Source organism: Eurosta solidaginis, chromosome 5, assembly GCF_040869045.1.
Source record: "Eurosta solidaginis isolate ZX-2024a chromosome 5, ASM4086904v1, whole genome shotgun sequence".
Classification (NCBI taxonomy): domain Eukaryota; kingdom Metazoa; phylum Arthropoda; class Insecta; order Diptera; family Tephritidae; genus Eurosta; species Eurosta solidaginis.
The window spans coordinates 162,048,358-162,336,715 of record NC_090323.1 but is presented as its reverse complement, the minus strand read 5'-3'; the positions used below and the strand labels follow the sequence as shown (position 1 = coordinate 162,336,715).

General features: G+C 37.9%; 1 protein-coding gene across 21 annotated transcripts; it reads left to right on the top strand.

Annotated features, from left to right (window-relative positions):
* Nucleotides 1–80,904: 80,904 nt before the first annotated feature.
* enc (encore) lies at nucleotides 80,905–269,228 on the top strand. Of its 21 annotated transcripts, XM_067756611.1 has the most exons (18): nucleotides 80,905–81,504; nucleotides 105,618–105,963; nucleotides 123,698–123,880; nucleotides 187,116–187,267; nucleotides 234,906–235,974; nucleotides 236,025–236,181; nucleotides 239,253–239,403; nucleotides 239,462–239,797; nucleotides 241,434–241,657; nucleotides 241,938–242,303; nucleotides 255,973–256,394; nucleotides 256,454–256,632; nucleotides 257,075–257,425; nucleotides 257,496–257,558; nucleotides 257,619–257,970; nucleotides 264,797–266,973; nucleotides 267,325–267,430; nucleotides 267,501–269,228. In XM_067756611.1, the coding sequence occupies exons 4-18, from the start codon at nucleotides 187,139–187,141 to the stop codon at nucleotides 267,563–267,565; spliced, it is 6,147 nt and encodes a 2,048-aa protein (XP_067612712.1). In that variant the 5' UTR covers nucleotides 80,905–81,504; nucleotides 105,618–105,963; nucleotides 123,698–123,880; nucleotides 187,116–187,138; the 3' UTR covers nucleotides 267,566–269,228. The 21 variants fall into 21 exon arrangements, with proteins under 21 accessions (XP_067612712.1, XP_067612700.1, XP_067612699.1 ...); XM_067756599.1 differs by having other exon boundaries at nucleotides 80,905–81,198; nucleotides 257,496–257,970; XM_067756598.1 differs by having other exon boundaries at nucleotides 80,905–81,253; nucleotides 257,496–257,970.
* The last annotated feature ends 19,130 nt before the right edge of the window (nucleotides 269,229–288,358 follow it).

Genomic DNA, 288,358 nt, shown 5'->3' with positions numbered 1-288,358 from the left:
TGATGGCACTGGCTGATCCTCATCCTTTGTGTTAATATGCAAGCAAAATAAAATATTGCAATGGCCTTGAAGTTGGCTGTCAAGACGATTAACAATGCAACTGCAACTACCTATAAATAAATAAGTATTAAAAAATGTTGAGTTTGGGTGGAACTGAAATAATTTTCATACCCAATGATCGTATTTGTAAGTAGTTTAGCCCATCGCAATTTCAGTGATAGATATCCAAAATATTCCAGCGTATTATTGCTGTGCCTGTACTCAGGGCCGTAGAGAGAAAATCCGGGCCCGGGACTAAACAATTTACGGGCCCCCTATAAAAATCCACTAACACATTAGATTAACTTGAATTAATGACGTCTCATTGATTAATAATTATTAATGGATTACATCAAAAAAAATTTTTGCCACATCAACTAAATGATTTTTTGGACTAAGAGCTGACAATAAAATTAACACAGAATATTTACTATTTATACTATTTTATTGTAACGTAGAAATAAAATTCTCTTTTAACAGCCACACATTGTTTCAAATAATCTTTTCTAATTATTTGGTAACATTTTAATACATTTCTGATAAATTTAATGATGATTATATATTTTAATTATTCAATATAGAAAGTTCGGATATCAAAGAGTGGCTTTACTTGCTTTTTTCGCTACAAACTATTATAATAATATCAAAATTTAACTGTCTTGCCAAGACAGACTCAACACAAAGCGTGGCAACTCCTGAAACTCGCTCTTGAGATGAACACGATCTATGAAAGTTTTTGATTCTTGAAAGGATGCAGAAGGAACGTTCTGCACTAGCTACAGTGACAGGTATAGTGCAAAAGATACGTAAAGCAACACAAATGTTGGAGAAAATCGTATACAGATTTTGAACGTATGTAGATGGCATTTAGCAATTCCAATGGTGACAGACCTTTATCAAAATTTGCTTCGTAAATGTTTTTCAAGTGAATTATTTCGCATTCAAAGCTTTGAGAAATGTCCGATTTGTATTTTTCGATACATTTTGCTGCGCTCCCCCAAACCGTAGTTTCATCGATGTCTTCGAATTGCCACAAAGAGGAAAACGTCTCGTTTAAATTTCTCATAGCTACAAATCATTCAGTAATGCCAGTGGTTACCGAATCGACAATCAGCAAGAATGTATTGTTTTTAAAATCATCCGTAATCATCTCATTTCCATTATCTTCAAAACGACTTTTGGGTTTTCTCTTTCGAATGTCCGGAAACTTTGGCGAGATGTTCAATTGAATAGCAACTGTTTTGCATTCGTTTAAAATTGTTTCCCATTGGTTCCTGATCAACTCCAAGTCAGCTAATAAGGCATCTAGATGTCGGGCCTCAACATTTATGGTGGCGTCTCTAGCTTGTAGGACCACGTTTCTTTCATTAATGGTATTCAGTATTTTGAACCAAATTGAGGACAGCAAGATACATTCGAACTTGTTGATGTACTTGAGAATGCCGGTAACATCGCCGTATGCTTGCGCAGTCAAATTTGGCTTTTGGCTGAAGGATTATAAAGAGAGCTCGGTAAATTTTTTTTGAGTATGTCCCATCGTTGTGGAGTGCTGCTGGAAGTAGTAAAACATTTTTGTACAACTCCTAAGAAAGTAATTACCGCCGTACAACATTCTCCAGCATCAACACCACATAAATTGAGACTGTGGGTTGCACAAGGCGAGTAATCAGCTTTCGAGTTTTTGTCGAGAATGTGCCATAGTGCTCCGTTGTAAGCTCCTTTCATATTGGCGCCGTTATCGTACCCTTGTGCACGACAATCTTTTAATGGGATTTCATGTTTAACTAGAGTATGGCAAATTAGATCAACGATTTTCTGACCAGTTTTCTGGTTAAAATTTACGAAAGCCAAAAACCGTTTTTGAATTGTAAAATTTGTTGCTTTCGAACTGAAATGGAGTTAGAAAAAATGAACGTAGTCAACGTGACTAGCATCAGGCATAGCATCAACGAATATAGTAAAATTATTGACTTTCTTGCCTTGATCTAATATAGTTTCCGTCACGTGCTTTGCACAAATTTCTATAAACTCGTTCTGATAGTTACCTTGTAAACGTTTGTGCTTCTGTTGTGAAATCCTAACTTTCTCGAAATGATCTCTAAGAATCGGATCATAATGGCTTATGAGATTTTAGATTCCCAAAAAATGTCCATCGTTTCGTTTACCAAGATATATAAAATAGTGTTCAAAATTCTATATAAAATTTCTTTCCACTGTTGAGTTTCAGTGATTAGCTGTTCATTGATAATTGTATCAATTGTAGCCTCGTTTTGAATTAGATTTTGTAAAGATCGCCATTGAATATAACATTTAATGTGATCTTGAGTATTTTCGTGTGATGGCAGTTTGTCGTGTAGCTTCTTCCATTCTTGGAATATCGAATATCCGCACAAAAAATTGTAGGTCGATTTAAAGTATTGGTGCTTAACAGACGACATGGTAGGCAATAAAATGCATTGCTACTGGCACTCCACACTAACCAGTCACGTTCCACTTTCTCTCCATTTGGCAAGAGTCCGTTTAACAACGAGGTAGGAAATGCCTCGTCATGACAATCACGTGGAAAAATAACAGGGCATTTTTGATGACCTCGTCGAATTATTTCGTTGACTTCTTCAGATCGTAAAAACTCATTATTCACGGTACCGATATCGAAGTCGTTTAAATAATCTGGACTTTGATACAGAGTTGGTGGTATTGTTGGAAGACTTTTTGAAGATGAACCTTCATCAGTGTCACCATGAAAACTTTACTATTTCGGATTCATGTAAACATACATTTTTGTTTGATATTTTTGTTGTATCCCCCGACCCAGGCAAAAAATTATTATCATTATTCGTTGCTTTTGAAATTCGGCTTAAAATTTACACACGAAACAACTAAAGACTCTCCTGAATTAAAAAAAAAATGTCTTAGTACCTCTAAATCGCGGGCCCCTTGAGAAACCCCGAGGGAATCCCCCCCCCATCCCCCCCACTCCCTCTCGTCGCGCCTGCCTGTACTCCATACACATATTTTGCGACAGATCAATTCCTATTTATGCACTTGAGAAGAAGATACGCCATCTTTCATGAAACATAAATCAAGATCTATAATATAAGTCACTTATGGCACCCATTACGTTAACAACATTATACAGAAAATACTCCATTCCAGAATGTATTCTTTTCTGTACCGGACTATAGAAACAGATGAAGAGGGATTTAGTTACCTACTCCATTGGACCAATGCGAAAACGATCTGAGTTCATTTGTGCTGCTAATTAGTACCCAATCGCGCAACGAAAAAGAAACTGGGATGCTCCAATAAGCCAAAACAGTTTAAACAGTTAAGCACTGTACCAAAAATATTTCTTCTACTTCGAAACATTTTTGGATGTATTTCAGTTCAGAAGACCAAACCCTATTCTTTTGAACCCTTTCCAAACTGCGTCTTATACGTCAATCTAAGCCATGTTTTGAAATTTTCGTAATCATTTCGGGTTAACTGAGAAGCATGTTTGGTACTGCGTGCGAAAGTTTCGAATCGATATCGATCGCAGACCCAATAGGATATGCCTACGTCCACTCCTTGCAAAAGGTGATCTGCCGCTCAAAAAGTTACTTATGATTCTACATCATCATTCTCGTTGCAGCTATACACTTGGAGTTTGACATGGTATTAAGTCACACCGCATGGACTCTTACTGGTTAGTGCCCTATAAACACTTTAATTAGCATGGATAAACGACGCATAAAACCAACAACAGGCCAGAAGTATCTCAACCCTTGGCTAGGTGTGGTGTCACCCCCGCATCTGAGAGAAAACAGAAAGCTTCCACCGAAATCCAAAGTCCCTACTGGCAGCTACGTTAAGTATGCAAATTCCTACCCAGGACAAAATATATCTCGAAAATTTCCAATTATATTATTATGAGAGAATGCTATCGACACATGGCCGCAGGTGGTTTTATCCCAGCGTCTACTTATCTGAGTAGAGGCCCGACTATCTGGAAGCAAACACGAAGTGTCCATCGGAGTCCAAAAGCTCTTACTGGCAGCTACGTGCTACGATCAGTACGTATGTGTCTACTCTAGCTAAAAGACCAGTTCGAAAGTGCCATGCATTACGCTTCGATACCCTTCTCTTCCCTTGATGGAATAGGGAAAGACGGTAAGGATGACGTCGAATCTGGCAAAACCCCAGAATGTCCGTTATTGACAAGCTTATATCCCGTGTCTCGAAGCCTAATTTTCGCCAGAGCTGCGTTAATTCGGCGCACATTTTTTTATTCCAACCAGCTCCGATCGTTACATCGCTTGACCATAGAAGCAGTTTTTTATGCATTACACTATACCAGAAAAAGGGAATCGGTTAACCACCATATACTGTCCTTTCCATCCTTGACGAGAGCCCCCCGAGTTTACAAAGTGTGCCTAGACAGCGGTGGATCAACCAATACAAGGCAACCGACAACGCCAGCACTACTCACCCAATTTGGGCTGATTTGAATTCAGGGATATTATACCAGATAAATTTTACTAAGGTTAACTGCAAATCTGTCATAGCATATACATATGTAGATATTTCTTTAAAACTTCGCTCTGTTTATTATTCTTTTCGTGTCAAGGCAAATGGCCAGAACAAATACCCAGCTCTCTAGTGACCTCATTTTAGTTTGAAAACTGAAAGAAAGGTCATGTAAAGATCAATCAACACTCCTGCATTTAAAAAAAATTAGGAGGGGCTTAATGATCTTAAGTCTTTGCAGAAAATATTAGAGGGAAGGGAACTTCCTGTATTCTCAAGGCAATATTGAAAAAGTTGGAAACTTAAAGCAACATCAAACGAGAAGTCCTCAACTCCATATCGGTACGAGAAATTTGTGAACCTACTCAATATTATTTTGGGGATCACTATTAGCACATTTCGTGGTTCTGAAAAAGTTCCGGACTAGTAGCGATGACAATATCGAAATGCCTCCGAAGTGATCTCAAAGTGGGACTAAAGTTATTCGGTAAACAACAGCATGCTTAACCGACGAACCCATATCATTTCGTTATGATAATTAACGTTAATAATTGAAACAAAGTCATTTCGTTTCGTTTATTAACGTTCAGAACGTCAAATAAACGAAATCATTTCGTTTCGTTTTCTCCCATATCAAAACGAAATCAAATCGTTTATGTTGATTATTAATTTCAAACTATGCTGGCAAAGCTGATTGATGGCGGAGTCATTAAAGGGGAAAGCATTAGCCAAGCTGATTGGAACTTTTCTCATGAATTTTGACAGTACGAACATTTCTCAGAGTATTTTTGACATTACCACCAACGAATTACACAAACAAATTACATGTAGTTTGTGTGTATGTCCGCTCGCTGTTACCACCTTACGGCTTCATAATGGCTATAGCATTGCCAGCACAATTCAAACATAAAGTAACACGTTTTTGTTAACGTTTTTAACGTTAACGAAAGCTTTTCGTTTCGGTTAAAAACGAGATACAATTTATCTTGACAATTTCTTTATCGATAATATTTCGAAGTATTTCAACGGAAACGATGGAAATTTTTTGATAAACGATTAGCTTAACGTTAAGGTGCATCCCTGGTAAACAACCATTAATTTGTTCGAAAGGGATATCAAAATCATTTCAAATGATCCTGAAATGGTCCCCAACTGATCCCGAAATTATGTCGAAGTTAACCCGCTAATAATCCGAGATGCTTGGGCTAGTACCTCAATGGTGCTTGTTAACGAAACATAACGGATATTCAACAAAATACCAATATCAAAAGAAAAAAAACCTGACATTTATTTGATATAAGGGCTTAATAAGCATTGGGTATGAAAATTGCTAAAAATAAGCTAAACGCAATACGTATCGCAGATTGAAAACCCATGCACCATATTGTGCACATCTGGAAATTTTTTGGTTTTTATTTTTATAATTTTATATTTTCATTTTATTTTTAACTTTTTAATTTTCATTGCAATGGCGTCTGCAGGGTGTCAGCTTTGTCTGCACAACTCCGGGTTCTTGTACCAACAATAGACACTGTTGCTGCTGATTTTATAGCAATTGTTGTTGCTGGTGTTGCATTTTAACGCGCAGCGCATTTAGCTATGGAATATGAAGCTGACTGGGGTTGTATATTTCAACAACGAGACAGGCGACAAGCCAACAAGTCAAACAATGTTTTGCAAATCTCCCAGAACGATTAAGAACTAAATAATCACAGAAAACAGTGACAAATACTTGTACTATTTTTGTAGGAAGAAAAAAGAACTTAAATAAAAAGAAAAAGCGTTTTTGTTGCTTTTCGATGTATCTTCTACCCTAGGCTGAAAACAAAGAACTTGTACTTTATAGCAATGCTTTTTTACTTATTTTAAATATAATGATATACTTAAATACGATATTCTTTTCGGAAGTTCGATAGTACGTGTTATAAATACTTCCTCTCAGAACAGTTGAAGCCCAACGAAGAAAATAGCAAATAAAATGTCACCTACATTAAAATACGAATGTTTGGAGTTCGATCTATGTACATATATATCCCGCTTACCAAATATTATTGGATAAACTCAAAAAATGAAAATCTAAAAATAATTCGGTAACACTCCCGGTTAAAATTTAAAAATTTTGCTCCCAAAACAGTTTAGAAATACCCGCTAAATAGTCGAAAAATTATAACTAAAACAAGCCCGAAATTCTCTGGCAATAGTCATAAAGTTATCAAGAGATATGTATATCTGAAAGGATCACGAAACAGATCCGAAGTGATTCGTTAAATAATCCTGAAGCAAGCTTAAACAAAATCACAAATAGTCCAGAAATGGCCTCGACACAATCCTGAAACCGTCCCGAAATAATACTTAAACTATCCCGAAAACTACACCGAATGTATTTTGCAGTTGTCGGAACATGGTTCCAGAAAAGATCCCGAAATAATCCCTGAAACAAATACGAAAATATAAATTGAATATATCTGTGTGGTCTTACTTTAGACATCAAAACCATCCCCAATGGTTCTGAAACTGTCCCAAAATTATCTTTAAATTGTGCAGTTCCCAAATTTATCCCGAAAACAGTCAGGAAAACAACCAGATAATAATCCAAAGGTAATCCCAACATGGTCGCAGAAAAGTATATGTATGATCTCGATAACAATTCCAAAATTGATTAAGGTGATTTTGAAGTACTATTCAGATCATATAGCTCTACCATCACTGTCCAGGCTTATGCTAATATAGAGTCTGCCTAAAAATGATCTTATACGAAATAAAGCCAAAAACGGTACCTCTCCCATTACTACCTCTCTCCCACTTTGGTCCATCTTTCCTCTCCCTCTGACTCTCCTTCACTTCTTTCTTCTCCCTCTTCATGCCGTTAATCTCTCCTTCTCCCGCGGCTACGTAAATGCTTTTTCGTAACAAGCTTCCATAATACCAGACGAATTGTGCTACTCTGTTTCTTCATTACTTTAAAATTTACTTCATGGCTCCATCTTTGCCGTGGATCTTTGAATCCAGAGGCGGGTAAAGGCCCAACTTCCTCTACTGAATAACTTTATTGGTGTCATTTAAGTCATACACAGTGGCGGGTAGTTGTTACTAGTCGGGATGATTTGAAGGTAGTCGGTAGGTGACTTAATCGTCGATCCTAGGTAATATGAGAAAGAGTCGGGTAAAGGTGGCGCCGGTACATGTTACCAAAGCTGCCAGTTGAATCGGTGAACCGTGAATCGATGAACGGGCTGGCTGATGTGAAATCCAACCACGTAAATTGGTTAGTGGTAAATAGATAGATCAGTGGACTGTGAACGGCTGACTGATACCAAAAACTGTAATTGTGTTGGATTAACGCTAAATCAATTGACGCATATTCGAAAAATCGTATATCCAAAATAACCGGATGTTTAGTGGATGGTGAAGTGGCGAGTGTTTGATAAGTGCCAACATTACCCGGCAGATCGGTAACTGATTAGCTGATATCCAAATAACCGGTGGATCGGTGTATGGTTTTCCCTTTTCCAAAATCACTTGTAGAATGGTAAATTGTGAGCCAATCATAAAAATCGGTAGATGGGTAAATGATGAGCCGATGTGCAATGTAACCGTTGTTTTGGTAGTCTGGCTCGTAAGAAATTTACGGCAACACACCATTGACTTGGAGTTGGGCGAGCTATTAAGCGTAGGTGGCACATACACCCGGTCCCTTGACAGATCAAAAATTTCCTATATGTACCGTAGCAGAGGACATCCTAGTTTCTTAAGGTTGGTTTGAACAGTAGGTTGGCAACCCAAAAAATATATAACCGAATTCAGGATTGGTTATAGGGAGTGTAAGGTGTGTTCGAACAAAATTTTGTGGTATCTATTTGTCTAGTACAAATATCTGTATTTAAATATAAGTCTTCGTACTATTTGAGAAGCTTGCATACTCGCTAACTAGAGGAAATATTGTTTTCGATGCTATTGGAGCAGTCTAACGGTTAGTGTTGTACTTAGTTATTGAAAGCGGCACTGCACCACTTAGGTTCTCAAAAAGGCTTACCCTGGACTCCACATATTCTGAGTGGCCAAGTGTGATTTCGGTATAGAGTTCTAGTTTTAAAATTCTTGGTTTTCCACTTTATTTCAACACCCAATTGAAGCGGATCATCGCAGAGTGTAGGCTTTGTTGGGTGCGACGACGATGAGTCCCGGATAAACCCTTTGACTAACTAAATATATAGGGATGGCTTCGCCACAAATAACCTACCCCTAGTTTTCTGTTTGTCGCTTTCAGTGCTACAACAGCATTTAGTAGCCTCGAAACTCATTTCACGGTCGCGTTAATAGAACTCGTTGACTCATACGCAGACGCGCAAAGTTATGCGTCAAGTTTCCGCGCCCTCGTTACTATTTCTTTTTTTTTTCATATATGTTCACATTAATTTATGATACGCAAATATTTCTTTCCACTCTTCTCAACCTTTAGTAAATGCACTGACATACTGAATGTTTCTAAACTGTTTGCCATTTCTGCGTAATTTTTCTCCATTTTTATAGTTTTTAAATGACAGAAACATTTCAAATTTCCCAGATAAAGACAAACGCAAGACAAATGAAGCCAAGTGAGATGCTTTTGGAAGCATAAAGTGATGTTAATGATTTTCTAGCCTTCATTGCGTATTTTTAACAGCCATTTGTGGCTGCTGATCGCCCGCCAACAGGAAGACGTCCAAATTCCACATTTATGTGTCACGGATGCACTTTCTGTCACTCCACCAAGACACCAAATATACAACACTTGCATTTCTGAAAGAAAAAAAGAAAAAATAGAAATTTTAAGCAAAATGATGCCATGTGTTTAACACTGTTGTAGTGTTCAAAGAATGAAGAAGAATTAGACCGTTTAAAAAAGTTTTTATTTTACTTACAAACGACTCACAAGTTTCGTTTACTCATAAACAAGGGAGTGAAGACTTTGTGGTTTGAACATCCCTGTAACGAGATTTTGGTATCAATAAACGCTCGTTGTTCCCCCTTTAATATTGTCACTATGCTGTTGGTAAATAATCACAACAACAAAAGCAGCAAGCAAACACAGTTATGTACATGTACACGTCAAAGCAAGCAGCCACACTTATGTACAAGGCAACGAAGAATATTCCATACACCAGAAACGATATAATATAGAGACATTGCATAGACGAAAAATCGTGTTCTAGTATGTCACTTTCACCACAGCAAAAAATTATCCACCATAGATTTTTCTGTTAATATTTTAACATAAATTGGGCGAGAGCTTATAAGTTTTTTTTGTATGTTAAGCCTTATATACTTTGTCAGGTGTTTTTTGTTTTGATAAAGGGTTATATAGTTATAAATACATTAGGTAATTTAAATTTTGCGCCAAAAATGAAAGAATTCAAAGAAATCAGCGATCTGATTTTCGATTTCGGTGCGATAAAGTTTCACGACGTTTATTTTAAAATTATTATAATTAAAAAGATGCCTAAATTGCGAAAGTGCTGTGTTAAGGGTTGTGCCAAAGATAGTGAAATTGTAGGAATGTTTTCCTTTCCACAGGACGACGCTGAAGCCGCCAAGTGGAAGGAAAACTTGAAAATTTAACTATCGGAGGAGCTTCCCTACACTCGGTCCTACGTGTGCATCCAGCACTTTGAAAAAAGTGCTCTGGGTGTCAAATTTTTAAAAAATTGGGCTATCCCAACCCTCAATTTGGGTAAGTTAGTGTGTGAAGTCCTAATTAACTTTTAAACAGGTCTCTGTTAAAAAAAAAGGTAGTAGTGCAGTTTACGGTACCCACCCTAAAGTTGGGCCAAGATTTTCGAGTGAGGTATCAAAAGACGCGTATTAATCTCAAGAACAATAATCCGGACCACGGTTATACCACACACCCGGACTTGGCATGGCGTAGCCCAGGGTTATTTTTTATAAGCGCGGCCGAAGGCCGCCAACGCAGAAAAGTGTTCTGCGCATGGTAATAGTGCAGTTTACGGTATCCACCGAAATTTGGGCCAAAATTTTCGAGTGAGGTATCAGAAGACGCGTATTCACGTCTAGATCAAGAATCCGAAAGCGGAAGTTAAGTTTTTTTACCCGTTCAAAAGATATCAACGAAAAACCGAAAAAGACCCGCGGGTCCCTCCGAAACCGGGGGTGGGATCCATAGTATTTTTGCGCAGAACACCTTTCTGCGTTGGCGGCCTTCGGCCGCGCTTATAAAAAATAACCCTGGGCTACGCCATGCCAAGTCCGGGTGTGTGGTATAACCGTGGCTACCGCTTTCGGATTCTTGATCTAGACGTGAATACGCGTCTTTTGATAACTCACTCGAAAATTTTGGCCCAAATTTCGGTGGGTACCGTAACCTGCACTATTACCAAAAAAAATATGGTAACGTTTCACAAGACGGTACACCCCCTAATTTTTATCGAAAATTATCAAAGGTGGTAACAAAAGACGCGTCTCGACCTCCGTTTTTAGAATCTGAAAACGAAAATTTAAATTTTTATTTCGGTCAAAAGATATAAGCAAAAAACGGTTGAAATTTTCTTGTGGTTGTTGTTTTTTGGCAGATTTGTTATATACACACACACTAATGCAAAAAGGTGTCCTGCGCGCATTTAATTTTGATCCCCAAACCGGTGTCGGACCCACCAAGGGTAATTTTTTATAAGCGCGGCCGAAGGCCGCTAACGCAGGAAGGTGTTCTATACAAAAAAAAACTATGGATCGGACCCTCTCGGGGGTAATTTTATGGTTTTTTGTGAATAACTTTCGATAGAAATAAAATTTTTGATTTTCGCTATCGGGTTCTTAAAACGGAGGTCGAGACGCGTCTTTTGGTACCACCTTTGATAATTTTCGTTAAAAATTAGGTGGTGCACCGTCTTATAAAACGTTACCAAAAATATTTGTATTTACGTCATATTCAATCAAGGATTTTACTCAGTGCAGCGCTACTGAAGACTTTTGAGGAATTTTTTGTTTCATTCCTACAACAAAAACACCAAAATTGTCGTGTTATATCCTTCCCTGCAGTCGAACCAAATAGTTGTACCTATACTAGAAGAATACCAGTTTCCCAAAAATTTCATCTAGTTAAGAGTTCTGTCTCTCTTCCATATTAGCAACACGGCAATGTTCTACTAAATATCAATTGCCGGTCTGTATCTCATCCTAGTGCTTGCGGAGATGTTTCCTAATTCCTCTTGAAGTAGTACGCGGTGGTTGACTGTGTCAAAAGCTTTTGACAACATGATGGAGTTTTGGCTAGTTTAGTCCGCAATATATCTGGGGTCATACTGATGGCTGGAATATTTATCTTTAAATGAATGACATCGGTAGATACCACTCACCAACGTTAACTGAGTTTCCGGGCGTTGGCATTGTGATTATTCTTGCCATTCTTTATTATTCTGCATGTGTTAGGTAGCTGATGCCCTTTTACTCAAGCTGTTTAAGCATCGGCATAGCTATTAATGGCTTCTTTAATCTGCAGACGCAACGATGAAGTGGCGTGTATGCGTGTTTGTGTTTATGTGGCCGTTGATTTGTATGAAATCTACCCTTGTTTACTGAAGTAGGTATTGTAAATTGACGGTAGAAAGCATTATTGTATTTAATAGAGTTCGGCAAGTGAAATACTTACTAGTATGAATAACGCCACAATAGTCTAACCCCCCAGCAGGTTAGGGGATCAGAATATACCCGCGGTAGGTATGCCTGTCGTAAGAGGCGACTAAAATATCAGATTCAGGGGGCTGTGTAGCGCAACCCTTCAGGTTGCCAGCGCAATATATAGCTTCTCCAAACCCAATTGTCAACTTCAACTATCCGCGGCGAATCCTGTTTCACTAACAGACGAGGCTCTGGTGACCCCAAGCTCCTCATGGAACTTGGGTGTGGGAGAAAGGAAATGGCCTGAAGGTTTAATGTGGCCACATAAATCGTTCCCGAGATGATCGGGCTAGCACCTTAATGGTGCTGTGGTACCGCAGCGTACCGGATCTGTATCCGGCGAAGGATCATCACATCGATAACACTCCCCAAAGCATTCGGGGAGTAACCTTATCGCTACAACAACAACAACATTCTAGTCAATGAACTACAATGTTTGCTGACTACTTTGGCTTTTGACTGCAGGGTTATTTATGTAAAAACTTCCCTAAACCAATGGTATACTAAATATACAAAAAAATATAAGTCACTGTTGTTGTTATGCCCTAAAAATCAGACTATTAAGATGGGTGGAATGTTACAGTTGTGGATTGTAATTAAGAATATATGAATCCGGTTTGCTTCGGATCAGCATTTTCTGGTTCTAGGCCAACTGTCGCGGGGATAGTCTATGCCCTGACATATTTTTGTAAATAATAAGTTTATAACATTGTATTACATTATAAATTCAACTGTAAAGATTTTTTGGGGGATCTTCTGATGAAGTTTGTATAATATACCAGAAGGGCATATGTTTTACTTCCGACTCTCAACCACAAATCATAACAACATAGCTGCAGAGATACAATTAATGCAATTATAGTCCTTGTGTATTCCTTTATTTACCATTCCTCAACACATTTTCATGCAGCATAAACCATTTAATTTTGATGTTGATTATAAGAAAATATTATGTCACTTCAAATATGTGGTATGTTTTGAAACCTTCGAACAGCAACTTTAAGTCGTCAGAAAGTGGCTGCGTGCCACGTATGGAAAGTAATTTGTGATTGGATAGATGACTATGAATGCAAATTAAAACTAACTAGACGATCAGGGGATGTATTCAGTAAGTGTAACTTTAGAAATGTACATTTTCCTTTCATATAAATTATATGAACAAAAGTGTATATTTTAAAACACACAGTTACTGAATCTATCCCTTGTACAATATACTTGTTCAAAAAAATTTGTAGGAATAGTTTGAAAACATTTGTTTTTAATTAGGCCACGATGACTTTGTACACACATGGAGTGAGCAAGACCACGAGCGGCGGTGTTGTATTCCTGCGTGTAAAAATAAGGAGCAAAAGCAACAACCACTTTATGCGTTCCCAAGGGACCAGAAGCTCCGCAATTGTTGGCTTTCGGCTTGCAATTTGCAAACTGCCCAGCAAACTGTCAAGCCCAAAGAAAATAATACTTCCCAAAACACTGATCAAGATATTTTCATTTTAATAGAATTTCAAGAATATTTCGAAATGGCAAATCCAGACCAAAATAAGAGCGATAATGAGTCTACTGACATGCGCGAAAAATTTGCAAAAGCTGCTCGTTACTTTATGAAGACTAACACCAGCCAAGCAAATGAAATATCCCAACTTAAATCCCAATTAAAGGACAGCGCCAGACAGGCAAATGAAATTGCGCGATTAGAGTCCGAATTAGACGATTTACTACGACGTGCAATAATTCCTAGCGAACGAGCTAGTGCAGATGCTGTCACGTTCGTGAAACTTATCGTGAGATGGGAAACACCATTTTACGAAGAAGAAAAGAAATGAATACTTAATTTAAATTATTTGTCCCCAAAAACATATACATTCATGCGAGACCACCTGAAATTCTATCTCCCTCAAAAATCCACAATTTGGCTGTGGCGCCCTATTAAAATTGTTTTACCTGGGGTTGATCAAAATGTTGGGACGAACTTGAAAAAAGTGGTCCAAGAAATGTCCGATACAGAAAAAATTTGTGTCCTCTTATTCGACGAAATCTGTATCCGGGCAGGCTTAGCGTATAACAAACCCCGAGATATAATTGATGGCTTTGTGGACAGTGGTGGCGGCGAGAGAACGCCGGACATTGGAGACAAATGTTGTTTTTTTATGATTAAGGGAATGTGTTCGAAATGGAAGTACGTCCTTTCTTACTACATTTCCAAAGGCGGCGTAAGCGGTTCTAACCTCAAACAATTTTTCCTAGAAACCGTATCCACCCTAACAGATATTGGGCTTAATATTAAAGGTGTTGTATGCGACGGGGGCTCTAGGAATATCGCTTTATATAAAATGTTAGGAGTTTCGTCGAGTAGGCCTTATTATGAGCACAATGGCTCCAAAATTTTTTGTATGTACGACTATTGCCACCTCATTAAGAATATACGCAATTGTTCATAAAGTATAATGTTGATACAGTAGATGGAACTAGTAGCTTCAAAGTAATCACGGACATATATGAAATGGACCAGAACAGAACTACACGTTTATCCCAAATCCTTCGATAAGATGAGTGTTTCACGCGCAACTCAGCTTCTGAGTCATTCGGTTGCTGCTGCCATTGATATGGCCAGGAATCAAAAAATATTCAAAAATGTGGACGCTTACAAGTATGCCACAGCCACCCAGTTATTCGTTCAACGAATGAACGATTTATTCGATTAGCTTAACGCTAAACGTTTTAATGATTCTAACCCACTAAAATGCCCTTTTAGGCGCGATAGCACAGCCAAAGTAGACCGTTTAAAGACGTATCTTGATTTTTTATGCTCAATAAGTCCACCACATCAGAACATTAAATGCATTGAAGGTTTCATTTTAACAATCACCTCAATGATTGAACTAAGTCAGGAACTTTTTGAGCGTCATGAAGAAATTTCTTTCCTTTTTCCTGGCAAACTAAATCAGGATGCATTGGAAAACTACTTTTACCGAGTCCGTGCTAGTCAAGCCCTTAATGTGCATCCCACAGCGCACGAAATTCAATATATTGTGGCACGCTTATTGACTTTAAATATAATGCGGCGCAGATTTGTAAAAAAAGGCAACAACTGCGAAGACGATGATGCCCAAATCCTAGACTGGGCTTTATCTGCCGACGATAATATTTTAAATATCTCTGATAGTAACAATGCTGAATTTGACAACAGTCTCAGCACCACCGAAGAAAGTACAAAGGAATCCGGTGAAACAATTTTACATATTTCTATGGATGATATCGATGTTCCAGATGGAAATTTTGCCACAGGAAATTCCGCTCCCCTACAAGTGCAACGATATCTGACAGGCTATGGTGTTTACAAAAATATGGCTAATAAATTATGTTGTCAAAAATGTAAGGATGTCTTTACTAAGACTCAAGGCGAGCTAGATTTGTATTCCGAAGCCCTAATTAAGTCCCGAAGCTACAAAGATGCCAGCGACTTACGGCTTATAAACCCGAGTGATATGGTCTTTGCCGTGTGTCAAAGGCAGATGGACTGGTATGCCCAGCTTTTTTCGAAGTGTGCACATATCCCAAATGTTAAAAGTTATATACTATCATTAATTGTTAAATATACTGAAGAAGATTTCCCAAAATGGTTTTCTGAAGTCCCTGAATGTAAAGATCACCGTATTAAGCTATTGGACTTTTTAATAACGGTGCTTCTGTGGATAGCACAAGAAGAAATGTTGAAAGCGCAAGATGTCAAGCGTTCTAAGAAATTACAAATATGCGAACGCGCGAAGCAAATTGCAAAGCCGAAGCAATAAATGGAGTACCTATTTTTTCAGCATATCGCACGTTTTATTGTAATTATTGTGTAGATGCAAATGAAAATTTTCATAATTCCAGATTTTCTGATATCTTAAAGTACTTAGTATTTGGATTTATTCTGTTTACAATAAAACGTGCGATATGTTTGTAATTAACTTTTGAATTGTGTTCTTTATTGGTTTTATTCAGTTTAAATATATCCTTTCTTCCCAGGTAACCTAGGGTTTACATCAGAGCCTAGTTTTAAAAATATTTCCATTAACAAAATAATAATAGGAGATACTTTTAAAACAGGTGAAAATAATCTGTTTGCATTTTGGAAAACAACCTACGTACATATATAATAAAAAATTAAATAACAGTAAGACTCCATTTCGGTTGTTTTTCAAATTAAACAGGTTTGATTTAATCATTTGATTAAATCGTGAGAGGAAGTACCATTGCACTAAAAGGTATTTTCGAAAATATTGTTTATAATTGTTTGCCTCGAATAAATTCGCAAATTTGATTACTTGATCATTTGTAACATTTATCATTAAAGGTACTAATGTGGAATAAATATAAATGATTAAAAACAGAACCTGTAAGCTTCCTCATTTGAAATATATATAGGAAAAACACAATCTAATTCCAAAAAAGAGTCCCAAACACGGTTGGCACACCATGTTTTCATTCGGAAACAAAATTCATCGAATAAAGGACCAAATCTCAAATATATGGACAAAATTTTGGTATTCTTTAATTGGCTTACAAATAATTCAACAATTCACAAATGTGTCGAATTCGTTGTAAAGTCTTTAATTTCAGGTTGTGGTAAAGTACAATGCCACACACACTTTCATTTTAACAATTTATCATAAATTCAGTCCTAAGGGTTAAAAAAAAATGTTTCCAATAGCTGGGTTCCATTTTTTTTATTTAATCTTTTACTCTGCCGTTTACCAGTGCACCAGAGTCTTCCCACATCCAATCCCTCATCAAGGAAGTCGGTTTGAATGAGGTGCTGTGAAGGAGATGAGGGTACAATAGACCAATGGTCGCAGTGCAATCCTCACTAAAGTGTCTTAATCTTAGCGGACCGTTCCGGGCAAAGGATCATAAAAAAACTATGGCACTCCTGAAAAACTTCCGGGTGTCTTTATTTCTGTAGCAAGAACCACACGACACCTTCGGCTGCTAAATAAACCGGATTATCCACTGTTAGGTGAGGCTGATAATTGGGTTGGAGGAGCTATAAGTTAGGTTGAGCTGGTTGGTCCGTGAACACCTCACATAGACTGAATGACTGTAGTTTTTGCTAAGTATATGACAGAAAGATCGGCCCAACAAATTATAGGGAGATATTTAAATTAGTTTTGTGCAAAATTGGTGCATAAGCTCGGTCTACATATCGCATTTATCTTATTGTTATTAAAAAGCAAACGTTTTTGAAGTTCAGCAATACGAATTATATTGCAAGTCTTTGCAATTAAGTTGTTTCCAAAAACGTGAAAATTCTAGTCAGTAAGCAATTATTCAGTTGAGACAGCAAATAAACACCTATTAAGTAGAATGATTTTAAATGTAAAGAGTTCTAGGTCGAACTTGACCAACTGAACTATAGAGCATTTTTAAAGTAAGGACTGGTACAGAGTTCTGCAAATTAATAAAATGTTCATAAAATAGTAACACTTATTTTTCTTTTACTTTTATTTTTATTAGCATGTAAAAGAAATTTTATCAATTTATTCCATTAAGATACTTAGTATTCTAAATTATATACACTGAACTTTTTTAAATACCATTATTTGGATATAATAATAATACCCAAAATTACTCAGAATGTGCTTTCATATTGATGGTATAATAGCGACAAACAAACTTTTTCCGATTGAACTCTCTATTCAGGCTACAGGACCTGGCCCTTCAGTTGATGAATTAGTTTCTAAAATAAATAGCTACCTCTCCGATCTTCCGATTCCTTTACCTCGCGCAAGTTGACATTATCACCGACAAAATCCACGGCCACCCTGTTTACGACGTGGAAGGAAGCGATGTCGCAAATTTTGAACGTTCACGTCGATGGTGTCACACTGCCGACTGTCAGTCACCCAAAATATCTTAGGGATAACGTTCGATAATACTCTGATATTCAAGGCGCATGCCACCGAAATTGTATCTAAAATACTGGAAGAGGCTGCAGGCCTGTCAAAATGCTGCAATCAGAGCTGCTACCGGATGTCTCCTCATGACTCCCGAACACCATCTACATAGTGAGGCCAAAGAGCACAACGAAAGAAGTGCTGAACAAGCAGTTTTAGCTTAATTGTCACAAACCAGGACATCCTAGCAAACAACTGCTCCATCTAGCACCGGCTCCACGGGGATTAAGGGAACATCTCCATAAGCACTTTAAACATTGCAAGCCGGAAAAACGTATATATAAATTTTTAATGCCGTAACTGATATTGAATTTTAAAGTTGCATAGAAGAAACGCCATTAACTTCTAGATACAAATATTTTAAATATAGCCATATCGTATGAGGCGCATGCAAGAAGATACTTTCCAGGGTGAGCCAACGAGTAAAATAAATGCCTAGTATCTTGAGTGGCTTAACACCACAATAGTCTTGGGATTCCTTAAACTCATTAATTTTCTTGGTAATAATATACGACAGCATGACACTGCTAATACGCGTCCAAGATATCGATAGAGGTGTCAAACGACGCATCTTGGCATCAGTATTAATAATCCGAAACCGGAAAATAAATATTTTAACTCGTTCAAAAGATATTAACGAAAAACCGAAAAATTACCCGCGGGTCCCTCCAAAACCGGGGTGGTATCCATAGTATTTTTAAGCAGAACGTTTCGGCATTGGGCGCCTTCGGCCGTGCTTATAAAAAATTACCCTGGGTGGGTCCAACACCGGTTTGGAGACCAAAACTATATCCGCGCAAAACACTTATGTTCACAATTTTTTTGTGAGTACACCAACATTACCACAACCACATGAAAATCGAATATCTCCGGACAGAGATATAATTTTTATTTTTCGGTTTCGGATTATTGTTGTCGAGATTAATACGCGTATTTTGACACGTCTTTCGATATTTTTGGACCCGTATTAGCAGTGTCATGCTGTCGTATATAATTACCATTTTCTTTGGGTCTTTGGCCTGTGTGCGAAAAATTTACATATCGGCTTTGGGATGCAACAATTTCAAAATTATTACATTTTTTACTTCTTCGTAAAATTCTTTTAAGGGTAATTTTTTGTTTGGCGTGTCGATATATTGTTTCATAATCTCTGAATACCGGCCGGTATGCTTGCACGCATAACTTCAACTTAAATTAAGGGAGTGGCACTTAATAGAAAATATATTATTGATTGATTTGATTTAGATTTCAATTCAATGTTGAAGAATCTGTGGTCCCAAAACAAGTCTTTTCAAAAAAAAAATTTATAGTTGCTTATGCATATAGATATTTTGAGCTCTTTCAAGGCAGTAAATAAGGCTGTATGGAAAAGGAGAATATGAGAATGAGTATACACAAAAATGTTAAAAATTCTGTTAAATTTTGCGGTAGGGTGAAAGTGACCTACTAGAATTTTGTTACGCTCCGCTGCTTTCCACCGAAGTTTGTGCCTGCAACATCTTTATTTTCGAGAATCTTTGCATACACATAATTAGCAGCATGAAGCAAAGAGATTATTTCACATACATATATGTAGCCGGCAGCTATGAGCAGGAGTTGTTACTCACACATACACACGCATGTGGCTAGAAGAAAAACATAAACTACAGATATACATGTATATAGCTAAATAACCAAGCATTAGATACAACTGTTCTAGAAGGCATGTTCGCGAAACGTCTAGACCTTAGGAGAAATGGGCGAACGAGGTAACCGAGAGTATAAGAGCAGTGCAAGCTGACGAATCAGTAATCAGTTTGATTTTAACACGCTATTAGTGAAGTATAATTGTAATTGTGAAGTACTACTCCCATAGTAGTCTAATAAATCCCATTTTGCAATACTGAATATTGGAGTTATTTATTCGGCAGTTCAGCGATTCGAGCGTTAGCAGAAGGTGTATAATTATCAGGAATTTCCCAGAATTCGTTACAATATCAACAAATTTAGAAAATTTCTTCATGCGCAGTGGCTTTTTGGCGTTGACCGGAAAAAACTCAAACGGTGTTCTTTAAGGGACTTACGTTGAATAAAGCTCTGCCTGGAAATTATTTCATGAGCGCCTTATATCACGCCAGAAAGTTTTAAGTTTATGCTAAGATGGTTATGCCGTTTTAAAAAAAAATCTGAGATAGGACGTTATTCAAACAAAAAAGAGCTTTTTTTAACTTGAGTTAAGGCGTTTTTTTGGATACAAGGCTTTTTTCAAAACTTTTCTGAAATAGGACATTTTCGGCAGCCGAGATAAAGTAATATTATACTCAGCAGTCGAGATTCTAAAGTTCGCCCAATACTGAAAACTCAAGCACCCACTGATATAATATATTATGTTCCGCGGTTTGGTCACCGTTTTGCTTATGATTTTGATTCTGCTATCAGTAATGGCTTCCGATGGTTGACGTTTTTATTTCGGCTGCATTTCTGCGGATCTGTTTCCGGTTCCGGTAGGCATTTTGCTCCATTTTGGTCCGATTACGTTTTTGGTTTCGGTTCGGAACGAGTTATTATTTTGGGTTGGTTTCTACGCCTTCCGTTTTCTTTTCTTAGTTTCTTTTTTTAAATCGATTTCAATTTGAGTTTCTATTTCAGTTCTAGTTCAACTCTGTTTCAGTTTTATTAACGGTTTAGAGTTTTTTGCCACTTACAGTTCAGCTTTAGTTCCTCTTACCGTTTCAGTTTCGCTACAGGTTTCGTTCCATTTCGAGGTAAGTTTAGGTACATGTCCATAACTTCCTTCTTTATCTTTTGATTCCATTCCTTCTTTAAGGCGGTGCCACAATGACATTTTTCATATAGATGCGTTTAAGACAAGCTTATGCATTCCAATAACATCGCCACAATCAACCAAGATGTTGCGTTTGTAAATATGAAGGAACTTCACTTGAAGTTTATTACGCCTTGCCCATTTACATACAAAATTTCGCGAAGCACTGTTATAAACATTCTGCCCATACAACAAAAATACTTGCTAACATATTTTGTGTCGTATTCGATTGTTAAATTGCAGCTTTTAATTGTGAAAAATGTTAAAAAATTTACCAACCAGTGGGAAAAATAAATTCACTTGCAAAGTGTGCCAACACCCTTAGCCAAAGCAAATGTCAAATTCTTCTTCTTATGATTTGCTTGGAACAAAATTGGGGAGTTGGTTACTTTTCAATATCAGATGGCACTAGTGTCGCTCATTCTACTATTCTCCATTGAAATACCTGCAATCTACTCATAATACATAGGCATGTGTTAAACTCATCTATATAGGGGGACTCATGAAAGCATATAAACTTATAAGGTGTAAAATTATATCCATTTACACACGCTGTTATATGAACGCACCTAGAAATGCTCTTGATAAACTTGATTGTTTATCAGCTGTATTATTGCCAAACAAACATTTTTTGATTGTTATACAAATTAAAAAATACCAAGATTAACTTAAAAATCAAAACTAAAACGCTTTTACTTGCTGATGTTGGAGATTTTTGATGAAAATGCCGTCTGTAATGTCTGTAAGGTTGCATTCCTTTGAGTTTACCGCGTTTACACAATGAAATGTGCGCGTAAATTTATACAAATTGTGTAAATGATTTTTCATACAAAATTTGACAGCTCGTGCGTAAACTAGATAAATTTATACGTTTACACACTTTATAAGGCATTTATACGGTTACATGAGTCCCCCTTATGAAAATATGCTTATGTGTCGGGGCTTTTACTTTTCTGTTCATTTAGGTTTGAGCTTTTGATAAAGTTCTCATTCCGTTTCCCGTTTTTGTGCTTTTTCCGGCTTCGATGCAGGATTCGGTTTTATATAGGCTGTAGTCTCTTAATCTTACGTTTTTACCTTTCGATTTTTTTTTCACTTCCCTTTTATACTTTTCTTTCAACTTTAGCTGCGACTAAGGTTTCGTTTTAGGCTCAGTTCCGATTCTGATTCCGGCTTCAATGCCGGTTTCGGTTCTGGTTTGGGTTCGGTTCTTTAATCTTACCCTTCCTTATTTTTGTCTCCATTGCTTTGTTCCTTCCTTTTTTGATTTGTTTCAGATTTCTTTAGTTTTCTTTCAGGCTTCAGTTCACTTCCTCGGTTCCACTTTCGGTTTTGGATTCTTTCCAGCTTCTGTTTTTGTTTTCAGTTTCATTTCCATGAATTCCTCCCTTTCTTTGCTTTGAATTTTTTTCTCGTTTTGTGTGCTTCAGTTCCGGTTAGGTTACCGTTTCAGCTTCGCTGTTGTTTTGGTTCCCTTTTCGGGTTCAGTTTATTTCCATACCTTTCTTTATATTTACTTTTCAGATGATTTTGATTCCGGTTTGCCAATAACGGTTCTCATGTGGGTATAGTTTCTCTGAGCCTTTCTTTTCTATAAATTTGCTTTCCATTGTTTTATTCCATTCCCGTTTTTCATTTTTTTTTTTTTTTATTTCCGTTGTCGATTTTTTTCGGTTTCTGTTTGGATTCCAGTTTTAGTTCAGTCTCGATTTCTGGGTTGGTTTCATTGTGTCTTTCCTACATTGTCTTAACTTTTTGGCTTAATTTTAATTTCCCTCTTCCTTTTTATTTCGTTTCCCTGCATTCTCTTACATTCCTCTTATTCACTTTGTTGTGTTTTCTTAACTATTTCCTCTTTGAACGGTTTAATTTGTAAAAAAATATACGAAAAACGTAACTTATAAGTTAATTATTAGCTTCTTTCGAACAAAACAAAATTTCCATTTTTTTAACGGTCTAATTCAGCCCATACTAAGGTTGCAGCTACAATTGCACTAGCACCCCAAAGCGATTCCTGTTGCTGGCTGCTTCAACATTTACTGTCGTTTAAGTTTCTCGTTATTATCCAATCTCCTTTGTTCGTTTTCGTTGGTTTTAATGGATTACAGCCTTTTTGTATTTTGTGGTATCGGCGCAGCCCAATTGTGGTTTCTGTCACATTATGAACAAACTGGATGCACCACATTTAAGTAAGTATACTTGCCATTTACACAGATGCTTCCCAAATGGTGAATTTTAGCTTTTATTTTATTGTTGCTAAAATTTTTTTTTTTACTTTTTTTCTTCATCGATCTACTCATTCATGCATTCGGCTTATTCACTTGCACGGAATATTATTATCCTTGGAACGAATTTTTATTGAAAGAACGTGACAAAGGCGAAATAACTATGATATGTTACATACATACATTACGATCAGGGAATACAGTAAACGAACATTGGATTATGGAGTGTAATTAGGTAGCAGGTTATTAAATATTTATGTGTGAATATAGGGCTCTCCAAAAGGGCTCAAAGCATTGAGCAGCTCAATTTGGGGAAGTGAGTAAGTCTATGAGAAAACTGTTTTCAGTTGGAAACGAAGCTACGCCTTGGCTAATTTAAGTTATTGCTGCTGATCTCCTGTATATCTTAGAGACACGATTGAGCCATCTGTCCTATTGTGAAAGCACTAGTAAGAGCTGGAGACCTATCTCCTTTAGAAGTACAGAAAGCTGAAATTTTGGCGCAGAATATTCTAGCATTACATAGACATAAGAAATGTGTTCTAGTCTGTCCTCGTTTTTTCCGTCGTCTTTGGAACTGCTGCAGGGATCATTCCTTCGCTTTCTGATTAAGGTTAGACATAATCCAGTACTAGCACGAAGTACGAAGAAAGTGTACTATTCTTCGATTGGCTTACCTCAATTTAGTGGTCCCCCTTGCTAGGTCATCGGCAGAGCACTTCCCAGGTCTAACCAAGTGACCTTAGACCCCTACCACTCCTATAGCGCACAGTACCCCTGACCTAATCAACTACATTGCCTGCATATAGTCTGCGGATACTGAATACGTGTCTTATTCTTCGCCGATGTTTTCTTTCCCTCGAAAGGGTCTCATTCTTCAGGGGTATATTTTGATAAAATTTCACCTTTCTGACTCGTTGACGCCTGGAGTATTGAGGAAAGTCCAATTGAAAGTAGATAGCGTTCAAATACAAGCGTTTCTATGAACATCAGGCTTTGTCTCAGACTGACCAGCATGGGGAAATAAGCCATAAAATATCTCAACATCTCACTTTAACAAGTACCTGGCATTGCAATATCGAAGTATTCGAAGTTGAAGATGAAATAGAAAATTTTCCGAAATGGACATAAACGGAGCGGATAAATCTGTCCGACCACCATTGGGTGGTTTCATGAGGAAATCGAAGACTACAGTGTTAGAGCAACTAAGTTCCCATGGACGAACCAGGAAGATTCCGAGTGAAAGTGTGGACAACTTTTGCTACCTTTTCCTTTTTTCTAATTTCAGCGATAAGTTTTATCGAAATTCAATTTGTTATGACAACGTTGAATCTTCTAGGTCATCCAACCGCCTCCAAGGGCAGGTGAGGTTGACTATCAGATGGCAACCTCTTGAAGGGGTTGGACTATGGTAGATGCCATATCATAATGAATGCCCCCAAAGGTGCACAGGTTTTCATGAGGTTCCCTTAGAATACTTTTAAATGCCCTAAATGCAAACCAACCAACAAGCAAGAGAGCACAAAGAGAAAGTCACGATTTGTAAGCTTGGTGTGATAGGGGCTCCCTGGTAGAAGAATTAGGCTTTATGTCATTCACATTCTGGTCGAAGCTCAACACCAAAAACTAGCTTAAGACAGTTAAAAAATTCAAAAAATAACTATGAGTGGGCGTTTTATGTAAGCTAAAGCTCTTATCTGCACTCTTTTACCCTCTCGTACTTAACAGAAAAAATTGCCATAAATCATTTTAGATATTTAAAAATGTGCAAAAAGTAATCCAATTTCGTAAGAACAATAAACTCAATGCACACATACACATACACACTTGAGTATAAAACAAAACCGGCGCGAACTCAAAAACCATCCAGCAGCCCGAACGATGCATATGGCAACCGTTGAAAAAGCGCGCGCCAACCAAGAAAATTGGAAGTTAGCTGTCACAATCAACTCGAGCTTATACAACCACACACACACATTGATATGCATGTGCGTTTATGCTCACAGCTTATGCATATAAATTGCACGCACGCGCACTGACCTCGAACCTTTTTGAAATGTGATTGAACTGTCCTGACTGAGTCCGCGTCGTCTATGATGATGTTGGTGGTGGTGGTGATGATGACGATGACGACGAATCTGAATCCGATTTCGATTCCCATTTCTACTCAGAATGCTGATGACTCTGTCAATGCTAAAGGCGAAATTGGTAGATATCAACGAACCAATGGCCCTGCCTAGCCATTATTGCATTTATATATATTTGCATTCAACACATATTCGTTTTGGCGGCAGCAAAAAACGAAAGCTACAGTATGACGATTTGAAGGTGGTAAGGGGAAAAGAAAAAAGAAGGAGGGGATTGCGAATATATGGACATATATGAAGAATGCGATACGGATATGAATAAGAATGCGCAAACGTGTGTGATTGTGTGCAGTGTTTGGGTTGCTATTTATCACATAAACCCGATCCCTCGGAGTTTCAATGCTTCCCATTCTATAACTGGATGATTGTTTTGCGCAGGGATTGCAAATAAATTTTGCAGCTTAAATTTTGAGTTTAAAAAGTGTAGGAAACAAAAAAACCAAAAACCGAATCGTGCTTTACCATCACATATCGAAAAACAATTTCACTTCAATATGGATCCATCACACTATTTTAGAAAACGATATAAAATTATGGAGCTAATGAGTATACGTAAGCTCTAGTTTCCATATATATTTAATCCTATTCACCATTTCAGAGCTATTGTATTAAAATATTGCTTTCGATCACGTATCGTATAACACGATATGGGCCCCTGAATTCACAACGAAAACAACAAAATTTTTCAAATAATGTCACAACTACAAAAACAGCAAGCAGCCACACTTATGTACATGTACACATTAAAGCAAGCAGCCACGCTTATTTACAAGGCACCGAAGAATATTCCACACACATAACCGGCAGCTCGAAGTGAAGAAGAGATATCTCACATACATACATGTAGCCATCAGCTAAGAGAAGAAGTTGTTACTCACACATACACACGCATATAGCTAAATAAGCAAGTATGCGATACAACTGTTCCATGTTCTTGAAAAGTCTAAACTTTAGGAGAAATATGCGAACGAGGCAACAGAGAGTATAAAAGCAGTCCAAGCTGAGAAATAAATATTAATTATTAATGTGGACGAGTATGTCTTTCATCCTCATGGGGACGAGATATTAACAAAATTGGAAGAGAAGAATGCAAGTCCGAATCCAGTCATAAGAGGCGAGAATAATGCGATATTGCCTTTGTTATCACAGATATCGACAAAAATGGAAACCCAGGAAACGCGTATAACAGAAAGTATAATATCTTAACTCGAATCACATGAGAACCGTATAACAACCAAGATGGAAGCTCAACTGGAAAAACAGAAGGCACGTATGGTATCTCAATTGAATGAGCAGTTGAAAGCACAAGAGACCCGCATATCCTAATAGCTGGAGGCACAGTAGATAAGGGTATCATCGAAGCTGGAGGCACAGTTTTGAGTTTTTTATTACGCTTCGAATATAATATTTTTTGTATACTTTTGGTAAGCTTTTCCGATTTATTCAGGAGTAGTGCAAATAAAACAATTTATATCACCTTACAGTTCGACGTTTCGCCAAATTTTCTTGGCTTCTTCTGGAGCAATTCTGTATTTGTCAACAATAAAAACACAAAAACAACAACAACATTAATTTGAAATTATCACAATTACACATATTAACATATAACATTGATTTATAAATTTTTAAATTTTCACTTACATTTGAATTACGGCAATAAATTAAAGAAATAAAACATAATTTACAAGAATAAAAGATAAAAAATATAGAAGATTAAAAAATATAAAATAAAACGATACCATCTACTGTGGTACACTTGTCATACTAAAAGTAAAATGTTATAAACATGATATGTAAGTGGCAGCGATACCATCTGTGTCCTCTTTCTTATTCATAGTCTTTTCGCTATTTTGTAAAATTCGTAGGCTTTCCAAGGTGTATCGTGTTTTCTCTCTCGCTTCTTTGTCTATTATTTTCGTGTTTTCGAAGTCAGCGATGTGGTTGTGTGTTATCAAAGATTATCGAAAATAAAGATGTTGCAGGGACGAAAAATCGTGTGAAGCAAGCTTCACAAAATTCTAGTAGATCACATTCACCACTTACCACAGCAAATTTTGTTATTTAACAATTATTTGTATACTTTTTATTCGGCTAATGTGTTCAGCATTTAAACTCTTACTCTCTAAAACTCCAATCAGTGTATTCCTGTGCTTGAATTATGTTAAAAATTGTGTTAAAGTTTTTGGTTTGGTGAAAGTGACCTACTAGAATTTTGTTACGCTCCGCTGCTTTCCACCGAAGTTTGCATGCAACATCTTGCGTTTTGTGAGAGAGCTGTATTTTGTTTTTGTTTCCTAATATCAGCTTCATGTTCGGCTAATCGTGTACCCAAGCCACGCTTAGTTGTTCCTATATAAACTTTGTTGCATTTTTCTTCGTTATTCCCTTTGCATTCTATTTTGTAAAGGGAATAACGAAGAAAAATGCAACAAAGTTTATATAGGAACAGCTAAGCGCGGCTTGGGTAAACTATTAGCCGAACATGAAGCTGATATTAGTAAACAACAACAAAATACAGCTCTCTCACAACACGCAATAACAAACAACCACGTCGCTGACTTCGAAAACGCGAAAATAATAGACAAAAAAGCTAGAGAGAAAACACGATACACCTTGGAAAGCCTACGAATTTTACAAAATAGCGAAAAGACTATGAATAAGAAAGAGGACACAGATGGTATCGCTGCCACTTACATATTATGTTTATAACATTTTACTTTTAGTAGATGGTATCGTTTTATTTTATATTTTTTAATTTTCTATATTTTTTATCTTTTATTCTTGTAAATTATGTTTCATTTCTTTAATTTAATGCCGTAATTCAAATGTAAGTGAAAATTTAAAAATTTATAAATCAATGTTAAATGTTAATATGTATAATTGTGATAATTTTAAATTAATGTTCTTGTTGTTTTTTTGTTTTTAATGTTGACAAATACAGAATTGCTCCAGAAGAAGCCAAGGAAATTTGGCGAAACGTCGAGCTGTAAGGTGAAATAAATTGTTTTATTTGCACTACTCCCGAATAGATCGGAAAAGCTTCCCAAAAATATATGAAAAACAAGCAAACCGATCGGAAACCAATATAAAAATTTAATGTTTTTTGTTTTAGTTTTTTAATTCCCCTGAAAATAATAGTTGGAATATTTTAAGTTTTTTTATTTCGGCCCGAATTATTAGTTTCAATTTTTTTTCATGGACCGTATCGTGTTATTCGATCACATATTCAAAAGTAGTTTCACTCGAATGATAAATATGAAACTGTTGAAAGATTCGTAAAAATGATAATAATTTATGGATCTAATGAGAAGCCACATTTCACATATTGCCCTACTACAATCAACCCTTTCAATGCTATTGCGATTTAAAAAGTTAATTCCGATCACGATCCGTTTTTAATACTCCGCGAAAGTAAGTAAAGTATAAAGTTTTTTTTTCAGTTTTTTATTTCATTCCGAAGATAATAGTTTGGGGTTTGATTGAGTTTTTTATTTCGATCTGAAAATAATAGTTTTGAGCTGTTTTGAGTTCGAAAATAGTTTTTACTTCTCGAGTTTCTTATTGCGCCCCGAAAGTTAAGGTTTTGAGTTTTTATTTCTATCCGAAAAAAATTTTATTTTTTCAGTTATTTATTTCGCTTGGATATTAACAATATTTTTTTTTTGTTCATTATTTCACTACGAAAATTCTGTTTTCACATGATTAGTTTCTGATCTAAAAGAAAGAGCATACAAAATAATTAATTTAATGTAACTTCCGAAGCTTCTCTTCCAATTTGAGTCGCGCTCCTCTTGATTTTCCCTACAAATTGGCCGGACGGGACCTACATGTTTTATGCCGACTCCGAACGCTATCTACTAGGCAGATGAGTTTTCACTAAGAGCTTTTCAGAGCACAAACACTCAGAATGCTTTCCACACACTGCCGAGGGGCGATCCCGCTTAGAAAAGTGTTCTTCTAATTGAAAAAGCATGCTTCTAAAATTATGATGTTGCTTTGCCCGGGCCGTGAACCCAGGATCTTCGGTGTGGTGGGCGGAGCACACTACCATCACCACACGGCGGCCAATTTTTATTGTAAAACTTATAACTTTTACGATCCCTAGGTTTACGCAAATTTGTGCGAAATAAAGCGCGGCGTGACGATTGCGTAAATATTTGTATATATATTAAAAAAAAATAAAAATTTCCACATTTTAATAAGTGCATAGATTTTGTTCATAAGTATGTGGCAAATGGGAAGAGAATTAAAAAAAAGCGTCCATATATGTTGTATGGCCACTCGAGAAGCAAATTCATGTACATACGCGCTTAAAGAAATTGGTGTTAATCGCGCAGATAAACAGAAAATTGTGCACATTTACAATGGTGGTGAGAAGCGTTAACTTCGACGGAAAGAGCAGAATGCAAAACACACATACATAAAAGCTGCTGCGCTGCTAGAATACCAACACGAATTAAAGTCCCATGTCCAAATGGCTCTAAATAACCCCCGTCAAGGGTTATCGTGCCTGTGGCGACACTGTCAGTTCCGAATGTGTGCAAAAATTCTCATTTTCATTATAATTCAAAGCGAATAACTGCTGTTTGCTAGTACCACTTTTGCTATTGATCGCAACAAAAATGCAAAGTCCAGCATGCAGAAATGGAAAATAAATCCATTTAACTACTTACTGTTTGTGCAAATGCATACAAAATGTAGATAAGTGTGTAGAATATATATGGGGTATTCCATCCCATTTCGACCAGTTTTGAACCCGACCCCTTTAGAATGGGCTGAAAGTGTTTCTTCTTTTTCTAGCTTACGAAAGAATTTTTTCAAATTTTTTCATCCAACTCAAAAAAAAGTTATGAATTTTTAAAAAAAACACCGTTTTTGTTTTCAAAATGCTATAACTTTTTCAAAAATTGACCGTTTGGGATCTTTTTTTTTTTAATTTGTTTTAAATGTACTGCATATATGCAAATATGTATATACCTACATACATTTTAATGGCTACTTATATATGTACTAAGTTGTAGTGAGCATGCTGATTGATTTACAATATAGCACCACCCTTTTAATTTTAATTACAAATAAGCAACTGGAGTTCTGCATTAGATAATGTTAATTCCCTTCCATTAATTTGTTTGAACTTCATACAAATTAATTTAAAAAGCTTCAATTTTACTCTGGGTTGCACCTAAATCATCTCCTCTCCTTTCGTATACCTTTCCATTTCGTTGTAGATTTGCAGACGCAGTGGGACCTAACTGTTCCGATACGCACTGTTTTCCCTTCATCCCTTCTATTTCTTTCTCTATACCTTCCATTTTTCCCTGCCTTGCTTTGCTCTTCCGCCACCGTAGGAGCCCTTTTTCCTCTCGCTCTTCCTTTTTTCTTTCCCATTCCATCTTATTTTCCTTTCACTTTAACATTTCAGATCGGCTTCCCTTTCCAATTCCCTTTCCTATGGTTTATTTCTCCTCACTTTTCATTTCCTCTTCTCTTATATTTTCCCTATCCTTTTCTTTTTTTCTTTTCCTTTCACTTTCCTATTACCAATCGTTTTCCATTTTCATTTCATTTTCTCTTTTCTTTACTTTCTGTTAGCATTTCCACTTTACTTTTCATTCTCCTTCCCTTTTTTCCTTTTCCCTATGCCTTTTTTCTTTCCTATACCATTTTTCCCAGCCACACCACTTTATTTTCACCTTCCGTTCTCTTTTCCCTCTTCTGATTCTTTAATTCTTTAATATTTCTCTAGTATTTCCCAAATTTCGCCTTCATATCCTTACCCCATTACTGTGTGTCTCTTAAAGTCATTTTATGTATATGAAATAGAACCAAATGCCTCTAACCTTTCTCCTTATCTTCCCCTTTACCCTTGTCCATAGTCTTTATCATTATCTATATATAACATTCTTTTTTCACTCACGCTTCTCCGAAATTTTGCATCAATATAATCTTTCGATATTCCTTACCCTTCCCCTGTCCGTCTCCGTCACTCCAGCTCCCTCACCTTCCTCTTCTTCATCTCCCTTTTTTCATATCTGTCCTTTTCTAGCACCCACTCTCCGACATAACCACTTCCCCGCTCCTTAAATCTTTATATAGGCAAATTAATACCTGTATCAAATATTAATACTGTTTTCACACAGAAACTTAATGATCTCATTTCACCTGCCAATGAAATCGTAAATTTTTTGCTTTCACACAGAAGTAACTGCTCGATTAGTATGAAGGATGAGACAGACAATCATGGCGGAACGATACAAGGTGGGAGCATGGTGACATACCTACAAACAAAAAAAATTCCATGTACTTGTAAATTCGATGGACAAATGTCAAAATCGTACTGCGCCGGTAGTTGATGTATCAAATCAAATAAAAAAGGTTATAATCAGCTGTTCGATGCGGCCACCTTGTATCGTTCCGCCATGCAGACAATGACATTTGCTTTGACAAATGACATTTTTAAGCACTGAACACAGCAAAAACTAAGAAGCGGAAACGGAAGTGGAACGCTGCCAACAGAGTTGCATTGTGCTTTTGACTTCATTAGGCATTCGATTAGCTACTAATGAAATAATAAAAGATTCGAATTTTGTAGGGAAGATTGAGCTCATTAAGCGTCTTAATGTAGAAAATTGCCTTTATTATTCAATAAGCCGTCTGTGTGAAAATAGTATAACGGCATCGGCGTCATAATGCATATTCTAAAAGAGTATGTGAAAACTCAGACCGAAAAGGGCTCACTTTTCAAAAGCCCAACGACAGCGGACGAGTTACGTACCGGGTTTGTGAAGCTTATTCTAGAAAATATAGCTATTTCTGTAAGACCAGCTGAGGCTATCATCAGAAGCTACGTAATTAGAAAACCTACTGCATAAAGTTACCGTTCCCTCTGCTGTTGTAACGCACGATAAATACTTTACACCTGAATTGGCAATATATTGGTTGCAAATCGATTTAGTATACCAATACCGATACAGCTTTTACAACAGCCTAACTCTAAGCAGACTTCAGCAAAATGTCCTAACACGAGGAGCTCTGGGTCAAAAAAGCGGGTTCACAGTTAATCATAATGGACACACAAAACTGTGTGCCTTATTTAGTCCGATAGGCCACTAAATTATTAAAAGATCCTGCAGGAAAAAGGATGGGACAGAGGGTGACTAACGTTTCCTTTGTACTGTCCTCACTTATTCCGAGAATGACATTGATTCTTTAACTATTTTTTCTTCGATTTTCTGGCAGTCTTTTGTTCTGCAAAATCGAGGACCAGTCTAGTCACTGTAGGCCAACCTATCCAAACCTATATATTTAATTCCTTAGAGCTGAGATACGAAAATGAAACATTTCAGCTTTACAGCTTTACATTACCGTTTTAAACAATTAATGCTGTCCCACACTTTCCGTAAAATTGTTTTCTTCTTGGTTCTGAAAACTTGGCTGCATGAACCTTCCAAGAGTTTTGGGTTCAGATATTTCAGAGCTGGAAACTAGTTAGTCAGGCGTTATGTCAAGCATTATTCTATCTAGCCTGTCTGCTCTTATGCCCTGTTATTGACCGTTGATTATATATTTGAGGTTGTTTATCACATTTGCACGTATTTTGATAATTATTTCTATTATGATGAAAGACAACAACACATCTAAGATTATTATTAAGCTAAGAGCGTAATGAAACATATGAATTATTTTCTTATTCTTTGTTTAACATCAAATTCGATTTCAAGGACAAATTATGTTAGTCGTTAGCATCGCACCATTTGTGAAATTCAAACACCTTTGAAGAATATTCACAGGTATATACATACATATGTATGTATGTGTATGAATACGTACAATTTTTATACTCAGCTGAGGAGAGTTCCCAGAGTGTATTAAATTTCTTCGCATAACGGTACCCCGTAACGGCATAAACTAATCGAGATAGATATAGACTTCTCTATATCAAAATGATCTGGGCGAAAAAAAGAAATTAATTTTGCCATGTCCGTCTTTCCGTCCGTCCGTCCGTGCGAAAACACGATAACTTGAGTAAACTTTGAGGTATCTTAATGAAATTTGGTATGTAAGTTCCTAATCCCAAATCCCTACTTAAAATGAACGAAATCGGACTACACCCACACCCGCTTTTTCGATATCGAAATTTCGAAAAACCGAAAAAGTGACGTAATTCATTACCAAAGACGGATAAATCGATGAAACTTGGTAGGTGGGTTGACCTTATGACGCAGAATAGAAAACTAGTAAAATTTTGGAAATGGACGTGGCACCGCCCACTTTTAAAAGACGGTAATTTAAAAGTTTTGCAAGATATAATTGGCAGCTGAGTTTGTAATATGTTCGGTTACACCCGAACTTAGTCTTCCTTACTTGTTTTATTGTTTTTTTTTGCAAACATTTGTTTGTTGATTTTTTTCTTCTTTGTCGCTTGTCTCATATTTCTTATTTTTTCGTCTCAATTTCTAAAACAAATTTGCAGTATATTTGTTATTGTAGCTGCCATATTCGTGTTGTTGTCATACAATTTTTCCTTCTGTTGGCAATTTCTAGAAATAGAATAATTTTCTAAACATTTTATTTATGCATGTTTTTGTTTATACATTGTATGCAAGACACCCTACGTTGCATTGTAGGAACTGGCGGATTTTATAAAACTTAATTTCTAACAAGTAAGGAAGGTTAAGTTCGGGTGTAACCGAACATTACATACTCAGTTGAGAGCTATGGTGACAACATAAGGGAAAATAACCATGTAGGAAAATAAACCGAGGGAAACCCTGGAATGTGTTTGTATGACATGTGTATCAAATGAAAGGCATTAAAGAGTATTTTATGAGGGAGTGGGCCATAGTTCTATAGGTGGACGCCATTTAGGGATATAGCCATAAAGGTGGATCAGGGTTGACTCTAGAATGCGTTTGTACGATATGGGTATCAAATGAAAGGTGTTAATGAGCATTTTAAAACGGAGTAATCCTTAGTTCCATAGGTGGACGCCGTTTCGAAATATCGCCATAAAGGTGGACCAGGGGTGACCCTAGAATTTGTTTGCACAATATGGGCATCAAACGAAAGGTGTTAATGAGTATTTTAAAAGGGAGTGGGCCTTAGTTCTATAGGTGGACGCCGTTTCGAGATATCGCCATAAAGGTGGGCCAGGGGTGACTCTAGAATTCGTTTGTGCAATATGGGTATCAAACGAAAGGAGTTAATGAGTATTTTAAGAGGGAGTGGGCCTTAGTTCTATAGGTGGACGCATTTTCGAGGTATCGCAATAAAGGTGGACCAGGGGTGACTCTAGACTTTGTTTGTACGATATGGGTATCAAATGAAAGGTGTTAACGAGTATTTTTAAAAGGGAGTGGGCCTTCGTTTTATAGGTGTTCGCCTTTTCGAGATATCGCCTTAAAGGTGGACCAGGGGTGACTTTAGAATTTGTTTGTATGATATGGGTATCAAATGAAAGGTGTTAATGATTATTTTAAAAGGGCGTGGGGCTTAGTTCTATAGGTGGACCCCTTTTCGAGATATCGCCATAAAGGTGGGCCAGGGGTGACTCTAGAATTCGTTTGTGCAATATGGGTATCAAACGAAAGGAGTTGATGAGTATTTTAAGAGGGAGTGGGCCTTAGTTCTATAGGTGGACACCTTTTCGAGATATCGCCATAAAGATGGACAAGGTGTGACTCTATAATGCGTTTGTACTATATGGGTATCAAATGAAAGGTGTTAATGATTATTTTATAAGGGAGTAATCCTTAGTTCCATAGGTGGACGCCGTTTCGAGATATCGCCATAAAGGTGGGCCAGGGGTGACTCTAGAATTCGTTTGTGCAATATGGGTATCAAACGAAAGGAGTTAATGAGTATTTTAAGAGGGAGTGGGCCTTTCTGGACCAGGGGTGATTCTAGACTTTGTTTGTACGATATGGGTATCAAATGAAAGGTGTTAATGAGTATTTTTAAAAGGGAGTGGGCCTTCGTTCTATAGGTGTTCGCCTTTTCGAAATATCGCCATAAAGGTGGACCAGGGGTGACTCTAGAATGAGTTTGTACGATATGGGTATCAAATTAAAGGTATTAATGAGAGTTTTAAAAGGGAGTGGTGGTAGTTGTATATGTGAAGGCGTTTTCCAGATATCGACCAAAATGTGGACCAGGGTGACCCAGAACATCATCTGTTGGATACCGCTAATTTATTTATATATGTAATACCTGCCAAGATTTTAAGGGTTTTTTATTTCGCCCTGCAGAACTTTTTCATTTTCTTCTACTTAATATGGTAGGTGTCACAACCATTTTATAAAGTTTTTTCTAAAGTTATATTTCGCGTCAATAAAACAATCCAATTACCTTACCATATTTCTTCCCTTTTTTCGTATTTGGTATAGAATTATGGCATTTTTTTCATTTTTCGTAATTTTCGATATCTTAAAAGTGGGCGTGGTCATAGTCGGATTTCTTTCATTTTTCATACCAAGATAAAGTGAGTTCAGATAAGTACGTGAACTGAGTTTAGTAAAGATATACCGCTTTTTGCTCAAGTTATCGTGTTAACGGCCATGCGGAAGGACAGACGGAAGACTGTGTATAAAAACTGGGCGTGGCATCAACCGATTTCGCCCATTTTCACAGAAAACAGTTAACGCCATAAAAACTATGCCCCTACCAAATTTCAAAATTGGTTAATTTTTGTTCGACTTATGGCGTTAAAAGTATCCTAGACCAATTAAATGAAAAAGGGCGGAGCCACGCCCATTTTTAAAATTTCTTTTATTTTTGTATTTTGTTGCACCATATCATTACTGGAGTTGAATCTTGACATAATTTACTTATATACTGTAAAGATATTAAATTTTTTGTTAAAATTTTACTTTAAAAAAATTTTTTTTAAAGTGGGCGTGGTCCTTCTCCGATCTTGCTAATTTTTATTAAGCGTACATATAGTAATAAGAGTAACGTTCCTGCCAAATTTCATCATGATATCTTCAACGACTGCCAAATTACAGCTTGCAAAAGTTTTAAATTACCTTCTTTTAAAAGTAGGCGGTGCCACGCCCATTGTCCAAAATTTTACTAATTTTCTATTTTGCGTCATAAGTTCAACTCATCTACCAAGTTTCGTCGCTTTATCGGTCTTTTGTAATGAATTATCGCACTTTTTCGGTTTTTCGAAATTTTCGATATCAAAAAAGTGGGCGTGGTTATAGTCCGATATCGTTCATTTTAAATAGCGATCTGAGATGAGTGCTCAGGAACCTACATACCAAATTTCATCAAGATACCTCAAAATTTACTCAAGTTATCGTGTTAACGGACGGACGGACGGACGGACATGGCTCAATCAAATTTTTTTTCGATCCTGATTATTTTGATATATGGAAGTCTATATCTATCTCGATTCCTTTATATATGTACAACCAACCGTTATCCAATCAAACTTAATATACTCTGTGAGCTCTGCTCAAATGAGTATAATAATAAATAAGTAAAGAAGGCTAAGTTCCGTTGTAACCGAACATTACATACTCAGCTGCCAAATTATAGCTTGCAAAACTTTTATATTACCTTCTTCTAAAAGTGGGCGGTACCACGTCCATTGTCAAAAATTTTACTAATTTTCTATTCTGCGTCATAGGGTCAACCCACCTACCAACTTTCATCGTTTTATCCGTCTTTGCCAATGAATTATCGCACTTTTTCGGTTTTTCGAAATTTTCGATATTGAAAAAGTGGGCGTGGTTATAGTCCGATTTCGTTCATTTTAAATAGCGATCTGAGATGAGTGCCAAGGAACTTACATACCAAATTTCATTAAATACCTCAAAATTTACTCATTTTATCGTGTTCACGGGCAGACGGACGGACGGACGGACATGGCTAAATGGATTTCTTTTTTCGTCCAGATCATTTTGATATATAGAAAGTCTGTATCTATCTCGATTAGTTTATGCCGTTACGGGGTAACGTTATGCGAACAAAATTAATATACTCTGTGAGCTCTGCCCAGCTGAGTATAAAGACATAACAGGAAGAGCGTGACATAACATAACATAGTATACATAACACAAAATAGAGTGAAATAACATTAAACGAAATAACATAAATTTACATATCACAACAAAATATGATATTCGTTAAAGATATAACATGTACATAAAAAAGGCATGAGGCAACATTACATTACAGAGCATAACGTAGCATTATTCAAACAAATTCTGAGGGAGGTTTAAAAAAAAGGCGTGACTACCAATTTCTAGTGAAATTCGACGTAAAAGCATATAAATTAACATACAGGTGAACTAGAAATAAAAAGTAGCTTTACCAGGAACTAATTTCTGGGTTCTTGAGAAGAGTTTGGTCGCCTTTTTATCGGTAACAACCGATACCAACACGTTATTGTTTTATTATAGTTTTATCATCGAAAGCGAATTAGTATCGTGAAATTATCGGTTTGTTATCGGCTTTTTATTTCAGAGTCGTCGGCTTCTAATTGGTTACTTCTCGGCTTATTATCGACGAGGCACAGACGTGACATCGATTTTACATTAAAGTTCTATGGGTATTTGTTTCATAATAAACCGATGCATCTTCGGTAACAAACTGATAACAAATTGGCAACAAAATTCTAAGATATAGATACTTTTTGAATAGGTGTTTCATAACTTTTCGAAAATAAATAGATAGCTTCTCGATAAAAAATCGATAGACATTGTGGTCGATAGCAAATTTATAAAACTTATATCACAAGTCGGTAACTCATACATAGTATATACAAGATCGGCAACACACATATAACAACCAGATAGCTCGTTAAAAAGAAAGGTTAACATGCATATAACTCGTCCATATCAAACAGATAACTCAGTGATAGCAAATTGACAATATGCGGCCCAGTTTCGGCTTCGCTTTGACTTCTCGCTTTCCTTCTCTGGCCGCTCCATTTCTTAACTTTACTTTGCGTGCTGTGCCGTGATTTGCTGTCTGATTTCGTACATTGTTCCCACACTACGCTACAGTGTAGTACCTCAACATAAACTTACATTCTGTATTCCCCTATACGGCATACCACTTCCAAAAACAACGCTTATACTTACACCCAACCTTACGGTTACATTTTGAACTCCTCCTTTAATCGGCGCTTAACTGCCTTAGCGATTTTGGCCCTTTCGAAATAAGTCACGCCAGCTTTCCCTGTTTCACGATAACTGATTCCAATTGGGAGCACAAAGGAGGTTAAAACATCCACCACCTTCTACTCTCAACTCAGTGGAGGTATGTCCCTTCCTATGCTTCCAATCTGCGGTAGTGATGGAAATACTTTCTTGGCCGAAGTATCTTCGTATGTTCGCATAACATGACCTACCAGCGAAGCCTTTCGGTTTTTATTCGCTGCACTATCGTCATATCTGCGCAAAGCTCATACAGCTCACCATTATATCTCATTCGATACTCGCCGTTAGCATCACGGACAGGATTATAAATCTTCGGTAGAGCTTTTCTCTCGAACACTCCGAGAGCCATCTCATCTTCTCTCGACGCCGTGCATGATTCCGAGCCAAACATCAGGACAGGTATGAGAGCGACTTGTAGAGCGTAATTTTTGTTCGCCGAGAGAGGACTTTACTTTTCAATTGCCTACTCAGTCCAAAGTAGCCTTTGTTGGCATAAGTTACTCTCATTTGATTTTTAAGCTAACATTGCCTTTATTGTTACTCTTGGTTCCCAAATAGCTGAAATCTTTCATAATCTCGTATTTATATCCATCTGCAGTGACGTGATTACCAAGGCGCGAATGCGTTGATTTTTTTCTTGCATGACAGCAAGTACCACGACAGTTTCAAACAACAGGTTTAATGACCTCTGAACTGGTGCTTATCGGATGCAAATCTGGATAGTTATAAACCAAATTTTTACAACAGCGCTGAAATTTGAGCTACCGGAATTTAAGTTATTTATTAATCATGGGCTGCAACTGTGTCACAACCACCTTCGGCTGAACCAGCTAATAACGCGTTCCAAAGGTATGCAAGGAAAGTAAATCGCGATTTCGAAGGACATCACATTTCATCGCTTTTGTCAAGAGCTAAATTTAAGCCGCAAGTTTAAGTTGGCTGATCACTGCAGTGTATGCCAAGCGGAAGTTGCTGCGATTAAGGATGCGGTGGAAGGAATGCTATCCAGTGCTACTACGGTTAGGGAATTTAACATCTACTCTGATAGCCAAGCGGCTATCAAAGCCTTGAGCTCAACTACAGTGCGATCGAGGGTGGTCTGGGAGTGCCTGACCTCGCTTGCGATTGCATCGAATCATTTTACAATTAAGATTATCTGGGTCCCGGGCCATAGTGATATCCCGGGTAACTGTCAAGCGGATCTCTTAGCCCGCATCGGTACAACTGAACCGGATGAAAATGGCTGTAGGGATTTCGGGATCCCGCTGGCCACCTGTTATTGCTCCTCCATAGCTGGGTCTCGAGTCAGCTCAGCAAACGTTGGGCGGACACCACGTCTTGCAGGGTAGCAAGATCTTTCTGGCCGAAAGTGGATGGCAGGAAGTCTGCTGAAATAATTGGGTTCACTAAGGCTCACCTATCAATGGTCATTAGGGTTTTGACAGGGCACTGTCCCTTGGGTATCCATGCGGAACGTCTCAATGTACTGGAAACTCCATCATGCTGTAGATGGATGTATGGAGGATGATGAGGTGGAATCACCAAATCACTTTATGCTTCATTGCCCAGCGACTCACTTGGATCTCCCGAGGATTTATCCAAAGTTGAGATCGGTATCATTCGGAGCTTTATCGTTGCTACCCAACGATTCTCTAAGTAGCTAGATCTAAGTCACCGTTATTTTTGGTGTATGTGGTATCACAGCGGACCTTCAGGTTGTCCAAGTGAGCTATCCTTATCAGGGCAGCTACCACCTAACCTATACTATCCTACCTAAGGTAGTAGCCCGACCATCTCAGGAACAATTTAATATGACCACATGCAAATTACTAGGCCCTCCCACCCCTTGATCCATGAGAAACTTGGGGTCGCTAGAGCATCCTGCTAAAGAAAACAGGATTCTCCACCTGTAGGTGAGGTTGACAATTTTAGTCGCCTCTTACGGCAGCCATACCTACCTTGGGTATACTCTAAGCACCTTAACCCGCTGGGGTATAGTTCTGGGCTCGTTCGGTTCGCTGCAAGATTCTTAAAAAATAGAAGTTTGGACGCTTTTCCTAAAACTTCTGATATCAGGCATTTTTCAAAACCAAGTTGAGGTTACCTCCTATTTTTTTAGGATACATGTCTCTTTCACTCATCCGTCGACATATTTCATTTGTATAACATTCAACACCGTCGCTCTCATTTTTTGGTTGATCCGGATGATCCGCTTATATTCGCCGCATCTCTAATATGCATGCTTTTTTGTTCGCTACGACTATAATTTATTGTTGTTATGTTTGGTGTTATTGGTAATTTATTAAAAAAAATATAAAATGGAATTAAAAAAATATGTGAAACGTCAATGGACACATTTCGCTGCCTGTCGGCGGCCATTGCTGGCCAATGTCGTCGGCAATGAAAATTTACTTAAAGTGGAAGTAACAAAGAGCATTCGGAGCATTCTTAGCTGAGCTAAGAACGATTAAATGATTAAGCTTAGAATATTTATAAATTCATTGTTAATTGAGTTTTTTTATTTTCTTTACATTCCTTCCATATATCAATTTGTTAACTAACTCAACACCTAATGTATTCATACTCCGTTGAATGATCAGAGGAGGACAATAGATAAGAAGAAGATATCGTAATTAAAAAAAAACACATTACACGATCCTCATTCGAGGAGATTAAGGCCAAATTTATCTATCTCATATTTACCCCTGCAGAAATCTTTTGCGCGGAAACACATACATTCTTCATTCCAATGAGACAGTGGCTCAATTTAAGTCGAAATAGTAGCATGATTTGTGCATATGAGTTTGTATTAACTATTTCTGGATCAGATCTCCTTATGCACACTGCAAGTTGGTTTCTCTACCCACTTGACATTTTCTTGTTTAGGGAAAATCAACCCGTATGCCTGCTTACAGGTCGAAAGGAGAGTTGACCTTTCTTTGGCAGATCCGTGGAGCTTCTTCGGTACAATCCAGAGACATTCCTCTGTGTACGGCGACTCCTTCCGGACCGAGTCGACTTCAGTGGCACTCGAAAAATTAAAAGTATTCTGTGCATTGGATGAAAGTATTCAGCAGAGCTGATGCCAAAATATAAATTGTATTTAACCTGATCTTTCAAGTTGCACAGAATAAACTCTATTCGTGTCGGATACTTTTGCGGCTGTTAAAAATTTATAGTTCACATGAGTTTGCTACTTTGCAGAGCCAAAAATCGACGGCGGTATAGGTAAAAGTTTCTGCTAAATGGGGTGGAAAAATATTTCACCAACAGAAGCTTCAGTGATTCGTCGCTACTCGTTGGCTCCACGGGTAGGATATAAGCCCTTGGAACTTTTTCCGGTTCAGCTCAATTTTGATAGGTCATAGTGGCTGCGGTTTATATCCAAATGCGGAAGAGTTGGTTGCAACCGGGAGCCAAGATCCACAGACTGAAAGTGGTGTTAGATTGGTCTTCAACCCCACCAAGGTGATGGTGTGCACTCACATGATCAATTGATACCATGGATGGTAAACAAGTCTTGGGCGCTGGTCAAACGTTGCTTTAACCCGTGTGCATTGTTGCGTCGTGAGGTTAGGACGATGACTGCAGCTTTTACGGTAAATCTTTGATTGTCCAGCCAGCCGTCACTATTACCTCACTCGAAAAGGCGAGTGACAACTTGCGATAAGTTTCCTGAGGCTAGGGGATTCGTTACAGATTTCATTGGCCACTATTTCATCAATCAATATCTCTTCCACCTACCAAGGCCAAGGAAGTAATAACGGCAACACCTCTGAAACTCCTAAAATCAGATCACCATAAGTATATTCTCGGGATTTTTAAGCGTTGTAGAATTCGAGTATACGGAAAAGGTTGAAAGAACGCTCTACAACGCCATTGTTACAGGAAGTTCAAACCAGCGAACTTTCTTATATCTCGTAAAAAAAAGAGTTGCGCGTTCACAAAAACAAAAACATAAATCTGTCCCAAACGCAAAAAAGAAAATGATGTATGAAGAGAAAGCTTTGAGTAAGACTCAACCAGCTTACTTGCAACCTCCATTTGCAGTTCAACAACATTTCTGTGCTAAACGGCTTTAAAAAGCTAAAAATAAAGGCATACAAAATGCAACAAAAACTTCTTAATAAGTTTCAAAAATTCAGCAAACGAAACTGGTTATACTTCTTGATTACTCTCAAATGAAGGCAAGCTAGCAGCCAGCCACTACGACAGCTAAGCAAGACGTCACGTTCTCTATTTGCCCGACTGACTGGATTTACTTGGCTGACCGGCATATATTGGCAAGGTTGAGGTTGCGATGAATTGGCATTTTTATACTCAGCTGAGCAGAGCTCACAGAGTATATTAATTTGGTTCGCATAACGGCATAAACTAATCGAGGTAGATATAGACTTCTATATGTCAAAATGATCTGGGCGAAAAAAGAAATTCTTTTAGCCATGTCCGTCAGTCCGTCGGTCCGTCCGTCTGTCCATAAACACGATGACTTGAGTAAATTTTGAGGTATCTTAATGAAATTTGGTATGCAAGTTCCTGGGCACTCATCTCAGATCGCTATTTAAAATGAACGAAATCGGACTATAATAACCACGTCAATTTTTCGATATCGAAAATTTCGAAAAACCGAAAAAGTGCGATATAATTCATTACCAAAGACGATAAGGTTAAAGCGATGAAACTTGCTAGGTGGGTTGACCTTATGACGCAGAACAGAAAATTAGTAAAATTTTGGACAATGGGCGTGACACCGCCCACTTTTAAAAGAAGGTAATTTAAAAGTTTTACAAACTGTAATTTGGCATTCGTTGAAGATATCATGATGAAATTTGGCAGGAACGTTACTCACATTACTATATGTGTGATAAATAAAAATTAGACAAATCGGATGACGAACCGCCCACTTTTTAAAAAAAAAAATTTTAAGTCAAATTTTAACAAAAAATTGTATATCTTTACAGTATATAAGTAAGTTATGTCAACATTCAACTCCAGTAATGATATGGTGCAACAAAATACAAAAATAAAAGAAAGTTTCAAAATGGGCGTGGCTCCGCCCTTTTTATTTAATTTGTCTTTGTGAAATGTGGCAAGGGCATAGCCTCTATAATGATAAAAGTTGTCTGTGAAAATGGGCGAAATCTGTTGAAGCCACGTCGAGTTTTTATACACAGTCAACCGTCTGTCCTTCCGCTCGGCCGTTAGCACGATAACTTGAGTAAAAATCGATATATCTTTACTAAACTAAGTTCACGTACTTATATGAACTCACTTTATCTTGGTAATAAAATGGGCGAAGTCCGACTATGACCACGCCCACGTTTTTCGATATCGAAAATTTCGAAAAATGAAAAAAATGCCATAATTCTATACCAAGTACGAAAAAAAGGATGAAACATGGTTTGTTTATTGACGCAAAATATAACTTTAGAAAAAACTTTGTAAAATGTGTGTGACACCTACCATATTAAGTAGAAGAAAATGAAAAAGTTCTGCAGGGCGAAATCAAAAGCCCTTGGAATCATGGCAGGAATACTGTTCGTGGTATTGCATATATAAATAAATTAGCGGTACCCGGCATATGATGTTCTGGGTCACCCTGGTCCACATTTTGGTCGATGTTTCGAAAACGCCTTCACATATACAACCAAGGCCCACTCCCTTTTAAAATACTCTTTAACACTTTCCATTTGAAATTCATGTCATACAAACACATTCCAGGGTTACCCTAGGGTCTTTTTCCCACCTGGTGATTTTCCCTTATTTTGTCTCCAAAGCTCTCAGCTGTGTATGTAATGTTCGGTTACGCCCGAACTTAGCTTTCCTTACTTGTTTGCGTTGGTATTGTTTGACAATGAGTTGGGAATCGATTCACCTGGCTTCACTGTCGTTCCGTGCTGTGCAAAATATATCTATTTCAGTTATAATATGCATACATACAAACACACATCTTCGAAATAGGTTGATATTGATATATGCATTAAGCGTGTCCTGCTGATGTTTTTAGACAGAGCATCTTTTAACTTGGTCATATATCCGACGTCCAACGAGCTTATCTCAGGGGCCGCTTTGCAGAGGCTGCGCTACTGGAAGTAGTCCACAAGGTGGATTTGTACTTTGGGCATTCCTGGACGAAAGGAATATTTCAAGAATGTCCGACTAGAAGCAATGGAAGACGTTCTCTATGTCCCATCCTTTTCTTAAAGAACATGAGCAAATTCCTTCTGATAGTGCTAAGTACCTAGAACTGCTTTTAACACTTAATCTGAACTGGAGGCTAAACACAGTGCAGAGAGTCAACGAGCTCACGGTGTAACGTGTGCTGCAAGATAATGTTAGACAAAAAGTGCGGTGAGGCTGAAACATACATATATGAAGAAAATTATTAGTCGACCTATCATAACTGTTGGAAGGCGGTCAGGGTTAACTACCTTAATACATTGCTAGGGAAAGTTCAAAGATCTGCCTGTGGGGTTTCACGGAGATCTTTAGACTACGCACTTCGGAGATTTTGAACCCGAAGCGCATCATTCCATCGATCTGTATCTTTATCAAGTAAACTAAAGTCCCTTATAATTCGGGAGGGGGTTTAGAACTATTATGCTCAGTGACTTCAGTATTACACAAAAATCGGCTACATACATATGTCCTATATCAATCTTCAAAACTATCTTTACTATCCGCTTTCCTCCCACAAAAAGGTATGTCAAATATGTGGAGCTCACTCAGACATTGGAATCTAATTTTTCTCTAATGGATCTAGAATTATGAGCAGAATATGAGTGAAAGTTCTATAGCCATGTGCCGACAATAAGGCGTTATGCGTCACGAATTGGATTGGAACACAATACCTTATCTTGCATGTGAAATTTTGGCGGAGGAAACGATGGAGTGCCTATTGTGCCCCTGACCAGCCTACTATCAATGCTGAGTGAAGTTTCTGCTAAATCCTTTTTCGGAAGCTTCTCAGAATTCAAGAATATCCGGCCTGGGGAGCTTCTGAAATAAATAAACTCGAAAGAGTGAATATAGTGGAATAGGGCCCCCAACGGCGCTTTAGAACATTCCTATTTTTTGAAATATTTTCCATTACTTAATTCTACAAGTCAAACTGAACTCACCACACCAGCTAAACAACCGTCTTAACAGAATAAGGTTATTCAGTCATGTTGTTCTTAAATATATCTAAAGATTGTATTTCGTTATGTGAAGTTCTCAGAGTTGACGCAGGACTGCCGCCGTTCCCACTTATAACTAGCTTAGTTAAGCCAGTGCTAAGTTTTATGGTCCTTTATAATACCACTGGGCACAAGTCCACATACAATCCATGTAGAGGTATCCGAAAAGGATACAATATATTTTAAGAAGCCTTGTAATTGCTAAATCTTCTTCTGGCATCCTTTCGACAAGTGTGAGTGCAGCTCACTTTGTTGACCTGGACACTAGTTAGGGATTTCACGCTTTTTTCTCATTCCGGGGTGGCCTTCATGGTGTTACAGCTAATTATAAGGCAAAAATTGAGTTTGGTTTTTCCGTTATACGCATTTCGGCGCTTGTCCATCTCATTTAGGGAAGCGCGAGCATCGAAATGCTCTTTTATGCTCCCGCGTATTTCGACGTTTCCGTGTCATCTTCCAGGATGCATAAGAGGGTAAAGGAACATTTAAATTTTGCAATATATTTTTCCTACCACGAAGTTCCAACCAAGCAACCAAACTGTGATCCAATAATTAAGTGTCTCTTTAGATCAAAGAACTAGTTAAAGAAATACCAAAGATGGTCATGCTTTCATTAATCTCAAACCAAATAAAAATTGAAATTAAATAGTGCCATTAAAATCTGTACCACCCTAACCCCAACCTAAGTATCTACACAATTCGTAATCAACTTAAAAAATTTGTGTTCAAAATTCTAAAGTATTTTTGCAGTCTCTACATTGAGCATACATACATACGCGCATATGTACATGCAATAAATAAAGTTTTCTAATGTTCCTTTTTTTTTTGTATACATATTTGTTTATGTATGTATGTATATTTGTTGATATGAGCATGCCAAATTTAGCAGTTGACCTTGACCGTGAAAAAAAATTGCTTAATGGTTAGAAATTTTTGTGGGCAAACTCTTATCAAGCGTTTGTATGTATTGACTATGTGTGTGAAAGAAATTTAGATTAATATACAGGAATACACACATATGTAGTATATATGTATTAACATATAACAAGTAAGGAAATTTAAATGCGGTTGAGAGTGAACGCTAAATACACAACTGTAAGATTTGCTACATTTATTACACGAGCTTATATGGCGTCAGAATAAATGATATTCAAAATGCGCGAAATCGAATGGCAGCCATGCCCACTCATTCGATATCGAAAATTTGAAGAAAGCCAAAAAGTAAGATAATTCATTAACAAATGCGGGTTCGGTGGTGGAAAAAGCCTTGTTTATTGATATTACAGCGAAAGATTCGTATTTGAAAAATTTTGGCAAATAGGGGTGCCTCCGGCTCCATTTTACAGAAGAAACTTTAGAAACATTTTCGCACCACAAAACAAAAGTCGTTGGTAAGTATATATCCATATAGCTTGGAAAGTTCTTATAATATTTTAAACACATTTATTGATAAAGATACTGTTCTTCATAGTCTACTTGCATTGAAACCGATATCTTCACCGGGTCCAGATGGTGTTCCCAGTTGTGCACTTAAGTATTGTGATGTCAGCCTATCTAAACCTATCTTAAAATTTTTTAAACTATCTCTGGAATCTCATCTAATTTTGAGAACTACAGAGGCATAGCTAAGCTCTCAGCTATCCCTAAACTTTTGACCAGATAATTACATACCAGCTTCAATATCTGTGTAACTCTTTCATATCACCTTGCCAACATGGCTTTGTGCGTCGGAGATCAACAACTGCCAACTTGCTTGAATTTACGTCTTTTATTATAAATGGGTTTTTAGATTGCAAGCAAACAGAAGTCATTTACACCGACTTAAGTAAGGTCTGTTAATCACGAGCTCTTACTTCACAAACTTGATCTACTGGGCTTTCTTAAATTCGATTTCAAGTTATCTTGAAAATAGGACGCAACGAATTTTCTTCAAAACAATCTATCAAAGTCGATTGATGTAACTTCTGGCGTGCCTCAGTGTAGCCATTTGGGTCCATTACTTTTTACCCTGTTCAAACTTGTCCTGTTTTGAGCAGCTTTAGGTCGATCTCGACTCTTTTCTAAGCGAAATCGGATGATAACCACTCACACTTTTTATATATATAACATTTTGGAAAACACAAAAACCTGATTATTATACTCAGTTGAGCAGAGCTCCCAGAGTATATTAACTTTGATTGGATAACGGTTGGTTGTACAGGTATAAAGGAATCGAGATAGATATAGACTTCCATATATCAAAATCAACAGTATCGAAAAAAAATTTGATTGAGCCATGTCCTTCCGTCCGTCCGCCCGTTAACACGACAACTTGAGTAAATTTTGAGGTACCTTGATGAAATTCTGTACGTAGGTTCCTGGGCACTCATCTCAGATCGCTATTTAAAATGACTATAACTACGCCCACTTTTTCGATATCGAAAATTTCGAAAAATCGAAAAAGTGCGACAATTCATTACCAAAAGACCGATAAAGCGATGAAACTTGGTAGGTAAATTGAACTTATGGCGCAGAATAGAAAATTAGTAAAATTTTGGACAATGGGCGTGGCACCGCCCACTTTTAAAAGAAGGTAATTTAGAAGTTTTGCAAGATGTAATTTGGCAGTCGTTGAAGATATCATGATAAAATTTGGCAAGAACGTTACTCCTGTTACTATATGTATGCCTATTAAAAATTAGCGAAATCGGAGAACGACCACGCCCACTTAATAAAAGAAAATTTTTTTAATCAAATTTTAAAAGAAAAATCAATATCTTTACAGTAAATAAGTAAATTATGTCAACATTCAACTCCAGTAATGACATGGTGCACCAAAATACAAAAATAAAAGAAAATTTCAAAATGCGCGTGGCTCCGCCCTTTTTCATTTAATTTGTCTAGGATACTTTTAATGCCATAAGTCGAACAAAAATTTACCAATCCTTGTGAAATTTGGTAGAGGCTTAGCTTCTAGGACGATGACTGTATGTATGACCACGCCCACTTTTTCGATATCGAAAATTACGAAAAATGAAAAAAATGCCATAATCATATACCAAATACGAAAAAAGGGATGAAACATGGTAATTGGATTAGTTTATTGACTCAAAATATAACTTTAGAAAAAAACTTTGTAAAATGGGTGTGACACCTACCATATTAAGTAGAAGAAAATGAAAAAGTTATGCAGGGCGAAATTAAAAGCACTTGGGATCTTGGCAGGAATACTATTCGCGGTATTACATATATAAATAAATTAGCGATACCCAACAGGTGATGTTCTGGGTCGCCCTGGTCCACATTTTGGTCGATATCTCGAAAACGCCTTCACATATACAACTACCACCACTCCCTTTTAAACCCCTCATTAATACCTTTAATTTGATACCCATATCGTACAAACAAATTCTAGAGTCACCCCTGGTCCATCTTTATGGCGATATCTCGAAAAGGTGTCCACCTATTGAAGTAAGACCCAAGCCCTTTTAAAATACTTATTAACCCCTTTCATTTGATACACGTATTGTACAAACGCATTCTAGAGTCACCCCTGGTCCATGTTTATGGCGATATCCTGAAAAGGCGTCCACCCATAGAACTAAGGCCCACTCCATTTTAAAATACTCATTAACACCTTTTGTTTTATACCCATATTGTACAGACGCATACTAGAGTCACCCTGGTCCATCTTTATGGCGATATCTCGAAAAGGCGTCCACCTATAGAACTAAGGCCCGCTCCTTTTCAAAACACTCATTAACACTTTTCATTTGATACCTGTATCGTACAAGCGCATTCTAGAGTCACCCCTGGTCCACCTTTATGGCGATATGTCGAAAAGGCGTCCACCTATAGAACTAAGGCCCAATCCCTTTTAAAATACTCATTAACACCTTTCATTTGATACCCATATCGTACAAACAAATTCTAGAGTCAGCCCTGGTCCACCTTTATGGCGGTTACCCTAAATGGCGTCCACCTTTTGAACTATCTTTCAAATACCTTCCATTTGATACACATGTCATACAAACACATTCCAGGGTTACCCTAGGTTCATTTTCCGATATTGTGGTTTTCCCATATTTTGTCTCCATAGCTCTCAACTGAGTATGTAATGTTCGGTTACACGCGAACTTAGCCTTCCTTACTTGTTTAGTAAATAATACACCTAGAATGTTGAAATTTGACGATATTGAGACCCTAGATAAATATTTGCAAAAAAAAAATTTAAAATGGGCGTGGTACCGCCCACTTGTGATAAAATCAATTTTACAAATATTATTAATTATAAATCAAAAACCGTTAAACATATCGTAACAAACTTTGGCAGAGAGGTTGCCTTTACTATAGGGAATGCTTTGAAGAAAAATTAATGAAATCGGTTAAGGACCACGCCCACTTTTATATAAAAGATTTCTAAAAGGGTCGTGGACGAATAAAATAAGCTATATCTTTGCAAAAAAGAGCTTTATATCAATGGTATTTCATTTCCCAAGTGGATTTCTAACAATAAATAGGAAAAAATTCAAATTTTAAAAAATGGACGTGGCACCGCCCCTTTTATGATTGAGCAATTTACTATGTTTCGGGAGCCATAAGTCGAAGAAAGATTTACATATCGTAACAAAATTGGGTACATATATTTTCCTTATAGCAGGAAATATTTCTAGTAAAAATGGACAAGATTGGTTAAGAACCACGCCACTTTAAAAATGGGCGTATGCAAAAATATTAAGTTAAATCTTAGCGAAAAATAATTTTGTACCAAACGTATTTTGTGCCATTATAACAAGAAATGGGAAAAAATGGGCGTGACACTGTCCCTTTCTTACAATGCATTTCCCAACGTTTCTGGAGCCATAACTCGACGAAAAATTTGTGTTTAACAGGAAATATGTTCAGTAAAATTGGACTAAATCGGTTACATCGCCTTCTTGTATGTAAAAGATTTTGTAAAAGTGCGTAGATGCAGGTAATAAGCTATTTCTAGTAAAAGGTGGAAAATATCGTTAATAAACCTGCACTTTTTTTTGTAATAACGCTTTTTTGTACAATGGCACTTCTGTGTTTATATTTATTGTTCTGTTATATCTTTATTTTAAAATAAACAGTAGGGAATTCCCCATATCTGAAGGAAAACTGCATTATTGCCCGCTCAAGGTCATTGATGTTAGCCTCTGTATCCTTTTTGCTTCTTTTAAACGAAAACTAATTCAGAGTAGAACCATATGTATATGGGGTATTCCATCCCATTTCGACCAATTTTGAACCCAACCCCTTTAGAATCGGCTGAAAGTTTTTCTTCTTTTTCTAGCTTACGAAAGGCGTTTTTCAAATTTTTTCATCCAACTCAAAAAAAGTTATGAATTTAAAAAAAAAACACCGTTTTAATTGGGACGTCTACGGAGCAAGCTTCAAGGCATGCGCCCTTTTTAGCTAATTCATCCGCTTTTTCATTCCCATCTATTCCCATATGCCCTGGGACCCAATATAGATGTATGCTTCTCCCTGTCCCGATTCTCTCCAGGGACTGCTTACACTCTAACACGCATTTAGATGCTGTGCTATGCGAGATTATTGCCTTAATTGCTGCTTGACTGTCAATATAAAAGTTAGCACGATTGCAGCTTGGGCTATTTTCTTCCAGGGTCTCTACTGCTTTGGTTACGGCTAATATTTCCGCTTAGAAAACGCTACAGTAATACGGCAGCCTGTAGGATCTGCTTATTTCCGGATCAGCACAGTATGCCGCAGACTCTACTCCTTGCACTACTTTGGAACCATCTGTGTAAACATGTATCGCCTCGTCCGCCATTTGAGCACCCTTGCGCCAACCGTCCACCTCTATTGGGGTCTTAAGATCGCCCTCGAAGCGCAGATAGTGAATCAGGTAGTCTGTTCGTCTTGTGATTGATAACGTTATAGTACTATGGCCGTATGGTCGGCGCTCAAGCTGCCCCGAGGCACCGAGCCTGGTTGCAGTTGTTAACGCTATGTTCTTTTCTACCAGGTCTACAGGTGGAATGTGCATAATGGCATACAGTAGCTGTCGGGGTTGTTTTCAGGGCTTTGATAGTCTGCATACCCCCTCTAATTTTTTGTGGTAGGTTGCTTTTTGTGTGGCTTTCCACCAAACAAGAACTCCATAGTATAGGATAGAGCTGACAATCGCTGTTAAAATCCCGATGAGAAAGAGAGGGCGATATGCCCCATGTAAACCCCAGCATTCTTTTACGTGCATAAAGTGCCGTTGAAGCCTTCTTCACCCTCTCCTCCACGTTGAGCTTCCATGACAGCTTACTATCTAGGATGATTACTAGATACTTTGTGCAAGGTTTCTCCTGTAGGGTCACCCCTCCTAACATAGGCCTGATCCAATTTGGGACCTTGTACCTATTTGTAAACAAGACCATATCCGTCTTATCCGCATTGACTTTCAACCCGACATTTGATGCCCAGGTATAAATATCCCGAAGCGCCCCATCCAGCAAATCGTTGGAATGCACTTTCCAATTATGATAATTGCAACGTCATCCGCGTAAGCCGTAATTGCTCTAAATGCAAGCAAATGACATTTCACCCGGTGAGGTCGGTCCTGATATTTTATATTCTTAACGGCAACCCCTTGGAGCGGATATCAGTTGTAACTGATCTAGGTGTTATTTTCGATCCGAAATTAGGTTTTAACATACATATCTCAACCACTATACAAAAAAGCAACTTTTGTACTAGGATTTATCAAACGTTGGGCTTATTTCACCAAGATCGTTTATATCTCGCTGGCACGTCCTATTCTCGAGTATTGTTCATGTGGTTGGTCTACAACCTATCAAAACCATATTAATCGGACCGAGTCGGTCCAGAGACAGTTTTTAATTTTTGCATTTCATGGTCTCAACTGAATCATGTTACAATGATTTGAATAACTGCATTAGCCTTGAATGTTCGTTTGCCGCTTTACATACAAACATACTCTTAGGTTTAGCCTGATATTTTAATTTTATTTTTCTTACGCAAAGCGATGCCAAATTTCTATAACATATTAGTTTCTATGAATCTCTTTTAAATTCTTTAATCTCAAGGATGGCTTTGTAACTATTACAATAATTAGTCGACCGCTTTGTGCTTGCGTCGACTTAAAATAAATAATTAACAAGTAAAGGTGTCTAAGTGCGGGTGTAAACAAACATTATATACTCAGCGTGAGCTTCAATTACACATTTCATTTCAGATAAATTACTTTTCTACATAACACGTTGGACCGCCCGTTTAAAGGAAAAATGTCTCCCCATTTCCTCTTACATTAAAGCTTGATAAGTGAAATATCATTGATTCAAAACTATTTTTGCTAAGTTATAGCTTATTATTCTAATATACGAGCCTTTCAAACTTGTTTTATATCTAAGTTGCCGTGGTCTTTAACCGCTTCCGTCCATTTTTATTAGAAATATTTCTTGCTATAGGGAAAATTTTTGTACCCAATTTTATTAAGATCCGTTAATTTTTCTTCGATTTATGGCTCCCGAAACATAGAAAATTGCTTATCATAAAAAAGGGACGGTGCCACGCCCATTTTTTTAAATTTGAAGATTTTCCTATTTATCGTTATAAATCCACTTGGAAAATGAAATACCATTGATATAAAGCTCTTTTTTGCAAAGATATAGCTTATCTTATTCGTCCATGACCCTTTTAAAAATCGTGTATATAAAAGTGGGCGTGGTCCTTAACCGATTTCGTTAATTTTTCTTCAAAGCGTTCTTTATAGTAAAGGCAACGCTATGCCGAACTTTGTTACGATAGGTTTAACGATTTTTGATTTATAATTAATAATATTTGTAAAATTGATTTTATCACAAGTGGGCGGTGCCACACCCATTTTAAAAATTTTTATCAAGAGTCTCAATATCCGTTCACACTTCAAATTTCAACATTCTAGGTGTATTATTTACTAAATTATCAGGTTTTTTTGTGTTTTCCAAAATGTTATATATATAAAAAGTGGGCGTGGTTATCATCCGATTTCGCTCATTTTCAACACCAATCTATTCTGGGACCAGATAAGCTCGTGTTTCAAATTTGGTGAAGATATCTCAATATTTACTCAAGTACTGATAACACGATAACTTGAGATATCTTCACCAAATTTGATACACGAGCTTATCTGGAAGCGGTATGGATTGGCATTGAAAATCAGCGAAATCGTATGATAACCACGCCCACTTTTTATATATATAACATTTTGGAAAACACAAAAAATCTGATAATTTAGTAAATAATACACCTAGAATGTTGAAATTTGACGTGTGAACTGATATTGAGACTCTTGATAAAAATTTGAAAAAAAATTTTAAATGGGTGTGGCACCGCCCACTCGTGATAAAATAAATTTTACAAATATTATTAATTATAAATCAAAAATCGTTAAGCCTCTCGTAACAAAGTTCGGCATAGCGTTGCCTTTACTATAAAGAACGCTTTGAAGAAAAATTAACGAAATCGGTTAAGGACCACGCCCACTTTTATATAAAGATTTTTAAAAGGGTCGTGGACGAATAAAATAAGCTATATCTTTGCAACAAAGAGCTTTATATCAATGGTATTTCATTTCCCAAGTGGATTTATAACGATAAATAAAAAATCTTCAAATTTAAAAAAATGGGCACGGCACCGCCAATTTTATGACTAAGCAATTTTCTATGTTTCGGGAGCCATAACTCGAAGAAAAATTAACGCATCGTAATAAATTGGATATACACATTTTCCCTATAGTAGAAAATATTTCTAGTAAAAATCGACGGGATCGGTTAAAGACCACGGCAACTTAGATATAAAACAAGTTTAAAAGGGTCGTAGACTAGAATAATAAGCTATTACTTAGCAAAAAATTGTTTTGAATCTATGATATTTCACTTATCAAGTTTTATTGTAAGAAGAAATGGGAAAACATTTTTTTTAAACGGGCGGTGCCACGTGTTATGTAGAAAAGTAATTTATCTGAAATGAAATGTGAAATTGAAGCTCACGCTGAGTATATAATGTTCGGTTACACGCGAACTTAGACACCTTTACTTGTTATAAAAAAAGTTTGTAGGCATAAACTTTACAAAATTTTTAACATCTTTATGGTACGTGACCGCATTATACCAATATGCCATTTCTATAATGATATAGGACACCTAACTATGGAAACTTTATTACAAATTTTAAATGGGCGGGGTACAGCTCCTTTTTTGCTTAATCCCTCCAGTCAGAGCTGAACCAAAATGTTCACATAAAAACGAAATTTGTTTAGAGCATTGTTTCTATGACAGTTACTGTTTACTTTGTAAATTAGGAGAAATCGCCTAAGCTGGCACGCCCACAGTTTACGCCCAACCGTCTACCCGTTAACACGGCGCAAATTCAGATATCTTCGCTTCTTTAATTAACAAGATTTGCTGGGCACATAAGACATTCGCGCATGCATTTGTGGTAAGTATGTTTACTTCAGCTTTTATATTGTTTACGGTTCTTAGGGATTATTTGACATGGAATGCTCCATATAGATGCACGTATGTAAAATCGTAATTAATGCGCACTAATTAATTTTCGTTATACGACAAGTTCATTGACATAAACTTTTCAAGCAAAACCGAGTAATAAATAAAGTATAACCGAACCGATAGTAGCATCTCAGGAAGTATTCGAAGTTAAGTTATTGCCATCGACCGTCAGAAATATAAAATATTAATTTGCAAAAAAAAAAAGAAGTGTAAATTAAATAAAGAATTTGCGAAATCTTACAAACAAACAGCTGCATGACTATTACATTTGTATGTACATGGGTTGGTGTGAGTATTGTGCAAGAAAATTATGAAATGCATTTCATGTTTGGGTACATTTTTTTCTTCTTTTTTTTTGTAATTCAAGGAACTTGGAGCTGCTGCTTTGCTGAGAACAAAGAACGTCCTGCCGAGGCATAAATCTAATGCAGTTGAATTCGCACTGTGTTTAAGCGAGTATGTAAGTATATTTGAGTGTATTAAAAGGGTGTGGTAAGAAAGTGTTAAACAACTTCCCTCTGCTGCTATGATGCTTAAAAGTATATATATTATATATATATATATATATATATATGGGGTATTCCATCCCATTTCGAACAATTTTGAACCCGACCCCTTTAGAATTGGCTGAAAGTTTTTCTTCTTTTTCTAGCTTATGAAAGACGTTTTTCAGAATTTTTTCAAATTTTTTCATCCAAGTCAAAAAAAGTTATGAATTTTTAAAAAAACACCGTTTTTGTTTTCAAAATGCTATAACTTTTTCAAAATTTTACCGTTTGGGATCTTTTTTTTTTTTAAATTTGTTTTTAAATGTACTTTTCGGAAAACTTACTAACTACTTAAAAATCATTTTCTTACATTTCATTCATTTCAGATTTTTCAAATTTCGCCATTTTTTTTTCTCATAAAAAACTTTAATCAATTCTGCAATCATCCCCACTAATCCCGGAGTGGGCCGATTTTTTTTTATATTTTTATGTTATAAAAATATGTTATGTTATATAAATAAAATTGATTAAATAAAAAAAATATAAAAAAAAATCGGCCCACTCCGGGATTAGTGGGGATGATTGCAGAATTGATTAAAGTTTTTTATGAGATAAAAAAAATGGCAAAATTTGAAAAATCTCGAAAAACTGAAAAATTTAAAAAAAAAACTTTAAAAATTGTTTTGTATTTTTTCCGAAAAGTACATTTAAAATCAAATTTAATAAAAAAAAAGATCCCAAACGGTCAATTTTTGAAAAAGTTAGCGGCCACCGTGGTGTGATGGTAGCGTGCTCCGCCTACCACACCGTATTCCCTGGGTTCAAACCCCGGGCAAAGCAAGATCAAAATTTTAGAAATAAGATTTTTCAATTAGAAGAAAATTTTTCTAAGCGGGCTCGCCCCCGGCAGTGTTTGGCAAGCGCTCCGGGTGTATTTCTGCCATGAAAAGCTCTCAGTGAAAACTCGTCTGCCTTGCAGATGCCGTTCGGAGTCGGCATAAAACATGTGGGACCTATCCGGCCGATTTGTAGGGAAAATCAAGAGGAGCACGACGCAAATTGGAAGAGAAGCTCGGCCTTAGATCTCTTCGGAGGTTATCGCGCCTTACATTTATTTTTTTTTATTATAGCATTTTGAAAACAAAAACGGTGTTTTTTTTTTAAATTCATAACTTTTTTGAGTTGGATGAAAAAATTTGAAAAAATTCTGAAAAACGTCTTTCGTAAGCTAGAAAAGAAGAAAAACTTTCAGCCAATTCTAAAGGGGTCGGGTTCAAAATTGGTCGAAATGGGATGGAATACCCCATATATAAATTTATATATAAAAAGGGTTTTAAAAATAACATTGAATATTATGTATTTTATAAGCAATTCTGCAGATCATAAACTGGATTTAATCCGCATATTAGCCAGTTTTTTTATATTTTTAACAAAAAGCAATATGTATTTACAGAACGTTTGTAAGCACATACATACATATGGTGACGAATATTAGCAACACTAAGGGATACTATCATCTCTAAGCCAATACTGAGCAGTGACTTGTATGCACACCAACAAATCAATCATTATGTCTATACTAGGGCTCTACATTCCATAGCACAATTGTGCCGACTCAATTCACACGCATATGATTCGCTCTGTCGTCGTTAATTGATTTAGTCGCCGCTTGGCACTTGGCGTAGCAACATCGGTGATGGGTATCGGCTGATCGGTATCAAAATATGTATGTATAATTATGCGCGATACATATCGCTCATTTGCTGCAACGTCGTCATAACTCAAAAAACATGACTTTTGAATTAATAATATATAAATGTACCCAATATCATGATCTAGGTTGTATAAAAAAATCTTCTTGATCAGTTAAAAATTTAGCACGTGTTATAAAAATGAAAATATGCCTTTATATGCGCAATATATGGCAGTAAAAATCTTTGAATGGCTCTCCTGGAAAATTGTGTTTTTTGAGTTATGACCACGTTGCAGCAAATAAGCGATATGATTGTTGTTGCTCGTTGCTTGCTAGTAAGCGAATAAATGAAAATCAATTCACCCCCACGATCATCGCGACGATTGCGCTCTCACTAATACAGGCGCACTTTCAATTTTGAAGAGCCCTGGTCTATACATATGTCCATACAAGCAGCGGAGAGCAACGCACAAACACATGCATATATCTGATATACTCCCAAAAGTAGGCAATTATCTGTGGAAGTATCACTCACATATACACGCGCATACGAGAAGCTATAACGTGCATCTGTTGTTATAGCTGGTAACTAAGTTAAATTCTAGAAACGCCTAGAAGTATAACGAGGAAATCACAGAGTATAAAAGGAGGTAAAGCTGAGAATCAGTAATCAGTTTGATTTAAGCACGCTATCTGTCGAGAAGTAGAAGTGTTATTGTGAAGTACTTTAATAAAGGCCGTTTTGCATTATTGAATAGTGGAGTAATTTATTCAACAGTTTAGTGATTCGAACGTTAGTAGAAGGTTTCAAATAAGAGGAATTGCACTAAATTCGTAACAATATGTATTCAATTACTCAGAAGAAAGGTGGTCTAACGCTTCTATTGCTGGAGCATACCAAAAAATATTCTCAGCAGGAACAATGCACATTTGAGTAGAGTTCCACTGAGAATGTTTCCTCTGTTCCTTCTCCGAAACCGATTTGGTAAACACGGTTGCCACCAAATATATGGACCAGCCCTGTGTAGTCCGCTGGTCCCTGTTTGTCAATTTTGGTCCTTTATACTCCCGTGATAGAAGGAAACAACCTAACTATTTTTTTATTTAGTGTTTATAAGCGGAAAAATTACAAAACTTTAGAAAAAAATCGGTGCTTTTAAGCGGGTACTTATATCGTGATTTTTTGTGTACATTGAAATGGGGGAACTTTTTTTACAATTTTTGTAGTGCTTATAACCGGGGTGCATTAAAGAGGCAAATACTGTACTTAGGACATCATGCTTGCACCACCCTATAACGTTTTATAGACTGAACAAGGAAGCAGCGCTACGAAAGTAATTTTCACAAGAAGGACTTACCTTTTTCCGCTTAGCAATCAAGTATGCTACACCAAAATGGTTACTATGAATAAATATCTACTGGAATTAAGCCCAAAGGCCGGTCTTTTAACAAAGCATTTGATGATTTTTAATTTACTTTATTATCTATGAATATTTCGATCTCAGACTGAAGTCATTTTCAGAACCCGTCAGCTATGCTTAGAAAACTGTCATTGACTTGTCGTCGTTTGGATCCCTTAGTCAAAATTCAGGTTAGCTATACCCTTCAACACAGTTGAAAAGTGATGAGCATGATAACTACTTTGGTTACAGTGAGCTGTCATATACTACGTTGGTGCGATGAATGCGATTTGGCAATATTGTGACGATCAAAGGTTCAAGAGTTTATTGTGCTGGTGGAAATTTCAAAATTCGTTCAACGACAAACTTATCACAGAGCATTAAAAAAATTCGAACATAATAAAGTTCAAATTTTCCTATTCAATTTTGGGCCAGACAAAGCTCAAGATTCTAAAATTTTGCAAAATTATGGTCACCTTATATACATACAGCAAGTGAAAATACCAATAAAATACTACAGGATTGCCTAAGGAAATTTTGTCTTTGGTCACGAAGGTTCATTAACTTGTTTGACAAACACATTTAATGAAGTAAGAATTTTGTTGCTTGTACGAGTATATAAACCACATATGTATGTATGTTGGTAAGGATGTGCATTTAGGTACCCAGTCTTATCCAGTTTTGTCTGTCAACCGTCTGACATTCTTAAAACGTCTGTGGTATATCCTTTTTCAATTCCAAATTTGGCGTACCATTAGTTAATGTTTTGTAATTTTTTGTGGCTGTTCTAAATTTGTTTAAGCTGTTTTTATACTCAGCGTGCTTTGCTCAGGATGAAAAAATAAAACAGATTTAGCCATGTCCGTCCGTACTTTTCTCTTTGCACACGATAACTTGGGTAAATATGGACTTATATTTTTGAAACTGATATTAAGATTCTTGATACAAATTTGAAAAAAAAACTTTAAAAATGGGCGTCGCACCGCGCACTTGTGATAAACTCAATTTTAGAAATATTATAAATCATAAATCGAAAACCGTTAAACCTATCATAACAAAATTCGTCAGACATATAAAAAATTCTTCGATGAAAAATTAACGAAATTGATTCAGGACGACGCCCACTTTTCTATAAAAGATTTTTAAAAGGGACGCGTTTGAATAAAATAAGCTATATCTTTGCAAAACAAAGCTTTATATCAATTGTGTTTCAGTTCCCAAGTGGAATTGTAACAAGAAAAAGGAAAAAAATTAAAATTTTTGAAAATAGCCGCCCATTTTATATGAAGGAATTTTTTATGTTTCGGGAGCCATAACTCAAAGAAAAAATAGTGGATCGCAATAAGATTGGGTACATATAGCAAAAAATATTTCTAGACAAATTGGACGAAATCTGTTAAGGACCACGCCCAAATTAATATAAAAGACTTTTAAATGAGTTGTAGACGAATATAATAAGCTATACTTTTCCGAAAAAGAGCTGAACAACAATGGTGTCTTACTTTCTAAATGGATTTTTAACAAAAGGTTAGAAAATATTAAAATTTTTGAAAATGGGCGGGTCACTGACCCTTTTTTGTTAAGCGGGAGACATAAATCGAAGAAAAATTAACATATCGTAATAAAATTGAGAATATATACTTTCCTTATAGCAGAAAATATTTTTAGTAAAAATGGACGGGATCGGTTAAAGACCGCGCCCACTTTTATATAAAAGGTGTTTAAAAGGGAAAAATAGTTTTGTATCAATGATATTTCACTTTTTGTAAGAGAAAATTGAGAAACATTTTTTTTTAATGGCCGGTACCACGCCCCTATTCCGATCAAGTATTATACATCGTTTCTAGAGCCTCAAAGAGAAATCCCTCTTTAGAAAACTCGAAAAAGTAATTTATCTGAAATTAACTGTACAAGTGAAGCTCACGCTGCGTAAATAATGTTCGGCAACACCGAACTTCGACACCCTTACTTGTATTAACTAATTTTTTTTTTTTTTTGTTGAACTATGCCTCTATATCGTTTTCACCTAAACACATATGCAACTTATCTTGGGTATTGTGCAATAACCGCTTAAGTCAATATGCAAAACACTCGCGATCCAAGTTTGTTTGGTGATTTCACCAAAGAATACGAATTTCTAATAGGGGGTTTCTTGAGACAGGTAAGAATATGTTTCTGTATTGATGTAAGTGCAAGTTGCACCATGACTACCTCTGTGATGTCTAACGATGCTCGGGTCTTTGCCAGTTCATCCGCTTTTTCATTGCCGTCAATATTCCTGTGACAATATATCCAAGTGAGTGTGATGACCGCCAAGTTGCTGCATAGCAGCCTCTTACAGTTGTCGACGGCGTTAGGAGGGGAATAAGGGTTATAACATGCTGCTGTGTTTGGAAGACGGATGGATATTACCACATTTAGCTGTTCGAAACAAAATAGCAGCTCCCCCCGCCCAGTCCAATACGTCGGCTGATCAATCCATTCAAGAGGGAAACTCTACTTTAAAATTCCTGTCAAAGTTCAGTGTGGGCGAAAGACTGTCGAATCCAATTAAGGGAGAATTATCAGTATACCACTGTGACCAACCAGCTTTTTTGCCAATAGCTGTGCTTTAAACAGTTATTTCGGGTGCTGGCTCGCCTAGAGCTTGTATTCGTAAGGCTAGGTAAAAATACGTGTTGCAATTATTACGGATTCCTGAGTTTATGGGTAAAAGTTTAAAAATATTAAGATTTGCCAGCTGAAGCCTTTCCCTTTTTAAATATGTAGAAAATTGAACCAATTTTTCCAGAGGTTAAAGATTAATTCGCAAGTTAGTTAGCTTTTCATTTACGCGGAGCCAAAGTTGTCTGAATACGTCACATCGTAACAAGTTACGCCAGTTTTCCCTGTTTCGCGATAATTGACGCCAACTAGGAGCATCAGTATCCTTCCTGAAACCCATATACGTGGCTTTATCGCTGACTAACTGTCACAGTAAATTATAACGGATAGCATACAGGTATCTGAGAGGAGGTTGAGCTAAAGTTGCAGAGCTTTTGTTGGTGTTGGTCGAAGTGCCACTGACATAAGTGTTGCGGCTGACAGCTGCATTCCATAATCATTTGCGGTCTCTTTCGAATTCCATTTACCAAACCATGATAACGTAAGTCTGACGACAGCGGTGCCAGGGAATTTTGATCGGCTTTAAACGCGAAGAAGGCAGCTGTAGCTTTCCTGGATACGTTCTCGAGATGTTTGTTCCAGAACAGTTTAATATCCAGAACAGCGTCGAGGTGATTCTCACTCCATTTAAGTGCGGCGGATGCTCGCATGCATCTCTCTGATAAGCGCCACCAAATATGTAGTTTAGAGGCTCTGCGGGGATATGTTTGCGGCCTAACGAATTTTTCTCCGGCGCCGGAGCCACGTCAAGCAGTATTGTGCGAAAATTAATAATTTAGCTGGAACTATTTGCTCAATATTCACTGTATAACTAGGGTTCGGCATATCCTAATTAAGTAAGCAAATAGTTCCAGCTGTATCATTAATTCCCGCACAAAACTTCAACAGGTTCACCAACTGACTACCACCGCCTTCAAAGCTGTATGCTAAGTGGGCGCTGCCAGAATGGAAAAGTGATAGGGTGATTTGTGTGCTAAGGGAAGTACAAGGTAGCTACTTAGGTTCACCCATTGGTCTTCGTTGTTGTTGTTGTTGTAGCGATAAGGACACTCCCAGAAGGATTTGGGGAGTCTTATCGATGTTGATAGTCCTTTGCTGGATGCAGATCCGGTACGTTCCCGTACCAAGCCCGACCATCTCGGGAACGATTTGTTATAACCACATAAGACCTTCTAGGTTATACCGCCCTCCCACCCCCTAAATGCATGAGGAGTTCGGGTCGCCAGAGCCTCGGCTGTTAATGAAACATGATTCGCCACGGATAGGTGAGGTTGACAATTGGGTTTGGAGAAGCTATATATTGCGCTGGCAACCTGAAAGGGTTGCGTTACACAACCCCTTGAATCTGTTTGGTATTTTAGTCGCCTCTTACGACAAGCATACCCACCGCGGGTATACTCTAACCCCCTAACCCGCTGCAGTATTGGTCGTCGTCGCAGCCATGGCTGAGAGGTAGGGGTCGTGTAATCATATCCCGCCTCACTCAATGAAACTCTTTATCTCCACTTATGCTGTTATTGCTTTTAAAAACTAAAATATATTAGTGGGCTTGGAGTCGCACATTGTCTTTTCTCATTGTCTTGCATCATCGATCAATGACCGTCCGAAAAAGTGTTGTGTAGGTACAACAATCACAATACGTAAATATGTACATAGGTACATATATACATGCATACACGGCTTTTTTGTTGAACCTGGCTGGTCAACCCATTATTATAACTTTTTCTCTTTTTTTTTTTTGCGAAGCTGTTGTTCTTATTATTGCTTGTGTTCTACTTCGAAGACAGTGCACGTCGGACGTCTGCTAAGCGAATGGTCACCAGCATTTGGGATGGGATGCTAAACAAAATTGAGGCCAACCAAACTGCGCATGGGGAATGTGGAGGAATCGTGAAGACGACCGTGAGGGCAAGGGCATCACAGCAGGCTGCGGCCTCAATAGCAGGCTGTCACAGCATTCATATTCACACCCGTCGACCGTCTAGTAATCATCCGATGTATAAACTGCTATATAGCACTATCGATGAGTTTCATTGGAATTTTTATTTGTATGTGTTTGGCAAAATTTTTTTGGTTTTTAACATAGTTACGTACGTGTAGCGAGTGTATGTGTATGTTTGTGATTTAATTGCCGCACCCAATTCTTCGTTCCTTAATTCCACATACAATTAAAGAACGCCAAGGATGTTGCTACACAACCATATGACTGTTACTTTTACAAGGCAGTGAAATGTCGCATTAGCCTGCTGAAAATACCGCTTTATAACTGGAATCTTGCGAAGAAGTAGATCGACATGTATCGACTAGAAAACAGGACACAGAGTCCAATTGCGAGTCATTGTGCGTATTTCTCTCTGTGCGCCTCCTAAGGCCAAGGCGATCCTTATTAATCTCACAGATGGAAATTACTCCAATGTTCTGAAGAGAATTAGAATAGAGCTTATAACGCGCGAATTCTGTGAGGCGCTTAAGGCTCTAACAAATTGGCGGTAATATCTGACTAAAACCAAAAGTAAGTTTCACCATCTGCGACTTGATTCCCTCACTGCCAACGGCAGCGTGTTTTGCAGAATGCGGCCACACGAACATATTAAGTTAAAGGGTAGACCCTACGGAAGCTCTCCTTTTCACCACCGCAGTTTTACAACGAGCAGAAAAAATCTTAAAATACAACGATGTCCCATGGGCAGACTGAATCTCGGCAGGATTAATCAAAGAAATTGTAAAAAAGTGAACAGAGGTCATAAGAAGCAGCATATCGGATAAAGGGAGGCCATTATGCCTGCCCACATAGCCGGATAAATTTTTGAAATTAGGAAGACTTTAAGCCACTTAGCATGGCTTCAGACCTATAAAAGATCTTTATGCGCAAGCAACGCTGTTGTTAGCACGGTATGTTACCTTGGCAATCTAAAGATGTTATTCCCAGAGTAGCGAGTCCAAAACCGTCGCTGCCTATAACGCGTCATCTGAAACTGTCTCGGAGATCGCATCGTTTTGTGTCAAGCCTTAGAATGTCCGCAGACTTAAAGGTCACCTTTAGAGCAGCACAGGAATTAATTCTCGCTCCCAATCAGTGGAATGTCAGCTACGATATAATTTTTCAAACATAAGGTTCCAACCTGTGAGCAAACAGACCTTCCATCGAAAGTCGCCAGTTTAGGAAACAGAAAAGCATATGGACAACAATGCTAATAACAATTGTTAAAGCATGGAGTATTTGAAGTTTTTGGAGAGAAAACAACTACGCTTTTCAACTGCGGAATTAAAAATATCAAATATCCGAACTGTGCGGCACAGATTAGGGCTATGCTGAACATACCTTCTTCAAATACTCGATAAATGTGCGAGCAAAGAGCCGGTAAAATAACTTTCTGAGAAACCATTGATGGTTAGGTTAGATTATAGTTTCTGCCCTAGCTAGGCCGTGGGACACTTTTAGGCCAGCTGGCACACTTTTATACCACTGAAAGGGCGAATGCCTTTCCTACTTTTTATATGTAAAGAATTGAACTATTTTTTCCATCAAATGTAGCGCATACACTTTCAATCTCCTCTTCATCTCTACAGCTTCTACCAAAGTCTTTCCATGGGACTCCATGGTCCAGTTGATATCCTGATCAATGGACGTATGGAGAGAAGGTTGAGGTTATTCCAGAGCCCATCTGTCATTGGCTTTTTCAGTTAATACAGACATGAGGCAGTTTTTGCACATGCTAAGAGGAGGAGCGTTGTACCTCAACTGAATTAACTCATTCTGTTCACTGGTTTTTTCTGTCCAAACGCCTTACAACTCGCTTGATGCTTGCCATACATATCTGTACGAAAAATGTTAAGCATAACCTCTAGAGCTTTTGTGGGTGTGGAGCGTAGTGTCCCCGATATAAGCAATACAGAAGTGGTTCCAAAGGATCCACAGCCTAAATGACCAATATTTGCTGACTCAAGTGGCGAGCCAATAATCATAAAACATTTGGAAATACTTAAACGGGGTCGCAAATAGGAAGCGGTTGGTAAGCAATTCGACAAAACTCATTTGCCTAGCAGATGCCATTCAGAGTCGATATAAAATAGGTTCGCCAATTTCTTTGAAAGATTCAAAAGCAGAACACATCACAAACTGTAAGAGAGCCTCTTCTCCAATCTCCTCAAAGATATATCGCGCCAAAATATTTCTATTGTTATTAATATGAACTAATAAGCTTCCGATTTGCCTGTAGGCATCTACATACATATGTAAGTATGTCTGAACTTCAGTTCCCTGTAAAGCTTACACAGCTTAGCCAAAAGAGGTTGAACAACACAATCAGTCCTGAAAATATTGATTCTTAGCGTCAGACACGCGTCTCCCTACTACAAAAACTATTTCCGGAGACTTCCGGGGAGCCTAGGACCGTCGGTGTGATAGGCGAACATATTACCTTTATACGATGGCGAACCCTCCAACATATCCGTTTTCATTGGGCTCGGAGTCAACGACTTTTTTAAAAGTATATTTGACCTTTAACTTTCGGAGTGTTTGACATAAAAGTTCTCTGCAACATTTATGATCCCTCCTGATAGATAGTTGGAGAAGCTGCAAGTGTAGGCATCGCTTGTAACTTTACAATTCCTGCGTTGGCTATGGAATAATCCGACTAGACTGCAGGTAATAAGGCCAATGGATTTAAAATAAAATAACATTATTTCCCCTTTTAAAATCTTACTACTTATTCATTTGATTTTATACTGGTCGTTTGTTTAAGTGTTATGGGATGGTTAGTGCACTATGCCCGACTATGCTCTTGAAAAAGACTTTGTTGTTTATGGCTTCTTTCTTGGTGGTCAACAGATACTTTAGGGTTTTATGTGTACATTAATCCACAAGTTGATTCAAGGTTCTATCACTAACGGCTCAATTTCTACGTCATAGTGGTGAGTTTACTGATCAAAATGGATAAGAGTCCATATCTCTTGAACCAAGCAAGATAGAATCGATTTTGTTTTTGCAGATTGTAGGTTTTTATGTGTGCATTAATCCGCAAGTTGATTCGAGGTTATATCGTTAACGGTTCAATTTCTACGTCATAGTGGTGAGTTTACCGATCAAAATGGATAAGAGTCCATATCTCTTGAACCAAGTAAGACAGAATCGATTTTGTTTTTGCAGATAGTAGGTTTTTATGTGTAAATTAATCCGCAGGTCGACTCAAGGTTCTATCGTTAACGGTTCAATTTCTACGTCATAGTGGTGTGTTAACCTAACAAAAGGGATAAGTGTTCATATCTCTTGAACCAAGTAAGATAGAATCGATTTTGTTTTTGCAGATTGTAGGTTTTTATGTGCGCATTAATCCGCATGTGTATTCAAGGTTCTTTCATTAACGGTTCAAAATCTACGTCATAGTGGTTAGCTAACCGATCAAAAGGGATAAGCGTCCATATCTCTTGCACCAAGCAAGATAGAACCGATTCTGTGTTTGCAGATTATAGGGTTTTCTGTGCAAATTAATTCACAGGTTGACTCAAGGTTCTGTCATTAACGGTTCAATTTCTACGTCATAGTGTTGAGCTAAATGATCAAAAGGGGTAAGTGTTCATATATCTTGAACCAAGTAAGATAGAATCGATTTTGTTTTTGCAGATTGTAAGTTTTCTAAGGTTCTATCGTTAACGGTTCAATATCTACGGTGAGTTAACCGACCAAAAGAGGTAAGTGTCCATATCTCTTGAACCAAGCAAGATATATTCGATTTTGTTTTTGCAGATTGTAGGTTTTTATGTGTGCATTAATCCACAAGTTGACTCAAGGTTCTATCATTAACGGTTCAATTTCTATGTCATAGTGGTTAGTTAACCGATGAAAAGAGGTAAGTGTCCATATCTCTTGAACCAGGCAAAATATAATAGATTTTGTTTTTGCAGATTGTAGGTTTTTATGTGCGTATTAATGCACAAGTTGTTTCGAGGTTCTATCATTAACGGTTCAATTTCTATGTCATAGTGGTTAATTAACCGATGAAAAGAGGTAAGTGTCCATATCTCTTGAACCAAGCAAGATATAATAGATTTTGTTTTTGCAGATTGTAGGTTTTTATGTGCGCATTAATCCACAAGTTGTTTCGAGGTTCTATCATTAACGGTTCAATTTCTATGTCATGGTGGTGAGTTAACCGATCAAAAGGGGAGAGTGTCCATTTCTCTTGAAACAAGTAAGATAGAATAGATTTTGTTTTTGCAGATTGTAGGTTTTTATGTGTGCATTTATCCTCAAGTTGATTCAAGGTTCTATCGTTAACGGTTCAATGTCTACGTCATAGTGGTGAGTTTACCGATGAAAAGAGGTAAGTGTCCATATCTCTTGAACCAAGCAAGATATAATCGATTTTTTTTTTTGCAGATTGTAGGTTTTTATGTGTGTATTAATCCGCAAGCTGTTTCGAGGTTCCATCATTAACGGTTCAATTTCTATGTCATAGTGGTGAGTTAACCGATCAAAAGGGGAGAGTGTCCATTTCTCTTGAACCAAGTAAGATAGAATCGATTTTTTTATTGCAGATTGTAGGTTTTTATGTGTGCATTTATCTCCAAGTAGATTCAAGGTTCTATCATTAACGGTTCAATTTCTACGTCATAGTGGTGAGTTAACCGATCAAAAGGCATAAGTGTTCATATCACTTGAACCAAGTAAGATATAATCGATTTTGTTTTTGCAGATTGTAGGTTTTTATGTGTGCATGAATCCACAGGTTGATTCAAGGTTCTATCATTAACGGTTCAATTTCTACGTCATAGTGGTGAGTTAAACGATCAAAAGGGGTAAGTGTCCATATCTCTTGAACCAAGCAAGATGGAATCGATTTTGTTTTTGCAGATTGTAGGTTTTTATGTGTACATTAATCCTCAAGTTGACTCAAGGTTCTATCATTAACGGTTCAATTTCTGTCATAGTGGTGAGCTAACCGATCAAAAGGGGGTAGGTGTCCATATCTCTTGACCCAAGTAAGATATAATCGATTTTGTTTTTGCAGATTGTAGGTTCTTATGTGTGCATTAATCCAAAAGTTGTTTCGAGGTTCTATCATTAACGGTTCAATGTCTACGTCATAGTGGTGAGTTAACCGATCAAAAGGCATAAGTGTTCATATCACTTGACCCAAGTAAGATATAATCGATTTTGTTTTTGCAGATTGTAGGCTTTTATGTGTGCATGAATCCACAGGTTGATTCAAGGTTCTATCATTAACGGTTCAATTTCTACGTCATAGTGGTGAGTTAACCGATCAAAAGGGGTAAGTGTCCATATCTCTTGAACCAAGCAAGATGGAATCGATTTTGTTTTTGCAGATTGTAGGTTTTTATGTGTACATTAATCCTCAAGTTGACTCAAGGTTCTATCATTAACGGTTCAATTTCTGTCATAGTGGTGAGCTAACCGATCAAAAGGGGTAGGTGTCCATATCTCTTGACCCAAGTAAGATATAATCGATTTTGTTTTTGCAGATTGTAAGTTTTTATGTGTGCATTAATCCACAAGTTGTTTCGAGGTTTTATCATTAACGGTTCAATTTCTACGTCATAGTGGTGAGTTAACCGACCAAAAGGGGTAAGTGTCCATATCTCTTGACCCAAGTAAGATATAATCGATTTTGTTATTGCAGATTGTAGGCTTTTATGTGTGCACGAATCCACAGGTTGATTCAAGGTTCTATCATTAACGGTTCAATTTCTACGTCATAGTGGTGTGTTAACCGATCAAAAGGGGTAAGTGTCCATATCTCTTGACCCAAGTAAGATATAATCGATTTTGTTTTTGCAGATTGTAGGTTTTTATGTGTGCATTTATCCTCAAGTTGGTTCAAGGTTCTATCATTAACGGTTCAATTTCTACGTCATAGTGGTGAGTTAACCGATCAAAAGGGATTATTATTATTATTGATAGGTCTGGAAGCACTGTGACCTTTGTGCAGATCTATTGTGCAAGACCTTTCAGCCTAATTTTTTATCTAGAGGCTATTGATGTATCTAAGTACTTCTTCAGGCTTTTAGCTCCAATTCACTTAGGGATTAAGAGGTCCACCACCTAGATGGGAGATTAATCCACAAGTTGTTTCGAGGTTCTATCATTAACGGTTCAATTTCTATGTCATGGTGGTGAGTTAACCGATCAAAAGGGGAGAGTGTCCATTTCTCTTGAAACAAGTAAGATATAAAAGATTTTGTTTTTGCAGATTGTAGGTTTTATGTGTGCATTTATCCTCAAGTTGATTCAAGGTTCTATCGTTAACGGTTCAATGTCTACGTCATAGTGGTGAGTTAACCGATGAAAAGAGGTAAGTGTCCATATCTCTTGAACCAAGCAAGATATAATCGATTTTTTTTTTTGCAGATTGTAGGTTTTTATGTGTGTATTAATCCGCAAGCTGTTTCGAGGTTCCATCATTAACGGTTCAATTTCTATGTCATAGTGGTGAGTTAACCGATCAAAAGGGGAGAGTGTCCATTTCTCTTGAACCAAGTAAGATAGAATCGATTTTTTTATTGCAGATTGTAGGTTTTTATGTGTGCATTTATCTCCAAGTAGATTCAAGGTTCTATCATTAACGGTTCAATTTCTACGTCATAGTGGTGAGTTAACCGATCAAAAGGCATAAGTGTTCATATCACTTGAACCAAGTAAGATATAATCGATTTTGTTTTTGCAGATTGTAGGTTTTTATGTGTGCATGAATCCACAGGTTGATTCAAGGTTCTATCATTAACGGTTCAATTTCTACGTCATAGTGGTGAGTTAAACGATCAAAAGGGGTAAGTGTCCATATCTCTTGAACCAAGCAAGATGGAATCGATTTTGTTTTTGCAGATTGTAGGTTTTTATGTGTACATTAATCCTCAAGTTGACTCAAGGTTCTATCATTAACGGTTCAATTTCTGTCATAGTGGTGAGCTAACCGATCAAAAGGGGTAGGTGTCCATATCTCTTGACCCAAGTAAGATATAATCGATTTTGTTTTTGCAGATTGTAGGTTCTTATGTGTGCATTAATCCACAAGTTGTTTCGAGGTTCTATCATTAACGGTTCAATGTCTACGTCATAGTGGTGAGTTAACCGATCAAAAGGGATGAGTGCCCATATCTCTTGAACCAAGCAAGATGGAATCGATTTTGTTTTTGCAGATTGTAGGTTTTTATGTGTACATTAATCCTCAAGTTGACTCAAGGTTCTATCATTAACGGTTCAATTTCTGTCATAGTGGTGAGCTAACCGATCAAAAGGGGTAGGTGTCCATATCTCTTGACCCAAGTAAGATATAATCGATTTTGTTTTTGCAGATTGTAGGTTCTTATGTGTGTTTTTTTGTGCGCATTTATCCTCAAATTGAGTCAAGGTTCTATCATTAACGGTTCAATTTCTACGTCATAGTGGTCAGTTAACCGATCAAAAGGGATAAGTGTTCATATCTTTTGAACCAAGTAAGACAGAATCGATTTTGTTTTTGCAAATTGTAGGCTTTTATGTGTGCATTTATCCTCAAGCTGATTCAAGGTTCTATCATTAACGGTTCAATTTCTACGTCATAGTGGTGGGTTAACCGATCAAAAGGGATAAGTGTCCAAATCTGTTGACCCAAGTAAGATATAATCGATTTTGTTTTTGCAAATTGTAGGCTTTTATGTGTGCACTAATCCACAAGTTGTTTCGAGGTTCTATCGTTAACTGTTCAATTTCTATGTCATAGTGATGAGTTAACCGATCAAAAGGGGAGAGTGTCCGTTTCTCTTGAACCAAGCAAGATAAAATCGATTTTGTTTTTGCACATTGTAGGCTTTTGTGTGTACATTTATCCTCAAGTTGATACGAGGTTCTATCATAACCGGTTCAATTTCTACGTCATAGTGGTGAATTAACCGATCAAAAGGGATAAGTGTTCATATCTCTTGAACCAAGTAAGATAGAATCGATTTTGTTTTTGCACATTGTAGGTTTTTGTGTGTACATTTATCCTCAAGTAGATACGAGGTTCTATCATAACCGGTTCAATTTCTACGTCATAGTGGTGAATTAACCGATCAAAAGGGATAAGTGTTCATATCTCTTGAACCAAGTAAGATAGAATCGATTTTGTTTTTGCAGATTGTAGGTTTTTAAGTGTGTGCATGAATCCGCAGGTTGATTCAAGGTTCTACCATTAACGGTTCAATGTCTACGTCATAGTGGTGAGTTAACCGATGAAAAGAGGTAAGTGTCAATATCTCTTGAACCAAGCAAGATATAATCGATTTTGTTTTTGCAGATTGTAGGTTTTAATGTGTACATTAATCGACAAGTTGTTTTGGGTTCCGTCATTAACGGTTCAATTTCTATGTCATAGTGGTTAGTTAACCGATCAAAAGGGGAGAGTGTCCATTTCTCTTGAACCAAGTAAGATAGAATCGATTTTGTTTTTGCAGATTGTAGGTTTTTATGTGCGCATTTATTCTCAAGTCGATTCAAGGTTCTATCATTAACGGTTCAATTTCTACGTCATAGTGGTGAGTTAACTGATCAAAAGGGATAAGTGTTCATATCTTTTGAACCAAGTAAGATAGAATCGATTTTGTTTTTGCATGTTTTAGGTTTTTATGTGTGCGCATGAATCCACAGGTTGATTCAAGGTTCTATTATTAATGGTTCAATATCTACGTCATAGTGTTGAGTTAACCGATCAAAAGGGATGAGTGCCCATATCTCTTGAACCAAGCAAGATGGAATCGATTTTGTTTTTGCAGATTGTAGGTTTTTATGTATACATTAATCCTCAAGTTGACTCAAGGTTCTATCATTAACGGTTCAATTTCTATGTCATAGTGGTGAGTTAACCGATCAAAAGGAGAGAGTGTCCATTTCTCTTGAACCAAGTAAGATAGAATCGATTTTGGTTTTGCAAATTGTAGGTTTTTATGTGTGCATTTATCCTCAAGCTGATTCAAGGTTCTATCATTAACAGTTCAATTTCTACGTCATAGTGGTGAGTTAACCGATCAAAAGGGGTAAGTGTCCAAATCTGTTGACCCAAGTAAGATAGAATCGATTTTGTTTTTGCAGATTGTAGGTTTTTATGTGTGTGAATGAATCCGCAGGTTGATTCAAAGTTCTATCATTAACGGTTGAATATCTACGTCATAGTGGTGAGTTAACCGATCAAAAGGGATGAGTGCCCATATCTCTTGACCCAAGTAAGATATAATCGATTTTGTTTTTGCAGATTGTTGGTTTTTATGTGTGCATTAATCCACAAGTTGTTTCGAGGTTCTATCGTTAACGGTTCAATTTCTATGTCATAGTGATGAGTTAACCGATCAAAAGGGGAGAGTGTCCGTTTCTCTTGAACCAAGTAAGATAGAATCGATTTTGTTTTTGCAGATTGTAGGTTTTTGTGTGTACATTTATCCTCAAGTTTATTCGAGGTTCTATCATAACCGGTTCAATTTCTACGTCATAGTGGTGAATTAACCGATTAAAAGGAATAAGTGTTCATATCTCTTGAACCAAGTAAGATAGAATCGATTTTGTTTTTGCAGATTGTAGGTTTTTATGTGTGTGCATGAATCCGCAGGTTGATTCAAGGTTCTATCATTAACGGTTGAATATCTACGTCATAGTGGTGAGTTAACCGATCAAAAGGGATGAGTGCCCATATCTCTTGACCCAAGTAAGATATAATCGATTTTGTTTTTGCAGGTTGTTGGTTTTTATGTGTGCATGAATCCACAGGTTGATTCAAGGTTCTATCATTAACGGTTCAATTTCTACGTCATAGTGGTGTGTTAACCGATTAAAAAGGGTAAGTGTTCATATATCTTGAACCAAGTAAGATAGAATCGATTTTGTTTTTGCAGATTGTAGGTTTTTATGTGTGTGCATGAATCCACAGGTTGATTCAAGGTTCTATCATTAACGGTTCAATTTCTACGTCATAGTGGTGTGTTAACCGATTAAAAAGGGTAAGTGTTCATATATCTTGAACCAAGTAAGATAGAATCGATTTTGTTTTTGCAGATTGTAGGTTTTTATGTGTGTGCATGAATCCGTAGGTTGATTCAAGGTTCTATCATTAACAGTTCAATGTCTACGTCATAGTGGTGAGTTAACCGATCAAAAGGGATGAGTGCCCATATCTCTTGACCCAAGTAAGATATAATCGATTTTGTTTTTGCAGATTGTTGGTTTTTATGTGTGCATTAATCCACAAGTTGTTTCGAGGTTCTATCGTTAACGGTTCAATTTCTATGTCATAGTGATGAGTTAACCGATCAAAAGGGGAGAGTGTCCGTTTCTCTTGAACCAAGTAAGATAGAATCGATTTTGTTTTTGCAGATTGTAGGTTTTTGTGTGTACATTTATCCTCAAGTTTATTCGAGGTTCTATCATAACCGGTTCAATTTCTACGTCATAGTGGTGAATTAACCGATTAAAAGGAATAAGTGTTCATATCTCTTGAACCAAGTAAGATAGAATCGATTTTGTTTTTGCAGATTGTAGGTTTTTATGTGTGTGCATGAATCCGCAGGTTGATTCAAGGTTCTATCATTAACGGTTGAATATCTACGTCATAGTGGTGAGTTAACCGATCAAAAGGGATGAGTGCCCATATCTCTTGACCCAAGTAAGATATAATCGATTTTGTTTTTGCAGGTTGTTGGTTTTTATGTGTGCATGAATCCACAGGTTGATTCAAGGTTCTATCATTAACGGTTCAATTTCTACGTTATAGTGGTTTGTTAACCGATCAAAAGGGGTAAGTGTCCATATCTCTTGACCCAAGTAAGATATAATCGATTTTGTTTTTGCAGATTGTAGGTTTTTATGTGTGCATTAATCCACAAGTTGTTTCGAGGTTCTATCATTAACGGTTCAATTTCTACGTCATAGTGGTGAGTTAACCGATCAAAAGGGATAAGTGTTCATATCTCTTGACCCAAGTGAGATATAATCGATTTTGTTTATGCAGATTGTAGGTTTATATGTGTGCATTAATCCTAAGGTTGACTCAAGCTTCTATTGTTAACGGTTCAATTTCTACGTCATAGTGGTGAGTTAACCGATCAAAAGGGATAAGTGTCTAAATCTGTTGAACCAAGTAAGATATAATCGATTTTGTTTTTGCAGATTGTAGGTTTTTATGTGTGCATTAATCCACAAGTTGTTTCGAGGTTCTATCATTAACGGTTCAATTTCTACGTCATAGTGGTGAGTTAACCGATCAAAAGGGATAAGTGTTCATATCTCTTGACCCAAGTGAGATATAATCGATTTTGTTTATGCAGATTGTAGGTTTATATGTGTGCATTAATCTTAAGGTTGACTCAAGCTTCTATTGTTAACGGTTCAATTTCTACGTCATAGTGGTGAGTTAACCGATCAAAAGGGATAAGTGTCTAAATCTGTTGAACCAAGTAAGATATAATCGATTTTGTTTTTGCAGATTGTTGGTTTTTATGTGTGCCTGAATCCACAGGTTGATTCAAGGTTCTATCATTAACGGTTCAATTTCTACGTTATAGTGGTTTGTTAACCGATCAAAAGGGGTAAGTGTCCATATCTCTTGACCCAAGTAAGATATAATCGATTTTGTTTTTGCAGATTGTAGGTTTTTATGTGTGCATTAATCCACAAGTTGTTTCGAGGTTCTATCATTAACGGTTCAATTTCTACATAATAGTGGTGAGTTAACCGATCAAAAGGGATAAGTGTTCATATCTCTTGACCCAAGTGAGATATAATCGATTTTGTTTATGCAGATTGTAGGTTTATATGTGTGCATTAATCCTAAGGTTGACTCAAGCTTCTATTGTTAACGGTTCAATTTCTACGTCATAGTGGTGAGTTAACCGATCAAAAGGGGTAAGTGTCCAAATCTGTTGACCCAAGTAAGATAGAATCGATTTTGTTTTTGCAGATTGTAGGTTTTTATGTGTGTGAATGAATCCGCAGGTTGATTCAAGGTTCTATCATTAACGGTTGAATATCTACGTCATAGTGGCGAGTTAACCGATCAAAAGGGATGAGTGCCCATATCTCTTGACCCAAGTAAGATATAATCGATTTTGTTTTTGCAGATTGTTGGTTTTTATGTGTGCATTAATCCACAAGTTGTTTCGAGGTTCTATCGTTAACGGTTCAATTTCTATGTCATAGTGATGAGTTAACCGATCAAAAGGGGAGAGTGTCCGTTTCTCTTGAACCAAGTAAGATAGAATCGATTTTGTTTTTGCAGATTGTAGGTTTTTGTGTGTACATTTATCCTCAAGTTTATTCGAGGTTCTATCATAACCGGTTCAATTTCTACGTCATAGTGGTGAATTAACCGATTAAAAGGAATAAGTGTTCATATCTCTTGAACCAAGTAAGATAGAATCGATTTTGTTTTTGCAGATTGTAGGTTTTTATGTGTGTGCATGAATCCGCAGGTTGATTCAAGGTTCTATCATTAACGGTTGAATATCTACGTCATAGTGGTGAGTTAACTGATCAAAAGGGATGAGTGCCCATATCTCTTGACCCAAGTAAGATATAATCGATTTTGTTTTTGCAGATTGTTGGTTTTTATGTGTGCATGAATCCACAGGTTGATTCAAGGTTCTATCATTAACGGTTCAATTTCTACGTCATAGTGGTGTGTTAACCGATCAAAAGGGGTAAGTGTTCATATATCTTGAACCAGGTAAGATAGAATCGATTTTGTTTTTGCAGATTGTAGGTTTTTATGTGTGTGCATGAATCCGTAGGTTGATTCAAGGTTCTATCATTAACAGTTCAATGTCTACGTCATAGTGTTGAGTTAACCGATCAAAAGGGATAAGTGTTCATATCACTTGAACCAAGTAAGATAGAATCATTTTTGTTTTTGCAGATTGTTGGTTTTTATGTGTGCATGAATCCACAGGTTGATTCAAGGTTCTATCATTAACGGTTCAATTTCTATGTCATAGTGATGAGTTAACCAATCAAAAGGGGAGAGTGTCCATTTCTCTTGAACAAAGTAAGATAGAATCGATTTTATATTTGCAGATTGTAGGTTTTTATGTGTGCATTTATCCTCAAGTTGGTTCAAGGTTCTATCATTAACGGTTCAATTTCTACGTCATAGTGGTGAGTTAACCTATCAAAAGGGATTATTATTATTATTGATAGGTCTGGAAGCACTGTGACTTTTGTGCAGATCTATTGTGCAAGACCTTTCAGCCTAATTTTTTATCTGGAGGCTATTGATGTATCTAAGTACTTCTTCAGGCTCTTAGCTCCAATTCAATTAGGGATTAAGAGTCCCACCACCTAGATGGGATAGCCTCTGCCTAGCTGGAGCGACGCATTCGCAGAGAATGTGAACCGGCGTTTCATCATCCAGCTCACAGAAACGACAAATTTGGGTATCAGATAGATTTTATTTACTTAGGTGATATCGCTGCATGTTAAATTGCAGAAAGATTACATCACAATGGGGATTGTACGAGGTCACGAAATCACTGGACAGGGGCACGCCGCAGGCAATTAGATGAGGGACCCGTAAAACTTACGGCTTACGCAGATGACGTTGCAATTGTCATAAGTGGAAAGTGCCTTCCAACGATTAGTTCTTTGATGGATCGGGCGCTTTGGGATATTCATACCTAGGCATCTAATGTCGGGTTGAAAGTCAATGCGGAGAAGACGGATATGGTCTTGTTTACAAAGAGGTACAAAGTCCCAAATTGGACCAGGCCTAAGTTAGGAGGGGTGACCTTACAGGAGAAACCTTGCACAAAATATTTATGAATCATGCTAGACAGTAAGCTGTCATGGAAGCTCAACGTGGAGGAGAGGGTCAAGAAGGCCTCAACGGCACTCTATGCATGTAAAAGAATGCTGGGGTGTACGTGGGGCCTATAGCCCTCTCTTTCTCATTGGGTTTTTACAGCGATTGTAAGCCCTATTCTATACTATGGAGTTCTTGTTTGGTGGAAAGCGACACAAAAAACAACATACCTCAAAAAATTAGAGGGGGTATGCAGACTATCGATGCTTAGCATTACGGGAGCCCTGAAAACAACCCCGACGGCTGCACTGTATGCCATTTTGCACATCCCACCTGTAGACCTGGTAGCAAAGAACAAAGCGTTAACGACCGCAACCAGGCTCGGTGTTTCCGGGCAGCTTGAGCGCCGACCATATGGCCATAGTAGTATAGCGTCATCAATCACAAGACGAACAGACCACATGATTCCCTATCTGCGCTTCGAGGGAGATCTTGAGGCCACAATAGAGGTGGACGGTTGGCGCAAGGGTGCGCCAATGGCGGACGAGGCGATACATGTGTACACCGATGGTTCAAAAGTAGCGGAAGGAGTAGGGTCTGCGGTATACTGCGCTGATCCGGAAATAAGCAGATCCTACAGGCTGCCGGATTACTGTAGCGTTTTCCAAGCGGAAATATTAGCCGTAACCAAAGCAGTAGAAACCCTGGAAGAGAATAGCTTAAGATGCAACCGTGTTAACTTTTATTTTGACAGTCAAGCAGTAATTAAGGCAATAATCCCGCATAGCACAGCATCTAAATGCGTATTAGAGTGTAAGCAGTCTCTGGAGAGAATCGGGACAGGGAGAAGCATACATCTATATTGGGTCCCAGGGCATATGGGAATAGATGGGAATGAAAAAGTGGACGAACTAGCTAAAAAGGGCGCATCCCTTGAAGCTTGCTCCGTAGATTTTCCAATTAGATTGGGCGAGATTAAGCGAAGTCGAGAGGTGCACATGATCGAACAAGCGGGAAAGGCGTGGGATCAAGCGCGGGGCTGTAAAGTGTCGAAGATTATGTGTAGGTTTTACAACCTTAGACTAACACAGTTGCTCCTATCATTAAAAAGAGAGGACTGTGGACTCATGACGGGTATTCTGACTGGACAATACCTTCTGGCGTCACATGCCATTACACTAGGCTTGGTCAGTGATAGCAGATGTAGGAAGTGAGGGTTGGAGGAGGAAACGATCGAGCACGTTCTGTGCTCGTGCCCTGCACTTGCCAGGCTAAGACTCCAGCTATTAGGAGTGATACAGCTGTCAGATCTAGAAGCAGCAAGTGGCTTAAGTCCTAGGAAGCTTCTAGTATTTGCCAAGAGGGCGGAGTTATTTTATAACATAGGTCCTGGTTTTTGATAGGGTTTTTCAGTTTGGTCGTTAAAACAAACTTCTGGTAACACTACGGACTCAATCAGTCTATGTGAGGTCCTCATGGACCGGCCAGTTCAACCTACCTACCTAGGTGATATCGTAGACAGCAGTGTCCCGTGTAGTACCCAGTAAGAGTCCTTAAGTCCTCCCTGCTTAGGTTAATGAGTTTGGCTGATACTTTCGTTGCCGAAAGTATAAACAGAGTGGCCTGCCTTTGCCCTGGGCAATCAATCCAGTGACGTCTGAATTATTTAGTTTCCCTGGTGTGTGCTTTTGTGAGTCCACAAAAGAGCTCTGGACCATAGAATGCTGATGTAGCACCCTGCTCTGCTGGGTAATCTGCATGTTCATTACCTTCAGGTCCTTGATGTCCGGGAACCCTTTCCAACAAAACCTTGTTTTTGGCTCCCAGGGCATAAAGGATTTCAGTGCATTCAGCTGTGCACTAGCATAGATGTAACTGTGTAGGATGGCAAGGCAAACAGTGCCGCCTGGCTGTCCGACATAATGTAGATGCCTTTGGCGTGGGAATTGAATTCATTTCCTCCCTCTGCCTCTCTGAATCTTGCCGTCTGCCAACAAAACACAACAAAGAAAAAAGATCCAACACAAGAATTCTGTTATTTAATTATTATTGAAATCATGATAATTAATTTCTCTGCCAAAACACAAGATTCTGTTATTAATCTGCCAAAGCACAGAATTCTGTTATTACTCTATTACCCGATAGGAATGCAACAACGTTAGACTAGCTGAGACGAAACCCTTTACGCAGCGGCACCTCACGGCAAATAGTGGACTCTGATGTTCATTTATTTTAAGCGCTGTCATCACTGTTTCTTCTTTGTTTTACGAATTCGGTATAGTGCTACCATTTCTCAAATCAATTTGGGGGAATATTTTCAAGAGCTTTTGTGTAAAAATTTTCAAAATAGAACATATTACAAATTTTTTCTTCATATATGCTGTAAACAAAATCGAACACTTCAACCCATTCAAATAGAGCATTTAGTATAAATCACAGATATAAAATAAATAATCGAATAATGAGACTATAAATCACCATAAACCCAGTAGTAGAAAGTGACTATTTCAACAAGCCGCCAATACGGTGTATGCAAACCCTAAGTTTTAAAACTATGAAATTATATGTTAAATGATCTTTTTGTTATACTTTTTAACCCTAGTTCGGCCGATGAATTTTACACCTGACTGCCAGAAAAAGAATAAAAGTGTTCAACCCGTTACAGTTGTCTATGACTAAAGTTATAAAACCTTATTTTGAATTTTTTCTGCTTAAAATTCATTAAGTTAGGATGTTACGGAAAATGAGTTAAAAAAATTTATTAAAAATATGGTATTTTGAGAGGAGAAAATGAAAGTCACCCCGGTGACTCGTCGGCCGAACTAGGGTTAATTTTATTTTAGCAGTTCTTTAAAAACGTTTCAGCATAACAACAAAGACATTTTTGAAATATTTCTACAGTTTCTACATATTCTATACCAGAACTTATGTATTTTAATTCGATACGACGGCACGAAACTCTTAATACATGTCCAAAATTAATGAAAGGGGCTATCAAGGCCTACCAGAAGAATAAAATGAAGCCGCACCGCTCGATCCTTTTGGAATTTGCGATCCGGGGTCAAAAACATGTTTTATGACAGCTCTCAAGGTATTTTTGGTCGTGTATTAAAAGTGTCATGATGTCATATAGAATAACTTCATTTACATGTAATAGTAAATTTATAATTTTGACAAAAGTGTTGAATCCTGAAATTTAAAATAAATGTAAGTTATCCTTTTATATTTTTTTCCATGGTTCAACTACATATATGGTCCGCTCATCTCCAGAGCAACAACGTACCTTTGTTCAGGTTGTCGAAATCTGTGTGTCGATATTGGGCGAATGGGATGGAGAGAAAACATAAAACTCTGTAAGTCTTGTGTGTTGTGGGAAAATAATGCGCTAAGTTATATGCATTTGCTAAACAAATAGTTTAAAATGATGTGAAAATAAATAATTTTCAGAGTGTTCGTAACATTTTGAGTTTGCCATCTTCCTTTGACAATACCTATGCCAGTGAAATGTAATAAATAAAATCAGCTGATGAGATGAGCCAACCATATAATTGAGCCATTATTTTGTCTGGGATTTTGACTTTGCTTGAAAAAATTTTGCTCTTTTAATTCTTTTTTGTCTTATTTTTAGCTCAAATAAAATTTTATTTCTGGCAACATTAATTCAGGGAATTCGTTTTTGCATGCGATTTTCTTTCTTCTAATCTAGTTTTGCAGTGAAAAAAAGCCAATTCATTTTTTCTCTGTTGCGGGATTATTAGCAAAATAAAGTGAATAAATTTATGTGCTAATTGAAAACAAAAGGAAAAATTTATAAATTGTCCCAAATCTGTGAAATCTATTGCATTTTCGACCCAAAAAATATGCAAACGAAAAACGGTTGTGAAAAATTGCAAAAATAAAATCAAGAAGTCCCTTCATAAAGAGCGAAGTGGTCTGGTGCAAAGACGAAGATGAAGCAGAGCAGCAAACGGAATTGCATGTAGTGCAAAAATATGTAATGTATATATAGAGGAAATAGAACAATAAAAACAACAAAGAATGCTGCAAATGTATGAAATTGGTTTGTAAAAAATGTTTATAATTATTAAAAAGTGAAATTCGTGAGATAATACGGCCAAAAAGTCAACTTTGTGCTGTGAGAAGTGAGGCGTACAAAAAAAAAAAAAAATAAAATAAAGCAGAGGTTGCAGCTGATTTTCGGGTAGTTAAATGCAGAATTTACTTTCGAAGTAAAAAGCGAGTTCTGTTAGAAAAACAAAAGTGCATCATTTTATTAACACAAAAGCTGAACTAAATAAATGTATGTACACAGCTGGGGGTTAGAGTGTCATGCTGTTTGTATAATTACCACTTGTTTTTGAAGTTAATAAATTGATCTCTTTTATTCTAGATAATTCGCACATTTAAGTAGGTTATTTGATACCTCTTGATGTTTCTGGACGTGCATTAAGAGTTTCATGCTTTCGTATAGAATTACCATAGCTTTTTCACTACTTACATACAGTTTTTAAATTTTCACACAAACAAGTATTTTTTTACTAAGTTAATGCTACTATGCACAATAGATCTACACAAAGTTCCCTGTGCTTCCAGGCCTAATAATAATTATGTAAATCGGACCAGACCCTTGTTGTTGTTGTTGTTGTGGTTGTTGGTATTGTTGTTGCGATAATGTTGCTCCCCGAAGGCTTTGGGGAGTGTTATCGATGTGATGGTCCTTTGCCGGATACAGATCCGGTAACAGCACCATTAAGGTGCTAGCTCGACCATCTCGGGAACGATTTATATAGCCACGCTAAACCTTCAGGCCATCCCTCCCTCCCCACCCTCAAGTTCCATGAGGAGCTTGGGGTCGCTAGAGCCTCTTCTGATAGTGAAACAGGATTCGCCGCGGTTATGTGAGGTTGACAATTGGGTTTTTGGGGCTGTCTTCTTATGTCACCAGAACACCATCTACATAATGAGGCGAGAATACTCCCTATTAGGGAAAGAAATGAGGTGCTAGCCAAATAGTTCGTGTTGAATACCCAGAAACCTGAGCATCCCAACAGACATCTGATTGATGAGCCAACAACGCCTAGGGGCTTAATCTGCGTAAGCATTATGAGGAAATACGGCACCTGAGAACTCAGTCGTGTGAAGCAAAAAACACAAGCAGGCGTCGGACCTTTATGCCAGGAATTGCCCGGTGAATCCAGTACGCAAAGAACAGTACCCAAAACTTGCGGAAGAGGAACTCATACTCCCCAGGGAAACGCGAGTCACTCTAGCTCAACTTCGTGCAGGATACTGCAACAGGCTAAACTCTTACCTATCCAGAGTCAACCCCGACATACAAAATGTATGCCCCGCTTGCAATGTGTCCCTACATGACACCAACCATCTCTTCAATTGTAATGTGGAACCAACGCCTCTAACACCCCTCTCATTATGGTCCACCCCTGTTGAAACTGCAAGTTGTCTTTGACTCCCGTTAGGGGATATTGATGACAATTTATATTTTTGTTATAACTTTTTAACAAAAGGTGGACAAACGAAAACTTTTCCAGGACAATCATGGACAAACGATGGACAAACGAATGGCATTTGGTTTTTTTTATTACTCGTAAATGGAGGTGCCAACTTCACACACGATTTTTGTTTTTTGAAATAACTTTTTAACAAAAGGTGGACAAACGAAAATTTTTCCTGGACAAACGATGTTCAAACGACGGACATACGATTTAGCACAATAAAGCGAAACAAAAAATGTTTGGGGTTTTTCGAAAAAAAAAAAAATATTTTTGTTATAACATTTTAACAAAAGGTAGACAAACGAAAATTTTTCCTGGACAAACATGGACAAACGGTGGACAAACGAATGAGATATGTTTTTTTTAATTACTCGTCCAAGTAGGTGCCAACTTCACAGAGCTCCCCCTAACCCGCTGGGGGTGACCAGACCCTTCAGATTTGATACCACTTGGAACCAATTGGAGATTCCTCTACGTGAACCTTTCAAATTAGTGGAGCTTCTTCTTTTTTAAAGGCAATGTAAATGTTTTGGGGAGACTTATAAATGTGGACTGTCCTTTGCCGGATATTGATCCGGCACGTTAAGGAAATGATTAGTTTCAAACGCAGCGGACGAATACAAATACACACGCCTCCAAAAATATAGGAAGCAGTGTCAACAGACACGTTTTGCCTCAATGTCGTTAATCCGAAAGCAGACTTTCAGGAAAACCCGAAAATGTCCCGAACCACCCTAAACCGGGGTTTGAATGCTCCGGGAAGGGTATTAATCGTTAAAAAACAACATCAACAACATAACAGGCTGATGATAGCAATAACATCTGCCTGAACGACGCTGTTTATCTAGAATCAAGACGCCCTAAGGAGACTACTTCCGTTCCAATCGTCAGTAATGAACTCGTCCCACCATATTCTGCATAGAAATTTACCGTTTCCTTCCAGCCGTATTTGAATATGTTCGCAGGAAATTCCCTCAGGGCTCGCGGCTATCTTGCTTTTTAAATATTGGTATCCGTACATCGACATAAATGTCATCAAGTATAAGGTTTATCACAAAATGCTATGCTTCTCTATCGAAGCCATCAATGGCATTTATGATGTGTTAAATTCACTAGTCAAATCCAGTGTCGGCAGGGACCTATTTATACTCCTACGGGTACTGTTGGACAAATCCTTTCTCTACTCTTTTTATACCCCTACGGATACTGTTCTCCACGTCCTATTTGTACCCCTACGGTGAGTGTCGGATATCGCTACGGGTGCCCTCAGACAAACCCTCTTCGTACCCTAGCAAAGAACTACTTGATCTATCCCCGCCTCTAAGAGGTTAAGAGAATATCTGCATAAGTAGTATGATGAGATCCGGCCCCTGCCAAACAGCCGTTTGATCCAGGCGAGAATAAGAAGGCCCTAAGCAAAATCCACACAGAACCGGTAAACGCCTTTGCGCCAGGACGCGCCCGGTGAATTCCGTTCAATGTACACTATCCTACTCCTACAAAAGTAGAAAGCACACTACCGAGGGAGACACTAGTCACCCTGGCCCAACTTCGTTCTGGATACTGTAAAAGAGTAAACTCCTACTTGCTCAGAATCAACTCCGACATAAGTAATGTGTGTCCTGCACAGTAGCGGATCGTGAGCTTGGCTGTGGGGGGAAATTGTATCAAAAAGTTTCATAAATTTTGTTTTATTTTTATAAAAGCGGTATTCATGTATAAATTGTCGTGCATCGTGAAATGCCAAAATTAAGTATTGAACCTCTTTGAATATTTGTGTTCTTTGGATATTTCATTTTTGTTCTGTAAAGCATTTGAAAAATAAAATTTCTCGACCTTTGGGGGGGGGGGGGGGGGGGGTGTCCCCCTTTCCTCCACACCCCATCCCCCCGTAGAGCCGCGCCTGGTCCTGCATGCGATGCGCCACACATGATTCCAACCATCTTGTGTAATGTGGAACCCACTACTCTAACAACAACTTCCCTATGGTCCACCCTTGCTGATACTGCTAGTTTTCTTAAACTCTCGTTAGAGGACTTTGATGACATTTTGTAAGCATTCGCACCTATTGAATGGGGTGAAGCACTGTTGAAACAACAAAAATAACAACACGGTGGCCGCCAAAGCTTGCAGGAATCAAAAACATCTCGTTGCGGGGCAGGAGGTCTACTACCAAAAGGCATTAGTACCGGATTAATATCTGGCAAGCGACTGCCCTCGTCCGCTATACCTTCATCTACTTTTGGGGAATGTTTTTGGCGTTAAAAAAGTCACAACGCTCTCTTAACTCTGGCCTCTGCAATGAAGCTTGCACCTACACTGCCTTTCTTTTGTTATACCAAAACTGGTTGTCCAGAATTCGAGAGTTTCGAGTTTTATTCATTCATTGATTATATTCATTGACTAACTATCGTAGTGTCAACTTTTTCAAACATCAGAAGAATGCATTCTGACGCACTTAACTTTTTTTTATCCATTTTTTATTCTTCGTGGTAATTATTAAACTAGTCTCTGCATCGTTTAAGTTTTATTCACGTTAAATCGCTAACCTCGTAAAAACTTCGATAAATACACATTGATACAACAAGGACAAAATCCTCACACACTTTTTATACTCAGTTGAGCAGAGCTCACAGAGTATATTAAGTTTTATTGGATAACGGTTGGTTGTACAGGTATAAAGGAATCGAGATAGATATAGACTTCCGTATATCAAAATCATCAGGATCGAAAAAAAAATTTGATTGAGCCATGTCCGTCCGTCCGTCCGTTAACACGATAACTTAAGTAAATTTTGAGATATCTTGATGAAATTTGGTGTGTAGTTTCCTGAGCACTCATCTCAGATCGCTATTTAAAATGAACGATATCGGACTATAACCACGCCCACTTTTTCGATATCGAAAATTTCGAAAAACCGAAAAAGTGCAATAATTCATTAACTACTTGTTCCAAGAATTCAGAGCCGTAATAAAATCCTCAAATCCCTTGCTCGCAGTACCTGGGGAAAAGATAAAGAAACGCTCTTGACCACATACAAAGCAATTAGCCAGCCGATTACGTGCTACGCGTCACCCATATGGTCGCCAAGCCTAAAAACCACCCACTGGAAGAAACTACAGGCCTGCCAAAATACTGCTCTCAGAATCGCCACGGGCTGTCTTCTTATGTCCCCAGACCACCATCTGCATAATGAGGCGAGAATACTCCCCATCAGGGAGAGAAATGAGATGCTGACCAAACAGTTTCTGTTGAATACCCAGAAACCTGGGCATCCCAACAGACATCTGATTGACGAACCAGCACCGCCTAGGGGCCTAAGGAGTCATCTCCGTAAGCATTTTGAGGAAATACGGCACCTGAGAACCCAGCCGTATGAAGCGGAAAAACACAAGCAGGTCCTTGGTGAACTCCATAGACAGGCGTCGGACCTTTATGTCGGGAATTGCCCGGTGAATCCAGTACTTGAAGAAAAATATCCAAAACTCGCAGAAGGGGAACGCATACTCCCCAGGGAAACGCGTGTCACTCTTGCTCAACTTCGTTCTGAATACTGTAACAGGTTAAACTCTTACCTATCCAGAATCAACCCCGACATACAAAATGTATGCCCTGCTTGCAATGTGTCCCCACATCACACCAACCATCTCTTTAATTGTAATGTGGAACCAACGCCTCTAACACCCCTTTCCTTATGGTCCACCCCTGTTGAAACGGCAAGTTTCCTTGGACTCCCGTTAGAGGATATTGATGACAATTTGTGATCGGTCGCGGCTATTAGGTGAGGCGAGCATTGCTACAACAACAACAACAACAACAACCAAAGACAGCTAAAGCGATGAAACTTGGTAGGTGAGTTGAACTTATGACGCAGAATAGAAAATTAGTAAAATTTTGGACAATAGGCGTGGCACCGCCCACTTTTAAAAGAAGGTAATTTAAAAGTTTTGCAAGCTGTAATTTGCAGTCGTGTAAGATATCATGATGAAATTTGGCAGGAACGTTACTCCTATTACTATATGTACGCTTAATAAAAATTTGCAAAATCGGAGGAGGACCACGCCCACTTTTAAAAAAAATTTTTTAAAGTAAAATTTTAACAAAAAATTTAACATCTTTACAGTATATAAGTAAATTATGTCAACATTCAAATCCAGTAATGATATGGTGCAACAAAATACAAAAATAAAAGAATATTTCAAAATGGGCGTGGCTCCGCCCTTTTTCGTTTAATTTGTCTAGGATACTTTTAATGCCATAAGTCGGACAAAAATTTACCAATCCCTTTGAAATTTGGTAGGGGCATAGATTTTATGACGCTAACTGTTTTCTGTGAAAATGGGCGAAATCGGTTGAAGCCACCCCCAGTTTTTATACACAGTCGTCCGTCTGTCCTTCCGCATGGCCGTTAACACGATAACTTGAGCAAACATCGACATATATGTATTTACTGAACTTAGTTCACGTACTTACCTGAACTCACTTTATCTTGGTATAAAAAATGAACGAAATCCGACTATAACCACGCCCACTTTTTCGATATCGAAAATAACGAAAATGAAAAAAATTCCATAATTCTATACCAAATGCGAAAAAAGGGATGAAACATGGTAATTGGATTGGTTTATTGACGCGAAATATAACTTTAGAAAAAAACTTTGTAAAATGGTTGTGACACCTACCATATTAAGTAGAAGAAAATTAAAAAGTGTTGCAGGGCGAAATAAAAAACCCTTGAAATCTTGGCAGGTATTACATATATAAATTAACTAGCGGTATCCAACAGATGATGTTCTGTTGTTGTTGTTGTTGTTGTAGCAATGCTCGCCCCACCTAATAGCCGCGACCGATCACAAATTGTCATCAATATCCTCTAACGGGAGTCCAAGGAAACTTGCCGTTTCAACAGGGGTGGACCCTAAGGAAAGGGGTGTTAGAGGCGTTGGTTCCACATTACAATTAAAGAGATGGTTGGTGTCATGTGGGGACACATTGCAAGCGGGGCATACATTTTGTATGTCGGGGTTGATTCTGGATAGGTAAGAGTTTAACCTGTTACAGTATCCAGAACGAAGTTGAGCAAGAGTGACACGCGTTTCCCTGGGGAGTATGCGTTCCTCTTCCGCGAGTACTGGATATTTTTCTTCAAGTACTGGATTCACCGGGCAATTCCCGACATAAAGGTCCGACGCCTGTCTATGGAGTTCACCAAGGACCTGCTTGTGTTTTTTCGCTTCATACGGCTGGGTTCTCAGGTGCCGTATTTCCTCAAAATGCTTACGGAGATGACTCCTTAGGCCCCTAGGCGGTGCTGGTTCGTCAATCAGATGTCTGTTGGGATGCCCAGGTTTCTGGGTATTCAACAGAAACTGTTTGGTCAGCATCTCATTTCTCTCCCTGATGGGGAGTATTCTCGCCTCATTATGCAGATGGTGTTCTGGGGATATAAGAAGACAGCCCGTGGCGATTCTGAGAGCAGTATTTTGGCAGACCTGTAGTTTCTTCCAGTGGGTAGTTTTTAGGCTTGGCGACCATATGGGTGACGCGTAGCACGTAATCGGCTGGCTAATTGCTTTGTATGTGGTCATGAGCGTTTCTTTATCCTTTCCCCAGGTACTGCCAGCAAGGGATTTGAGGATTTTATTACGGCTCTGAATTCTCGGAACAATTGCGGTTGCGTGCGCACCAAAATGTAGATCCTGATCAAACGTCACACCCAAGATTTTGGGGTGTAGGACAGTCGGTAGCGTAGTGCCATCGACGTGGATGTTCAATATGGTCGACATTTGGGGCGTTCATGTTGTAAATAAGGTCGCGGAAGATTTAGTCGGTGACAATGCCAGGTTTCGCGAGGCGAAAAAACTGGAGAGATCAGGGAGATAGCCGTTTATTTTATTGCATAGCTCATCGATCTCTGGGCCTGTGGCCATTATTGTGCAGTCATCGGCGTAGGAAACGATTGTGACTCCTTCCGGTGGTGAAGGTAGCTTAGATATGTAGAAATTAAACAAAAGTGGGGATAGGACACCACCCTGTGGCACCCCTTGTTTAATTCTCCTTGGTTTTGATGTTTCGTTTCTGAATTGCACCGATGCCTACCGGCCACCCAGATAATTTGCGGTCCACCTTTTAAGACATGGGGGAAGGGTAGACCATTCCAGGTCTTGCAGTAATGAGCCATGGTTGACCGTATCAAAGGCTTTTGATAGGTCTAGCGCTACGAGTACTGTTCTATGGTGGGGGTATTGATTCAAACCGCAATTTATCTGGGTGCTAATGACATTTAGCGCGGATGTAGTGCTATAGAGTTTTCTGAAGCCATGCTGATGAGGGGCTAGCTGCAAATATGCTTGGAAATAAGGGAGCAAAATGGCTTCAAGCGTCTTTGTCACTGGCGATAGGAGAGATATCGGACGATATGACTCACCTACGTTAGCTGGTTTTCCAGGCTTTAGTAGCGGGACCACCTTGGCCATTTTCCATTTCTCGGGTATGGCAAAGGTGGAGAGGGACAGGTTGAATACATGCGCTAAATATTTGAAACCCTCTTTCCCTAGGTTTTTAAACATCGGCATGGCTATGCCGTCTGGGCCCACTGCTTTGGATGGTTTAGCGCGACCAATGGCGTCCTCAACCTCTCTAGCGGTGATGGTGATTGCTGACGCGCTGAATTTGTGTTTATGTGCGTGTCTATTGGCTCTCCGTCTATCTTTGTCGACCGTAGGATGCATTATATATTGTCGGCAGAAAGCGCTCGCGCATTTTTCCGCATCCGACAGCACCTTATCGCCAAAGGCGATGGAAACTTTGTCTTTGTGCTTAGTCGGATTCGATAGGGACTTAACGGTGGACCAAAGTTTACCTACACCGGTAGAGAGGTTACAACCTCTTAGGTGCTCTTCCCATTTCGCCCGCTTGTGTTCGTCCACAAGCAATCTGATGCGTTGGTTTATATCCCTTATTTGGGGGTCGCCTGGATCAAGCTGTCTTATAAGGTCGCGTTCCCTCGCTAAGCTCGCGGCCTCCGCCGGGAAGTGGGGCCGGATTTCGGGAATTCTCCCGGCGGGAATGAAATGTGCCGAGGCGGATTCAATGACCTTACGGAAGGCACGCTCCCCTTGGCGGGCATCAGTCGGGAAAGGGAGGGCAGCAAAGCTGCTGTCTGTTGCAGATTTATATTCTTCCCACTTTCCTTTTTTGAAGTTTATGAAAGTGCGTTTTTCGGTGACGATGAAGTCGGCGGTACGCTCGAACGAAATAAGTATGGGCAGGTGGTTGGATGCCAATGTTACCATCGGCTGCCAGTTGACGCAGTTTACGAGTTCTGCGCTCACGATTGAGATATCTGGCGAGCTATGACAGCTTCCTACCATACGTGTGGGGGCGTCTCCGTTTATTGTGCAGAACGTCGTTTCTTCTATTTGATCCGCCAACATCTCACCCCTACTGTCCGCCCGCAAGTTTGAATGCCATAGGTCGTGATGGGCATTGAAATCGCCTAAGATAATGCGATTGTTGCCAGCGAGTAAGGCCTCGATTTTAGGGCGGTATCCACTGGGGCAACAGGTGACAGGAGGGATGTAGATGTTGATGATTTCTAGATTTGCATCGCCTGACCCGACAGATAGGCCTTGACGTTCTAAGACATTGTCCCTGCGGTCAATGCCAGGATCAAATATATGATATTGCACAGAGTGGTGTATAATGGTGCGGATGTCGCAAACCTATATATTCTGTGCTGGCAGACGGTGCAAACGGAGGTAGGGACTAAGAGTCTATTTCCCTGACCTGCACGATTGCTGCCAGAAAAGAGGGGGGGAGAAGAAGACGGGGGCAGACGCTGATGCTCAGCATTGCTACCAGCTCTACTACGAAGGTAGTAGTTATGAGTGGTGTCAGCTATTTGAGTTGTTGGCGCCGTGGGGCGCGAGCAGCAGCGGGTACTTGTTGTGGCTTGCTGAGCAGCGAGGACGCTGGAAGGTAGTGGAGGGGCGCTTAGGCGTAGACTACGGGACGCCCTTGGGCGTGAGCAGCAAGGAGCCACAAAAGATTTATAAAAGTTACGTGGACGTCGGGTTTTTGGGATCAAGCCCAGAAGAACCTGTCCGATGCAACCATCCCTTGCACGAGACACACTGAACAGAGTATGACCGTCCTAAAAAGATTCTTTTCTGGCAAATGCAGCAAAACCATTTCTCAGGACCGGGGTCAGGAGACGGACCCGGATTGGGTTCGATACCTTCCCGGAGTAAGAGAATATGTAGCAGTCCTGCTGCAAGAAGCTACTGGGAGGATGACAATTTGTGGGAGGGACGAAACAAATTAAATGGGGTCACACTGAAATGACAGTCCTTGGTCGGGAAAAATCCCGAGTCGCTCCTGTACATAGAACCGACTGCCTTGGGAAGCGAGATGATGTTCTGGGTCACCCTGGTCCACATTTTGGTCGATATCTGGAAAACGCCTTCACATATACAACTACCACCACTCCCTTTTAAAACTCTCATTAATACCTTTAATTTGATACCAATATCGTACAAACACATTCTAGAGTCACCCCTGGTCCACCTTGGCGATATCTCGCAAAGGCGTCCACCTATAGAACGAAGGCCCACTCCCTTTTAAAAATACTCATTAACACCTTTCATTTGATACCCATATCGTACAAACAAAGTCCAGTGTCACCCCTGGTCCACTTTTATTGCGATACCTCGAAAAGCGTCCACCTATAGAACTAAGGCCCACTCCATTTTAAAATACTCATTAACACCTTTCGTTTGATACCCATATTGTACAAACGCATTCTAGTGTCACCCCTGGTCCACCTTTATGGCGATATCTCGAAACGGCGTCCACCTGTGGAACTAAGCATCACTTTCTTTTAAAACCCTCATTAATACCTTTAATTTGATACCCATATCGTACAAACAAATTCTAGGGTCACCCCTGGTCCCCCTTTAAGGCGATATCTCGAAACGGCGTCCACCTATGGAACTAAAGATCACTCCCTTTTAAAATACTCTTTAATAACTTGCTGTTTCAAAAGGGGTGGACCATAATGTGAGGGGTGTTAGAGGCGTTGGTTCCACATTACAATTAAAGAGATGGTTGGTGTCATGTGCGTTCCTCTTCCGCAAGCTATGGGTACTGTTCTTTGAGTACTGGATTCACCGGGCAATTAATGGCATAAATGTCCCACGCCTGTTTGTGGAGTTCACTGAGTACCTGCTTATGTTTTTTTGCTTCATTCGGCTGAGTTCTCAGGCGCCGTATTTCCTCGTAATGCTTACGAAGATGACTCCTCAAGCTCCTGGGCAGTGCTGGCTCATCAATCAGATGTCTGTTGGGATGCCCAGGTTTCTGGGTATTCAACAGGAACTGTTTGGTTAGTATTCTCACGCTTCCCAAGGCAGTCGGTTCTATGTACCGGAATTTTTCCCGACCAAGGACTGTCATTTCAGTGTAACCCCATTTAATTTGTTGCGTCCCTCCCACAAATTGTCGTCCTCCCAGCAGCTCCTTGCAGCGGGACTGCTCCATATTCTCTTGCTCCGGGAAAGTATCTCCTGACCCCAGTGCTGAGAAATGGTTTTGCTGCGTCTGCCGGAAAAGAATCTTTTTACGACGGTCATACTCTTGTCAGTGTGTCTCGTGCAAGGGATGGTTGCATCGGACCGGTTGTTCTGGGCTAGATCCCAAAACCCGACCTCCACGTAACTTTTATAATTCTTTTGTGGCTCCTTGCTGTTCACGCCCAAGGGCATCCCGTAGTCAACAGACTCTTAGTCCCTACGTCCCCTGTTTGCGACATCCGTCCAATGCAACTCCTGCCTTGGACGGTGCCACTTTCCTAGATGTTCTGGTTTCCGTGACGGCAACCCCTGACGAGTTTCATTGCGCCATGTTGCCAGCACGCAAGCCCAAATACACCGTGTACCCCATGGCTTACCAAGGACGTCCAGTCCCAGGGCCACAACAGCAGTGCGTCCTAGCCTTTCACACCGGGTACCCCAAGGCTTACCCAAAGACGTCCACTCCCAGGGCCACAACAGCAGTTGCGTCCAAGTCTTTCACAACCCAGGCGTAGTCACCCGTCACTTATTCCCAGAGTGACGTCGTCTCCCCCGTTGTACTTCAGAATTCTGTAGTTAAACTGTAATGGATTAACTGGGAAGATCCCGGTGATAGTCGATTTCATGAAGCGGCACAACATCCGCATTGCTGCGATTCAAGAGACTAAACTCACAGCGAGATCTGCTCTGCAGACCTGTTCTGGGTATAATGTCCACAGAAAAGATCGCGAGAGCGGAAATGGAGGCGGTCTCGCGTTTATCATACACCATTCTGTGCAATATCATATATTTGATCCCGTCATCGGCCGCATAGACAGTGTCTTAGAACCTCGAGGCTTATCTGTCCGGTCAGGCGATGCAAACCTAGAAATCATCAACATGCTGCCACCTGTTGCCCCAGTAGATACCGCCCTAATATCAGCGCCTTCATCATCATCATCATCTTCCTCAACTCATATTGGAGAATAGGGCCTTCAAAACCAAGAAGAGTTAAACAAGGGGTGCTACAGGGTGGTGTCCTATCCCCACTTTTGTTTAACTTCTACATATTAAAGCCACCAGAAGTAGTTACTATCGGCTCCTACGCCGATGACTGTACAATAATGACCACAGGCGCAGGCCCACAGATCGATGAGCTTTGCAACAGAATAAACGGCTACCTCCCTGATCTCTTCAGTTCTTTCGCCTCGCGAAACCTGGCATTATCACCGACTAAATCCCCCGCTACCTTATTTACAACATGGACGTCCCAAATATCGACCATTTTGAACATCCACGGCGATGGCACTCCTACACCCCAAAATCTTGGGTGTGACGTTTGATCAGGATCTAAATTTTGCTGAGCATGCAGCCAAAATTGTACTGAAAATCCAGAGGCGTAATAAAATCCTCAAATCTCTTGCTGGCAGTACTTGGGGAAAAGACAAAGAAACGCTCATTACCACATACAAAGCAATTGGTCAGCCGATTGCATGCTACGCTCCCCTATGTGGTCGCCAAGCCTAACAACTACTCACTGGAGAAAGCTACAGGGCTGCCAAAATACTGCTCTCAGAACCGCCACGGGCTGTCTTCTTATGTCCCCAGAACACAACCTACATAATGAGGCGCGAATACTCCCCATTAGGGAGAGAAATGAGATGCTAACCAACAGTTCCTGTTGAATACCCAGAAACCTGGACATCCCAACAGACATCTGATTGATGAGCCAACACCGCCCAGGGGCTTAAGGAGTCATCTCCGTAAGCATTATGAGGAAATACCGCACCTGAGAACTCAGCCGTATGAAGCCAAAAAACACAAGCAGGTCCTCAGCGAACTCCACAAACAGGCGTCGGACCTTTATGCCACGAATTGCCCGGTGAATCCAGTACTCACAGAACAGTACCCAAAACTAGCGGAAGAGGAACGCATACTCCCTAGGTAAACACGAGTCACTCTAGCTCAACTTCGATCTGGATACTGTAACAGGTTAAACTCTTACCTATCCAGAATCAACCCTGACATACAAAATATATGCCCCGCTTGCCATGTGTCCCCACATGACACCAACCATCTCTTTAATTGTAATGTGAAACCAATGCCTCTAACACCCCTCTCATTATGGTCCACCCCTGTTGGAACTGCAAGTTTCCTTGGACTCCCGTTAGAGGATATTGATGACAATTTGTGATCGGTCGCACCTATTGGGTGGGGCGAAGCACTGCTACAACAACAACAACAACAAACACCGACTTAAATCATATTGTGTTAAGTGCGGTTCTTATGATATTATTCCACGTGTATCCGGCGTCTTCGAGTTCTTTATCCACAGTTCTGCGCCAAGTTTTCGCAGGTGCACCAGGTCGTCGCTTCCTTGTGGATTCCATCGCAGTGCTTGTCTGGTTATATTTACTGGAGGTCTTCTGAGAGGGTGACCAATCCACGATCATTTACGCTTGGTTGTTTCTGTGGCAGCCTTATGTTGATTTGTTCTAGACCATAAGTCGTCATTTGAAATTCTTTCTGGCCATCGAATTTTCAGGATTCGGTGCAGACATTTATTAATAAAAACTTGTAGACGTTTCTGAATTAAAATTGAGCTTTTTCACGTCTCGCAAGCATAAAACAGTACTGACTTAACATTCGAATTGAACAGTCGTAGCTTCGTTTTTAACGACATTTGACTGAACCTCCACACGTTTGTCAGTTGCTTTGTTTATGTGAGACTGAACGTGCTCATCTGCATCGCTTTTATTTGAGACAATACTTCCAAGATAAACAACAGACTCTACACCTTCGATTTCATTTTTGTCGACCGTAAGCATTAATGGCCTTGATGAAATACTATAGCCGCATCTTATGACTTTCGTTTTCGCTGTATTGATGCTCAGTCCGGCCTCCTTTGCACGTGTGGTGATAGCTTCTAAATTGTGTTGAAGGTCAGTTATTCTGTGGCTTAGCAGACAGACATCGTCTGCATATTAAGTCCTCTAGCTGAGTGAAAGGCGTCCACTGTATACCGTGTCCACCATTTTCTGCGTTCTTCATAATCTCGTCTAATGCCAAGATGCCAAGATGAGCGAGTGCGGCGAGAGTATGCATCCCTGTCGTACCTCGCTTTTGACTTCGAAGGGTTCTGAGAGACACCCATCGTGACTGACCGGGCACTTAAATTCGGCATACATTGCCGTTGTAATGTTAATTATTTTATTGGGCATCCCTCGTAGTATTTCCCAAATGTATTTCCTGTCGAGGTTATCAAAAGCTTTCCTAAAGTCAATAAAAAGTAAATAAGCTGATGTTCTGTATTCACAGCATTGTTCAACAATGATTCGGACTATATTTATTAGATCAACACAGGATCGGTTTAGTCTAAAGCCAAACTGATTTTCTCTTAGAGTTCCGTACACCGCCTCTTGAATTCGGGACAGTAGGATCGTGGAGAACACTTTGCTAGGAATAGAGAGTAAGGTGATACCTCTGTAATTGTTACAATCAGAGGTATTTCCTTTTTTTACGACTTTTACAAGAATGCCTTCATTCCACTGTTGAGGGTAGGATTCTTCCTCCCATACCTGACGGAAATTGGAAGTAAGGTTTCAGCTGCGGTATCTGTTTCTGCTATGAGGTATTCAGCATATATGTCATCAGTTCCTGGTGCCTTGCCCTTTTTTAAGGACTTCTTCAGCTCGACTTGCTAATGTGTCAGCCCATTCCCTCTTGTCTTTTCTAGCAGACTTCTTAATTAGCTTGCATTTTATAAGCTTTTATTTACATATGTAGTTTCACTTGGCTGTTGTATGTAATGAAATCTTGCAAATTAAATTTGATACACTCCCCAGTGTCCGATTGAGCTGAAATTTTGCACACATGTATAACTCCGATGACAATGCAATAGTACTTTGCGAGAATTCGATAAATTAATTGATAACAGAGTTATCGGTAAAGATTTGTATTCACAAGGGAATAACAGCCTAAGTCGTCAAGAACGCAGGTAAGTTCGCTTTGTTTGCGTATGCAACAAAGGTAGAAGTTAGGCAGTTATTCCTCAATGTTGCATACTTTTCTGCGCACTTAATTTTGTTTTACAGATTTTTGGCGATCACGGTTGCCACTTTGAGTCCATTTGGACCAAAAATGGTCCCTTCCAACCCCATTTGGTCCATTGGTCCATTTTCTTCAATTTGGTCCTTTTTAGGCAGTTGCCACGATTTTGGTACTTTTCTTTCTTTTTCACTCAGGTAAAAATTCACAATATTGCCTAAAAAATTTGCTGCACATTCGTTAACCCACATATAATTTTGAATTTACTTGAATGGATTTCTCACCACAAAAAATTGATCACTCAATAAAAATGTACGAGAACAGTGAAATTTCACCTAGGAAATAATTTAGGCGAGGCATTAAAAAGAAAAGTGTTGGCAAACACACTGTCGTTAATTGTTGATGAAACAGCCGACTTATCAAAAAAACTCTTGTTTAATATTTATAATAATAATGACTAGATATTTCAATCGGTTATTAAACACTTAGTGAAAGATTTTTGTCACTAGTAGAGCTAAAAGTATGTATTTCAAATGCACTTGCGCCTCTAAGAAATTTGACAAAGCTTGCAACTGATGAAGCGTGGAGTTTAATGAATTGAAAACTAAGTAAAAGGATGAAACTAATTTATTGTATATTAAGTTTACTTTCCACTTACTTAATTCAAGCCTACCGAGAGAAATTGAGAGTTTGTGAAGGCACATCGATATTTAAATCTTTTTCACCAAGCACAAGAAATATTTTAACTGGAAGGCAGAAATATTTCTTGAAGGCGATAACTTTATAGATGTACAACGAATGCGATTAAACAATTTTATTTTTATATTCAGCTTTTGAAGCAAATGCAAAAGAGATTTGATTTTGGAAGAAATATTTTACGTAAAGTTATCTCCGTAGGTGCTAGCATTAACCCCTGATGCCAGGTATATACCAAAAAATAAAACAAAAATTTGGCCTTTTTTTTTTGAGATTTGGTCCTTTTTTCCATGATTTTTGGTCCCAAATGAAAACATGGTGTGGCAACCGTGTTGGCCGAGCAGAGATCTGCAATGATTAGTTGTAAACGTAAACAGAACGCGACATAAGTGGCAATTACCCACCGACGTGTGCCGTACGTACGGATGTTTGTCGTACGAAACACGTTTGACCGAACCCTCAAGCCCGTAGGAATCAATGTGTGCGTCTGTGTACATGTACATAACATATTTGTGTGTGTATTGTTTACAGATAAGGACTGTTGCCATTGACCATCTTGCATGCATGCTTATGGAAACATCAACTTTTTCCAATTTAATTTTTGATGTTGTAAAAGGCTGGAATTAATATTAAATAAATATAAATAGATCACATATATATAATCTGCACTTTTACATAATTATTTCGAATTATTTTCACAATTTTTCAAACTTTAATTAGGTGTTTTTGCATAAAACTGCAAACAGTCAAAAATTAGAGCACAAAAGTTTACTAGGCAACTCTGTCTAGTGAGAGAGCGATCAGCTGACACGTTCTTACGGAAAAAATCAAAATTGTTTTGATTTCTACGTTCCGGGCTACGTACGTACGGGCGTTGCACGTCGGTGAGTTTTCGTTTACATTACACACTCATAAGATACGTCGTGTCAGCTGACACGTTTTTGGGACGTACGTTCGTGAGTAACTGCCGCAATAGGCAAAGTCACAATAAAATATGATTTTAAGTTAGTTAACACTCGAAAGAAGAACTTGACTGTTCAAAGTTGACTTCGAAGAAAATAAATTTAACAAAAAAGCTTTTCTAAGAACAAGCTTCTATTACTTGTTAATAAAACGAACTAAAAAGTAAAAAATAAAACTAAAGAAAAAAAAACTTTTTTAAAAATAAGCTTTTGTTATTGGTTAATAAAATTAACTAAAAAGTAAAAAATAAATTGACTGTAAAGAAATATAACACTTTATAAGTTCATTGTAACGTTTAACGATAATTAGGCTTTTTCGTGTGCGACAAAAAAATTCCATATTGTACATAATTATATATTTTTAACATTAAAGCTTTACACCTAAATTATTAAATCTTACAGTTTATATCTTAGTCCTAATTGTTCTAATAAAACGTGTTACTTTGTGACAGCAAGAAAAGGAGGTCTTAAATGTTCTTAATTATACCATCAAAATTTTAAACGCTTTTTATTAGAACAATTAGGACTGTGATATAAACTGTAGGATTTAATAATTTAGGTGTAAAGTTAATGTTAAAAATATATAATTATGTACAATATGGAATTTTTTTGTCGCACACGAAAAAGCCTAATTATCGTTAAACGTTACAATGAACTTATAAAGGGTTATATTTCTTTACAGTCAATTTATTTTTATACTCGTTTGAGCAGAGCTCACAGAGTATATTAACTTTGATTGGATAACGGTTGGTTGTACAGGTATAAAGGAATCGAGATAGATATAGACTTCCATATATCAAAATCATTAGGATCGAAAAAAAATTTGATTGAGCCATGTTCGTCCGTCCGTCCGTCCGTCTGTCCGTTAACACGATAACTTGAGTAAATTTTGAGGTATCTTGATGAAATTTGGTATGTAGGTTCCTGAGCACTCATCTCAGATCGGTATTTAAAATGAACAATATCGGACTATAACCACGCCCACTTTTTCGCTATCGAAAATTTCGAAAAACCGAAAAAGTGCGATAATTCATTACCAAAGACGGATAAAGCGATGAAACTAGGTAGGTGAGTTGAACTGATGACGCAGAATAGAAAATCAGTAAAATTTTGGACAATGGGCGTGGCACCGCCTTCTTTTATAAGAAGGTAATTTAAAACTTTTGCAAGCTGTAATTTGGCAGTCGTTGAAGATATCATGATAAAATTTGGCAGGAACGTTACTCCTATTACTATGTGTATGCTTAATAAAAATTAGCAAAATCGGAGAACGACCACGCCCACTTTTAAAAAAATTTTTTTTTTTAAGTCAAACTTTAACAAAAAAATTTAATATCTTTACAGTATATAAGTAAATTATTTCAACATTCAACTCCAGTAATGATATGGTGCAACAAAATGCAAAAATAAAAAAAAAAATTTCAAAATGGACGTGGCTCCGCCCTTTTTCATTTAATTTGTCTAGGATTCTTTTAATGTCATAAGTCGAACAAAAATTTACCAATCCTTGTGAAATTTGGTAGGGGCTTCGATTCTGGGACAATAACTTATTTCTGTGAAAAAGGGCGAAATCGGTTGAAGCCACGGCCAGTTTTTATACACAGTCGACCGTCTGTCCTTCCGCTCGGCCGTTAACACGATAACTTGAGCAAAAATCGATATATCTTTACTAAACTCAGTTCACGTACTTATCTGAACTCACTTTGTATTCGTATAAAAAATGGCCGAATTCCGACTATGACCACGCCCACTTTTTCTATATCGAAAATTACCAAAAACGAAAAAAATGCTATAATTCTATACCAAATACGAAAAAAGGGATTAAACATGGTATTTGGTTTGGTTTAGTTACGCAAAATATAACTTTAGAAAAAAACTTTGTAAAATGTGTGTGACACCTACCATATTAAGTAAAATGAAATGAAAAAGTTCTGCAGGGCGAAATAAAAAACCCTTGAAATCTTGGCAGGAATACTGTTCGTGGTATTATATATATAAATAAATTAGCGGTATCCAACAGATGATGTTCTGGGTCACCCTGGTCCACATTTTGGTCGATATCTGGAAAACGCCTTCACGTATACAACTACCACCACTCCCACTTTAAAGGCCTCAGTACCCATATCGTACAAACAAAGTCTAGAGGCACCCCTGGTCCACCTTTATGCCGATATATCGAAAGGGCGACCACCTATACAACTACCACCACTCCGTTTTAAAACCCTCATTAATACCTTTAATTTGATACCCGTATCATACAAACACATTCTAGAGTCACCCCTGGTCCACCTTTATGGCGATACCTGGAAAAGGCGTCCACCTATAGAACAAAGCCCCACGCCCTTTTAAAATACTCATTAACACCTTTCGTTTGATACCTATATTGTACAAACACATTCTAGAGTCACCCTTGGTCCACCTTTATGGCGATATCTTGAAAAGGCGTCCACCTATAGAACTAAGGCCCACTCCCTTTTAAAATACTCATTAACACCTTTCGTTTGATACCCATATTGTACAAACGCATTCTAGAGTCACCCCGGTCCACCTGTATGCCGATATCCCGAAAAGGCGACCACCTATACAACTACCACCACTCCCTTTTAATACCCTCATTAATACCTTTAATTTGATACCCATATCGTACAAACACATTCTAGAGTCACCCCTGGTCCACCTTTATGGTGATATCTCGAAAAGGCGTCCACCTATAGAACTAAGCCCCACGCCCTTTTAAAATACTCATTAACACCTTTCGTTTGATACCCATATTGTACAAACGCATTCTAGAGTCACCCCTGGTCCACCTTTATGCCGATATCTCGAAAAGGCGACCACCTATACAACTACCACCACTCCCTTTTAAAACCCTCATTCACACCTTTAATTTGATACCCATATCGTACAAACACATTCTAGAGTCACCCCTGGTCCACCTTAATGGCGATATCTCGAAAAGGCGTCCACCTATAGAACTAAACCCCACGCCCTTTTAAAATACCCATTACAACCTTTCATTTGATACCCATATCGTACAAACACATTCTAGAGTCACCCCTGGTCCACCTTTATGTCGATATCCCGAACTATGGCCCACTCCCTTTTAAAATACTCTTTAATACCTTCCATTTGATACCCTTGCCATACAAACACATTCCAAGATTACCCTCGGTTCATTTTCTTACATGGTTGTTTTTCCCTTATGTTCTCACCATAGCTCTCAACTGAGTATGTAATGTTCGGTTACACCCGAACTTAACCTTCCTTACTTGTTTACTTTTTAGTTAATTTTATTAACCAATAACAAAAGCTTATTTTTAAAAAAAGTGTTTTCTTTAATTTTATTTCTTTATACCTTGCGGATAACTGCCTTGCTTCCTCCGTGTCATTGTTGTTCCTCTTTCTGAGAAGCGATTCTTTTATTTTCCGGCGCTGTTCAATAATTGTCCACGTATTATTTTTTAGCCATACATTCTTTGCTTTGTTTTTGTGTCCAAGAATACTGCTACCAAGTTCTTGGTAGATATTATTAACGGAGTCTAGCCTGTCAGCAGTACTACCACTCGTGTTTACCTGTTCAACAGGTTCGACACGGTCGCGTACTGCGGCATTAAAGGCATTTTGATATTCTTCATGCTTTAGTTTCTCAATATCAATTTTCTTGCTCATTTTTTGAAGGTTTTTCTGTACTGCGGCTACCTTAAATATGAAACTACCAGCTACAAAAGGTAGTGATGGCTACCAATATCAGCTCCTCTTTTAACGCGCACATCTAGCAAGGATGACCTCCATCTGCTGTTTATTAGTACGTGATCAATTTGGTTATTGGTGCGTTGATCCGGAGACGTCGCTGTTGCTTTGTGGACTAATTTATGTGGGAATAAGTTTCCACCGATCACCAAACCGTTTTCGCAACAAAATTCTATAAGCCTACTACCATTGCCATTCCGGGTACCCGGGCTGTGTTTACCCAGGTATATATCTAGACCATCATTGTCAGATCCAACTTTTGCATTAAAGTCGCCCAGAAAAATCGAAAAATTCGTTTTTGGTTTCGTCATTTTGTCTTTCTGTTGGTTCATAAACATTTATGATGACTAGTGCGAAGTTTAAGTATAATAATTCTGCGGTTTATCGTCACCCATTCAATGATACTTTTCGCTATTGTACTTGTTATTAAAAAACTTACGCCGCTGGTGTGACTCTCTCAGGGCCCTACTCACTGGCAGTAATCGCATTATCTTAGGCGATTTCAATGCTCATCATGATATATGGCATTCAAACTTGCAGGCAGAGAGTAGGGGAGCAAATAGAAGAAACGAAGTTCTGCACAATAAACGGAGACGCCCCCACACGTATGGTAGGAAGCTTCCGCAGTTCGCCGGATATATCAATCGTGAGCGCAGGACTCGTAAACTGCGCCAACTGGCAGTCGATGGTAACATTGGCATCAGACCACTTGCCTATACTTATTTCGCTCGAGCGTCCCGCCGACTTCATCGTCACAGAAAAACGTACTTTCATAAATTTCAAAAAAGGAAATTGGGACGAATCCATATCTCGACTGACGCTCGCCAAGGGGAGCGTGCTTTCCGCAACGTCATTTAATCCGCCTCGGCTTGCTTCATTCCCGCCGGTAGAATTCCCGAAATTCGGAGCGGGCGAAATGGGAGGAGCACCTAAGCGGTTGTAACCTCTGCCGGTGTAGGTAAGCTTTGGTCCACCGCAAGGTCCCTATCGAATCCGTCTAGGTTAGGTTAGGTTGAACTGGCCGGTCCATGAGGACGTCACATAGACTAATTGAGTCCGTAGTGTCGCCAGAAGTTTATTTTAACGACCAAACTGAAAACCCCAAACAAAAACCAGGACCTATGTTATAAAATAACTCCGTCCTCTTGGCAAATACTAGAAGCTTCCTAGGACTTAAGCCACTTGCTGTTTCTAGATCTGACAGCTGTATCACTCCTAATAGCTGGAGTCTTAGCTTGGCAAGTGCAGGGCACGAGCACAGAACGTGCTCGATCGTTTCCTCCTCCAACCCTCACATCCTACATCTGCTATCACTGACCGAACTTAATTTAAAGGCATGTGACGCCAGAAGGCAGTGTCCAGTCAAAATACCCGTCATGAGTCTACATTCCTCTCTTTTTAATGATAGAAGCAACTTTGTTAGTCTAAGGTTATAAGACCTATACATAATCTTCGACACTTAACAGCACCGCGCTTGAACTCACGCCTTTCCCGCTTGGTCGATCATGTGCATCTCTCGCCTTCGCTTAATCTCGCCCAGTCTAATTGGGGTGTCTACGGAGCAAGCTTCAAGGGATGCGCCCTTTTTAGCTAGTTCGTCTGCTTTTTATGCCCTAGGACCCAATAAAGATGTATGCTTCTCCCTGTCCCGATTCTCCCCAGAAATTACTTACACTCTAACACGCATTTAGATGCTGTGCTATGCGCGATTATTGCCTTAATTGCTGCTTGACTGTCAATATAAAAGTTGACACGGTTGCAGCTTAAGCTATTCTCTTCCAGGGTTTCTACTGCTTTGGTTACGGCTAATATTTCCGCTTAGAAAACGCTACAGTAATCCGGCAGCCTGTAGGATCTGCCTATTTCCGGATCAGCACAGTATACCGCAGACCCTACTCCTTCCACTACTTTGGAACCATCTGTGTACACATGTATCGCCTCGTCCGCCATTTGCGCACCCTTGCGCCAACCGTCCACCTCTATTGTGGCCTTAAGATCTCCCTCGAAGCGCAGATAGGGAATCAGGTAGTCTGTTCGTCTTGTGATTGATGACGCTATACTACTATGGCCATATGGTCGGCGCTCAAGCTGCCCTGAAGCACCGAGCCTGGTTGCGGTTGTAAATGCTTTGTTCTTTCCGTCTAAGCACAAAGACAAAATTTCCATCGCCTTTGGCGATAAAGTGCTGTCGGATGCGAAAAAATGCGCGAGCGCTTTTTGCCGACAATATATAATGCATTCTAAAGTCTCCAATTACCATTACCGCCAAAGAGGTTGAGGATCCCATCGGTCATGCTAAACCATCCAAAGCAGTGGGCCCAGACGGCATAGCCATGCCGATGCTTAAAAGCCTAGGGAAAGATGGGTTCAAATATTTAGCACATGTCTTCAACCTGTCTCTTTCTACCTTTGTTATTCCTGAAAAATGGAAAATGGCCAAGGTGGTCCCGCTACTAAAGCCTGGGAAACCGGCTAACATAGGAGAGTCATATCGCCCCATATCTCTCCTATCGCCAGTAGCCAAGACGCTTGAAGCCATTTTGCTCCCCTACTTCAAAGCAAATTTGCAGCTAGCCTGTCATCAGCATGGCTTTAGAAAACTCCATAGCACCACCACCGCGCTAAATGCCATTAGCACCCAGATAAATTGCGTTTTAAATCAAAACCCCACCATAGAACAGTACTCGTTGCGCTAGACCTATCAAAAGCATTTGATACGGTCTACCACGGCACATTGCTGCAAGACCTGGAAGGGTCTACCCTTCCCCCATGTCTTAAAAGGTGGACCGCAAATTATCTGAGTGGTCGGCAGCCATCGGTGCAATTTAGAAACGAAAGATCAAAACCAAGAAGAATTAAACAAGGGGTGCCACAGGGTGGTGTCCTATCCCCACTTTTGTTTAGCTTCTACATATCAAAGCTACCTTCGCCACTAGAAGGAGTTATTATCGTTTCCTACGCCGATGACTGCACAATAATAGCCACAGGCCCAAACACACAGATCGATGACCTTTGCAACAGAATAAACGGCTACCTCCCTGATCTCGCCAGTTTTTTCGCCTCGCCAAACCTGGCATTATCACCGACTAAATCCTCCGCGACCTTATGGACGTCCCAAATGTCGACTATTTTGGACAGCCAGGTCGATGGCACTACGCTACCGACTGTCCTACACCCCAAAATCTTGAGTGTGACGTTTGATCAGGATCCACATTTTGGTGAGCATGCAGCGCAATTGTAACGAAAATTCAGAGCCGTAATAAAATCCTCAAATCTATTGCTGGCAGTACTTGGGGAAAAGACAAAGAAACGCTCATTACCACTTACAGAGCAATTGGCCAGCCGATTGCATGCTACGCGTCCCCTATATGGTCGCCAAGCCTAAAAACTACTCACTGGAAGAAGCTACAGGCCTGCCAAAATACTGCTCTCAGAACCGGCACGGGCTGTCTTCTTATGTCCCTAGAACATCATCTACAACCCGTTTGGTATTATGTAGTAGTGACTTAGAATGTGGGTGACTGCGACGCAAAGTGTCACTGCATCGTACATAATCTGGTTCTTAATGTTAGCGAAGTACACTTTCATTTCCTTGCTATATTTAAATTGATGTGGGACTAGGCATATTGATTGAGCCACGCGCTTTGATAACGTCCATACAAAACAAAACTGAATAGGATGAAGGTAAGAAATAGAGTCAATGACAACAACAAAAAAGTAATAAAGAAGACTGTGCATTGACTGAGTAAAAGTTTAACATGCATTTCCTAGCAACTAGCATTATTTAATGCAACTAACTAAAACCATAATACCAACAATACTTAAAAGGGCTATTATAAATGTGAAAAAGCATTAAAAAGAAGTAAAAAAATTTATATTCTTTCACCTTTACAGATTGCACGCTACTAAAAAACAGACTGAAATGCGTTTAGTCAATGTCAAGGAAACAAGAAATAAGAAAGTGAACAAAATGTTAGGAAACGAAGTGTAAGGGGTAACAAAGTGGTTTTACTATAGCATGGTGTTGTGATATTTGACGTAAGTAACGCGTTATATGCCATAACAATTTGTTTACCGGACGTCGATATTTGTTAATATTTTCCGAAATGCATTTTATGTCGAATGCTTTGTGCCCTATGGCAGAAAAGATGATGATTGGATCCTTAGCACCATCAATTTATACACAATATCTACAGCTTGCTTGTCAGTTTGTGGAGATAGAGTAACACAAAAAATACTGGTGAGTAAAAAAGGAGAGAATACATTTTTTTTTAATTATTATAAATAAATATTGCTGATTTTTGATAGCCTTGTAATGACTTATTATTGTAAAAAATTTAATGAGCTGATAGGCCTTAGTTTTATTTATATAACATTTTCGTTTTAGATTTTTAGTGAAGAACTCTCCAAATATCATTTTTATTGGTGTGAGATTAATAGTTGAAAAATATGTTCTGAATATTTGAAAAGCAGGAACTCCTTTAACTATCCTGAAACATACACACACAATTACATGTTTAGCGATAACAACTAAATAGGTGGAAATTATATTTTTTTGTTATTTTTTATTTCTTAAACTCAGACAAATCAGAGAATATATGGTTTGGGTGGCCAACAAAAGAAAAATAGCTGTTAGGCTATTCAGATAGAAGTTGTGATAAATAAAAGAACATTTTGATTCAGGATAGACAGTAGACCCAGTAGCCACGAAAGGGTCTTAGCAAAACTTTATAAGTGCGTACTTAAGTTATTTGCTTTCCCTTCTCTTTTTTTTATATTTTTAATTACATTATTATTTATTTTATTTTATTATTTGAAACAATTCCAATTAGGCAATTCAGATAGAAGTTTTGGTAAATAAAAAATATTTTGAATGAGGATAAGACATATTGTCCCAGTAGTCACGTAAGGGTTAAGCTGAACTTTATAAGTATGTACATGATTAAGTTATTTTCTTTACTTATCTAAATTTTTTATATTTTTTATTACATTATTAATTTTTTTTATTATTTGTTTATACCTTCCTAATATTTTATATTTTTATTACATCGTTTATTCATTTTATTTAATTTTTTATAATTTTTATTTTTTATCTTATTATTATTTTCTTTGCCTTCCTAATTTCTTAAAATTTTTATTTCATTCTTAATATTTTTATATTTTTAGTTTTTTATTTTATTATTTTTATTCTATTTTCCATTTGATAAACTTAGACAAAACAGAGCAAATATGGTTCGGGCGACTTATGAAACAAAGAATTTTTACTGGGAAATTCAGATAGAAGTTTTCATTAATAAATAAATATTTTGAATGAGGATGAGACATATTGCCCCAGCAGTCACGAAATGGTTAAGATGAAATTTATAACTGCACACTTAAATAAGTTTCTTTACTTTTCTAATTGTTTTTAATATATTTTATTTGATTATTTATTTTTTATTTTATTATTTTTGTTTATCTTTTATTTAGTAAACTTATACATAGCAGGCCAAATATGGTTTAGGGGACTAACGAAAGAAAACATTTCGATTGAGCAATTCAGAAGTTGTGATAAGTAAAAGAATATTTTGAATGAGGATGAGACATATTGCCCCAGCAGTAACCAAGGGGTTAAGTAGAAATTTATCGGACCAATTCTAAATATTCTCGCAGATTTTTTTATTCCCGCGGAAAAATTCCTCCAATTCTGTTCTCCTAGGGAGAACAATAATTGGGGAATAGGAATTTCGAATTTTCGAAGTCAGCTGTTTTGTCAATAGAAATTTCGTTGCACATTTCTTATTTTGTTTAAAAAATTTAAAAGTTTAATTATTGTTGCAAATTTGTTGGAAATTAAGAAATAAAATATAAACAATGCACAGTATGTGGTATTCACTGAAATGAGTAATGAATTGGTGCCACAGCAACATCAACAGCGGAACATATGAAGAAGACGGCCGCATAACACAAATCTGCGGAGTTGCCTGCTTTCATTCAGCAAAGCAATTTTCTTCTGGCCAAGTTGAGTTGAATTCGTCCTTCGTCATATGCCAAAATCTATTTATGCCTTATTAAAAAACCCTTGCGCAATTTCTGGATGGCTGCATCAAATATGTATACCACGAGCTCTACCGTTGCTTATGATATACTTTTCGACCTAAAATAAAGAATATTGTGGTTGTAGTTGTTTTTGTATTAACAGTGAGAATATTGTGGTAGAATGTACATACATATTTTAGCACAAATTTGTACAAATAAGTGTTTTTTCTTAAAATAACAAATTTCCTTTAACTATTTTGATGCATTCCCTTTAATTTAACAAGTGAAAAAACTCCTATGAAATGACAGAGAAATCTCCCTCTCCCTCACATTCATAATACCTACTTTTCTCCCATAACCGGTTTCCGCTTTCTCATTGTTCAGAATAGGAGGAAAGGGAGAAGTGAAAAAATTCACAAGGAATTTTTATTTAGAATACGAGGAATGGGAGAAGGGAAAAAACTCGCACGTAATTTTTGTTTAGAATTGGGCTGTATAAGTATGTTCATTTTTAAGATATCTTAGCCTTCCTACATTTTTTTGTATATATTATATTATACTATTTATTATTTTTGTTTTTACTTTCCTAATTCTTTTTATTCTTTATTACAATGTTTATTTATATTATTTAACTTTATTTAATAATTTTTTCCTATTATACTACCTTTATATTAATTCCCTTTCCTGTTTGTCCCCTCATTTCCATACGAATTTTTGACCCACGGAAGTCTTTTCGGTAACTTCCCGTTGAGCTAGACACTTGATACTTAGATCATAGTTCAGATCTGGGGGACATTACAATACAAGTGAAAAAAATCCGCTAGGTGGCGCACGGATCGAGATATACAGAAAATTAATTTTTAAATGGAAATTTTGGGATCGACTTTTAACTAACTTCTCGGTGATCCAGAGACTTGAAACTTAGCACATAGTTTGCGATTCGTGGAAAACAAAATGCCGCCAGGTGGAAGACGAATCGAGATAAACGAAAATCCCTGAAAATCTCTGAAAAAACGCAGGGAATCTTCCGATCGATTTTTAAGTAACTTCCCGGTGAGCTAGAGACTTGAAACTTGGGCCGTGAGTCAGAATAAGGTGACAATGCAATATTTGATCAACAAAATTTCAATAGGTGGGTCATGGATCGAGATATTAAGAAATTTAGTTTTGATTTGGGAATTTTTCAATCCATTTTTAACTATCTTCTCGGTGCCCTAGAGACTTGAAACTTGGCACACAGTTCGAGGCTTGGTGACAATACAATTAACATAAAACAAATTTCCGCTAGGTGGCGCGCTAAGTGAGGTAACTACAAATCCTTGAAAAACGAGGGGAATCTTGCAATCGATTTTTGAGTAACTTCCCGGTGAGCTGGAGATATGAAACTTGAGCCGTTAGTCAGAACCCGGTGACAATGCAATATTTTATAAAAAAAAAAAATCCGCTAGGTGTCGCACTTGTAACTTAGCACATAGTTCGAGACCCGGTGACAACACAATTTATAGAAAACAAAGTTCCGTTAGGTGGCGTGCTAATTGAGATAACTACAAATCCCTGAAAAAACGAGGGGAAGGTTAGGTTAGGTTAGGTTGCAAGGGCTGAGCTGGACACTATGGTAATAGCTCACTACTTAGGCCACCACTAGGCCCATTGTAATACCCTATACGGTCTCAAAGAGGACCTCTACCCTGCCTAAAGCGGGTCTAACCAACTCGTGAAAATTATAAATTTTGCTAGAGCCTTTACTTCATAGCTAGATACCTCAGCAAGGTCATGTAGAAAAGGTTTACCAAGGATGGCCAACCTACGTCTACTAAGCGATGGATAATGACAGAGAAGGTGCTGGACACTATCTTCCTCTTCTGTACATCTGCAGCTGCGACAATAGTCAAAGGTCGTTACCCCCATTCTAGCACCATGCGTGCCTATTAAGCAGTGCCCTGTTAGAACCCTTATCAGGGACGATAGAACTGATTTGTTTAAAATCAGAAGCACTTCTGTGCGCCCCTTGTCATATGAGGGCCAGGTTTGCCTGGATGTCTCACACGATGATATGGCTGACCATAGTTCTTTTGCAATTCTTATAGTGCTTGTGTTCACACGAAGCCTGAAGTGGCCATGGGTATACCTACCGAATCATTTCCCGAAAATATATGGCCGGTGCAATTGCCTTCAATATCCCTGTGCCCAGGTACCCATATAAGGCTGATGCTGAAGTGCTGAGCCATCTCGTTAAGAGATCTGCGGCATTCAGTGACCGAATTTGCGTTGTCGATGAATGAGTCCAGGGCCTTTAATGCGGCCTGACTGTCTGACAAAATAAACACCCGTTTACCATCCTTAGGCATAGACCCGAGATGGTTCACAGCCCTGTGTATTGCCAGCATTTCCGCTTGGTAAATAATGCAGTGATCTGATAGGCGAAAAGAGAAATCTAGACCCAGATACGAGGCCTGCTCCCACCTTCCCGTCAAGCTTAGAACCATCCGTGAATATGTTGATGGCACCCGGTACCGTATGTTGTCTGGTATTCCAGTCCTGTCGCGATGGTATATATATACTATAGTTTTTAATGAAGACGCTCTTTGGCGTGCAGTAGTCAGTGCGCACCGGTATTGGGACTGGGGCGTTCGTGCCCAGGATTCTTGCATGTCCACTAGATCCATTTGACCAGAGACCTGTTTTCCTTATGCGTAGAGCGGCGATGACCGCTATTTCCTTCGCCACCAGTTCAAGAGGTGGAAGGTATAGCATTGTGTTGAGTGCTTCAGGTGGAGTGGAGCCGAGAGCCCCGGTGATGCAGTGCTCCGAACTCCGTTGCACCTTTTGAAGCGTTTTAAGATAGGTTGTTTTAGCTAGTGCAGGCCACCAGACCAAGGTACCATAAAGAAGAATCGGGCGCACAATGGCTGTATAAATCCAGTAGGTAACCTTAGGGGAGAATCCCCAGGAGGTGCCAATTGCCCTCTTGCAGGTGAACAGCGCTGCTGCTGCCTTCTTGCATCGCTCCACTATATGGTCACGCCATAATAGCTTCCTATCCAGAATGACTCTCAAATACTTGACTTGATCGCTAAACGCTAAAAACGTACCCCCAATTCTTGGCGGTGTTAGATTTGGTACTTTGTACCTCCTCGTGAAGAGGACAAGCTCGGTTTTATCCGGGTTGACTTCCAAACCTGTGGCTGTGGCCCAGTGCGAAATTTTGGATAGTGCCCCTTCCATTAGGTTGCAAAGAGTTTGCGGAAATTTCCCCCGCATGGTGACGCAGATGTCATCTGCATACGCGATCACTTGGTGACTTTCTGATTCCATGAGGCGTAGTAGTTGGTTGACGGTAACCACCCAAAGTAGCGGAGAGAGAACACCTCCCTGCAGAGTGTCTATGCCGAACGGTCTGCGGCATCCACCTAGCTCAGTTTTAATATGCCTAGGCGTATATAAACTCCACCAGGCACGCGTCCACCCCAGATCGGTAAGCGCCGAGGTGATGGCCTCCGGAGAACGTTGTTGAAGGCACCCGCTATATCTAGAAATGCCACCAATGTGTATTCCTTGAGGTCTAATGACCTTTCCATAACGGATACCAGTGAGTGCAAGGCGTGTCAGTTGACCTGCCCTTAGTATAGATATGCTGAGCTTGCGAAAGAAGCGACGGCTCAATCCTCCTCCTGATGTAGTCCTCTAGGAGTCTTTCGAGTGCTTTAAGCAGAAAAGAAGATAAGCTTATAGGCCTATAATCATTTGGTTTAGAGTGGGAGGTTTGACTTCCCTCCACGATACTGGTACGTAATTGAGCCTGAGACAACCTATAAACATCCCTTTAATCCAGGGCCTTATAAGTTCGGCAGTATACTGTAGATGAGCCGGAAAAATTCCATCCGGCCCGGCGATTTATAGGGCTTGAAGGTCTGTAAAGCCCAATCTATCCTTTTATCATCTGTGATTTCGCTTATCAGCTGATCATTGGTGACCCTCCGCTGACAATACTTGAAGACACGCCCGCACTTGCTGGGAAGTGCGTATCCATTAGCAAGTTTATGGGTTCAGCGCTGGAGTCCGTCCATCCGGCTTTTGGACGTAACTTAGCTGAGTTGGAGATTTCGATAGCACCTTTCTTAACCGGGAGGCCGCGGATGTGGATTCAATCCTGCCGCAGATATCCCTCCAGGAGGATCGCTTTCCATTTCGGATTGCTTTTTTATATATATTTATTTTCGCTTTATAAGCAGCCCATGAGGATTCATGTCCATCATGCTTTGCTTTATTAAAGGCCGCCCTACATGACTTCCTAAGCTTATCAAGATCGGACGACCACCATGGTGGTTTGTGAGTTTCCAAAACCTTTTTAGTCGGGCAAGCCCTATCTAAAGCATTGCTACATTTTTGACTAAAATTATTTACAAACACGTCTAGCTCCACCTCGCTTTCTGGGGCTCGCACCTCTTCAGATAGCTTTTTACCTATTATCTTCTATAGTAGCCCCAGTTCGTTCTTGTAATATTTTGTATGTACTTAGGACTTGTGTGCGCTTGTGATATAGAAAAGCTTATATATCTATGGTCAGAAAAGGAGTTCTCCTTTAGAACTCTCCATGAAACGATCAGGTCACTGAAAGAGTCTGTGACCAGGGTTATGTCAAGGACCTCTTCGCGGTTCCTCGTAATGAAAGTGGGATCATTTCCCCTATTACATATACTTAGATGAGTGCCTAAAATATAGTTAAATAAAAACTCACCTCGGTCATTTGTATCACTGCTGCCCCACTGAGCGTGATGAGCATTGGCGTCGCCTCCGAGTAGGATGAAATCGTTTCGTGGATTTTCCGAAATTCTTGAAATTATCCGGTGGTAATGAGCCTTGTTGATCGTGCGCTAGGTAGAAGGAAGCAAGTTTAAAGCTCCTCCATAGCACCTCGACGCTAACCGCTGTCAGATCCCCATCGCTAAAATTGGGTAGAAGAAAAACATTAAGAGTAGACTTAGCCATATACATGTGCGAGGCTTACCCTTTTCCTGAGCGCTATAAAGCTTATACGTTGGTGTCCGCAGGCCACAGATCCTATTGCCAGCGATCCACGGCTCCTGGATTAGTACGATGTCTACCGCACCTGAAGACAGGTGCAGTAGGAGTGCAGCTGCTGCTGCTTTGCAGTGATGCAGGTTTATTTGGAGGACCCGAATCACTGTTTGTTTGCGCTCTCCTCCGTGAGCGTCGCGTCAGAATCGCCATCCTCCAGAAGCTGACCCTCAGAGTACAACCCTATGAGAGCCAAGCTTCCGCTCGAGCCTGACGAAGCGTAGCCACCAGCTTCTTCGCCCTCCTCAACCTCCATCTCGTCTTCACTGGGGGAGTTCAACCACCTCCGTACGAGACGCAAGGTTTACCAAGGCTTCAACGTCAGCCTTATAAACCTTAAGGCTTAGATTCTTGAAGCCGTAGCTTACCCTGAAATCCTGCCTGTTCAACGCTTCTACGCTTGCGCTGTCGAGCAGCAGGACTATCTGCATCGTGGCCCGTTCAGTCTTCTCCACGTTAATCACCTTCCAGTTTTGGGTCGGCAGACCCGGGTTGTACTCCTGGAGCAGCTCCAGGATATCAGCGGGGTCCGTTGGCGTCACTGGAACCCAGGCTCTCGCCCTTGGTCGTGAGGGGATATCACACGCCTCCACTACCTTGAGGCGCGCGCCCGGATACACCTCCCCTATCAGCGAGACGGCGGCTTTGTAAAGCTTCGCCGACCTGGCGTTGTCACATGCAATTAGTTTAACATTGCCCTGGAATCACCCCGCATCGGTATAAGAAGGCGGCGGACCAGGGTTGTCTTTTTTGACCTTAACGGCCACAGTAGCGAGCGCTGCCTCAATCCACTTCCACTGCTGTTTCGGGATCCTGCCATCTTCGCTGCTCTCGTCAAAAAAACCAATGACCTGCCGATCCTTGGCTATTTCGGCGAAAGACCGCGTCCAGCCTCCCTGCGTCTTGGCCCTTTTCGGTGCAGTAGAGTTGGATTCATCCATAGACCGCTGGCGCTTCGAGGCTTCATCGCTCTCGACCCAGTCCAGCCTGAACTCCGGCAACATCTGTTTCGCCCAAGCAAGGTCACGTTACGCCTTCGCCCAGTCCTCCGCGGAAACTTCCCTCTCCCTTATCGGCGAGGAGGCATTCCTACGCAGGATCCGGGCAGCCCAGCGCGTGTCCTGGTGACTGGGCTTTTTAACTCCCTTGACCCTAGAGCCGGCCACGCCCACACTCCTGGAGCCCCCAGCAGCCAAACCGCCAGACGCTTGACGGCGAATGGCAGCCGTGCTGGTGGCTACGAGATGGGCGGCAGCCGCCCCAAAGGCCTCCCGGTCGGTGGCCCCTCCCCGAGAGGTACCGGCCTTTGGAATACCCGGCTGGATTTTCCATCAGCCTTTCCTGCCTAGATTGGTCATTGGCCCTATAGCCGACCCCCCATCTCCCTGAGGCCCCCAGAAGTTGACCCACCAGACGCTTGTCGCTGGGTGGAGGGCCTGCTGGTGGGGGCCAATGGAGGGGCGGTAGTAGCACGGATGGACTCCCGTTCAGTACCCCCTCCATGAGAGGTACTGGCCCTCGGACTACTCGAACCGGATAATCTCTCGGCCCTATTCTGTCTGTCTGCCGCTGCAACAGCGAACCTCTGAGGAGTTCTCTCAGCTAACTTGAGGCCCGGCTGAGCCGTAGCCTTTGCGGAGCAAGCTCCTGTCGGCTTCTTATTTGGAGAGCCGCCCTCCTTGTTATATTATTTTTAAATATTTCCTCCATGCTAAATTACATCCCACGAGTAGCGGATAAGGGGAAAGGTCCACCCGGACAGAGATCCGCGATGTCCGGGTAAGGCTTAATAGCATCGAAGGTCGCCCGGTATTCGATGCACTCCGTTAGCGACTGGGCTATTTATGTGCCCCCAGCCAGGCTGATCCTCGGCACGGGTCGTATAACACCTTGATCCAGCCCATTAAGGAGGAACGGAGAGAAAAGGGAAGAGAAAAAAGAAAGGAAGAAAGGGGGGGGGGGGGGGTCGCAGCTCGAATTAGCCGCCGAAGCGTTACCAGGTGCCACGACGAGGAGGCTCCGCCCCTAAATGAGGGAGGGAGGGTGTAAAAACACCTACGAGTCGGGAATTTGGGGTGACGCCGGTGAGTGCAAGGCGCAACACTCCCATGAAAGGCACCAAAAAAAAAAAAAACCAGGGGAATCTTGCGATCAATTTTTGAGTACCTTGCCGGTGAGCTAGAGACTTGAAACTTGGGCCTTGGGTCAGAACCCGGTGACAATGCAACATTTGATCAACAAAAATTCGCTAGGTGGCACGCGGATCGAGATAGTAAGAAACAAATTTCAATTTGGGAATCTTTCAATCCTTTTTTAACTAACTTCCTGGTTACCTAGAGACTTGAAACTTGGCACTTAGTTAGAGGCCTGGTGACAATACAAATTATAGAAAACAAAGTTCCGCTAGGTGGCGCGCTAGTCAAGATAACTGCAAATCCTTTAAAAACGGGGGGAATCTTGCGATCGATTTTGGAGTAACTTCGCAATGAGCTAGAGGTATGAAACTTGGGCCGTAAGTCAGAACCCGGTGACAATGCAATATCGAGATATCAGCAAAAGTAATTTTAATTTGGGAATCTTTCAATCCATTTTTAACTTCGCTAATTATGAGGATAATCGCCAACAGGAATCATTCACCACATTCATCCTCTGTGTCCAACTCACCCGCTCCACCAATATCAAGAACATCGAACAGCTATAATAATTCACCGATTTATATGTAGCACACATACATACATCTTTCTACAGTCACCTAAGCCGAATATAGATATAGACGTTTTACGTCCGAACAACGCCAAAGAACGGGTAGCTATTTTGTACAAATAAATAAAGATAAGAATTTTCACTTAGGAATTACTTAAATTACTAACAAAGTTGCAATCGCCTTTTTGTAGGCAGTACTAAAATATTGAAAATAAAAAATGATAAAAAAAGTTTAGGGACTACCTCTATATAAATGGACCAAAAAATAGAAGGCAATTTTTCCTTCAATACACTGAAAGAAAAAGACTAGTAAAATCAGCCGAAATACGGGTCAATTCAACCGAAATTTCTGTCAATTTTTATCCATCGCAACAAGATGTTGAATCAACTGCGCACAAATCATTGATTCGTAATTGACCGTTTTAGTAGTCAAATGAACAAAAAAAGTTGTTGCGACAGCTTTGTATGAAAGTACCTATGTTGCCATATAAATATGTAAATAAATGTAAGGCGCGATAACCTCCGAAGAGATTGTAGGCCGAACTTCTCTTCCAATTTGCGTCGCGCTCCTTTTTAATTTTTCTTACAAATTGGCGGGACGGGACCTACTTGTTTTATGCCGACTCCGAACGACATCTGCAAGGCATATGAGTTTTCACTGAGAGCATTTCATGGCAGAAATACACTCGGAGTGCTTGCCAAACACTGCCGAGGGGCGACCCCGCTTAGGAAACTTTCTTCTAATTGAAAAAGCTTGTTTCTAAAATTTTGATGTTGCTTTGCCGGGGTGTGAACTCAGGGCCTTCGGTGTAGTAGGGGGAGCACGCTACCATAACACCACGGCGGCCGCCATATATAAATACGTAAATTTGTGAATATATAAATACGCATGCATGCTACATATACATACATATGAATATAGAAATGAAACTAGTAGTCACAAAACTGATTCTCAATTCTTTCAGTGGCAGCTCAGCTCATTCTCAATTTCTTCTCTCGCATGTAGTTGCCACACTTGATTGTTTCGAACAAAATTTGTAAAATAAATGTTTGACGTAACATTTTAAAAAGAGAACTTGTAAGTTATAGAAAAATAAAGAATCAAATCGTGTGAAGGTAATTCACCACTGGAGTAACTACATGTAATTCGGCAAGTTTAATTTTCGTAACACTTTAAGTTGAAACGATTCCAAAACAACCCAAACTTGTATTTTGTCGGAAACATCAACGTTAAAAAGGATGTTTTTTTAGTATCTTATTAGATTCGTTCCCGTGAGTGAAAATTCATAAAACTTGAACAAAATGTTACTAACTTTGGAAAAATCCTGTTCGTTCAAGCAAAACTTTTGCAACAAGAGGGCGCAATTTTGCATTTCGCTTAGACGAGAAGTTGCAAAATTGTACCCGATAGATAGGTGTCCCGGTATCTCATAATTTTTTGCACAGTAAATTCAAAAAAGGGTTTTTTCGTTTTGTATTGATAACTGAAAAACTAGTTTTTTGTTGTTTTCCCATTTTGTGTGTTTTTTCGAATCGATGGTTTTCTTATTTTGGTGTTTTTATACCTTTCATGAAAATGAAATGGTATATTAATTTCCTCACGAAACCCAAAATTGTACGTCCTTAAAGGAAAATAGATAGACCCACCATTAAGTATACCGAAATAATCAGGATGAAGAGCTGAGTTGATTTAGCCATGTCCGTGTGTCCGTCTGTCTGTTTGTATGCAAACTAGTCCCTCAATTTTTGAGATATCTTGATAAAATGAGGTGAGCGGGTGTATTTGGGTGTCCGATTAGACATTTGTCGGAACCGGCCGGATCGGACCACTATAGCATATATCCACACAACCTATTTTTCAGAAAAAGAGAATTTTTGTAATATCTTACCCAATTTAACAGATTGAAGCTTCAAACTTCACCATATACTTTCGCATATTGCACATATTGTTGTCTGAAAAAATTGATGAGATCGGTCGTATATATAGTATATATATGTATGGTGGTATATATAGTATATATATATTTTCGCAGTTTCAACCCCATTTAAACAGCTAGAAGCTTCAAATTTCACCGAATGCTGACGTATATAGCATATATTGTTGTCTGAAAAAATCATAGAGATCGGTTGTATTTATAGTATATATCTCATACAACCGATTGTTCAGATAAGAAACTTTTCGCAATTTCTACCCCATTTTAACAGCTATAAGCTTCAAATTTCACCGATTGCTTACGTATATAGCGTATATTGTTGTGTAAAAAAATCATAGAGATCGGTGATATATATTTAGTCTTACCAATGTTTCTCGTACCAATGATTAAATAGAAATTCTCTTTAGAGTTTTACAAAAAAACGTGTGTTTAATTTACCAAGTGAAAAATAAGAAGAATGTATAACGGAAAAAATGAAAGGGTTTCATAAAACTAAAATGTTAAAAAGTACTAAATGAATGTTGCTGGTTTTCTGCTACGCTCAGCTGAATAGCGTTGCCACAGTATCCCCCCTTAGACTGGGTGAACCGTTTATTGTGGTTTGTATGGAACAAATTTTACCCGCCGTGGTTCTGACCCAGTCGATAAGGTTCGCCACCTTTTGCTTTGTGGCGATACGTCTTCCGTGGGCAAGTACGCTGGCTTCAGTCTGTCGATGGAAATGTTGACTGGTTTCCCTCTTACGATGATCTTATAGTATTTATCTGATTTCGACATTACCTTGTAAGGTCCTTCGTACGGTTTTGAAAATGATGGACGTACTGAATCGTTCCGCATAAATACGTGCTCGCAAGTTGATAGATCCGGGTGGATAAACATTTTCTTTTTTCCATGCCACGCTGTTTCGGTGGGACCGATGGAGTTCATTACCTCCCTAAGCTCGGCAACGAAGTCCGATTGCGTTTTAATTTGACTGTTGTGTGTGAAAAGTTCCGATGGGATTCGCAATGCTGTACCATAGGTTAATTCAGCAGGTGATGCTCCTAGATCCTCTTTGTAGACGGTGCGTAAACCTAGTAGAATAGTCGGTAGGAAATCAGTCCAGCGTTCTGAGTCGATGCAGAGGAAGGAAGCTTTTAATGTTCCGTACCATCTCTCCACTATCCCGTTAGCCTGCGGGTGATAGGCTGTTCTTTTTAAATGCATTATTCCGAGTGATTTAGTTAGCTCTTTAAATAACGTGGATGTAAATTGTCGCCCTTGATCCGAAGTTATAGTGGTAGGTACTCCGAACCTGGCGATCCAATTAGTTATGAGTGCTTTAGCAATAGTTGTTGCTGTCATATCTGGAATTGGAACTGCCTCTGGCCATCTGGAAAAGCGATCGATGATGGTGAAGGCGTAACGATTGCCGTTGTGAAGAGGAAATGGCCCTACAACGTCGACGTTGATGTGGTCAAACCGCGTATGACCCGATTCATATCGCATGAGTGGCGAGAACGTGTGCCGAGTAACTTTAGCTTTTTGGCATTGCATACATGACCGAGCGAAGGCTTTGCTGTCACGCTGGATACCTGGCCAAACGAATCTGCTGGAAACCAATTTTGCTGTAGCACGTGTGCCTGGGTGACATATACCATGTGTTGTCTTTAAGACGGCTGCGCGAAATTTTTGGGTGATAAATGGTCTGATGTTACCTGTTGAACAGTCGCAGATTATTTACTTGTAACTACCGGGGACGCTGAATAACTTAAGCTGTAGGGACGAGTTTGCGCTGCCTTGACGCATCCGCTGTAGCTCTTCGTCTGTTTGTTGATCATCTGCTAACTTGTCGTAGTCTATGCCTCTTGCGTCAAGCGTTGCGATTCTTGAGAACATGTCAGCTGAGACATTGTTTTTCCCTTCGACGTGTCGAATGTCGGTTGTTATCTGGGATATGTAGTCCAACTGGCGAGCTTGCCTGCTCGATGTCTTCTGAGAGTTCTTATGAAATGCATAAATTAGTGGTTTGTGGTCGGTGTAAATGTGGCATGTTCGCCCTTCCAGCATGTACTTAAATGACGCACTGCTAAGAACATCGCTGTAAGTTCTCGGTCGTATGTGCTGTAACGGATCTGTGTTTTATCGAACTTTTTCGAAAAATATCGAAGTGGTTCGAGATTCCTAGCTGTAACCTGATGCAAAACAGGACCTGCTGCATTATCCGATGCGTCGACCCACAAGGACAATTCTGCGTATTTTGATGGGTGTGCTAAAAGAGCAGCATTCATAAGCTGGGTTTTGCATTTTTCGAAGGCAGTTATAGCTGTATCAGTCCATCTGAGCTTTGAACGGTCGTTTTTTACATTCCCGGGGCACATGGCCAACAGAGGTAATTGCGTTTCGACAGCATGTGGGATGAACCTTCTGTAAAAGTTTATTGTAGCAAGGAAACGCTTAAGCTCGGCTACGGTTGTTGGTCTCTTAAACTCTTGAATTGCCTGAACGCGTTGCTGCAGTGGCTTGACGCCGTCAGAGGAGACAGTATGCCCCAAGAATGTGATTTCTGATTTACCAAACACAGATTTCGCAGCATTTATTTTTAGGTTGTGCTTCTCTAAGCGCTCAAAAAGCTGGCGAAGGTGCGATAAATGTTCGGCAGGGGACGATGACGCTACGCAAATGTCGTCGATGTACGGAAAGACAAAGTCGAGCCCACGTAGGACTTCGTGAATAAGCCTCTGTAGAGTTTGTGCTGCATTCCGCAGCCCAAATGGTATGAACATAAATTCGAAGAGGCCAAATGGGGTGATGATCGCCGTTTTTGGCACATCCTCGGGGTTTACGGGGACCTGGTGAAAGGCTTTTTGCAAGTCGACTTTAGAAAATACAGACTTACCACATAAATTGCTGGTAAAATCCAGCAGGTATGGTATAGGGTATCTGTCAGGGATTATTTTGCTGTTTAGAGCTCTAAAATCACCGCAAGGGCGCCATGTACCATTTGCTTTCCTCACCATGTGGAGAGGACTAGCCCAACTACTACTTGAAGGCCGACAGATACCTAACTTTATCAAATTGTCGAATTCTGCCTTTGCTGCTGCTAACTTATCCAAACAGAGATGTCTGGCTCGTGCGGATACTGGAGGTTCATGAGTCTCTATATGATGCACTACTGTTTATTTCGCAGGGCTTCCTAACTGAGCCAACCGTGTTAGGTTGCCGAATTCTTTGAGCAGGCTTGCGTAAGCGCACTGTGCGTCGAATGTTTTGATCGATAAAATATTGCTATGTACGAGCTTCCCGGTTGTGATCAGAGATGTTAGATTGTCAACTAAGCGCTTTTGCCTTAAGTCGACTAGTAGCCCGAAATGGCTTAAAAAAATCGGCCCCTATTATTCCACATGTTACGTCGGCGATGAGCAAATTCCAGAGAAACTCGCGCCGTAGGCCTAAATTTATTTTAAGAAGAAGTTCACCGTATACTTTTATTGGCGTGCCGTTAGCAGCGAAAAGTTTTACTGTTGAAGGTTTGAGTTTACTAGTACGTAAGCTCCGGGGAATGACTGAAACATCTGCTCCAGTGTCTATTAAAAATTGGTAATTTGAAAGATTATCGTATAGTTTGAGGCGATATATGACTGCTTGTTGTACGTCGCGAGTGTGCGTTGCAGTCTCTGTTTTGTATAGTCATTGCGTCGTCTCGCGTTTGTTGAACGTGCAAGGTGCTTTGCACTTCCGTGCACTTTCACCGAATCGATGGTGATACCAACACAAATCGTTTGCACGGTTCGCTTCCTTGTGCGTGTTGCGTTGGTGATCACGTATGCTTCGACTGCGACTTCTCGGTCTACGATCTGACATGGACTCAAATCGTTTTTTGAGTTGGGCTATTTGTTGCTGTAGTTACTGCAATGCAAGGGATTCGTTCTTTTGAGCGGCCGGAGGCGTAGTTGTGCTTGAAGCGCCGATCGCATTAATTTGTCGAAAATTGAGAGAGTCGACAATAGCATCGGCAATTGTAACCCTATCTGCTATGTCACCTTTCAAGGCGATAACTGCGGCTTGGGCGTGTGGTGGCAAACGTGATGCCCACAAGTCTACGAGTACGGTTTCGCAAAGTGCGCTCCCAGCTACGCGGCGCATTTCGTTGAAAAGTTGGCTAGGTGTTAAATCGCCCAATGGCATATCAGAGAGAACACGTTCCACTCTTCGTTGTTGACTGTCCGCGAAATGTGCTATGAGTTTAGATTTGATGTACTCATAGCGATTTAGCTGGGGTGTAGCATCAATTATGGACTTTAACTCTGTCAATTTGTTTGGAGATACCTGCGCCATAACTAAATTGTACTTTCTGTTATCGTTGGTAACTCCGGTAGCCGCAAACCATAATTCGAGAGATAAGAAATATGATTCAATATTAGTTTCTGTCATACTTGGTGGATTAATACGCGGAGCAGGCAGAGTATTTTGCATTGGCGTAGTTGGCAAAACATTTTGCCAGTGGAAGTGGTTGAGCACTTTCATTGTCGTTGTTTCCTCCCATTATATTGAGTGTTAATGCTATACGGGGTCACCACTTTAGTCTTACTAATGTTTCTCGTACCAATGATTAAATAGAAATTCTCTTTAGAGTTTTACAAAAAACGTGTGTTTAATTTACCAAGTGAAAAATAAGAAGAATGTATAACGGAAAAAATTAAAGGGTTTCATAAAACTAAAATGTTAAAAAGTACTAAATGAATGTTGCTGGTTTTCTGCTACGCTCAGCTGAATAGCGTTGCCACATATATAATATATATATGATGGTATATATAGTATATAAATTTTTTTTTTTCGCAATTTCAGCCCCATTTTAACAGCTAGAAGCTTCAAATTTCACCAAATGCTTACGTATATAGCATATATTGTTGTCTGAAAAAATCAAAGATCGGTGGTATATATAATATATATCCCATATAAACTGTCATTTTTGCCCCTTTTTTACGGCTAGAAGCGTTCAAAATTCATCAAATTTCATCAAATAGTTACGCTTACGTCATATATTTTTGAAATACGTGATTCGAAGTCATAGTTTTTACACGCAGACCACAAAAGACCTAAAACTTTGCATCCTCACACAAAGTACCTACCTATTTTTTATTTTATATTTATCTTAAAAATCGTTTTGGTATGTACATCTGTTCACTATATATTTCTTATTTTATACATCCGATTATTTGGAGGTTACGAACGGGATACAATTATTGTTCAGCCCCATTCATGAAAGGTATGATGTCTTCTGCACAGCCGAAGGCAGTCCCGTCCTTACTTGTTTTTTTTTTTTTTGTTTTAACAAGTGGCACCATCGTGATAAGTAAAAAGTAGAGTGCAGTGAGCGTAAAATTCTCTTTGAAATTTGCTCATGTATTGACAGTTGATCGCCGTTGAAATGACCTGTAAAATCAGTTGTGTTAACAGAAAAATCAATTAGATTGATTAGAAACCTGTCAATTTTACAAAATTTTGTTAGCTTAAGAGCGACAATTTCTCTTCTGTTGAAATGACTAAACTAATTTGTTCGCTTGGCAAAACACTCGGTCGAATTAACCATAATTCGATCAATTTCACCGAATCTCCGTTAAGTCAAGAACAACAGAACCGATTTGTGGATTTTACTAGCGCCATTTCTTTCAGCGTACAGACATAGTCTTGTTGAATTTTGACTAAAAAACTTTAACAATTGCTCTTGTAAAATAATTTTGGGATTTAAAGTTATAAAGGTGGAGCGCAATCTTTCAATTTAAGGCAAACCATGTACTTGGGATTAACTAATTGATTAATTTAAATTTAAACACGCGCTCTACATTTATAATTTTAAATCCCAAAATTCCTTTACAAGAGCTATTGTTAAAGTTTTTTAGTCAAAATTCAACAAGACTATGTATTAAAGGAAAAATTGCTTTCTATTTTTTGGTCCATTTATGTAAAGGTAGTCCTTTAAATTTTTTTATCATCTTTTTATTTTAATTAAAGAGTTATCACAGTTTTTATTTTTGATTTTTGATAAACTTTGACGTAACAGAGCAAATATGGTTTGGGGGACTAATGAAACAAAGAATTTTTACTGGGAAATTTAGTTAGAAGTTCTGATAACTAAATTTGAATGAGGATGAGACGTACTTTCTCAGTAGTTACAAAAGGACTAGGCTGAACGTTATAACTGCACATCAAAAATATTTTCGTTATCTAATTAAAATTTTTTTTTGTTGAAATTTTCAGCGTCTGAGACCTGAATACCTTAAATACATATGTAAAGTACTAAAAAGTATATAAATATTACATATTGTACTGCGTGAATTGTTTTACTGCATGTTATGATGTATAGAAAACCAAAAATATAAAACAAAATAGTATTAAAAAGTGAAGAAAATCTCGGATAACCACACAAAGGCTATAATAGAGGTAAGTCATAGAAATATAAATAACTTTATTTGTTTTTGCTTGACACCCCCAGTCAATGTAGGGTGATTTTCTTTTAATATATTCGTTATTTTCCGAGATATCGATCAATTTTTGAATCATATCCCTTACCCAGCTCTATTAGAGCACAGAAACTGAAATATAAAATTTTGTTGAAATAAAAACTGAAAACTTGACATCGATTTTTGAAAATGATCTATTTCCAAAATATTGTTGATCTAGGTAAAATAGGATCTAAACCATAATGTTTAGAAAAAAATGGTTCTCAGAGCGGAACAACAATCTAGAAATAATCCCGAAATATCTGCGATATAATAACTATAACCTTGGACCGAAAACAATTGCCCAAACACAGTTTCAAAGTGATAACAAAAATAATCCCAAAATGTTTACGAATGTTAGTCATAAAATGATTCGAAGATGGTTTCATTGTAATAGCGAAATGGTTCATAAACAGTCTCACAATTATCCCCAAAATAATATTAAACATGAAAACTATCGCCAACCATTCCGACGATCTAGCCTGTGATGCGAGCATACCTGCTTCACGATGCCCCTTACCACCCAAACAGCCACGTTACAATTGCCCGCAACGTGGGAGGGAACCCACGACTTGTCATAAAAGGTTATACCTCATAAACCAATAAATAGATCCCGCATTAAAAAATGAGAGCACAAAAATCATAGTTGGCTGGGAAATAAATTCTCTCGGCGTGGCGTAACACGTTTGACAACATGTTTCATTGCTGGCGCAGTGTTCAGACTTCATTCCAATCGGAGTACTTTCCTCCGCTCTTACCTCCTACTAGTAAATAGTATTACTATCTAATATCTTTTGGTTGAAGTTTTCGTAGCATAAGTATGAAAAGCTGATTGTTTACAAGTGACGATTAGATGATATGACGCGAATTCATTGTTCGGGTCTTAAGACATATTTGTTCACATTTTACTCCCATTTTTTGTACTTTTTTCGTACGGAATGAGAATAGAAGGAGTATAATGTAAACAAACTATGTATCCGGACGCGATCTTTAAAGTCTGCCAAAATTCAACATACAGCACTTATTGAAGTTTTATATAAAAATGAAGTACGTTGACTCAGTGAGGTCAGCTAACCCTGTTTTGCGATAACAGTCGCCAATTGGGAGCACCAAGCGAGGTCAAAGCTTCCTCCTACTGTCTCTCCCAACTCAGTGAAGGTCTTCTCTTTCCTCTGTTTACAAACTGCCGAAGCGTATTCGTTCATCCGCATAACATGACCCAGCTAGGGAAGGAGAACTTTTCTCTCGAATACTCGAAAAGCCATCTCATCTTCTCTCGACACCTTCCTTGACCGAGCCATACATGAGGACAGGTAGAGCGAGAATTTTGTTCGTCGATAGAGAACTTTACCTTTCAGTTGCTTAAAGAAGCACTTGTTGGCAAGAGTTATTCTCCTTTTGATTATTAGGCCGGCATTGTTTTTGCTTTTAATGCTGCTTCCCAAATAGGCGAAGTCTTTCACAGTCTCGAATTTACATCCGTTAACAGTGACTTGGCTATAAATGCCACGATGACAGCTAGTACTTCGTCTTGTTCACATTTAGTGCAATACCCCCTTATTTTGCTTCTTTTTCTTATACCAACTTTTCGCCTCCAATTTTGAACAGCCTGGCGGGTATCCCGTCATTACTTGGCACCTTGTGATTTTTTAGCCGTGATATTGCCATTCGCACTTCGCCATAGTTGGCGGAGCGTGTTTTTCATCATCGGCAATGTGAATCGGTTTCGTCTTCCCTCATACTCTGTACGTCAGCTACCAGGTCGCCATTCAATCTGCCCCGCTCTTGAAACCTTTCATTAAAAGAGCATGAAATATGTATGGTAAACCGAAAATAATAATATTTTTTTACGATAAATATCCGGGGAGGTAGAGCCCCATTCTTCCAGAATGTAGTGTGCTTACGGGAGCATTAATTAGTCATCCTACACGTTTTAGGCCGACTCCATGTGCATCTGATAAGGCAGATAACTTTTTTGCTGAGAAACATTTCATGGCAAAAACACAATCGAAGGGATTGTCAAGCCACCAAATCAATTTGATGTTAGTTGATCTCCCGCTTTCAAAAAGGAAGCAAAATTGTACTTCGAAAATTAAATTTTTTCTCCGGCGTAGTTGTTTACTCAGGTAATAGTTTTAAATATTCCGAACACTGAAATGCAATAAATCAAAAAACTTCAAAAGCGCTTCCTCATCTAACTTTTTTTTCAAATTCGATTACAAAAACAACAACTCCGGAATGCCAGATCTTGGCTCATTCGTTTAAGGTTATACCTGTTAGTCGTTTTTATCATGGTGTAAGCAATGAATGTCAAACACATTTGGATCGAGTTTGACAAAGTGCCTAAAGTTGATTCTGCCATGTTCTCTAATGTCCTCTGACGATGATCATAATCACGCTCTATAAACCTTTAATTATACCTGTCCTATTGTACGGCTCGGAATCACATAAGTGTCGCGAAAAGATGTGATGACCTATGAAGTATTCTAAGGAAGTTCACCGGAAAATTGGTGGTCTCTCCAGCGATGTCAGCAGCACGTTTCGAAAGAAGTTTCATAATGAATCACAGGAAGAGGCAACCTCCACTGAGTTGGGAGTTGGAAGAAACCGGTGTAGGAAGATTCGATCTTTCTTTTACCGTGAGTCATCGCGAAGCAGGGATGACTGGCGTAACTTTAAAGAAAACGGCGCAAATTGCTTAGGTAAAGATCAATTAATAATGATGCTGAATTGATCAACTTTCTCATTTTTCTTATATATTTATTTTTTTTTTTCTATTTTGAGTACTGGGCGTTGGCACCTTTGAGTCAGACTAAGTCTTTAGTTGATTGCGCATAAGTGGTGCTACCCCTATCATAGTGTTTCCTCGCCACTCTGAGAAGCCCTGACGCCTTCTAAACCCAGAAATATCTTAGTCGCTCTTACTTATTACCGCAGTTAGATTATCTTTCTGATTTCATTTCCACACGAAAATGTCGCCACTTTCAGCGGCAAACATTTTTAAGATTCTCACTTCGCCCTGTGAAATTGTAGCCACTTAAAATGTTCAGTGCCACCCTGCAAAACAAAAATTGTAACCATTTTTACAAACAAATTCAGTTCGTGCGGTTTTTCGCTGTCAACTGTGATCGCAAATTGCTTTTGAGGGAGGCATGATGCGACACATACGTACATATATGTATAGCATTCGCTTCAGCTTCGTGTGATTCATCAGCTAATTGACAGGGCTGTTTTCTGCACCGTCAATGGCAGCCAGGGCAAATAATGTTTCATTTTTGCCATTTTAGGGGTAGATTGTTGAGAATAGATAATGATGCCCTCTATTGAGGCTAAGCTGTTTTACAACCGAACACTTTTTGAAGGGTTGGCGTGAAGGCGAAATTTTCGTGTAGAAAAGAAGACATCATTAGGGGGACTCATGTAACCGTATAAATGCCTTATAAAGTGTGTAAACGTATAAATTTATCTAGTTTACGCACGAGCTGTCAAATTTTGTATGAAAAATCATTTACACAATTTGTATAAATTTACGCGCACATTTCATTGTGTAAACGCGATAAACTCAAAGGAATGCAACCTTGCAGACATTACAGCAGGCATTTTCATCAGAAATCTCCAACATCAGCAAGTAATTTACAAGAATATCTTAGTAAAGACGTTTTAGTTTTGATTTTTCACTTAATCTTGGTATTTTTTAATTTGTATAAGAATCAAAAAATTTTTTTTGGAAATAATACAGCTGAAAAACAATCAAGTTTATCAAGAGTATTACTAGGTGCGTTCATATAACCGCGTGTGTAAATGGATATAATTTTACACCTTATAAGTTTATATGCTATCATGAGTCCCCCTATTAAATAAAATTTGAATCATTTCCTTGCAAACAAATGTTCATCATACGCCCTGTTTAACTAGAATAATTGTTGTGAAGATTTAAAGATTGATATCAAAATATCTTGCATATTCTAGTGAAATTGTGTTATTCCGTAATTTGTTTACTGTTCACATGCGTTGTAACTAATTAATTATTATCAAAAATATTATAAATAATGTAGCGACATTTGTTTTAACCATGACTAAAATAAGAAACAACTGATCACAATCACTTGATGTCAACATCACCTGTGTTACCTGTCCATCTCGTGATGATGGTAAGGCTAACCAAGACGTAATTTTACATTACACCTTTTGAAAATATGTATCTAAGCTTTGTTTATAATCCTTTACTAATATTAAAAAATATTGTATTTATATATGTATGTAAAATATGTAAAATTTTTGTTGCAAACATTTCTATTTTATGTTTTCTTTCTCACTTCTCCAATTTGCCCAACATTCTGTTGATATCTTTGACACTTAGCTTTTCTTTTCTCCCATTTTGCTTAGCTATTTTTACGTTAACCTGCTTCTGATTTCTTTGTGTGTGATATTCGCATCTACTGACACGTTATCCCGCCGTGATGCTAAAAATTTGCTATCAAGTTACCCTGTACGAAAATGCAATCCCAATTGCGCCCACAAACGAAACACGAAAATCCGAAAACAGATTTGACTGTTTTCTTTAATTAGTCCTGCTTGCACTTCTCTAGCTATTGGAATCGGAAAATTCCAAGAGATTGTGGCGGAATCTGACTTAATTCCTACGCAGAATTTAAATAATTGAAAATTTTTCTTTATGGCGCCAGAACGGCCAGAAGGATTTGAATGGAATTCAGCGCACAAAAAGTCATTCAATAGATGGCCTCAAGCTCTCTGGATTAGCACCTTTTTCATTATTTCTTAATCGTCCTTGTGTTATTATGTGATTATCGCCGTATTTTTCAGGAATGCTTAGAGTACTACTTAGAAAAAGTAACGGTACTATATTTCGGGATCTCTCGGGACTATTTCAGGGTCATGACGCTATCTCGGGATTATTACGATGTTGTTTTTGTTGTTGTTGTAGCGATAATGTTACTCCTCAAAGGCTTTGGGGAGTGTTATCGATGTGGTGGTCCTTTGTCGGATACAGATCCGGTACGCTCTGGTAACACAGCGTCGTTAAGGTGCTAGCCCGACCATCTCGGGAACGATTTATATGGCCCCATTAAACCTTCAGGCCATCCCTACCTCCCCACCCCAAGTTCCATAAGGAGCTTGAGGTCGCCAGAGCCTCGTCTGCTAGTGAAACAGGATTCGCCACGGATAGGTGAGGTTAATTGGTTTTGGAAAAGTTATATATTACGCTGGCAACCTGAAAGGGTTGCGCTACACAGCCCCTGAATCTGGTATTTTAAACGCTTCTTACGACAGGCATACCTACCGCGGGTATATTCTGACCCCTAACCCGCTGGGGGGTTATTACGATCTTAATATTAGATAATTGTTTTTAGGATCATCTTTGAATTATTTCGGGATCATTCCCCAGACACAGCCTGCTTACAAAGTTAGTCAATTATTTTTAACTTTTCTGACTCTTTTCATGATTCCGTTTTCTCTCGATTAGAGGAAACTAGACGGGGGTATGCTGTCCGTTTTTCTGTTAGGACCAAAAGAGCCCAACCAAAATATTTTCTGAATTCGATTGCCGGACGACCTGCGATCGTTGTGACATACAAGTAATTCTTCTGCTTAGACCTCATATTTCAGAGTGTTATTCCATATAGGCTTGATTGCAACCCTTGCCTTTTCTAGTCCTCTTTTGGCACTACCTGCCGTCATCGTTGAGTTTGTATGCTACACCTCTCTCTTCACCAGTTTTTTCCATCCTTCCTAAAAAATTTAATCAAATTATTATCTGCTGCAAATTTCTCTCAATGCCACTCAGTTCCTATAGGGTTATTATATTCATTCTTGTTGACGATCGGTTCGCACAGGCATGCTTAACGAACGAAACGATATCATTTCGTTACGATAATCAACGTTAATAAACGAAACGAAGTCATTTCGTTTCGTTTATTAACGTTGATTATCGTAACGAAATGATATCGTTTCGTTCGTTAAGCATGCCTGGGTTCGCACATCACTTATCCGCTCACCAATTTACGCGTTGTCCGTGAGAGAAGTTCTGCCTATTAGTTGATACAATAAAATGCATACAAATTCATTTATGTGTTGAAACAAAATTCTGATTAAGTTAATTTATATATTGTTGTTGTAGTTGTTGTTTATGTTGTGATCGTTCCGTCTCAGTGATCGCGGCCCGGGGAAATATTGCTTTTATGGTTTAGTATACACATTGTATTTATACGATAATTATACCTTTCATGAAAATGAAATGGTATATTAATTTCGTCACGAAACCGAAAATTGTAAGTCCTTAAAGGAAAATAGATAGACCCACCATTAAGTATACCGAAATAATCAGGTTGAAGAGCTGAGTTGATTTAGCCATGTCCGTCTGTCCGTCTGTCTGTTTGTATGCAAACTAGTCCCTCAATTTTTGAGATATCTTGATAAAATTTGGTGAGCGGGTGTATTTGGGTGTCCGATTAGACATTTGTCGGAACCGACCGGATCGGACCACTATAGCATATATCCTCCATACAACCGATTTTTCAGAAAAAGAGGATTTTTGTAATATCTTACCCAATTTAACAGATTGAAGCTTCAAACTTCACCATATACTTTCGTATATTGCACGTATTGTTGCCTGAAAAAATTGATGAGATCGGTCGCATATATAGTATATATCCCCCACAACCGATTGTTCAGATAAGGAACTTTTCGTAATTACTGCCCTATTTTACGAGCTAGAGGCTTCAAATTTCAACGAATGCTTACGTATATAGCATATATTGTTGTCTGAAAAAATCATAAAGATCGGTGGTATATATAGTATATATCTCATACAACCGATTGTTCAGATAAGAAACTTTTCGCAATTTCTACCCCATTTTAACAGCTATAAGCTTCAAATTTCACCGATTGCTTACGTATATAGCATATATTGTTGTCTGAAAAAATCATAGAGATCGGCTGTATATATAGTATATATCTCATACAACCGATTGTTCAGATAAGAAACTTTTCGCAATTTCTACCCCATTTTAACAGCTATAAGCTTCAAATTTCACCGATTGCTTACGTATATAGCATATATTGTTGTCTGAAAAAATCATAGAGATCGGTGGTATATATAGTATATATCTCATACAACCGATTGTTCAGATAAGAAACTTTTCGCAATTTCTACCCCATTTTAACAGCTATAAGCTTCAAATTTCACCGATTGCTTACGTATATAGTATGTATTGTTGTGTCAAAAAATCATAGAGATCGGTGATATATATAATATATATATGATGGTATATATAGTATATATATATAGTATATATATTTTTTTTGCGATTTCGGCCTCATTTTAACAGCTATAAGCTTCAAATTTCACCAAATGCTTACGTGTATAGCATATATTGATGTCTGAAAAAATCATTGAGATCGGTGGTATACATAGTATATATCTCATACAACCGATTGTTCAGATAAGAAACTTTGCGCAATTTCTGCCCCGTTTTAACAGCTAGAAGCTTCAAATTTCACAAAATGCTTACGTATATAGCATATATTGTTGTCTGAAAAAATCATAGAGATCGGTGGTATATATATTATATACTTCATATAAACTGTCATTTTTGCCCCTTTTTTACGGCTAGAAGCTTCAAAATTCATCAAATTTCATCAAATAGTTACGTTTACGTCATATATTTTTGAAAGACGTGATTCGTAGTCATAGTTTTTACATGCAGACCACAAAAAACGTTAAGCTTTGCATCCTTACACAGATTACCTACCTATTTTTTATTTTATATTTATCTTAAAAATCGTTTAGATATGTTCAAATTTCACCAAATGCTTACGTGTATAGCATATATTGTTGTCTGAGAAAATCACAAATACCGGTGGTATATATAGTATATATCTCATACAACCGATTGTTCAGATAAGAAACTTTGCGCAATTTCTTCCCCATTTTAACAGCTAGAAGCTTCAAATTTCACCAAATACTTACGTGTATAGCATATATTGTTGTCTGAAAAAATCATTGAGATCGGTGGTATATATCTCATACAACCGATTGTTCAGATAAGAAACTGTGCGCAATTTCTGCCCCTTTTTAACAGCTAGACGCTTCAAATTTCACCATATGCTTACGTATGTATATAGCATATATTGTTGTCTGAAAAAATCATAGAGATCGGTGGTATATATATTATATACCCCATATAAACTCTAATTTTTGCCCCCTTTTTACGGCTAGAAGCTTCAAAATTCATCAAATTTCATCAAATAGTTACGTTTACGTCATATATTGTTGAAATACGTGATTCGTAGTCATAGTTTTTACATGCAGACCACAAAAAATCTGAAACTTTGCATCCTCACACAAAGTACCTACCTGTTTTTTATTTTATATTTATCTTAAAAATCGTTAAGGTATGTATGTAGATCTGTTCACTATATATTTCTTATCTTATACATCCGATTATTCGGAGATTACGAGCGGGATAAGATTATTGTTCAGCCTCATTCATGAAAGGTATGAAGTCTTCGGCACAGCCGAAGACAGTCCCGTTTTTACTTGTTTTTACTTCGTTTTGTATTACTTCTGGCATTAAGCCAAACAGCCGATCGCCAACAATAGCAATAATGTATGCTTATAGTTGATAGATACAAGAATGCCTAGAACAACAGCATCCGCATCGGTATGAGTTGTGGTGGGGCAAAGTGCGTAAAAAGCCGCGTAAAATATTGCAATCAGCTTATTTGCTATTATTTGCTATGAAAATCAATCATGTGTATTTACCCATTACACGATTAAAAATTGATGTCTAAATCTGAAACGTTTTTGTGCGAACATAAAAGTAGCAGGGGCAATTTTTTTCAACTTTCGTCATTAAAGCTCTTTTTTATTTTCGGTATTATAAGAAAAACCTTTATGAATTTTGTAATTGAAACTATTCAAACCAATTTGAAAAACGTTTTCTAAAAAATTAGAAATCTCGACAAGATTTTGATTTTACGAAAGCTTCGAACTTTTCACTGAAGTTCTCCGAATTTTTTTGTATGCAGTTTGGTAGCCCAATGAATTTCAGTTCGATAAAGAATAAGTTGTAGACCTCTGAAGATACGCATTGATTTTTAAATGTTTTTTCCGAACGGTGTTTCAAAGTTGCCTCCATAAAAAAATGTTGCATGCTTTGCATGGAGTAAAATCTAAAACGTGCTTAGGAAAAAAAAATTAAAAAAAAATGCAAATTTTGAGAGACTTTTAACTTGTACTTTGCTAGACTGAAATTGATTTTGCTACAAAACTGCATAAAACTCCAAATAAGAGGTTTGACATTTTTGTGAAATTTTCTTGAATTTTCGAATGAGAAACGTTTGCATCATTATGTACAAAACAAGTGTGATATCAACTGCCTACCGGGATGTTCAAGATGGCTACTTTTTAACGTTTTTACAGGTTGTTCAATATAACGGTGCATACGGCTTCATATCCTTGCGATAGAAATCGATGTTGTAAAAACGTTGGCGATAACAGTTTTTTTAAAAAAAATATATATATTTTTTCGGTTTTGGGGAGTGTTTTAGTCGAAAAATTTACCCTTTCGCCATTTTTTTTTTTGGCAGGCTCGAAAATTATTTTTTTTGGCATGCGTAGTGGAACTTTTCTTTCCTAAGCCCAAATTCTATCGAAAAAATCGATGGCGCGACACCGGTTAATAAATCGACCCAGTCTAACATACATTCTTTACACACATATAATATTTATATATATACATAGGTACAAGATAAATAAACAAACCATCATATTTGAAATTACAAATTGCATGGTTAAATTGAATTATGTGTAGTAGCCAAAATAATGCATTTGACTTTTCTCGCGAAAAATGGCTTATCAATTTCTTTTGGCTTGCGTTTACTTGTCTCCGCTACGCTCCATATAATTGCGAATATAAATACGACGAAGATAGCAAAGTAAAAGTAATAATTTGATGTAAAAAGCGTGTAGTATTTGCGGCTGACCACTTTTAAATAAAATACTCGAAATTTTGGCGTTTCAGCCAGACGGACACGCACACTCCCATGAAATTCTTGCCATAAAAGAGAAAATACGAACTTTTTAAACACACAATACAAAATGCCATTTGCTGGTTGAGAAAAAAAATATATTCTCAACTTTTACTTTACTTCATTGTGGTATTGTATGATTTCTAATGCACCTTTATACACAAAATTATACTCGGGTTGCTTCCCTGCCTTTGATCATACGAAGTTTAATACTACTGCTATTACATAAGTATGACTGAAAGAGTATCAGATTATCTCAGGATTTCAGGAATTGATTGAAAAACGCTCTATCAAAAGAGGGATTTACATAAACGCTTGGTCACGTTGCTTCCCTTTCACGCTTTAAAAGAGCCATAAAATAACAATATCGCGCTTTGTGACGTTCCTCGCTTTGAAGCGACCAAATAGTTAATCATAATAAAGATTCTTCTTCTCGGCGTTTGTCGATAACCCGCCATCAGATTCTGAGGCATGTATGAACATCTCAAAGCGCCTGATCCATTAGAGAGCTTATTTTTGGCAGGCATGTGCCATTCATGTTGACTGACACGCCTTATTGGTAGATCTCCATGACCACAGAAGTGGTAATAATAACCAATTGAATCTACAACAAGTTGCAGGAATGTAAGCATAAGTGTAGTTACTACACTGCAGCGTAATGTGGGAACAATGTACTTATTAAGGTTGATATAAGCGAAATCAGACAGCAACCCAAGTCAGGGAAAGAAAAGAAAATCGGTCAGCGTGTTATAAATTTGATATTGAAGTGTTAACGGTTTGTTACAGATGAGTTATCCGTTGGTTATTGACGGGCTATGGGCGTGCTATCCATTTCTTATCGACGAGTTATCGGTTTTTCATAAGTAAGTTATCGACGAGGAATATACAGGTTGGCTATCGCTTACAACCCTTTCCAGGGCTTGCCAGCACAATATATAGCTTATCGAACGCAATTGTCAACCTCGCATACCCGCGGCGAATTCTGTTTCTTTAACAGCCGAAGCTCTGGCGAACCCAAGTTCCTTATGGATCTAGGGGGTGCGAGGTCGGGACGGCCTTGAAGGTTTCATGTGGTCATACGAAATCGTTCCCGAGATGGTCGGGGTAGTACCTTAATGTTGCCTGTTACCGTAAAGTACAGGATCAGCATCCGGAAAAGGACCATAAACATCGATAACACTCCCCAAGGCCTTCGGGGAGTGTAGTTATCGCTACTACAACAACAACATCGATAAATTATCGACTTATTATCGAAAAGTTGTCGCTTTATAATCGAAAACACCGATTTACTTTTGAAAAGTTATCTATTCATCGTAAAGTTATCGATATGGTATCAAAAGTTATCGGTTTATTTCCGAAAAGTTAATTTACAGTTAACAATTTGTTATCGGCGTGAACAGTGTCCGATTTTTTATCTGGAAGTTATCGATTTACTAACCGACTTACGTTCGAAAAGTTATCGATATGTTATCGCAACGTTTTTTAAAAGGAACTTATTTGTAATCAAAAATGTATCGACTAGTTTACGAAGAACTAGCGATTTATTTTTGAAATGTTATCGATTATTTATTGAAAAGTTATCGATATATTATAAAGAAGTCGATAAAAAGCCAATGAAATGCCGATAACTCAGCAATAACAAGCCGATAACAAATTTATAACTCCACAATAGCGGTTGTTACCGATAAAAAGCCTACGAAGCACTTCTTAAAAAGACCGAAATCATTAGCTTGTGGTTAAGTTACCTCTGCTGTGGTTTAACTTCAACCCCCCGGAGAGCTAAATTTTTGTTGTGCCCATTTTTAATTTTTCCGGCAAATTGGCGGGACGGTGCCTACATGTTTTATGCCAACTGTGAACGGCAGCTGCAAAAGCGAGGAATTTTCATTGAGAAGCTATTCATAGCAGAAATATGATCGGAGTGTTTGCCATACAACTTCCGAAGGGCGACACCGCTTAGAAATAGTCGCAGCCTTTGATTAATTAATTCAAATGCATATGTATATGTTGCTAGGAATTCAGCTCTGTTGCTATTAAAGTGGCTACCAACTGTCCCGTTCTACTTCCGACTAGCACCGTTCGGTGGTAGTTATTAAACCTGTAGCGCGAGACTGCCTCCCATATTCCCTGCCGGGTGTTATTCACGCCTGTTTTAGAATAGATCTGTTCCTGGTCCACTTCCCAGAAAAAAAATATGCCTCAAACCTTCATCGTCTAAAAATATGTAACAGCTAACTTTTAAAGAAATATGTACACAAGTTATGTACAAAAGGTGTAGTAACAAGTAAGGAAGGCTAAGTTCGGGTGTAACCGAACATTACATACTCAGTTGAGAGCTGTGGAGACAAAATAAGGGAAAATCACCATGTAGTAAAAGGAACCTAGGGTAACCCTGGAATGTGTTTGTATGACATGCGTATCAAATGGAAGGTATTAAAGAGTATTTTAAGAGGGAGTGGGCCATAGTTCTATAGATGGACGCCATTTAGGGATATCGCCATAAAGGTGGACCAGGCCTGACTCTAAAATTTGTTTGTACGATATGGGTATCAAATGAAAGGTGTTAATGAGTATTTCAAAAGGGAGTGGGCCTTTGTTCTATAGGTGGACGCCTTTTCGGAATATCGTTATAAAGGTGGACCAGGGTTGACTCTAGAATGCTTTTGTACAATATGGGTATCAAATGAAAGGTGTTAATGATAATTTTAAAACGGAGTGGGCCTAAGTTCTATAGGTGGGCGCCTTTTCGAGATATCGCCATAAAAGTGGACCAGGGGTGACTCTAGAATGCGTTTTTACGATATGGGTATCAAATGAAAAGTGTTAATGAGTATTTTAAAAGGGAGTGGGTCTTAGTTCTATAGGTGGACGCCTTTTCGAGATAGCGCCATAAAGATGGACCAGGGGTGACCCTAGAATTTGTTTGTACGATATGGGTATCAAATGAAAGGTGTTAATGAGTATTTCAAAAGGGAGTGGGCCTTTGTTCTATAGGTGGAGGCCTTTTCGGAATATCGTTATAAAGGTGGACCAGGGTTGACTCTAGAATGCTTTTGTACAATATGGGTATCAAACGAAAGGTGTTAATAAGTATTTTAAAAGGGAATGGGCCTTAGTTCTATGGGTGGACGCCTTTTCGGGATATCAACATAAACGTGGACCAGGGGTGACTCTAGAATTCGTTTGTACAATATGGATATCAAATGAAAAGTGTTAATGTGTATTTTAAAAGGGAGTGGGCCTTAGTTCTATAGGTGGACGCCTTTTCGAGATATCACCATAAAGATGGACCAGGGGTGACTCTAGAATTTTTGTGTACGATATGGGTATCAAATGAAAGGTGTTAATCAGTATTTTAAAAGGGAGTGCGCCTTAGTTCTATAGGTGGACGCCTTTTCGAGATATCGCCATAAAAGTGGACCAGGGATGACTCTAGAATGCGTTTGTACGATATGGGTATCAAATGAAAGGTATTAATGAGTAATTTAAAAGGGCGTAGGCCTAAGTTCTATAGGTGGACGCCTTTTCGAGATATCGCCATAAAGATGGACCAGGGGTGACTCTAGAATTTGTTTGTACGATATGGGTATCAAATGAAAAGTGTTAATGAGTATTTTAAAAGGGAGTGGGTCTTAGTTCTATAGGTGGACGCCTTTTCGGAATATCGTTATAAAGGTGGACCAGGGTTGACTCTAGAATGCTTTTGTACGATATGGGTATCAAATGAAAGGTGCTAATGAGTATTTTAAAAGGGAGTGGGCTTTAGTTCTATATGTGGACGCCTTTTCGAGATACCGCCATAATGGTGGACCAGGGGTGACTCTAGAATTTTTTGTACGATATGGGTATCAAATGAAAGGTGTTAATGAGTATTTTAAAATGGAGTGGGCTTTAGTTCTATATGTGGTCGCCTTTTCGAGATATCGCCATAAACGTGGACCAGGGGTGACTCTAGAATGTGTTTGTACGATATGGATATCAAATGAACGGTGTTAATGAGAATTTTAGAAGGGATTGGGCCTTAGTTCTATAGGTGGACGCCTTTTCGAGATATCGCCATAAAGGTGGGCCAGGGGTGACTCTAGAATTTTTTTGTACGATATGGGTATCAAATGAAAGGTGTTAATGAGTATTTTAAAAGGGAGTGGGCTTTAGTTCTATATGTGGACGCCTTTTCGAGATACCGCCATAATGGTGGACCAGGGGTGACTCTAGAATTTTTTGTACGATATGGGTATCAAATGAAAGGTGTTAATGAGTATTTTAAAATGGAGTGGGCTTTAGTTCTATATGTGGTCGCCTTTTCGAGATATCGCCATAAACGTGGACCAGGGGTGACTCTAGAATGTGTTTGTACGATATGGATATCAAATGAAAGGTGTTAATGAGAATTTTAGAAGGGATTGGGCCTTAGTTCTATAGGTTGACGCCTTTTCGAGATATCACCATAAAGGTGGGCCAGGGGTGTCTCTAGAATTTTTTTGTAAGATATGGGTATCAAATGAAAGGTGTTAATGAGTATTTTAAAAGGGAGTGGGCCTTAGTTCTATATGTGGACGCCTTTTCGAGATATCGCCATAAACGTGGACCAGGGATGACTCTAGAATGTGTTTGTACGATATGGGTATCAAATGAAAGGTGTTAATGAGTATTTTAAAAGGGTGTGGGGCTTAGTTCTATAGATGGACGCATTTTCGAGATATCGCCATAAAGGTGGACCAGGGGTGACTCTAGAATGTGTTTGTATGATATGGGTATTAAATTAAAGGTATTAAGGAGGGTTTTAAAAGGCAGTGGTTGTAGTTGTATATGTGAAGGCGTTTTCCAGATATCGACCAAAATGAGGACCAGGGTGACCCAGAACATCATCTGTCGGGTACCGCTAATTTATTTATATATGTAATACCACGAACAGTATTCCTTCCAAGATTCCAAGGGCTTTTGATTTCGCCCTGCAAAACTTTTTCATTTTTTCTAGGTGTCACACACATTTTACCAATTTTTTTTCTAAAGTTATATTTTGCGTCAATAGACCAATACAACTACCATGTTTCATCCCTTGTTTCGTATTTAGTATATAATTATGTCATTTTTTTCATTTTTCGTAATTTTCGATATCGAAAGAGTGGGCGTGGTCATAGTCGGATTTCGGCCATTTTTTACACCAATACAAAGTGAGTTCAGATAAGGACGTGAACTGAGTTTAGTAAAGATATATCGATTTTTGCTCAAGTTATCGTGTTAACGGCCGAGCGGAAGGACAGACGGCCGACTGAGTATAAAAACTGGGCGTGGCTTCAACCGATTTCGCCCTTTTTCACAGAAAACAGTTATCGTCCTAGAATCTAAGCTCTTATCAAATTTCACAAGGATTGGTAAATTTTTGTTCGACTTATGGCATTAAAAAGTATCCTAGACAAATTAAATGAAAATGGGCGGAGCCACGCCCATTTTGAAATTTTCTTTTATTTTTGTATTTTGTTGCACCATATCATTACTGGAGTTGAATTTTGACATAATTTACTTTTATACTGTAAAGATATTAACTTTTCTTTTAAAATTTTACTTTAAAAATGTTTTTTTTAAAAAGTGGGCATGGTTAAAATTTTACTTAAAAAAATGTTTTTTTTTTAAAGTGGGCGTGGTCCTTCTCCGATTTTGCTAATTTTTATTTAGAACACATATAGTAATAGGAGTAACGTTCCTGCCAAATTTCATCATGATATCTTCAACGACTGCCAAGTTACAGCTTGAAAACTTTTAAATTACCCTCTTTTAAAAGTGGGCGGTGCCACGCCCTTTGTCCCAAATTTTACTAGTTTTCTATTCTGCGTCATAAGTTCAACTCACCTACCAAGTTTCATCGCTTAATCCGTATTTGGTAATGAATTATCGCACTTTTTCGATTTTTCGAAATTTTCGATATCGAAAAAGTGGGCGTGGTTATAGTCCGATATCGTTCATTTTAAATAGCGATCTGAGATGAGTGCCCAGGAACCTACATACCAAATTTCATCAAGATACCTCAAAATTTACTCAAGTTATCGTGTTAACGGACAGACGGACGGACGGACGGACGGACGGACATGGCTCAATCGAATTTTTTTTTCGATACTGATGATTTTGATATATGGAAGTCTATATCTATCTTGATTCCTTTATACCTCTCCAACCAACCGTTATCCATTCAAAGTTAATATAAAAAGTGCAAAAACAGTTTAAAGTAATTACCAGATCACTCACTTCGTTTATTGTTATCACATTTTCTTTACCCAACTACATAATTCCTTTATGGAAAATCTTACATCTCACATAACCTCATCTCTTTGACTTCTCATTTATCGCTGCACTTATATATACTCGTATCCAAATAGACACACAATTACGCTTTTCGCGCTCATTATCTTGCAATTATTTTTAATGCGCCGCAAAGCACCAGGCAAGGATACGCAGGCACACACACACACACACAAATACTACTGCAATAATTTCCACGTATCTGCACTCCCACAGGGCAGGCATGAATTTACACAGCGGCACAAACAACGAACTACTTCGTGGATAAAATTCAGCTTTACACCACAACAACCAATAAATAAACAGCAGACAAAGGCATCAGCATCTTCATCTACATTGCACTAATTCTCGGATGCATGTTAGTGTTTATTGCACAATCCTCTTTTCCAATATTGCTTATGCCCTTGCGGTTATTTTGTTCTTTGGATATCCTCATTTTCTCCTTTTAACCTTTGGCCTAAGTTACCTTCGAGTTTCTTCGCGTTAATCGCTTCTATTATGTCTGCTTTTGTTTGTATATTTGCCACTTGTCTTCTTCTTATCGCTGTTAAACGAATTAATTAAAACATTTTGTTGACAACATAATTGAATTATAAACAAGCAATACCGTTATTACTTATTCGCACAGGAAAAATAACATAGGATTTATTATTATCTTGCATTTTTGGGTGTTTTATGTTGCTGATAGAAGTTTTAGATATTTAGAATACGAGTTATGATAATTTGCTGCTAGAGATAATTTCTTAGAAAACTTTGTTGTATCGTCGGTCCCATGGAAGGCTAACACGTTTCTTTAATCGCTTGGAAAACTAGCACATTCTATTAAGTCATATTAAATAGATCTAAGCAATTGTGAAAGAAAAACAGTGACGATTTGAGCTATACTAATGATATTCGGCATCGGTGCCTCAAGGAGCAATTTATAAGCTGTTTTTGAAAAATGAACAGTGTCAATAGGGTTTCTTTGGGGACTGCTTTCGAGTCCGTCGTATAATTTCATGATTTTATTTTGGGATAATTTGAGGGCTTTCTGGGTTCATAGGGGCGATTTCGGGATAATTTCAGGCGCGCTTCGTAGCTGTCCTTGGATAATTTCAAGTTTGTCTACAGGATTGAATCGGGGATTATTTTAAGGGATGTGGATTTGCAGATTATTTCAGAACTACTACGTTTCAGCATTAAATCTGCACAATATCGGGATTGTTTCGAAATTGTTTTCAGTACTAAGGACTGCGTTTGAAAAAATTGTCCATCACTAAATACCAAAATCTTTCTAAACCAGTAGTCCGATTTTAAAAGCAAATATCATTTACATGTTTATTCAGTTACAATTTTTATTTTATGTTTAAACTTTTTCATTTATTTTGTAAAATTTTTTAATTTATCGGCCACCCCTTCCATTAACGATTTTCTTGTACTATTTGAGTTACAGTACGCCATTTCTCCCGAAAATCTTCAGCGTTCCGTGTCACTTTCTTAGTCGCCTTGATTTTCCTTATCTTTCGATTTATCTCAGTTCTGGGCCGTTCGGCGGATTTGCTTCTCTAGGCTCTAAAATCACATTATTTTTGAGTACCATTCCAAAGCCAATTTGCGGTAATGGCATGTGGCTAGGCCCGGCCAAAAGAAGGCTGAAACCTTATTGCGTGTTTATGGTTCCCGTTGTGACAAAAAAGCTGCTTCTTTCGCCACAGCTGCATATTGCCTGCCAAACCAGAAATTTTGACTGCCTTTTTGTTTTGAAGTTTTCGTCTACATTACTCCGCGAGTCTGCAGTGTAAAATTCTTGGCCTGGAAGCTGCGAAAAATCGGCTAAAACATAAGTTACGTCGTCCATAATACAGCGACTGAACTTTTGAAAAATTTGGTTTTAATTTTTTGGCACGTTGTTTTGCTTCAATGTTCTTCACAGCATTTCTGTCTGAAACTTTCTGAACTTTAAATGTCTTGAGACCAGCCTCCTTTTTAGCTTTGCCGACCAACAACTCGGAACATTCCAGTTGCTGCGCATATTTTCTGCCCGAAATACTGGGGTTTCTCCGTAAACTGATTATAATTTTATTCATATTTTGGTTACTGATCCCTTTTTTTCTGCAAGAGCCAGGCTTTCGAGTGACACCCAACTCCTCGCTGAAGCTTTGTAAAACTCTTGGCACAGTTTTTGGGCACACCTTTACATCCCTCGCAATGTTTTTGAAAGTCCACTGATGATGGTCTTGATAAAATTGCACAATTTGTTTACGTACTTCCAATTCGCTTGCCATTTTTAATCGAATAAAAGTGCTTAGAGAAAATATTTATGTACAAAATATTTTTGACATTTATAACAAGGCATACCGCAAAAAAATAATTTAAATACATAAATTTGGAAAAGGGTTATTTGATTAAATAAAGGTGACAATTTTTTCAAGCGCTGACCTTATAACTTATAACTTTAGGATCATTTTAAGGACTCCCTCTGGGATCGCACCCAGACTATTTTGAAACCATTTCAAGAATTTCTCCAAATCATTACTTGATAGTTTCGATGCTATTTCGATGTAATTCGGAAATATCTTCGCATGGTTTTGGGACTATTTAGGTATCAGTCGGGTACTATATCCATATCAATTCGTGATTATTAAGGGAAGAACTTCGTTTCCCTTTAGTGAATATTTTGGAACTCTCTTCAGATATAATTTAACGTCCTAACTAACTGTCCTAGACAGGGTAAGAGTTAGAACAATTTTGCAACGATATTTCGTCAACCGTTGTAAATTTTGGTTTTTATACGGACCTTTAGTGTTCAATGTCGTTCCTTATAGAATGTTTTCGGTATCATTTCAGGATGATTTTCGGAAATATTTTGGGATTATTTCGCGAACATTTTCGGGTTTTTTTCCAAGATTATAACCCGATTGTTTTAGGTATCATTAAAGGTTTATTCTGGGACGGTTTCGTGACTTAGTATCTCCAGATTATTTCGAATTGTTTAGCTTGTAACTTGTCGACAATTTTGGAACCTGATTTAGAAGTATTATTATTATGAAAATATTTTTATTTATTTTTAATATAAGGAAATGGCTAAGTGAATAGACACCAGTATGAATGCAGATGTAATCGAGTTCAAAACTCAGCACATCACAAGATAGCCGATGAAGAATTGATTTTCAGAAACATGTTATCGCCGTGTGCAATTTTTGTAATTTTTCTGTAATATCAATAACAAAGAAAAATTGTATAATACAATGAGACTCTCTTGCTAATCAAAACCATAAAAATATTTTTATTCAAATTTAAAGCTAGGTATATAACGCTCAATTCCACCTGAATTAAGACTCTTTATAACACTGCGTTACAAAAACGAGCTTTAGTTCTGTCCTATGAACCAAATATACTGTGACGAATATTAGTGACACTAAGTGATACTCACATCACTAATCTGAAACTAAGTAAATAAAGCCACAACAACAATAAAGCAAACTGCCACACTTGTATGTACGTAAACAAATTAATCATTATGTCTACACATATGTCCATACAAGCAGCGGAGCGAACAGCACAAACACAAGCATATATCTGAGATACTCCCAAAAGTAGGCAATCATCGGTGGAAGTATCACTCACATATACACGTGCATCTGTAGTTATAGGTGGTAATTTTATAGCTGGTAAACAAGTAGCAAATTCTAGAAATAGAAACGCCTAGAAGTATGTCAACGAGGAAACCAAGGAGTATAAAAGCAGCAGCTGAGGCACGACGAATCAGTTTGATTTAAGCACGATATCTGTCGAGAAGTAGAAGTGTTATTGTGAAGTACTTTAATAGGGGCTATTTTGCATTATAGAATTCTAGAGTTATTTATTCAACAGTTTAGTGATTCGAACGTTAGCAGAAGGTTGCAAATAAGCGGAATTGCACTAAAATCGTTACAATACTTTTTCGGAAAGGGGAGAAAAAATAAAAATACACGTGTATCGGCGATTTTCATGTACACGTCAGAATTTTTTTTTATGTATAAAGTATAAAGCTCGTATTGTCCGTCTGTCCGCCATAAACAGTTTGGTGTTAGAAAGTTACTATTGATAAACTACAAATATATGGAGTAGGATGGGTCGAGAAACTATTTTTTATTCGGAACGCTTTAGTATTTTAAAAATTTGGAGGCCCTTCAAGTTATGCTGAAAAAAGTGAAAAAAAAAAAATTCAGGAAAATCTGAGAATTGATAAAAATCTATTTTTTTTTTAAATTGACGTGATACAGACATTTCCACGAGTCTGCCTGCAAAAATTCAGCTCGATTGTATTATATGTACCTATGTAAATTGAATCGTGAACGCTCGTTATCCAAAATTCACTAACACTGTTGCACCTTCATTGTTGCAATATGCGAAATTCTAATTGTATTAATCTTCATAGAATCATCTACTTTTACCTGTCAGGTACTTACATAGGTATGTGTATGCACACCCCCTGCATTGAAATATCTATATATGTAATTAAAAGCGCAAAATTCAAATCAAATTATACTCACGATGCATTCAGGTCTAGTCAACTTAATGTCTCGCCAATGTACCGAAGAGCATCGGATGCAATGCCTTTGCTGATGCAGGACGTATCACCGGTATATACATATTTACCTACAATGCATACATTCTTATCATATAGCAACCTCTATATGTATGAAACATGTTACGCCACTGAAATTATCACTATTCTAATAGCTTTGTTTCAGCTACTGTTCGTGTTGACAATAAGTATGAAGTAAGAACCCGTGCATTAGTAGACATACCCGCCAGAAAATATTCACCTTATTTTAGTGATTATTTTCATCAAACAGCTTGGAACTTACGAAATCTCCAATGGGGAGACTTGCACTTGACTCAGCATGTAAACGGTTAACTCATAAATTCCCAGGGTCTAGAACAAAATTTATGAAGCTGGAAGTGAGGAGAAATAAAAGAAAGCGGAACGGAAAGAAAGTGAAAGAGGGGTGAAAAGGATTAGTGAGAGGAAAGGAAGTGGAAGATCAAGAGATTGGAGATACGATACGAAAAGAGAGTTGGTTTCTGGAATCGAGAGGGAGGAGAGCAAAGAAAAAAGGTAGTGGAAGCGAAATAGTGGGTGTAGTAAAAAGGAAGCGTGAGAGGAAAAGTAATGGTAAATTAAAAAAAGAGATCAATGGATCCGGAAAGAGAGTAGGTTCCGGAACCGAAATTGGGTGTGAAAAGAGAAGGAAATATCGAAGTGTAGCGTGGGAGGCCGAGCCAGCGGAGTAGGGAAAGGGAAAGGAATACGAAAAAAAAGAGGAAAAGTGAAAGTTAAGTCAACAAAGCTCTTCTTATTTGGGGAAGTTATATCATGGTATCTGTGCAAAGAATATAGAATATTGGGATGACAAAACAGGCAGAGCATGGGATCCGAAAAGAGCAAGAAGAATAGGAAGAAAAAAGGCATTAAGGAAGGCTAAGTTTGGGTGTAACCAAACATTACATACTCAGCTGAGAGCTTAGCTGCATTGGTTTCGTAGGGTTTCGTAGATGGTTTATAAGTAGTTTTTAATTCCATATTACATACATTAGGGAAATATCGACCAAATTGTAGACCAAGGGTGACGTTTTTTGGAACAATTTTCCTTAATCCTTTGTCAAATAAGGGAAAATCACCATGTAGGGAAATGAACCTAGGGTAACCCTGGAATGTGTTTGTATGACATGGGTATCAAATGAAAGGTGTTAATGAGTATTTTAAAAGGGAGTGGGCCTTTGTATATGTTCGGCCAAAATGTCGATACCGCTAATTTATGTATATATGTAATGCCACGAACAGTATTCCTGCCACGATTCCAAGGGCTTTTGATTTCGCCCCGCAGAACTTTTTCGTTTTCTTCTACTTAATATGGTAGGTGTCACTCCCATTTTACAAAGTTTTTTTTTTTTTAAGTTATATTTTGCGTCAAAAAACCAATCCAATCACCATGTTTCATCCCTTTTCGAAATCGAAAAAGTGTGCGAGTTATAGTCGGATTTCGCCCATTTTTAATACCAAGGTAAAGTGAGTGCAGATAAGTAAATGAACTAAGTTTAGTAAAGATATATCGATTGTTGCTCAAGTTATCGTGTTAACGGCCGAGCGGAACGACAGACGACCGACTGTGTATAAAAACTGGGCGGGGCTTTTGAAATTTTCTTTTATTTTTGTATTTTGTTGCACCATATCATTACTGGAGTTGAATATTGACATAATTTACTTATATACTGTAAAGATATTCAATATTTGTTAAAATTTGACTTAAACAAATTTTTTTTTAAGTGTACGTGTTCGTCATCCGATTTTGCTAATTTTTATTTAGAACACATATAGTAATAGGAGTAACGTTCCTGCCAAATTTCATCATGATATCTTCAACGACTGCCAAGTTACAGCTTGAAAACTTTTAAATTACCCTCTTTTAAAAGTGGGCGGTGCCACGCCCTTTGTCCCAAATTTTACTAATTTTCTATTCTGCGTCATAAGGTCAACCCACCTACCAAGTTTCATCGCTTTATTCGTCTTTGGTAATGAATGTCGCACTTTTTCGGTTTTTCAAAATTTTCGATATCGAAAAAGTGGGCGTGGTTATAGTCCGATTTCGTTCATTTTAAACAGCGATCTGAGATGAGTGCCCAGGAACTTACATACCAAATTCCATTAAGATACCTCAAAATTTACTCAAGTTACGGACGGACATAGCTGAATGAATTTCTTTTTTCGCCCAGATCATTTTGATATATAGAAGTATATATCTATCTCGATTAGTTTATGCCGTTACGGGGTACCGTTATGCGAACAAAATATATATACTCGGTGAGCTCTGCTCAGCTGAGTATAAAAAGAGTATGAGGGGGTGGAAAAAATTGAAAAGGTGAGTGGTGTGGTAAAGGGAGAAGGAGTGGGAGAATAAGAGAAAAAAGGGAATGAGTAGGGGTAATAAGCAGAAAAGCGCGAGGAAGGAGGAGGAACAGATCAGCCCAAAATCTCTTCGGAGGTTATATCTCCTTGTATTTATTTTGTTTTTAAACGATTTTATTTAGGTTGACTTGACAGACTGGCTGGTTGGATGGCTGGCACGAATTTTGTAATTGAAATTTAAGTAACTTCGCGATAAGCTACAAGCTTGAAACTTGGAATATAGTTCAGAACTCGATCACAATGCAATAATAAGAAAAAAATTGCCGCTAGGTGGCGCAAGGATCGAGATGCTCACAAAAATCGTATTTGTGGTCCGATTTGGCTCATATTTGGAACACATAATACATACAAGAATAGAAAGCGACCTATGAAAAAAATCGCCGCTAGGTGGCGCAAGGATCGTATTTGTGGTCCGATTGGGCTCATATTTGGAACACATAATAAATAAGAGAATAGAAAGCCACCTATGAAAAAAATCGCCGCTAGGTGGCGCAAAGATCGAGATATTCACAAAAATCGTATTTGTGGTCCGATTTGGCTCATATTTGGAACACATAATACATACATGAATAGAAAGCGAATTATGAAAAAAAATTGACGCTAGGTGGCGCAAAGATCGAGATATTCACAAAAATCGTATTTGTGGTCCGATTTGGCTCATATTTGGAACATATAATACATACGAGAATAGAAAGCGATCTATGAAAAAAAATCGCCGCTAGGTGGCGCAAAGCGAGATATTCAAAAAAGTCGTATTTGTGGTCCGATTTGGTGCATATTTGGAACACATAATACATATATGAAAAGAAAGCGACCTATGATGTCCGATTTGGCTCATATTTGGAAAAAATATTACATACAGTCCTGTAGAACTGACATCAAAATATCTTGGAGTTGGAGGAGGGACAAGCATACGTGGCGCAGAGCCGAGTAAAGTCTTTGGAAGGATTATGTATTGTGAAATTAGATTGTAGCAAATTGTCAGGAAAGTCCTTGCAGTAATGAGTCACTAAATGAACTGAATGGACGCGTAAGTTTATATAGTCATATATAAGACCAACTGAACCCTAATCACATTTTTAGAAATTTCACGCGTCCAACGCTTTTATTTAATTGTCTGATCAACACCCTAGATTGATGAGGATTGTGATGACTAGTACCTAGGACCTACCTAATTATTTTCAAGCTTTTAGTATAATTATTATTTCATGTAAGTATTGTTTTCAATAAAACCGTTTAACTTAAAAATTTTTTTTAATTATTTTATATATAATATATATTTTATGCAATCGATTGTTTAAATAATAGAAAAGCCAGCGCATAGTTTGGGGTTGCGTACTGCATTCATTATAATTTACTTCTAATTACCGCATTCCTTAAATCTCCTAATCATTTTCATGATTTCTTGATGGGCATCTGCGTGAGCACTTACACATGTACATGGTTTACATCGTGACTTCGACCTCGACAAAACTGCCGCTGCAGTTGCAATCTCGTTTGTTTTTCCAGGATTTCAATGTTTCTCTATAGTTTTTTGTTCTTGTCTTTTTTTGTAAATACATCAACTTTATCTCAAACGTGATGCCACGCACTTGTCCTCTGTTTCACGAGTGTGCCTTTGCATTGTCATTTTATAAATTAAGTAATGTGTGGTATATGGCTATATGTAATATAAATACATATGTATATATGTATGAATATTAGATATTGTTGATATCATAGCTAATATGATATTTGTTATTGCATGAATCGTGTGACCCAAATACTGTGGCATAATAGCCGAAGCCCGATGTTAAGATTTTTGCTCTCTGACTTTATTGTGAAAGTGTAATACAAGAAATGGCATTGTATTTATGGAGATAGGGCAGCATCCATTTTGGAAATCATCATACAAATGTACATGTGCTTTCTTTAATACATATGTATCTGCAATATATATGAAGCGATAATTGTATGGGTATCAATAGCTTGAATGACACTCTCCATTGCCATTTAAAAACTTTTTCACTTAGCTCTTAAAAAACTTTCGAGTTTTTTGAGAATACAAGATGAAATGATCTCAGTTCAGATTCCCCAGCGGGTTAGGGGGTCAGAATATACCCGCGGTAGGTATGCCTGTCGTAAGAGGCGACTAAAATACCAGATTCAAGGGGCTGTGTAGCGCAACGCTTCATGTTGCCAGCGGAATATATAGCTTCTCCAAACCCATTTGTCAACCTCGCCTATCCGCGGCGAATCCTGTTTCATTAACAGACGATGCTCTAGCGACCCCCAGCTCCTCATGGAACTTGGGGGTGGGAGGGATGGCCTGAAGGTTTAATGTGGCCATATAAAACGTTCCCGAGATGGTCGGGCTAGCACCTTAATGGTGCTGTGTTACCGGAGCGTACCGGATCTGTATCCGGCAAAGGACCATCAAATCGATAACACTCCCCAAATCCTTTGGCGAGTAACCTGATCGCTACAACAACAACAACAACATCTCAGTTCAGGATGAGTCAGATAGGCCCATATAGTGAACGCTCCAACTGCTAACTTAGAATTTGAAGTGCTCTCGAAATAGCCCTTAAGGTGGAACAATGATATCTATGGCCAGATTATGTATGACGTTGTTGTTGTTGTTGTATTAACGATTCAAGGGGCTGATAAGCGCAATACAAAGCTTTATAGATTCAGAGCTTCCGCAACAAAATTTTCAACCTCACCTACGTGAGGGAAATCCTGTTATAAATATAAATGTATTATACACATATTTAACAGGCGGGGCTCTGGCGACCACAGGTTTCTCATGGAACTAGGAGATTGTCTATCGATAATACAACATGATGTATGACGTCAAGACATCTTGCGTCGCTCAGGATAACGGTCACTCACTCAAGTTAATGAATGCTCTATCATACAACTTTTCCTTCATTACTCGTTCCGATGTACATTATTTGACACTAAATGATAAATCTAATATTTAAATACTTATCAGGTACTGATAATATCGTCTCATAGTCTGTACAAATATACGGATAATAATTTTAAAAAGCAAGAGGGTTCTTGATGGAATTCCCAGGCTTAAATTCTATCGACAAGCACACAGCATAACACAGTTTTATTCTTTTGCATCATTTAATACGAAAATTTATTGCCCTGGCCAGCTTGTAGGCTGCCTTTTATAGTCCGGTACTGCGGAAGTTTTTACATCGAGATGTTTCTACATACATATCTCTGGTTTATTCCGGAATGAATTTATAGAGTAGAGTATTGGATATACTGTCTTATAAATGAAAATTGCGTAATTTTCCTAGGAGGTTCACGTGATCACTCGGTACGAGGTGCTGCACCCTACTTTAGGAAAAGGTTAAATTCGGTATATCTCCACAAATGCTTGAAATAGCTATCCAATATTTGATGTAAATTCCATATTTAAGGGAGCTGGGAGTGGGGGTGAGTGTGACAATGAGAGTGGGATGGAAGTGTGAGTATGTGTGGGAATAAGAGTTGGAGTGGGTAGTGCAATGAGAGTAGGCGAGGGAGTTGGTAGTGTGAGTAGGAGTTGGAGTGGTAATGGGAGTGGATGGTGCAGTGGGAGTAGGAATTGAAGTGAAAGTGGGTGTGGGAGTGTACGTTATAGTCGGGTTAGAAATTAGAAAGGGAATGGGCGATGAAGTGAGAGTGGGAGTGGGTGGTGAAGTGAGAGTGAGGGGGTGGGGGGTTTTGGAAAACTTCTAACCAGTACTTTGGCTAAAATTATTAGGCTATACTGCCATCCATAGCAAAAAGTAAATTTCAATTTAAGATTTTGTTTAATCTTTCACTTTGAATTTTAAGTCAGTATTTATTTAGTTAATGATTAATTGTAATCACATAAATTTGAATTAAAATTCCTAAAAGGCAGTACGCGCACTTTACTGTCTTTTTGCTAAGGATGGCAGTATATAACTGCATACTCCACAATTCACAGAAAATAACAAATACAAATAAAGAACTTTTAATGCAAATATTTGTAAACACTTGGTTTCAAAGTTTTCGCAAAACGATTCAATGATGTTTTTCGTAAAGTTAACCTATGTAAGTAAATACAACCTTGATTAAATCGTTTTTAATTTTTTATTTTTATTTTCAACAACACCTATTTCGGCAAACCCTAATGAACCAATACGTACTAAGTTTATTAAAGATATATCGATTTTTGCTCAAGTTATCGTGTTAACGGCCGAGCGGAAGGACAGACGGAAGACTGTGTATAAAAACTGGGCGTGGCTTCAACCGATTTCGCCCAGAAAACAGTTAACGTCATAAAATCTATGCACGTTCCAAATTTCACAAGGTTCGGTAAATTTTTGTTCGACTTATAGCATTAAAAGTATTCTAGACGAATTAAATGAAAAAGGGCGGAGCCACGCCCATTTTGAAATTTTCTTTTATTTTTGTATTTTGTTGCATCATATCATTACTGGAGTTTAATGTTGACATAATGTACTTATATACTGTAAAGATATTCAATTTTTTGTTAAAATTTGACTTAAAAAAAACAAATTTAACAAGAAGTCCTTCAAGTTGTCTTACGCGTATTGTTGCATAAGGCAACACTTGTTTACAGCTACGCAGTTAAATTTCGCTCAATAACCGCCAACAAGCCCACACATTAAATATTTACATATGGGCGTATGTATGTGCATATATAAAGACATCATACCACAATAACAAAATGTATGTATGGATGTACATACGAATATGTAAATATGCGTTTGAAGAAAAAATTACTAAACACAAAAGTATGAGACAAATTTGAGTGAAAATTCGTTCAAGAAAACATGTGCAATGTGTCTGAACATATCAAAAAGTGAGAAGACGACTAGCAGCAGGTGTGTTACGGGTGAATCTCCTATGAGTGGGGAGGTGTTAAAAGTATTTGCATTAAATATGTATTGAGACGCACTTAGTAACGCACTTTAACACACCCTCTCAGCCTTCAGTTCCGTACATGTTAATGCTCTTTGTACCTGCATAGTCCTTTCTTGTAGATCGCGACGTAGCTTTACGAAAACGTACAATATTTTCCGCTAAACAATTGCCTATAAATTTTGTCAGAGTCAGGAAAATAATTCATTCCGCACAAAATATCGTTGGCTGGTATTGCTTTTACTGCTGCTGCTCTCCGAGGCGAACATCTTCCAGTGTTGCCGTTTTGTAGATAAATTTCCAATTGTGAAAGAATTTGATTGTGATTGTTACGTTTTTGGCGAACACTATATTGTACGGAAATTTGGGGAACTTTTTTTTTTAAAACATGGTGAAAAATATGTGTCTTGTTTACTTTTCTGAAAAAAAATATGAAAAAGATGGTTTATAAAAAATTATAACCAAATATTAGTTTGAAATTCCTCAGAAATTTCACCAATGATAATTTTAGAAAATAAATTAATCTACCATGCCGGAAAATATATGTAAAAATAAATAAATGAGATAACCTCCGAAGAGATTTTAGGCCGAGCTTCTCTTCCAATTTGCGTCATGCTCCTTTTTAATTTTTCCTACAAATTGGCGGGACGGGACCTACTTGTTTTATGCCGGCTCCGAACGACATCTGCAAGGCAGATGAGTTTTCACTGAGAGCTTTTCATGGCAGAAATACACTCGGAGCGCTTGCCAAACACTGCCGAGGAGCGACCTCGCTTAGAAAAATTTTCTTCTAAGGAGTCGGCATAAAACATGTAGGTCCCGTCCGGCCAATTTGTAGGGAAAATCGAAAGGAGTACGACGCAAATTGGAAGAGAAGCTCGGCCTAAAATCTCTTTGGAGGTTATTGCGCCTTACATTTTTTTTATATGTACAATTGTGTGTCAAGTTATGTATTTGAATAAGTTTTGAACTTGTTAAGAGGTTTTGCATCTGAACTTCTTATTTGAGTAATTTTTCTAGATATATGTACATACTTCAGCCAATTACTCTTTCTACCTCTTAAACCTTTTTATGTGATGAACAAAATTTACCTGCAGGTGAAAGTTATAAAATAAAAAAAGTAAGTACTCAACGCGATGTATCTCCGAGAATATTTAGGCCGATCTTCTTTTAAAATTTGCATCGTGCTCCTTTTTAATTTTCCTACAAATTGGCGGGACTCACAAGTTGTATGCGCACTCCGAACGTCAAGGCAGTAACGAGGGGGCTACATCGCTTAGAAACACTTTTTCCTAATTGAAAAAAACTTTTTTCTAAATTTTCGATGCTGCCCTACCATCACACCACCATTTAATTTTATTTAATTGTATTTTAATTTATTATATTGTATTATATTTTGTTAATTTTTTTTATATTTTATTTTACCTTCTTTTGTTTTATTTTATTTTTTTAGTAAAATTGTTTCTTAGTTTAATTTTTGCTTTAGTTTATTTTATTTTGCTTCATTTAATTGAATCTAATTTAATTTATATCATCTCATTTTATTTATTTTATTAATTTTCTTTGTTAGTTTCTTTTATTTAAATTTAGTTTTATTATATTATGTCTTAATTAAATATTTTTTTTATTTTATATCATTTCACTTTATTTCATTTTATCCCATTTTCATTTTTTGTATTATTGTATTCTATTTTATCTTGTTTTCTTTTGTATTGATTTACTAAATTTTCTTATTTTATTTCATTTTATCTTATTTTATTTTGTTATGTTTGATTTTTATTTTTTGCTTTATTTAATTTTTTTTAGTTTTTTTATTTAATATTATTTTGTTGTATATTATTTTTTTATTTATTCTATTCAATTTAATTTAATAATTTATCTTACTTTATATTATTTTCTTTTTATCTTTTGCTTTATTTTAATTTATTGTAATTTATTTTATCTTATTTCATTTTAATTTATTTTGTTAATTTTTTTAACATTATTTTCTTTTATTTCATATTTTATTTTATTTTCTTTCACCTTATTTCATATTATTTTATTTTGATAAATTTTGTTTTATTTTATTTATATTTTTTTTTTGTTTCGTTTTATTTTCTTCTTAAGGTTTTATTTTATTTTATTTTAACTTATTTAATTTTTTAATTTCGTTTAATTTTATTATATTTTGTCTTAATTAATTTTTTTTAAATCTATGATCATCAAGAATATTTTTTTTTTTTTTAATTTTATCTTATTTATGTTTATTTTAGTTTTTTTTTTTTTTAATTTTATTTTGTTGCATTTTATTTATTCTCTGTTTTTTCCTTTAGTTTTTTTTTATTTTTATTTGGTTTAATGTTATTTTATTATATTTTCTTTCACCTTATTTTATTATTTCATTTTTTGTTTTTTTTTTTTTAATTTGTTTAATTTTCTTTTATTTTGCTTTATGCCCACAAAATCTCCCTCAATTTTTTCCTTGTTCAATCCATTTCGCAAATTTCCTAATTGGCAACCCCAGTGTATGCATTTGTATAAGGAACAATACTGTAAAAACAAAAGCAACAATTAAGTATCCATACGATAGAAAAATCACCCCATTTTTATATAAACTTTGCCCAGTTTTAACCTGTTTCACTACATATCAGCATTAGGCTCATGGTACAATATGACACGTTTCCATATTACGCTCTTTTCCTTCTCCCAACGCTCTCTCATACAACACTTATTATAAAATCGTGCTGCCATTTACTTCTGCCGTTATAGAAAATGCTCGATATCTCTCGAAATTTTAGAAACATTTAAGCTTTTTTTAACTTTGCTTGAAACTATTAAAATTACAGTCAAGAAAGCATATTGGGCGACAGTGGTTGTGACGGGCACTCTCTCTTCATTCGCCAAAAATTAGGCATCACTCGCGAATATACTCGCTCGCTACGCTTGCCACACTTGAATGAATGTGGAAGGATGATTATAAAATAGCAAAAGAGCGACAGGTAAATGTGTGTAATGTGAAAAAATAACACTGAAATTGAGTGTTCAAATAAATCAACCCAAAAGTGCTTAGCCCAGTATCAATTCGTACGCTCCCCATAACGTCTGCCATAGAAATAGTGGATACGTCGTGGTTGTCGTGTACGGAAGCAAATCAGCAAAAGAAGAAACAGCAGACAAAAAAGGCTGTGCCTCTGCAATAGTTTTGTTATGAGAAAGAAATTTAAATAATTAATAAATTTATGAAGAAAAACGCAAGTAATTTAAAGTGAAAATTAAAAATCTGAAATTGTTATAGTTTTTTGCTACAAAATTAAATTTTATGTAGAAGTGAATTTTGAATCAAATAAAAGGGGGTGAAGTGAAAAAAAATTAAAAATACCTTTGATGAAAATTCGTGAAATGTTTGTGTGAGAATTGCTCGTGATAAAATCGGTAAAAAAATCGCATGTTTTTTTAAAAAAGTCTTTATAAAAATTAATTTGCAGAAATGCGTACAAATATTTGTGAAAATATTATGAGTTCAAATTTTAAAAATATTGTGCTTTTCATCGAATGAAAATTTTTTCTTCACACTCATATACGCATACAAAAACACATACATACATCTAATACATGTAAAATTACGCATGCACAAGCGCACATTTTTCACAACTTCGTTGACGTTGTTTCTGTTGATTTTGTTGTTGTCGTTTCGCGTTTTCGCACTCTGGGTGCTCTTTATGTCTTTTGCGAGAAAATATTTCCTTTTGAAGTGATGATGTTTTAAAAGATTTAAATGCACCTGAATTATTACTCTTTGGGTTTTGAAATGAATGTAAATGCAGGGTGTCACAGTAGCATTCATAGTAAAATAAGCTTTATGATATTTACTTTTGAAGTGATGATGTTTTAAAAGATTTAAATGCACCTGAATTATTACTCTTTGGGTTTTGAAATGAATGTAAATGCAGGGTGTCACAGTAGCATTCATATTAAAATAAGCTTTATGATTGACACTGCCCAATAAAAATTTTGTTTAATAATAGGGCTGTTCAAAATTTTTTATATTGAAGTGCAAACTCTTTAAAATTGAAAAAAGAAAAAAATTATTTTGTATCTTTATAAAATTTTGATCGTCCCCTTAATGAATAAGTTTTAAATTAAAATTTTTCTCAGTGCTACAATATTTTGGAAAAATTTTTTGTTGTCAATTTGTTAGTGTAAATTTGAATATCATACCGAAGTGCTTTGGCTTCATACGGAAGTGCTTTTTCTTTGCACTTTCATATGAAATTCAGGCACTTTCATATGATTCGAATTTATAAGTGAGTGCATATGGGAGTGTTATGAAAATTTTGTTATATTCAAAGTGTGAATTTTTATTTGTGCCTATTCTTCAGGGCAAAACAGAAACAAAAGTTCAAGCGGCAAAATCCGAATTTTCGAACAATTTGTTTTGGCATTTTTGACCCTCTATAACGCAAAAGGATGATCCAATATATAAATAGTAATTATTTAATGTGAAAACCTAAACAAAACCAAAAAATTGTGGTGCGAACATGTAGTTTAGGCAAAGAGGATAGACTTAAATAAGATTCGTCAGTAGCTCTTCTGGAAATACTCAATGTTTGCTATGAGGTAGTCACTATTTTTTGTGAAAAACATGCTATACTTTTTTTTTGGCATATTTGTGTTTATTGTATTTATTTTATTAATTAATTAATTCTTTTTCCAAAAATCGCAATTGCAAAAAAGATGCCCACACCGCATAAATATATAGAAGGTAATTAACCAAAACTCCCTCATCGGAAACATTTTTTGCTTTTCAGGGAAGAACTCGCCACTCTTTGGGTCAAGCTTTTGTATAAATGTATTCGAAATTTTTGGGTGAACTTAACTAGTTATAAGGGGAAAAAATTAATCCTGCAGAAAGTTTTTCAAACTATTTTCAAGACTGGAATTATAGATTTGCGATCCTTCGCATTGAGGATCAGTGTATGATACTGTTTTTAGAAAAGGGTGTTCGAAAAACGGGATCGCGAAGATTTTAAACCCAAATAGGTCAAATCATGGCGGAACGATACAAGGTGGCAGCATGGTGAGATACCTACAAACATAAATAAAAGTTCCTTGTGCTTTGTTTTTGTAAATTCGATGGACAAATGTCAAAATCGTACTGCACCGGAAGTTGATGTATCAAATGAAATAAAAAAAAGTTCATAATCAGCTGTCCCATGCTGCCACCTTGTGTCGTTCCGCCATGGGTCAAATAAGGAAAATAAGTTTCTATATAAATATTTCACAATGCTACTATTGGCAAGATAAAATGCCAAACTTTTTAGAAATGTCCACTTTTTTAGCTTCTCTTCCAATTTTTTTACTGAGAGCTTTTCATGGCAGAAATACACTCGGAGCGCTTGCCAAACACTGCCGAGGGGCGACCCCGCTTAGAAAAATTTTCTTCTAATTGAAAAACCTTATTTCTAAAATTTTGATGTTGCTTTGCCCGCGGTGCGAACACAGGGCATACGGTGTGGCAGGCGGAGCACGCTACCATCACACCACGGTGGCACTTAGTCGGTATAAAATTCCGGTGTTTATTTAGTCGGTATAAAATGCTATTCAAAATTAATTTTGTGAATCATCCAATCTCGGCTTAGGCGATTATGACTTGTGACCACAGATATAAAGAGCCATTGCAGCCAAATGTTTCTAGTAGGTGAGATCAGGCTATTTAGTTCGAAATTTGAAAACTCAAAGATGTAAGTTTCACAGAAAAACTAAACTTACTTTTAAGTGTTTAGGCTAGCTTCCCCATATTTGCACTAATTCATCAACTTTAGACAACTTTACCACACAGGCGCGAAATTTACAATTGAAAACCAAAGGCTTACAAAATAAATAGTCTAGAAAAAAGCTGGTAAAATCAACCGAACTAGGGGTGTCACCCTAAAAATACCAATGAAAACTGTTTAATTAAAATATTTCCGTCAACACTTTAATATTACTGAAGGTTGTTGATATGACAGAGATTTCAGTGGCACCTTGGTCATAAGAGCAAAATGGCGAGTTGTTCGCTATAGAAATGATCAATGAAATCAGTTCTATAAGTAGAAAAATCAGTTAGACTGATTGAAAATCTGTAATTTTTACAGAATATTGAAAACTTGAGACCAACACTTTCTTTACGGTTAAAATTACTACCCAAATTTTTTCTCTTGACAAAAAACTGGGTTGAATTAGCCAAACCATCAATTTTTCCGAATTCATGTTGGCTCTAGAACAACAAACCCGATTTGTTGACTTTATTACCTTTAGTTTTTTGTTGTATCTACAAAAATTTCTATAAGACGAACTTCAGTTCAACGCAAAAGCTTTCAAGAAATTTGTTTATATTTTTTTCTAATGTTTCCCTGTCGCAGCCCCACAGTGCGTCGTTAAAACCAAGCAAGGCAAGGCAAACACCAGGCAAGACAGGCCGAATACGTAGCTCGTATGCTGTGTAACATTATTGTTGTCATGGTCGTCATCAATGCCGTCGTAGTATCGTCGTTGTTGGCGTGGTAGTTGAACGTAGTAGTAGTGTCGTTGGATGAACAGACAATTAAAACTGGTTGGAAGGAGCAACCAACCCCACGGAAGGGCAAGTTAGATAGATATTAAGAAAGTTAAAAAAGTTTAAAAAATAAATCAAAATAAGTACAATACTGATTATGCAGTATATGAATGCCGTTGTTGATAGTGCTAAGGTAATCCAATAAATAAATATGAAGTGAAGTAAGGAAGAATGGATGATAAAATATAGGAATGTGAATTCTGAAACTCATTTTGTTGGGTTAAATTAATTGAAAAAAAAAATATTTCAAAAAAGGAGCTACATATAAAGAAAACAAATTTCATTTGAAAAATCATACAGAACCCAAACAAAACATTCAAACTCCTTAACACAAATTACTTATTAAGAAATTTTAAATAAATCAGGTAAATAAAAAGTTTAACAACAAAAAGCAAAAACTAAATAAAGTGGCGAACAAATTGTGTGTTCTGGTGCCCAAAAACAACAATATATTATTAATACAGGAACTGTGCTACAGTAAAAACAGCAACAACATGAGAAAATAAATTGTATAAAAAGTTTTCGAACAAGAAGCTCTTTTTCGTAGTTAATGAGCACGCGCGTGAGAGTGCTATGAAAAATGAAAGAAGAATGGAAAAAATTTAAATGCGCGGAATGTGCTCGCTCTCTCAAATCTTGAAAACAATAAACCACCCACTCAAATACCGAATTTACATTTCATTATATTACACAAAACGTGTTTAGATATGAAGTAATGCAATTATCAGCTGGCTCATAAAAACGTGCTATGAAAGAGAAGAAACATATTCTCTCGCCAATGTTAACGCGGATGAGATAGAAATTAGAGAAATCGAAGAAAGAATTATCCATATAAGAAAACACAAGTGACGGGTTAAATAGATACTACTTAGATAAATGGAATTTTTTTTTTTTTGATTGAAGCAAATCGCAACATCTATTAGTTATCTAGTATATGCTCATACATACAGCTGCGAACACGAAAGAAGCAGTGACAATTTTTACAAACGTTTATTTTTTTTATACATTTTTCTAATTTTTTATTTATTTAAATTTAACTTAAAAAATTTAATAAATGTAAAACGCGATAACCTCCGAAGAGATTTTAGGCCGAGCTTCTCTTCCAATTTGCGTCGTGCTCCTTTTAATTTTTCCTTCATATTGGCGAGACGGTATCTACTTGTTTAATACCGACTCGGAACGGCATCTGCTTGGCAGATCAGTTTTCACTGAGAGAGCTTTTCATGGCAGAAATACACTCGGAGTGCTTGCCAAACACTGCCGATTTACGAAGCCCAGCCTAGAAAAGTTTCCTTCTAATAGAAAAAACGTATTTCTAAAACTTTGGTGTTGTTTTGCCTGGGGCTGATCCGGCTCCTGGGAATCTTCTGTGTGGCAGGCGGAGCTCGCTACCATCACACCACGGCGGCCACTGTGTAATACTAGACTTGGTTGGGCTAAAAAACTGCATACTCGAAACAACTCTGAAAACACTAAAAAATTCGAAATTTTCGTAAAATATTTTTCGTAAACGTTTTTGAGATTGGTTTGCATAGCTTTTATGACAAAAATCTTAAAAGTTTTTTCTTAAATCATCGCAAATAAAAGGAAATAATATTTTATATGACGAAATTTGAAAAAAAAGTGCCACTGCTATTTTCGTGTTCCAATTGTACCATTGATGTCAATCTCTGTCGGTTGTCAGCCAAAAACTTTGCATCGAGAACACGAAACAAAATAAAAATGATTTAAAATGCCATATTTTAGCTACATTTTGGAAAACGCTTTATTAAAAAAAATGGTTAATCTAAGAATTGGTTTCATAAGCTCCCTTTCTCAGCATAGGTTCAATACATTTCACTTGATGCAACTTTTTAGATACGAATTTTCGGACCGATAGCCAAGATATGGTATATTCCACTTAGGTTCGATATGTCCCATTCATGGGAATATTTAATAAAAACAAAAGTTAGTGATTCACCTAAATTGTGTAGACTATTCTCAGCAGATTCTTCGTTGTTGTTTTTGTAGCAGCGCTTAGCCCCATCTAATAGGTGCGACAGATCACAAATTGTCGTCAATGTCCTCTAACGGGAGTCCAAGAAAACTTGTACTTTCAACAGGGGGACCATAGTGAGGGGGGTGTTAGAGGCGTTGGTACCACATTACAATTGAAGAGATGGTTGGTGTGATGCAAGCAGGATTTACATTTTGTATGTCGGTGTTTATTCTAGATAGGTAAGAGTTTAACCTGTTACAGTACCCAGATCGATTTGAGCTAGAGCGACGCACGCTTCCCTAGGGAGAGTTCGATTCACTTCTGCGAGTTCTGGGTATTTTTCTTTAAGAACAGATTCTTCGTCGAATTATGCGCTGCATGTCAAATACTTCTAAGACCAAATATAATTCCCAAAAATATTGCAATTCTTAATAAAATTTGTAAATATTATAAAAATGGTGATGCATTGGCGAACCAAAGTATACAGGGATGTGCAATACAGCTCTCCTCTCTCTCTAAGCAAGGCGCTCCTCAAGCGATTTTTTGTTGTTTTATAAATTTTGTAACTGTGACGTGAGAATTTCCCACCCATCAAATACAATCAAAAGTGCGAGCATCCGTATTTATTCACGTATATATACATATCGACGTATCGAAGTGCCACATCGTCAACAAGAGATTACTTGGCGTAAGAGATTTTCGCATGAGGCAGGCCAAACCAGCTTACATATATCAACCACCAGCTGGGGCAGTGCGTACACATCCCATAAAAATTTATGTATATATGTAAATATATAAATCCACGTGCTAGTACAATAGTATAAGTAGTTGTTGAGAGACTATCTGAAACGTTATAAAATGTTTTAGAACTTTAGCAAAATAATCAAGACATTTTAAAGCCGCATGAAATGTTCATGTACTGTGGTGAGTTGTATTTAGAAAAGTACCTACAAGTCGATTTGAGATTGTGCAAGAAATAAATAAAGTAAATATTAGTTGTATTCAGAAATCGCAAAAAATACCAATAGCATTTTAAATATTTATTCCCAGTTGTAGTTTTGCATAGGATGTTATGACTTCAATCGCATGCTAGATAGATATATACCTTGTTTATACCGACACAATAACCGTGCCGTGATAAACCGATTTGGTTCAGCACACATGTATGTATGTATGTATTTGCTTGAATTGCTATATCGATATCAAAGCAAACGTCCTTAACCTCTTCAGACCCGAGCATGATCTAAACATGGTTTTAATGTTTTTTTTTATACTCAGTTGAGCAGAGCTCACAGAGTATATTAAGTTTGATTGGATAACGGTTGGTTGTACATATATAAAGGAATCGAGATAGATATAGACTTCCATATATCAAAATAATCAGGATCGGAAAAAAATTTGATTGAGCCATGTCCGTCCGTCCGTCCGTCCGTCCGTCCGTCCGTTAACACGATAACTTGAGTAAATTTTGAGGTATCTTGATGAAATTTGGTATGTAGGTTCCTGAGCACTCATCTCAGATCGCTATTTAAAATGAACGATATCGGACTATAACCACGCCCACTTTTTCGATATCGAAAATTTCGAAAAACCGAAAAAGTGCGATAATTCATTACAAAAGACCGATAAAGCGACGAAACTTGGTAGATGAGTTGAACTTATGACGCAAAATAGAAAATTAGTAAAATTTTGGACAATGGGCGTGGCACCGCCCACTTTTAAAAGAAGGTAATTTAAAAATTTTGCAAGCTGTAATTTGGCAGTCGTTAAAGATATCATGATGAAATTTGGCAGGAACGTTACTCTTATTACTATATGTACGCTTAATAAAAATTAGCAAAATCGGAGAAGGTGCACGCCCACTTTTAAAAAAAATTTTTTTTAAAAGTAAAATTTTAACAAAAAATTTAATATCTTTACAGTATATAAGTAAATTATGTCAAGATTCAACTCCAGTAATGATATGGTGCAACAAAATACAAAAATAAAAGAAAATTTAAAAATGGGCGTGGCTCCGCCCTTTTTCATTTAATTTGTCTAGGATACTTTTAACGCCATAAGTCGAACAAAAATTAACCAATCCTTTTGAAATTTGGCAGCGGCATAGATTTTATGGCGTTAACTGTTTTCTGTGAAAATGGGCGAAATCGGTTGATGCCACGCCCAGTTTTTATACACAGTCGTCCGTCTGTCCTTCCGCATGGCCGTTAACACGATAACTTGAGCAAAAATCGATATATCTTTACTAAACTCAGTTCACGTACTTATCTGAACTCACTTTATCTTGGTATGAAAAATGAACGAAATCCGACTATGACCACGCCCACTTTTTCCATATCGAAAATTACGAAAAATGAAAAAAATGCCATAATTCTATACCAAGTACGAAAAAAGGGATGAAATATGGTAAGGTAATTGGATTGTTTTATTGACGCGAAATATAACTTTAGAAAAAACTTTATAAAATGATTGTGACACCTACCATATTAAGTAGAAGAAAATGAAAAAGTTCTGCAGGGCGAAATAAAAAACCCTTAAAATCTTGGCAGGTATTACATATATAAATAAATTAGCGGTATCCAACAGATGATGTTCTGGGTCACCCTGGTCCACATTTTGGTCGATATCTGGAAAACGCCTTCACATATACAACTACCACCACTCCCTTTTAAAACCCTCATTAATATCTTTAATTTGATACCCATATCGTACAAACTCATTCTAGAGTCACCCCTGGTCCTCCTTTATGGCGATATTTCGAAAAGGCGAACACCTATAGAACGAAGGCACACTCCCTTTTAAAAATACTCATTAACACCTTTCATTTGATACCCATATCGTACAAACAAAGTCTAGAGTCACCCATGGTCCAGAAAGGCCTACTCCCTCTTAAAATACTCATTAACTCCTTTCGTTTGATAACCATATTGCACATACGAATTCTAGGGTCACCCCTGGTCCACCTTTATGGCGATATCTCGAAACGGCGTCCACCTATGGAACTAAGGATTACTCCCTTTTAAAATACTCATTAACACCTTTCATTTGGTACCCATATCGTACAAACGCATTCTAGAGTCACACCTGGTCCATCTTTATGGCGATATCTCGAAAAGGCGTCCACCTATAGAACTAAGGCCCACTCCCTCTTAAAATACTCATTAACTCCTTTCGTTTGATACCCATATTGCACAAACGAATTCTAGAGTCACCCCTGGCCCACCTTTATGGCGATATCTCGAAAAGGCGAACACCTATAAAACGAAGGCCCACTCCCTTTTAAAAATACTCATTAACACCTTTCATTTGATACCCATATCGTACAAACAAAGTCTAGAGTCACCCCTGGTCCAGAAAGGCCTACTCCCTCTTAAAATACTCATTAACTCCTTTCGTTTGATACCCATATTGCACAAACGAATTCTAGGGTCACCCCTGGTCCACCTTTATGGCGATATCTCGAAACGGCGTCCACCTATGGAACTAAGGATTACTCCCTTTTAAAATACTCATTAACACCTTTCATTTGGTACCCATATCGTACAAACGCATTCTAGAGTCACACCTGGTCCATCTTTATGGCGATATCTCGAAAAGGCGTCCACCTATAGAACTAAGGCCCACTCCCTCTTAAAATGCTCATTAACTCCTTTCGTTTGATACCCATATTGCACAAACGAATTCTAGAGTCACCCCTGGCCCACCTTTATGGCGATATCTCGAAACGGCGTCCACCTATAGAACTAAGGCCCACTCCCTTTTAAAATACTCATTAACACCTTTCGTTTGATGCCCATATTGTGCAAACAAATTCTAGGGTCACCCCTGGTCCACCTTTATGGCGATATCTCGAAACGGCGTCCACCTATGGAACTAAGGATTACTCCCTTTTAAAATGCTCATTAACACCTTTCATTTGATACCCATATCATACGAACAAATTCTAAAGTCACCCCTGGTCCACCTTTATGGCGATATCTCGAAAAGGCGAACACCTATAAAACGAAGGCCCACTCCCTTTTAAAAATACTCATTAACACCTTTCATTTGATACCCATATCGTACAAACAAAGTCTAGAGTCACCCCTGGTCCAGAAAGGCCTACTCCCTCTTAAAATACTCATTAACTCCTTTCGTTTGATACCCATATTGCACAAACGAATTCTAGGGTCACCCCTGGTCCACCTTTATGGCGATATCTCGAAACGGCGTCCACCTATGGAACTAAGGATTACTCCCTTTTAAAATACTCATTAACACCTTTCATTTGGTACCCATATCGTACAAACGCATTCTAGAGTCACACCTGGTCCACCTTTATGGCGATATCTCGAAAAGGCGTCCACCTATAGAACTAAGGCCCACTCCCTCTTAAAATACTCATTAACTCCTTTCGTTTGATACCCATATTGCACAAACGAATTCTAGAGTCACCCCTGGCCCACCTTTATGGCAATATCTCGAAACGGCGTCCACCTATAGAACTAAGGCCCACTCCCTTTTAAAATACTCATTAACATCTTTCGTTTGATGCCCATATTGTGCAAACAAATTCTAGGGTCACCCCTGGTCCACCTTTATGGCGATATCTCGAAACGGCGTCCACCTATGGAACTAAGGATTACTCCCTTTTAAAATGCTCATTAACACCTTTCATTTCATACCCATATCGTACAAACGCATTCTAGAGTCACCCCTGGTCCATCTTTACGGCGATATCTCGAAAAGGCGTCCATCTATAGTACTTAGGTCCACGCCCTTTTAAAATACTCATTAATACCTTTCATTTGATACCCATATCGTACAAACGCATTCTAGAGTCAACCCTGATCCACCTTTATGGCTATATCCCTAAATGGCGTCCACCTATAGAACTATGGCCCACTCCCTCATAAAATACTCTTTAATGCCTTTCATTTGATACACATGTCATACAAACACATTCCACGGTTTCCCTCGGTTCATTTTCCTGCATGGTTATTTTCCCTTATGTTGTCACCATAGCTCTCAACTGAGTATGTAATGTTCGGTTACACCCGAACTTAACCTTCCTTACTTGTTTTTTTTGTTTTTTGTAGTTGTGGAGGTATAAAAAAACACATGTTTTGAAAGATATAAACATTTTTATTTGTAAGTATGGAAAAATCGGGTGCACATATGTGTACTTCAGGTCTCACTTATGTTATTTCGAGTTGAGATTTTTCACGGTGTGATAGTCTTCAAAACAATTATTTTTTAAAATACATACATAGGTAGATATTACATTTTACACAAATGGTGCGGCAACGTGAAGAGCACTTCGGATGACGACATTTTGAGGCGAAGTTATTGTCTACGAATCTCGGCTGATGGCCGACATTGTCCAGTCTGGTTTCGGTTTGTGGCTGTGGAATAATCTGGCGGCGTTTCTTTGCAGGAAGTTCATCGACATAGTCTAATTCGTCGTCTGTAACATTCAAACGGGATCTTTTCGAGGCACTGGTGCTGGAACGAGAACTAGTTCCAGGAAGTTCAACTCTTCCGCCTTCATAGTTCATCATCGCTTTGGCCAGATTAAGTCTGTTCTAATTTGTCCTTGCGTTGGATGTCTTCTTCAGCACAGCAACGCCTGTACATAATCCAACAATTGACGGAAATTAGGTCAAGGAAATGACAGAAAGTTTTAACTGTTCATTTATTTGTTCGCATACTACACCGGTAGTAAGCAATTAGCCTGTCGCATAAGTCAATCCCACCCATACAGGTGTTGTAATTTCTAATAGCTGCTGGCCAAAATAAATCTCAAAAGTTCTTAAGACCAAGAGGATTTGGCTTAGATGGTACATATTGGCGAAATTCACATCGTCCTGAAAATGGAATCATTTGTTCGTCTATGGACATATGCTTAGACCGTGGCAACTTATGGCATTTCTTCAAAATGGGGTCTATTAGTGGTCTTATTTTCCATAGTTTGTCATCGGCATTTGGCTTATTTATATCTACAAAAATTTCGAAGCTCAAAAAATCTGTCTCATTGTATCCGCAGTAATAGGCACACATAAATCTCTATTCCAGTAAAGCTTACCTTGAGGATATTTGAGGTTGCCCATCATCAAGTGCACGCCTGCAACTTAATCATTTCTTCGCTGTCCGTTTCCATGAAATCTGAAGGTAGGTACTCATCATCGCTATCTCCAGAGAAGTCCAAGTCGCTATCATTCAATAAAGCCTAAATTTCTGGGTCGTCCATGTTGAAACTGAAAATCGGTCATACATTACACAAAACTAATGTTTAGTCCTGAGGTACACATATGTGCACCACAGAAAATAAGGAAAAGTTACGCGGGTAGAATTAAGAAAAATGTAAAACTTACCTTTTCACACGATAATCCAACACTTCAACTGTAGTATCCACTTTGAATTACCAAAAAAAGTGAACAATTAATTTTTTATAGAATTTCAAAGTTACTGCGTAGGCGTCTCTTGCAAAAATTCTCAACTGTCATATTCAAATTAGATAAATACATAAAAAATAAGTGTTTAGGGCCACCTAGTGATACATAGTGGAAACTTTGATAGCTTTAGAAGAATTTGTAGTACAAACCTTTACCATAATATGTCACTAAGATGATTAAGTTGTATGAAATTAAAAGTGCACATATGTGTACCGAGGGTCTGAAGAGGTTAAATAACTTAATATTTTTCATTGAACAGCTTAAATTTCAACAAATTGTAAGAAATTGTATTCCTCCTTTTATTTCCCAAAACCTAGTTATTTAAGTAAAGTAATTGTGACGAACAGTTTGTTTTCAATACGCGTTCACTCCGAAAAGAGTTTATACGATTGTTCTAACCGTCTGGAGAAATTTACTATCGATTTGAAAACAAAGCTAGGTCGCGTCGCTTCGTATTTTCAAAGCGATTTGAAAAACTGTTTATACATGGGTTTTGAGTGTAATCGCATTAAATCCATGCGACACATGCTTGAAACACAATGCCCTGACGCCGCGAAATAAACGCGGCGAACTTCGCCTTTTCAAAAATGGAATCCACGTAATTACATGAAGGCGAACACAATGAAAGCGAAGAGCGAAATTTGGGCGATGACGACAAAAATCCCAAGGACTGCTGCTGTTAAATTTTTTTAAGTATAAAAAAAGAAAACATAATATCCAAAAACAAATTTTTTGTTTTTTTTTACATATAATTAATTTTACTGCAAAAACACGTTCAACAAGTAAGGAAGGTTAAGTTCGGGTGTAACCGAACATTACATACTCAGTTGAGAGCTATGGTGACAACATAAGGGAAAATAACCATGTAGGAAAATGAACCGAGGGAAACCCTGGAATGTGTTTGTATGACATGTGTATCAAATGAAAGGCATTAAAGAGTATTTTATGAGGGAGTGCGCCATATTTCTATAGGTGGACGCCATTTAGGGATATAGCCATAAAGGTGGATCAGGGTTGACTCTAGAATGCGTTTGTACGATATGGGTATCAAATGAAAGGTATTAATGAGTATTTTAAAAGGGCGTGGACCTAAGTTCTATAGATGGACGCCTTTCCGAGATATCGCCGTAAAGATGGACCAGGGGTGACTCTAGAATGCGTTTGCACAATATGGGCATCAAACGAAAGGTGTTAATGAGTATTTTAAAAGGGAGTGGGCCTTAGTTCTATAGGTGGACGCCGTTTCGAGATATCGTCATAAAGGTGGACCAGGGGTGAATCTAGAATGCGTTTGTACGATATGGGTATTAAATGAAAGGTGTTAATGAGTATTTTAAAAGGGAGTAATCCTTAGTTCCATAGGTGAACGCCGTTTCGAGATATCGCCATAAAGGTGGACCAGGGGTGACCCTAGAATTTGTTTGTACAATATGGGCATCAAACGAATGGTGTTAATGAGTATTTTAAAAGGGAGTGGGCCTTAGTTCTATAGGTGGATGCCGTTTCGAAATATCGCCATAAAAGTGGACCAGGGGTGACTCTAGAATGTGTTTTTACGATATGGATATCAAATTAAAGGTATTAATGAGGATTTTAAAAGGGAGTGGTAGTTGTTGTATAGGTGGTCGCCTTTTCGAAATATCGCCATAAAGGTGGACCAGGGGTGACTCTAGAATGCGTTTGTACGATATGGATATCAAATTAAAGGTATTAATGAGTATTTTAAAAGGGAGTAATCCTTAGTTCCATAGGTGGACGCCGTTTCGAGATATCGCCATAAAGGTGGACCAGGGGTGACCCTAGAATTTGTTTGTACAATATGGGTATCAAAAGAAAGGTGTTAATGAGTATTTTAAAAGGGTGTGGGGCTTAGTTCTATAGGTGGACACCTTTTCGGAATATCGCCACAAAGGTGGACCAGGGGTGACTCTAGAATGTGTTTGTACGATATGGGTATCAAATTAAAGGTATTAATGAGGGTTTTAAAAGGGAGTGGTGGTTGTTGTATAGGTGGTCGCATTTTCGAGATATCGCCATAAAGGTGGACCAGGGGTGACCCTAGAATTTGTTTGTACAATATGGGCGTCAAAAGAAAGGTGATAATGAGTATTTTAAAAGGGAGTATTCCTTAGTTCCATAGGTGGACGCCGTTTCGAGATATCGCCATAAAGGTGGACCAGGGGTGACCCTAGAATTTGTTTGTACAATATGGGTATCAAAAGAAAGGTGTTAATGAGTATTTTAAAAGGGTGTGGGGCTTAGTTCTATAGGTGGACACCTTTTCGGAATATCGCCACAAAGGTGGACCAGGGGTGACTCTAGAATGTGTTTGTACGATATGGGTATCAAATTAAAGGTATTAATGAGGGTTTTAAAAGGGAGTGGTGGTTGTTGTATAGGTGGTCGCATTTTCGAGATATCGCCATAAAGGTGGACCAGGGGTGACCCTAGAATTTGTTTGTACAATATGGGCGTCAAAAGAAAGGTGATAATGAGTATTTTAAAAGGGAGTATTCCTTAGTTCCATAGGTGGACGCCGTTTCGAGATATCGCCATAAAGGTGGAGCAGGGGTGACGCTAGAATTTGTTTGTACAATATGGGTATCAAAAGAAAGGTGTTAATGAGTATTTTAAAAGGTTGTGGGGCTTAGTTCTATAGGTGGACGCCTTTTCGAGATATCGCCATAAAGGTGGACCAGGGGTGACTCTAGAATGAGTTTGTACGATATGGGTATCAAATTAAAGGTATTAATGAGAGTTTTAAAAGGGAGTGGTGGTAGTTGTATATGTGAAGGCATTTTCCAGATATCGACCAAAATGTGGACTAGGGTGACCCAGAACATTATCGGTTGGATACCGCTAATTTATTTATATATGTAATACCTTTCAAGATTTTAAGGGTGTTTTATTTCGCCCTGCAGAACTTTTTCATTTTCTTCTACTTAATATGGTAGGTGTCACAACCATTTTATAAAGTTTTTTCTAAAGTTATATTTCGCGTCAATAAAACAATCCAATTACCTTACCATGTTTCATCCCTTTTTTCGTATTTGGTATAGAATTATGGCATTTTTTTCATTTTTCGCAATTTTCGATATCGAAAAAGTGGGCGTGGTCATAGTCGGCTTTCGTTCATTTTTCATACCAAGGTAAAGTGGGTTCAGATAAGTACGTGAACTGAGTTTAGTAAAGATATATCGATTTTTGCTCAAGTTATCGTGTTAACGGCCATGCGGAAGGACAGACGGACGACTGTGTATAAAAACTGGGCGTGGCATCAACCGATTTCGCCCATTTTCACAGAAAACAGTTAACGCCATAAAATCTATGCCCCTACCAACTTTCAAAAGGATTGGTTAATTTTTGTTCGATTTATGGCATTAAAAGCATCCTAGACAAATTAAATGAAAAAGGGCCGAGCCACGCCCATTTTTAAATTTTCTTTTATTTTTGTATTTTGTTGCACCATACCATTACTGGAGTTGAATCTTGACATAATTTCCTTATATACTGTAAAGATATTAAATTTTTTGTTAAAATTTTACTTAAAAAATTTTTTTTTTTTAAAGTGGGCGTGGTCCTTCTCCGATTTTGCTAATTTTTATTAAGCGTAGATACAGTAATAAGAGTAACGTTCCTGCCAAATTTCATCATGATATCTTCAACGACTGCCAAATTACAGCTTGCAAAAGTTTTAAATTACCTTCTTTAAAAAGTGGGCGGTGCCACGCCCATTGTCCAAAATTTTACTAATTTTATATTTTGCGTCATAAGTTCAACTCATCTACCAAGTTTCGTCGCTTTATCTGTCTTTTGTAATGAATTATCGCACTTTTTCGATTTTTCGAAATTTTCGATATCGAAAAAGTGGGCGTGGTTATAGTCCGATATCGTTCATTTTAAATAGCGATCTGAGTTGAGTGCTCAGGAACCTACATACCAAATTTCATCAAGATACCTCAAAATTTACTCAAGTTATCGTGTTAACGGACGGACGGACGGACGGACATGGCTCAATCAAATTTTTTTTCGATCCTGATTATTTTGATATATGGAAGTCTATATCTATCTCGATTCCTTTATATATATACAACCAACCGTTATCCAATCAAACTTAATATACTCTGTGAGCTCTGCTCAACTGAGTATAAAAACATTGGGAGGGATATCGAAAGACGTGTTTCGGTATCATTATTAATAAACCGGCAACTATTGATTAATATTATTAAAAACAAAAAGGTATTTAGCACAAACATTTGCTAAATTTTCGTTTTTTCAATCAATGTTTTCAACTAACTGGGTACGTGCGCTGTCAAAAATTTAAACTCATGCAAGCTTATGGAAACGTACGTAACGTGCGCCGTATACATGTAAACTGTATTTTTAAATTAAAGGGTTATAATATTAATGTTCGCCCTCCGGATTAACACAGCTCTTAAAATTTTGGGCGTTTTTTAGCAGTCAAGTGCTAAAGCAAACAATTAAACAAGTTTTAATTGTTTTCGTTTTATTTCTACATAATGGCCACTCTGAATAAACAGCCTCAATGTCGCACGGCATTGTGTTTCAAGCAATATGCGCACGTTTAAACAAAATAATAGACGTCCATATAGAAAAATTTACCAACATAGAAAAAGATTTTAAGTGCATCATGCCCATCATCATGTCTGTCCGCTCATAAAACGATATCTTATGGCGTTTTCTGTTCTGAGAATGATCTCGCCCTTTTGGTTCTTCTGAGCTCTCTCGTATGTTTATGTGTTCCTTTCATAACACATTTCCTACTAAAAAATCAATCATTTTGCAGAGCGCCAATTGACCTAATTCAAAAGTTAGAATCTAAGTGTGCAACGTGGGGGTAACATTTCTTTTTTTTTCAGAAACGAAAACGCTATTATTCAAAATTTCGTTTGGATCCAGAATGAACTGGTATTAAAAATGGACATACTATAACCACGCCTACTTTATCGATTTCGAAAAATAGAACAAATGGGATAATTCATAAATGAATACTCAATGTCTTCAAAAGAAGCAATGTAAAACTAAAAAAAGTCACGAAACGGGCTGGAAACAGTTCAAAAACTCTTCCGAACACATTTGCAAAACAATCCCGAGCTAGTCTCGAATTGATCCCAAAAATAAACGCGAGTTTGCTACGAAAAAGTCACAAAATGATCCAGATCAGCCTTCGAAAGGATTTCGAGGGTGATCCCGAAAACAATCGTCATATTATCCTGAAATGATTTTGAGTTTTTCCCGAAATCTGGCCGAAACAATCCCCTCATAATTTCGAAATAGTTCAGAAGTATCATCATGATCACGAAAGCAGTCCCGAAATGATCTAGAAGAGGTCACGAAATATGTAGTTTAAATGTTCTCGAATGCATTCCCGAAAACAGACACAGCATATCCGGTATTTATCACGAGGTTTGAAAATGGTTTCGAACCAATTTCGAAACGATATAGTAATGATCTCTAAATGGCGTTTAAGTGATTTCGAAAACAGTCTCGAAATGTCACAAAATAGTTAAAATAATGAAATGGTCGAATAGGGACAGCCCAAAAAAGTCCTAAAGCAATTCCGATACCATAAGGAAATAGTCATTCACAAACAATTGCTAATAAGTTTAAAAATTATCCCGAAATAGTTCCGAAAATAATAAGAAGACAGCAATCCGAAATGTTCTGCTCACTTTTTCAAAATTGCTAGGCTTTGACCTATATCACTGAGCTACCAAAAAATAGGTCAAATAGACTCAGTTCTCCAAAAATGACTTAGATCTCCGTCCATATGACCCATATAGCAAATCTCCGTCCATATGACCCATATAGTCAATGATCGTAGGTCAAATAGACTCAAAATTATGACGCTTTAAAAACACCTTTTGGAAGAAAGGATGGCGAATCACATTTTAAATCAATATCGTTCTGCAAAAAGACTCCATTTAAAACCTGTTTTTTTCAGACTGTTAGCTATCTGAGTGCCAAACTTCATCAAAATCCGTCCAGCCGTTTTAGCGTGGTTGAGCTATAAAGACAAACCGCTGGACATGCCCATATCGAAACTTTCACATTTCATATTACCATGTTTGTTTGATAGGACATAACGTATTTTATAACTCCGTTAGAAAAATCTCAAAATATTTTGGTTTAGCACTCAAATGAATTCGTATAAAATCAGTTTTTTTTACGTTTTTTTTCATGCATATACAGTAGGTATGTATATACGATGGACATATGCAGGGCCGGATTAACAGGTAGGCAGAATAGGAAGTTGCCTTGGGCCTTCGATTTTAGGGGCCCCCGAAAAATGAAAAAGACTGCTAAAATTTTCTTACAAACATAAAATTCTAGAGAGTGAAAGAAAAATATAATCAGAACTGACAATAAATTTTACTCAAATAAATAAAACTCAATTGACCGCATTCAAAAGGCGACGACCGACGAACTAGACAAGGTTCCTAAAAATGACATTTCAGATTCATTTGACAAATTGTATGAGCGTGCAAAGAAGTGTATCGAAGTGAAAGGAGAATATATTGAATAATAAAAAAGGCTTATAACTTTTCTTCAGTTGGAAGGTCATACTGATGAAAGCCTAGCGAAACAAACTTTAAAGTTTCTTACTGAAGAATGTGGTTTAGATATTCAAAATTGTAGAGGACAATAATATGACAACGCATTAAACATGTACGGGAAGTATAAAGGTGTGCAAGCAAGAATATTGAGTTTGAATGAGAATGCGATCTATGTTCCCTGCTACGCGCATTCCCTTAATTTGGTTGGAGAGCATGCTGTCAAGTGCTGTTTTTATGAAGTGCATTTTCTCGTCATTATGCAGACATATAATTTTTTTCCGCTTCCACCTATTGTTGGGGCGTATTAAAAAATAAAATAAACAATGAGAAAACTTTGAAGACATTTTCAACTACACGCTGGGAAGCATATTCGAATACGACGAATGCAATTTACGACTCATTTGATATCATATTAGAGGCTCTAGAGATCATTGCTGATGATGAATCACAAAATACTGATACTCGTTATGAGGCGACGTATATCGCGAATAAAATGCAAACATTCGAATTTGGTTTCATGTTGATTTTATGGAACTCTATTTTGACTGCTAGTCTAAATTGCTTCTAATGAAAAAATTTTGACTGCTATGCGTTCAGTGAGTAAGTCATTGCAAAGCGAAAAAGAAGATTTGCAAACGTGTGGTTTTTTTTTACGGATTGTTAGAAAAGAGTTTAGTTTCATTCCGTGAAAAGTTCAATGATTTCGAGAAAAAACAAAACAATTATTACCTGTTGTAGGTTATAGAGAAATCGTAAAACGTACTCGTCGTAGAAAGACCAAACTAATGACGGAAATGCTCCAGAAGTCCAGAAGTAGAATTTTCGCCTCGCTATGATTTTAGGACAAAAGGTTTCCTCGAAATCATCGACAATCGTCACAGTGAAATCAAACGACGTGCGAAAGTGTATATGGAAGTTTCAGAGAGATTTGCATTTCTCATCAACTTTTCTCTAAGTCATGGAGACCTCCACGAAGCTATAAATAACTTAGCTGTTGTTGTTGTTGTTATAGCGATAAGGTTGCTCCCCGAAGGCTTTGGGGAGTGTTATCGATGTAATGGTCCTTTGCCGGATACAGATCCGGTACGCTCCGGTACCACAGCACCATTAAGGTGCTACCCCGACCATCTCGGGAACGATTTATGTGGCCACATTAAACCTTCAGGCCATTCCCTCCCTACCTACCTCCAAGTTCCATGAGGAGTTTGGGGTCGCCAGAGCCTCGTCTGTTAGTCAAACAGGCTTCGCCGCGGATAGGTGAGGTTGAAAATTGGGTTTGTACAAGCTATATATTGCGCTGGCACCCTGAAGGGTTGCGCTACACAGCCCCTTGAATCTGGTATTTTAGTCGCCTCTTACGACAGCCATACCTACCGCGGGAATATTCTGACCCCCTAACCCGCTGGGGTATAAATAACTTAGTTCGTTTTTATTCTAGAGATTTGAAAGAATTTTTCATTGAAATGAAACAATTCCAAAGTTACGTGAACTCCAGATACACTGATGCACAAAAAACTCATAGTCATTTGTATAAAATTCTAATAGAAGATCAATTAGCCGATGTGTATTTCCTAGCACAGAAATAGCTCTTCGGATTTTTTTAACATTAATGATCACAAATTGTTCTGCCGAACGATCCTTCTCGCAATTAAAAAGAATCAAAGCTGCTGAAAGAGCTACAACGCGACAAGAGCGACTCGAGTTTTTAGGTATACTTTGCATTGAGTCAGATTTATTGAAGAAAATCGATATTGATGATAGATATAATTGACGAATTTGCCGAAAACAAATGTAGAAAACGACATGTTTAAAATATGGATAGTAATTTTATTGATATTATTACAGTGTGACAATAAAATTTTTATGAAAGATATAAGTTTGTATTTTTTAATCGAAAAAGGAGGGAACGGATGTGAAAAAGGGCCCCCAAATTGATGATTGTCTTGGGCCCCGTTGATGGTTAATGCGGCCCTGGACATATGCAAAGCTCCGTCAAGAAAATGTAAATAAAATTTGGACTAGATATGTATATTAGGATATGGCATGTATTCGCAGATACATACAAACCTACCTTAAAAAAAATTTTCATATATATGTATAAAGCTCTTTATATTACAACATGAGTCCTGGGTTGGCTAACGCTTTATATGCCGTGAGGCTTATAATAAGGTAATATATGGATCATAATTACCTTATCAGTCATCGCAGTAAGCAGCGCTGCCGCTGTGTTCCTTATTCCTAATGATGGCTTATGCGTTTTTTTGTTGGGTATGTAAACGTTTTCACGTTGCTTATACATACATACAAATGTAGTAGGTGTGTATATTTGCTACTTAATTTTTCTTCAGGTGTTTTTTGGGTATTTCCCCGTTTTTGCCGATTTTGCTTTCCGCATGCGCCTCTGCCGATAGCGGAAAATACCTCCTCCAGGTACTTAGCGATTGCTTCAATGTCGAATGAATAATTTGAACAAATTAATATGAACTATTATATTATTTATTACAGTGGCAAGTTTAAGTAAATATCGCCAATTAAATTCTTGCCTTTTATTTTCGGTAATATTGGGAAAAAAAATTCGTAACTGAAACTAAAAAAATTCAAAACTTGATAAAATTTTTGAAAAATATCGACTTTTTATAGCGACCGCGGTGGTGTGGTGGTAACGTGCTCCACCTACCACACCGATCATCATGTGTTCAACTTTCGGGCAAAGTGACATGAAAAATTAAGAAATAAGTTTTTTTTAATTACAAGAAAAATTATCTAATCGGTGTCGCCTCTCGTAAGTGATTTGGCCACCATTTAAAGCGTATTTCTGCCATGAAAAGCTTTAAAGCTTCCCTCCCTTGCAAACTCAGTCGGAGTCGGCATAAAACATGTTGGTCCCATCCCGCCAATTTGTTGGGAATATTAAAAGGAGTGCGACGGGAATCGGAAGAGAAGCTCGGCCTAAATATCGTCATACCTCCGATTGCGCGTTGTATATATTTATTTTTTTCTCCTGAAACCATACTAAATTTTCCATGTTTTCTTACAATTGTACTAACAAGCAATTTCTGTTCTGCTCCTATGACCTTGCAAAATATTGACTGCTATTTATAAGGGCGGTTCTTAAAGATTTTTGTATTGTATTACTGAAAGGAAGAAATTTAACTTTTTCAAACCGCCCACACATTAATCACCTTCTGTTTAAGCGACTTAAACTATGAGTTTTTTCTTTCGTTTGTTTCATAAGCGCTGAAATTCTCATCCGGCTTATGAAATATTCTAAACACATAGTTTTAGTTTTTAATTTAAAATTGAGGTTCTTCGAGTAGAAGATGGGGTGCCAATACCTCAGAGCCCAGGGCTCGCCTCCACATCACATTTTGAAAGGGGTCTTCAAATAGAAGATGAGGTGGCTCATTAGAGCGAAACCTCAGAGTTCCCTATGCTCGCCCCAAATTAAATAAATAGAGGTTATTCGAGTAGAAGTTGGGGTGCCAATACCTCAGAGCCCAGTGCTGGCCTCCACATCACATTTTGAAAGGTGTCTTCAAATAGAAGATGAGGTGGCTCATTAGAGCGAAACCTCAGGGTTCCCTATGCTCGCCCCAAATTAAATAAATAAAGGCGTACCGATGTTTTGCATCGTCCCGTGTTTTAAATACACCATAAATAAGATTAACAAGTAAGCAAGGCTAAGTTCGGGTGTAACCGAACATTACATACTCAGCTGAGAGATGTGGAGACAAAATAAGGGAAAATCACCATGTTGTAAAAAGAACCTAGGGTAACCCTGGAATGTGTTTGTATGACATGTGTATCAAATGGAAGGGATTAAAGAGTATTTTAAGAGGAAGTGGACCATAGTTCTATAGATGGACGCCATTTAGGGATATCGCCATAAAGGTGGACCATCCCTGACTCTAGAATGTGTTAATGATAATTTTAAAAGGGAGTGGGCCTAAGTTCTATAGGTGGACGCCTTTTCGAGATATCGCCATAAAGGTGGACCAGGGGTGACTCTAGAATTTATTTTGTGCGATATGGGTATCAAATGAAAGGTATTAATAAGCATTTTAAAAGGGCGTGGGCCTTAGTTCTATAGATGGACGCCGTTTCGAGATATCGCCATAAAGGTGGACCAGGGGTGACTCTAGAATTTATTTTGTACGATATGGGTATCAAATGAAAGGTATTAATGAGTATTTTAAAAGGGCGTGGGCCTAAGTTCTATAGATGGACGCCGTTTCGAGATATCGCCATAAAGATGGATCAGGGGTGACTCTAGAATTTGTTTGTACGATATGAGTATCAAATGAAAGGTATTAATTAGTATTTTAAGAGGGCGTGGGCCTTAGTTCTATATGTGGACGCCTTTTCGGAATATCGTTATAAAAGTGGACCAGGGGTGACTCTAGAATGCGTTTGTACAATATGGGTATCAAATGAAAGGTGTTAATGTGTATTTTAAAAGGGCGTGGGCCTTAGTTCTATAGGTGGACGCCTTTTCGAGATATCGCCATAAAGGTGGACCAGGTGTGACTCTAGAATTTGCTTGTACGATATGGGTATCAAATGAAAGGTGTTAATGAGTATTTTAAAAGGGCGTGCGCCTTAGTTCTATAGGTGGACGCCTTTTCGGAATATCGTTATAAAAGTGGACCAGGGGTGACTCTAGAATGCGTTTGTACAATATGGGTATCAAATGAAAGGTGTTAATGTGTATTTTAAAAGGGCGTGGGCCTTAGTTCTATAGGTGGACGCCTTTTCGAGATATCGCCATAAAGGTGGACCAGGGGTGACTCTAGAATTTGTTTGTACGATATGGGTATCAAATGAAAGGTGTTAATGAGTATTTTAAAAGGGCGTGCGCCTTAGTTCTATAGGTGGACGCCTTTTCGAAATATCGCCATAAAGGTGGACCAGGGGTGACTCTAGAATTTGTTTGTACGATATGGATATCAAATGAAAGGTGTTAATGAGTATTTTAAAAAGGAGTGGGCCTTAGTTCTATATGTGGACGCCTTTTCGAGATATCGCCATAAACGTGGACCAGGGGTGACTACAATTTGTTTGTACGATATGGGTATCAAATGAAAGGTGTTAATCAGTATTTTAAAAGGGCGTGGGCCTTAGTTCTATAGGTGGATGCCTTTTCGAGATATCGCCATAAAGGTGGACCAGGGGTGACTCTAGAATTTGTATGTACGATATGGGTATCAAATGAAAGGTGTTAATGAGTATTTTAAAAGGGCGTGCGCCTTAGTTCTTTAGGTGGACGCCTTTTCGAAATATCGCCATAAAGGTGGACCAGGGGTGACTCTAGAATTTGTTTGTACGATATGGGTATCAAATGAAAGGTGTTAATGAGTATTTTAAAAGGGCGTGCGCCTTAGTTCTTTAGGTGGACGCCTTTTCGAAATATCGCCATAAAGGTGGACCAGGGGTGACTCTAGATTGTGTTTGTACGATATGGGTATCAAATTAAAGGTATTAATGAGGGTTTTAAAAGGGAGTGGCCCTTAGTTGTATATGTGAAGGCGTTTTCGAGATATCGACCAAAATGTGGACCAGGGTGATCCGGAACATCATCTGTCGGGTACCGCTAATTTATTTATATATGTAATACCACGAACAGTATTCCTTCCAAGATTCCAAGGGCTTTTGATTTCGCCCTGCAAAACTTTTTCAGTTTCTTCTACTTAATATGGTAGGTGTCACACCCATTTTACAAAGTTTTTTCCAAAGTTATATTTTGCGTCAATAAACCAATCCAGTTACCATGTTTCATCCCTTTTTTCGTATTTGGTTTATAATTATGGCATTTTTTCATTTTTCGTAATTTTCGATATCGAAAAAGTGGGCGTGGTCATAGTCGGATTTCGGCCATTTTTTACACCAATACAAAGTGAGTTCAGATAAGTACGTGAACTGAGTTTAGTAAAGATATATCGATTTTTGCCCAAGTTATCGCGTTAACGGCCGAGCGGAAGGACAGACGATCGACTGTGTATAAAAACTGGGCGTGGCTTCAACCGATTTCGCCCTTTTTCACAGAAAACAGTTATCGTCCTAGAGTCTAAGCCTCTACCAAATTTCACAAGGATTGGTAAATTTTTGTTCGACTTATGGCATTAAAAGTGTCCTAGACAAATTAAATGAAAAAGGGCGGAGCCACGCCCATTTTGAAATTTTCTTTTATTTTTGTATTTTGTTGCACCATATCATTACTGGAGTTGAATGTTGACATTATTTACTTATATACTGTAAAGATATTAACTTTTCTTTTAAAATTTGAATTTAAAAAGAAAAATTTTTAAAAAGTGGGCGTGGTCGTTCTCCGATTTTGCTAATTTTTATTAAACAGGCATATAGTAATAAGTGTAACGTTCCTGCCAAATTTCATCATGATATCTTCAACGACTGCCAAATTACAGCTTGCAAAACCTCTAAATTACCTTCTTTTAAAAGTGGGCGGTGCCACGCCCATTTTCCAAAATTTTACTAGTTTTCTATTCTGCGTCATAAGTTCAACTCACCTTCCAAGTTTCATCGCTTTATCCGTATTTGGTAAGGAATTATCGCACTTTTTCAATTTTTCGAAATTTTCGATATCGAAAAAGTGGGCGTGGTTATTGTCCGATATCGTTCATTTTAAATAGCGATCTGAGATGAGTGTATACCAAATTTCATCAAGATACCTCAAAATTTACTCAAGTTATCGTGTTAACGGACAGACGGACGGACGGACATTGCTCAATCGAATTTTTTTTTTGATACTGATGATTTTGATATATGGAAGTCTATATCTATCTCGATTCCTTTATACCTGTACAACCAACCGTTATCCAATCAAAGTTAATATACTATGTGAGCTCTGCTCAACTGAGTATAAAAATAATAAACTTATAAAATTAAACGTTTGAGTCGGGTACGTCATCCACTGTGCCACGACTCATACGCCTACAAGCACATCAAATTACTCCCTTATAACTCACATTAAACTGCTCACCCTTAACTGCCCCACGCTTAGCTACCTTCACACAAAAAAAAATTCCGTGGAAAGCTCGTTTTCGCGTACTCTCCACAAATCAGTGAAAATTTCAATCTGTCTGGATAATAGTTTTTTCTTTTAAATTTTTTTTCTATTGTATTTACTAATTTCGTGGAATCACTGCCACTACTTGGTACAATATTCAATGTCAATACGGCACATACCTACATAGATATGTATGTAAAATACCAATAAGCACGCACGAGCGCAATACCATACCCCAGCGGGTCAGGGGATCAGAATATACCCGCTGTAGGTATGCCTGTCATAAGGGGCGACTAAAATACCAGATTCAAGGGGCTGTGTAGCGCAACCCTTCAGGTTGCCAGCGCAATATATAGCTTCTCCAAACCCAATTGTCAACCTCTCCTATCCGCGGCGAATCCTGTTTCACTAACATACGAGGCTCTGGCGACCCTAAGCTCCTCATGGAACTTTTGGGTGGGGAGGGAGGGAATGGCCTGAAGGTTTAATGTGGCCAGCACCTTAATGGTGCTATGGTACCGAAGCGAACCGGATCTGTATCCGGCAAAGGACCATCACATCGATAACACTCCCCAAAGCCTTCGGGGAGCAACCTTATCGCTACTACAACAACAACAACAACAACAAGCACAATACCATGAAAATTTTCACAAAAACAGTTTTGCAAGAAATTTTACCTGTTTTCATCCGAATAGTGGTTCTTTGTATTCCAAACGGTTTAATTAATTTGTTTCGCTTTTAGATTAATTATCCTGTTGTGTTTACTGCTGCGCTAAATGGACTTTATGTTGCAAAATTTTATGGATATGACTGGCATTTATGAGTGAAGCAATTAAATGGCACACGCTTAAGCGGGACAGACGAATTGGCGTCTACTTTTTTAATACTAGGGCTGCTCTCAAGGATTTTCGTAGTTTGGTGAACTATATATCTTTTCATATACTATATCGCTTCCCAATAAACAATTGTTAAATGTTGAAGAAAATATTACCTCTGAATTCACTGTTGTTTGCCATTTGGGAATAAACATTTTCTTAAAATTGATTCAAAAGCTAATTTTCAACTTTTTTACTTTATGAAAAACGTTTCAGACGTGCATTTCAATCATTGGTCCGAAAGTATTTGATTTTGAGTCAATCATATAAATTCATCGCAATCTTTGACATGCATTTGATAGCTAACCTTATTTACAAAATTCGCTCGTTTATCCTCTATTACATCTATAATAACCGTTGATAGCGTTCTCAAAGAAAAAGCCCCATTAAATAGACCTTATCAATGCGGTTTCAGGCATGATCAACAATATTATTGCACAGATTTTCACAATATGCCTCCTTTACTACTCCTACTCCTACTATAGAGCGTGGTAGTCGCAGTGTTTACGAAACTCGTATTTTTGGTAAATTTTTCATCATAAGTATTCATAACAAAAGGACTGTTGAGTGGAATATCGTCCTATCTTAGCGGCTGTTTCGAAGATACCATGTATCAGTAAACTTGAACAAAATCGCCCTCTAAGAAATTTGTTTGATAAACGCCCTACCTGCAATTTGTACAACCGTATACGTTTTGCGGGGAAACCAAATTCAAACATAGCGGCATATTGGCAGCCCTTTTTCGTGTTGTCGAAGGCAGCTTTAAAATCGACGAAGAGGTGGGGTGTGTCGCTTCTTTTTTCGCGGGCTTTTTCCAATATTTGGCGCATTGTGAAAATCTGGTCGATTCTAGATTTACCAGGTCTGAAGCCGCACTGATAGGGTCCAATCAGCCGATTTACGGCGGGCTTCAATCTTTCGCACAATACACTTGACAGGACCTTATATGCGATGTTAAGAAGGTTTATTCCGCGATAGTTGGTGCAGTTTGCAGTATCCCATTTCTTGTGGACTAGGCAAAGGACACTTAGATTCCAATCGTCGGGCGTGCACTCGTCCGACCATATTTTGCAAAGAAGCTGATGCATGCGCCTTGCCAACTCCTCGCCACCGTATTTGAATAGCTCCGCAGGCAATCCATCAGCACACGCGGCCTTGTTTGTTTTTTAATCTGGTTATTGCTATTCTGAATTCGCCATAATGGGGTGGGTGACATTAATTCCATCATCATCTATTGCGAGATTGGGTTCGTCATCCCTGAGTGGTAAATCGCTGTCTCCGTTTAGGAGACCAGAGAAGTGTTCCCTCCATAATCTAAGTACTCTCTGGACATCGGTTACAAGGTCGCCGTTTTCGTTCTTACAAGAGCTTGCCGCGGACTTAAAACCTTCCCTATGTCGCCAAATTGTTTCATGAAAATTCGCTACAGTTTTATTTGAACCATTGAACTTATATAAATAATTTTAGTGTCAATCGATTATTTTGTTATCTAGAATTTAAAAATATGCAGGCGGGTTGTTCGGTCGGATCGGGTGCTTCGTTTCAAATGAAATAAATTATAAACCGTCACAGCCAATTCATTATAGCTTAATTGTTTATCGATGCTGCTTAAACTTTTTGCTGAACAATTTTCAAATTGTTAAACCTTTAACTTCTGTGAATTTTTGTTTAAACCCTTCACTTTTACTGAACCGGTAGATTTTCTGGAAACCGCGACTTTATAACCCGTTACATTTTTGAGTCGGTTACTTTTATGATGCCTGTTACATTTCGAAAGCTTTCTCTTTTGGAACCAGTTACTTCTTTGGAACCGGTTACTTTGTAGTGCTGAATATTTCTTTGTAGCCGCTTACTTTTTAGAACTGGTAATTTTTGGGAACCTTTTACTTTTTAGAACTGGTAGTTTCTTTGGAACTGGTAGCCGGTTGATGTTTAGAACTGGTAACTTCTTTGGAACCGGCTACTTTTTAGAACTTTTGGCTTCTTTGGAACCGTTTAATTTTTAGAACTAGTAACTTCTTTGTAATAAACTTCAGATATTTTAAAAGCAGTTATTTTTTAGAACAGGTTACTTTTTAAAACTTGTTTGTAACCGGTTACTATTTACAGCCATTAGCCGTTTTGAAACTCGTTACTTTTTACATTTAGTAGTTTGTAAGGAACTGGGTACATTTTCGAACTTATCACTCTTTCAAAATTTAGATAATTTGGAACCAGTTACTTTTCTAGAACTGGTGATTTTGCAATTGAAGTGTCTGCTTTTTAAAACTGGCAGCTAGTCTGGAGTCTGTTACTTCTTACAACTAGTAAATCGTTGGCAACCATTTACTCTTTAGAATTAGTCACTTCTTTGAAAATTTTGACAATTTCGAAATGCTTATTTTTTAGAAGTTGTACTTCTTGGAACCCTTACCTTTTAGAACTGGCAACTTTTTTGGAACCGGTTATTTTTTGTAACTAGTAGCTCGTTTGGGACTGTTTTTTTTTTTTTAGAACTAATCCCTCTTGCAAAATTGAGATGATTTGGAACCAGTTACTTTTTTACAGAACTGATAACTTCTTTCTACCTAAGTAGCTACTACTTCTTAAAACTGTAAATCCTTGGGAAGCGGTTACTTTTTGGAACTAATCACTTCTCTGAATATTTATACAATTCTAAACGGGTTACTTTTTAAGGGCCTGTAGCTTCTTTGCAATAGATGCGCTAACTTTTTAGAAATTACAACTTTTTTGGAACCAAACCGGTTACTTTTTTTATAAATTAGATTTTTTCATATTATTGAATGTTAGTCAGTCAAAGGTAATTAATAATAAAAAATTGTACATGATTCTTCCAGTGAATGCTAAGGCAATACCAAGGGTAATCTTTCAACCAGGACTTTTTGGCCAAAGAAACTTGTATAACATGATCTTTGTTAACAAAAAATACACGAAAAACCTACACAGAAGAAAAAATTTTACCGTGTGTGTATAGTCACCGCTATTTTTTCTTCAATAATTGATTTTCTTTAGCATTAATGACCTCTGTGATCGTAAAAGCACTAAATCAATTTAATTTCGGGTTCGATTTTGATTTGTTGTACGTGACAGCCAAGCATTAAAGGAACACAATTAATGAATGGTGCTAAGCTAACAACAACCTGTCTGCTTGATTGCTTGCCAATTTATTGTGCTGTTGGTAACAAAAATATAAAATATTTTTATTTGATTTAGGTATTACACATTGTAAATTCCAGATTGCATAACAAATTGTAGGATACAACAAATAGAAAAGAGAGCGCTCGTTGTACGTACAATAAAATGATTGTGTTAAACAATATATGCAGACTCAGCCAATAACTATAATAAAGATATAAAAATAGAAATAAAAAGCTTTAAAGAAAAGATGAAATGACAACCCCAACAAAAAGATAACTTGTCTACATAATTAAACGTGTTGTTGTAATTCGTGGTGATGCGCTATTGTGATACGAATTTTCCTCTACGCTAAAATTTCGTTAAAAAATATAACTATTTTAGTTATAAATATATGGAAAAATATGTAAATACCATATATAACAGTTTTATTTACAAATTGGTGGACAATCCGTGTAAAAAATTAAATTGTGCAAATTTTAAACTTGTGTTCCTTTATGAGAACTCGCTTATCCTACGTATAAATATTTCATTAAAAAAAATGTGATTTTGGAGATATTCCCGCGTAACAAACATAAAATTCGTGACAACTATACAACCATCGTGCAATCAACCATAAGCACAAGATATCGTCAAAAAAATTTATTTTTGTGTAAATTCTTCTTTACGCTGCACTGCCAACTAACAAAAAATGATTTTAGTCTCAAAGTATTATACATGAACTCATACATCCATATACATATACATATGTGGTATATTTTAAACTGCAATGAAAAAGCAAAATATATTATAAACAGAGAGAGCAAGTGATTGTAAGAAACGATGTGTTTATCAGCTTGGCCGCCTAATAAAATACGTAAAAATTCCTTTTTGTTGCCATAAAATAAATCGTACAATCAAATGCGTGTAATATGTGGTAAATAGTTGTAAAAAATGCAGTAGCTTAAAGTTGAGGTAATTTTTAGTGTTTTTTGGCCAAACTAACAAAATTATAGTATATTAGTTTATTTGTACACAGCAGTGAACAGAAAAATGGCAATGGCAATTTTGATCAAATTTCGTCATATAAATTTTTGTTTTCTTATTTTCGGTACTTCATGAATTTTGCAACTTCATGAATTTTTGCAAACCAATCTCAAAAACGTTTTCGAAAAATTCCAAAATTCCAGAAAATTTTACGATAGAGTCGAACTTTTTATTTAGAGTATGCATTTTTTTGAGTATGCAATTTTGTGGCTCAATCAATTTTAGCCTAACAAAGTGTATATAATATTTTGCTCAAAACTCGCATTGAGTTTTTTCGCAGGTTGTTTTAGATTTCCCTCCACATAAAAAATGTTTCGTATTTTGTCTAAACACCCTTCAGGAAAAAAATCTCAAAATCAATTTTTAATTGAAAATTCAGTGTCAACATTATTGTCACATTTATAAATATTTTTTCAAAAATGTACTGTAACGAATTTTGCGGATTTCCTGATAATTAGGCACCTTCTACTAACGTTCGAATAGCTGAACTATCGAATAAGTAACTCCAACATTCAGTATTGCAAATGGTCTTTATTTAGACTACTTTGGGAGTAGTACTTCACAATTATACTTCACAACTAACAGCGAGTTTAAATCAAAACTGATTAGTTATTCCTCAGCTTGCGCTGCTTTTGTACTCTATGTTGCCTCGTTCGTATATTTCTCACTTTTCACGAACATGGAACAGTTGTATAGCATACTTGGTTATTTAGCTATATGCGTGTGTATGTGTAAGTAACAACTTCTGCTCTTAACTGATGACTACATGTGTGTATGTGAGATATCTCTTCATTCCGAGCTGCTGGTTATGTGTGTGAAATATTCTTCGTCGCCTTCTATGTTAGTGTAGCTGCTTGCTTAAATCTGTACATGTACATAAGTGTGTCTGCTTGCTGTTGTTGTTGTTGCGATTATTCACTAACAGCATAGTGGTAACATTCGCCACAGTATTATTTGTTCCGTGTAGAAAATTTTTTACAGGAAAATATAAAACTTTCTATAGTTACTAGACAGAGAGAATACCCCTTATGCGAATTTTGAGAGACGTAGGTCTTTGTTCAACTTACATACTCAAAAAAAGTTTGATATTTTTCAAAAATTTTCTCAAATTTTCAATATTTTTCGAAAATATTTTTGAGATTGGATTGCATAAGTAGCTTCAGTTACTCATAGAAATTTTTTTCCCTAAAATTTTCAAAACAAAAACAAGAAAGAATTTAATTGACGAAACTTTACGCGAGTCAATTTTCTGTTTAATTTTTTAAATTCTCCGTTTCTGCAGCTAGATTTTAGTTAAAAGTCAGAAAATCGACACATATGTATAAAATCAGCTTAATGAATGACGACTAACATATTTGTCTTTTCCTTTATTTTACAGAATTTTATAAATGAACTGTGATTATGAGTTCCACAAAATCGCAAGTAGCTGTAGCTACAAATATTCCAAGTCTCTCATCATCTCAATCTCAAAAAGAGTACAGCACTGAAGAGCCATTGGGTCGTCAAAATAGTTTTGGAAACAATCGCAGAGTAAGTAATCCAAAGGCTTCAACAATTAAACAATAAACAATAATTCAAATTTAAAGGTAGTAGAGTGCGCCTAAAACTGGCCCGGATGGAATAGTTTTTCGGGTTGCGTCTAGCAAACTCGAAAGGCAATCTTTGGACGAAATAAAATTTTTGGAGTTGAATAACACGGAATTTTTTGTCTACTATCGATAATAAATACCTAAATTAGGTTAGGTTAAACTAAAAATAATAAAATAAATGTAAGGCGCGATAACCTCCGAAGAGATCTAAGGCCGAGCTTCTCCTCCAATTTGCGTCGTGCTCCTCTTGATTTTCGCTACAAATTGGCCGGACGGGACCTACATGTTTTATGCCGACTCCGAACGGCATCTGCAAGGCAGATGAGTTTTCACTGAGAGCTTTTCATGGCAGAAATACAGTCAGAGCGCTTGCCAAACACTGCCGAGGGGCGATCCCGCTTAGACAAATTTTCTTCTAAAACCTTATTTCTAAAATTTGTGATGTTGCTTTGTCCGGGGTGCGAACCCAGGGCATACGATGTGGTAGGCGGAGCACGCTACCATCACACCACGGTGACCGCCACCGGTTAAACTACTCGGTCCATTAAGACCTTACAAACAGAAAAACCGCAGAAATGTTTCAAGGCTTATGTTATAAAATAACTGGTAATACTATCAAGAGATTGATAACTCAATACGCCGCTAGTAGCCGGAGCTTCAACCTCACGAGCTCAGGGCGCGAATATAAAGCATACTCAACCTTCTGTATCCCACCCAAAATGAAAAAAAGTAAATCTGAAAAAAGCGTAATATCGTATAAACGTAAAAGGTAATCAGTGTAGAAGCCTATTAGCGTGAAGTTAGGCTAGCCTATAAACTTGGTAGAGGTAAATCGTGCTAAATCGCAATATCGTGGAAACTTAGTAGGGTAAAATTGTTTCAGCGCAAATTCGCAGTAACCTGAAAAAGTATTAACATAAAACCGTATTAGCGCTAATTCGCACTTTCGTCAAACAGTCCTACCGAAAGTGCGATTTAGCTTAAAAGCGTACTAGCGTACAGACGTTTTGTCGTATTGGCGTAAATATGTTGGAGTGTTTCAACGTAAAAGCGCAAAGTAACCGATATAATGGTTATCGTTATCATATACAAACATATATATTATTGTAGCTGTAAGCGAAATCACAGTCGTAGTCGCACAATGCGTATCGTAGAAACATATAACTTCCACTGCGACCTCGTAATTTTTTGCTCCTTGGCTCCAGCATAAATCAGAAGGTCCCCTGATTAAACTGAAATCTTGTTTACGTAGTAACGTCCTAGTATATAAACATACAATCGTATTAGCGCAAATTCACAATAGCTTGAAAAAGTACATATTAGCATAAAACCGTATTAGCGTAAATTCGCACTAGCACTAAACCTGAATAGTTTACATGCATTTTGTCGCACTTACGTAAATTCGTAGTCGTAATCATATATTAAAAGGAAGTTCCCCATGGAACTAGGGGGTGAAGGGCGTAATGGCCGAGAAGGTGGTTATATTAAATCGTTGCCCATATGGTCGGGCTTTTACCTTAAACCTTAATGGTGCTTATTACCGGACTGTCCCGGATCTATATCCGGCAAAGGATGTAAAAGGATATAGAATATCAACATCGATAAAACACCCCAAAACTTTCGGGGAGTGTCTTTATCGCTATAACAACATATGAAAGAGAGGGAGCAGGAAAGGGAAAGGAGATGGAAAAAATAGAGGTAGGTTAAGGGAGACAAAAGGTGTGAGTAGAAGACAAAAAATTCGAGATGGTGAGGAGAATGGGAATGGGGGCGACAGTGGATGTGATTGGATTTTTCAAAATTTCCATCTCTTAAATTGTCATAAAATGGTGATAAACCATTTTCCCTTTCACTTAACAGCTAACAACAGGCGCGCTCAGAAACTTGTCCATGTCCACTGCAGGCAAGCAGTCCAATTTAATTGTATTTGTTTCTTGTTCTGTAATCTTGAAAAAAGCTTACAATTGTTTATGTATGCATTATCTTTCGTTTGCATACAAGTTTTTTCTTCATTCAACCTTTGCTTGTGGTGTTGTGTTTCTCAATGGTTGAATATTTGCAACATTCGTAAAAAATGCATCACGTTCTAAAATTTTAAAAAAGCTGCTACAATATTTACGGTAAAACCGAATTCAAACCGAGTTGAAAACACCTAGTCAGTCACCCTAACTTATAAGTTCTTATATTAAATCGAACGATCTGTTAGTAAAGTACATTCGTAAATAGGAATTTACGTACATATTCACATAGGTTTTCAGTATTGATTATAAATTACTCATTATAATAGCTCAGTTCAGTGAAAACTATAACCAATAACCAAAAATTATTGATTATCATATGAATATTTAAAGCAAGTAACTACCACGCATTTAGTGTAGTAGAATTTCATTTAACTTCTGGCATACCAAATGTGAGAAAATCGAAAGTTTAATAATTCGTTAATAGAATATAAGCACTGTCCCCATCATAGATGTTAAGTAATGATTAGATAATGCTAATGATTGCTAATTAACCTTCATTTGCGAAATTCTCTAATTCATTAAACAATTAGAAATAGTTCAACTAATTCCCATTAGATAATTGAAATTTTTTTTCTAATGGTAAATCTAATTGCAATTAGTTGCCATTAGCAAAAAAAATGGTTTACCTTTACAATTAGAAATTTAATTGACTTCTGCTAATGCAATTAAATATTCAATTACCTCGAATTAGAATCAATTATTTTGATATAGATAAATGTTTTTCAAAGAATGATTGAAGTGAACGAATAATGATGTAAATAAATATAAATAATTGATTCTAATTCGAGCTAATTGAATATCTAATTGCATTAGCAGAAGTCAATTAGATTTCTAATTGTAAAGGTAAACCAATTTTTTTTTGCTAATGGCAACTAATTGCAATTAGTTTTACCATTAGAAAAAAAATTTCAATTATCTAATGGGAATTAGTTGAACTATTTCTAATTGTTTAATGAATTAGAGAATATAAACCAATTGCATCAATTACTAATTCTAATTGGAATTTAACATGTATGGTCTCCATATGCTTACAAATTTCTCATTTCGAGCTCTTAACAAAACAATTAAGCCTACAACAAATGCTCATTAGAACAATAGTTGCAAATAGAGGTAACAGAGCATCTGGTATGACATGGCGTATAAGCAACTTCCATTAATTCCTCTTGCTGCTGTTGACAATTAAACTGATGCATGTATTCGCTTACGGTTGCATTATTTAAGTATGTATATATATGTATATATATATGTACGTGCTTATATATATATGTGCAACTGTATATACAAATATGGTGTATTTCATTTATGTACTACATACTTCTGTATGCTCTGATGACCTAACCTACTTTCAGAATGGTTCCTGTACCTACTGAAAACGATTTTACCTAAGTAGAACTACATATATATACAAACATACTATATGCATATAAGTATGTATGTATTTCAGTTTAATATATCACAAACGGACGCATTGTCGAAACTTCATGTTTTACATTTGACACATACAATTGGGAGTACAAATAATAACAGGCACGTGCGGATCTACATACATTTATATATACGAATAACTGTAAATTACTTAATCTGCATAAAATTCACATGCTGCATGAATCAAAAGTTTCAAAACAGTTGGTTATGATGCAATTTTACTAAGGCGTCACAATGCTATAAAGCAACTTTAAGTGAAATTCCAATTGAATGATACGTCTTGTAGGTACGAGTATTGCGACTACCACGCCTACTCATGTAGGTACATATGTATGTACATTCGAGTTTTAGTGAATCAGTTATTAGTAATAATATTTTCCAATGGAGTCGCAAAAGGACAGCGCTGCTTATAATAGCGCTACTATTTAGTACAAAAAGGTCATTACAGGCTTGTCCCCAAAGCAAATTTTACTGAAGCACCTGTTTTTATACAAAGAAATATGTACATATGACTGTAGAAAAAACAGTAACCTATACATTTTACACTAACAAAGTATAAATTTAAAGTCGCTCAAAATTCGCACTGATTTTGGATATTTTCTTTCTAACAAAGTCTATACAACTGTATTTTATATATGGAAAGAAATTTGGGACTACAAAACTGCAAACGCATTAGTTTTATTAATTTCTAAATAAGAAATTGAATGTTTTTTAATAAATTTTTTCCAATTTCTTCGAAAATGTTTTTATGTTTTTCAAATTAATTAACGGTTAAAGTCCAGTTGAGGGGTCGACTGCTAATACGCTACCAAAAATATCGAGAGAGGTGTCAAACGACGCGTCTTGACATCAGTATTAGTAATAAATAAAAATTTTAACTCTTTCAAAAGATATTAACGAAAACCCGAAAAAAGACCCACCCGGGTCCCACCGAAACCGGGGGTGATATCCATAGTATTTTTGCGCAGAACACCTTTGGCGTTGTCGACCTTCGGCCGCGCTAATAAAAAATTACCCTGGATGGGTCCAACACCGGTTAGGAGACCAAAACTATATCCGCGCAAAACACTTAAGTTCACAATTTTTTTTGTAGGTACAAAACATTACAACAACCACATGAAAATCGCCAACTTCAACTGCAAATATCTCCAGACAGAGATAAAATTTTTATTTTCCGCCTTCGGATTATTGTTCTCGAGGTTAATACGCGTCTTTTCACACCTCTCGATATTTTTTGACGCGTATTAGCAGTCGACCCCTCAACTAGACTTTTACCTAATTAACTTCACAAAAGTTCCAAATAAAAAAAATATCTGATAAAATTTGTTAATATTTATTGTGGCTATTTTCTTCCTCACAAGTGTTTATTATAGAGCCCGATTGAGGAAGTTCTAGGCTTAAACAGAAATATTTAAATCATACTTAGATTTGATGTCGAAAAATGAAAAAAAAAAAAAAATTGCATGCTCTAACCCAGCTTCTAGTAATATGTGTAGAATATGAGAAGGCGGGATTACCAACCCCGCCCCTCCCTTTAAAAAATAACAGCCGGCGGAGCCCACAAGCAACATGTGAAATCATAATCTGCAAGCTCTTCGACGCTCTCATTAACACATTTTTGTGCAAGACAAATGTCGCAGCTTAATGTGAGGCGGCCACAGGCAAGAAAAGTGTGTGAAGCATCACATAGGTGTTAGAGCTTCGCTACTCTTTGCTGAGGTAGTCAACACGCTTCTAGTGGAGCTGAAAAACATTGTCTCTGAGTAGTTGTCTAAGAAGATGGCCTGGCAATAACCCTGGCAAAAGGAAGCCGGTTCTTTTTACAAGGAGAAATAAGATCCCTGCTTTCAGGACTCCCTCGATTAGGGAAGTACCGCTGTAATTTTTTTATTGGAATAAATATTTTTGGTTTATTTTTACATGAAACCATCCTGGAGGCCCAATGCGGGCGACAAGGTAGTACATTGGCTTTATAATATGGTAGTTAATCTGATTATGTTCAATGTACTGGACACGGCGAGCATTACCAAAGTGTTTGGTTCTGTTCTAGTAAAAAAATTAAGATAAAAAACTGGTCCAATGGGTCCTCTTTGCCACAAGAAAGAAATTGTTCAAGTAAAAGTTTAGAGAAAATTTGTTATAAAAAATCGCATTTTCACCTGACCATTTTATGTGGTCATAACGTCAGTTGACCTCTTGGTCACCCCATCAAACATTTTTCCCGTATAACTAATTCTGAAATACGAAAATCAATTAAAGTTTTCAATTTATTATGAAGACGCTTAGTCCAGCGGGTTAGGGGGTCAGAATATACCCGCTGTAGGTATGCCTGTAATAAGAGGCGACTAAAATACCAGATACAGATGTGTATCGCAACCCTTCAGGTTGCCAGCGCAATATATAGCTTCTCCAAACCCAATTGTCAACCTAATATATCCGCGGCGAATCCTGTTTCACTAACAGACGAGGCTCTGGCGACCCCAAGCTCCTCATGGAACTTGGGGTGGGGAGGGAGGGATGGCCTGAAGGTTTAATGTGGCCATATAAATCGTTCCCGAGATGGTCGGGCTAGCACCTTAATGGTACTGTGTTACCGGAGCGTAGCGGACCTGTATCCGGCAAAGGACCACCACATCGATAACACTCCCGGAAGCCTTCGGGGAGTAATCTTATCGCTACAACAACAACAACAACGCTTAGTCCCACCCTTCTCTCTTTTATGTGGATGCCAAGAAAACTATTGCTTCATTTATGTATGTCCATCGCGTCGTTTGAATTAATTAATTGTGATAATGAGAACTAGTAATGAAAATGGAAAGTTTTCAATCATTATTGACATTTCTATCAAATAATTTATAGTTGTTTGTCCTTTGGCATGTGTTATTCATAAGGGGCAGTTAGTTCACTTTTAAGCAATGAACTTAATCGCTTCTTGGAACTTTTATAATTTCATGTCATTTAGATATTTTCATTTAATTAATGGTATACCGTGATTGTCGTTGTTCTGCTTTATTTGTAAACACAGTGAAATCTGTAATAGGCGGACACTCACGCTTTTAAAATTCATTCAATTTTGAAACGTTAGTGCATTTTCTATTGAAGAAACATCTTTCCAATTGGAGTTATTGGCTTACTTATTTAATAGGCGTTTTAACAAGCTAGGCCATCTAAAAAACACGCCATATCTCATTCTCTCGTCCATCGCATTGGGGTTGCAATGATATCAGCTTTTGCCTTTAAGAAGACATCTCCCAGCCGGAAGGAGGTCCTACCTCCATTAATAGACCGAACATCTATATGTAACCATCAAAGACTTCACCTAGGTTTTGCCAACGAAAGCGCCTTCTCAAGACTGCCACCTATTTTACATTGGATGCAATTTTTTTATTTGCACGCAACATTTTTAGTTTTTATTTAACTTCGGTGTTGATAATTAGGATGTGTTTACAAGGTTTCAACCTAGTTCAATATTTTTAAAATTCAATTGTACGCGCCAAAATAGGTTGAAACATTTCTAAGTAGGGTTGCCACCTTACTTCACTGTATTTATTCCCTTGTATATCTACTATCTCTAAAATGGTTTGACGCATTTGGAAGGAGTTTTGTGTCTGGGTAATATGGCTTCTAAGCTCTCTTAATTAGGAATTAGGAAAAAAATAGATATACAAAAATGCTAGTTGAAAACTTTGCACCCCTTTTACGGCCAGCTATAGTTCTAAGATTTGAATATATGTAACTATAGATCTTCTCAAGAAGCAGTGCAGACCATTAAAAGAATTTAAAAAAAATAAATTAGAGCGCTAAATATCATAAAAGTACACCAGATAAAATAAAATATAAAAATTAAAAAAAATAAAATTAAAAATAACAATAATTAATGATAATAAAGTAAAATAAAATAAAGTAAAAGAAAATAAAATGAAGTTAAATAAAATAAAAAAATAATTAAACAAAGGAAGGGAAAGGTAAGGTAAGGAAAGGGAAGAAAAGAACATAAAAGAAAAGAAAATAAAAGACAAGAAAAGCAAATGAAGGAAAAGAAAAGAAGCGGCTATGATGTTGCGGTTGCGATCATGTGCCGCGAGTTCGATTACCGTCAAACTGTGAAGTTTTTTAAAACAATTTTTTTATATTCTATTTTTTTAACTCTCTTCTTGTTATGCAATGCTTTAAATATATATTCAGATTGCTTCATCAACTAAGAAGAATTTCTCAATAAGAGAAATATATGAAAAAATGCATATTATACGTTTTTTCTAATCTTTTGGAATTTTAATAATAATTTTTTGTTATTAATATTTTTTATCATTGACAAAAAAAATCATTTATTAATAAAAAAAATAAAAAACCGAAAACTGTTAAATCAACCACAAATCGTTCTCGAAGCGTGAGAACGAAAAATCTTAAATCAAGCCCAAGTAGTGCTTGACAGAAGGTTCACACATCAATACCAAAGTGGTCATAAAATACGAACGGTGTGCTTGGAAAATTTTTTCTTAAAACAAGCCCATCGGTTAAGACGAGTTAAAAAAAACGTACTTAACAGACTTTTGTCAACGAATGTTCTTAATGTTGAGCTTGTTTCGTTCGTTTTAGAACGATTTTTTCTCTGAGTGTAGTGGTTGAATTCAAACCACTGGGCGAACTATAGGTACTAAATTAAATACGCCAATATGAAATTCGAAGTAAAGATATTTGACATAGAAACCACAGAAGAAGTCGAAAGTGTCTCATTTTACTGTCAGAAGTTTTCTTCATTCATTGCGAGTCGCTATGGTACAATGACCATATTGGCAGATCAGTAACGTAAATGTATGCTTCTGTTTCATTTTTTTTGCGTTATCTTTCGCTTAGTTTAGTTGGTATTTTAATGGCACCACGTCAAGTATAAAATAATTTTTTCTTGCGTTGATTAATAGTTATTTCAAGTTACTCACATTTTTTGTACAAATTGGTGGTAATTCAAATTTATTCTGAGATAGTTTTAATTCACACTGATTCCTGTTGGAAGGGCAAAAACTTTCCCTAACTCCAGGTCAGGGAAGAGCCGACCTTGATTCCTATTTTATTTCCAGCTCATCCAAATCAAGCCCAAACTTTACTAAAACCTTTTTGAAACATTTTACTCCGGTTTCTACGGAGCGCCTTAAAATAATAACTGTTATATTAACTTTTGGCGCTTAATGCAGGATCAAATCGATAGGATGTGTGTTGAGTAAGTGGTGCGTTCTCTCTTGTTGTATGCTTGGTCTAGGAAACGTGGAATTTTTTCCAGGCTTCATAGATTGAAAGTATTGCCCAATAGTTTTTTCCGTCAAAAAATTATTTAGTACAATTGCCACCTTATCTTATTTCTATATTTGTTCAGTTGTATATCGAAAGGCTGTCGAGTTTCCGAGACATTTTGGCAGGAAGCCACATAACCGAATATTCTAGAAATAAGACTTTTTATTTAGACACGTCTGTAGAAAAAATAACTCGCAGGTAACGCACTCATTGGAGGTGTCCGCAAATTGACGTTTCACTGCAAATAGTATGCATGCGTAAAATCTATGTGCATTTTTTCATATACGTGTACATTATAGTATTACTCGAAAATAATTATCCGATTATTAATTTACTTAGACCCTCACTAGGGTAGGCACCTTGTCGTTGGTGTGAGGGCTTAGCCGAACTCCATAGCGCCCGACTATGAGGCGGAGCTGTTTAGGACTGACATCTACGCCGTTTCGCCTCATAGGAGGGCGGCGGGATGTCGGTGACCAAGAACTGCCAACCCCTAATCCAGGGTGTTATGCGGACCGTGCCTATTGGACGATTTGCAGCCAGGGGATAAATTCGGCTGTATTCGAACGGAGCCTTCCCGATACCGGGCCATCTCGGGAAGTATTTATGGCCTTACCGCAGTAAGGGGCGCTGCTGTGGCGGACGGTTCTTTCCCCGTATATAATACTGAACCGCTGAGCCCGCCTTGTCGGGCAGGTGGTCGTACGACCAAGATGAACAACTCATTACCTGAACGTAATAAGGAGGATGTAAAGAGGAGGACTGAGTCGCAATCCAGGGACGACAAATACGAATTAAGCGATGCGTCGGACTCGGGGAGCGAGAGTAGTGCTGATTCAATGAACTCCGTGTTGGAGAAGCACACAAATGAAAACGGAGTAGAAGAGTGGAGAAGGGTACGGAGCAGAGGAAGTAAAAGAGCTCTCTCGCAGTACCGTGCAGCACTAAGAATTGTACAACGCTTGGGAGCAGTGGTCGACCCAACAGAAGTGGAGATCGAGCGCTTGGAATGGGCCCATGAAGCGGTAGAAGTAGGTCGAAGGCAGTTCAAAAGGTTTGCTGCGAGAAACCCTCGGTTCTGCAACCGGTACGAGGAGGAAGAAGCGTCGAATGGCAGAATGAAGAGGCAACGTTCTGCAGAAGGCGACAAGCCTGCTTTCAAGAGGCAGAAAGGACCCAGTCCTAGAGCCGCGAGGCAGGGCAGTCGCATAGACAAGACAAGTAGGCCCAAAGCTGTAAGACAGATGGGTTCCAATAGCGAGGTAGCAACTACCTCGAAAGCTGCCAGTCAGAGGGAAGTTCCAACTACGGAAGTAGGAGATAAGCCAAAGGGAGATAACGCTAAGACTCCGGTGTTCTCGGAGGTTCCAAAGGGAGATAACACTAAGACTCCTGCTTTTCCCGAGAAGATGAGTGATGTGGCAAAGCAGTCACTGACTGTGGCGCTCGTTGATCGTAGCAGTCCGTTCGGACAAATGACTACTGAAAGGTGGAGATCTGTGGAAAGGGAGCTTATTAGCTTAATGCTTAAGATGATGCGGGAACAACCAAGTAAGCCCCTTCCAACCTTTGATTCGGGGGGATGGTATAATGGTGTGAAGATGATAGCGTGCGACAACATCGCGAGCTTGCGGTGGCTGGAGGAAGTCGTTCCAAACCTCCAAAGGCAAGGCACGAACGCGCGGTTTGAGGTGGTGGATAAAGCGCAAATCCCCACGGTACCAAAAGTTAAGGTATGGATACCATGCGTGATGAAGTCGGAGGATACACTGCGACTTCTGCAGAATCAGAATCCGAACATACCGACACAGGATTGGAAGGTACTTACTGTATCTCGGCCTACCGAGGATGGTCAGTTCTACATCTTCCAAATAAACAAGCAGGCGGAGGATATTTTGTACACGCAGCTTGGCAAAATGTCCTTTGGCACTGGCAAAATTTACATGCGACTCAGGAAAAGAAGTCCCGAGGATAAAAATCCTAACACGCTGGAAGTGGGCGAAGTCGAAAAGGACCTCAGAAGCCTAAGGGAAAAAAGACAGGTGGAGGTCCCCGACGTCACCACGAACGTGCTAGGAGAGGACCAAACGCTAAATGGTGCTGTGACTCGCACAGAGGAACACACGGCACAACATTCACGAGGGGCTGAAGGGCGCCTCGAATACTCTAAACCAAAAGGGCAAGAGGAGGACGACGACGTCAAGACGAAGGTGCTGGAGGGGGACAAACAGCCCAATGGTGCTGCGAGTCCTACAGATAAACCTCCAACACAGTAAAGTGGCGTCGAGCGAACTCCTCCTAACCCTTGAGGAGGGTTCGTTTGACGTGGCGCTGATCCAGGAGCCGTGGCTCTCATCGGGAGGAAAGGTTTCTGGACTTAGCGCGCGCGGGTTTGTCGTTTACTACGCACAAACGGAAGGACGGGTGCGAGCTGTAGTAATGGTAAGGAAACAGCTGCATTCATATATGCTGCCTAATTACACCACCGAGGATCTCGTAGCGGTGGCCGTTGAGCAAAAGAATATACAGGCATTTATCCTGGCGTCCTGCTACATGGCCCATGCTGCGGAGGTTCCACCGATGGAGTGCAAAAGGCTAGTACAGGAGGAAGGGCGCAAAGGGCGGTTGGTCATAGGCGCAGATGCAAATGCGCACCACAATGCGTGGGGAGGAGCAGATACGAACGAGAGAGGCGAATCTCTATTTTTTTACATCCTGCAAACCAATTTGCAGATAGCCAACAGGGGAAATGTTCCTACATACATTGGTCCAACATCCAGCAATGTTCTGGATATTACATTGAGCTCCGAGCGTGATATATCAAGGTATGATTGGATGGTTCTCGATAGACCATCCTTCTCCGACCATGCGTATATAAGCTTCAGCATCCCACTAAAGAGGGTAGAGAAGGGAGGAACCTTTAGAAACCCTAGGGCAACGAATTGGACTAAATTCCAGAAACATGTAGAAACGAAACTGGGACAACCTAAAGAGGTTGCTAATGTAGAGGAACTGGAGGAGTCGAATGAATTCCTAACAAGGACGCTTATGACTGTGTATAACAAAGCTTGCCCTCTAAGAAGATTCAGAGGAAAAGCAAAGCCGCCATGGTGGAGCAATGAGCTGAGTCTTCTAAGAAGACAGGTAAAAGAAATGTTTAAACTCGCAAAGACCGCGGAAAGCGAAGCGTGTCGGAACGAGTACAGGGATCTACTGAGGATCTACAAGCGTGAAATTACCAGGGCGAAGAGAAACTCATGGAAAAGTTTCTGTACGGACATAGAGTGCTCCAGTGAAACAGCACGGTTGAAAAAAGTCCTAGCAAAGGGAAACATAGTCCAGGGACTAATAAAGAAAGAGAACGGGGAATGGTCACGTGATAGTGAGGAATCCCTTGAGGTGCTTCTCGATACACATTTCCCATCGGGAGACGGTTTAGAAGAACCAGCAGACATCACTCACACTTCGATCACGGAGCTAGTGGTGCCGGGCTGGGTGACCGATACCAAGATCGAGTGGGGCAGTGAAGACGTTTTCTAAGTTTAAATCGCCGGGCCCAGATGGTATATTCCCGGCCATGCTACAAGTCTCAAGTAGGGCGGTCGTGGAATGGCTTCAAATAATATTCGATGGGTGCATAAGACTGAATCATGTACCGCACTCTTGGAGAACTGCTCGTGTAGCTTTTCTACCAAAGGCGGGGAAGATCGGTCACGTGTATCCCAAAGACTATAGACCCATTAGCTTAACATCATTTCTGCTCAAAACCTTTGAGAGGCTGATAGATGTGTACATAAAGTCCAACGTGGATGAAAAGCTGCTCTCCACAACACAGCATGCGTACACCAAAGGCAAGTCGGTAGACACCGCATTGCATAGGGTGGTAATAAGCATAGAGAAATCCCTGGAATATAAGGAGTATGCTCTAGGAGTCTTCTTGGACATTGCCGGGGCTTTCAATAATGTTGCAAAATGGGCGATTATGGATGGTCTTAATTACATTAAAGTACATCCTGCCTTAATCAGATGGATCGGCTGCATGTTAAATTGCAGGAAGATTACATCACAATGGGGATTGTACGAGGCTACGAAATCAGTGGACAGGGGCACGCCGCAGGGAGGGGTGCTATCACCTCTGCTGTGGACACTGGTCATCAACCAACTGCTCAGGCAATTCGATGAGGGACCCGTAAAACTTACGGCTTACGCAGATGACGTTGCAATTGTCATAAGTGGAAAATACCTTCCAACGATTAGTTCTTTGATGGATCGGGCGCTTCGGGATATTCATACCTGGGCATCTAATGTCGGGCTGAAAGTCAATGCGGAGAAGACGGATATGGTCTTGTTTACAAAGAGGTACAAGGTCCCAAATTGGACCAGGCCTAAGTTAGGAGCGGTGACCTTACAGGAGAAGCCTTGCACAAAATATCTAGGAATCATCCTAGACAGTAAGCTGTCATGGAAGCTCAACGTGGAGGAGAGGGTCAAGAAGGCCTCAACGGCACTCTATGCATGTAAAAGAATGCTGGGGTGTACGTGGGGCCTATCGCCCTCTCTTTCTCATTGGGTTTTTACAGCGATTGTAAGCCCTATTCTATACTATGGAGTTCTTGTTTGGTGGAAAGCCACACACAAAACAACATACCTCAAAAAATTAGAGGGGGTATGCAGACTATCGATGCTTTGCATTACGGGAGCCCTGAAAACAACCCCGACGGCTGCACTGTATGCCATTCTGCACATTCCACCTGTAGACCTGGTAGCAAAGAACAAAGCGTTAACGACCGCAACCAGGCTCGATGCTTCGGGGCAGCTTGAGCGCCGACCATATGGCCATAGTAGTATAGCGTCCTCAGTCACAAGACGAACAGACTACATGATTCCCTACCTGCACTTTGAGGGAGATCTTAAGGCCACAATAGAGGTGGACGGTTGGCGCAAGGGTGCGCAAATGGCGGACGAGGCGATACATGTGTACACCGATGGTTCCAAAATAGTGGAAGGAGTAGGGTCTGCGGTATACTGCGCTGATCCGGAATTAAGCAGATCCTACAGGCTGCCGGATTACTGTAGCGTTTTCCAAGCGGAAATATTAGCCGTAACCAAAGCAGTAGAAACCCTGGAAGAGAATAGCTTAAGCTGCAACCGTGTTAACTTTTATATTGACAGTCAAGCAGCAATTAAGGCAATAATCTCGCATATCACAGCATCTAAATGCGTGTTAGAGTGTAAGCAGTCTCTGGAGAGAATCGGGACAGGGAGAAGCATACATCTATATTGGGTCCCAGGGCATATGGGAATAGATGGGAATGAAAAAGCGGACGAATTAGCTAAAAAGGGCGCATCCCTTGAAGCTTGCTCCGTAGACGTCCCAATTAGATTGGGCGAGATTAAGCGAAGGCGAGAGGTGCACATGATCGACCAAGCAGAAAAGGCGTGGGTTCAAGCGCGGGGCTGTAAAGTGTCGAAGATTATGTGTAGGTCTTACAACCTTAGACTAACACAGTTGCTTCTATCATTAAAAAGAGAGGACTGTAGACTCATGACGGGTATTCTGACTGGACACTGCCTTCTGGCGTCACATGCCTTTAAATTAGGCTTGGTCAGTGATAGCAGGTGTAGGAAGTGCGGGTTGGAGGAGGAAACGATCGAGCACGTTCTGTGCTCGTGCCCTGCACTTGCCAGGCTAAGACTCCAGCTATTAGGAGTGATACAGCTGTCAGATCTAGAAGCAGCAAGTGGCTTAAGTCCTAGGAAGCTTCTAGTATTTGCCAAGAGGACGGAGTTATTTTATAACATAGGTCCTGGTTTTTGATAGGGTTTTTCAGTTTGGTCGTTAAAACAAACTTCTGGTAACACTACGGACTCAATCAGTCTATGTGAGGTCCTCATGGACCGGCCAGTTCAACCTACCTACCTAATTTACTTAGAATATAAAGTTCAAGGTTCAAATCGTGTACAGATTAACAAATAGTAAAAAAATAAATAAATAAAAATTATAACAAAGTAGTAAAAGTTTTGCATAAACAAGTAAGGAAGGCTAAGTTCGGGTGTAACCGAACATTACATACTCAACTGAGAGCATTGGAGACAAAATAAGGGAAAATCACCATTTAGCAAAATAGGCCTAGGGTAACCCTGGAATGTGTTTGTATGATATGGGCATCAAATGGAAGCTGTTAAAGAGTATTTGAAAAGGGATGAGCCATAGTTCCGACATATGCGCGCCTTTTCGAGATATCGCAATAAGGGTGGACCAGGGGTGACTATAGAATGTGTTTGTGCGATATGGGTATCAAATTAAAAGTATTAATGAGGGTTTTAAAAGGGAGTAGCCCTTAGTTGTATATGTGAAGGCGTTTTCGAGATATCGACCAAAATGTGGACCAGGGTGACCCAGAACATCTTCTGTCGGGTACCGCTAATTTATTTATATATGTAATACCGCGAATAGTATTCTTGCCAAGATCCCAAGTGCTTTTAATTTCGCCCTGCATAACTTTTTCATTTTCTTCTACTTAATATGGTAGGTGTCACACCCATTTTACAAAGTTTTTTCTAAAGTTATATTTTGCGTCAATAAACCAATCCAATTACCATGTTTCATCTCTTTTTTCATATTTGGTACAGAATTATGACATTTTTTTTCATTTTTTGTAATTTTCGATATCGGAAAAGTGGGCGTGGTCATAGTCGGATTTCGGCCATATTTTATACCAAGTTAAAGTGACTTCAGATAAGTACGTGAACTAAGTTTAGTTAAGATATATCGTTTCTTGCGCAAGTTATCGTGTTAACGGCCGAGCGGAAGGACAGACGGTCGAATGTGTATAAATACTTGGCGTGGCTTCAACCGATTTCGCCCATTTTCACAGAAAACAGTTATCGTCATAGAATCTAGGTCCCTACCAAATTTCACAAGGATTGGTAAATTTTTGTTCGACTTATGGCATTAAAAGTATTCTAGGCGAATTAAATGAAAAAGGGCAGAGTTACGCCCATTTTGAAATTTTCTTTTATCTTTGTATATTGTTGCACCATATCATTACTGGAGTCGAATGTTGACATAATTTACTTTTCTACTGTAAAGATATTAAATTTTTTGTTAAAATTTGACATATAGTAATAGGAGTAACTGCCTGCCAAATTTTATCATGATATCTTCATCGACTGCCAAATTACAGCTTGCAAAACTTTTAAATTAACTTCTTTTAAAAGTGGGCGGTGCCACGCCCATTGTCCAAAATTTTTCTAATTTTCTATTTTGTCATAAGGTCAACGCACCTACCAAGTTTCATCGCTTTATCCGTCTCTGGTAATGAATTATCGCACTTTTTCGGTTTTTCGAAATTTTCGATATCGAAAAAGTGGGCGTGGTTGTAGTCCGATTTCGTTCATTTTGCGATCTGAGATGAGTGCCCAGGAACCTACATACCAAATTTCATCAAGATACCTCAAAATTTACTCAAGTTATCGTGTTTACAGACGGACGGTGGACGGACGGACATGGCTAAATCAATTTCTTTTTTCACCCAGATCATTTTGATATATAGAAGTCTATATCTATCTCGATTAGTTTATGCCGTTACGGATTACCGTTATGCGAATAAAGTTGAAATACTCTGTGAGCTCTGCTCAGCTGAGTATAAAAATTACAAAGATAATCTGCATAAATAACAAAGTAAAGATTGTAAGTGCAGTTATAGCTAACTTAATAAACACTCATACATATAAACGTTCGTAGGCAGAGACTAGTCTAAGAAGGAGTTCCTTTGACGCAACAATCATTTTATTGCAGCTTAACACATTTTGGCTATTAACTTCGTCGGCGCCTTCGTAGTTCATTTCGCACGTGTCGGCAATAAAATCGTTATTTCTTTTACTCTTGTTCCTTTTACTTTACACAATTCGTGCACCTACTTTAGCCCTCAAACTCCTCCGTATATGTATTTTTTATGCATCCTCTTTTTCGCATGTGTTTACCGTTAGTATACCGAAAAAAATGCAACAATAATGACATTAAGAAGAAGATGCGCATATTGTATAGGCGCATGACATAAACACACATATATACAGAGCACACACACACACCTATATATATGGGTGTATTCGTTTACACTAATAATACATGTAAGCTTGTACGTACTAGCTTTGCAAGTTCGAAAAGCGCTCAAGGTCGATTTATCGATTTTTCCACTTTCTGCAGCAGCAGAAGCAACAACGTAAAAAGCAACATCAGCACTACTACCAATGCATGTACATATCTGGGGGGTTTGTACTTTTAGTTAGTTCTTCCCAAAAGTTTGTGTATCATTTTATGGTTAAATGTGAATGTTTGTAAGAGTATCTCTCTATACCCTGCGTAGAGTTGTGCGTCTGGTTTCTAAAGAGAGTCATTCCATATATCTCTTTATCTAAGATATTTGTGTATTAACTAGTTCGAAACTAGTGCTTTTCGGATAGAATTTGTAATTTTTTTTTATTAAATCTGCTTGATTGACATTTACACTGCGGTTGAATTAATTCTAACTTAACCATCCTGCAATCTTTGGTCAAATTGCTCACCACGGTTAGTCCACTTCGAATATTTTTGTTAATCATCTAAGCCCCTTAGCTCTATTATGACAGAATCTTTTTGGTCTTTTTTTGCAGGTACGAAAAAAATGTTGCTTCGGGGCTTACTAGAGTGTTAAAATGTTTTCGAAAAATATTCGCCACAAAATTTGTTTAAATGTGCAAAGAAAATAAAAGCAACAAGAAGAACTAAAAAAAAAATGTTGTTTCCCAGAATGATTATTACTGATTAGATATGCACTAAATCCACTACCAGCACAATGTTCGCTTGCAATGAAACTGCGTTTTAGATACATAAAAGATCGTTGCATACTTCAAGGCGCAAATTTATTTTATTTTTTATATAGCGGCCTTCCACGTTCTTTTTACAATGATTTTTTCCAAAGAACTATAAAAAATATAAAGCGCGATATACCTGCGAGGTGATTACGCCGGACATCTCCTCCGATTTTCGCTGCAAAGCTTTTCATGGCAGATAAACACTCGGAATATTTGCCAAATCAGTGTGATAATTCTTAGAAATTTTTTTAAAATATTTTTAATGTTGATTGTACCGGTGCCTCTAAAATGGCACTTCATGAGAACTTTCCAAAAAAAGAGCCAAAACAGTTGAAGATATCATGATGAAATTTGGCAGGAACGTTACTCCTATTACTATAAGTGTGCTAATTAAAAATTAGCAAAATCGGAGAACGACCACGCCCACTTTAAAAAAAAATTTTTTTTAAAGTCAAATTTAAAAAAAAGGTAATATCTTTACAGTATATAAGTAAATTATGTCAACATTCAACTCCAGTAATGATATGGTGCAACAAAATACAAAAATAAAAGAAAATTTCAAAATGGGCGTATTTAATTTGTCTACGATACTTTTAATGCCATAAGTCGAACAAAAATTTACCAATCCTTGTGAAATTGGGTAGGGGCTTAGATTCTAGGACAGTAACTGTTTTCTGTGAAAAAGGGCGAAATCGGTTGAAGCCACGCCCAGGTTTTATACTCAGTCGGCCGTCTGTCCTTCCGCTCGGCCGTTAACACGATAACTTGAGCAAAAATCCATATATCTTTACTAAACTTAGTTCGCGTACTTATCTGAACTCACTTTGTATTGGTAAAAAAAATGGCCGAAATCCGACTGTAACCGCGCCCACTTTTTCGATATCGAAAATTACGAAATATTAAAAAAATGCCATAATTCTATACCAAATACGAAAAAAAGGGAGGAAACATGGTAATTGGTTTGGTTTGTTGACGCAAAATATAACTTTAGAAAAAAACTTTTAAAATGGGTGTGACACCTACCATATTAAGTAGAAGAAAATTAAAAAGTTCTGCAGTGCGAAATCAAAAGCCGTTGGAATCTTGGCGGGAATACTGTTCGTGGTATTACATATATAAATAAATTAGCGGTACCCGACAGATGATGTTCTGGGTCACCCTGGTCCAGGTTTGGATATCTCGAAAACGCGTCCGCCTATAGAACTATGGCCCACTGCCTTTTAAAATACTCTTTAATACCTTCCATTTGAAACCCATGTCATACAAACACATTCAAGGGTTTTCCTTCATGGTGATTTTCCCTTATTTTCTCTCCAAAGCTCTCAGCTGAGTATGTAATGTTCGGTTACACCCGAACTTAGCCTTCCTTACTTGTTTTTTTTTTCTTTAATTATTATATTTTATTAGTATGGAAAATTTTAAAGCTTATGATACCTATTTCGGCAAGACGACAAGACGTTTATCAGATATCTTTTTATTTCGGCTATTACGAACGGGGCGCCACCGAGTTAAGATAAGTAAGCCAGATAATGAGACCGCGAAATACAGTAAGCACAGACCCAACCATTGGGCTGCAAATTATATCACATAAATTGGTTTGGAATGGGTCGACAATTGTGACATTGCAAGCAAATTGTTTAACTAACTATCTACATCCACATCGCTATCCTCCTAGCCTAATTCCTATCTCAATCCCTCTACCTAGCCCCATCCTTATCTCTGTCTCTATCCCTATCACTTTCACTATCCCTCTATTTATTCCTATTCCTATCTATCTAACCACATCTCTATCACTAGTTACTTTATTTCTATCTCACTAACACTCTCCCACACTAATCTATCGTAAAACTTTCGTATTTGCTTGACATATTTAGTAAACACATAATCGTATATACACACATATGTACATATTTGCATACTTCGCAGCAACTAATACTAGACTCACGTCGAACCAAACGCTCCTTTTGCTGGGCAGTTATAGATTTCAGCTGACTTATGAAATTGTCAACAGAAGACTAAAAGCCTACAATAACTAACGCTCTGCATTTTATTTCACCATTTCCGTTGTTGTTGTTCCGATACTGTAGAGAAAACGAGCTCGTTTCGATTCGATTCCAATACAGTTGCTGTTGGTTTCTGTTTCATGTTTTTTTCCGGCGGAAATGTCATTTTCGAAATCAGGTCAATGTAAATATATTTACAAACGTATGCACTTCAATTATTTGTTAGTTTTAATTAAATGGATTTGCATGCTTAATTGATACAGTCGGATATGTGTTGGTATACGGATGCAAATATTTAATGGCCAAATTGGATAAATTATTGAAAATTAAAAAATCTTGCGAATAAAATTATTTAAATCACATGGACGGTAAGTGCTTTTAGGCATATCATTAAAAGTTTGGTTTTTTCGTGTAATTTTGTTTTAACAACTCACTTTAGCGCGTTGTAAAAATGCTTCAAGTAATGGCAGTAGAATCCTTTGTTTGGCAGTGCTCCCTAGAATTATTGAATTGAATTCTTATTCGATATATTCAAAAACAAAAAACTCAGTAAAGTTGCTATAAAAGAAACATTTCTATTGTTTAAGTCCTTCCCTCTTTACTCTTTGATATCTAAATTTCAATCAAGTATACAAATCAAGCTTTTTAAATCTCAACTATGTAAATCAATAAAACAACAAATAGTATGATGTCACAACAGAAAATGAATTGTTATTACGTAGTCTCAAATGTGATTTTATAGGTACTTTGCTAAGTACAAACATTTGAAAACAAAAATATATTCTTCCTGGCAGTTTGAAAATTTTCGATTATTTGAAATAAGTCTGAAGTAAGTCCGCTTGGCACTTTTCGATAGCATATACATATGTAGTAGATGTTACTCCTATTGAAAATATTCCTATCAGTCTAATATACACACAAATATAGAGTGTGATTATCAAAATCCCCTCACGATATTGAAATTTAACCTTGAGAGCCCGGAAAACCATTAATGGCCGAAATAAGTCAGAGCCATTTCGTACGTACTCCGAATAGCCGAATTAGCAATTTTCCAAAATTTATCAGCCTTTGTAAACATTCAAAACACAGATAAACTAATGTGCGTGGCCATTATGGTGGTCCTAAATATGATAAGGTAGCATTGGTTTTTATTCATAGAAGAATACCAAATTTTTTGCTATTTTAGAAACTCCACTTACTTAGAGGTGGCTGAGAGTTGTCAAGGATAGGCATGCACATATTTTCAATCTAATTCAATTAAATTCAGTATTTCATTTGAGGAGTTCCAAAGCAAAACGCCCTGAAGTAGGTGATCCTGGACCAGTACATCGCAATGTAAATTGGACCACATATTTTATACGTATGAAGATCACCCAGCTGGAAATGTATGTATGCAATATCAGTATTATAAACATGAATTGGAGCTGTCTATGCATACAAGTATAAAAGAACGTGAATTTCTTTTTAACAAGTGTAGTTTCTCAGGGAGTATGCATACTCTATACCTGTGTTGGAACTATCTTTCAAAGGGACCAGGACCAGCATGTATACATACATCCATACGCATGATTCGTACGTACAAAGGCACTAATGCGGCATTTGTGAACTGGTATCATTGAAGCTAAATTAAAATATAAAATACTAATATCATTAAAAACATCAGCAGATATGATGACATATGGCACAACTTAAAGCTATAAACTTGGAATATATGGACAATAATTATCTAAACAAATCTTGCCGAATACCACTTTCCTGTCGAAGCTCCTCGTAAACAATCAATCACGATGAACCATCCTGAGGTCAAACGTTTGGCGATTTTGTTCAATTGGCTGTTAATTTATTATGATTTCGAAAACTGAGGTCGAATAACCGCCTACTTTTAGTCCCAAAATAATGATAATGTTCAAGTAATTCATAACTCGAAATGCTGATTAATCACAACTAAAATTACTCAATAATCGATTATTTTTAATTTCTGTTTTCTAATCAATTTTTCAATTAATCAAAATGCAAATTAGTTAGCTAATAGTCTTTTTGATTAATCGAAGTTTAAATAAATTGATTAATCATATTACACCATCTTCTACGCTTTACCGATTTGCGGTATTCATCATTATTTGAAATGTTAAAAAAAAAATTTGTTCAGGATAATTCCCTACAATTTTTTTAGTAATGACATATTAGGCTTTGAATTAAATATTTCTGATTTCGTGTTTCATAACATTATTAAAAATATATTGGCTTCGGAAGTTAAGCCTTCAACAACAAGGAAAATGAGTAAGAAGGAAGAGCCAACAGAGGGAAACCAACAAATACCTTTACAGAAGTAAAGAAAAATGTCTCGAACAGTGTCGCTAAAAGTGTATAAAACAGTTTTACAAAACTTGATGTCGTGTCTCTCTAGAAAAGTTCAGTCATACGGACAGCAAGGAATAAAATGATAAAATTTTTTTATCGGTCGTTGATGTAAATATGTATTTCTATGCTAATATAAAAAAATACAAAGTAACTGTTAGCACTTTTCAATTTGCTGAACTTTTTATACCCGTAAAAAAAACTGTGAGGCGAAGCCAAAAGTAAATTGTTATAGCTCGTTTCCCATTTCATCACTATAAAATCAGAGTTCTAATCCAAATGCATACTTAGAATTTCTATTCAGGACATCCAAACACACCTGAAATATTCTTAATTTAATTGAAAAATTTTAAGTTTTATTTTCATATCCTCAATTTTCGTACTTAGACTCATTCGCAAAAATCTCGAGATTTTGAGGGTGTATTGGTAAATATGACTAAAAACTGGCAATCAGCGCCCCGAAACTCATACATATATGCAGGTACATGGGTCTAAAATTTGGTACCGACCACTTTTTGTTTTGTGTAGCAGTTTTATCTACTCTGTCAGAAAACCAACAAAACAAAATGAATCACTTATGCACTCCTTTCATTAATGTAACATTTTTGGATGCAACATAAAGTAAAACAAGTATGGAAGTGTAAGTTCGGGTGAAACCGATCATTACATACCCAGCTGTACACTTGAAATGCTGTTGTTGTTTGTTTTGTGTGCTTAATAGTGTTACAAGGCTGCGCAGTAATACATATACACATGGTTCTATTCTGAACTAATTTTTCTTCGAGTTATGGCTCCCGAAACATAGAAAATTGCTTAGTCATAAAAGGGGCGATGCCACGCCCATTTTTTTAAATTTGAAATATTTCCTATTTATTGTTATAAATCCACTTGGGAAATGAAATACCATTGTTATAAAGCTCTTTTTTGCAAATATATAGCTTATTTTATTCGTCCACGACTCTTAAAAATCTTTTATATGAAAGTGGGCGTGGTCCCTAACCGATTTCGTTAATTTTTCTTCAAAGCATTCCTTATAGTAAAGGCAACCTCTCCGCCGAATTTTGTTACGATAGGTTTAACGATTTTTGATTTATGATTAATAATATTTGTAAAATTTATTTTATCACAAGTGGGCGGTGCAACGCCCATTTTAAAATTTTTTTTTTTTTAATTTTTTATCAAGAGTTAATATCAGTCCACATGTCGAATTTCAGCATTCTAGGTGTATAATTTACTAATTTTCAATACCAATCTATTCTGGGTCCATATAAGGTAGTGTACCAAATTTGGTGAAGATATCTTAATATTTAATCAAGTTATCGTGCTAACGAACGGACGGACGGACGGACATTGCTCAATCAATTTTTTTTTCGATACTGATGATTTTGATATATGCAAGTCTATATCTATCTCGATTTCTTTATACCTGTACAACCAACCGTTATCCAATCAAAATTATAATACCCTATGTACAAGTACAGCTGGGTATAAAAAAAAAATTCTGTCGGCTAGGTCTTAATTCAAATTCGAGCCAGCGCAAATTTTGAAAGAAGCTCACTATTAGTGATGAGTATATTTACAGGTCTTTCAAGAAACTTTATCGATATACCGGAAATTTTCACTTCTACTTTTAAGGTCCCAAAAAAGGACATCAGACGTGGTTCCAAATGTGGCACAAGTAGCCCAAGATTTATGTCAGCGACAAGCGACATATAGTGAACAAAACCGAAACACAATCACAATATTCCATTTATCAAAATCAGTTCAATAATCTATATAACTACTATATAAGGACCCAGGTTGTAGTTGTTTTTGCCGTTTTAAAACTGCCGTTAGAGCCATGTTTTATCGGACTCTTTTTATTAGAATTTTATGAAGAATCTGAATCACCTATCAAGGAAATCTGTTATACCGGAATATTTTTCCGACTTAAAATTTGTATTGATGCTCACCACCCTAATGATAATACAATTTACTAAATTATGCGTGCGTAGGCAGTCTGTACAAACATTTATTGTAATTATAAACATATTCATATGTATAATCAATACATACATCTATGTATATCTATGTAAATATCACAAGTTATATACATGGCATAAGCCCATTAACCCACATCTGCTTCTAGCCTATTCACAGATAGTCTGATCGTCTGCCTTTTTAGCTTTGTTGTCTGTTGCGAGTATGACCTGCTTGTTTGTACCTCTACCTATGTATGTACATTAACCTGGGTCGATTTCTATGGACGAAAGTTAACCGATATCGCGCCATCGATTTTTCGGTAGGATTTGGGCTCAGGAAAAAAAGTTCAAAAAATATTTTTTGGGTTTTTGGGGAGTGTTTTGGTCGAAAAATTTACCCTTTCGTCATTTTTTTTTGCGGGCTCGAAAATTATTTTTTTTGGTATGCGTAGTGGAGCTTTGTTTTCCTGCGCCCAACTCCTATCGAAAAATCAATGGCGCGATATCGGTTAATAAATCGACCCAGTCTAATGTGCAATATCCTTATCCACAGAAATATTTGTTTATGCATTTATTGTTTGTGAACAAATGCGTGGTGGCAACGGCGCGCACCCACGTATTTGTTAAAGATTAGGTTAAGGCGAAAAAAGGAAGAAAATAAAACACCAAAAGGATTTCGTATTAATAAAAAGAATTCACAAAGTGCTTTTATTTATATGAATACAACAAGTGTTAAGAAAAGGTTTAACAAATGTTGTGGAAAATGATATATGTATATATGATAATAATTTTGAAAAGTTGAACTTACGTGAACGGGCGATTACGTGTTCCTTTGCTGGCTGCTGGATTAAAAGAGGACGAGCCTCTTTGCGACATGAGCCGATGAACCCGAGATACAGCTCCTTCGTTGGGTTTCCCGGCAACAAAGTTGCTATACCGCGGGCTCACAGCGGTAAAACTCTAAGATACATGCGTACTACCACTCACACACGCCTGTGTGTATTAGTGATCACAAGCATGCATATGTGGTAGTAAACGAAGAAAATTATGTTACGAGGGAGGGGAGATATATTTAGGCCTGTGGCCTAAACATACCGGCCCCCTTGCCGTAAGCAACAAAGAAAACATTAAAAAAAAAAAAAGGGATGCCACGCGATCGCACGTCCAGTAAGGCGCTAATGAAAGAAGGCAGTGCAGATGCGGACTGCAAGCACTGCACGCCAGATGGTTGACCTCACGTTTCGCTCTCCTGTGGAAAAAGAAAAGAAGTTATTAGATATACGTACGTGGTTTTAAATTCCGTGCATATTTACTTAAAGATATATATGATGGCGCATGTGTGAGGCGTGAAAGTCGGATATTTATTTTTGGCAGGCTCCCGAGACCACCAACCCGAACACGGTCGGTTGGGTTAGGAGACCGCCAACTGTTGTTGCTGGCGTTCCGCTCACCATCATTTCGGCGTATATATCTGCGCCGAGTGTAAGCCGAATTGGCGATGAGCGGTAGAACTGTGGGTCGGCCAGCCGCATGAATTGGAATGGAGCGGCAATCTTCGGATCTACATTTGATGGCGGACTCAACCGATAGTGGCTTGCAACAATGCTGGCTTGAGTGGTCAAGTGTGTGGATGACCCGAATTTCCCGCGCAGGATTATTGTGCATTGCCCTGATCCTTGACGCTCTAACTGTAGGTCGCGCACCAGCTCTGCATCGACAATTGTACTTGTGGCGCAGGGATCGATTATAGCTCGAACCAAATGCAAGTGGCCCCGCGATTCGATCCGTACGACGGCAGTCGGTGCGATGGGCACAAATGGTCGCATGATGGGTGATGGGGTCGTTGTCTGGGATAGGCGTCCCGTTCGGAAGCCGGCTGGTACGGCTTGTAATAGCGCTCGTCTACTGTCGACTTTGCTCGCGTGACTTTGATATGGCGCGGTTTTGTTTCGATTTTGCCTCGTTACGCGTTTAGCTGCTCTGGGCCGACCATGGGCAGCGTTTCCCTTCGATGATGTGGTATGGAGTTCGGTGTCCTGCTGCCGCCAATTGTCTCGTTCTTGTCGTTCTTTCTTGAACTTTTCCGCCTTCCGTTCATGCTGTAGCAGCGGCCGAAAACTACGCATCCCAAGATTGCTGGTTGAGGGGTTTTGTTCGGCTCTAGCCATTTCTTCTTCCAACTCTGCCTCCTCGACTTGTTGGGCCCAAGACTTAGTTGGTCCCGATAAGTGGATCGACAACTCGTCGTCCGATTGGCTGTCGTCGCCGACGACAATGGTTTCTGCGCGTGCAGGACGTTGGTCCTCGAGGTGAAGCGTAGTATGGTGCTTCTCGTTACACCTTTTGCATCGATATTTACTTTTGCAGTTGTTAACGCGATGAAACGGCGACAAACAATTGGGGCAGTATTTATGTAGTAGGACAGCCCGTAACCTTTCTTCGGGCGACTTGCTTCTGTACTCAGCGCAGAGCCTCATACTATGGTTTCTACCGCAGAGCTGGCAGGCGACGTCGAAGCGCTTGGCGCCCCCCTCTGACTTGGCCAATAGAGTTTCGTAGCGGGTCATGATCTGAAAGAATGTTGATATCATTGATCATGCCCAAATTGAGGTTGGCGGAATGTTGTTTGGGTGGCGTAAGCCAAAAAATATTATCTCTCATATATTTTCGCAAGAGAAAAAAACATTTTATTGAAATAAAAATTAATGGCCATAAGTAAATACGAAGAAAAAACGGAGTTAGCACGCATCCATACGATGTGGCTGGTGCTTTAGCGCCTCTAGTGCATCCCTGCAAAAACGCTCTCGTCACTCCACGTCATTTGACTAGTCCTTTTACCAGGTCATAGGTTATATTCCTAGTCACACTTGCATGGGCGTGATTAGGTTTTGTGACCAACCTTTTGTAGGGATTTTATAATTTATTTTATGTCATTAGATGTCGCCGAAGTAGTCCTAAAGATTTATTTTTGATTTGTGGTGAAATTTTTTGTCACAACAAGCGGCCTGCCACCACACGGAACGGTTAGAAACCTGGCTGAAAAGGTATTACAGAGTTGCACTTCCACCATTCAACATTATTTTTGACGTGTATTGTCGATAATGTTGAAATTCGTGGAATTCAGTATTTTAAATCTCGACCAAATTAATGATTGGTCGAGATATGTAATACGCGACATGTATGGCGTGTTTTGCTCGATATTTCGTGCGGAATGTAGTGCGTGACGTGTAGTGCGGCATGTAGTGCATGACGTGTAGTGCGGCATGTAGTGCATGACGTGTAGTGCGCGAGATGATTGCGCATGAGGCCTAACGGTTGTATTGCAATAATTATTGACAATCAGACATGAAGTGTAGAGATTTTGACATCTGCTACGCTTTTCCATTTCCTGAATGGAAAACAAAAAGTCATTGATAGAAAACACGCGGCGTTGAGTGTAAAGCCAATAAATTGTACTCTTGTAATGTGGCTTTCTACGAATGGTTGAGTTGCTCGCCATCACAATACCGCAAATAGAAGTTCATGTAAATGGCAAGCTGCCCCAAAAAAAAATCTGTTGTGAATGCGTTCAACAATTACGTAGTTTTTACCTGTTCCAACAGAAGTGCACCCAATCCGATCGACAGTTGCGTGAATGGAATGCTGAGAGAAATCATAAACCATTAACCATAACGGAACCAATAACGGGGGTTAAAATGTCAGCACCTGCATCTCTGTTAGGAACCAGTGAAGAGGTAATGGTGGTTGAATCTGTAAAACCTTTATTGGATGGACTACAAACACTTGCAGCTGACAGAAATGTTGCAGCAGCAGAAATGTTGTACGTATTAAGGATGCAAAAGGTGATGTAAACGAGCTTGTTAAAATGAGGCTTGTGATGACGAAGCTACGGTATATAGCGATGATGGAACCCTGTCTTCAACATTCAAAACAATGGAAGAGCAGGTAAGTTCAACTCTAACAATTTATAGTGCGCCAAAATTTATATGTCATATATGCAATAAATCTTTAAGCAGACCTAGCCTTTTGCGAAACCATGTAAAGCTGCACTATGCGACTTTCCAGCAAAAGGAACAGCTTCAATATTGCAGTGTTTAAATGTGATGTTTGCAATCGTTATTTTCATAAAGCAGAATCTTTAGATGAACAACGCTTAGTCCCTGACGAGAGAGTAACTGAAAATTTTTATTGCAAAGCTTGCAAACTGTGTGGTAAAATATACAGCTCTCAGCGTGCGTTAACGAGACATTATAAGGAAAACATACTGAGAATAAAGCAAAGAAAACAATAAACCACACTTGCAAATTATGCAACAAGAGTTATACTAGCGCTAGGTTAAGGAGGCATGGTGTAACACGTTCCGTGAGGGAACTCCCTCACTTGTGTCCCGAGTGCGGCAAATCATACAGCACGGCGGGCAACATGAAACAGCATCGTTTGCGTCACCGTGATGACAAGCCCTTTGAGTGTCCCCATTGCCCGTTGAGATTCCGTTGTTACAGCGATATAGCCAATCATAAGGCGTCACATAGCAAAACCAAAGCACATATCTGCGGTATTCGCGGTTCTGCATTTCATTTTCTTAATCAGTTGAGGAAACACGAAAAGAATCATACTGGTGAAAGGCCGTATAATTGTGTTTGTTGTGACAAGCGTTTTGTTCGCTCAGATCACCAGCGCGTTCATGTGCGCACACAAAACGGTGAAAAACCTTACAAATGCAAATATTGCGAAGGTGTTTATGCTCAAGGCAACGATCTAATCAAACAGCTGCGTACTCATCTCTGTGATAATGTTTATAGATGTGAATTATGCCCGTTAGCATTTCGTTTAGCTTCTGAGCAACTGTGTACAAAAGCGAAGATCCAGCTTAGCGTGAAAGAAATATAGAAGCCAAATTGGTTGTGCAGGGTTGTAAAAACTGCAAAAGTTGATGTCAATAAAATTAGCAAACATTTGATATATTTTTTATTATTTTTTTTTTAATAAATGTGGGCATGCCGATAGCCAATTTATGTAAGGTAAAATTATTAATGATGAGGAGGAGATTTAGACCGATCTTAATAAATGATCAAATTTATAGATTATTCTTACATAAAATATGCCGTAGAGAGGCTCCAAGAGGAAGATTTCCTTGTTGCGGGAATATGTTTTTAAATAAAGTTAGCAACACAGTGTATGCGAGTGTTCAGTGGCGTAGTAAAATAATTATTCGAGGGGTGTGGGGGTCACAACATTTAAAATTCAAATTTTGTTAAGTGATGTTAGGCTCTTCGGGGGCGTGGGTACGACAATTTGTATTTTACTTTCCTCACAGAGGTCGCTACACCTTTGATCAATATCAAACACGATTTATATGCGCCGCAGTGGTCAAGAGCACAGACAAGCGGCGCTCGGTGAAAATTTGCCCGTTTTCAATCGAAAGCTGTATATCAGCAATTAAATTCCATAAAAATTGTAGAATATAAGTAGGTAAACGCGACAATGTTTGTATTTTTCTCCATCAGGGAGAATTGCTGCTCGGCTGCTTTTCCACATCACCTCAGCTGTGATTTGTTACAAGTATTTGAATACGAAAAGAAATTTGGACGAACGATTGGCACATTCAAATTTAATAGTACTCTTATTGACTACCAGAACATTGCAGAAACATTTCCATATAAACTGACGTGTTATTGGCAAACACATCCATATGCGTTTTGGAACCTATACATTTATCTGATTGGGTAGAGGGGCTCGATTCCAAATTTAAAGTCTGAACGATGTTGTTTGATTACACACTACGCTAAAATGCACGCATGATAAAATGGAATATTTTCCATCTAATACAATTCAGAAAGCCGATGATTCCGTGCATGAAAACCCTGAAAATGTAATCTGTAGACGCTATCATATATCGAAACTTTTGCCAATAATTTGTATTATACCCAGTAAACGTTCGAAATATGAATCATAAGTGAGTATTCAAGAATAATCACATTTAAGGTACATTTTCCTCCCGACGATACATTAGTTTCTTATTCGAAAATACTTTTAAATTTCGAAGTTTGGTTCATATGGGATATCATATATGGGAGATTTGGGTGCGGATTCTGTGGCAGGTAATGAATCTGCGTTAGGGTATGTTGGCCTCGTTCTGGGGAACGAGAGCTGGGTTATTGGTTTGTTGGCCTCGTTCGGGGTGAACGAGAGCTGGGTTATTTGGGAATAAGGAATATGGACTATTAAAGTTCATTTTCGTTGTAGTTGGGCGGAAGTAGTACCAGTTTCGCGATTGGTCGGGTAATTTGTCCCTTCATTGTATGAACGTCAACAACACGTACACGGCTATCGGAGCCTGGGTGTGTGTTGACGACTCTCCCCATTTTCCACTCGTTCGGTTGTAGATTATCCTCCTTGATGACGACTAGGTCCCCGGGTTTTAAGTTGGATTGTGGATGTTTCCATTTATACCGTTTCTGGATCTCGGTGAGATATTCCGATTTCCATCTTTTGCAAAAGGTCTGATGAAGGGCTTTCATCTTTTGCCATCGGTTTACAATGGAGGCAGGGTTTTCACTACAGTCGAGTTCAGGTGGAGCTAAAAGATGCCCACCTACGAGGAAATGGCCTGGAGTAAGCGGCTCCAGGTCGGAAGGGTCGTTGGATGAGGGACTTAGAGGTCTCGAGTTGAGGCAGGCCTCAATTCGACATAAGAGGGTTGTAAACTCTTCGAGAGTATATTTATGATCGGACGCGAGCTTTTTAAAGTGGGTCTTAAAACTTTTTACCCCCGCTTCCCACAAACCTCCCATGTGAGGAGCGCTTGGCGGTATAAAATGCCATTCTATAATGTGATGGCTATATTTAGTCAACGTTCCGTCCCTTGCTTCACGCAGAAATGCTTTAAACTCGGATCGTAAAGATCGAGAAGCTCCGACAAAGTTAGTACCATTGTCGGAGTAAACGTTTTTTGGACAGCCTCGTCTGGATACGAATCTGGCGAAGGCAGCTAGGAAGGACCCGGTACTAAGGTCGTTTGTCGCTTCTAGATGGATGGCTTTCGTCGAAAAGCAGACAAACAGGCAGACGTATCCTTTCGAAATTCGACATCCCCTCCCTCTGTAGGATTTTATATCGAATGGTCCCGCGAAATCTACCCCGGTGTTGGTGAAGGCCCTAGAAAAGGTGGTGCGCTCCTTCGGAAGGATCCCCATAAGTTGCGTTTGTGTCCGCTTCCTGTAAATAGTGCAGACTTTGCAGTTGTGGATAACCGACCTTATCATTATTTTAACACGTGGGATCCAGTACTGAGTGCGGATATGACGTAGCATCAGCTGGTTCCCTCCATGCAGGGTGGTCTCATGAGAGGATTGGACTATAAGTCTGGATAACCTGCAAGTGTAAGGAAGAATAATGGGATGACTTTCATTATGGGACATGTCTTTCGATGCCCCTGTCCGCCCCCCAGTTCGAATGATGCCTTCTTCATCTATATATGGGTTCAGGGGTAAAATCTCACTCTTCCCATTTATAAGTTTTCCTGACTTCAAATTTGCGTACTCTTCTTGATAATGTTGCCTCTGGCATATGGTTATCAATCTTCGTGTTGTTTTTTCTATTTCGTCAGGAGCTATCGAATGAGAATCCCTTTTAAAGGAGGCTTTAGTTGTTGGGTGCGTATTCTGGAAAAACCGAAGAATATAGGATATAACCCGCAAGGCCCTTGGTAAATCGGAAAACCTATCTAGAATATCAAAGTTATTTTTGACCGAAGTTGTATGAACTTTCACCCTCTTTTCCTCCATATTTGTATTGTAATCTTCTTCTTGTGTTGGCCAATTTTCGTTGTCTTCTTGTAACCAAGAAGGTCCCTGCCACCACAAAGAATTGTCGATTAGATCCGAAGCGTAGAGGCCTCTGCTCGCCAAATCTGCAGGATTTGACGCGGAGTCTACGTGCCGCCATACCTTGCCTCCTACTTTATCGATGATTTTAGTTATTCGATGTGCCACGAACGTTGACCACGAACATGGTGGTTTTCGGATCCACGCCAGTACTATAGTCGAATCTGTCCAAAGGGTTACTTTAATGTTTGAAAGTTGCATATTTTCTATGGCCGACTCTATAATTTCTGCAAGTAGGACTGCGCCGCAGAGTTCCAGTCGTGGCAATGATATGGTTTTGACCGGGGCTACTCTCGTTTTGGCCATCAACAGGTTGGTGAAGACTTGATCCTTTGTTTGTACCCTCAGGAAAACAGTGGCGGCATATGCTTTTTCCGAGGCATCGCTGAATCCATGTATTTCGACGTTGTCCTTCAATGTGTAGTGAACCCATCGCGGTATGCGTATATCGTTGATCTTTTCGTAGTCCGTCATGAATGATTGCCACCGATGTAGAGTAGTTTCAGACACATCTTCATCCCAGCCTGTCCCTTCCAACCAAATATTTTGCATTATTATTTTGGCTACAATTACGACTGGTGCCAGCCAGCCAAGAGGGTCGAAAAGTGTTGCGATCGCAGAAAGTATTGACCTTTTTGTTACGGCGTGGTTATTGTCAAAGGGTTTCGCTGTGAAGTAAAAGTAGTCGAAATGGGCGTTCCACCTGATACCGAGTGCTTTTACCATGCTGGTGTCTTCAAACTCAAGAAAGTCCTCGCTTAATAGGTGTTGCTTCGGTATACCCTGTAGGATTTTCTTGCAGTTGGACGTCCATTTTCGCAATGGGAAACCTGCCGATTGCAATGCCAATGATATTTCGTCCCTTGCCTTGATTGCAATTTCGATGCTGTGTCCACCGGCGAGTACGTCATCAACGTACATGCAATTTCGCAGTATATCTGCTGCCATTGGATGCGATGCCTCCACGTCATCAGCTAGTTGGTGCAGCGTTCGAATCGCAAGATACGGAGCACAATTAACCCCAAAGGTTACCGTTTTCAATTCATAAATGTTAATTGGGTTTTTGGGGCATTTGCGAAATATGATTCGCTGATATTTTGTTTGGTCTTCATTGACCCATATTTGGCGATACATTTTCTCTATGTCGCTGTTAAATACGTATTTGAACAGCCGCCAACGTAGTATAAGAACTGTCAGGTCGGATTGAAGAATCGGACCTGGATATAAGGCATCATTTAGACTTTTGCCATTAGTGGTAGGACAAGATGCATTAAATACGACTCTGACTTTTGTCGTTGTACTTCCCTCCTTTATAACAGCATGGTGAGGTAGGAAGTAACAGTCATTTGAGTCTGGCGAAATATTGCCTATTTGTTTCATGTGCCCTAAGGTTTCATATTCGGATACAACTCTATTGTATTCCGTTTGAAGGACTGGGTTTTTCGCAAGTCATGTCTCGTTGCGATAGAATTGAGAACACGCACTTTTTAATGAGGGGCCTAGGCTAAATTCTTTCCTAAAGGGCAAGGAGACTACGTATTTGCCATCGTTGTTCCGAACTGTTGTGGATTTGTATAGCTCCTCGCAGTAAGTATCATCTTTATTGATGCTCCTCTTCTTTGGAATTTCCTCTATCTCCCAAAAGGCCGCCAATTGTTTATCTAAAGTGACCTCATTGAAATATGAAACTAGGGTCTTATTTGTATCAACCGCATCTGTCCGGCCTGTCAAAATCCAGCCGAACACCGTTTCCTGTGCTATTAATGTGTTTAGCACGTCCTTCCTGATACCGCCTAGCATAATTTGGGGGTATATGTCTCCGCCCAGAATTAAGTCGACTGGCTCATTGACAAAGAATCTTTTGTCAGCCAGTACTAAGTCAGGGAATGCTTGCCTAGTCATTGCGTTTATTTGGCAAGTTGGAAGATTCCCTGTTAATTGTGGTAAAACCAGCATGATCGTATTGATCTCGATTAATGGGTCTGTTGGTGACCGCAATTGTATGTTGCACGCTTCTTTTACTTGTGCAGACATTGTGTTACTGATGCCCGAAACTTGGGCATGCAGGCGTTTGGATGGCAGATTAATTCTGCGCTTTAGTTTCTCGGTAATGAATGAACATTCAGATCCCGAGTCTATTAGGGCTCTCGCCGAATAGTCAACACCATTAAAACGAATATTGACCTGAGCTGTCCCTAGTAATACCCCTTTATTTGTGTTTGCGAAACATGAGTTCACATTATTAATCGGAGCGTTTTCTCTTTCAGCATTGCGTCGTGTTTGAGCTTCCCGTGAGGTAGATGCTCCGATAGTGTCAGGAGTATTTGTTGGTTTTGGCTGATTCGAAATATGAAGCAGCGTATGATGTCTTAAATGACATGTGGCACAGTTCATTTGACTGGTGCACTTTGTCACCGAATGGCCAGCAGAAAGGCAGTTTATACACCCACGGCTGCTCTTAATTTGTTCAAACCGTTTATTGGGTGTTAAACGTAAGAACTTTTCACACTTTGAAATTCGATGTGCAGGACTTTTGCACATCTTACACGTAGGTTTGGCTACTGTTGCACTTGCCTGGTAGGACCCTAATCGTTTCGACGATGTATCTGCCGAGGAACGAGAAGCATGTGGCTTAGAGGGTTTTGAAACCGTATCCCCTCTTATATCTACGACAGTTTCCAACGTTTGGAATCTGCTGGATAAGAATTTATCCATATCTGCCCATTTTGAAATTTCTGTTTTATTTTCTATGGTTTGTTCCCATAGAGCCAGTGTGGTTTCTGGCAGTTTTGTGGAGCACAAATACGTTAGAATTGCATCCCAGTTTGATATGTCAATCTTGTGACATTGAAGCGCTGAGATACAATTGTTTATTTCACGTTGCAGTTTTTTAATGGAGCTACCGCATTCGCTCTCAACTGCTTTTAAACTAAAAAGAATTTTTAATTGGGCATTGACCAAGATACGTTTGTTTTCGTATCGGTCACATAAATTTTTCCACGCTGTATCGAAACCGTCTGTTGTTAAGGAACACCGTTCCACTATCTCTTTGGCCTCCCCTTGAGTTTTTTGCCTTAAATAGTATAGTTTTTGCACTGCATGGAGTTTACTATTATTAATATATATGGCAGTGAACATGTCCCTAAAAGACGGCCATGAAATATAGTCACCTTTGAAAATATCCGTATCACATGCTGGCAGGCGCACATGATATTCCATGTTATCTGAGACATCTACTTTCTTATCTTTCTTTTCAAAATTTTCCAAAAGCTCAGCTATTGCCGCCTGACACTTTAGGAAGCTAAAATAGCACATTTTATGCTTCTTCTTGATAGCCGATAAGTCCTTTGAATCAAGCTCTGATGAACCTAAGAGCTTTTCGTATGTCACCTTCGTAGCTTCCCACAGAGTTTTTAACTCATCCCTTTGGTATATTAGGGAGTGTTTACTGTGTTGTGAAGGTGACATGTCGTTGAAGTCATTTTCATACTCCGTCACTGCATCTGCTTGGCGTGTATAGGTCTCCATTGTGGATAAAAATAAAAACCCAAAAGTTTATACAGAAATTGCCTTTGCAGAGAGTAGTGAGTGGAAAATGTCGCCAAAGGACAGAACTTGGAAGTGATAATGTGACAAGTGAAAGTATTTGGTGTATGCGTATGTGTGCACAAATTTACCAATTGATTGTGTAAGCCGATAAGTTATGGCTAACGTGAAAAGGACTGTACAGAGGCTTATGTGCCAAGTGGGATAAGTACAATCTCGTGGTGGCAACGGCGCGCACCCACGTAAATGTTAATGAAAGTGCTAATGCAGAATTGCTACTGAATTGTCTAAGCCAATAAGTAATGGCTAGTGCAAAAATGGTGTCAGTGGAAGAAGAAAAAAAATATATGTACGCTTGTTATGGACTTTTTGGTAATTTAACCAAGGAATGTGAACTTTTATATAACCAAATTAGATCAGTCAAAACTGATTTGTGTATTGCCGCAAGTGAGAATAATAATTCTTCAGTTTTTTTTATTTTTTTTTTTTTTTTTTAATAATTGTGCCAGGAATAAGGCTATTGGCCACCCAAACAACAACAACAATATGTGTGTATTACACTAAGTGCACTTTGTGCTATAGCAACAAACTAAATTGCAAACGTATTGCCCGTGTAAATAAGTGCAAGTGATTTGTATGTGAGAAAAAATTTTATTTGATTAAATGCGCGCCTAAATTAAATTTACAGGTTTCTGAATAAGTAACCTTAACAAATGGAAATTTTGTGCTTTGGATTAAATGAATTTTTTCAGATAAATCCTGCAAAGGTGAAAGTCGAAAAGTGACGCAAATCGGTGTTTGAGGTTATGTTAACCTTTTAGAGCAGTGTTGTGCTACCTTGAGCTGTGTCCGGAAAATCTTACCGCTGGTGGGGGATAGTTCCGGATAGTCACAAGGCGTGTTGCACAAACTTTAAATAACTGCGTTAAGCGCCTTTTCCTATTTTTGCACAAGATGAGACTTCTCACTTCACGGAAAAAAAACACAAAATCACTTGCACTGTTTAATATAAAGAGCCACTTTGTAATTTTTAATTTTATTTTGAAATTTTAGTAAAAGTGAAATTAAAAGAAAACCCTACCTAGCACGGAATATTTTTAAACCACGTACCTTTTATCAAAGTGTTGATCCGGATAATCGAATGCGATTTAAATATTGTTGTTGGCTGTTTCCAAAAGGTACCACCAAAAATGTATCAGTTGTTGTTGTTTCGAATATAAAATCGCTGGTATCACCAAGAAAACTGTATCACCATGGACAATTGCTGATATTTGTTGTTGAAGTTTTTGGTTTGCTTCCTTGCTTTAATGCCTAGAGAGTTGAGTGGACTGTAATTGTGTGACTGGTTCTCTTTACCGGCGCGGTAAGGACCATGAACAAATGCGTGGTGGCAACGGCGCGCACCCACGTATTTGTTAAAGATTAGGTTAAGGCGAAAAAAGGAAGAAAATAAAACACCAAAAGGATTTCGTATTAATAAAAAGAATTCACAAAGTGCTTTTATTTATATGAATACAACAAGTGTTAAGAAAAGGTTTAACAAATGTTGTGGAAAATGATATATGTATATATGATAATAATTTTGAAAAGTTGAACTTACGTGAACGGGCGATTACGTGTTCCTTTGCTGGCTGCTGGATTAAAAGAGGACGAGCCTCTTTGCGACATGAGCCGATGAACCCGAGATACAGCTCCTTCGTTGGGTTTCCCGGCAACAAAGTTGCTATACCGCGGGCTCACAGCGGTAAAACTCTAAGATACATGCGTACTACCACTCACACACGCCTGTGTGTATTAGTGATCACAAGCATGCATATGTGGTAGTAAACGAAGAAAATTATGTTACGAGGGAGGGGAGATATATTTAGGCCTGTGGCCTAAACAGTTTGAATGCAAAGCTATTAACACGACATTCCTGGAAATACGTTGTATATAATGGTATCGTATTTACTTGCTGACGTCAAATAGCATTTGGCATTTTAATTGCACGTTTATCATCATTAAATTTTAAGGCCTTGCAACTCCAGCGAAAACTGCACTGTCATGATTTACATATGTATTACCATTGATTTTCTTGTTATACATGTTAGATAGAGTCTACCTAAATCTGACATCATAAACTAAAATTAGTTGGTTGCTCAAACCGGTAACTAGTGACGCCAATACCATATTAATGCCTTTTCAAAGGAATGATTACTAAATTAAATTTTTATACTCAGCGCGCTTTGCACACAGAGTATATTAACTTTGATTAGATAGATATAGACTTCCATATATCAAAATCATCAGTATCGAAAAAGATTTGATTGAGCCATGTCCGTCCGTCCGTCCGTTAGCACGATAACTTGAGTAAATATTGAGATATCTTCACCAAATTTGGTACACTAGCTTATCTGGACCTAGAATAGACTGGTATTGAAAATGAGCGAAATGGGATAAAAACCACGCCCACTTTTTATATATATAAAATTTTGGAAAACACAAAAAACCTAATAATTTAGTAAATAATACACCTAGAATGTTGAAATTTGACATGTGGACTGATTTGAGACTCTTGATAAAAATTTGGAAAAATTTTTCAAAATGGGCGTGGCACCGCCCACTTATGATAAAATCAATTTTACAAATATTAATCATAAATCAAAACTCGTTAAACCTATCGTAACAAAATTCGGCGGAGAGGTTGCCTTTACTATAAGGAATGATTTGAAGAAAAATTAACGAAATCGGTTAAGGACCATGCCCACTTTTATATAAAAGATTTGAAAAAGAGTCGTGGACGAATAAAATAAGCTATATCTTTGCAAAAAAGAGCTTTATATCAATGGTATTTCATATCCCAAGTGCATTTATAACAATAAATAGGAAAAACTTCAAATTTAAAAAAATGGGCGTGGCACCGCCCCTTTTATTACTAAGCAATTTTCTATGTTTCGGCAGCCATAACTCGAAGAAAAATTAACGGATCGTAATAAAATTGTGTACACATATTTTCCTTATAGCAGAAAATATTTCTAGTAAAAAATGGACGGGATCGGTTAAAGACCACGGCAACGTAGATATAAAACAAGTTTAAAAGGTTGGTAGACTAACTAGAATAATAAGCTATAACTTTGCAAAGAATAGCTTTGAATCAATGATATTTCACTTATCACGTTTTACTGTAAGAAGAAATGGGGAGACATTTTTCTTTTAAACGGGCGGTGTCACGTGTTATGTAGAAAAGTAATTTATCTGAAATGAAATGTACAATTGAAGCTCACGCTGAGTATATAATGTTCGGTTATACCCGAACTTAGACACCTTTACTTGTTTTTTTTTTTTGTATTTAGTTGGCTTAGACGTAGGAAATTTGGTTGGGCTCAAATATTTCTTTCGCAGAAATTGAAGTCAGGTTACAGATTTTAGATATTGCATTCCCTTATATACGAAAAAACCGAATGAAAAAAAAAATGAAATAAGATCGCGTGCGAGTATACTATTTTACTTCTTAGTCAACATTTTTATTGTTTTGCCAACAAAAATTTAGTTGGCTTTGAACTTGAAACATTACTCAATAACACGAACTCGAATGCTCTGTTGCACCTTTGCACCGTTTTTACAAATATTTTTCAAAGCATTTGAGTGTTAGGGAAAGAATAAAACAATAGGCGTTAGAGCATATCTCATAGTTAATGACGACATATTAATGTGATATATGGGTACATCAATAAAATTTAGAGACTGACACAGCACGCGTTAATTATCAAGCTAAAGCAATAGCACAATAGCGACTATGAAACTCATTTGGTTCGAAATGTCTCGTAGAGCTCCTTCACAATCCTTTCGGAACTGGTACGTTATTTGACAAAGCCATAGGGAACTTAAGTTTAGTCGTAGCAGCATACAAACAACTATATTTCAAGCTGTCAAAAGCGCTTTGAATTCGAGAAGAATTTAGGGGCGTGTTGATACTCTTATCCTGAGTCTTCTCCAGGACTTTTGCGAATCGTTAAATCTGGACGATGTTCAAAGCTTCAGTCTGTCACACAATACGGTACGGTATATAATCTCATAAAGCATACTGAGGAATAATACACATTCAGTATATGTGAGGTATTTATTGACCGGCCAGTTCAACCACGCTGAGGGTAGTATGTACATATATACATATGTACATGTGTGCATATACCGTCATCAGGGATTGGGATACATGTTTCGTCAAGTCCTACGCAATCCGGCAATGAAAGGAAGTTCTCCCTTGAACCTGATGCTGAGAAAAGGAATTCTGGGAACAGATCTAAACGGAGATGGGATCAGTGCGGATATCTGCTGGGTTATCTCGGATCTACTTCGTGATTGTTTTGAAGGACCCTTTCTGAACCATTTAAACATTATTTCGGAACTACTTTGGATTCTTTCGTAACTATGAGAATATCTTCGGGTCTATTTGAGAAGAGCTTCATCTGATTGATATCGGTAACCATTGATATCGACGATTTATCGCAGCGTTGCCGGTTTGTACCAATGGCGTTATCGGCGTGTTATCGAAGTATAATCGGTTTGTTATCGTCATAGACGACCCGCCCCCCATTCTCAGTTTCATGAGGAACTTCGGGTCGACATAGCCGCGCCTGCTAAATATGTGTATGATACATTCATATTTGTAATAAGGTGGGTGAGTTTGACAATTGGGTTGCGGAAGCTCTGACGCTATAAAGCTTTGTATTGCGCTTATCAACCCCTTAAATCGACAACTCGTTGATATCGGTTGTTACCGATGAAGCTCTTTAAAAACAGCCCCAAAATTATATACAATATAAAAAAAGTAAGGCGCGATAACCTCCGAAGATATTTTAGGCCGAGCTTCTCTCTTCCAATTTGCGTCGTGCTCCTACTAGTTTTATGCCGACTCCACACTGCTACAACAACAACATGCCGACTCCAAACGGCACACCACGGCGGCCGCCTCACCATCGATATGTTTCCGAAAAAGTCTCAAGGTTGCCTAAAAAAAATCTCACAGTAGTACCGAAATAATCTTGAAAAGTCTCGCAGTAGACCTGTGCCTACACCGCAGAATTCTCAGCGAAATTTTCACAAACTCTCTTCATTTTCTAATAAAACCGCAAAATAATGCTATAATTTTGTTCTAAAACTCTTGCCTGTTTCGCACAAATAATAAACAAAACAACACGAATTACGACAAGGCTTGTTATACTCAGTTGAGCAGAGCTCACAGAGTATATTAAGTTTGATTGGATAACGGTTGGTTGTACATATATAAAGGAATCGAGATAGATATAGACTTCCATATATCAAAATAATCATGATCGAAAAAAAATTTGATTGAGCCATGTCGGTCCGTCCGTCCGTCCGTCCGTTAACACGATAACTTGAGTAAATTTTGAGGTATCTTGATGAAATTTGGTATGTAGGTTTCTGAGCACTCATCTCAGATCGCTATTTAAAATGAACGATATCGGACTATAACCACGCCCACTTTTTCGATATCGAAAAATCGAAAAAGTGCGATAATTCATTACAAAAGACAGATAAAGCGACGAAACTTGGTAGATGAGTTGAACTTCTGACGCAAAATAGAAAATTAGTAAAATTTTGGACAATGGGCGTGGCACCGCCCACTTTTAAAAGAAGGTAATTTAAAAGTTTTGCAAGCTGTAATTTGGCAGTCGTTGAAGATATCATGATGAAATTTGGCAGGAACGTTACTTTTATTACTATATGTACGCTTAATAAAAATTAGCAAAATCGGAGAAGGACCACGCCCACTTTAAAAAAAATTTTTTTTTAAAGTAAAATTTTAACAAAAAATTTAATATCTTTACAGTATATAAGTAAATTATGTCAAGATTCAACTCCAGTAATGATATGGTGCAACAAAATACAAAAATAAAAGAAAATTTAAAAATGGGCGTGGCTCCGCCCTTTTTCATTTAATTTGTGTAGGATACTTTTAATGCCATAAATCGAACAAAAATTAACCAATCCTTTTGAAATTTGGTAGGGGCATAGATTTTATGGCGTTAACTGTTTTCTATGAAAATGGGCGAAATCGGTTGATGCCACGCCCAGTTTTTATACACAGTCGTCCGTCTGTCCTTCCGCATGGCCGTTAACACGATAACTTGAGGAAAAATCGATATATCTTTACTAAACTCAGTTCACTTATCTGAACCCACTTTACCTTGGTATGAAAAATGAAAGAAATCCGACTATGACCACGCCCACTTTTTCGATATCGAAAATTGCGAAAAATGAAAAAAATGCCATAATTCTATACCAAATACGAAAAAAGGGATGAAACATGGTAAGGTAATTGGATTGTTTTATTGACGCGAAATATAACTTTAGAAAAAACTTTATAAAATGGTTGTGACACCTACCATATTAAGTAGAAGAAAATGAAAAAGTTCTGCAGGGCAAAATAAAACACCCTTAAAATCTTGCCAGGTATTACATATATAAATAAATTAACGGTATTCAACCGATAATGTTCTGGGTCACCCTAGTCCACATTTTGGTCGATATCTGGAAAACGCCTTCACATATACAACTACCACCACTCCCTTTTAAAACTCTCATTAATTTGATACCCATATCGTACAAACTGATTCTAGAGTCACCCCTGGTCCACCTTTATGGCGATATCTCGAAAAGGCGTCCACCTATGGAACTAAGGAATACTCCCTTTTAAAATTCTCATTATCACCTTTCTTTTGATGCTCATATTGTACAAACAAATTCTAGGGTCACCCCTGGTCCACCTTTATGGCGATATCTCGAAACGGCGTCCACCTATGGAACTAAGGATTACTCCCTTTTAAAACACTCATTAATACCTTTAAATTGATATCCATATCGTACAAACGCATTCTAGATCACCCCTGGTCCACCTTTATGGCGATATCTCGAAACGGCGTCCACCTATGGAACTAAGGATTACTCCCTTTTAAAATACTCATTAATACCTTTAATTTGATATCCATATCGTACAAACACATTCTAGAGTCACCCCTGGTCCACTTTTATGGCGATATTTCGAAACGGCATCCACCTATAGAACTAAGGCCCACTCCCTTTTAAAATTCTCATTATCACCTTTCTTTTGATGCTCATATTGTGCAAACGCATTCTAGAGTCACCCTGGTCCATCTTTACGGCGATATCTCGAAAAGGCGTCCATCTATAGAACTTAGGTCCACGCCCTTTTAAAATACTCATTAATACCTTTCATTTGATACCCATATCGTACAAACGCATTCTAGAGTCAACCCTGATCCACCTTTATGGCTATATCCCTAAATGGCGTCCACCTATAGAACTATGGCGCACTCCCTCATAAAATACTCTTTAATGCCTTTCATTTGATACACATGTCATACAAACACATTCCAGGGTTTCCCTCGGTTCATTTTCCTACATGGTTATTTTCCCTTATGTTGTCACCATAGCTCTCAACTGAGTATGTAATGTTCGGTTACACCCGAACTTAACCTTCCTTACTTGTTTTTTATTATTTTGTATTCGTATTTGTACTATGGATGGTACTTAGCCGTACAAATAAATTGTTTCGTTTTGTATGTGTGCCTGCGTCTGTCTGCTCTTTTATAAAAGCTATTTGTGTTTTCTTACGAATCTATACATATGTACATGCATACATATCCAAAAGTGCATGCAAATGTAATAAATCGCTCTCCTTAAGCAATCTTGCCTTTTTGCTCGGAATATATGTATGTGTGTGGCATGCATGTCAGGTTATGTAGCATTCACTTTGATTTCTATGCTCTTCTGATTTCCTTCAAAAGGTGTCCTTTTTGTGTGATCTTGTAGTATGCGTTAAGGACAATGTGTAAGTTCCTTAGCTGCTTTAACACTTTTGAAGTACTGACGTAGGCTCATAAATACTTGTGGACACTTTTGAAGAGTATCTGTGACATTCTTGAGCATTGTTGACAAAAATTATTTACTCAGCAATAGCAAAGCATTGATTTAGTCGATGAAATTTGGTAAATGGCTATTCCGTTGAATGGGTTAGCCATTTGAAAATATTTAACAGTGTTTAAAACATTTTTAAGCTTTGAAGTTGTTTGTGGATTTCTTATTCATTCATTAATTGGCTACATGTGCTCTAGAAAATGGGTCTCCCAAAATTGAAAGAGGGCCCATATTAACCAAATCGCGTCTTTCGTTCTTAGATCATAAATGACTCCAATGCAATCATATGCTAGCTTACAAAAGAAATAAACAAATGTAAGGCGCGAAAACCTCTGGAGAGATCTTAGGCCGCTTAGAGAAATTTTCTACTAATTGAAAAAACGTGTTTATAAAATTTTGATGTTGCTTTGCCCGAGGCGTGAACCCAAAATCTTCCGCGTGGTAGGCAGAGCACCCCACCATCACACCACGGCGGCTAGCTTAGAAATAATTGTGTAATACTTAATGTCAATAAACTCTTGGTAGGCATTCCCTGCCGCACACTTCTATTGCATGGATTTCAACCTGGAAGATAGTGTGATAACGTCCCGTTGACAATTCATTTCTCAGCCCATAGATACCAGCTAAATCATCAAATGCATCAGTAGGCCAGACCTCTGAGTCGCGATTGGTATATCGATTCCTTGTTTCGCCGAACACTGTTCACAAGGAATACCTCAAAAAGTCAGCATGCTATTTTGGGGATAGCCATCAATGCATGAGAAAGAAATGCAGAGCACAGAGGGCTAATTTTAAACTCCAAGTCCTTTCAGTTTTTCTCGTAAGGCTCTGCGTAGCAGTCTTTGGAGGCTCTTACGACTGTTAGACAAATTTATTTCTACACAGAGGAATTTTGTTATCGTTCCCAATGTGCTGCTCCAAATTTATTTCTAAAAGTTTATACGACGAGTGCAGTTGCTCGATCTTCCAAGATTTTGGTATGAATACGACTTTAACCGCTGTCCACCTGTTTGGGATATAGCTCAGGAGTATAAAAATAATTGTAAAGGTTGAGGTTATAAGGTTTATTCCCTGCTCTAATATATAAGGAAAGAATCCATGAGGTCTCAGGATCATAGCATGTATTGACTGTCATAAGCGTTGCTAGACTTTTTCTCTACCACGGCGGCCCACCCATTAAATGTGAGTGCTGATAGCCAGTTGAGTGAGTTGCTGTCAAAAGTTTGCATATCTCTTACATCTGCTTAGCGTAACTCCCATTTGCCAACCACATTTCTGGGATCTAACGAAAAGGCTTTTTGGAGTAGCTCAAAAGCCGGAAGACCGTTCATCTTTTCACAATGTTCACCCCGAAGCACTATGAGAGACAATGCATGGATGCCAATCGCCCTACTTCTTGCTGTATTAAACAACTCTTAGCCTGGCATTTAACTATCCAAGCTTTTTGTTCCACCTAGACATTTTATCTTGTAGACATGGGGCTCAACCTCGATTAAAAGCTGTAGTAATGTCTGAGTGACGCTGTTCAGCTTCTGGCTCAAGCGCCTGCATCGTATTTATTGGTTGCTGTGAGCTATGATTGCCGTTTTAAACTGAAATTCGATTCAGAACCCAATGACAACGTAATATATAAATAAAATTCTCATAACAGGCGTTGTATCGATACATTTAGAAAATCTCCTTCGCCGTGGATGGAATATTTATAAAACTTATTAGAAATTTGGGAATCTTGCTCTCAGTTTTTGTATGACTGCCAGGTGAGCTCTGAACTTGAAAATGATTCAGAGCGTTAGGTCAAACCGAGAAAAAAATGTTTCGCTAGATGACAGACGGATCCAAATTCATATTTAGGAAATGCATTCAACACCATGAATATGGTACTGGTACCTAAACCCGTAAGAAGAAATACGTGTATGTTCGAATCTGGCGTTATCGGCTAGATTCAGGCATTCGAAATACATCTATATTATTATGTCTTAATTTTTATACTGAATTGAGCAGAGCTCACAGAGTATATTAACTTTGATTGGATAACGGTTGGTTGTACAGGTATAAAGGAATCGAGATAGATATAGACTTCCATATTTCAAAATCATCAGGATCGAAAAAAATTTTGATTGAGCCATGTCCGTCCGTCCATCCGTCCGTTAACACGATAACTTGAGTAAATTTTGAGGTATCTTGATGAAATTTGGTATGTAGGTTCCTGAGCACTCATCTCAGATCGCTATTTAAAATGCACGATATCGGACTATAACCACGCCCACTTTTTCAATATCGAAAATTTCGAAAAACCGAAAAAGTGCGATAATTAATAAAAATTAGCAAAATCGGAGAACTACCACGCCCACTTAAAAAAAATAATTTTTTTTAAGTCACATTTTAACAAAAAATTTAATATATTTACAGTATATAAGTAAATTATGTCAACATTCGACTCCAGTAATGATATGGTGCAACAAAATGGAAAAATAAAAGAAAATTTCAAAATGGGCGTGGCTCCGCCCTTTTTCATTTAATTTGTCTAGGATACTTTTTAATGCCATAAGTCGAACAAAAATTTACCAATCCTTGTGAAATTTGGTAAGAGCTTAGATTCTAGGACGATAACTGTTTTCTGTGAAAAAGGGCGAAATCGGTTGAAGCCACGCCCAGCTTTTATACTCAGTCGGCCGTCTGTCCTTCCGCTCGGCCGTTAACACGATAACTTGAGCAAAAATCGATATATCTTTACTAAACTTAGTTCACGTACTTATCTGAACTCACTTTGTATTGGTGTAAAAAATGGGCGAAATCATACTATGACCACGCCCACTTTTTCTATATCGAAAGTTGCCATAATTCTATACCAAATACGAAACAAGGAATGAGACATGGTAATTGGATTGGTTTATTGACGCAAAATATAACTCTAGAAAAAAACTTTGCAAAATGGGTGTGACACCTACCATATTAAGAAGAGGAAAATGAAAAAGTTCTGCAGGGCGAAATCAAAACCCCCTGGAATCTTGGCAGGAATACTGTTCGTGGTATTACATATATAAATAAATTAGCGGTACCCGACAGATTATGTTCTGGGTCACCCTGGTCCACATTTTAGTCAATATCTCGAAAACGCCTTCACATATACAACTACCACCACTCCCTTTTAAAACACCTTTCATTTGATACAATGATTGTACAAACAAATTCTAGAGTCACCCCTGGTCCACCTTTATGGCGATATTTCGAAAAGGCGTCCACCTATAGAACTAAGGCCCACGACCTTTAAAATACTCATTAACACCTTTCATTTGATACCCATATCGTGAAAACAAATTCTAGAGTCACCCCTGGTCCACCTTTATGGCGATATTTCGAAAAGGCGTCCACCTATAGAACTAAGGCCCATTCCCTTTTAAAATACTCATTATAACCTTTCATTTGATACCCATATCGTACAAACAAATTCTAGAGTCACCCCTGGTCCACCTTTATGGCGATATCTCGAAAAGGCGCCACCTATAGAACTAAGGCCCACGACCTTCTAATACCCCAGCGGGTAAGGGGGTAAGAATATACCCGCGGTAGGTATACCTGTCGTAAGAGGCGACTAAAATACCAGATTCAAGGGGTGTGTAGCGCAACCCTTCAGGTTGCCAGCGCAATATATAGTTTCTCCAAACCCAATTGTCAACCTCACCTATCCGTGGCGAATCCTGTTTCACTAACAGACGACGCTTTGGCGACCCCAAGCTTCTCATGGAACTTGGGGGTGGGGAGGGAGGGGATGACCTGAAGGTTTAATGTGGCCACATAAATCGTTCCCGAGATGGTCGGTCTAGCACCTTAATGGTGCTGTGGTACCGGAGCGTACAGGATCTGTATCCGGCAAAGGACCATCACATCGATAACACTCCCCAAAGCCTTCGGGGAGCAACCTTATCGCAACAACCTTCTAAAATACTCATTAACACCTTTCATTTGATACCCATATCGTACAAACAAATTCTAGAGTCAGCCCTGGTTCACCTTTATGGCGATATCCCTAAATGGCGTCCACCCATAGAACTATAGTCTACTTCCTCTTAAAATACTCTTTAATACCTTCCATTTGATACACATGTCATACAAACACATTCCAGGGTTACCCTAGGTTCATTTTCCTACATGGTGATTTTCCCTTATTTTGTCCATATCTCTCAGCTGAGTATGTAATGTTCGGTTACACCCGAACTTAGCCTTCCTTACTTGTTATTTTTACAGTTTAAACTGCGTTATTAACCCATTTCCTCCTGTTTCCACTTTCCTTTGATGCAGGGTAATATGAAAGGAAAACATTTGACACGCAGTGTTGCTATGCGTGAGGCCACATCACCACCTCGCACACCCACACCACGTGCCGATCACGGTCAAGTGTCACCAAATGGGCAGTCGGTCAGCAATTATCAACAACATCATCATCAGCAACACCAACAACAGCATATGGATAGCAATGACAATAGCAATATTAATAATAATAACAACAACAATACGAAATTGCATGCACAATCAAATATAGCACGAGGAAATTCCCCTATTGAAGCACCTGCCGTGATTGTGACTGGTCAACATAGTCAACAACAACACCAGCCGAATGTTGCATTATGTAATGAAGCAGAATTTCCAAAGCTAACACCACCAAAATCGACAAAAGGTGGTGGTGGTGGCGGTGGAGGAGGAGGAGGAGGTGGCGGCGGAGGCCCCAGCGGTCAACGAAATAATAATAACAACTGTAATGGTATTGCCGATGGCTGCAATAAAATCGAATATAACAACAACAGCAGAAAAATGGCAAACTCGAATGCAAATGGTGGCAATGGCAATGTCTCTTATGAAACAACAACAAAAAATTCAATCACACAAAATAACAGCAGCCACAACAATAACATCAGCAACAAACATCAACAATATAATGCGAGCAATGCATTACATCAAGCCTTAAATGTAGGTGGTGAGTCAGCACCGCGTGGTGGTGGTGGTGGAGGAGGTGTTGGCACGTCGCTACACAACTCCGGTATGAATTATCAATTAAATTCCAATGATAATCAACATCAACAGCAGCAGCAGCAACAAACGCAGCATCAGATCGCCTACGAAAAAGAGAATCGTTGTCCACGCAATGATAGTCAAAATAGCAACATGTCAAATATGCACGATGATGAGCCACAACATCAACAGCAACACTACGAACGTCAAGGCGGTGGTGGTGGTGGCAATAAGAAACATCGTACCAACTCAAATTCGAAAGGTAATAAGCCACGTTTGAAGAATATTGGCGGCTCATCATCGGGCAGTGTAGATGGTGGCAATACGAATAGCAACAACACGTCGGGCTTTATTTCAAGAGGTGCGTAACGCGAATGTATTTAATCAATTTAATATATTCATAATTTTTAGTTTTCAACAACTCAGAGAATTCGAGTGAACAATTTACCGATCATGGTGGCACCGATTTGTTCTCTTTTTTTAAGGAGACACTCAATAAACATCCAAAGGATCGTCATTTTCTGCTGAAAGTTGAAAAGGATTTAACGGAGTTCGTGCAGGAAAAAAGGTGAGCTTTTTTTTTAATTGTTTCGGTAGAACAACATAAAAGTGATGGGCTCTGCGGTTCTCTCTTTGTTTCTCTCGCTAAGTTGATTATTTTATATCATTGGTCGCCAATTTCACACACGTAAACAATTTCGTCACAGTGTCCACTAGGGCGGGCCGATTTAAAAATCGCTCATTGCTCTGTGAAAATCGTATTCTAGGGATCAAAATAAGAAACTTTGCCGAAGAACCATACCTCTAAAACGAATTCTGGGTCGAACTTTTGGGTAGGGGCAATTTCAATTCTACCTGCTGTGTCTTGTGGTGGCTTAAAAAAACAACACAAGCAATTTTACGATCTGCAATTGTGTCACAGTGATACCTTCATTTTTTAAAATGGTTGAATAAAAAACCCACACAACTATGTTTACGACATGCAAATGCATCACAGTGATGCCTTGGTTTTAAAAGGGGGTTGTAAAAACGCTAATTTCTAATAATTTTTTTTAATTTCTTTTCTATTACTAAGTGAAATTCATTTTTTCATTTACATATGTTCTGACTAAATAAATTTCTAAGGAGAAAAATAAACTCCAAAAAGAAAAAACAGGCATTTCAAAGTGGGATTTTTCAAAATTTGCCCCTACGACCCAAAGGGGGGGGGGGGGACATCAGAATTCGTTTTAGAGGTATGGTTCCTTCGGCAAAGTTTCTTATTTTGATCCCTAGAATATGATTTTCACAGAGCAATGGGCCATTTTTTTGCCTCCCCACAAATCGACCCGGCCTAGTGTCCACAGATCCACATATCATTCGTTTCATAGATGAATGGATTGGCGACTCCTTTTTGCGAGAGAGCACCTTCAAAATGCACATTTTTTTTAGCATTTCTCAACTATGCCATTTTTAGTGATTATATTTTAATAGGAAATGACACCTACCCCTCGCCTTTGGGTTATATACATATGTATATTCAAATTAAAACTTGTATTTTTATTTTTTTCCGGGCAATTTTGGGCCCCTTTTAGAAGTTGTGGGTCAAACTAAAGTTTACTGAAATTTTTGGCTTATTTTTTGTTCTGGCTCCCATCTCAGTTGACCCGGGGGATTTATCTCTTTATGCTAGCATCTGTCATAGATAAATCCGCGTGAAAGCAAAAAGCTTTGAAAGTAGACAAAGGATTCGTATCAGTTTATACTTGGTTCGTTTTCGGCCATTGATTTGCTTAGTTCAACTGTCATTCTCGTGTGGTCGCTTTGCTACCGATATCATGCATTCATTAACTGGCGCTCAACCGCTTAGGCGATTCTAGCCTATGCGTAACAAGTCACGCCAGTTATCTCTGTTTGACGGTTGTGATGCCAATTGATAACACCAAAAGAGTTCAAGCTTGCCCCTCCCAAGCAAAGCTTCCCCTTACCTCACTTCCAAATTTATATCTATGCCAATAGGGATCCGATAGGGACCGGAGTGTTTTGCATTCTCATAACAACGTCCATGATTCTAGACTAGTTTAAGTTGAGTAGAAATAAGCCCACTTAAACTACATGAAGGTCCGTTCTTATGCCAAATAAGAGATCGATGACATAAGCTATAATTACTTGGAAAGTTGCTGATTTGCAGGGATGTAGTTTCGAATACTGCTGATCTCGACGTTAGATATATCGTGGAGGTCCGAGCAAACGGAGAACGTTATACTTTCGGATAGTTCTAGCAAAATCTGGACAGTCCCCATAATTACTCCTCATAATCTTCCAAAAAGCTACGGCAGGAAGGGTTTTCCAATGTGCTGAGACATACCCCATGTACTTCTTCTTCTTGTAGCGTTAACGACACTCCTAGAAGTATTATCGATGACGATGTTCCTTCAACGGAAATGATCCGGTACATAACACCAATAAGCTACTAGCCCGACCATCTCGTGATCGATCTGATACGTCCGATCCCGCCAGGCCTTTGGATTTTAGTCGCCTCTTACGACAGGCATGTCTACCATGGGAATATTCTAAACTTCTTAACCGACAAATTCTCCCGTTGGAAAGTTACATGCCAGAACCTCAATACCAAAAATAAACAAGCCTCTTTGACCCAATTATTTCGGCAAATCGCCTGCCATTGACAGTCGCCCAGATGGATCTCGCTGCATTACAAAAGGAAGTGTCTGCCCAGCATTTGATTAGCTGACTTGATGCCCATCCTAAAAATACTCGAGGCTATCGCAAGCGAAGCTAATCCCTCCCAGACTATCCCCAAGTCTAGCTCAGAATCTTAATTCCCGCTTGGCTATACAAGTACACGTTGATTTTTATGACTGTTGGAGCACTTTGTGGATGGTATGCTCCACCACATGCTGAATCTTGGTGATCAGTTAGCTTGAAATGCTCTACATTGAGCTCTTGGTAGAAACCCCTCCAACAACTTTCCTGTTCAACTTTGACCCATCAGGGAACCAGTTATCCCTCTTCCAAACATCTCTCGAGGGAATAATTGAACTGCAGCTTGTGTAGGGGGTAATAGTCGGCACTGTCTGGAATAAAACCGAAGTGTATAAGAATTGTGGTGTTCCCGAAGGGGGAAAATATCGATATCACAAAACTTGATTAACTTCAGGGCCAAACAGACAAATGATTGATGCAGACCCGCCTTCAAGACAAAAAAGGGGGTATCTTTCAGGAACTCATCCCTTTAATCTCGAAGAGCGTGGGAATGGCCCCCGACTCATCCACACTCGGTCGCTAAATTCTTATATCAAGTATTTTCCGACAATCGCTGCTCTCAGAGGTTAAACTCTCACCGTATGACCTGTTTGTAAGGTGTATCGGTAACTACCACTGTTACGGCTGTGGCCATTTAAATAATATGACTTATTTACCGCCACGCATCACGAGTATTGGAGTTTATATCCGCCGTATTTTTCTGGGTCTTTACTACAAACACTTTCGAAAGCTTCTTTAGATGCAGATAGGTCGCTCGATAAGGCAGAGGGCATGACTGATCGCTACGAAACTTAGAACGACTAATAAACTCTCTAATGCATTCATGTACTTACTATACTAATATTCTCATGTACACTTGTGTTTTATCACTTTTAGTCGAGGTGAATTACGTTTTCCGCCAGCGTCATCATACAATCGCATGTTGATTCATCGCACAGCGGCCTTCTTTGGCATGGAGCATAATGTCGATACCGAAACACAGCAATGTGTTATAGTGGCCGCTACCAAAAATACACGCATACCAGAGGTGAGTCTTCGATTTGTAACAGTTGTTGATTGTATTCTTATTTCATTCATATTTACAGATTCGCTTCAAATCCCTGGTGCGGGATCATCGTGAAGATACGCGCAAATCAATATTGAAACGCGATACGCATAGTTTCGATGAAGTGCGTCAAAGTAGTTATCTATGCCCAGATCGTGGTAGTATGCTTGATCGTAAAGCTAAAAGTTTTGAAGAGCGTGAAGAGGATTATGAGCGTGCACGTAGTCGCATCTTCAATCGCAGTCAAAATGATGGAGGTGATGGATGCATGGATGATGGTTATATGAATGTGAGTTGGACACAATCAGTGGAACAGCAACAACAGCATCAACATAATCGTCAACGTCCCAATGGCAAAATGATGAAAATGCAAAATGTAATTTGATTCACACATGCATTCAATTTTGTTTTTATAAATAACATTGTGGTTATTGCCTCGTTGCGGAATGATTCAAACTTAGAAGGGAATACTTATATCCGATTAGGAAATTTTTTTTATTATTTTTGTGTACTCCGGTTGGAGATCTATTTTTTACCTAAAGGAAAAAAATTATTTGCCTTATAAAGCCATAACACTGTTAAACATTCTGATGGGTATTGAACCAAACAAATTTCTTTGAAGAGATTGATCCATACGAAAAAGCGTAGTATCCCCGTTATTGAAATTCAAGGGGTTGATACGTGCAATACAAAGCTTTATAGCTTCAAACCTTTCGCAACCCAATTGTCAACCTCACCTACGCGAGTGGAATCCTGTTACAAATATGACGACCCCAAGTGGGGAGGGCGGGATGTCCTAGAAGGTTTAATTTGGTCATATAAATCGTTCACGAGATGGTCGGGCTAGTACCTTAATGGTACTTTGTTACCGGAACGTACCGGATCTATATCCGGCAAAGGACCATAAACATCAACCACCCAGCAAGTTAGGGGGCTCAGAATATACCCGCGGCAGGTATGCGTGTCGTAACAGGCGACTAAAATACCAAATTGATTCAAGGGATTGCCAGCGCAATATATAGCTTCTCCAACCCAATTGTTAACCTCACCTACCCGTGTCCTACCCCAAGGCCTTCGGGGTTGTCTTTATCGTTAATACAACAACAACGTCCCCGTTTTTCGACACTAGCCTCCAAAATATGTAGTAAGGTGGTAACTAATTCTGATACGCTAAATCCTAGCCCGCCTTCAGATTTGGCCTAGCGTGTAGTGGTTCGATCCTAAACTCAAGTTCTTTTTTTAAACTGGGTGTGGTGATAAACCGACTTTTTTTAATTCTCACCTGATGCATATTCAACAGCAAGGGCTGCCTCTGCCAAATTTCAACATAACATTTTGAAGGTATTTGGATTCACGGCTGAAAAAGCTTTGAAATTTTCTTATTTTAAATTTGGCTCACATTCATTTTTAAAAATTTTACTAAATTTGATCTCTTCGTCTTAAGTCAATTTTTCTCGTCGAATTTTATCACTTTCCCAGTTTTCTTTATTGAATTATCCTAGTTTTTCTCTTTTTCGAAAATTCCGATATCGAAAATCCGGCATAGTTAGGGTTCGATTTTGGGTATTTTCCAATTTGGTAAGATAAAAAAAAATCGGAGCATACAAAAAAGTTGGTTAAAAAAATTAAATGCTTGGCGCAAATTTACCTCCGAGGAGATTTAGGCCGTGCTTCTCTTTTGCATCGTTTTTAATTTTCCCTACAAATTAGCGGGACGGGACCTATGCACATGTTAAGCCGACTCCGAAAGGCATCTGCAACGCAGATGAATTTTAACTGCAAAGCTTTTCGTGCTAGAAATATCTACAATCGGAGTGTTTGCCAAATCACTGCAATATGCTAAAAAAAACTGATTTTCAATTGATGTTACTTTGCCCGGTACTTAAACGTTACCACTACACCATGGCGGCCGCTAAAAAAAAAAGTTGCTTATTCTGAGTTTAATTCATTCCGCACTTAAAAATTATGTTAAACATACTATTAAGCTAATCTCCCCCAATCAATATTTGCAGTCAAATGATTCGCGTGATGGTCGATCTGGTGGCGGTGCAGTACCCAAAGCGCACAATTTCAACAATTATGGCGGTGGTGCAACACAAGGGAATGGACCGCCATTGATGCGTGGTGACTCCGGGAGCTCAAATAAGAATTTAAGCGGCGGTGGTCGATCATATTCGAAACAAGATTCAGCTGGCAGCACAAATACACCATGGCGTTTGTCACCTTCCAGCAGCGGGTAAGTGTGTAATTTATGTCTATGAATGCAGTACAAATTAAATACACAGACGAAGATAATAATTTTAAACACATAGACTTACTATATGTACTAAAAAAATAAAATTTAAGTTCTATCAGTTAGTTCCTAAAAAAACATAAAAAAGAAACTTGCAACTAATATTAATTTTGATATTGATTTGTTTTGTTTTTTTTTTTTTTTTTTTTGTTTAATTATCTTGGTTATTATTATTACTGTGTTATATAATGGTAATATTCTGCAACTACAACTACAATTGTAGTTATAAAACTCAATCCCAATCGGTGCATTCCGGTTCAGTAACGCCATCACCGAATGGCTATTGTAGTGAAGATCCAACGTCAGCTGAACAAGCATATATACTTTGCCCAGATGGTAATATAGGAAATTATCAGCAAGTCGAATCGCCAGTTCATTTACAACATTTACAACCTACTATAATATATGATGACAATGTAATCCCCATGCAATCGAACGTTTTGACGCCAACACCACTGAAGCAGGAAGATGCAATGCAGCAGCAGCCTGGTTGTGGATTGGTGTGGGCAGTTACTGATATATCGAGTGTGCCCAAGGGCAGCGTCTTAATCAATCCACAAACATTGCAACCATTTATTAACCAAGACGGGTAATTCGCAAAACAAAATATAAAAGCTAAATTTTCACTGTTACAATTAACAAATTAGAACTTTTTTTCTCAAATTATTAATATTGTTGCCACAGAGGAAATATTTTTACTAATTGGGGTGTTTGGTCATAGTCGGCAATAATGGTTTATTTATTTTTTTTTTTTGTTGTTGAATTTTTTGTGTAAACCTATTTGAAGTATAAAAAAATTTCTAACAAAAGTTAAACGTGAACTTAGCCTCATACTTTAAGAAACCAGTAAGAGACTGAAAGTTTTGTCCCTAGTTCGTAAATTTTTAAATATTTTATTTTCGACTATGACTGAATACCGCTATAAATGTTTAGTATGCAAAGTTTGCAAAATGTATTCTGCTTATGCGCACGCAACACCTTTTACGGCATTTTTTTATATACATATTTGTAGTTTTTAATTATTTAGCCAGACGTTGAACCAATAAAATAATTTGGTGCGAGTATGGGATCACAAAAAATGCCACTGTCAAGCAATTCCCGTAAGAAGTTGTATAACAGCAAAACTTTGGCCCGTAACTACTGAAATTTCTTATAGCTTAGTTCCATTGAAATATTTAAATTTATAGGAATAGTTGAAATGTTTCTATATCAATATTGAACCTCTACGGGCAATCCTATTGGTGTTACAACAGGCATGCCCTGAAGGCTGTGCTGAGAGACAATCTAGAACTGTCCGACAAATAAACCCTTACATAACAAGTAAAGGTGTCTAAGTTCGGGTATAACCGAACATTATATACTCAGCGTGAGCTTCAATTGTACATTTCATTTCAGATAAATTACTTTTCTACATAACATGTGGCACCGCCCGTTTATAAGAAAAATGTCTCCCCATTTCCTCTTACAATAAAACTTGATAAGTGAAATATCATTGATTCAAAACAATTGTTTGCTAAGTTATAGCTTATTATTCTAGTCTACGACCCTTTTAAACTCGTTTTATATCTAAGTTGCCGTGGTCTTTAACCGATCCCGTCCATTTTTACTAGACATATTTTCTGCTATAAGGAAAATATGTGTACACAATTTCATAGCGATATGTTAATTTTTCTTCGAGTTATGGCTCCCGAAACATAGAAAATTACGTAGTCATAGAAGGGGCGGCGCCACGCCCATTTTTTAAAATTTGAAGTTTTTCCTATTTATTGTTATAAATGCACTTGGGATATGAAATACCATTGATATAAAGCTCTTTTTTGCAAAGATATAGCTTATTTTATTCGTCCGCGACCCTTTTTAAAATCCTTTATATAAAAGTGGGCGTGGTCCTTAACCGATTTCTTAAATTTTTCTTCAAATCATTCCTTATAGTAAAGGCAACCTCTCTGCCGAATTTTTTACGATATGTTTAACGATTTTTGATTTATGATTAGTTTTATTTGTAAAATTGATTTTATCATAAGTGGGCGGTGCCACACCCATTTTGAAAAATGTTTCCAAATTTTTATCAAGAGTCTCAATATCAGTCCACATGTCAAATTTCAACATTCTAAGTGTATTATTAACTAAATTATCAGGTTATTTGTGTTTTCCAAAATTCTATATATGTAAAAAGTGGGCGTGGTTATCATCCGATTTCGCTCATTTTCAATACCAATCTATTATGGATCCAGATAAGCTAGTGTACCAAATTTGGTGAAGATATCTCAATATTTACTCAAGTTATCGTGCTAACGGACGGAATGACGGACATGGCTCAATCAAAATTTTTTTCGATCTGATGATTTTGATACCTGTACAACCAACCGTTATCCAATCAAAGTTAATATACTCTGTGGCCAAAGCAAATAAAATATATGGTATAAAACGAGATGGTGAACGTAAGAATAAGCAAACTTGAGAAAATTGTGTTACCTAAGGAGGAATCAAAAGAGATCAATGTGCATACAATAAATGTGCGCCAGCCGTGGTATGATGGTAGCGTGCTCCGGCTACCACATCGAAGATCCTGGGTACACGCCCAGGCAAAGCAGCATCAAAATTTTAGAAACAAGTTTTTTTTTCAATTAGAAGAAAACTTTTCTAAGCGGGGTCTCCTGTCGGCAGTGTTTGGTCAGCTCTCCGGGTGTATTTCTGCAATGAAAAGCTTCTCAGTGAAAACGCATCTGCCTTGCAGATACCGTTGGGAGTCGGCATAAAATAAGTAGGTCCTGTTTCGCCAATATGTAGGAAAAATTAAAAGGAGCAAGACACAGATTGGAAGAGTAGCTCGGCCTAAAATCTCTACGAAGGTCAACGCGCCTTACATGAATCAAATTAGAGGAATATCTCAGTTTTTGGAAAAGCCCTGTACTTTGCATAAAACTATTCATTTTTCGTCGATCCCTTAGACTTCCAAAAACTTTATTGTTCTTCTTCTGAATTCGAATGGGATATTTTCAGAATTTTATATAATTTTCTTCCGATCTGTTTGGATAATATTTATGTATATTTTAAGCTACGCAGATCTATTGTGTTGGGTGCAAATAAAAATAAGAATAAAGATTATTCCACCTTTCAGCTCGACGTTTCGCCAAATTTCCTTGGCATCTTCAGGAGCGTGACACTGTATTTATTTAATAAAACAACAAAGAACACAATCAGATACATATAGATTTGAAATTTAAAATATTGCAAATAAATATTGATTGCACAAACATTTTTTCTTACTTACAATGATTAACGAAAAACACAATTTTTACTAAAACATTTAAAACATTTGAATATTAAAAAATTGCGGAAAGTTAATAAAGTACAAAAAATCGATACCACCTACATGCGGTAAACTTGTCATACTAAAAATTAAATTACAAACATAATAGGTACGCGGCGGCGATATTGTCTGTATCTTCTTTTTTGTTCATTGTGTTTCCTCTTTTCTGCAAAATTCTTAGGCTTTCTAAGGTGTAACGCGCTTTTTCTCTCCTTTCGGTGTCTATTATTTTTATGTTTTCAAAATCAGCTGTGTGTTTGTTTTCTATTGCATGCTGTGCCAAAGCTGTGCTTTGTTTTTGTTTACGTATATCTGCTTCGTGCTCAGCTACCCGCGTGCCGAGCGCCCGCTTTGTGGTCCCAATGTAGACCTTATTGCAGCTATCTTCTTTATTCCCTTTACAATGAATTTCGTAAACTACATTGCTACGTTGTTGGAGATCTATGGGTGTTTTTGTTTTTGTAAAGCACGTTGCCAAAGTGCAGTTTGACCTGTATGCTAGTGTAGTGTTTGTGTTTGATGTTTTTGTCAAGTCATGTGTGAAATTTTTGTGAGCCTAGGAATGTAAGTGACACTGAAGTATCGCTTTGTCTGGTTATTTGTACCTGAAGACTGTGTTTTTTGGGCTATATTTTCTATTTCCATTTGTTTCTGATTTATTAAATTTGATATGATATGGTCTGGATAATTATTTGCAATATTTTAAATTTCAAATCTATATGTATCTGATTGTGTTCTTTGTTGTTTTATGAAATAAATACAGTGTCACGCTCCTGAAGATGCCAAGGAAATTTGGCGAAACGTCGAGCTGAAAGGTGGAATAATCTTTATTCTTATTTTTATTTGCACCCAACACAATAGATCTGCGTAGCTTAAAATATACATAAATATTTTCAGAATTTTGTCAATGTCATCAACATATGCCAGCAATTGAATTGCTCCAGAGCGCTTAAGTTCTGCAGATAGTATAATTTTCTGCCGTATCAAATTAAAGAAATCGCACGATAGGGGGTCACCCTGTCTGAAACCTCGTTTAGTGTCGAACGGCTCGAAGAGGTCCTCACCAATTCTGACTAAGCTGATGGTGCTGCTCAGCGCCATTTTGCACAGCTGTATAATTTTTTGCGCGGAAACCAAATTGCGGCATAGCGGCATATAGGCAGCTTTAATTGACGAAGAGGTGATGCGGGTCGATTCTTTTTTCGCGTTTTTTTTTAAGATTTGGCGTATTGTGAGAATCTCGTCGATGGTAGACTTACCAGCTCTGAAGCCGCATTAAGAAGCCTGATTCCGCGATAGTTGGCGCAGTTTGTAGTATCCCCCTTCTTGTGGACTGGGCAAAGAACACTTAGATTCCTGTCGTCGGGCATGCACTCGTCCGACCATATTTTGCAAAGAAGCAGAGAACCATCAACATCGATAAAACTTCCTAAAACCGTCGCACAGTGACGCCTCTGCCGTTAAAGCATGGCAAAAATCAAAAAAATCATGAAAGCGTTCGCTAAATCTAATACATGTCCCTAATAGAGAATTTTCCAGGGATCAAGAATATACAACTGTTTTTTCACAACTGTTTTTCTACAGAAATAGTTTAGCAGATAGAGCCGCTCAAAGTTGACCAATTTTCAACATTGGGAAAAATTTGACATTTTTCTTCTTTTTCGTTGTATTTAAAATGGTTTTGTGAGTAAATAAGGCGGCCGGTTGTCGTTTTCTTGTAGAGCAATTAAAAATAATTTAATTTAGGATTGAAACCAAAAAAGAAATGTTTTTTTTTTTTTTTTGTTAAAAGTTGGCGGATATACCTGTTTTTCGAAATGCCTATTTTTAGGCCCTTTTTAAAACTTTGATGGAAAAAAAATTCATAAAGTCTACATGCATCCAACTGCAACTTCACTTTTTACATCAAATAAAGTTAAACAACCTTGGGCATAAATACGCGCCTGAGCAGGTATATATAATTCAGTACGTCCGTAAGGTCGTTTTTGTTATTGGAACTTGTTAACAACATACATTTTTTTAGTTAAGAATTGTATACCTGAAATTCATTTTAATAATTTGGGAAGGTATATAAAGCTATCCATCATACAATGCACATTATCATTCGTCTTTTGGAGATTAAGGAACTAAGTATTCTGTTTACTTAAATAAAGTGAATAGTATTTTTAAATATAGTTTACAGTTTAATTTGATAATTTTGATTGAGCTTTAGGCCAGATTATTGAATAAAACTTCTTTTTTAGTAGTATTCAAAATATATTTATTCGATATTTCGACTTCAATCTGAAGTCATCATCAAGAATACATATGGATATGTATGATCGACTTTACAGTTTAATATTTAGTCAGATACACTCGAAGCCAATTCTAATATGTATCTAGAAAACTCGAAACTATTTGCGGTGTTTAAATCTACAAAGTCAAGACGGGACTTCGTTGAGGCTATTATGAGAGAATTAGCGAGTGAAACAAGCATTAAAGAAAAGGAAGGCCTGGAAGAAAAAATTGGTTTACAATACATTATGATAGAAAGAAAATGGAAGGACGTCTATCGTAACAATTCAAAATTTCTAAGTAAGCATGAAAAGTGGCTAGCTGACAAAACTTTTTTGGACGAAGAAATGCCTAGCACGTCAACCAATCCAACTAGAGGGAGACCAACAAAACCCATAGAAAAGTGTTCTACCTACACAAGGAAAAGGAAGCTGTCTGATACCACAAAAGCTATGACCACGACTCATCTTTCAGAAGCACTGGCTATTAAATATAAAAAAGAGGAAGAAAACGTGAAGTCTTATATAACAGAAGCAGTTGCGGTAGCAAGGCCAGTGCGACTGATGAGGATCAAAAACAGCATTCCCACACCACCAAATGCGCTACCTAGGAAATACACTCCCGAAGAAGCTTTGGCGCTGTTTATAGATCTCGGTTTAACGAAGAAAAAATATATTATATTGCGTAAGTCAATATTGCAACGTAATGCCGATATTTTACCTGGATACAAAAAAATTACTCAAGACAAGAAATAAGCAGTTCAGCTGAAATTGAGCTACAAAATTACACGACTCCTTCAAAGTTTTACTGAAGAAAGGCTGAAATCACTGCCAAAGGAGCTAGCATTGATAACTAAGTGGGGCTGTGATGGATCATCAGGAGAAAGCGCGTATAAACAAAGAATAAATGTAGACGATGAAACAATTACAGATAGTAATATGTTTATGGCTTCTATTGTTCCATTACGACTAAAAGATGAAGCTTCATATTTATTTAAATTCGAGAAGTCTTCGGAACTCATAAAAGCTACAGTGAGTGATATAAAAAATCAAATTGCCAAATTAGAACCAACAATAATTGAAATTGAAGAGCGGAATGTCATTACAATAAAGCATGATTTTCTTCTAACAATGGTCGATGGAAAAGTTTTGAACTTAATAACAATTACGACATCTACAATGAAATGTCCAATTTGTAAGAAGTGCCAAAAGGACTTTGAAAATCTTGATGATTCAATAACTGACGAACTAAATTATGAGTATGGAATATCTCCTTTGCATGCTAGGATAAGATGTATGGAATTTGTTTTGAAGCTGGCTTATACACTACCACAACAAGAAGAAGTTTTCGACGACAATACAACATGTAAGGAGAAACAAAACAGGAAAAAAAAAATAATTCAGGATGTATTCTATAAAGAGATTGGCCTTAGAGTTGACTGTCCAAAGTATGGATACGGAAATACAAATGATGGTAACTCCTCAAGAAGATTTTTTTAAAACGATGAAGTGACTGCTCGCATAACAGGAGTTGATGAGATATTGTGAAAAGATTGGGAGTAATTTTAAATATTTTAAACTGCCATGCACCAGTTAATGGACCCAAATTTGGAGAATATGCATCTAAAACTACAGATTTGCTGCATCAAAAGTATCCTGAGAAGAAACTTACACCAACGGTAGATAAAATTTTAGCACATGGAAAAGATTTAATAGAGTACCAGTGCTTACCACTAGGAGAATTGTCTGAAGAAGCTCAAGAATCTAAGAACAAGGACTACAAAAGATATAGATGTATGAACACCTGCAAAGTGTCACGAGTTAGACAAAACGAAGAGCCTTTCAGCATGTTAGCTATCTCTTCTGATCCAGACATATCATCTATGAGGTATGTAAGAACACAAAAAGATCTTACAGATGCGTATAGCTCGGAAATGGATGTTTTGTTAGATATATATTCCAGTGACGATGACTATGTTAAGATAAAATAAGTTTCTTACTTCTTATCACAACAATGAAAGAGAGATTTGAATAGAATTTTCCAGGGATCAAGAATATACAACTGTTTTTTCACAGAAAATTATAGTTTAGCAGATAGAGCCGCTCAAAGTTTACCAATTTTCAACATTGGGAAAAATTTGACATTTTTCTTCTTTTTCGTTGTATTTAAAATGGTTTTGTGAGTAAATAAGGCGGCCGGTTGTCGTTTTCTTGTATGGCAATTAAAAATAATTTAATTTAGGATTGAAACCAAAAAAAAATGTTTTTTTTTTTTTGTTAAAAGTTGGCGGATATACCTGTTTTTCGAAATGCCTCTTTTTAGGCCCTTTTTAAAACTTTGATGGAAAAAAAAATTCATAAAGTCTACATGCGTCCAGCTGCAACTTCACTTTTTACATCAAATAAAGTTAAACAACCTTGGGCATAAATACGTGCCTGAGCAGGTATATATAATTCAGTACGTCCGTTAGGTCGTTTTTGTTATTGGAACTTGTTAACAACATACATTTTTTTAGTTAAGAATTGTATACCTGAAATTCATTTTAATAATTTGGGAAGGTATATAAAGCTATCCATCATACAATGCACATTATCATTCGTCTTTTGGAGATTAAGGAACTAAGTATTCTGTTTACTTAAATAAAGTGAATAATATTTTTAAATATAGTTTACAGTTTAATTTGATAATTTTGATTGAGCTTTAGGCCAGATTATTGAATAAAACTTCTTTTTTAGTAGTATTCAAAATATATTTATTCGATATTTCGACTTCAATCTGAAGTCATCATCAAGAATACATATGGATATGTATGATCGACTTTACAGTTTAATATTTAGTCAGATACACTCGAAGCCAATTCTAATATGTATCTAGAAAACTCGAAACTATTTGCGGTGTTTAAATCTACAAAGTCAAGACGGGACTTCGTTGAGGCTATTATGAGAGAATTAGCGAGTGAAACAAGCATTAAAGAAAAGGAAGGCCTGGAAGAAAAAATTGGTTTACAATACATTATGATAGAAAGAAAATGGAAGGATGTCTATCGTAACAATTCAAAATTTCTAAGTAAGCATGAAAAGTGGCTAGCTGACAAAACTTTTTTGGACGAAGAAATGCCTAGCACGTCAACCAATCCAACTAGAGGGAGACCAACAAAACCCATAGAAGAGTGTTCTACCTACACAAGGAAAAGGAAGCTGTCTGATACCACAAAAGCTATGGCCACGACTCATCTTTCAGAAGCACTGGCTATTAAATATAAAAAAGAGGAAGAAAACGTGAAGTCTTATATAACAGAAGCAGTTGCGGTAGCAAGGCCAGTGCGACTGATGAGGATCAAAAACAGCATTCCCACACCACCAAATGCGCTACCTAGGAAATACACTCCCGAAGAAGCTTTGGCGCTGTTTATAGATCTCGGTTTAACGAAGAAAAAATATATTATATTGCGTAAGTCAATATTGCAACGTAATGCCGATATTTTACCTGGATACAAAAAAATTACTCAAGACAAGAAATAAGCAGTTCAGCTGAAATTGAGCTACAAAATTACACGACTCCTTCAAAGTTTTACTGAAGAAAGGCTGAAATCACTGCCAAAGGAGCTAGCATTGATAACTAAGTGGGGCTGTGATGGATCATCAGGAGAAAGCGCGTATAAACAAAGAATAAATGTAGACGATGAAACAATTACAGATAGTAATATGTTTATGGCTTCTATTGTTCCATTACGACTAAAAGATGAAGCTTCATATTTATTTAAATACGAGGAGTATTCGGAACTCATAAAAGCTACAGTGAGTGATATAAAAAATCAATTTGCCAAATTAGAACCAACAATAATTGAAATTGAAGAGGGTAATGTCATTACAATAAAGCATGATTCTCTTCTAACAATGGTCGATGGAAAAGTTTTGAACTTAGTAACAAATACGACATCTACAATGAAATGTCCAATTTGTAAGAAGTGCCAAAAGGACTTTGAAAATCTTGATGATTCAATAACTGACGAACTAAATTATGAGTATGGAATATCTCCTTTGCATGCTAGGATAAAATGTATGGAATTTGTTTTGAAGCTGGCTTATACACTACCACAACAAGGAGAAGTTTTCGACGACAATACAACATGTAAGGAGAAACAAAACAGGAGAAAAAAAATAATTCAGGATGTATTCTATAAAGAGATTGGCCTTAGAGTTGACTGTCCAAAGTACGGATACGGAAATACAAATGATGGTAACTCCTCAAGAAGATTTTTTTAAAACGATGAAGTGACTGCTCGCATAACAGGAGTTGATGAGATATTGTGAAAAGATTGGGAGTAATTTTAAATATTTTAAACTGCCATGCACCAGTTAATGGACCCAAATTTGGAGAATATGCATCTAAAACTACAGATTTGCTGCATCAAAAGTATCCTGAGAAGAAACTTACACCAACGGTAGATAACATTTTAGCACATGGAAAAGATTTAATAAAGTACCAGTGCTTACCACTAGGAGAATTGTCTGAAGAAGCTCAAGAATCTAAGAACAAGGACTACAAAAGATATAGATGTATGAACACCTGCAAAGTGTCACGAGTTAGACAAAACGAAGAGCTTTTCAACATGTTAGCTATCTCTTCTGATCCAGACATATCATCTATGAGGTATGTAAGAACACAAAAAGATCTTACAGATGCGTATAGCTCGGAAATGGTTGTTTTGTTAGATATATATTCCCGTGACGATGACTATGTTAAGATAAAATAAGTTTCTTACTTTTTATCACAACAATGAAAGAGAGATTTACTAATAAATTTTGTTACTTTATTGAAAAATAAGATATATTTGTACAAGTTAATTTTTTATTTCAAATAAAAGAATTAATTAATTTAGTAATTTATAAATATATACTTTTCGTTATTGCATTTCTTTAAAGTTTATCAAATTTATTTTAAAGCTTAGGCATTTCGCCTTCAAACGATTATTAATTTTTTAAAGAAATCAACACGTCTATCGAGTTTGGTACAAATTGGTAAAGCGGTTACTAAGATCAAACTTTTTAGCATAAATGGGCAGTGCCACTCCCCTTTTCCAACATTCGTTGGCTGTTTAATCTTTAGCTCAAATAAAATTTCATTGAACCACTTTCAATAACTTTTAGTTATTAATAAAATACATATTTGGCTTGTAAATTAAAAAAAAAAAAACATGTAAAATTGTACGATGAATTTTGAAGCACCTTGTTATTGTGGCACCAAAACGGACATTTGAGTTTTATAAGAGTATTGCCATTTAAAAGAAACAATACGTCTACCGATTTTGGTAGTTATTGATTATGTGACTACTTAGATACAATTTTTTATCATAAGTGGGCAGTGCCACGCTATCTTATCAAAATCATTAGTTTATCTTATTTAATGCTTAAATACGTCATTATAAGACAAATCTCGTTTCATTTTTTTTATTTTTTACTAAAAACATTTTGTTTTTGCATTTTTCTAAAAAATTTCGACTTTGACGAATTTTTTTGAAGCACCCTGTATCTGTGACATTCTGAGCTTTCACACAAAACTTCAAATAATTAACTTTCATTTGCATTTTTTAAATATCTTCATTGGTTCAAAAGTTATGATTTTTGCAAAGAAAAAACTCAAAAGGCGCCACTGTGCGTCGGTGAGTGTTTTTATCTCTTTATCGCTACAGCAACAACAACAACAATAACAGCTGTGGTAACTCAAGGATAATACTCCAATAACTTGTCCCAGCGGGTTAGGTGGCTTAAAATTACCCGCGGTAGGTATGCCTATCATAAGAGCTCACTAAAGGACCAATTTGATTCGAGGGGTTGTGTAGCGCAACCCTCTCAAGGGGTTGCCAGCGCAATATATATATATCCGACCCAATTGTCGCTACAACAACAACAAGAACCACTCCGCTAACTTTTCGAAAGCAAATGAATATTTTTCGCTAGTAAATCGATAAGTTTTTGATAATAAGCCAATAACCCGTTGATAAAAAAAGCCACAACTTATCGGCTACGTTTGTTACATTGCGATAGCAAAACGTTAATAATTTAATAACAAATCGATAACTCGTCGAAAGCCGTTGTTATCGACAACAAACCATTAGCACTTTGATTGCACGCCGCCAGGTTTCCGTTCCGGTTCCCGTTTTGTGATTGGTTTCTATTTTTTTCTTTCCTTTCCTTTCAAACTAAAACAAAACAAACTGACTTCAAGATTAGAACCAGATACTTCGGGCACATTAGAAATTAAACCAAGAAATTACGATATCTGCTGTAAACTCAAAGCACACTTCTCAAATTTTTTGGAGTTTTTGCACTCTCTTTGTACTGTTTTCTTGTTTAAAATGTCACGCTTGAATCATATTAATCTCATTATTTTAATATTTGGTCGAAGCTACTACATATTTTTTAGGGCATACTTGCTTTTTGGTATGGAGATAGTGTACTCACATACGATACCGATGGAACTAGGTTCAAGTCTCAAGAAAAGTAACATCAAAATACTTTAGAAGTTTACTTAAAAAATGGAGTCGCACTTCGGCAGTAATTTTACTTAAAGGTTTACTATATTGGGTCCTCCAACGTATTGTAAAGACGTGTGTTCATATGACAATCCCTCTGTGTTTATTGTGCATTGTACTGTGTTAGATTTTCATGCTATAGTGTTACAAATGTTTAACACTTTTATTTATATCTGTGCTATTAATTTCTCTAAAGCTTCGATTCACCATTTCACGCTATGCCTTATAACATTTTTGCAAACTTTGTGTAATAAATATCATTTCTGCTGTCGCAATTTTTTTTTTTCAAAATTTTTAGCTATGCATATATCGAGCCATAATCGCCAAAAAGACTTAAGCGCTTAAAGCTTTATAGAAGATTTTTAAACATTGAGCAGCTAATGCATTTAGCACACCTAACTCAAAATTCTGAAATTGCGAGGTCATGAGTACCTCCAACTTTCCTAATTCAATATATATCGAATGGTATACTCGATTTATCAATACCGCCACTGGTCAAGTTTAAAATGCTTTGTAAAAAATAAAAATTGCATTTGCACATGTGGAAGAAGCAGCCAATTTTTACCTTTTTCTGAACATTGCAATTTTTTTTACTTCATCGCTATTTTAATCTAGGTGTGCGATATGATTAAAGGTAATCAACTTTTATCAAGACTTTTGTAAACTTTGTCGCTTAAGCCGTTTTGACGTTTATGATTAGATATGTGTGAAAATGCAGCAAAAAGCGTTTTCGTAAATTATCAGCCAAAAAAAAATAATAATAATAAGTACTAATCCTACTCAACATCAAGCGCATCAGTCACGTTTTAAATGCAAACACTCGGCAACGCTTCAACTAGACTGCAGCATAAATTTTTTTAGAAATTAATATTTTATAATTATTTTATTATTATCAATCTTCGACTTAGAGTGTACACTTGTTCTTGATTCCCTTTGACAGAACAGAAAACGGTACCACAACCAATCAAATAGTTGAATCATTTCTAGAATATAAGTGAAAGAGTAAAAAGTTTTTATTGAGCTAACTGCTTTTTATGCAAAAGTGTATTTTTCATTCATTATATATCGATTTCTGCGCGGAATATCGCCCTATCTCGGCTGCCGTTTCAAAAGCGCCCTATCTCAATTTTTTTTTTTAAACACGCCCTGTATTAGAATTTGTTTCAAGAACGGCTATCAAAATTCAATACATTTAGACATGAGATAATGCATTCTTCAACCAAGTCCGCGAATAGGGTGTTTTTGAAATTAATCCTGAAATAGAGCATTTTTGAAACTTTTTCTAAGATAGAGTAATATTCCAAGATATATTATTCCTTTTTAGATGGCCGGCTTGCACTCTAAGGCGACAATATATTTTTACACACAATTGTATGTATTTATGTTTGTAAATGTATTTTTAATGTTTTATATCTATTATTAATTACTTAAACTCATTAATGTTTGTACATATTTTTTAGTGCTAGTTTTTCTGGCCGAATAGAGCAATAACATGCCGTTTCGTTATAAACCATAGAACATTAGCCACGTAAAATAATTTGTATACAAAAAATTAGCAAGTTTAAAAAATTCAGGAGTAGATACCTTACGTTTTTCATGTTTCTAAAATCTATTTTGAAACAAAACTTGGGTTGAACTGCTAGGTGAAGGAGGAAACGATCGAGCATTTACTGTGCTCTCGCCAGGCTAAGTTACCAGCTATTAGGAGTAACACAGCTATCAGATCTAGAAGCTATAAGAACCACTCCGGCTGGTTTTCACACTGTCGGGATGTAGACCAGCGATAGGCTGTCCCTCAAATACACTGACAAAAAATATTATATTTAGTAAGCAAAGCATCTTTCTACGCAGTTCTCTATGGAGATATTGTCAGAAAGTTTATTAACCGCCATACAGTCATACATATATAATTTGATTTAAAATAACTTTGTTACTCTAAACTTTAAAACAGTTGTTGTCCTTTTGTATACCAAATAGAACTGTAAATACAAACGAATGTAGTATTTAATTGCTTATTTTTAAATATTTGCTTATTTCACACTCACACAATAATATGTATTAAAGTTTTTTAAATTCTTGCCCATAGTTAACACTCACCAACGACTTCAATTTTTTTATATTTTTATATAACTGCAGTTCAATTTATCACTTTGACCCGTCCAATCTGCCACCCAACCAACAAGGTGCATACCATCCAAATCAAACCAGCAACACAGTGAGCTATGCACCACAACCATCACCGCAGCATATGCAACCACAACAAACGCAAACACAACAACAGCAGATACCACCACCACAACAACAACAAACACAAGATTTCAATACAAAGAAAAATAAAGTGACACAACAAATGGCATCTCCATCACCAATTGCATCACCAGCAGTAACACCAACGCCACAACAACAAACATGTTGCAAAACTGCATCAAGCAATGAAAGCGCTACCACAATACCATTAGCCGAAACCATGTCTGAATCTTCCACACAGACAATGGCCATTTGTGGTGATATTAATTGCGATGGAATAAGCATGGAAATGCCCATAAATGCCTCTGAGGGTAAGTGTCGAGTTTCTCACATTCGTATATTGGTTTAAAACACGTAATTTTTTTTTTAGTAGAAGCATCCACCCAATTGAGTGCTGATGAATGCGATAACACATCTGCCACCGGTTGTTTGAGTATTACAACAACAACTTCCACCAAAAGTTATGATCGCATTGAAGTACAAAAGTTTAAGAATCAAGCAACGAGTCCGAATATTCCAGGCGACAAAGAGGAATTGCCAAAGCATGAGGTAAGTAGAAAAAACTGAAATCATGTCTACTCGGGTGCCACCATCATCTGTATGATGAAAAAAATTACAATTAATGCATACAAGCACCAGTTCAAGCTGTTTTGTCACTTCAGCAAGCAAAGCTCCAGTTATCTCATGGCTGCAAATTTTTCCCCTATGCAGGATTGCCTTCTAGATAAAACTCCTTGTGATTTCATACTCGAAATTAAGATTCTTCACTATCCCAACTAATGTTTGAGTTTATGTATCTTTATTGAGTTAGTTTTTCATGTCCTTCTATCCCGAAACCAATGAATTCAATATTTCTAGTTGCTGATGGGTTTAACCAAAATTTGTATAAGGGTGTTCTAGACAAAACCTTAAAATTTAAAAAACTAGAGTCTCCCTAATGTGAAGTAAATACAATTTTATACCTTGAATGTAAACTTTATTTATATTACAGAACTATGCTCCAGTGGATAACGCCAATATACCAGCATCAGTTGTAGCAACTGTTACAGCAGCTGCACCAGTAACAGCAGTAACAATGCAACCACCACCACCATCAAGTCAAACGCCCACAAATAGTGTCAACAATGTACCGCTACATCGTGAAACACCACATTCAGCGCGCTCAACTCCTTTCAGTACCAGCGATTCAACAACGCAACCAAAGAATCGTTCTTCTGAAGAATCCAAATCCACTACGTGGACATATACGCAAAGCTATCAGGCACCAGATGGTTCAACGGTATTTCATACTACAGCAACACCTGGTGGTACACCTTATTGCACCACAACATATCAGCAAGGGGTAAAATTTTTAATCTAATCACTTTTGTAGCACAATTCCTTTTAATTCATAATCCATTTATGTTTTATAGCCTGATGGTAGCGTTTATGCCATTCCCCAGGGCATGGTTTATGCCTATCCACCACCGCCAGTTGTAAGCCACGCCCCACAGAAACAGTTGAAATGTCAATTCAATTCGTTGTCTGTTTTGCAGGAGGGCGAAGTTCAGAGCTATTTTATGCCTGTCTTTGATACAAATCAACAGCGTACCGATGCCACCGGTCTTATACCACCTGGAGCGCAAGCCATATATCCGACTGGAGCAGCAGCAGCAGCAGCAGCAGGAAATACAGCAACAATGGTACCAGTTGCAGCCGCATATCCGACGGCACAATTTGCCACCGCCAATGGTACGCCCATATATCCGGGGCAGTTGATTTATTCGAGCGATCAATTTACAACTGGCGGGGCAACGGTTGCTGCAGCAGCAGCAGCGCCACCAAATGGGCAATTGCAGCAAATACCGATGACCACTTACCCGATTGGGTATCCGTATGCTTATAATGGTAAGGACGATAAAGATAAATATGTCATATGGCGCTTCCCAAGGCAGTCGGTTCTATGTACCGGAGCGACTCGGGATTTTTCCCGACCAAGGACTGTCATTTCAGTGTGACCCCATTTAATCTGTTACGTCCCTCCAACAAATTGTCATCCTCCCAGCAGCTCCTTGCAGCAGGACTGCTCCATATTCTCTTACTCCGGGAAGGCATCGAATCCAATCCGGGTCCGTCTCCTAACCCCGGTCCTGAGAAATGGTTTTGCTGCATCTGCCGGAAAAGAATCTTTTTAGGACGGTCATACTCTTTTCAGTGTGTCTCGTGTAAGGGTTGGTTGCATCGGACAGGTTGCTCTGGGCTTGATCCCAAAACCCGACATCCACGTAACTTTTATAAATCTTTTGTGGCTCCTTGCTGTTCACGCCCAAGGGCGTCCCGTAGTCTACGCCTAAGCGCCCCCCACTACCTTCCAGCAGCCCCGCTGCTCAGCAAGCCACAACAAGTACCCGCTGCTGCTCGCGCCCCACGGCGCCAACAACTCAAACAGCTGCTACCACTCACAGCTACTGCCTTCGTAGTAGAGTCGGTAGCAATGCTGAGCATCAGCCCCTGCCCCCGTCTTCTCCCCCCCCCCCCCCCCCCCCCGTCTTTTCCGGCAGCAATCGTGTAAGTCAGGGAAACAGACTCTTAGTCCCTACCTCCGTTTGCACCGTTTGCCAGCACAGAATATATAGGTTTGCGACATCCGCCCAATGCAGCTCCTGCCTTGGGTGGTGCCACTTTCCTAGATGTATGGCATTCAAACTTGCAGGCGGACAGTAGGGGTGAGATGTTGGCGGATAAATAGAAGAAACGACGTTCTGCACAATAAACGGAGACGCCCCACACGTATGGTAGGAAGCTGTCACAGTTCGCCACATATCTCAATCGTGAGCGCAGAACTCGTAAACTGCGTCAACTGGCAGTCGATGGTAACATTGGCATCCGACCACCTGCCCATACTTATTTCGCTCGAGCGTACCGCCGACTTCATCGTCACCGAAAAACGCACTTTCATAAACTTCAAAAAAGGAAAGTGCCGCCCACTTCCCGGCGGAGAACGCAAACTTAGCGAGAGAACGTGACCTTATAAGACAGGTTGGTCCAGGCGACCCCCAAATAAGGGATATAAACCAACGCATCAGATTGCTTGTGGACGAACACAAGCGGGCGAAATGGGAGGAGCACCTAAGAGGTTGTAACCTCTCTACCGATGTGGGTAAACTTTAAAAATAAAATAAATGTAAGGCGCGATAACCTCCGAAGAGATCTAAGGCCGAGCTTCTCTTCCAATTTGCGTCGTGCTCCTCTTGATTTTGCCTACAAATTGGCCGGACGGGACCTACATGTTTTATGCCGACTCCGAACGGCATCTGCAAGGCAGATGAGTTTTCTCTGAGAGCTTTTCATGGCAGAAATACACCCGGAGCGCTTGCCAAACACTGCCGAGGGGCGACCCCGCTTAGAAAAATTTTCTTCTAATTGAAAAACCTTATTTCTAAAATTGTGGTGTTGCTTTTGCCCGGGGTGCGAACCCAGGGCATACGGTGTGATAGGCGGAGCACGCTACCATCACACCACGGTGGGTAAACTTTGGTCCACCGTAAAGTCCCTATCGAATCCGACTAAGCACAAAGACAAAGTTTCCATCGCCTTTGGCGACAAAGTGCTGTCGAATGCGAAAAAATGCGCGAGCGCTTTCTGTCGACAATATATAATGCATCCTACGGTCGGCAAAGGTAGACGGAGAGCCAATAGACACGCACATAAACACAAATTCAGCGCGTCACCAATCACCACCACCGCTAAAGAGGTTGAGGACGCTTCCCAAGGCAGTCGGTTCTATGTACCGGAGCGACTCGGGATTTTTCCCGACCAAGGACTGTCATTTCAGTGTGACCCCATTTAATTTGTTTCGTCCCTCCCACAAATTGTCATCCTCCCAGCAGCTCCTTGCAGCAGGACTGCTACATATTCTCTTACTCCGGGAAGGTATCGAACCCAATCCGGGTCCGTCTCCTGACCCCGGTCCTGAGAAATGGTTTTGCTGCATTTGCCAGAAAAGAATCTTTTTAGGACGGTCATACTCTGTTCAGTGTGTCTCGTGCAAGGGATGGTTGCATCGGACAGGTTGTTCTGGGCTTGATCCCAAAACCCGACGTCCACGTAACTTTTATAAATCTTTTGTGGCTCCTTGCTGCTCACGCCCAAGGGCGTCCCGTAGTCTACGCCTAAGCGTATCCCCACTACCTTCCAGCAGCTTCGCTGCTCAGCAAGCCACAACAAGTACCCGCTGCTGCTCGCGCCCCACGGCGCCAACAACTCAAACAGCTGATACCACTCATAACTACTACCTTCGTAGTAGAGCTGGTAGCAATGCTGAGCATCAGCCCCTGCCCCCGTCTTCTTCTCCCCCCCTCTTTTCTGGCAGCAATCGTGCAGGTCAGGGAAACAGACTCTTAGTCCCTGCCTCCGTTTGCACCGTCTGCCAGCACAGAATATATAGGTTTGCGACATCCGCTCAATGCAGCTCCTGCCTTGGGTGGTGCCACTTTCCTAGATGTTCTGGTCTCCGCGACGGCAACCCCTCGACGGGTTTCATCGCCCCATGTTGCCAGGTCGCAAACCCAAATCATCCGGGTACCCCAATGCTTGCCCAAGGGCGCCCAGTCCCAAGGCCACAACAGCAATTGCGTCCTGGCTTTCCACAACCTAGGCGTAGTCACCCCTCACTTACCCCTAGAGTGGCGGCGTCACCCCTCATGCACTTCAGAATTCTGCAGTTCAACTGTAATGGACTAACTGGGAAGATCACGGAGATGGTCGATTTCATGAAGCGGCACAACATCCGCATTGCTGCGATTCAAGAGACTAAACTCACAGCAAGATCTGCATTGCAGACCTGCTCTGGTTATAATGTCCACAGGAAAGACCGCGAGTGCGGAAATGGAGGCGGCCTCGCGTTTATTATACACCACTCTGTGCAATATCATATATTTGATCCTGGCATCGACCGCAGTGACAATGTCTTAGAACGTCAAGGCCTATCTGTCCGGTCAGGCGATGCAAATCTAGAAATCATCAACATCTACATCCCTCCTGTCACCTGTTGCCCCAGTGGATACCGCCCTAATATCGAGGCCTTACTCACTGGCAACAATCGCATTATCTTAGGCGATTTCAATGCCCATCACGACCTATGGCATTCAAACTTGCGGGCGGACAGTAGGGGTGAGATGTTGGCGGATCAAATAGACGAAACGACGTTCTGCACAATAAACGGAGACGCCCCCACACGTATGGTAGGAAGCTGTCATAGCTCGCCAGATATCTCAATCGTGAGCGCAGAACTCGTAAACTGCGTCAACTGGCAGTCGATGGTAACATTGGCATACGACCACCTGCCCATACTTATTTCGTTCGAACGTACCGCCGACTTCATCGTCACCGAAAAACGCACTTTCATAAACTTCAAAAAAGGAAAGTGGGAAGAATATAAATCTGCAACAGACAGCAGCTTTGCTGCCCTCCCTATCCCGACTGATGCCCGCCAAGGGGAGCGTGCCTTCCGTAAGGTCATTGAATCCGCCTCGGCACATTTCATTCCCGCCGGGAGAATTCCCGAAATCCGGCCCCACTTCCCGGCGGAGGCCGCGAGCTTAGCGAGGGAACGCGACCTTATAAGACAGCTTGATCCAGGCGACCCCCAAATAAGGGATATAAACCAACGCATCAGATTGCTTGTGGACGAACACAAGCGGGCGAAATGGGAAGAGCACCTAAGAGGTTGTAACCTCTCTACCGGTGTAGGTAAACTTTGGTCCACCGTAAAGTCCCTATCGAATCCGACTAAGCACAAAGACAAAGTTTCCATCGCCTTTGGCGATAAGGTGCTGTCGGATGCGAAAAAATGCGCGAGCGCTTTCTGCCGACAATATATAATGCATCCTACGGTCGACAAAGATAGACGGAGAGCCAATAGACACGCACATAAACACAAACTCAGCGCGTCACCAATTACCATCACCGCTAGAGAGGTTGAGGACGCCATTGGTCGCGCTAAACCATCCAAAGCAGTGGGCCCAGACGGCATAGCCATGCCGATGCTTAAAAACCTAGGGAAAGAGGGTTTCAAATATTTAGCGCATGTCTTCAACCTGTCTCTTTCCACCTTTGTCATACCCGAGAAATGGAAAATGGCCAAGGTGGTCCCGCTACTAAAGCCTGGGAAACCAGCTAACGTAGGTGAGTCATATCGTCCGATATCTCTCCTATCGCCAGTGGGAAAGACGCTTGAAGCCATTTTGCTCCCTTATTTCCAAGCACATTTGCAGCTAGCCCCTCATCAGCATGGCTTCAGAAAACTCCATAGCACTACCTCCGCGCTAAATGTCATTAGCACCCAGATAAATTGCGGTTTGAATCAATATCCCCACCATAGAACAGTACTCGTAGCGTTAGACCTATCAAAAGCTTTTGATACGGTCAACCATGGCTCGTTACTGCAAGACCTGGAAGGGTCTACCCTTCCCCCATGTCTTAAAAGGTGGACCGCAAATTATCTGGGTGGTCGGCAGGCATCGGTGCAATTCAGAAACGAAACATCAAAACAAAGGAGAATTAAACAAGGGGTGCCACAGGGTGGTGTCCTATCCCCGCTTTTGTTTAATTTCTACATATCTAAGCTACCTTCACCACCGGAAGGAGTCACAATCGCCCAGGCCCAAAGATCGATGAGCTATGCAATAAAATAAACGGCTATCTCCCTGATCTCTCCAGTTTTTTCGCCTCGCGAAACCTGGCATTGTCACCGACTAAATCTTCCGCGACCTTATTTACAACATGGACGCCCCAAATGTCGACCATATTAAACATCCACGTCGATGGCACTACGCTACCGACTGTCCTACACCCCAAAATCTTGGGTGTGACGTTTGATCAGGATCTACATTTTGGTGCGCACGCAACCGAAATTGTTCCAAGAATTCAGAGCCGTAATAAAATCCTCAAATCCCTTGCTGGCAGTACCTGGGGAAAAGATAAAGAAACGCTCTTGACCACATACAAAGCAATTAGCCAGCCGATTACGTGCTACGCGTCACCCATATGGTCGCCAAGCCTAAAAACCACCCACTGGAAGAAACTACAGGCCTGCCAAAATACTGCTCTCAGAATCGCCACGGGCTGTCTTCTTATGTCCCCAGAACACCATCTGCATAATGAGGCGAGAATACTCCCCATCAGGGAGAGGAATGAGATGCTGACCAAACAGTTTCTGTTGAATACCCAGAAACCTGGGCATCCCAACAGACATCGGATTGACGAACCAGCACCGCCTAGGGGCCTAAGGAGTCATCTCCGTAAGCATTTTGAGGAAATACGGTACCTGCGAACCCAGCCCTATGAAGCGAAAAACACAAGCAGGTTCTTGGTGAACTCCATAAACAGGCGTCGGATTTTATGCCGGGAATTGCCCGGTGAATCCAGTACTTAACGAAAAGTATCAAAAACTCGCGGAAGGGGAACGCATACTCTCCAGGGAAACGCGTGTCACTCTTGCTCAACTTCGTTCTGGATACTGTAACAGGTTAAACTCTTACCTATCCAGAATCAACCCCGACATACAAAATGTATGCCCCGCTTGCAATGTGTCCCCACATGACACCAACCATCTCTTTAATTGTAATGTGGAACCAACGCCTCTAACACCCCTTTCCTTATGGTCCACCCCTGTTGAAACGGCAAGTTTTCCTTGGACTCCCGTTAGAGGATATTGATGACAATTTGTGATCGGTCGCGGCTGTTAGGTGGGGCGAAGCATTGCTACAACAACAACAACAACATAAATATGTCAGAAAAAGATAAAGATAAAGAGAATGCTGAAGATAGAGACAATGATAAAGAAAAAGACAATTATAAAGATAAAAACAAAGATAAAGATAATGAAGATAACACTGGATCACAAACTCCAATTGTTTTTCTTCTATGGTAAGGTTTTTGAGATATTTACGAATTACCGTTTTCTCAAAAAAAAAAAAATGGTCCACTTAATCGTATATATCTCAAAACGAATTGAGCAATTCCAAAACGGTTTGAAGCTTTTAAAAGGTAATAAAATTTGCCATAAACTGTAAATACAACACTTGCTAGGCCCTCCAGATTCAAGGATAACAAACAATCATTACGGATTTGTTCAATTTTTTTTGTAAAAATATAAAAAAAAATTGTACTTTATTAAATGGATATATTTGCTTGAATTCTTATAACTTTTGTATTAGTCCATCAATTTTGTTGAATGAAAGCTTATTTCCTTTGTTTTTTTTTTTTTTTTTTTGTAATAAAACAGAGCTTAGAGAAAAAAAATCTGCAAAAAAATAAAAAGTTTTCGAGATCATTCCTCGCAAAGTACAATTTTTTTTATATTATTACAAAAAAAATTGAACAAATCCGTAATGATTGTTTGTTATCCTTGAATCTGGAGGGCCTAGCAAGTGTTGTATTTACAGTTTATGGCAAATTTTATTACCTTTTAAAAGCTTTAAACCGTATTGGAATTGCTCAATTGAGATATATATGATTAAGTGGACCCAATTTTTTTTTTTTTTTTTAACGGTTATTCGTAAATATCTCAAAAACGTATCATAAAAATAACCTTGATTTTCGGAATCAGGAGGTGATTTTACATAGGAATTTCATAATGATGTCTCTGGTACATTTTGGTTGTAGACCAGTGTAATCACAAAAACTTCTAATTGCAATCTATATACATACATATTCTGCTTTTCATTTCCAGCAGGTTACTGGGGCCAACCGATGACAACTTACTATGTACCACAACAAGCGCTCACGAATGCTGTTGCCGCTACTCCACTTTTATCGGCACCACCACAGCCACAACCACCTACAACAGCAACCGCCCAAACAGTGGCCGGACCACACATCGCCGGCGGTATAAATATCACCAATGGACTTGTTGCAGCCCAAGCGGCGGCTGGACCGTCGTCCTCAATCACCACCGCAGGTACATTAGGAAGCGGCAGTAGTAGCAGTAATGGCAGCATCGTTTACACTGGCGTCAATCATGGTGGCGGTAATGTTGCCACATCCACGAACAGCTATCAAACGCATAGTGGTACAACATACTATGGAACGGGGCGTGTAAAGCGACCGAACTCTTTGCATTATACCAACCATCAGAATAGTGGTCATCAGCTGGTTACAGCAACTATACCAAGCAACGGAAGTGCACCTACGACATATCAATTGGGCCATGCAGTACCCACACTCACGTTAGCACCTACGCAAGCAGGAGCAGCAGCAGCGAACACATCTGCAGATCTCAGCGTTGGCAACGGTACGGCACCGGCAACAGCTATGTATACACTTCCTCAACATGCGGCACTACTTCATGCGAACATATTCCCATATGCACCAGCCGGATCTGCTGCTGCTATCGCTGCCGCTACTGGTACAGCAGCAGGTGTTACAGTTGGGACGCCACCCGTTCATACACCAGGCACTCCCCAACAAACAGCACCTTCACAAATAACTGCTTCCGGTATGGCTAATGGTGTTGCGCATGCACAACATACTGCTGTGATCACCCCATTTTATACACACCATCACCCGCCCATGACTGCTGCCGCACATCAGCAACATACACATGGCAATAACAGCAACGTACATACACCGGGACCAGCTGCCATACCAATTGTCGATCCAAGTACGCTCACAGCCATCTCTCACACAACACCAACAGGTACGAGCAATGCAAATAATGGAACGAACGTCTATAGTGGTGGTGGTAGTACTTCACAATCGGCGCCCAGTACGCCACACTCTGTACCTACACAAACAGCTTCGCGCAATCCTCCACTCTTCTCCACACCTCCCGTTATGAACGCGAATGGTGGATACAGTGGTAGTTCGACACCACAATATTATACTGTGAGTGGTGGTGGTTCCGATGGCAGCACCGCGCTTATGAGCAGTCCACATGGCAACTATGTACAACATGATAAGCGCAACAACAACAATAATACAAATACTAGTGGCAATAAAAAACCACCATCGTATCCAAACAATACGATAAGTCGTCAAAACTCTAACACATCCTATAATGGTGGATCGAATGGCAAGCCACCACTACTGAGTGGCAACAACGATACGCGATCCTCACCTAATAGTGGCAGTAGTAGTGGCGTTGGTTACCAAGGAACGCGCCCGCATGGCATGAACAAACGTGGCGGTGGTGGTGGCGGCGGAGATAAACCACAAACGCCACTTCTTAGTGGTCCGCCCAGCTACGGTAGTGGCCCAACCGTTTCTGCTGCAACCAACAATAACAATACCAGCTACCATGTACATCACAATAACACATCATCAGATGCCAAGCCGCCAATACGCTTAAATGCAGGAGCACCGTCTTTCCGTCACAAGGGCAGCACTAGCGGTGTTTCTTATGAATTTCGGCGTACCGCTTCGCAACGAAACTCGCCAGGCACTGGCAATTCAAGCAGTAATGATCATAGCAGTAATACGTCACCGAATAGTGTAGTCGGTTCGAGTGGCGGTGGTGGTACAAACACGCCCAATTACTATCACACTACAGCGACTGGTGGTTATGTGAACGCGAGCGTAAGCTTCGCTGGTGGAAATATGATTGGTGGTGGTAATCATCATCAAACAGTAGCAACAGCAACTGGTACACCGCTGTATATTACACAAGCACGTGGTACACACATTCCACCGCATTTGCAGCATGCTTCTGGCGGCGCGGCAGCCGGTCTTGCAGGTACACAACAGGCGACTACAGCAGCTGTATTAGGTGGTGCAGCCGCCGCAGAGGTGGCGAATGCAGCAGCTGCTGCTGTTGCGGCCACGGTGGCACATCATCAGCCGTTATTGAGCGCTTACCAACCAGGTGCATCAGGAGTCTACATCAAATATGGTCAGACGTATTTTGCACACGTAAGTTTTTGTAATAATATGCGTACAACCAAACATTTTTTGACATGAATTACATGGTCATTGACACTCAAGAGAAGAAGGAGATTTAACTCAGTTTAGGTACAAGTTTTATTCTGTTTAATTTTTTGGTTCCTGTTTTTTTGTTTACTTGTTCGAATTGATTACTCTTCGCTTAACGTTACTCTTTCGAAATCGGACAAAGGTTTCGGTATGGAAAAGTTTTTCGGACTTGTTTCGTGAAATTCTTTTAGAATTAGGATTTCCTACAATTGTTAATGCTCGAAAATAGTGGTGTGCCGTCACCACTGGGTATAAAAAAAAACACTAAAACATGCATTGTTTTACTTTTAGCCCTCAGTCACTCTACAGAACAGCCGCCGTTCGCCTTCAACGGAGCTGCGACCAGCAATGGCACCCATCGCTGGCATGTATCCTACAGTCAACATGATGATACCTGGTGAGGCAAATGATTTTTCAATACCTTGCGACATTAAAAAAACTAAAACTGTTTTCAAATAAATTTTCAGCTGCACCGCGGCATGCGCAGGGGCGTCATCCGAATCCCAACTATAAGGGCACACGACCGCGCTAAACGAAGCTGAGCTACCAGCAAGCAGCAAACACAAAGAAAATCAGTGCAAGAAATAAATTTCAATAAAACTGAAACCCCATTGCAACTGAGACAAGAGAAGAAGGAATATGCAAGCGATGACGCTATACCAAAACTAAAACTAAGTTTAAGAAAAAAAACATAAAAATTAAAATAAACTAAACTAGCGAAGCGTATGCGTAGATAAACAATAATTTAAACAAAATAAAATATTAGTGAAGAAAAAGCAGCAAAAAAAAACAAGGACAGCAGCCACAAACTAGCAAAAAAAGAAAAGTCGAGCAGTCAAAAAAATATAACAAAATTATATTACTAAACAGTTTAATTAGAAAAGAGATTTAACCAGAACAGCAGCGAAATTTTCACACAAAAAAAAAAAAAAACAATAATTTCCGGGCCATTTTACAGCGAAAAAAAGAATTTTTGAAAAAATCCATATTCCCCAATTTTGGCATTAATCAATGAATGAAATTCGCAAACATAAATCACTAAAAAGAAATCCACAAAACATTTGAAAAGCATTGCAACATACATACATACATACATACAAACTATGAATCTTCCACATGCATATGGATATAGTAATGAAAAAGCGAAGAAAATGGAGGAGGGAGAGTGTATCATACTTATGCATAGGTATATATTGAAAAATAGGTCGTGCCATTTGCTGAAAAAAGCAAACATACATACATATGTAAACATTAGAAAAACGAATACAAAGTACATAAAGACGAATCCATAGGTAAAAAAAGAATATAATAAAAATATGATATGAGAATGACACAAATAAAAAGAGACTGACTCTTGAGTTGTGTTTTGGTAAGGAAAAATGCGAAATTAGCGTAAAATAAGAAAGACGTGCTAATATACGAAAATTCATTTATATATCACCCACTCAGAATAGATATGTTTCAATTATGTATACATATAATTTCTTTTGATAGAAATTTTTTTCCTTTAGAAACCCTATTTCAGAGTCCTGAGAATCTATATTCTTAAGCTTTTGGAAAGTAAAAATAAATAATTTGTTTTTAAATTTATTTTGTATTTTAAATCTAAAACCGAAAGTGCATTTGAGTCTTAGTGCATTAGGCTTAAGCCTTAGTCGCTTAAAACCGCGTTGAATTTTTAGAATTTTTCTTCTGATTGGATCATCTGAAAAAAAACCTCTAAATTCATTGAGATTTCCAAACATATTGACAGATGCGCTTTGTTAGGCTTGAAATTAATGGCCGCAAAACTGTATATTAATTTTTTTATTTAAGACTAAAAAAAAAATAAAAAAATTATAAATAAATAAATAAATAAATAAAAAATAAACAGCAAATTTCACAACGTAGATTTATATTGCTTTAATATTAGATTTCAGGGAGAAAAGCATTGAAATGAGAGCAAAATTATATAAAAATTTAAAAAATGCCAATTCTAAGAGATAAAAAAATTATTAAATTTTCGATACTTCAGAACTTTTAAAAGAGATATGAACAAATTTTGAGAAAAAGATCCATTCATGCTGCTCTAACATTTGACTTCTTTGGGAAAAATATTCAAATCAATAGTAAATTATACAAATAGTTAAAACATACCATTTCTGAGTTGGTTATATAAATGCAATGGGGTATAGTTTAGATGAAAAATGCAGGTACGTTTGTATGCTTAGAAAAAATAAAAACAAAAAAGAAAAAAAAAAATAACAAATTCTAAAGGCACACAAAATTATTGGCTTAGTTCAAAATTGGTTACAGATTCATAGGAATTGGAGATGTTAAGTTGTTTTCTTGTTAAAAGTTGTAAAAAATTTAAATTATTTTAAGTGTTATAAACTATTTACATAGCTAAATATTATTATTCTTAATAATCATTATTACTAATTGGTGTTCCTTATTTTAAATTAAATTTTGCAGATATTTTTAATTGGTTCCTTATTTTTAATTAAATTTTGCAGGTATTTTTAATTGTATAGTGAGGCCATAGTGAAATCGGATGTCATATTGGTGGCATTAAGCGCAAAAGTGGTGGCACCCTGGACTAAAAAACAAATAGTGTACTCAGCTTTTGCTGACTATGCAATTTCGTCTGAAATGCATGACATTTAGGCAGCACATATTTATGTATAAGACTTGGATTTCTACTATTTGCATGGAGCATAACGAAGATAAAGAGCCACTTTACACCAGAGTCGAAACGAAAATAAATCTTGGGTTACACCACTTTTGCGCTGATAGCCTCACTTATACATCGAACTCGAACATGAATACAGGAATAAACCCAATTTTTGTTGTTCTTTTATTCGTAGCTACTTTCCTGTCTTCGACAATTGTTGAAAGTGCTCACTGTGGAAGTTCAGGCGTGGAACAAATCGATTTGATAGCGACAAATTGTTTATTTGACCAAGTAATTCTAGTTTAATACTATATTTCCTCGACTGGAGCCACTGCCCTACATTTTTTAATTTTGCCGTTAATTTTTCTACTTTCACGGTACCGAGTTTCCATAACCAAAATGAATCACAGTTTGAAAGTATTAACCTTTCTGAAATTCTTTCAAATTTTCCATGTCAGCTCTTGAACTATTAATTTCAAGCAGAGCATATACTTGTGTGGTTTAATATGCTGAAGTTATTAAGTTTAAGAAACAATTTGCAACACCCTTCCTTTGACAAAAAAAATCGCCGGATGGGTGGTTTATTTCCCTATTTCGGCTGTGAGTTCGAAAACGCCCTTCCTCAGAATATTTTTCATAAACGCCCAAAAATACCCAGAGAAATATTGAATTAGCAGCATTGTGTTATTATTTCTCTTATTTTACTTAAATTTGCAAGCAACGCAGTCTGTGAATGCAGTAGTCACAACTCAGAATGAGTCAGTAAAGCCGCATTCACTGCTCATGTCCGGAGAAATATCTTTTTTACATTTTACTGGTTACTTTTTCCATTCTGTTAAAAACTTGAGAAAGGACTGAGTAAAATACAAATAAAAAATTAGTCTAAACCAGAACGATGATTCAGTCTTAAATCATTACATCTTTGACATTATTAAGGAAAAAGGTGACTCAAGCGACACGTCGAACAAATGCAAGGTTTTCTGTTAACCCAGAAATTAAGTTATTATTTTAATTATGTATATATTATACACAGTCTATTTTCTAAATGTACAGAGCTTGTAACAATTATATGTGCACAAAAAAAAGAAAAAAAAAAAAAAATACCAGCTAAATTAAGTTAAACCATACTAAGCCAATAAAAGATAGAAGAAGGCAACTACATATGGCCCAAAAGCGTAAAATCAATGCCAAATTCAGCTCAATATAGTCAGTCAAACAGTCAGTGTCTTTAAAAAATATACATATTATATAATTATATATAATATACACATATATAATTACAAGCTAAAGTAATAATAATTTAATAGTATGTAAACAATTTTACTATACATAATAATAACAATAATCCTAATGATAGTTTAACAAAAACAAGAACAAAAATGAGTAAACAACACCTAGTGAATAATAAAAGACGTAAAAATGTGTACTAAATTAAATTTAAACAAATAAACAGAATACAAAGGAAATAAAAAAATTAAGTAATACATATTATAAAAAACTAAAGAAGAAACATAAAGAACATAGCACATATGATGATGTATGTATGTATATCGGCTAACTATACTATTCCATAAATAACTTCAAAACTCAACATAATAATTTTCTATACTACAAACTGACATACATACATGCACATACAACCAAAACACACACACCCACATACACGTAATAGTTAAACCTACCAGAGAGAGCATCTGCCATTATATGTATTTAACGTGCTTGCTGTGCTATACGGCGTATGAGTGATCATTGAACCCAGTAACAAATATTAGTAGTTGCAGAAATAAAAAGTGTGCAGACGTTATCACAAAATTTATTTAAAAAGCGGTTTGTAAGTTGTATGAAAGCTTTAATAAATGTACAGTATTCACATTTGAGAACAATAAAAATTTCTATTTCGAAAATTTATTATGTATGTATATGTATGTAGCTTATACAATTGTTTTCTAACTTAAAAACAAATATTTATATATTGTTATCTATTAAGCATTTTTACGCACACATCTGGCATGATAAAATGTGAAGACTTAAAAATTTATATTTCTTGAAAATTATAAAAACAATTAAAAAAATTATTATTATATAAAAATTCTAAACAAACCAAAAAAATAAATTAACTGTCATAGTTTTAAAAACGAAATGATAGTTTATTTATGTAAATTAACTACAAACTGCATAAATATGGCGTCTATTGCACACTCGTACTACTGCACAGCCGTTTGTAGCATTCCTTTGTTTGGCACATTTTAAAATAAATTTAAATTTTTAATTTTTTCCACAGTGGGGAATCTTTTTTCGAAGTCAAATGCCAGTGAATTCAAAATCAGTTTAAAATTCAAATACCTGAAAGAAGAAGTATGTCGAACTCGATTATAATACCATTTTAAATTGCAAAGACCTGATACAATAAGTATGCCATGTTCGAATGTGAAATTTTACACCAAAATTCATAAAAAACAAAAAAGGTGGTTTTTTAAAATGTTATTTCAATACCAAATTCTATTACAACTGCTTAGTTAAAGGAAAGTTCAAAAGTGGTTTTTAAAATCCCAGCGTAAGCCCTGTAGTAAAATTACTATCAAATTCCAAAATAGTATCAATAACACTTTAACAAAAACGATTTTTAAGTTATTCGAAATTTGCCTCTAGTACATTACTATGACCCTACGAAACTCAAAATAATATATTTCTACACTTGTATTAAAAAGGAAAATGCTTCTTAAAACTTAAAAAGCCCCCTGCAGGAAATTAAAAATAGTACAAACCCTAGCTATAGACTTCGTATATCCTTCACTTCGGAAATGTATTGGTACTGAGGTGGGTATTGTAGCACTTTTTCTTAAAAAGATCGAGCCATAAGCCAAAAAGTAGTTTCTCAGTTTTTCGAAGTTAGTCTCCGAAACATTAGCATGTGCTTTCGAAGCTTGAAATTGAAACCGTTCTGATGTATATATTTTTAGTTATTGCATTTAAAATAAAGCAAAATTTGTCTTTGCAAGTTTAAGTATTTAAGAGGAAAGAAAAAAGTTCAAAAATTTATGGCTTTGAATTTCTTCGAAGATTTGATTTTTGCCATCGTACAGCACTGAAAAAAGTTCAAACACTTATGGCTCTAATTTTTTCGAATATTGTACAACACCGAAATTATTAAGAATGTTTGGCTCTAAATTTGTTTGAAGATCTAATTTTTGTCACCGAAAAAGATTAAAAAACTTTTAGCTTTGAATTGTTTCGAAGATCTGCTTTTTACTATCGTACAACTCCTGTTATGTACAGAATTTTCGGTTTTCCAATCCGAGAAAACTGCACATTCATTGATTAAAGTTTTTTTGAAGATCTGAGTTTTACCATTGTACAACATCTAAAAAAATCTTAAGAGTGTACGTTTTAAAATTTTTTTCGAATATCTGGGTTTTGCCATCGTACAACACCGAAATAGATTTTAAAAATTATACCTCTGAATTGTTTCGGAAATCCGAGAAGTTTTAAAAGGTATTATGTTCTTTCAAACGCGATACAATTTTCGGTCTCAAATAATTTTAAACGGTAGTAGAACAAAATTGGTTCGATTTTTTTGTGTAAACTGAATCTGGCATAACAACTTTTCAAAGAAAAAAAGTACACCATACAAATGAGAGAAAGGGAATAGCTACGGGAGGTTCAATTTCGGACTTCGAAAGCCCAGAACTTCGTAAAACGGATAAAATTTGCCTGGATGTACATATATTCAGCGTGCTCGCCCACCACACTCAAGGTCCTGTGTTCATGGCCCGGGAAAAATCAACTTCAAAATTCTTTTTTTTTTTTTCAGTTATTTATATAAGAGAAAAATTGCGAAATTCCACACACAACCATGGTTACTCGGCTTTGGTGCAAACACTTCGAGTGTATTTCTGCCATGAAAAGCTGCTCGTTCAGAGTACATACTTAACTATCACCTCGAAAGGCCAGTGTGCCGCTGGCCCTAAACTTCCTACATCCGGCTTTAAGAGGCATACATGATTTACATATTTGCAACATATTGGAAAATCACTAATCATGCGTTAATCGCCCCAGATATTTTGTTTCTATGCAAACTTTCTCAAAATACCCAATTATGAGTTCTATCAATTTATGCAAACTCAATCATTTTTTTTTTTTCCTACAAAAAACCCTTCGCAAAAACAGATAAAAATAGTCAATGAAAACTTGTGACCCAACCCGACTCTTTCGGACAAATACTAACTACAACAAAAACGCCCATACTAAACAGTGTCAATAAGCAACCATTGGTGGTGGTAAAAAACCGGCAAACAATTATGCAATAGACTAAACCGCTGAAAAACTTACAGACACATATACAAATAGACACTAACACCTACTCGTGTAGTTTATTATTATATAAGCCATATACTTTATTTATATTAATTATAATTATATATATAAATATTTAATATACATATATGTATACGTATATATATATATTATAGAAAACAAAAACAAAGCAAAAAAATATGAAAGTCCAATATTAGAGAATATGTTATTATTATTATTATTATTATTATTATTATTTATGTTTATTGATATGAAATTTATTTAAATAAACAATTAATATTGGAAAACAAAAACAAAATCATGTGTTACTATAAATTTTCAAACGCAACCTTCGGTTCGTGAAGTTACTTACAACCAGTATTCAGTCCAACCGGCTGCGGTTGTTCGAAATTGTATGCCGCTATTACCGTTTACAACTCAAGTTGGAATTTTGCAATTATTACAGATACAACTCAACCTGTCAAAAAAAATGTCGGTTGAAGTTAGCTAGTCTTACGACTTTTTGTGACATTACCCTTTACAACTTTGTGTTGGTGTAGTTGTCAAAGACATCAAAATCTGACAACTGATTACAAGCAGTTCTCTCATACAATTTTGCAGTTGTTTGGAAAAAAGGTAAAGTTTTACAAGACGGTTCACCACCTAATTTTTAACAAAAATTTTCAAAATTGGTATCAAAAGACACGTTTCGACCTCCGTTTTTAGAATCCGAAAGCAAAAATTAAAAATTTCATTTCTGTCATATCATTTCGGTTGAAAATTTCATGGGGTTGTTGTATTTTGCCAGATTTTTTGTACACACCAATGGAGAAAGGTGTTGGACCCATCCAGGGTTATTTTTACAAATCGCGGCCGAAGGCCCCAACGCAGAAAGGTGTTCTGTGCAAAAAAACTATGGATCGGACTCTCTCTGGGCAATTTTATGGGTTTTTGTAAATATCTTTCGATAGAAATAAAATTTTTAATTTGCGCTTTCGGATTCTTAAAATGGATGTCGAAACGTGTCTTTTGATACTCTTTTTAAAACGTTGCCAAAAAAAAAAAAAATTTAAAAAATGGAAAGCGAGTAATTAAACCTTTTTTTAATTAATTTAGACAAACTTTATAATCAGCAATTTTGTACGCATTTATAGAAAAAACAAGTTTTCAACCAAGGATTACATTGAACAACTTTTTGAACTTCTGAAGCGAAATCTCGAAGTTCGACGAGGCAGGGCGCAGTTCGGATGCAGCCAAAATAGGTGAAATTATGTGAACGTGAGTCCCATCGATACTACCCACCAGGGCCGTAGAGAGAAAATGCGGGCCCGGGACTAAACAATTCACGGGCCCCCTATAAAACATCCACTAATACATTTGATTAATTTGAATTAATGACGTCTCATTCATGAATCGTTATTGATTACACCAAAAAAAATGTTTGCCACATCAACTAACGATTTTTGGACTAAGAGCTGAAAATAAAATTAACACAGAATATTTACTATTTATACTATTTTATTGTAACGTAGAAATAAAATTCTCTTTTAACAGCCACATATTGTTTCAAATAATCTTTTCTAGTTATTTGGTAACATTTTAATACATTTCTGATAAATTTAATGATGATTATAAATTTTAATTATTCAATATAGAAGGTTCGGATATCAAAGAGTGGCTTTTCTTACTTTATTCGCTGCAAAATTGTTTATAATAATATCAAAATTTAACTGTGTTGGCAAAACGGATTCAAGACAAGTCCTAAAACTCGCTCTTTAGATGAACACGATCTATGAAAGTTTTTGATTCTTGCATGGACGCTGAAAGAACGTTCTGCACTAGCTACAGAGTGGCATTTAGCAAATCCAGTGGTGACAGACCTTTATCAAAATTTGCTTCGTAAATGTCTTTTAAGTGAATTATTTCGCATTCTAGGCTTTGAGAAACGTCTGACTTGTATCTTTCGACCGAACCGTAGTTTCATCCATGTCTTCAAATTGCCACAAAAAGGAAAACGTCTCGCTCAAATTTCTCATAGCTGCAAATCGTTCAGTAATGCCAGTGATTACCCACTCAGCATTAAAGTGAATAAATTTTGAATTTCCCTACATATCCCACCCTTATCGCGAGTTTTATTTTCACCCGAAAAGATTCACAGAGAGGGTGGCGAAAAAATTTTTCGTGTTCGAAAAAGATTTCACCTTATCGGCAACTCTTTCTTCGGGCGAAATGAACAGCGGGGAAACCCAAATTTATTCACATATATTTTACAGTCGAACGAGAGGAAAAGAAAATTTATTTTATTTAATTTACTTTTATTGTACTTTTATTATTAGAAATAAATCAATAAATAATGCACAATCGGAAGCTGAGTGGAAAAAAGTGAAATTCCTGTATTGCTAAGTATGTAAATTCTATTTTTTATGACAACGTATCAGTCGGCCAAGTTATCCATTGTGGTTCCAAAATGTTGAGGACCTCACTGAAACAAGATTGGCTAAGACCCACTTCGTTCTTTCCAACGCCTTTTCCCTATGCAGAAAAACGAAGACATGTACTCAACTTTACAATTGGTGGAACTCCACGTTCTTGCTTCAGTGGTGACAAGGAGTTGGTAAGAATATCTAGCAAATATTAGAATGCCGGCTTGTTTAGCCTGTAATATTGGCGAAAGCTAATTGAAAAAAAATTGTTATTCAAAAGTGCTGACAGTAGTAATTTCTAGCTTACAGTGAATCACTTAGCTCCAAAAGGTTAGAACTGTCCCTTAATTGCCTCCGAATCGCTTTCACATTTATATTCCAATCGCGCTCAATCAATACCAACCTAAGTGTAATACTAAACATTCTTTTATAAATTTTTTTTCTATTTTTGTTGTATTTTAAGGAAATATATGCTAGGTTACAAAATTTACACAATTGTAAGCAAATTATTTGTTCACTGCTAATTCACAATAGAGCATTAGCTGTTTCGAAGTGAACTTTTGTTCGCCCGAAATTGCCGATAGGCGGAAAAAGTTCACCCGAACAAAAGAAGTGAAGGCGAACACTTTTCCGCGTGAACTTCGCGATAAGGGTCATCAATACAATTTGATTACTCCTTGCGCCTAAATACTGATTTTTTATACATTTGAACAAAACAAATAATAAAAAATTATTTTATTTTATTATTATAAACAATTTTTCAATCATATTTTGGAATAACTTTTGAATTAAATTTGTTTACCTTCGGTGATCCAAAATTTAAAATTATTTTTCAATCAACTTTCTTAGTCTTTTCAGACTATGATTATTATATAGTAATCAATTATTTATTAAATATGATGGAACAATTAATCATAATCGTATTCACAAATGATTTCAAAACATAATGTAATATGATTGAAAAATGTTCTTAGATATGATCAAAAAATGATTGTGAAAAGTAATCGAAATATTCCAAAACAAGTAAAGCATAATCTTCCAAAAATATCAAGTATGATGAAAAAAAGAATAAGAAGTGTTTAAAAATATGAATCATAAATGATTATTCAAGAATAACTACATTTAAGGTACACCTTTCTCACCACGATGCATTGATTTTGGAATAAAAAATACTTTTAAATTTGAACGTTTTCAATCATATGGGGGTATGATTTTTAATATTTTTTGATAAAAATTTTCAAAAAATTCTAGCTGGGTACCGAATCAACGATCGCCAGGAATGTATTGTTTTTAAAATCAGACTCTGAATCGTCCGTAATCATCTGATTTAAATTATCTTCAGAACATCTTCTGGGTTTTCTCTTTCGAATGTCCGGAAACTGGCGAGATGTTCAATTGAATAGCAACTGTTTTGCATTCGTTTAAAATTGTATCCCATTGGTTCCTGATCAACTTCAAATCAGCTATTAAGACATCTAGATATCGGACCTCAACATCTATGGTGGCGTTTCTAGCTTGGAGGACCACATTTCTTTCATTAATGGTAGTCAGTATTTTGAACCAAATTGAGGACAGCAAGATACATTCGAACTTGTTGATATACTTGAGAATGCCGGTAACATCTTCATATGCTTGCGCAGTGAAATTTGGCTTTTGTTTGAAAGACTATGAAGAGAGCTCGGTACATTTTTTTGAGGATGTCCCATCGTTGTGGACTACTGCTGAAAATAGTAAAACATTTTTGTACAACTCCGAAGAAGTAATTGCAGCCGTACAACATTCTGCAGCATCAACACCACATAAATTGAGACTGTGGGTTGCACAAGGCGAGTAATCAGCTTTCGAGTTTTTGTTGAATGTGGCGTTGTGCTCCGTTGTAAGCTCCTTTCATATTGGCGCCGTTATCGTACCCTTGTGCACGACAATATTTTAATGGGATTTCATATTTAACTAGAGTATGGCAAATTAGATCAGCGATTTTCTGACCACTTTTTTGGTTACAATTCACGAAAGCCAAAAACCGTCTTGAATTTTAAAATTTGTTGAAATGGGGTTAGCGCAAAATGAACGTAGTCAACGTGATAGCAAAATACATCAAAATAGCATCAACGATAATAGCAAAATACTTGGCTTTCTTGCCTTATTTCGTTGACTTCTTCAGATCGCAAAAACTCATTATTCACGGTACCGATGTCAAATTCGTTTAAACAATCTGGACTTTGATACAGAGTCGGTGGTATTGTTGGAAGACTTTTTGAAGATGAATCCCCCCCATTCCCTCTCCCCTCTCGTCGGGCCTGCTACCCACTACTCCTCGGAATCCTGTTTTAGAGTGAAATGCGGTTTTTGTAGCGCTTTGCTCTGTAGCCATATGGGTTTTAATCCAATTCGCAAAAATATGCTCCTCAATATCTAAAACCTCTTTATTAACTGTAGATGTTGTCCAGTCCAACACTTAACTTATTTCCACAGCATTTTTGATAGCTGCCGTCAGCAAGGAGTGTAGTTTTAAAATAGGGGTACAGCCCAACTAAGTTGAGTTGTAAACCGTAATAGGGTTATTAACCAGGTAAGTGCCATGGACCAAAATACCATTGGCTGCTCAACTATTGCGCTGTAAATGGAAAAGGGAGCTTCGTATTTGTTATGTTGGCAAAGCCGTCTTAACAAGCTCGATCATTACTCAAGATTCGAAACTACTCAGTCGTCCAAAGTGGTTTTCCTTTTGTCCGTATTTCTTAGAGTTACATCAGTACCCTAACCTCGACGTAGAGGTCAGTAGGTCAACTATTACCGTCATACTTGATCGCGCTCTCCTACTGGGGCATATGTGGAGGAAAATATGGAACTTTCTTTTGACTGTACCACTTAGAAAATCGATCAGAGCGGGAAAAGAGGAGAAGATGCTTTCACAAAGTCTTAAATGATGTCTCAGTTTGCTTTTTGCTGCTATTTTTGACTCTACTGCCTGAGGTCATGAAAATGGCAGGCTACACAATTGGCATCATGATTTCTCAGTCCTTCGTTCTTAATTGGAATTTCGTGTTATTGACTTTGAAAAAATGCCATTTTCCGGTTTAAGCTATAACAGCAAACAATTCTTAATTGGTCTTGTCGAGAAAATTTTTAAAATAGCCCATATATTATCATTTTGGTGGTATGTTAGATTGAGTAAGATGGAACAATTTGTTTTTTCCAAAAAATTCTAAGAAAAGCACCAAATAAGTAAGTAAATAATTTTGAATCAATATTATGAAAAAGAAATATTAAATGTTAATGCCCAACCCGTTGCTATTAGTATTAAGCATTGGTTTTATTATCTACGTTTTAATAACGCCTTATTTTAGAATTTGATTCATAATCGTCCCAGCTAATGTCAAAATGTATTGAACTTGAGCTCAGATAGGGCGTTTTTGAAAGCAGTTCTGAAATAGGGCGTTATTCAAAAGTTTTCTGAGCGTTTTCGAAACAGTAGCCGAGATACGGTGATATTCCACTCAGCAGTCGATATGAGCTGAAGTCATCGAAATTGCAAATATACAAAATTGTGGGTGAACACTTGGGAAACTTTTCCCCATATATGCATATTGGAGTAAAGATTAGTACATTCCCGCCTCTATCACGTCACGAAGAAAATTAAACACACAGTTTCACTGATATAAAATCCGAAGTTGCTTAGACCGCGATCTATGTATACGACCCGCTTACAAAATATGATTGACAGAGGTCGAGAAGACTCCGATTTAAAGGAAACTGTTCCTATGGAATAACAACAATACAGAAACAATCCAGAAATAATCTCGAATTGGTGCGACTCAATCCTGAAACTATTCTTAAAGAGTCGCATAATGACAACAAAAACAATTTCGAAATTTTTCGGAGAAGGTCAGAAAATATCCGGCGATGGTTTCAAAATGATCCTGAAATAGTCACGAAACATTCCAGAAATTACACCCATTTCTTCCCGAAATTATCTTTCAACAACCTCGAAATTATCGCTAGAGCAATGCCGAAACTAATTTGAAAAGGTCATGTATTTTTCTGAAATAGTCCCAAAACGGTCTCAGAAACCAAAACAGTCCCAGGATCAGCCCTAAACCAGTTCCAAAATGAATGAGAAGCAGTCCCGAAATATTACTTGAAATACTGCCGAAATGGTACTCCAAAGAAATTGTCCAAGAGTGATACCGAAAAAGATCCAAATCTATCCTGAAAACAAACCCTGCATGATCAGGAAATATTCCCGAAATGGTAACGAAACTGTGTCGAAACTACTCCAGACTAACTCCGAAATTATCGAAAAAGAAGTCCCGAATCATCCAGGTATAGTACGGAAATGATCTCAAAAAAGTTCACAAATTATACTTAAAATGCCCCGGAATAGTTCGGATATGATCGTGAAATGAAATTTATGTCCCCTACCCGATTATGACGAAGTCAGAATGGTAATAACCGGATTAAGACAACAAGGCCGCGGGCGCTAATGGACTGCCGGCGAAGCTATTCAAATACAGAGGCGAGGAGTCGGACGAGTTAAGTGCATTCCTGACGATTGAAATCTAAGTGTTCGTTGGCCAATCCACAAGAGGGGGATCCAAACTGCGCGCATTATAGTGGAATCAGCCCCTCAATATCACATATAAGGTCCTGTCAAGCGTATTCTGGGAAAGATTGAAGCACACCGTAAATCGGTTGATTGGACCTTATAGTGCGGCTTCCCTGGCAAATCTACCATGAACCAGGTTTTCACCATGGGCCAAACCTGGGAAAAAAATCCGCGAAAAGGGATTTGTCGCATCACCTGTTTTTGGGTTTTAAATCCGCCATCGACAGTACGAAAATGAGCTGCCTATACGCCGCTATGTGTGAATTTGGTTTCTTCGTGAAACTTATGTGGCTATGCTAAATGACGTTGAGCAACACCATCAGTACAGTCAGAATTAGTAATTACTTCTCCGAGCAGTTCGGAACTAAACGAGGTGTAAGACAGGGTGACCCCCTATAATTCGATTTCTTTAATTTGATGCTGGAGAAAATTATACTAACTGCAGGACTTACTCGCTCCGGAAGAATATTCTATAAAAGCGTGTAATGGCTGGCTTATACTGATGACATTGATATCATAGGCCTGAACATATAACTACTTCAAACCGGATGAAGTGGAAAAGATGCGTTAAATGGAGAAATATAATAAAACGAAGTACCTGCTGGCATCAAGCAAAGTGTCGGCCAATTGTCGCCTTCGCAACCTCGCCATTGTTGGCCATAATTTCGAAATAGTAAATGACTTCGTTTATTTGAGAACCAGCATTAACACAAATAACAACATCAGCCCTGAAATCCTGCCAACAATCACTTTTGCCAATAAATGCTACTTTGGACTATGTAGGCAATTGAAAATTAAAGTCCTCTCTTCAAAAACGAGAATCATGCTCTACAAGTCACATACCGTACTCATCCTGCTATATCATGCAGAAGTATGTACCATGAATACATCACATGAAGCGCCTCTGGTAGTGTTCGAGAGAAAAGTTCTTCGAAAGATTTCGGGACCTCTGTGCGTTGACGAGTACGAAAAGAATTTTATGATAGGCTGCACAAGCTTTACGTAGATATCAATATAGTCCAGCGAATTAAAACGCAGCTTCTACTTTGGCTATGCAATGTTATGTGAATGAAAGATGATGCTCCGGCTAAAAAAGTATTTTTATCGGAACTCGCCCATGGAAGCAGAGGAAGAGGGCCGTTTTCTTAGGGGTCGGCCCCCACACCGTTAGAAGGACCAGACGGAAAATGATTTAAATTCACTTGGCGCCAATTAACCCAACGAAAGAGCGGCCATAACCGCTTAAATGGCTAACCGCTAAATAAATACCTTAGTAAGTAAGTTTCTCAGATAAACTTTGTGTAACAAAAAAAATTTTAAGTTGACATGAGCAAACAGCTTTAAATTAACTAATACTTTTGTATAGTTCGCAATTAACACTTTTCAATTTTATTTTTCTCGGTAATTAACTAACATTTTTGTAATTAAAATACTGTTTGAACAAATGCCTTAGACAAAAAACCCAATAACATATTCTTGGAAATTTTCTTAATGACTTTAACCAAATAGCATTTGAAACTAATTAGTGGAAAATAACATTTATTGTTTTCAAAAAGAGTAAAAGATCACAAGGAAATATGTATCACATGATTTAATGTATTGAAAAACAGCTGTGAAATAATAAAAAAAAACCACTCGTTTTGCTAATACTACATTTACGCTGGCCTCAAATGATGATTTTAAAACTTTTACATTTAATTCATTAGAATTTAGCTTAACTAGTACGTACATTACTAAGTTTACGATACGTTCTTGCGACATTTAGTAAGGAAATATCAAAAGCATGCGTGAAGTCATTTGGGAAATGCGATTTGTATAAGAAAATGCGTCGCATTTACAATTTTTCACTCAAAATTACGCATTTGGTGCAATTAGCTATCATCCAGTTAGTTTTGCAGCTTCATACATATCACGCTCAATTGTCACGGGAATGCTCTGGCTCATTGGGAGACTTCATACGACTAAAGCCTAAGTAGGTACATCTAATTTAAAAAAAAGTAGGTTTATTGGAGGCAAAGTTGCCAAATTATTATTGAACTAGTTTTCTATCTTGATTTATCTGCCTCAAATCGTTGTTATTGCATTTAAATGCAAAATTATTTATCTGGCTCAGGATCTTAGCGACGGAATGATGGCTATTGGCCTTCCTTGCGGTGATGCCGGCATTAACTTGACCATTGCGAATTCAGTATTGATTCGCCTTGACTTTGACCATCAACAAGCCAAACATCAAACAGCCAAAACAAACAGGTATCCGTGCCTTCGACTGACAAAGTTTGTTCGTCAATCGGTTAAATCGCAGATTGCACGCTTCTAACCTCGTGAAGTTTTCAACATTTTTATTTGACTGCATGAATAAATGGGCTTAAATGCACAAAGTTTCAGCGAAATCCTTAAGCGCCTTCCCAAAGAAAAAAGCTCTAGATATCCGATAGATGACAGGGAAAAAGAAATTGATATGGCTGAATAACAAATTATTACATCCAATTAGGTTTTTTTCACTCGCAGAGGCGTGTGCCTATATTGTCTGTCACAAGGTACTTAATGGTTCGATTCGATATTTGAGCCTTACAGAGTGCGCACATTAAGGAAAGTGAAACTATGCCTGCCGGTGACCACGACTTCATCGATTTGGTTTCGCGTGCTTTGGATGAGGGGCAGCCCAGTAGCTTGGTGTGCCTCTTTATGTTGGAACCTGGTACAGCAAAGGACATTATTTATATTTATACCCTGAATTGATTCAGAGATATTAAGAATATTAAGAAGTCGTCAATCTTGATAGCAGAGCTCAGCTGAGTATATTAATTTTGTTCGTATAACGGTACCCCGTAACGGCATAAACTAATCGAGATAGATATAGACTTATATATGGGGAAATCCGCCAAACTTTGGTTTTTTGGAGAAAAAATTTTTTTTAAAACATGGTATCACGCAAATATCTTTTTGTTAGGAACATTGGGGGGTAAATTGGAGCTATAGTACATCGCCGTTACTCGTCTTACATAATGCCTCAAAGAGATATAGTCAAAAGATCGAGCAAAATATATATAAATTGTGGTCGCAATGTTAAATATACATTTCTTTCAACACTTCTGTACCGATTATATCGAAATTTTAACAAAATAGGGAGATATATGCAACTGTTAGCTATGTAAAATTTTTTTGATACACGAGACCCGGTTTGTAGATATCGGTAAAAATATAAAACCGAATAACCGCCAAATATTTTTTACTGCAAAGTTTGCAACACATTTATTTTAACACCTTTCTACCAATTCTTTTGAAATTTCAAAAACATATAGATATGTGCACGAAGTATGTTTAGGTAAAAAAGTTTTAATAACGGAGATCCGGTTTTGGAGATATTGATAAAAATATAAACTCGGAAAACCTTAATTTGTTTACTTATTTAAAAACTTCTTAACCGATTGTGTTTAAATTTTATCATAATGTACATATTTATGTGGGGTATATTTAGGTAAAATTTTGTTGATATCCGAAACTCGGTTTTAGAGATATCGGCAAAAATATGAAGCCGGGTAACCGTCAAATATTTCATACCCGTTTGTTAATTTTTTCTCTACACCACAGTAGTATACCATCAATTGCCTCATCTTGGAATATTCGTGCAAGGAAAGTTATTGATGTTTGTACATGGGGCAAATATATGAAATTTTCGCCAAAAATTGGCAAGCGTTAAAAAGTGTAGAAACAAAAAAAATTTTTTTTTTTTAATTTTTGTACCAAATTTGTGTTTTTTTCATTAAAAACTTTTAAATAAAACCTGGTTTAAAAGAAAAAACAAATTTTTTCTGCACTTTTTGACGATTGCCAATTTTTGTCCGAAATTTCGTATATTTGCCCCATGTACAAACATCAATAACTTTCCTTGCGTGAATATTTCAAGATGAAGCAATTGATGGTATACTACTGTGGTGTAGAAAAAAAATTAACGAACGGGTATGAAGTGATAAAAGTAAAATTGTAGCTGTGCCCACAAAAAACATGCTCCTGAAAAAAATTTACGCAACCAAGTGCTTCCACTTTTCTGCCTCTACCTTCAAAACTGAAAGAGGCACATCGAATTTGATACCCCATGTATTTTTAGTCCCTGATAGGCTATTATCCTGCATAATCCAAATTTCAATACTCAGTTGCCTCAAAAAGCTATAAGCAAAAAACTGTCAATATTGAAAATGACAAAAAAAAGTATCGCTATTTTGATTGATGATAGTTTTGAGTATTAGAGGGGCACATTAATTTTACTCATACTTTTGGAATCTCCGTCTCAAAAACAACATTCAGTTTAAATTCCATAGCGTTTCAGCGATGCCTCAAAATTTTATCGAAAAAATTCCAAAAAAAAAAATCAAGGGTCTCGCTTGAAAAAGTGTAAAAATCGACGTTTTTTACTTTTCGAAGTTCTGCAAAAACTTACTATTAACTTTCTTAATTTTTAAAATCATCAGATCGAATAGTCAAAAGGTCAAACTTAATGTCCTTGTACCTTTTTCTGGCCTTAAGTTTTTTGCCCGTGTGTAAAACCCGAGTATCAAAAAAGTAAAAGTTTTTGGGATTTGCCCATATACCAAAATGATCGGGGCTAAAAAAATTTGGCAGGAACCTTACTTCTGTTACCATATGTGTGCTAAAAAAAATTAGCAAAATCGGATGACGCACACACCTATTTAAAAGAAACAAGTAAGGAAGGTTAAGTTCGGGTGTAACCGAACATTACATACTCAGTTGAGAGCTATTGTGACAACATAAGGGAAAATAACCATGTAGGAAAATGAACCGAGGGAAACCCTGGAATGTGTTTGTATGACATGTGTATCAAATGAAAGGCATTAAAGAGTATTTTATGAGGGAGTGGGCCATAGTTCTATAGGTGGACGCCATTTAGGGATATAGCCATAAAGGTGGATGAGGTTGACTCTAGAATGCGTTTGTACGATATGGGTATCAAATGAAAGGTGTTAATGAGTATTTTAAAAGGGAGTAATCCTTAGTTCCATAGGTGGACGCCGTTTCGAGATATCGCCATAAAGGTGGACCAGGGGTGACCCTAGAATTTGTTTGTACGATATGGGTATCAAATTAAAGGTATTAATGAGGGTTTTAAAAGAGAGTGGTGGTAGTTGTATAAGTGGTGGCCTTTTTGAGATATAGCCATAAAGGTAGATCAGGTTGACTCTAGAATGCGTTTGTACGATATGGGTATCAAATGAAAGGTGTTAATGAGTATTTTAAAAGGAAGTTATCCTTAGTTCCACAGGTAGACGCCGTTTCGAGATATCGCCACAAAGGTGGACCAGGTGTGACCCTAGAATTTGTTTGTACGATATGGGTATCAAATTAAAGGTATTAATGAGGGTTTTAAAAGAGAGTGGTGGTAGTTGTATAAGTGGTCGCCTTTTCGAGTTATCGCCATAAAGGTGGACCAGGGGTGACTCTAGAATTTGTTTGTACGATATGGGTATCAAATTAAAGGTATTAATGAGGGTTTTAAAAGAGAGTGGTGGTAGTTGTATAAGTGGTCGCCTTTTCGAGTTATCGCCATAAAGGTGGACCAGGGGTGACTCTAGAATGCGTTTGTACGATATGGGTATCAAAAGAAAGGTGTTAATGAGTATTTTAAAAGGGAGTGATGCTTAGTTCCACAGGTGGACGCCGTTTCGAGATATCGCCATAAAGGTGGACCAGGTGTGACCCTAGAATGCGTTTGTACAATATGGGTATCAAACGAAGTATTTTAAAAGGGAGTAACCCTTAGGAGTAACCCTTAGGTGGACGCCGTTTCGAGATATCGCCATAAAGGTGGACCAGGTGTGACCCTAGAATTTGTTTGTACGATATGGGTATCAAATTAAAGGTATTAATGAGGGTTTTAAAAGAGAGTGGTGGTAGTTGTATAAGTGGTCGCCTTTTCGAGTTATCGCCATAAAGGTGGACCAGGGGTGACTCTAGAATGCGTTTGTACGATATGGGTATCAAATGAAAGGTGTTAATGAGTATTTTAAAAGGAAGTAATCCTTAGTTCCACAGGTAGACGCCGTTTCGAGATATCGCCACAAAGGTGGACCAGGTGTGACCCTAGAATTTGTTTGTACAATATTGGTATCAAAAGAAAGGTGTTAATGAGTATTTTAAAAGGGAGTGATGCTTAGTTCCACAGGTGGACGCCGTTTCGAGATATCGCCATAAAGGTGGACCAGGTGTGACCCTAGAATGCGTTTGTACAATATTGGTATCAAACGAAAGATGTTAATGAGTATTTTAAAAGGGAGTAATCCTTAGTTCCATAGGTGGACGCCGTTTCGAGATATCGCCATAAAGGTGGACCAGGGGTGACTCTAGAATGTGTTTGTACGATATGGGTATCAAAAGAAAGGTGTTAATGAGTATTTTAAAAGGGAGTGATGCTTAGTTCCAGAGGTGGACACCGTTTCGAGATATCGCCATAAAGGTGGACCAGGTGTGACCCTAGAATTTGTTTGTACGATATGGGTATCAAATTAAAGGTATTAATGAGGGTTTTAAAAGGGAGAGGTGGTAGTTGTATAGGTGGTCGCCTTTTCGAGATATCGCCATAAAGGTGGACCAGGGGTGACTCTAAAATGCGTTTGTACGATATGGGTATCAAATGAAAGGTGTTAATGAGTATTTTAAAAGGGAGTTATCCTTAGTTCCATAGGTGGACGCAGTTTCGAGATATCGCCATAAAGGTGGACCAAGGGTGACACTAGAATTTGTTTGTACAATATGGGTATCAAAAGAAAGGTGTTAATGAGTACTTTAAAAGGGAGAAATCCTTAGTTCCATAGGTGGACGCCGTTTCGAGATATCGCCACAAAGGTGGACCAGGGGTGACCCTAGAATTTGTTTGTACAATATGGGTATCAAAAGAAAGGTGTTAATGAGTATTTTAAAAGGGAGTGATGCTTAGTTCCAGAGGTGGACACCGTTTCGAGATATCGCCATAAAGGTGGACCAGGTGTGACCCTAGAATTTGTTTGTACGATATGGGTATCAAATTAAAGGTATTAATGAGGGTTTTAAAAGGGAGTGGTGGTTGTTGTATAGGTGGTCGCCTTTTCGAGATATCGCCATAAAGGTGGACCAGGGGTGACTCTAGAATGCCTTTGTACGATATGGGTATCAAATGAAAGGTGATAAAGAGTATTTTATGAGGGAGTGGGCCATAGTTCTATAGGTGGACGCCATTTAGGGATATAGCCATAAAGGTGGATCAGGGTTGACTCTAGAATGCGTTTGTACGATATGGGTATCAAATGAAAGGTGTTAATGAGTATTTTAAAAGGGAGTAATCCTTAGTTCCATAGGTGG

What these genes read in the sequence shown, in the direction of transcription:
- enc (XM_067756599.1), top strand. Translation starts at nt 187,139, where the DNA reads ATGAGTTCCACAAAATCGCAAGTAGCTGTAGCTACAAATATTCCAAGT. An exon ending in GTCGGGCTTTATTTCAAGAG is followed by an intron (nt 235,975 to 236,024) that starts GTGCGTAACGCG and finishes CATAATTTTTAG; the next exon opens with TTTTCAACAACTCAGAGAAT. An exon ending in AGGAATTGCCAAAGCATGAG is followed by an intron (nt 256,633 to 257,074) that starts GTAAGTAGAAAA and finishes TTTATATTACAG; the next exon opens with AACTATGCTCCAGTGGATAA.